Raw genomic sequence first — 268,485 nt, 5'->3', positions numbered from 1 at the left:
GCTAAACCAGAAATTGATCAGCTCTGCTAACGAACAGACATAATGGTATGGGATCTTATAAAGATGGCATTGATTCAGAGGAGCACAAATATGTCAAATGGAAAAACCCTCTTCAATGAATAATCCTCCTCCTTTCTGGATATAGACTTACCACTATTCCAGAAGAATGGCTTCTTTGCTTAACTCTCTTACAATTAAAATGTGTTTTCATGTATACATATTGTGAGAGTACTGTATGAGAATGAGATAGATTGTTTTAGATTTTGGGTACCAAATCTTTCCATCAACCAAATACAAACTTATGCAGGATTTGTCAGGTTGTATCCATTGCAAAACCTTTTGGTTGGGATATGTGTTGTGGTTTGCCGGCGGCCTGCGGAGCTGGCAGCAGAGTCGGACACTGAGGAGGTTGGGGAGGAACCTATCATTTTAAAACCAGAGTAGCAAAAAATGACTTACGTCTGCCTCCTATAGAAGCTCAGAAATGAATGAAGACACTATCACAAAAACAGGGCACCAACGATTGCTAGGGCATGCATCTACTGCAATTAGTGAGAAAAGGCTGATGGTCTCCTTGTTAATTTCCTGGCAATGATACAAGCCAGGCTCAAGGGAGACTTTACCTTACCTTACCTTAACTTGTGAAATAGGTGTTTCCTTCACAGAGCAGAAGGAGAGGCGATTTCTTAGCCATTTTTTTTCATAACCAAAGCAGAATTTTCACTTCTTCCTAAGAACCAGGAAAAAAACCCCACTTATTTCACTGTTGTCATCAATGCTTATTGGAGAAGTATATACTGTATATATCTTTTTAAATTAATTAAGCTTTGATGCCTTTCTTTCTAGTTCATTTCTATTGCTCCCTCACTAGATCAGAGATTGATCACTCGTGGACTACATGCACGATCCAAGATTCGTTTTTTTTGCGGGACCAAGGAGCCCCAGGATCATACCACTGAAAGTCAGAGATAAAATTTGAAAAAGGGTGATGAGAAAGAGCAAAAAAAAAACAAAAGGTGTGATAAGTGCCTGATATGTTTGACCCATCTGTAAAAATAAAAGTTCCTCTGCAGAAAAGAAACGGAAAACCCCAGCTTCTTCCTATCCAGCGAGCCTTGATACCTTGATTTGCCAATATCCATGAACAGAATAGAATTGTACAGTGCTTTCAGACTTGCAAGATTCTATCGATGTAGCTTTACAACCAAGTAGAATTAGCTCATCTGGTTGTGATTCTGACTTGGTTTATCCCAGTGGCTGACCCCACTGATATCTACATTGTCATAACCTTGCAAGGGTGAAAATATAATTCTGCTCCCCCATCTTCCTTGCTACCTGAGAAACTAGGGAGGGTCTCTTCCTAGCCTCACCCACTATCCAATTGCAGGTTATGCTGTCTTTTATCTGCCTGTTCCCTCGGAGTCTTGGCACAATCAAAGTCTTTCCCAGATAGTATCACAGTTATCTATGTAACATCACTGTCATCTGGTTTCTATTTCTTTTTCTAATTGCAGTACATTGTTGATTCATAATATGGAATAACTTTTATAATGGTTGAGATCAGTGGTGGGATTAATTTTTTTTTACTACCGATTCTGTGGGCGTGGCTTGGTGGGCATGGCATGGTTTGGTGGGCGTGGCATGGTGGGTTTCGCAGGGGAAGGATACTGTAAAATCACCATTCCCTCCCCACTCCAGGGGAAGGTTACTGCAAAATCCCCATTTCTTCCCAATCAGCTGAGACTCGGGAGGCAGAGAATAGATGGGGGCATGGCCACTCAGAGGTGGTATTTACCAATTCTCTGAACTATTCAAAATTTCTGCTACCAGTTCTCCAGAACTGGTCAGAACCTGCTGAATACCACCTCTGGTTGAGATGTATTTGGTAATGACTCCATAAATTGGAATGAAGACGCTATTAGAAATATGGTACTGTTAGAAATAAGTGCTGTTTTTGTGTGTGGAGTACTGATTGGGCAAAAAGGAATCAATAATCTAAGAAAGAATGTACAGACAATGGGCTGTTTCCATCAGCCACCTATATTTCTGTATTTCTGTAGAAACATCAAGTTTGTCATTCAAGGCAAAAAAATAAAAAAAATGTTAGGTTAGCCAAAGGTTGGGAGCCTAATGATTAAGGATCCAATTGGGGATTTTCTCATCAGTTTTCTGCTTTTTAGTCTTTAGACAATACAAAAAAATCCCACTACAAATATCTTAAAGAATCACTTGTGTCTCTCATGCTACAGTTTTATACCTCGTGGAAAATCGTTATGATACAGAACACCAAATTTAAATGTGTTAATCTTCTATAGTCTCTGATAACCTGTGAATGAACCTCGGGAATCATTGCCCTTGATTCTTTATTTTCCGTTTAAGCAAATGATTATTCTGTAGCGTTTCTTATGCTATACAAGGCAGCTTTGGAAAAAATGCGTCCACCACAAAAGGATGGTTTTGTAGGAACAAAATATTGACATGCATCATACAAAAACTCCAGCATTGGTACAGGTTTTTCGTCTTAGAAATAATCACAGAAACTTCATGTATGTCTACCCTCTTTTTTGTATCTTTAAGATCCACTAATAAATCATCAACAAGTAATGAAAGGATTAAGTACATTTGCTTTTACAGCAGGTGGGATATGAAGGCTCTCTGTTTGCCACGCTTCATTAACATAAGCTCTTAAGCAAAAGTGTTTTAAGCTTTGAGCATCTGCTTTAGCCGTGTACTTTAAGCATACACAGGGGAAATTTGCTGACAGTAGCAGATAGCCTCAAGGGGCAGTATTCTGTTTCTTGACCTCAGATATACCCAGAAATCTGACACTTGTGTTCTTGATCTCAGTGGAAGCTTGGCGAAAGACATTAGTGATTCAGCTCTAGCATAAAGTTTCTAACAGCATTCTGGGGGTGTGACACGATAGGGTTGTTATTTATTCCATGGAGTGTTTTGCTGTTAATTATGGCATTTTGGTCCACTGCAGATAATGTAATTGAATGCTTTACGGGGCTTCTGTAGTTTCTACGTCACAGCAATAAAGATCAATTGTTCTTTATACGTTCACCTTGTTTTTTCCTGCTACCAACACAGCAAGGGACAGTCCCTTTCTCTCCCGGTTTTCCAGCTTCTGTCTTGCCAGCATTCCAGGCTCACTAGACATGGTCAGTTGTAATTTTTAGATTTGCACCATCAAAATATATAACAAAATAAGTAGGAAAGCCTAATGCCATAATTGTTGTGATCTGCCAGCAACCAGCGGAGCTGGCAGCAGAGTCGGACAGTGAGAAGGTTGGGGAGGAAAATGGGACAGTCCTGGAGCCTGGGGAAGGCTCAGACAAGGGCTCTGCGTTGGAGGCAGAGACGGGGCCGAGGTCATCTGGCAGTGATCAGGTGCAGTGATGGGTTTCAAATTTTTTTAGAACCTATTCTATGGGTGTGGCCTATTTTGTGGGTGTGGCTTGGCAGTCATGTGACCGGGCGGGTATGGCCAACTTCACATCACTCATGCACACTCAGTCACATGACCACCACCCCCAAGCCATGTGTCAAAAATTTTTGGGACTCCTATGAAGCGGGGGGGGGGGGAAGAGAGGGGAAAACCTCCCAAAAATAGACAACTGCAGGATTAAGGGCCGAAATTGGGGAGATCTGAGAAGGCAGGACAGAGGGCAATCTAGTAGAAAGCTATCACACGTTGGGAAAGAACTTTGGGAGATTGGAGGAGGCAGGACAGAGGGGAATCCAGGACAAAGCTATCACACGCTGGGGAAAGAACTTTGGGAGATCTGAGAAGGCAGGACAGAGAGGAATCCAGGACAAAGCTATCACACGTTGGGAAAGAACTTTGGGAGATTGGAGGAGGCAGGACAGAGAGGAATCCAGGAGAAAACTCCTGAGCTTGCCGCTGCTGTCTGGTGGATGGTGCCGCTGGACCTCTCCATGCCTCTCCGTTCACCACCTCCACTCCCAGGTATGGGACTTGACACTAAATTGGGCTAGGATAGTGCGGACGGGCAGGGGTGAGTGAGCGAGCGACAGAGCTGGGTAGGCGTTCCGGAAGTTACTTCCAGGTCCACAGGTCGAACCTCCTTTCACCATCCGGTTCTTCCGAGCCAGTGCGAACCGGCAGAAACCCACCACTGATCAGGTGCCTACGGAGCTAGACAGCAATGAGGCAGAGGGACAGCTAGTGCCTGTTCCCACTGTGTGCATGCACAGAGCTGCCAGAAGAAAAGAACAACTCAGAAATCAGGGTAGACTTGGGAGTAAAGTCACAGGTGGAAGGTGATTAGTCCCTCCCATAGGGAATAAAAGAGGAGCAAAAGGGGAGTGGGCTTTTTCAGGAAACAATTCATTCGTTCAGTTGTTAGATTCATTTCAGGAGTGTGAAGATCTGTCCATGAATCTCAGAGACTCGGTGCCCAGTCTTTCCTTGCACAGCACCTCATTTGGAAAATATTTACATGGCAGCTTTTCAAGATAGATAAGGTCTGTAGTCATAAATATTCCTTTGAATAACTATTTGCCAGGCCTTGCTGAATGTGAATAAGAGGGATTCACATTTGTTTAATAAAAGGGGTTTTGTCAAGACCAGGACTCTGTCTCGTGATTTTGGAGACGCCTAAGTCAGAACAATCATCATCATCATAACATCAGCCTAATACCACATCTTGAACAATATAAAGCTATATTTTTTAAAAAATATATATCAAAATTTAAAACATAGATTTTATACCATGTAAATATCTGGAAAGGCCTTTCCAAAACCATAGCACTTATATTTAATGGTTATAAAAGGCATCCTGAGACCCCTTAATCTGATCTGGAGGTTGATCCAATCCATGTTAATCTAGAGTAGGGTCTCCAAACACTGACACTTTCCATCCATTTTGTCTTCAATTCCTGTAATTGTCTGGCCAGTGCGATCATTGCTGAGAATGCTGAAGTCCACACATCTATAAATTGCTAAAACTGGAAAACACAGATTTAAGGTAATCTAATCTGTCCCCTGGCTAGATACAGAGCGAGATTCGGGAAAATGGAATAATCACTCAGGGGATAGTACAAATAATTAACACAGGTTTAGTTTTCATCAGAATAGGATGAAATGTGTAGAATTTCCAGAATTGGAAGTAGGCTGTTTTATAGAAATGAAGTATAGGAGTTTAGAAAGTCATGCTTTGCCATTAGCATCAGAGCCTCTGTGCCACATATAAGATTTGGGTGCTGTATGAACTACACAGGGTCTTTTCTTTGGCAGCCCCCTATTTCTGGAGTATCTTCTACATATGTGACCCACTTATTGAATTTTTATTTCCTGGCAGTGTATTAACTTCGTTAAGTGACTGTTCTCTATCCCATAGGTGCTTTTTCAAAAGACAACTGGACTTTGTTTTATCTTGAAGATGTTTTGCTTGTCATCCAAGAAGCTTCTTTCAGAATTGAAGAAACTCTTGGATGAGAAGCAAAAAGTCTTCAAGGAAAACAAAGTCCAGTTGTCTTTTGAAAAAGCACCTTTGGGATAACCATGACATGGATGACTGAGAATCTCCATAGATATTGAATGTTCTATACCCATAATGGCAAACCTATGGCACACGTGCCACAGGTGGCACCTGGAGCCTTCTCTGCGGGCATGTGAGCTGTTGCCCAGCTCAGCACCACTGTGCATGCACGCAGGCCTCCTGCTGATTTCCAAGTCTCTGCCCCGCTTGTGGGAGGCGTATGTGCATGCACAGGGAGGGGGGATCACACGCACATTTGCAAGGAGGGGCGTGGGGTGGCGCGGCCCCCTCCCCGTGGCCCACTCTTGGTTCCAGGAGGCTTCAGGGAGGCCTTCTAGGGCCAAAATGGGGCATGGGGGGTCATGCATGAGGAGAGCGGGGGGTCGCAGGGGGCTCACATGTGCATGCACAGTGGGGTATCACACGGGGTGATGTCGTGTATGCATTGCATTATGGGTGTGGGAGCACAAGTGCGCGCTGTCGCATGCATCTGCACGCTGTTGGCACACGGGGACAAAACGGTTAGCCATCACTCTGCTATACTCACAATAAGGATTTCTCTGCTGCATATACTTTGTTTCATTTTTATGTTTAGCCTATTGAAAATAAGTTACATATATATCAAGCTTGATTAAATGTGTCCTAAATTGCATATGGAACTTCTGAAGAATCAGGGCAAAAATCTGTAATACACAGAAGGAATAATCCTGAATACAGGATGAAAAGCTGCAAGGAAGACGACAGTCAGATAAAAGAAATGTGAGTCCAGGCCAAATCTATAACACGAGAACTCATCTCTGGCAAAACCCTTCTTAGTTCTCACAAAAGATAAAGAGAAATGCATTCAGATTTGCAATGTCGTATTGCTACGATCTTACAATAAAAATTGAATTTTGGCCTCCTAGTCTGATCTACCTTGCAGGTAGGTAGGTAAATTACGTTTTTCTAAAAGAAAGTAGTGAAAACCCTACAAAAACCCAGGCACTGAGCCAAAATCATAGGATTTAATTCTAGCAGCTGTACAGTCTGGAAAAGCCTCAAGCTATTCTGCAGGGAACTGAAGCCCCATTGTATGCTTTTAATGGAAAGGAAACCTCTTAATTTGCTTTCACCTGATTATTGCAACAACTATCCCTGATCACTTACCCCCCCCCCCAGTTCTGAATGAGGATCTGGCTAATGTTGCAGGAAACCATTGACTGAATAGGCGTTTGCGTTGTTGATTTACTCACTGTCCTTCACCAGCACCCTTTCCCTTTTATTTCATGCCGAAATGGACTGATTGTTTTTTCTTCAAACTGACTCGGTTGCGGCTGATTGCATTGGTCTTTCCGTAAAGCACAGAAATTCCACTGGGATCCCAAGGGCAACACCCTGTCAATTACTATAATAATCAACCAAACAGCTTTAATGAGATCACTCTAACTTTTTAGAGTAAGTGTCAGTTTTGAGATAAACCCAACTTTCCCATTTATAAACATCTTGCTGTCTGCGAGATGAGGTGACAAAGCATGAGACCATAAAAGTCATGATACATTTTCAGTGTGCCAAAGCAAGTACAGTTTTTACTATCGTCTAACCCTAGGCAATGATTTTTCAGACTTAGGAACAAAATAATGCAACATTGGGTGATGCAAGCCAACACTGCAGATTACCATCAGCCACAAATCAATTATCAATAAATGATCAGCAGTGAAATGTGAATCTAATTCTAGTATATTTTCAATTCATTCTTGAAGGCCATTTATTTTCATTGTATTTACGTTAACAGTGCATGCTAATGAACTCTGCAGCTATTTTGCACTTCCTACTGTTTTTCCAATACAAACCTTAGTGCAGGTATTTGTCTCTTCTTCTTTCTTTCCTGGAGAAAATTGCTTCAGTGTGATTATTATTTGTATTGCCCTTTTCAGCATCTTCTAAAGTTTAGCTACCAGAGCTGTAGATTTTACTCCCACCATGGTAGCAGCCACCAATTTATGTGGTTAGAATGTTGCTATACTGTAGGATTACAAACATGGAAGGCACTAGCATTAGAGAGCCATGGTGGCGCAGTGGTTAGAATGCAGTATTGTGGGCTACTTCTGTTGACTGCCGGCTGACTGTAATTTGGCAGTCTGAATCTCACCAGGCTCAAGGTTGACTCAAGGTTGACTCAGCCTTCCATCCTTCTTAGTTGAACGGTTGCAGGAACTGGGTATGTCTAGTTTAAGAGAAAGAAGGACTAGGGGAGACATGATAGCAGTGTTCCAATATCTCAGGGGTTGCCACAAAGAAGAGGGAGTCAAGCTATTCTCCAAGGCACCTGAGGACAGAACAAGAAGCAATGGGTGGAAACTAATCAAGGAGAGAAGCAACTTAGAACTGAGGAGAAACTTTCTGGCAGTTAGAACAATTAATCAGTGGAACAGCTTGCCTCCAGAAGTTGTGAATGCCCCAACACTGGAAGTCTTTAAGAAGATGTTGGATAGCCATTTGTCTGGAACGGTATAGGGTTTCCTGCCTAGGCAGGGGGTTGGACTAGAAGACCTCCAAGGTCCCTTCCAACTCTACTATTGTATTATTGTATTATTGAGGTCGGTAAAATGAAGACCCAATAAGCTGACTCTATAAACTACTTAGAGAGGGCTGTAAAGCACCATGAAGCAATATATGTCTAAATGCTATTGCTAATGCTATCAGACTATTACCATTTTGATTATTCAGTCTTTCAAAAGCAGTTTGAAAATTAGAGAAGGGAACCACGGGATCAGCCATATTGGACTTAATTCTCACTAACAGAGAGGAAATGATAGAAGGTGTTGAAGCCATAGGAACCCTGGGGGCAAGTGACCATGCAATATTGGAATTCAACATTATGCAAACACAAGTAGTAGAACAAAGTCAAACTAGAGTCTTGGACTTTAAGAGAGCTAATTTCAATAAACTTAGAGAGAGCTTGGAAAGAATTCCATGGATGAGAATCCTCAAGGGAAAGACAACTCGAGAAGCTTGAGAAATTTTGAAAAGTGAGATTATAAAAGTCCAGTCTAGCACAATACCAATGAAGAAGAAAAATAACAGCTCCCAAAAGAAACCAACATGGCTGCATAGAGAAATCTCTGACAAATTGAAAGACAAAAAAGATAAGTATAAAAAGTAGAAAGAGGGAGACATAAGTAAGGCAGAATATCAGCAAATAGCCCAAGCCTGTAAAGATGAAGTAAGGAAAGCTAAGGCTCACAATGAAGAAAGGCTTGCCACAAAAGTAAAAAATAACAAAAAAGCTTCTTCCGACATATTAAAAACAAGAAAAAGGTTAAGGAAACAATTGGTCCATTGCTGGGAGAAAGTGGCAAGAAGGTGACAAGGAACAGGGAGTAAGCAGAACTATTTAACTCATTTTTTGCATCTGTCTTTACACAAAGGAGTAAAACAGTCCAACCTATCAAAATCAGCACCACAAAAATAAGATTAGGAACACAAATTGAAATAGGGATGAAAATGGTAAGTTAGCACCTGTCTACCCTAGACGAGTTCAAATCACCAGAACCGGATGGATTACATCCCAGGGTTCTGAAGGAACTGGCAGATGAGATCTCAGAACCTCTGAACTATATCTTTCAGAGGTCCTGGAGCATCGGGGAACTACCAGAGGACTGGAAAAGAGCTGATGTGGTTCCCATTTTCAAAAAAGAAAAAAAAATAGATCCAGGAAACTGTAGATTTATCAGCCTGACCTCAATACCAGGAAAGATTCTGGAAAAGATAATCAAGCAACAAATTAGTGAACACCTAGAAGTAAACAAAGTAATAGCCAAAAGCTAATATGGGTTTGTCAAAAACAGATCATGCCAGACTAATTCTATTGCATTCTTTGACAAAGTGACAAAATTAGTGGACCAGAGGAATGATGTCGATATAGTTTACTTGGAGTAAGGCATTTGATAAGGTAGACCATAACCTACTACTAGATAAAGTAGAAGAATGTGGGTTGGACAGCATCACCACCAGATGGATTCATAACTGGCTGACTCAACGTGTAGTCCTCAGTGGAACTGCATCTACATGGAGGGAAGTATGCAGTGGAGTACCCCAAGGCTCTGTTTTAGGCCCAGTACTCTTCAACATCTTCATCAATGATTTGGATGAGGGAATAAATGGGGAACTCATCAAATTTGCAGATGACACCAAGCTGGCAGGAATAGCTAACACTCCAGAAGACAGGCTTAAGATACAGAAGGATCTTGACAAACTTGAACATTGGGCATTATCTAATAAAATGAAATTCAATGGTGAAAAGAGTAAGGTTCTACATTTAGGCAAGAAAAATGAAATGCACAGGTACAGTATAGGTAGTACCTTGCTCAATAGTAGTAACTGTGAGAGGGATCTTAAAGTCCTAGTGGACAACCATTTAAATATGAGCCAGCAGTGTTCAGCAGCTGCCAAAAAAGCCAACACAGTTCTAGGCTACATAAACAGAGGGATAGAATCAAGATCACGTGAAATGTTATTACCACTTTATATGAAAAGGACTAGGGGAGACATGATAGCAGTGTTCCAATATCTCAGGGGTTGCCACAAAGAAGAGGGAGTCAAACTATTCTCCAAGGCACCTGAGGGTAGAACAAGAAGCAATGGGTGGAAACTAAAGGAGAGAAGCAACTTAGAACTGAGGAGAAATTTCTTGACAGCAGAACAATTAATCAGTGGAACAGCTTGCCTCCAGAAGTTGTGAATGCACCAACACTGGAAGTCGTTAAGAAGATATTGGATAGCCATTTGTCTGAAACGGTATAGGGTTTCCTGCCTAGGCAGGGGGTTGGACTAGAAGACCTCCAAGGTCCCTTCCAACTCTGCTATTTTATTGTATTTATCTACTGCTTTGAAAAGGCTTGAGAACAAGGAGTGAAAGACAATGGTTCACTCACAGCTTTACAGGACTGCAATAATGCAAAGAAATTTGTTGAGATAGCAAATATACTGCTGAGTCTGAAATAAATCAGCTGAACCCTCAAATCCAGACAACGTTATGAATGTAATAGGGCTGAGGAAGTTAAAATATAATTGTCCATATTAAAAGTAAGCAAGATGAATTCAAAACAGCATATCTGTAACAATAATACTTGCGGGATCCAAGAATCCGAGCTGGTCACGAGGACCAGAGGTTTAGTCTTTTGAGTTTTCAGAGTGGTGCTGGAGCCTATCCTTAGAGAACTTCTCTCACACACATTCTGGTGAGACAGACATTCCCTGAGGACAGGCTCCAGCATGAATCTGAAAGCTTGGAAAACTGAACCTCTGGTCCTGGTGACCGATCCAGGTTTGATCCTGAAACATTATCCTGGAAAAAAGTATAGTTGCTTTCATTTGTAATAACACTAGGATTCACCTGTCTGGAAGTTGAGCCCTGGCAACTGGCTTATTTATTTATTTATTTATTGGCTTGAAACATTTCACTGCTTATCTACCGTACGTAACTCCTTCTGTCTGAAGAAGCATGCACCTGGCTTATTAAAATCCTCATTGAATGCTCTTTTATTTCTCTTCCTCTCTGCCTCACCCAGGGAAATCTATCCCGGTAATATAGAAATACTAGTTAGATCATCCACAAAGAACTGGGCACCATTTAAGCAAGTGACTCTCTGAAGAACAAGGATGTCACCTCACTGGTTGGATTTAAATTATCTACTGTTATTAATTGCCTGCACATTATTTTAAGGACTGTGGGGATTAATATTACTGTAGAAATATTAACATAAGTGGTTAGATAATATGCTTCCACCAGAATGAATCTCAGAATTTTTATTGACTTTATATAGACCCTTCGGAACTTAAAATATCCCCTCAATGCCACACAGTTACTCTTTTTCTGTAATATATAATGAAATATTACTTTTCCATAATTGGAAGCCTGAAATTGTTTAGCAGGGTAATTTACCTTCCACATCTAAAACAACAATATAACAATGATTTTATAAATTTAAAAAAAAAATCAAATATCAATGGAAGAAAATAATCCAAGTTCATTTCACTCCTTGAACAGAAAGTGAAATTGAGGATATATTATATTAAGTACGTGTCTAGCTTAAGGTCTTGGGCTAGAAAGTAGGTCACTGTAAGTTCCAAGCCTGCAGCTTAGGTACGGATGACTATTAGATGACTATGAGTCAGGCACTCAGCCATAAGAAGACAATGGCAAAGCTCTTCTGAAAAGTTGTCAAGAAACAGGGACTAGTCCATGTAGTTGCCAGGATCAAGACTGACTTGAAGAAAGAAGAAAAACAGGAAGAACATGAAAAGAAACCTGCTAATATCTAATCTAATGGGAAAAATCAAAACTTCAATACTATTAGAGAACCATTTGGAAGCTTTGTTGTAGTAGTACAGTAGAATACCTTGTCCTTGCAATGTGGGATGTATGATTATACTGCCTAAATTAAAAGTCTGGTTGCATCCAGTAGATTGTTTTACATTTATGAATGCAGAGTTACTACGAAAATTGATAACTTGCCTGTCTCATTAGCAGGAAAACCAGAGGATGCTGCTTGGGAAAAATCAGCTCTCTCTCTCTCTCACACACACTCTCCCTCCCTCCCTTCTTTTTCCTCTCCCTCTCCCCCTTCCTCTCTGTATCGCTGTCTCTCTCTCCCTCTCTCCTTTTCCCTCTCCCTCTCCCCCTTCTCCTTCCTCTCTCCTTCTCTCGCTCTCTCTCTGTATTGTCTCTCTCTGTCCCACTCTCCCTCCTTTTTCCTCTCCCTCTCCCCCTCCCCTTCCTCTCTCTCCTTCTATCTGTCTCTCTCTTTCTGTATTGTCTCTCTCTCTGTCCCCCTCTCCCTCCCTTTTCCTCTCCCTCTCCCCCTCCCCTTCCTCTCTCTCCTTCTATCTGTCTCTCTCTTTCTGTATTGTCTCTCTCTCTGTCCCCCTCTCCCTCCTTTTTCCTCTCCCTCTCCCCCTCCCCTTCCTCTCTCTCCTTCTGTCTCTCTCTTTCTGTATTGTCTCTCTCTCTGTCCCCCTCTCCCTCCCTTTTCCTCTCCCTCTCCCCCTTCCCTTTCCTCTCTCCTTCTATCTGTCTCTCTCTTTCTCTCTGTATTGTCTCTCTCTCTCTGTCCCCCTCTCCCTCCTTTTTCCTCTCCCTCTCCCCCTTCCCCTTCCTCTCTGTCTCTCTCTCTCTCCCTCTCCCTCTTATGTGAATGCCAATGAAATCCTAGCAAGATGGAACTAGGAAAAGCTTTTCTCTCATACTCAAAGGACTGAGACACTACTGCAGTCAGAAGCTGTCTAGTTTGTTCAGGGCTGCTTGTGGCAAGAAAAATACAGAACTCGTTTTTCACAAGGGAAAAGTTAGTTGTTTGAGCTGTTACAGTTAATAGCTGTTGCTCCCCTGAGAAACAAGGCAGCAACACCAGCTCAGTGTTTGTTTCACCTTGAAATTGGACTACTCCGTTTTCTTCCCTTTGACAAATGATGTCTAATCTATCCCTATTATGGGAAAACTAAAATATGAAGCACATTGGCACAGACTTAGAAAGCCAGGGTTATATTTTATATTCCTGGCTGAAACAAATGGATTTAGTTTTGCCCAAGTTACAGAGGCAGCTTACTCTCTTGTTTTCTTAGAGCCACTGACTATGAGTTTGTTGTCATGGTTTCTACTTTATTTTACTTTGTTTTGTTTGTACTCTGTTTACCTGGTTAATTCAAGCAGGATTGCTGCAGCAGGATTACTGCTCCGAACACCTGTGTTGCACAAAACTATTAAACTGTTCTATGTTTCTTCTTCTAAAATATGGCCTTAGATTGTTTAATACTCATAGTACTCATATTTTCTTCTTCCATGTTGAACTCATTTGTATACTAAGAGAACTGTGCTTGACCCTCTCTCCCCATCTGGAAATTTCAAGCAACAGCAGTTAAACATAGTTGTATACATGAGGTTAATTTATGGTAGATCAGTGGAGAAAAGAATATTGGGTTCAGATATACACAAGGTCTACCACATGGAAAGCAGCCAAGATTAACGCATGTCTATGTGTGTTTGGCCTGTGTAATCAGAGGTTGGTAACGTTGGTATAGGGACCAGAGACCATGTCTGTGAATGGATGGTGGGCTGCTATCTCCCTTTCATTTGCACAAATACATTGGCATTTAAAAGGGCTCATCTGGGAAAACCATAGAGACATGGCCAGAGGGAAAAAATTAAGACAAGTTCTGCAGTCTTAGGGTGGCTCTTGTGTTGAGGAAAGAAATGCTTACAGAGGAAGGATGTCAGGAAGGTAATCAACATTACCTTTATTGTAAGGTTACAATACTAGAATCTTGCAAGTGTAAAAGCATTTCTCTCTTCCTTTACTTTCACTTTCCAGAAAACTAAGGAGGGTCCCTTTTGAAATGTTTCCCAGGTTCCTTTTCCTTTTGTGGGCTGAGATACCTTTTGCATGATGATTGTCTAGTCTGTGGCTCTTCCTTTTATCTTCCAATTTCATTCCCACATACCATTACAGAGGAGGAAAAGACATCAAGAGAGATGAGCTACCATGAGCCAGATGGATATGACATATGTTATCTTTCTGGGGTTACAGTCCAAATCATTTCAGGTGGTGGGTCAGATATAGGCCATTGCAGGCCATTGGTTGCTGATCCCTTGTGCATATGAGACATAGATTGGGCTTCTATTGAAAGTTACAAGTGAGCAAATAATCTGTTTGATGAAAATAAATCTAACCCTTCACTCATTTAAAACTTTTATTACATTGATCCAAGATTACAGAATGCTCCCTAAACTTTCAAGTGTACAAGAACTCTTTATCAGACAAGATTCTTTTAAATAAAATGGAATTTATTGAGATAGGAAAGGAAGAATTCTAGCATATCTGGGAAAGGTGATGCCCGAGTGAGCATGTCTTCAGTCTTAGATGGTAGGCATATGAAAGAGGATTGCAGATATGTAAATTAACCCAGTTACACTCAGGTTGCTAGGATGGAAAAATAAGATTTCCTTATTAAGATTGCAGCAGAACTGTGTAGGTAATACATTCATCACATCAGAGTATTAGCAATCAATAATACAATGAATTTAGAATTTCAGTGACTGATAGCTCAGATAAAATGGATGAATCTAAATAAGTTGGTAAAAGAACTGTGCCAAAGTTGTCATTTAGATTTAGGGTAGATACCTTGAACTGCCAACTCCTTGATACGTTTTAAGACTTCTTACAAGCAGATGATACTGAAGAAACTTAATATTCCACAGTCCAGATGAGACACTGTGGTTTTGTTCCCACAATATGCTTAACCTAGTCAGATTTCTTTTCTATTAGCTCTAGCAAGCAGATCATCAGACTAAGTGGGTCAAAGATCACCACTTTTGAAATATAGAGGAGCATACTGCCACAGCTTGGTGACATCACCAGTTTTCAATTAATTAGATTGGCAGCAGAAGATATAATTTAGCCACTGTAAGAAACACTGGGGACAGAAGGGGGACTGATTCCAGAAATTTATTTCCTTCCTTCCTTCCTTCCTTCCTTCCTTCCTTCCTTCCTTCCTTCCTTCCTTCCTTCCTTCCCCATCTAACTATGGTGTGAGATGATGCCAAAGTAATAAAACATAAGCCCTGATGTCACAGTGCAAGTTCCATTCTTTTGTATTTGTATTGTAATATTGCACATGTATACCTGAAGTAGAGTTTGTGTCATAACCAAGATTTCATCACTCCTTCCTTGCTTTCTCTCCTAGTGGGTGCTTGTTCTTGTTGAGCCCAAATTTGACATACGTGTAGGCATTTTACTTAACTCTCTTTTACACTCATTTATTCTTTTTTCTTTCTCTTTACACTGTAAGGGGTTTTTCAGGCTCACCACATTCTTAAGGGGGGGGGGGGCAGAAAGCAGTGAATAGGTAGTGGGGATTGTTTTGGCCAGGTGTCCTCCTTTCCCATGGGAACTGAGGCAGCTGCTGCTGAGAAGGTGGAGTTTGAAGACACCGGTCAATGTGGATTGAGTGTTTATTGGAGAATGTGGCTTTTAAGAGATGTTTCTAACTTACAATATTTTGTGGTGTAATTTCGGTTTGTGTCAGATCCGGAATTACAACAGACTTTGCCAATTTGATGTCTACCTAAATAAAAGAAATTTGAAAATGGACTTTGCACATTTCTTTTTTGAATGGGCTTCATCATTTGGAAACCTGACAGTTCTTGCCCAAAGTCTTCACGTAGGTATGTATTCCTAGGTTTATGTGACAACGACAGGCCAGCAGCTCAGAGGTGGGTTCCTACCGGTTCAGACCTATTTGGCTGAGTAGGTAGTGACTCGGCCGGTCATGCCCCTGAACCAGTTCTATTGGCAGCAGCGTAGGTGCTGCCATCTTGTTTTTGCTTCTGCACATGCACAGAAGCATTTTTTTACTACTGTGCATGCGCAATAAGAGCCCCCCCCCAAGCATGTGCCTGAGTGAACCAGCAGTAACAGAAGCTAGAACTCGCCCCTGCAGCAGCTATATGGTCCTAGGGAAAGATGTAATTTCTTCAGGTGATCCATGAGTGCTCCTGCACTCTCCAAAGCCTTTTACTTTACTCAACCCCAAGATGATGCCCAGCTCTGCAAAGCTCGAGATTAGAATGATATCAGAAGGGAAATCGCACCATTTCTTGATCAAAATTCAGGAAGGAAAAGAACATTGCATTGATGCCTTCTGTATCAACATGTTCTTTTTGTGAAGAAAGAAGAAATGGTTCTAGCTATGTGGACACAAAAGGGATTTCAATGTAAAGCCACCTTCAAATCTTGAAAGAAAATCAGGGGATAAATCAAACAATCCAAACAAAATATTATCCAGGTTCTATATCATGGGAAATACATCATTTTATTCTGAGAGCTAAATTGCAAATATGATTTCCACACCACTAGAGGGCAATCCTAGCTTTATTTTCTAATCCTAGTCTGACAGCACTCAAAATAAATTGCTATGGTACTAGAACAAGCACTGCTCTTAATGTTATGGGTCAATGGGATTGTGACTTGGTTACGCAGGATTGAGGATTGATGAAACAGCCTCTTTGCGATAACAAGGACAAGGTGGATTATCACATTGGATAGTGGGGTAATTGCCGCTGATGATTTCAAAATTTATTTTGGAATGGGAAGAAATGAAAACTCAAATAAAAATTAATACAGAAATCATGGCTTAGTGTGAGAATATTCCTGTTCCATGCAATATTGCTGTTAAAAAGTAATTTACCAGGAATAATTAGATTTTCCTGTTTCTTTTTGAAAATATAGGTAGTCCTCAACTTACAACCACAACTGAGCCCAAAATTTCTGTTCCTAAGTGAGACATTTGTTAAGTGAATTTTGCCCCATTTTATGACTTTTGTAAACACAGTTGTTAAGTGAATCCCTGCAGCTGGTAAGTTAAGAACACGGTTGTTAAGTGAATCTTGCTTCCATTAACTTTGCTTGTCAGAGGTCACAAAAAGGGATCACATGACCCTGGAACACTGCAATCATCATAGATATTAGTCAGTTGCCACATGGCTGAATTTTGATTACATGATCACATCACAGGGGATACTGCAATGGTCATAAGTATGAAAAATGGTCCTAAGTCACTTTTTTCAGTGCTGTTGTAACTTTGAACAGTCACTAAATGAACTGTTGTAAATCAGGGACTACCTACAATGCCATAATAAGGAAAATATTAGAACCCAAACCTAAATAATTAAAAGATGTTGCTTGGCTTTTGATTGGAGTGAGTGAGTGATCATTAGAGTTAGATTTATTGATATCAAACAAAGTGTATTTGCTGAAGAATCAGCAAAAACCTATTTAAAAAATGTTAAATTACTGGATTAATTTCATGGATTTTTATGGCTAAACGATGAAATTACTTTTGCTTTCTCCCATTTTTCATTTGAAAAATATGCAATCCTTGTCTTCGTGCATATGAAGACATCTGTTTAATCTTTGATAAGGTTTTGTTTTGTTTTAATTGCATTCACACATTTATCTACTTGTCCTGTCCTGGTGCATTGCCCTGATATTGTTCTTTCCAGCTGAGTAAACAATATCCACACCTGTTGTGAAATTTGTAAAAGTTTTGGAACATATTCTGTAAAACAAAAGTGAATGTTATTCTAGAATGGAATGCCGTAAAGCAGGGCTGTCCAAACTTGGGAACTTTAAGACTTGTGGACTTCATGCTGGCTGGGGAATTCTGGGAGTTGAAGTCCACAAGTCTTAAAGTTCCCAAGTTTGGACACCCCTGCCGTAAAGAATGCTTTACTTACTTTTTGGTCTTCAACATTAATTAACAATTTGGGTACAGTTGATTCTCTTACGGTAAGTAAACTGAACTGGCTATGGAAACCTAGTTGAGCTGTTGAAGAAAGCTGCTATTAATATTTAAAGAATATTGCATCAGTCTTCTAGTTCAAAGTCATTGGCAGCATCTTAATTCTACATTTGTCATAGGTTGGTTTGGGATTACCTTGAAAGGCAAAAGGTTATTGATTGAATGCACGCTGTACAGTTACCTGAATAAACAGGTACGTTCAGATAACATTTCCCTTTACAGTCACCTTTTATGAAGTCACAGAATTTGATTAAAATTAGTTGCTATTATGTTTACTTAATATTTCAGTCAGCATCTGTAATTTTGCCTTTTTACTAAGGTCTACATCAGAAGCCGTGCCAAGCACTGAGAGCAACAATTCATTTAAAATATCATTTATACTCTTAACCATTCCCACTATTATATTTTAATTTATTTTCAAGTTATTTCATTGCACTTTATTTTTATTTATAGGTTTTTGGTATATGCATTTCTTGGGGCGCGATGGCTCAGCGGTTAAAAATGCTGAGCTTGTCAGCTGGAAAGACCTGAGTGCCATGAAACAGGGTGAGCTCTGGTTACTTGCCCCAGATCCTGCCCAACTAACAGCAGTGCCAAAAGCATGCAAATGCAAGTAGATAAATAGGTACCATTTCAGTGGGAAGGTAACAGCATTCCATGCATCTCGGCATATATTCATGCTGGCCACATAATCACAGAAGTATCTTGGCTAAAGTATCTGGCTCCCTTGGCTAAAAAAAAATGGAGATATTTGCATATCAACCTTTTTAATAGCTATTTTGTTTAGGGGAGGGAGAAGAGTATAATAAAGATTTCCTAAGCCTCTTCTGCTTAAGGAAATTAGATTGTCTCATATTTGTGCAGCTTCTAAATTAGTTATGGTTCTACATTAAAGAATCCAACATTAATTCACCTATATATAAATACAGGAATTTCTCAAATGTTGCTGATTCACTCACTTATTATGAACATGGAAAGATTTCACTTAAGACACAAGATTTGTCCAGAATTACGGTATGTATTATATTCTATTACCTCCTGAAATGAGAAAAAGAAAGTTATTTATAATAAAACAGGGAAAGAGAAATGATGAAGCAAAATCTGGAAATGATCCAGAGTCATAAAATAATTCAGTTTCTTTATCTTTTCTTTTTAAAATGTTGACATTTTAATAACACTTTGGAGAGATTAAGCAATGGACCTAATGAAATATTATGTCAAGGAAACACGATAAAACTCAGAATGACCCAAATACTTAATCCAAGGGTATTTTCATAGTTTGGCTCGAGTTTTTTATACCTCAAGTTTTGACATTACCGTTCTCTAAATGTGATTGTATAGACTACAATAGTAGTTTATGCAATTTCCCATATTCATTCTTTCATTTTCTTATTTTTATAACAATTCATTCATCTATTCTTTGAAAAATTAATTTATATTTCATATATACAGTATATATAATATTTTGTGTCTTTTTCTGGATTCATGTATAAAACCTATTCTTTTAATATTACTATTCCAGCATATTTGGGGCAGAATTACTTTCTGTGTAAGCTGGATATAATAATCATGTTGTATCTTTTTTTAGATATATTATGTTTTCATGCTCCATTTTCATGTACAAACTTCCATACTTGAGGTTAAATATTGCTGTTTTAAAAGGTGGTGAACTGAAGTTCAGACGAGAACTGTGTCAGCTAGTTATGTCTTCTGGCTCTTTCCTTTTTCTGTAGCCAATATGCACAGAAAGTGCCAAAACAATTTGGTGAGCTCCTAATAACACAACCTTGCTTATTGATTTATTATGTGCCATCAACTCTGCATTGACTTTTAGTAACCACTAAGTAGATTTTTTTCAGCACAATCTTAACCTGCTTCTTAAATTTTCCCATGGATCATCCTCTGCTACTCTAACTGAGGCCATCCATCTTACTGCTGATCATCCTATTCTCTCTTCTTCCTCTTCCTCCGTCAACCCCAGAGTATTCTCCAGAAAACTAGATCATCACGTATTTTTCTGGAGGTATGACAGTTGAGAATGATCATTTGTGCCACAGGTGACAACTCTTGGCTGATCCATTTTTCCTTTTGTTTCATGTTCTTGGCTGTCCATAGTCTCCTCAAGAATCTTCTCCAATACCAAAGCTTCAATGCTCTTTCTATCCTGCACCTCCAAAATCCAAACATTTCCTTATTCTTTAATAATTGAACACAGGGAAATGCTGCTTAAATTTAAATGTTACCTAAAAAGCATCAGCTTACATCTTCTTCTGACATGGATTTTCTTAGTCAGACCTGAACTTAAGGCATATGTTCAAGAATGTATCCAGGGTTGACTCATAAAATTTATGAAATGGTAATTGAAAAATCTCTAAATCTGTTCATGTATTCCTACCACTACCGCACCAAGAAATCATATATACCAGTGATGGCTAACCTTTTACGGATCGAGTGCCCAAACCCCCAAAATGCAATGCACCCTAACCCCCATGCATGCGGCCTGCTGCACCATCCCCACATGCATGCATGGCCCTGCTGCATGCACCCCGTGCATGCATGTTCCCCCCACATGCCACATGCATGCATGTGTGACCTCCCTGCACGTGCCCCACCCCCGTGCATGCACGGCTTGTTTTTTTTTTTAAAAAAAAATTAAAACCAAAACCACTGATAACAGTTGAAAAGTACAAAAGCTGTTACCAGATGCAGCTATAGAAACCTTGCTACTCTGCTTCTTAGTTTAAGTCTGTAGACATATCTGATTACAGTTTTGTGACCAGGTTAAGGCTGTAGCAGGATAAAAGTGCCTGCTGGAAAAAAAGGAAATCAGTTGATACGACTTGAGACTCGAGTCTTACATGGTGTGTGCCGCTTGTACGGACAAAGAGCAAGGATGTTTGCAGTCCGGACTGGTGGGATAATGAAGAAAAAGAATCCAGAATTAAAGAAGCAACAGAACCTTGAAAAGCTCTCCTTAGAAAAGAAGAACAGATACAGTATTTATGGGCAGATGAAGCAAAAGTCCAGAATTCTGGCTCTTTTGCACCAACTGGAAATGAATTGGTACCTAAAAATCTGTGAATTATCCTATGAATATACGGTAGCTCATACCAGTGGCATGCCTCACAGGTAAGCTCTTGAAGGATGTGCCTTGAAAAGCAAATATTTGCAGTGATGATTTGGGAATCCACAAATGAATCATAGCTGTTATGCTCTGTGATTATGCTGTGATAGCTGTCTAAAGTATATTTTGTTTTGATTGAAGGTTAACATTAGCTAACTCTGTAATGAAGGCTGCACAACTTATCAGCTTTGCTGTTACAAATTGGCTTTGGGGTTGTGGGATTATGAATGACTGAGACTGTGATCCATCAAAAAATTTCTGAATTCAAGCCCCACTGAACTCAATGAAAGTTACTCTTGCCTAGGATTGCACTGCTAGTCAAAAATCATTCTAATTCAGCTGGAATAGTCAATCAATATGAACATTTTGGTTTACTCGTTTTCCCAGAAACAGACGTTTTCTTCTAACTGCTGTAATGATGAAAAGAGGGGCTTTTAACAAAGCATTTCCCCCCTTTCAAACAATTTCATGCAGTTCATCATTAACTAGTCAATGTTAATTTCACAACTTGAGACAAATGTTTTAATTGGAACAAATTCAATGAGGATTTTTCCCAGCAAAGCAAAATATAGAAATCAGATAACCTTAGCACTTTTGCTTTCTCCAAGACATCCTACTTGTCATGTGTTCATGCAATCACCAAAAGGAACTGTAGGAAGACTTTAACTTTTAAAAAAATGATAAAAGGACAAATTGATAAGAGACAGATCTCCTTCCTCAAAATGATCCACTTCCAAGCCTTCTCCATTTCAGTAACTCTTATCAACATTGTTCTTTAGCTTCTTGAATTGATAACTTGGGTCTGATTACATTATCAAAAATAAGTTATCGCCCTATTCAAAGGGCGCAGGACTTTTGCTCAGTCTCGGAATCATTCTCTTCTTAGAAATAGTAAGAAAAGTATAGTACATAGTACAGTCCATTCTGCTGATGCCCTTGAAATACCTACACAGGAAAATCAAGCAATTGAATCCATAGATTAAATTTTAAGGCGTCACAATATTGGAGTTGGATCTACTTTCCATTATCTGTTTAGTTCTGCATTGGCTTATTCATCAACAATGAATCATAATGCCCTGATTCTTTATTGAAATCAATAAAGACGGATTTCAATTAATCTTGATTTAACTCTATAAAAAGCTCGTGATTTGGCTCTATAAAAAGTATGCTGACTCAGCTTGCTTTCGAAATATAAAAACTGAGCCAGGAGCATCATAAATCATTGCTTCCTAGCAAATCCAGCATCGCTAAGAAATAAGTAGCACTCTCCCAAGCATGGAGATATTTCCTATAATAGAACTTATAGCTGGCCAGAAACTGAGGCTGCAGCCTTGTGCATACTTTTATGAGCATGAACCTCAATAATTCATAGAGTTTAACTCTGAATGGATATGCATTGGATTAAACTGAAAATAGTAGGGATACAATAGATCATTACGAACTGGAAGGCACTGACTAGATTTTGACCAATAGATTTATGGCAGTCAGATTTACTAATTATGTGCCCACAAGTCCTTTTTTTAACTCCTGTTGACCACAGATAGATCTTAGATAGATCTATTCCTTACATGTTCTTTCAAGTCTCTGGTGCATTATTGCCACCATAACTGTTCATCTCCTTTGTTAGTCATTTTCTTCTCTTCTTTCCTTTCACCTTTCCCGGAATTATTGTCTTTTACAGAGAACTGGATCTTTGCATAATGCAGTGGTTCTGAACTTGTGGGTCGGGACCCCTTTGGGGGTTGAACCACCCTTTCACAAGAATTGCCTAAGACCATCGGAAAACACATATTTTCGATGGTCTTAGGAACCAAGACAACAATTTTATGGTGGGGGGGGGGTCACCACAACACGAGGATCTGTATTAAAGGGTCGCGGCATTGGGAAGGTTGAGAACCACTGGCATAATGTATCAGAAGTAAGATATTTGGAGCCTGGTGATTTGTGTCTTGAGTGAGAAGTCTGGGTTGATTTGTTTGATGCTCGAGTGGTTTGTTTTGAATCCATGGCCTTCAAAGGAGTCTTCTCCAAAACCAAATTTTAAAGACATAAATACTCTTCCCTACCCTGCTTCTTCAAAATTCAACTTCTGATTCCATACAGGGTTATAGGGAATATCACGGCTTGTGTGATTCTGATCTTAGCAGTCAGATTAGGCAGACATTATGTTTTTTAGCAATAATAACCCAGACTTAACAATTGTCAATAAAGGCAAAAACAGTCTGGATAGTGGACGTGGCAGTAGCCGGAGAGAACAGAATAGAAGGGAAAAAAACAAAGAAGATAACAAAATGCAAAGGCCTGCAATTAGATTTAGAATGACTGTGGCAAAGCAAAGCAAGGGTAGTACCAATAGTAATAGGTGCCTTGGGTGCAATTCCAAAACAACTGGAGCACTACTTGAACACCATCAGTCCACTGCAAAAGGCAGCTTTACTCAGAGCAGCTTACATCATGCAACAAACACGGAACACCATCCAAAATCCACATCTGTCTATCCCAGGACCTTGGAAAAGACTCGATGGGTAGACATAAATGCCAAATCCAGCCTGAACATCTGTCTGACTATGTGATGCAGAACAACAGCAACAATCATTATATTTGTGATATATTTTAAATGTTCAGTTGACCGAGTTTCATGTTTAATGAATAAAAGATATAACAACAACAACCACAACAATATCAAACAATGTTTCCAAGTACAATCAGAGCTGGAGATGTCACTAAATTAGAATGAAATATTGTTGATTTGCTGCTGAAAGGAGTTTCAGATGGCTCAGAATGGAAATTGTAGACCTTCAAAACACAAAAAGGGGATACATTTGTGGTGGGCTGGAAGTGGATAGAAGACAATGTTCTCCTACCTTCTAGAAACTGAGAGCAAGACAACCATTGTCTCTAATATTGAAATTCCTTTAACTAGAAAAAAATCCACTTTAGGAGACTTGGGCACCTATATAATTTAACTTGATTAATAAATAAATAAAATTAAAAGTTAAATACTGTAATGAAAAGGAACTATATGCATATCAGAAAATTTGGTATGCAGAAAATCATCTTGACTATCCTGGCAGGTGGAAAGGCTAAGAAAAAGATTTGTTGTTACAAACATGAAAAACATTTATCTAGCTAAGGCACCTTTTGATCCTTTTAATTGCATTCTAATTTAATTGCATTTGGGATATTTGCTATGCACTTGGAATGTTGGATTTTTCCAGTAAATGTTTGCAAACAGATGCCGGCTTCTATTTTGGGCATACAGTAAAAATATGAAGCAGCTTTTCAAGTAGCCAGTAAAAAAAAATAGAGTAGGAGCCTAGAGCTAGGAATTGTTTGAATTTAAAATTAAGACTCTAAGGCAGTTATTGATATTCCAACAACTGATACTGATAACATCACAGAACTCTGCTCACAAATTCTGGCTGAGCAAAAGTAAACTAAGTAGAAGAAGGAAGCTCAAACGTCCAGTTGTGAAGAAACTGTAGGAGTCATCAACCCAGCCCAGCCTGTCATCACATCAAAGCCATTAATAACCAGTGCTAACAAGGAGTGGTAGCAAGAGATAAAAACCTATATTTTCCTCCCTGCTCACACTTTAATTTGGATTACTGTAATGCACTCTACATAGGAATCCTCTTGAGGACTACTATAGCTTGCACAGAATTTGGTATGCCGATTTTATTCCTGTAATTCACAAGCTGCACTAGCTGCCAATTGATTTTGGGTGCAATTTAAGTTTCTGGTTACCATCCACAAAACTCTACATTTTCTTCTGTCCATCCTATAAGGTGTGGCAGGGTGGGCATGTTTATTTTTAACAGAAGAACAGAGTTGGAAGGGACCTTGGAGGTCTTCTAGTCCAACCACCTGCTCAAGCAGGAGACCCTACACCAGGGGTGAAATTCAGCAGGTTCCGAATTTAGCAGAAATTTAGTGGAGATTTTTGAGTAGTTCGGAGAACCAGCGAATGCCACCTCTGGCTGGCCCCAGAGTAGGGTTGGATTGGGGATTTTGCAGTATCCTTCCCTGCCACGTCCACCAAGCCACGCCCACAGAACCGGTAGTAAAAAAAATTGAATTTCACCATTGCACCACCAATGGCTGTCCAGTTTCTTCTTAAAAGCTTCTAGTAATGGAGTATCCACAACTTCTGAAGGCAATCTGTTTCACTGGTTGATTGTTCTCACTGTTTCTCCATCCATTGTTTCTAGTCTTGCTTTCTGGTTCTTCAGAAAATAGGTAGTAGTGACATCTTGTGCAATATGACAGCCTTCACTATTGGTTCCCCTGACTTCTGAAATAACATTCCCTCTATATGGCTTATCTGGGCTTCACTATCCTTCAAAATCTTGGTGTTTTGAAGAAACCTTGGCCCAGAGGAGCCTGTGATACTGCATGGATTTTTTAAATCTAACCCCCAGCACCTTGTTATTATTGCATTTAGCTGTATTTGCTTCCTGTGATGTTTTTAACCAACTATACATTGGGTCATTGTTGATAAGGCTGTTCTATCAATTGGACAGACGGGAATGAGAAGCAGGAATAGTTAGGAAAAATTCTAAATAACAAGAATCATGTGACCAAGTCGTGACAACGAAGCTGTCTCAGCGCTCTAGTGCTGATAAACAAGAATTCTCAGCAAGAAAATATAAGGTTTAGGATAGGAAAGGTCATTATTAGGTTGTCAGCCTCCTCTTGTAAGAAAACGCAAGCTCAGTTCCCTGGGAAAGATTCCAAGGCTGATTCAACCGGTTAGAAACATAAACTAGTGCTGAGCTGGAACGATGCCCAGATGTGTAGGAAGAAGGCCAGAGAAATGCTGTTACAAAGAAAAGAAATAAAAGACAAGCATTTTTTTTCTGAACTACACTTGTTCATGGTGTTGTGCCAATGAAAGCAAGAGCTCTGTATCTTTGTTCAGGCTTGCAATATTCAAAGAAAAAGTACCCAGGAAGACATGATAGGTACTTAAATCAGACTTCAATTGTTTGCAGATCAACCTATTCCCCTCCTCCCCCAGACAACTAATGGAGTGAAGAATCAGGAATAGGGAAGGGGAATAGGGTGGGGAGGGAGGGAAAGGGTACTGGATAGAGATTGGTTTATTTTCTTTCTTATGAGTTGTCTGAAAAAATGCAGGTTGTCTGTTCTGGCAATGGTTGCAAGTGAACATAATCATGGACTATTGTAAAAAACGGAGCACTAAGGTTTTGAGAGAGTGTGATAATGACAACTTGGAAATGTCCTTAGTCATTCTGAGCACAGATTCAGCTTGAGGATTTGGAGAAGGAGGAAAAAGTACAGAAGAGCATCAGTGCTCCAATATGGTAGAATATTAATATTATGGAGATAGTAGCGCTGCTGAATTGTGTACTGCGTATTTATAGAAAAGCTATGTGAATGCCTTCTGGTGATATGGTAAGCACTCTATAAAACATTTTGGAATTTAATTAGGAAACAGTAAAAATGTTGCTGATTAAATGAGGTTAACCAATTACTGGTGATATTGTAAAAGCATTGATGCATATAAATCCATGATACAAATAGCTTCTGACAAATTCATAATTGTATTTCGTTATAGGTGACCTGGCTGAGAATCACTTTGGTGTAGCAGTTAAAGCATCAGGCTACACACTGGGAGACCATTTTAGGGGCAAAGCCAGCTGGGTGGCCTTGGCCAGTCACTCTCTCTTTTCCCAAGAAAATTTCAGGGACTTGTCTAGGCAGTTTGTGAAAATCAGACATAAACATCAAATAATACAATGTTCTGGCAAGGTTAAAAACTAATTTATACATGCATATAGTTCCTCTGCAATAGATAACTTATGTTATTTTGAAAAAAATAAGATTAGAATGGGGGTGGGGGAGGGGGAAGGAAGCAGTGTGAAGACCAAACTCTATGGGAGTATACAAATACTTGCCTTGGGCTAAGATCCACAGAAACATATTTGTCTTTACCCAAATAAGATCCCATGAGAAACATGCTTGACATTTTACTCTCATGACAATGTCCAGCCCCTTTTATGACTATGTGAACTTGGAAGTTGAATGAAAAACTTCACTATCCAACTTACATAGCTTTTAAAGTAAGCCACTGAGCAGAAAAAACTTATTGACAGCTGTATATAAAAAATACAGGAATATATGATCTGAATAATTGACCACTGAGAACAGAATTTATGGGAGGCCCTTTTTTCCCATCACTATTACATCAACTCTAAAAGCTGAAATGGGAATGATAAATTGACAGATGGTGGGAACTGATGTGCTAATACATTAATAAAATTAATCTCCCTGGATTTTATCTACCATAGTTGGTAATCAGTAATGTCTTGGTTTTATTATATTTATCTGGGTACAATTCTGACTTATTATTTTTAATTTGGAGCACCATGCTTTTCAGGCATATATTTATTTTAAGGTTCATTGGATTTCACTGAGGAAATCCTGTTTTGCAGTTAGATTAAACACTTTAGTAATCTGGTTTTTACTCCAATGTATTACAGTTCTATTGCTTGCATCTTCTTTCCACTTTCCTGAAATCAATGTCTACAATGTCTATTTTGTTTGTTTGTTATTTCTGCAGGAACTTTAACACCATTGTTGTTTTCCTTTCTAACCGCTCACAAACCAATCTGGAGTTCACTTGTAATCAACAGCAATAACCTGAACTAATAGAGTTCAGGCAGGGGATACTATTTCTTCAAACAATCTGAAGAACAGTGTTTTTCAATCTTGGCATCTTTAAGATGTGTGGACTTCAACTCTCAAAATTTTCCAGCCAACATGCAGAATATTCCAGCCTGCTTGATGTGCTGGCTAAGGAATTCTGGGAGTTGAAGTACACACATTTTAAATTCAGTTGAAAACCAAGGCATTAGAGAATTCCAAAAGCATAATTCAGCAGGCAATTAGTAGGATTGTAATTTGAAAACTACCTCCCGCATACATAACTATACATGATAAAAAGGGGAATAGAGTCATAAAATTTAATCATAATTTGGTGTATATAATAAACACCACAATTGTAGTTCCAGCACATATATGGAAGGTTAGTTATGGTAATACCACTACCTTTCCAATACCTTTTGTCCATCTTTAAAACTTTTTGCTTTGGGTGTGTGTGTGTGTGTGTAGTGTTTCAACCCGCCATTTCCTTTCCTTTCTGTCTTTCTTTTTGAAAAAAATCCCGATCTGACCATCAATATTATTTATGCTCTCAGGATTTCTTTGCCTTTTCCTGGTTTGATTTCTAGCAGTGGGTTAGATAAATTTTCTTACTGGTCTTTTATCTCTTCCATACCCTCCTGTTCATTTGCTTTGATTGGAAGTCAGCTTCTTGGGCAGCCATGTTGCCATCTGCTGCCCCAACTTCGATTCATAGGGCAAATCTCTGACCTGCGAGGGACCTGTTGCCTCCCTCTGTGTCTGATGAGACACTGCCCTCTTCGCCCCCCTCCAGGTGGAGTTCTGATCCAAAAAAGGACCCCCGGAGTTGGTTTTCAGACAGGGTTCATGTGAGACTCTTCAGAGCGCACATCTCCCATGTCTGTCTAGCTGAAGAACTTCCTGTCATCTCTGTTATTGAATGATTTATTCTTCCTGTGGACCAAGGACCATTCCCAACAATTTTCTCCAGAAACACAATTCAAAGCCATCAATTTTTCTTCACTCAGCTTTTCCGATGTTCTAACTTTTCAAAGCCAGTAAAGGATAGCCAAAGACTTCCTCACCTCCAGCTGTAGTTAGTTCTCAACTCACAACTATTCATGTAGTGATCATTTGAATTTACAATGGCATTAGTGGTGGGATTCAATTTTTTTTACTACCGGTTCTGTGGGCATGGCTTGGTGGGCATGTCATGGCTTGGTAGGCGTGGCTTGGTCAGCATTTCATGGCTTGGTGGGTGTGGCTTGGTGGGCATGGCAGGGGAAGGATACTGCAAAATCCCCAATCAGCTGGAACTCAGGAGGCAGAGAATAGATGGAGGCCAGTCAGAGGTGATATTTACCGGTTCTCCGAACTACTCAAAATTTCTGCTACTGGTTCTCCAGAACTGGTCAGACCTTGCTGAATACCACCTCTGAATGGCACTGAAAAAAATACAGATAGTCCTCAGCTTAGGACCACAATTGAGCCCAAGACTTATGTTGCTAAGTGAGAAATTTGTTAAGTGACTTTTGCCCCATTTTACTACGTTTCTCACCACATTTGTTAAGTGAATCACTGCAGTTGTTAAATTAGTAACACGGTTGTGAAGTGAATCTGGTTTTCCCATTGACTTTGCTTGTCAGAAGCTTGCAAACAGAGGAATCTCATGACCCCAAGACACTGCAACCATCATAAATGTGAGCCAGTTGGCAAGCATACAAATGTAAGTCACGTGACCATGGGGATGCTGCAATGGTCATGTCACTTTTTGTAACTTTGAATGGTCACTAAGCGAGCTGCTGTAAGTTGAGGACTACCTGTAATTGGTGCTCACACTTATGACCATTGCAGCATTCCCATGGTCACGTGATCAAAATTTGGGCAGTGGGAAAGTGGAGTGTATTCACGTTTGCAAGGTAATGTAATCGACACTTGTGACATTCCCAGGCTGCTTCTGATAAGCTTAAGAGTTTGCTTAATGATCACGTGATTCACTTAACAACTACAGTGATTTGCTTAACAACTATGGCATAACATTGGATGCAACTTACTTAGCAACAGAAAATCTGGTCCCAATTATGGCCTTAAATCGAGGACTACCTGTATTAAAGTGGTAGGCTCAGTATACCTAAAATGATTGATTTTAATTCCAATTTTGAGGTGCTCTGTTTTCTACTCATGAAAATGAACGATTCTCCTTTTTCTCCTGCAAAATGAATGCACAGTCTTCATAAATCCTGAAAATACTACAAATTTTCCATACAATTTTGTATCTAAATGCACCAAATTTTCAATTAATGGTGTCGGTGGAAAGCAAGGTAACATATATTTTCAAACTTTTGCAACTTTGCAATAACTTTTGCAATAAATTGGAGGAAGCAAACTTGGAAATCATTAGGAACTTGTAAGTTTCTGTCTTAGCTGCACTGCCATTCATCTTTCCTCAAAGCAAATTATCTCACTGCAAAGTTTCTGTCAATCCAGGCTTGGAAAAAATTGGGAGCTTTAGCAGCAGAAAGAATAAAAAACGAGAAGCGTTTAACAACATCCTGTTGCCGATAAAGTTCAGTTCTGAGAATTTCTGAAATAATAGATAAAGGTAAAGGTTCCCCTCGCACATATGTGCTAGTCATTCCCGACTCTAGGGGGCGGTGCTCATTTCCATTTCAAATCCGAAGAGCCAGCATTGTCCGAAGATGTCTCCATGGTCATGTGGTTACGGCTAAAAATGCTAAACATGCTAACATTTAGCATGACTAAACGCCGAAGGTGCATGGAACACTGTTACCTTCCCACTAAAGGTGGTTCCTATTTTTCTACTTGCATTTTTACGTGCTTTCGAACTGCTAGGTTGGCAGAAGCTGGGACAAGTAATGGGAGCTCACTCCATTACGCGGCACTAGGGATTCGAACTGCCGAACTGCCAACCGTTCTGATCGACAAGCTCAGCATCTTAGCCACTGAGCCATCATCTGAAAGAATACAAGAGGAAAAATATAGTAAATCTTGCCTAAAGAAACCAACCTGGGTATTTTACAAGGGTGTCTCATTAAAAATGCATTATTTTCCATACTAAATTATCCAGTATGAAATACAGTAGGGCTTCTCTTACATCCTATACTTAATAGTAATGAGCATTCAGTATTAATTCTCAGCAGCAGATATGATACAGTAACAATACATATCTTTAAAAAAAATTCTAAACTCAGCAAGCACTTTTGGTTGTATGGATCAATAAAAAATTCAGTGGTTTTGTATATTAAAAATTATACTGCTTTCTTTCAATTGTAAAAGACGTTTTTTTAAAAAAAAAATCCAGACTGTGACTGCAAATCAAAATTAAAATATAAAAATCCTAGTAAAGCAAACATTGAATTTACGGGCAGATAGAAAGAGAATCAGAAAGAGAGGGGAACACCCTCAAATATAGTGCTACAATGCACTATATTGTTTACAGCAATGTAAAAATGCCTACAACTTCAACAAGACAAATCTTTTTTTTTTTTTGAACAAAATTTTATTGGTTTTTTTAAGAATAAAAAGGAAAGGGGTGGTGGAATGGGTTACAAATTTTGGCAGTTACAATATGTAGAAGGTGTCCCCTCCCCCCGTACTCATAGTATTCATTTAAACATAGACTTTAATACTAAATAACAATATTTTGTCAGCATATAAATTCAGATAATAATTTCAATCAATTTTTATCAAGCAGATTTTCTTGTTCATTTTTGTGATCTGAGTTTTCTTGGTATTGCCCCTTCTCCCCCCGCCAGCAGAGCTCCGGCCCCTCCCGTGTCCTGTAGATCTGGTGTAACAAGACAAATCTTGACTATATTGAATTGTGTCATTCACTTTTTTCTTTTTTGGCAACTAAAGATTCAAAGTCTGGGAGGTGACAATTTTTTATGAGGCAACTTTTAATAACTGATCCACAATTTAGGTTGGAGGATCACATGATAAAATTTTGGGTCACTGCCCAAGCATATGACATCAAAGGTTCTTCATAGACATAGACAATTTCCAGATTTTTGGAATGTAATGAAATAGGACATTTTCTTGTTTTTGCAGAGCAATTTAGCACAGATATATATTCTCTAAGATCAGAGGTGGATTGCTCCCGGTTGGACCCAGATCGGGCAAACCGGTAGTAGCGGTGGTGGGAGGCTCCGCCCATCCGCTTCTGCCCATGTGCAGAAGCGTTGCATGCAAACGCACTAGCGAACCGGTAGGGAAAAATTAGAAACCCACCACTGTCTATGATCTGGGACACACTAAGTTTTTTAAAGTTTCAGGGCTTAGACCCATGCAAATAAATTCCATAAAATTTGCATATATTTAATGTATATGTATGGATCCTATTCAGTCTATATAGAACAGTTCTACTTTGGTCTTTTTCTTAGGGATATGAATACATTTGGGGGATATGAGTAGCAAGAAAATGAGTGACTCAAAATGCCATATCAAAATACACTGAAATTCTTTGGGCATTTATAAAGATAATTCTTCCTGAAACATAATATTATCACATGGAAGATAATTTTATCTTCTGGGAATAAAATATAGACAGTATTATGCACATCACATGCAACTGTGACTGCTATGTTTGTATGCTTTTTCCACATCCAGATTGTGGGTTGAAAATGACTCAGCATGCACCTTACTTTTTAATGTTAAGCCTTTGGTACATTATATGATTGGGACTGAATAATTAAAAGCTCCTAAACTCTATAGTTCTCTCCCACACAATCATATCTAAAGATTTCACATGCAAATAGCACTGTATGTTAATGTAATTATTGGTGGTGGGGATTGACTGTTTGATTATGCCTTATTCTATTAGCAGTACTGTGTGAAAAACAAACTCTGCAGCAGGGCTTAATTTGTTTATAATAAGGCTGATGTTCATAACATCCTTCTCTGTTCCAGTAATGTAAATTGAAATTGTCTTCTTCAACTTCAACTTAAATACCGTGGGTTTTTTTTTTTCAATAAACTGAACATTCTTTACAACTGCTTTGTTCTGGGAATATTGTTTTTAAAACTTTTTGGTTTAGCTACAGACTTTGAAATTCATGTTTGTATTCCATCCAAGTATAAAACAATTTCATCTGTTCAGCTTTTTGAGATCTTCTAATGTCAGCTAGTTGCTGCCACCTGCTGAGGCACATTAAGCAGTAATTAGCAACTATTTTTCTCTAAAAATATATCTGTGTAGCTCAGTGGGGCCCATTCTGGCCCAAGGATTTGAATTTAGCATTAAAAAAAAACAAATTTGGGATCTGTTGCTCTGTAGTTTGCAGTTATTATTTAATGACTGGATACAACACACATACATTTTGGAAGGCGGAACCTGTCAATATTTTGGGGGGAGGGGTGCAAGATTGTCCCACACTCTAAAAATAATTTTAAGAAAGTGTTACCTTCCCCACCTTGCCCTGTCACCAAAACCTAAAAGTGAACCTATGGAGAACTGCTCTTCAAACATATGGCTTGACTTAAAAAAGAACCTTTCTGCATGTAAAAAAAAAAAGAGGGGGTATCTTTTCTTTAGCTAATCATGGGAGCTCATAAGTGGAACAGGGCTAGTAGGTCAAAGAGACAGTATAGTTAGTCCATTTTCTATTATTCATGTACATAGGCGCATTAAAATTTGGATGTAGTGGAAGCAGCAGCTGAATGGGAAGAGGGAATTAAGGAGGATGCCAATATGGAATTACTCCAGGGGAGGAAATAACATAGACCAGTCTAGGAAAGTCTTATTGATCCCCAAAGGAATGCAGACAGTTTGGTGAAATTCTTGCAATGTGGGCGTCAATCATAATAAAGTAACCGCTTTGGCTTATTCACAGATTTGTCCTGGTTCCTTGTGCCTGACTTAGAGACGTCAGTCTGCTTCCTCCAGAAACTGGTTTTTCACCCCCTACCCCTGTGGTGGCAAACCTATGGCATGCATGCCAGAAGTGGCATGCAGAGCCCTCTCTCTGGGCACGACAGCCATCGTCCATTGGTCTTCCAAGTTCTGGTGCATACATGTGTGCCGGCCAGTGCTGGTTTTCACACACAAATGCCAGAAACCGGAAGACCAGGTGACCTGCCTGCACATGCACCCCCGAAACTGGAAGCTCAGCTTCCCAGCATGTACATGCGCGCTGGGAAGCTGCTGTTCCAGTTTTCAGTGCTCCCGTTTCGGCACTCAGTGCCGAAATGGTTCACCAACACTGCCCTACCCCATCTTCCTGCATTGAGAGAGTTGCTTGATGGTTATTTCTGCTACTGCCTATTTTCAAGGTGCCTTAATCTTGGGCAGGGAAAACATAATAAGACATCCCTCCAATCCACACACAACCTATGACTTTTTAGAAGGAACAAAGAAAGAAGATGACGAAGATAAATGAATTTACCAAATGAATGGTTGTAAGTCAAGGACTACCCATATCTCTGTAGGAGCTGTAGATACAAAAGACTGCTTGCATATTGGACAAGGCTACCATAGAGAATGAAATATGGGGAAAGTCCGCTTAGAAATTACTTATGAAGTGACATCATGCCAGTCCTATCATCTTACGGTTAAGGGGCTGCTGACTACCGTTTCTATGTAAGATATTTTTGCGTCTTACATAGAAAGATACAAAAGTAATACTTTTGAAGTATTTTCCTTTGGACCTTCATAGTATTACAAATTCCTATTTTCCAGACTTATTTACCTGTTTCTGGTTGCTTTAACACATGAGAACAAAAAAACAGTAATCTCATATTCTGGTCAGAAGAGGGCAATATATTTTAAGTCCTTAAGAACACCTATATTTGCAACCATCTTAACTGCAAGAGTGTTAGGCATCTGAAATAGGTAACATATTTATGTGCCTATGGAATTATGTTGGCTGCCTGTAAGTTTTCAATTTCACTTGACTTCAACAAACAAGAAATAAAAGCATATTTGGTTTGTTTGATCATTTATTTAAAAGAATGAACCAAAAGCTGATATAAGTTCCTACATGTAGTCTCTATTTATCAAAATATATTTAACCCCATAGAAAATGAAAAAAAATATCATTGCATTTTAACAGTACTATACTGTTTTTTTGTCCAAAATAAATTACTAAGGAAAGTTGTGACTTGATAGAAACAAATAAAGGATGAGGGCAATCAATCTTATCAATCTGCATTCTGGCAAGGATATTTTGCAATTGTGCATGTCCAGTACCTCAGCCATTTTATAAATAGGAACAGTTCAATTACAGCCATCATCTCAAAATTTCCAATGGGTTTGTGTTATAGATAATTAATAGAAGTGTGTTAGTTTGCAGCAAAAATGGAATTTCCCTTGGAAAAGGAAGGTAAATGGGTATGCATAACGAGTGGTTCAAAATAATAATGTGGCCTGAAAAGAAGCTATTTTTGGATTTTCTTCTCGGTACATTAAACCATATTTCTTCCCTCCCTGACGCCTGCTAATTCCTGACCTTGGACTTTTCATAACAGATGGTAGGATAATAATGGAAACCAATGGGGTCTACCCAACTGCCAAGAATAACATGCAGGATAAGAGCCAGTTCATAGTGTTCAGTCTACTTCACAACATAGTGATACTCAATTTGGCAAGGTATTTTCTAGATAAAGTAGTTCTTGCCATTTTCATTCTCCTTGTCAAAACACATGTGTCTTGTGTGTCAAAAGCACATAGAGAGCCTTTTACGGACTGAATGCCCAAAGAGTGTGTGCGCCGGAACCCCCAAAATGCAATGCACATGTGGCCCCTCCATACACCTCCCCTGCATGCATACGACCCCTGCATGCATCCTGCCCCCGCAGAGACCTGAAAACCAGCTGGCTGGCAGGAGGCACACATGCATGTGCACTTGCGCGGCATAGCTGAACTGGCACTGAGAGGGCACTGCGTGCCACCTCTAGCATGCATGCCATAGGTTCGCCATCATGGTAAAGGGTAGCACTTTTGAGTCACATGATTGATTACAATATATGTTTGAATCATATCCTCATTGCTGTTATAGGTAGTCGTTGACTAACAGCCATTCATTTAGTGACAGTTTGAAGTCACAATGGCTCTGAGAAAGTGACTTAGGACTGATCCTCACTCTTATGACCATCACGCCATTCCCATGTTCATGTGATCAAAGTGTGTGCACATGGCAATCAGCATGGCAACCGACAAAGGCTGGAGCAGCCCAGGATCCTGTGATCACCATTTTAACCTTCCCAGCCAGCTTCTGACAAGGGATGTCAATGGAGAAAACTAGGTTTGTTTAATGAATGTGTGACTGACTTAACAACTGAAGCCATTCACTTAACAACCATGTCAAAAAGGGGATAATATCAGGTGTGATACCCTTAGCAACCACCTTGCTTAGCAACAGAAATTTAAGTCCCAATTGTTTGTTGTGGATCTGTAGGTTGCAGGTTGTCATTCCATCACTTAACTGAAAGAGTACAATATAACTGTCTTTCACTGAATATGGTACCTAGGTGGGGGACACTAGATGGAATTGCTAAAGCATTACAATGCTCTGAGCTACTTTTAAAAAAAAACAGTTTTTAATAAATGACAACAAAGTATGTGATTACATGGGAAATGGAACCCACTGAATTTAATATTCAGTGTTAATAATGCACTTTCAGTGAGAAAATGTTTTGGGGTATTTTCATTTTGTTTTATTTATGACCTGAGCAAATGGCCTCCACCATTATTTATTTTGTGGCTTAATTTCTACTCTGCTGATATGAGATTCTGAGAAAAGCATATAAAATAATAGCGTTATTGCTGAAACATTTCGGAATCAATTATGTATATCTTTTTTTAATTCTACAACAAATGGGACTGATTTGTCTTATAGCATTTTCATAATTCATTGTTAATTTATAAAACTGTGTATAAAAGTATCTCCTATCTAACATTAAATTATTTTATTATTTTGCCTTGTGTCAAATATGGCTGGAATATATAGATGAGTCATTACAAAAGAAAAAAAGGCTTCAAAACGTTGAAGTAATATTTATGCGTTGCAACCAACTATATATTCTATTTATATAAAATATAATATATTTATATAAAGGACACAATAGATAGTGTCCTCACATACTTCATTACAGTATGGTAGGCTGGTTTAACTGTTACAGACAGGCAGGCATTACAGAAAGTGATCAATTCAGCATGAGAAACCATTGGTTGCCCTCTGACACCACTGGATGACATCGCCAGATCTCGTTGCTTTAGCAGAGTAAGGAAGATACTCAGAGATGATTCATACCCTGGTCAGTGTCTCTTCGCACTTCTACTATCGGGCAGAAGACATCAAAGCATAGCCAGCTGAACAAATAGGTTTAAAAATACTTTCTATCCTTGGGCTGTCAGCCTCTTAAACACAACCACAATCCCTCCACTCACACATGGAAACATATGACTAGTTTTTCTTTTTCTTTCTTTTTCTTTTTTTTCTAATTACTTGCATAGGGATTATTCTTTATACTATTAGTGTTGTTTGTATTTGTTGTCATGGATTTCACCAGTGAGGCTAAAACCAATTTCGTTTTATACATGATGTACAATGACAATAAAGGCTATACTATACTGTTCTGACCCCCCTTCCTCCGTTGCCCACACAGAACACACACTCCAGAACAAGGTTTATTGCACAAACAAACAAGAGGTTCCGTGGCAGCAAGCCACCAAGACAAAACTCACAGGAACAGAACACAAAAGCAGCTATCCAGCTTGCTAGAATTCCAGACTAGAACTTCTGGCATAAGTCTTCTGTTGACTGCTGCAAAGGGCGTATGCACAGTCAACCCTTTTTATAACCTGGAAAGGGAGCCTCCCAAACAGCAGCTGAGAGCTCTTTACCGCCTATAATTACGCCCACGCTCCTTGCGTCTATGGGCGCGGTGGTAACGGGCGTCCAGAAACTCCCTGCTGAGTTCTGACTCACTGTCTCGTGACTCTTCCCCGCTGCTCCAAGGCATGGCATCGGGAGCCCCCCTCCTTTGGCTTTCACCACTGCTCCATGCCTCAGGCGCCTCCTGGTGGCCGACCAGACTCTGGATCCCTGCTCAGCGTCCGAACCCTGTCCAGGGTCCCCCATCTCCTCTGGAGCTGACTCGTAGGGGCCCTCACTCTCGGAGTCTGGTGGCAGCGGCAACGGCACCTGCTGGGCCACAACACTATACTATATTGCAATTTATCAATTTGTTGAAGTTATGCTTTTAATTAGCTTTAAACATCTGGTGCTCTTTAAACTGTAATGTATCAGATGGGAAATAACAAAAAAAAAAAGCCTGGTAGTCCCCAGATATAACAAATTGGGTTTTAAATTTTGGGGTGGACTTTGTTATTCATATTATGTTCCATATGCAACTGCAATCTGAATTAAACTGCAGATAGCAAGAAATTGAGCATGTTGAAATTTGGAGATGAGGTAAAAGAGCTCTGAAAAAGTATCAAAAATTATCATTAAAACTACAAGGGTACAAGAAGAAATAAGAATAATTTCTAAAAACAGAATCGAAATAATTAAGCAGTTGGGCACTCATTCTTCTGCATCTTCAAAGCTGGGGAAATGGTTGGTGTCACTTTCTAACGATTTCTATACCCCAATGGTTATAGTTTCATTGCTAAAGAATGAGGGAATTGTCTTTTGTCTGATCTTATTTTGTAGCGCGTGCTAAGGATCTCTGCTTTGTTTTAACTTGATGCTGAACTTGTCATAGGTCGTTCAAACACTTTGTCCTCTAGGTAAAGGTAAAGGTTCCCCTCGCACATATGTGCTAGTTGTTCCTGACTCTAGGGGGAGGTGCTCATCTCCGTTTCAAAGCCAAACAGTCAGCGCTGTCCGAAGACGTCTCCATGGTCATGTGGCCAGCATGACTAAACGCCGAAGGTGCATGGAGCACTTTATCTTCCCACCAAAGGTGGTTCCTATTTTTCTACTTGCATTTTTACAAACTTTCAAACTGCTAGTTTGGCAGAAGCTGGGACACGTAACGGGCACTCATTCCCTTACACGGCACTAGGGATTAGAACCGCCAAACTGCCAACCTTTTCTGATCGACAAGCTCAGCGTCTTAGCCACTGAGCCACTTTGTTCTCTAGGTACTTCTTAACTGCAGGATCTCAGAAAGCTTTCACTTGAGTGTAACGTTTTGCACATTTGCCACTTCTTTCAACCAGAGATGATTGTTATGTTCTTGTTCAGCCATATAAATACTATGCATAGAATAGCCCAAAGCACACCTTCTGTTAGACAGAAGTTCCCTGAGTCTGAAAGCTCAGAAGACTAAACCTCTGGCCCCGGTGATCAACCCAGATTGTATGCTTAATATAACTCCTTGTTGGAAGAGGTATCTTGTGAATGGTTTATTTATTTATGGTTTTGCTTGCATACTGGTTTAAAAAATCTTGAAGTGGTTGGCAAGAAAAACTCATCAATGAATGAATATTCATTAAAACATGCAAATAAATAAAATAAGGAATTCTGCAATAAAGAGATAAAAGCAACACCCAATTTATAAAGTTTAGCCTATCCAATTAAATATTGTTGAAACCAAGCCAAGACTCTTTATTTTTCAGTTGTGAAAAATAAATTATATTTCAGTTCTAAGGTGCCTATTATTTTTCCAGTTGCCTTACGCACATTTTCCCTCCTGTTGGCTCCCTTACAGCTTATGATGGTGATCTATATTCTGCCTGCTGCAATTTTAATCAGTTCTTCAACCTGTCTGTCAGTTCAGACATAGAGCCCAGTACTGGGAGTGCCAATTATTTGTCCAAAACGTCTCTACTGCAAACGTTGTTGGTCTCGAGTACTGTTAAATACAAGGACATGGCATGTTGTTTCCCTGCAAACTACCAGAAAAGGGGGGATGAAAGAGAGATGTAAGTAGCTAACAGAGATACTACAAAAAATACTATGTTAACAGAACCATATTCTAGTCTGTCCTAATAACATTTTCATCAACAAGTATTGCGGGCCTAATTGGCAAAATAGAGCTATTGTATTTTATATATATATTTCTATTTATACCCATGTTATCAGCAGTAAAACTGGATTAGAGGGCATTTTATATTTTTCACCTGAATTTCCTGAAAATCTTTTCTTTTTAATGCAAATGGCAGATCCTTTTTTTTGCTGCTGGTACATAAATTTCCCTGATACAGGCTTTTAAGGTGCATACATTTAAAAATCATTAAAAAAAAACACAGGTAAAGGTTCCCCTCGCACATATGTGCTAGTCGTTCCCGACTCTAGGGGGTGGTGCTCATCTCCGTTTCAAAGCCTAAAAGCCAGCGCTGTCCAAAGATGCCTTTGTGGTCGTGTGGCTGGCATGACTAAATGCCGAATTTCGATGCACGGAACACTGTTACCTTCCAACCAAAGTGGTGGGTTCCTGCCAGTTCTCTCCTCTTCTATAGAAGAGGTTCCACAAATCTACAGTGCCGTTTACAACCGGTTCCAGCTCCCTCCCCCCACCCGTCAGCACGTCATCAAGATGAAGAGCGAGAGGAGGAATTCTGGGAGTTAAAGTCCACAAGTCTTAAAGCTGTCAAGTTTGAACACCCCTGGGTTTTTTTTCTAAAGGGTTAGGGGTGCCAGGGTCTTGTAACTTGACAGATTTAAGACTTGCATGCTTCAATGCCAGAATTCCTGAGTCAACATGACTAGAGGAAGAATTCTGGGAGTTGAAGTCCACAAGACTTAAAGCTGTCAAGTTGAACACCCCTGGGTTTTTTTTCTAAAGGGTTAGAGGTGCCAGGGTCTTGTAACTTGACAGCTTTAAGACCTGCGTGCTTTAAATGTCAGAGTTTCTGAGCCAGCATTTTGGTTGCTAAGCAAGAGCATTGTTAAGTGAGTTTCACCACATTTTACAAGTTGGCCATGCCCACCCAGTCACATAGCTGGCAAGCCACTCCCACCCAGTCACATGGCCAGCAAGCCACTCCCACAAAGAAGGCCACACCTACAGAAGAGGTCTTAAAAATGTTGAAATCCACCACTGCATACAGTGGGGCAAAAAAGTATTTAGTCAACCACCAATTGTGCAAGTTCTCCCACTTAAAAAGATGAGAGAGGCCTGTAATTGGCATCATAGGTAGACCTCAACTGTGAGAGACAAAATGTAAAAAAAAAGACCAAACAATCACATTGGCTGATTTGGAAATAATTTATTTGCAAATTATGCTGGAAAATAAGTATTTGGTCAGTATCAAAAGTTCATCTCAATATTTTGTTATATATCCTTTGTTGGCAATGACAGAGGTCAAACGTTTTCTGTAAGTCTTCACAAGGTTGGCACACACTGTTGCTGGTATGTTGGCCCATTCCTCCATGCAGATCTCCTCTAAAGCAGTGATGTTTTGGGGCTGTCGCTGGGCAACACGGACTTTCAACTCCCTCCAAAGGTTTTCTATGGGGTTGAGATCTGGAGACTGGCTAGGCCACTCCAGGACCTTCTTACGAAGCCACTCCTTCATTGCCCGGGCAGTATGTTTGGAATCATTGTCATGTTAAAAGACCCAGCCACGTTTCATCTTCAATGCCCTTGCTGATGGAAGGAGGTTTGCACTCAAAATCTCACAATACATGGCCCCATTCATTCTGTCCTGTACACGGATCAGTCGTCCTAGTCCCTTTGCAGAAAAACAGCCCCAAAGCATGATGTTGCCACCCCCGTGCTTCACAGTAGGTATGGTGTTCTTTGGATGCAACTCAGCATTCTCTCTCTTCCAAACACGACGAGTTGTGTTTCTACCAAACAGTTCTATTTTGGTTTCATCTGACCATATGACATTCTCCCAATCCTCTTCTGGATCATTCAAATGCTCTCTAGCAAACTTCAGATGGGCCCGGACATGGACTGACTTAAGCAGGGGGACACGTCTGGCACTGCAGGATCTGAGTCCCTGGCGGCGTAGTGTGTTACTGATGGTAGCCTTTGTTACGTTGGTCCCAGCTCTCTGCAGGTCATTCACTAGGTCCCCCCGTGTGATCCTGGGATTTTTGCTCACCGTTCTTGGGATCATTTTGAGCCCACGGGGTGAGATCTTGCGTGGAGCCCCAGATCGAGGGAGATTATCAGTGGTCTTGTATGTCTTCCATTTTCTAATTATTGCTCCCACAATTGATTTGTTCACACCAAGCTGCTTGCCTATTGCAGGTTCAGTCTTCCCAGCCTGGTGCAGGTCTACAATTTTGTTTCTGGTGTCCTTTGACAGCTCTTTGGTCTTCACCATAGTGGAGTTTGGAGTGTGACTGTTTGAGGTTGTGGACAGGTGTCTTTTATACTGATGACAAGTTCGAACGGGTGCCATTGATACAGGTAATGAGTGCAGGACAGAGGAGCCTCCTAAAGAAGAAGGTACAGGTCTGTGAGAGCCAGAAATCTTGCTTGTTTGTAGGTGACCAAATACTTATTTTCCACCATAATTTGCAAATAAATTATTTCCAAATCAGCCAATGTGATTGTTTGGTCTTTTTTTTTACATTTTGTCTCTCACAGTTGAGGTCTACCTATGATGCCAATTACAGGCCTCTCTCATCTTTTTAAGTGGGAGAACTTGCACAATTGGTGGTTGACTAAATACTTTTTTGCCCCACTGTATATGGCAAAAGACCTGTGTTAAATTTTGCTCGCTGCCATTGCCCTTATCTCTCCCGGGATCCCACTGAAGACAGTGGGGTTGGACTATTCTGGGAGTTGAAGTCAATACATCTTCCAGCTGTCAAGGTTGACAACCACTGGCTTAAAGTACCATGTCGGCTAACCATCGCTGGAGAATCAGGTTTTGCTTTTTTCCATCCCCAAGCATGGAGCCATGGAACAATACATATTTGTTTGGGCACTTAAATTTCATAGTTTCATACTCCCGCATCTTGTTTCTTTCTCTCACTTTCCTTTCCTTACATCACATCAGTTTCAGGTATCTCTTGCTCTTCTACATTTTCCCATGCCCTTGATTCTGATACTCTATGGATAAATATTATCGAAGAAGATCAGCATGAGAGAAATGCAACTCCCTTCTATACCAGCTTGGAAATGGATACCTGTTGTAGAGGGTGCATTCAACACAGCTGCACAGGGTAGAAGAGAACCAAGTAGAAATGTACTGATTTAAACTTGTCGGTGACTTCATTTAGCAAACACCCATCAACATCACCCACCCTGCCCCATTTCAACCTGATTTCATGTGATACATAAAGTTATACTTTTAAATATTACATACATTATTGTAAGCATTAAGTATTTCTTAATTTGAATAATGCCACTGAGTACAGTCAGTATGGTCTAATGGTCCAGGTGCTAGCCAAGAAAATAAGAGACTATATCTTCAACGTCTCCCTTAGGTATGAAAGTTAGTTTTATCCTCCAAAAGTTGAGGTGTATATCTTTTTTTTTTTTATTAAAAGAGTTTTGTACAAACAATTTTTCCCCCTTTTCACCCCCCCGCCATACAATATAAATCTCATACAAATGCTATACCCCCCCCAACCTCCCCACAAAAATTCACTTTCAAATATTATACCAAATACTTTGCCCCCTCCTCTCCCCCCATCTTAAAATAGATTACTCGTAACCCCTCTCCTCCCAACAAACACAATATAAATTTCTCTTAGATTAATAATAACACATTGATCCCATTTTCTAAGCTAATTTAACATCTATAACTCTTAATATAAATTTCTCCTAGCATAACAATATTTCATTAATCCCATCTTCTAATTTATTCATACATATATATTACCCCACCCTCCACCCTAACCCTCCCCCACCTCCCACACAAACCCACCCCCATGACTTCCGCTGTATACCACTCTAACAATTCCAAACATCCCATATACTATTTACTCTGATCATCTATCGGTCTAAACATTCTTACCTAAAGGCTACATAATAACTCCTAGTCTGGTATTTATTCTGTATATAATCAATCCATTTTGCCCATTCCTGTGTGTAATTGTCCTGTTTCTGAGCTTTTAAGAAAGCTGAAATTTTTGCCATTTCAGCGAACCCCGCCACCTTCTGAATCCATTAATCAATTGTCGGTAAAAAATCTTTTTTCCAATGTTGCGCAATCAACAACCTAGCTGCTGTGACCATATACAAGGCCAATTTTATTTCCCCTTTGGTAAAATCCTTAGCTATACCCAATAAAAACATTTGCGGAGTGAATTGTATTCTTTTCTTAAATACATTCTGCATAACCCACCATATTTTTATCCAAAAAGCTTTCACCTTGTTACAAGTCCACCATACATGAAAAAAGGTAGCATCTAGACACCCGCATCTCCAACATTTTGGTTGAACATTTGGGTACATGCATGATAATTTTTTAGGATCTAAATACCATCTCTAAAACATTTTATAAAAATTCTCCCTTAAATTCTGTGACTGTGTAAATTTAACATTCTGAACCCATATTTTTTCCCACGTTTCCAACATAACCACTTCACCAAAATTCTGAGCCCATTTAATCATACAATCCTTAACCAATTCACTTTCTGAGTCTCTTTCTAACAGTACATTATATATTCTTTTAACTTGTTTTGGACCAGTCTCTTTTATCTGCTTAATCAGTTCCACTTCTTTATCCATAAAACCGACCCTACGATCTTCTTCCCATCTCTTCTGTAGCTGTATGTAATGTAACCAATTTAAAATAATTCCTTCTTCCAACAGCTGTTCCAAAGTTTTTAACTTCCATTCACCCCCATCAGCAATAAGCACATCATAGGTGTATATCTTGACACATTTGTCAAGTGAAATGAACTTTTTCTTCTCCATAATAGTCTGGGAAATGTGTGCTTAATGTAGCAATCGTGTTAATTTTACTTAAATTATATGTAAAAGATTGTGCAGTGCAAATATATAATTTCATGAAAAATCTCAAAATTTGAGACGTTCTTATGGTACTTCTATACAAATGTGGTAAGTATTATTTAAAGACTTTGACCAAATTGAATGATCATTACATATTCTAATAGCGGGCTGATGTTGATTAAAAGGAATGGTTGTCAGCCTTCTCTAAATATTACGGATCTTGTATGCGGTACTTTGAATAAGCATTTGAAAGAAGGATTGGAAATTACTACCTTTGTTAGCCATACATCCTCCTTCCCCAAGTTAGTTCATGCAAACACTAATATATGCCTCATATATTAGACAGCAGTCCTGGAAATAATATGGAGAAACACTATTTGTTCTAGTTTGCAATCAAAGGGGAATGTGATCTTTTCAAATCATTTGAGAGAATTGAGAAACAGCATTATTCACAGTTGGATCTCAGTCTCTCTCCTGAGGCTGTGTGGGTATGCTTTTACACAGGTGAAACCAATGAATATTCAGTCCGTGCGGATGGGAAGAATTTCAAAAACTTAAATATCATAGAAAGGATAGATGAGATCATCTATTAAAAATGACATTTGAACAATTCTTAGCGATTCAGTATGGCTGTTATTACTACATTCACCCCATCTTTGTAGTTATTTGTAGTTATTCTCAGTGCCCATTGCTAAAGCAGCTGTTACCATGGTAAGAATTACCACTGTTCTAAAAGCAGCTGTTCTATATAAACATTAAGCAGCTTCTGTAGTTAAAAAGCCATTTTTAAAAAATGTATCTTTATTCAAGGTCCTTAGGTCTAGTTCTGTGATGGCGAACCTATGGCACTCATGCCAGAAGTGGCATGCAGAGCCATTGCCCGTTGCTCTCGCAGGTTTTGGCACGCCGGCCAGCTGGTCTTCATGCACATGGGAGTGCCAGAAACCAAAAGAGCAGCTGGCCAGTGTGCATGCACACGCTAGAAACCAGAAGATCATCTTCCCAGTGTGCACATGTGTACCGGCCAGCTAGTCTTTGTGCATTCATGTGCACCCAGGAAACCAGAGAATCATCTTCCCAGTGCATGCATGCGCACCGGGCAACTGCTCTTCTGGATCCTGTTTCGGCACTTAGTGCCGAAAAGGTTCACCAACTGTAGCCTAGTTCATACCTGCTAAAATGCAATGAAAGCCAGCATGGCATAATAGCAATAACACTTAGAATTATACACTTCACAGTGCTTTACAGCACTCTTTAAGCAGTTTACAGACCATATTGCCCCCTCATTTTACCCACCTCTGAAGGATGGAACACTGAGTCATCCTTGAGCCTGGTGCCTTCGAACTGCCAAATTGCAGGGAGCTGGCAGGCAGCAGTTGTAGGCTGCAGTGCTGCATTCTAACCACTGTGACATCACGGCTCTTAATAGTTATGGGAACCAAGATCATCTACCTTTGTTCACGTTTGAACGGTACCCCAGGGCCTACAAGCATCCAATACACTTATAAGCAGTTGTCACAAAATAGATTTCATTGCATTGATTGTTTTGTACCAGTCAGTAGGTGGGCAGCTGCATTCTGTAACTGCAGCTTTTTGCATCATCTTGAAGAGTAACCCCTGCCGAAATGTCATAAGTCTAACTGCAAGAAGACAAGGGCATAAATTACTGTTTTCGGTCCCTTCTGAGCCAGGAAAGGTAGCAATTGGTAGACTAGTTGAAACTGGCTGAAAGCTGCTTGAGCATTGTCTTGCCTTGCTGTTCTAGGAGAACCCTACATTATACGCTTGTTCCTTTACAGGTAATGACACTTTGTCAAGAGCAATTGTTCCAGAAGGCTCCTGGGTTTTAGCAGGCGTCATTGCACCAATCCACTTCCACACATTGTTTAGCTACTGGGTCAAGACTTCCAGTTTGGCTTGAGAGTACAGATACAAATTTGATTATCATTATTATATTGAAGTTTCCTGGAAAAGGACAAGAATTTGTTTGCAGCTGTAATTTAACTACAGCCTCAAGAACCTTATCTAAGAAAGGAAACTGGTAAATATTGTTTAAGAGTGCTGGGTTGAATTGTGGCTTCTTGAGGTACATGTAGTCCTTGATTGATGACCGGTCCCTTAGCAATCGTTCAAAATTACAACAGATCCCCCCCCCCCATTCATGATCCAATGTTGAAATGTTCTGCCAACATTCTTATGTGTGCAAGGCTACCACAGGTTGTGACCATGGAGATGCTGCAACAGTCATAAGTGTGAAAAATGGTCACAATCATTTTTTTCAATGCCACTGTAATTTTGAACGGACACTAAGTGAAGTGTTGTAAGTGGAGGACTACCTGTAAGGGACATTTGGAATCTTAAGAATTCTTCATCAAACTGGTTGTTAAGTCAAGGGTGAAGTCAAAATGAAATTCTTTTTTAAGTTGAACTCCACTTCCACTGACTTTGTGAGTGTATCTATAAGTTTCTTGGCAATAAAATGCAAACGATTCTATAACGCTATACTCTGCATTTCTAGAGATTTGCATCTCCCATCCAAATACCGTAGTAACAGGATCCAATTCTCCTTAGTTTCGTCATCCAGATAAAATCAGCTATGTGCTGCCATCTGCTGAGAATAAAATACAGGGGCAGATTTTTTAAAAATAGCTTTTGTATTGCACTTAACAGGCTGGCGGTGGCGTTTAGTCATGCCAGCCACATGATCACGGAGAGCGGACAGCGCTGGCTCTTTGGCTTTGAAAGGGAGATGAGCACTGCCCTCTAGAGTCGGGAGCAACTAGCACATATGTGTGAGGGGAACCTGAGAAGGAATGGAAAGTTTACCTTTACCTTACTGCACTTAGATATAAGCATATACCAAATCAAAATGCATGAAGTACTTATATACTGAACCAAGTAGAACAGGGATTACAGAATGTCAACTTGTGTACATATTTTATATTTGTGGCTCAGTCTTCATTGCCAGTGACAGCCTGAATAAGTGAATAAAATGGCAACATTTTCAGAAAGGTTTTAACATTATCTCTCCCAGACTTGAGAGGAAATGACTGGCCCAACATCACCTAGCTGGCTAAGGCAAAACTAGAACTCCTACTCTCCTAGTCTGAAACTTCAATCATTACAGCAAGGTGTGTCTCCAAAATTATCTCATATAGGCCACAATATTCTTTTGTCTGCCATCTAAAATTGTTTTAAATCTTAAGCAAAAGTTTGATCTTTTTTTTAAAAAAATGACTGAGCTGGTTCAGTTCGTTTATGTAATCTGATAATTTTAACTGGGCTGGGAGTTTTTCTTTTAAAGTTCTTCAGTTTGCTTTTGGATATTATTAACTATTGCATTTTCATTGTTTTAATTTTCTCTTATCCCACTTATCATTTAAAGAACTGTATTTTTTTGTCAAGCAACTAATAATCCTTCTAAGAAAACCAGAATTGTAGGCTAGATTAGGAAGTGGGAAAAGGAAAAGGGGAACCAAAGTATATGATGCAAATCACTTCCAGTTTGCTGCCAATGAAATTATATAAACACTTGCAGGAAATAACCAGGAATTAGGAGGACATGAAGGAGATTTTACTTAAATACATATTTTTACTAAAGTTGGAAACATTTATTAATTAGGAACCACTTTAAGTTCACAAATGGGGCAGAAAAAAAGAAAATATTTGCTGAAAAAAATATATTAAACAATTCTTAATATTTACCAAGGACTCACAAGTATTTACATCCAACTTCCTCCTCAAAACTTACTTTTACATTGGCAGCCCAAGACAGTTTTATTCCAGGTAAATTATTTGCCACTCAAGTTTATTGTCACCTTCCAGATGCCTCTCTTTTAATTGGAGATGCCTTGAAGTAAAGTTGGGATTGTCTGCAAATGAAAATATATTTCCCTGAAGCCATAGATCCTTCTAAACTTATTTTATTTATGCTGGCAGACTGGGTTCATTTAACCCAGAGATACTAACATACGACCTATAGGCCACAAACTTCCCCATCAATACCATGTGGGTTTGATGCAGTTTCCATAGTAGTAGCGTTGGGTAAGGTAAAGGTTCTCCTTGCACATGTGCTAGTCGTTCCTGACTGTAGGGGGCGGTCTCATCTCCATTTCAAAGCTGAAGAGCCAGAGCTGTCCAAAGATGTCTCCGTGGTCATGTGGCCGGCATGACTAAACGCCAAAGGTGCATGGAATGCTGCTACTTTCCCACCAAAGGTGGTTCTTATTTTTCTTCTTGCATTTTTACATGCTTTCGAACTGCTAGGTTGGTAGAAGCTGGGACAAGTAATGGGAGTTCACTCCATTACGCGGTGCTAGGGATTCGAACTGCTGAACTGCCGACCTTTCTGATCAACAAGCTCAGCGTCTTATGCCTATAGCAAAGGTATGGTTAGGACTTTTATTTATTTAGATCCCATTTTTATTACTTTTATAAATAACTCAAAAATGGCAAACATATACAAAACTTCTTCCTCCATCTATTTTCACCACAACTTTGCGTGGTGGGTTGGGCTGAGAAAGAGTGACTGGCTCAAAGTCATCCAGCCAGCTTTCATGCCTAAGGTTGACAAGAATTTACAGCCTCCCAGGTTCTAGACCAGTACTTTAATTACTACATCAAACTGTTAAATTCTTTAGGAACATTGTTCTTCCATCTTCATTCCCACAAACCAACCAGGTATTCCTTAACAATCTCCCTGGAGTAATCTGGTGCAGGATTTCTTCAGCAAAGCATCCTTTCAAATTTTTATTTTCCTCGTTCATTCCCTTTTTCTTTTCCTTCCCCTTTCCCTGCCTAGAACCCAAACTCCTCCAATAGTGAAACCTATCTACGTCAGGGCTTTAAATTATTCTTTTGCCACTTGAGCAAAATCAATGACGCTGGGTGCTCTTTTCAAGATTGTTTGGCTCTTGGCCCACACTGAGATCATCCATAGGAACAGCTCTTGGGATGCTCCAGCTGAATGAGATCCATAAACTGCTTGAAGTATTCCTGAAGACCTGCAGCTTCGCCTTTGTTCACACCTCCTAGTCATGTGTGAAAGTGGGCAAGGGGGTCTGTTTAGCCACACACAATGTGGGCAGGCATATTTTAGGCCTATGTATTGCACAAATCCAGCTGGTGCGGGTTAGCTATCTGGACCACCCAGAGGATTAGAATTAGTAGATTGTGATTTAAAGAAATGTAGCCAGCGCACTGCAGATACACAGCCAGTTCTCCAAGGAGATGCTCAAATCCCCCCCCCCCCGCAACCTCTCGGCCGTCGTTGGGATTAACCCACTAGATTTGGTGCTGAAAAGAAAGTGGGCGGCGCTACCTTCGTTTAGCTACCTGGAGACCCACGAGAGACGCTTCACACGCCCTCCCGTTCCTTCACGAGTGCTCGGGTTTAAGAGTTGTTTTGCTTTCCGAGTAATTGGCGAAGTATGCCACGAGCTGAACTCAGGCCGCCACGAGGTTTCGCGCGCTCTCAGACTACCGGTCGAGTGCGCGCCCGCTTGCTTTGGGCCAACTTTTGGGATTAGCCCGACTTCGCTCGGTCTGAGTCGCAACGGCGGGTTTGCGCTTCATAAACACGCGCAGGCTTTCTAGCACCTCAGCCTGCCCGGCGCGAGGGATTAACGAGTTAATTCGTCAGCGCGCATCCGGCTAGTTCTCTCCCCCACCCCCCAATACGCGCACCACACAGGCGCGCAACAGAGGTTAGCGCGCTTTCGCCTCCATTTATTCTGCCCCTGCATGTGTGTATGTGTGTGGGGTGGTGGTGGGGTGGGGCTCCGTTCCCGCGGTGTAGGCAGCCAGCTCCGCAAAGCGCCTCTCCCCACAGCGGCTGCCGCGCACAAAGGGAGGGGAAAAAACCCGCCGCCCTCGCGCGCTTTTTTGTAAGCTTCCTAAAAAAAGGAACAGCATCGGAGCCTCCGGTGGGCGCAGAGACCCGGCTTCGCTTCCAACCCAGGGTTTTTAAATCCCGCCGCTCGGGGGAACGAGGGGGATCCGGGGGAGGCGTGGCCTTCCGTAGATGCCGACGGAGGAGGCGGCCGGAGGGAGGTTTCGTGGTCTTTGGGGGGGGGGGGGAAATCGGGGCGGGATTAAGCTGTGTCAAGACTCCTCTCGAGTTCTGCATGGATACGCTTCCGCGGTCCGGCGAGGCTCCGCGACTCATCCTGCGGGTGTCCCTGCGCTGATTGGAGCCCTGCGTGAAGGCGAGGAGATTAGATGCCGCTGCTTTGCCTTCCCTGGAAAGAGGCAGGCGTGAGCTTTTTTTCCGAAGCGGTGGACCGAATGGAAGGTTTTTCTGTCTAAACGCTGAAGGGGACGACAAAGAAGAAGAAAAAGAAGAAGAAGAAAAGCTTCGCGAAGAAGGGGGAGGAAGAAGAAGAGGGAAAAGCGACTGTAAACGCATTCTCTGCCCTTTTCGTTTTTGTGCTTTTGGCAAGTTCCGCGCTCGGGTCTGCCTCGTAGGTTGTTGCAACAACCAGCCCCTAATTCACTTTTGTTGGAGGAGCGCGCCTCGAATCGGGAGGCCCCCGTTGAACTGCGCCGGGGAGTCTTCGGCTCCTGCAGTCCTAGCCTCTCAAGGAGGCGGAAGTTTTTTTTCTTCTTCTTCTTTCCCAATTTGAAAAGAAGAGCTTCGCGAGAGAACCATGCAAGTCTCCATAGCGTGCACGGAGCATAACCTCAAGAACCGGAATGGGGAAGACAGGATGATCAGCAAACAGAGCTCCTCCGCTCCAAATGCGGTCAATGCGGCCAGAGCAAAATTCCGGACAGTGGCGATTATCGCTCGCAGTTTGGGAACCTTTACCCCCCAGCATCACATTTCCTTAAAAGAATCCACTGCAAAACTGACAGGGATGAAATACAGGTATGGCAGATCTTTGGGGTCACAACTCGAGGTATTTCTTTCCCCCTTTCACCATCCCCTGCACCTCAAAGATTGTTACTGACATACAAAGTTATGGACATATAAAGTTCCTTTCCCCCCCCCAAAAAAAACAAGAAACAAACCCTAGAATCCTCTTTTATTTTGTTTTTTAGAAATGAAATCACCCCCAAAAGTTTAAATATTTAGAAATCTAGAGTTCCAAATTTGTGGTAATATTGGGTTTGGCGCTGGCTGCCTCCCATTAACTGGGATTTTGGTCTTTGCAGCCCCAGATAACTTTTGATGATTTTTGTAATTTCACTGAGTAAATATTTTAGTGAAGAGAGATTTGATGGCTTTCCATTTGTAATTAGGGAATTTGGGTTACTGCCTCACTCTTGAGGATCTACTCAAGAGAAAGTTTGCCTCTCAAGGCACCTGCTGGGCTGTTCAGAAAAGCAATATCTGTTAAACTCAGTGGGAAGCTCTTTTTGCATATTTATTTATTAACTTTATATGCCACTCATTTCCCTTTTGTATTCTAATTACCGCTGAGCGGCTCATAATGAGCTTCCCATTTGCAACAGAGAAAGATTTGTTTTGAATAAAATGTGGAGTAAATTGCATAATACAGTAAAGTAATGTGTTTAACTGAAGAAGTGTTATTTTTCCACAAAGGAAGCCAAAAAGAAGGCAGTGGAAGATGGTTGCTGACTTAATTCTGAGATTCACTGTATTTCATCCTGATTTTAAAGTAGGATTTTGTTTTAACTTGATAAAATGAATAGCTGTACTTAATGGTGTAGTCAGGATGACTCCTCCGAGAAGTCATTTATTTGGCATTTGAATGGTTAGTTCTTGAATACAAGAGGACACAAGCACTTATTCCCACACCTATCATAAGCAGAGTTGTTGCTTAGTCATCAGATCACCTGCTGAATTTACTGCAGTAACATTGTGAATGGTATTGAAGGTAAGCTCTAGACACGAGTTTTAATTCCACTGAGTAAAGAAAGTCGGTGTTCGTTATGCAGGCTAGTCCAGAAGTAGATTCTCTGTACATTCTCTGCCTTACAGACAGGAGAATATGCAGAGTATTGCACCTCTAGGCTTAGTTAATAAAACTGACCAAGATAGCGAAAGCTTTTTTTGTTCCTATAATTTAATGCATGCGTTTCCAATGAAAAGCACAATTTACAGTGGAAGAAGTTAAGGTGCTGGATTAGAGCAGGAAAGGCCCTGGTTCAAATCCACTGTGGAAATCCACTCCTTCAGCTGTGGAAACGTCCCTAGCAGACTTTCATGCAGTCACACTCTTTCATTCCATCCTACATGATCAGGCTGTTATGGGGAAAATTAGAGGGTGTGACATGGATCTCATCTTAGGGATTTCTCTTGGGGAAAAGCAGGAAGAATCTAAGTAAATCTAAGTTAAACCAAGTTAATAAGTTAACTTGTTAACTAAGTTAATAAGTTAAACCAAACCATCAAGACCATCAAACCACGTCATCATGAGTGATTATTTTTAGATTGGATGTAAGAGGTAGTGAATTTTGCTGACACTATATATAAAGGGTCTTTCATCTTTTCCAGATCATTTCAGTTAGGTTTGCCTATGTATTTTATGTAGTTAGTAGAGATAGAATGTTATGTAGGATAGAAGGCAGCAAAAAGATATCCCATCCGTCTCCAATTTGTTTGTTAGGCTATATCCCACCTGCATTATTTTTATAAGTAACACAAAGTGGTGAACATATTCAACCTACTTTTCTTCTCCTATTTTCCCCACAACTACAACCCTGTGGGGTGAGGTGGCATGAAAGAGAGTGACAGGTACAAGGTCATCCATCTGACTTTCATGGGACTAGAACTTAGGGTCTCTTAGTTTCTAAACTGGTGCCTTAACGGCTAGACCAAACTGAATCATCAATGGACCATCTGTGAGAAGAGAAATCTTTTCGTTTCTCTCTAACTCCAAATATTCTCAGTTGTAAAGCTCATGCAGTCCATCATGCAAAAGGTATGATATATTCCTTGCCATCTCCACGTAGAGCTTCAAAAATGTCAAGTTAAAATCCCGGAAAAGGATTGAAAGCCAGTTTTGATAGTGTTGAAATAAGTGAATCAGTGGTCTGATTCATCGGGCAAGTTCTTAAGAGTTCTACAATTCATCTGCTGATGGTCCTCCATTTACATCCTTGACCGGGACCCAACTCCTTGTTCTTTGTACCATTCATCTTGAAGTAGTACATTTTTGTTTAAGAGCGGGAATATCACTAACTCTAGACTTGTGAAAGTTAGGTTCTAACTTTCTTCTCCTTTAAGAGACAGTCCATCTTCCAGATACCTTGAAGCTATTTACAGAGTGTTCTGAAAACTATCATTTTCTTATAAATTGTACTACACTATGTATTTTTGGAAACATGGTAAAAAGTGTTAAAATAAATCTCAAGTGAGTTATTGCTGGTTATATGATATTACACAATAATATCTTCCTTTCACACTTTGAATTTCCTGGTATGTATTACGAAACATTTTCAGTTCTTATTAATTCTTAACCTTCACCATTTACATTGGTTTGCTTATATCCTAAATAACAAGAATGACCATGTTATAAATCTCATTGTTCAGGATTCTTTATGTAGGAAGGATGTCTATGTACCACTCGCAAGCTGCTCCTCCATTGAAGCTAAAAATAAAGGCATAAAATGAATGAATACCCTTTGGTGAAAGAAGTGTTATGAGATGTAGAAGGGCAAAATCACCTGAATTATGCAACATTTGCAAGAACACAAGAGTTTTGCTGGATCAAACTGAATCCTTATCTAGTTCAACATTTGGTATCACATAGTGACCAGTCAGGAATCTGTAAACTTCAATCATAATCTAAAGATAATCCTCTTCCACGTTGGTGTCCATTAGTGGTAGTTATTCAAGACACTATATACAATGCTCAAGATTAGTAGTGATAGATAGTCCAATTATCTAACCCCATTTTAAAATTATATAAATTGGTAGCCATGATATTCAATGGCAGTGAATTTCCAAGCTTATTATTGAATAAAGAAATAATTCCTCAGATTTCCCCACAGTTAGGTTCACTTGGTAATTCTAAGTTGTAACATCCATATTTAGGAAACGTCCATGTATATTTCATATGCATATCTGGAAAATATATTAGATAAATTTTACCCATGTTGGATCTTTTTACAGTTTAAATTTTATAGATCAACTTTCATTGGATTCCCCATCTTGGAATGTTAATGAACACATCTGGAGGAAACCAGATTGAACAAAGTTTCAAGTATTCATGAGATCATTATGGGCTGTAGATGACTGCTTGGAAAGTCAAGGCAAAAAGTATCTTGCTAAGATTGTCAAGCAGACTTCATTATATAGTCCATGTTTATTATCTTATCTGCCCTTGCTTTGTTTCTAGAATTAATTGAAATGAAAGTTTGTTATCCCTATGCGATCTTTGTCTACTTGCTTATTCTTGACGAGTTCAGCATATCAAAGAATGCATTTGAGAATAAAAGGATCTGACATCCTTCCGTTCTTTATGAAGAGTTTGGGATAGAAATTAATTTTGCATTTAGTAATTGCTCTAATTGGAATTTGGCATTTGGTATCCAAGAATCTTGATTTTATATTTAAAAAAATTCTCTAAACATTCTGATGAAGAATGGCTCAAAATATGTATAATTCTAAAAAGATGAAGATCTTGGTAGGGGTTGGAGAATACATGAGTTTCCAAGTAGAAAAGATTTAGTCATACATATTACAGAATCATGGTAAACATTACCTTTTTGATAAGTAAAATTATTAGATAACCAGCTTTGGGGCTAAAAGCTGTTTTATGATGCCAAATGTCCCTGCTTTTCTAAAGCCCTCCGTTGCATTATTGGCTTGAAAATTAAATTTCATTAGAATGTTATGATAAAAATATATTTTGGTTCCTGCTAAAGAAAAAGATCGTAAATATATAAAAGACTTTTTAGATAACACTTTTCAGCAGAATGGGATTTTTTGCCTCATTATTTCACTCGTTCATTTTTTTTTACGCTCTTTTGCCTCTTACATCTGGTAGGCATCTTTTGAACAGCTACACCTGAAAGGAACAGCTTCCTTCCTGAAAGGAACATCTCTGTCAGTGTTTTTATATAAAGGCCACACACGAGATAATTATTGTATAATACAGAGGTTGAGAAAATAAGAGATGCAGTGACAGGAACAAGAGGATCATTAATAGCAGAGTTTTGCACCACATCGTAGATAAGCAAGAGAAAAATATTACTTCTAGTTTTAATGCACTTTATACTCCAATGAATTCAAAGCACTACTAGATTTAGTAGAGAAGATTTTTTTCCTATTTAAGATTATCTGTCATAAACCTTTATTCCTCCTAAGCTGATTTAGTTTACTTTATTGTCATTGTCCCTTATACAACAAAATTAAATGTGATCTTCATTGTACAATGACAGTTCAGATCGTGGTTGTTAAGGAATCATGTGCAGTCATTAAACACGACATCAGGTGGTGGCTGGTTTCCTCATTGACTTGACTTATTGGAAGCTGGCAGTGAAGATTACAAGTAGTGAAGATGTGACGGTGGGAAGCTGTGACCATTGTAACTGTGTGCTGGTTGCTAAGTGCCCCAATCATGATCCTGTGACTGTGGGGACACTATGACAGTCGCAACTTCAAGGACCGGCCATAAGTCTTCTTGTTGAGCACTGTTGTAACTCTGAATGGTTGCTGAACAAGAAGTCACTAAGTGAGGATTACCTGTATAGTCAAAAGCCCTTCCCTGTCTTTCATGGTTGACAAAGCATAATGATACCCCTGATGACAACCGGACCAACCACTTGATGAGCTCCGTAGTACCCTGGGGTCTCTGGCCTGCTGGCCAAACCATGTCTTCATGCTTTTTGAAGGTGCATTTTATCTTTATATGACTTAGAAGTCTTGAGTTGGAAAACAATTTAATATAACTGAGACAGAAGGAAGCGATTAGGTTCATATATTGTTTTTTTTTAATATCAATATCTTACTGCATGCTGAGAGCCAGTTTGGTCTAGTTAGTAGTTAAGGCTCCAGGCTAGAAACCCAGAGACTGAATTCTAGTCCTGTCTTAGAATGAAAGCCAGCTGGGTGACATTGGGCCAGTCACCCTATCTCTGCCCACAACATCAGGCTTAAGTGACAACTGGTCAGTCAACTGGTCCTTATCTCAACCAATGAATCAACAGTCAGTTGATCTGAAAAAAAAACCTCAGATCCTGCACCAGTGGTAGAAATGCTTGGAAGTTTTTATATATGCATATACATTTAGTATATGTACTGTATATAATTACATGCATTAATGTACTTCCTCCATCTAATGAGCAATCCTTATAAAAGTGTTCCCAATTATCAGAGTCAACTGAATTGTATTGAAATGTATTCAACTCATTGTGATGTGGATATATTTAGGGACTTCTAAAGAAACTAATCAGCATGCAACTGCATTCCACAATAACATGGATTGTTGCAAAATTATTCAGATCATTTCTTTTTAGTATATGAATTTTCATGAGATTCGGGCCTCGCACCTGAGCAAGTCAAAGATGCTGCAGTCGCCTCTGGGTTGTACTGCAGATAACATACCAGAGGCCCCTGTAGTAGCAGGATGCCTCATAGCATTGATTAATATTGAGTGGGGAAGCAGTTCACAGGCATTGCGCCTTATCAGGTACATATATCTCTTGGCTTCACAGAGGAATCAAACTTCAGTTCTGCACTTTCTTTGCCTTGTCTAAAGTGGCATTTAGCCCACAGGAGTCTTGAATTTTATTCTGTGTGAGATGACAGCAGTCTGACAGGCTAGTGAAAATATTTGTTCCTTACTGTATTCAGGTTATGGTTCATTTAATTTGTGGCCCAGACATGGTCTGTATATCCAAATGCTATTTTACCAAGTGTTGCAAATTTTTGAAAAAAAAATATTTGTTTTGAAATGTGTGGCAGAGGTTGGGAAGTATAGTAGTTTTCCCAACTACTTTATTAAAAAGAAAACCAAATTAGTGCAATATATTTCCTCCTTCTTCAATTAATCTTCGCTTAATAAAATATCTCTTTAAAGTATTGTTCTATCGGCATATCCATTCATGACTCATTTTATAAACTCCTCCATGTTTAGTGAGGTCATTCTGTTCTGGATCCTTCTATGGGGGGAAAATCGTAATATTGTTACCTCAGTTTATTGGTACTGACAAATTCTGTTACACCAGAGATAACTAGGATATTAAGAATAGCCCTTTCTTTGAGTGGAGTGAACTGATAGATGCCAGGAGATCAGAGAAGTGATAAGGCATTTGGAGGATATAATTGCATTTGCCCCACGACTTGTCCTATAGGCCATACCTATGCTGCTTCAATCTTAAGAGAATACAACTACAGGAATAGCACTTAGGAATAGCACTGCTCCATAGGGCTTTACAGTACTCTTCAAGCAGTTTACAAATGTCAGCGTATTTCCCTCAACAGTCTGGGTCCACATTTTACTCAGCTTGGAAGGATGGAAGGCTGAGTCAATCTGGAGACAGTCAGGATCGAACATCTGGCTGTGGACAGAGTTTGCCTGCAATACTACATTCTAAACACTGCACTACCACCGGTATGTCATTAAAAGGCTTCACTGATATTATGAACATGGATTGTGGGCAAGGTAGGATAATATCTTTGATAATGGGTTCTCTTAGGCCAACGATGGGGAGGGGGAAAAATCTGTTGCTCCTGAAGCCAGATGAAAATCAGATATAAAGGATATAATGTCATCATTCAGGGAATATCTTGTTGCAACCTTATCATATTTTCCAACTTACCCTTGAAACAGTTGGAATGCACTCAGGTGTTGTATTGTACCTAAAGATACTAAAAAATGTTTGGCTTGAAGGAGAAAAGAAAGGAAAGGAAAAAAAGTACCCTGAATAAATGATTAGTAAATGTAGCAATATATAGAAAACCATAAAACCTACACAAAATGGGCTTCTGATTCTTAAACCACTACACAAATGGATAATATAAGCTTTTAAAAGAAAATGTAATTCACAAATTCAATTACACTATCATGAGAATTATAATGTGACTCTTCATCGTCCTTTTCTAGTGGCTATTGAAACCTTTTAAGCAAATGTTAATTATAATTGTACCATTTACTGCTTTAAAATAATAAAAACAATGAAGCAATACTGCAACCTTCCAATATTGAGAAGTGCTGAAAAGAGGAGTTTTGAATCACATTCCGTTTCCACCATTCACCTTTTTATTTCACAGAAGTATTCATTTGCCTAATGCAGTTTGCTTCAGAAATATCAGAGTTATCCCTTTGCATTTTCTCTCTGTTACATTTTAAAGAGCTGTGGAATAATAGCACTATGAGTGACTAGTGCCTTGTGGAAAAGTGGAAAAGCTGTGTTGATCCCAGGATGTGAAGCGATGTGAGTAGGAAACAGATCAACCCACATATTCTGTGGAACAAGAAATAAATTGCCTCATCAGGAGTCCCAGTGTAGGGCGATCATACAGGTGCAGTACTGATTCAGAAATGTTACAAAGATTCTTTTTAAGTGACCTAACAGGAATCCTGGTGGGTGATTTTTCAGTGACAATGACTAACGCAGTAACAATCATCACAGAAAAAGCTTCCTTCTGCTTGCTGTAACATTTACAAACATTATGTGTGAATCAAGGCACCCCATGTTTACCTTAATATAAGGGTAGTTTGGAATAACTTTGGAAAAAGGCACTTTATATAAATCACAGTTTTTCTAAAAAATACATGCATTTTTAGACATACTTTTTCATCTCACAGTTCTCAGTCATCACTGAATTCATTTTTTTTTAAATTCACAGTGCAGCTTCCGTATGTAAGACTAGTTTGAGTTAAGTAATATTTGCATTATGTACCATCAGACTGGTTAACTTTCACAAAATTTGATTTCATCAAAATTAGATACGGAGTAGTATTTTTTTTTAAAAAAAAGGTGCTTATTTTATACTTTCTTTTAGTTTAAATTAAAGCTTTCTGTTTTCTAGGCATATGAACAAAGTTTGCATGTTGCCTCATTCAAAAGTAAAAATGCTTCACATGCACAGTTGTGATTTTTACACACACACACACACACAAACCTGAGAGCGAGTGGTTTGTCTAAGATAGTTTGTTAGTTTATTGGGTAGGCAAAGATGTGAATTGGAGCTTTTTACTGGGACTGGGAAAATTTGCTCCGTTCCATCTTCTAATTTTGACGAGTCATTTGAGAGCTGTTAAGTAACAGTGGCTTTTTTTAAAAAAATTGCCATTCTGCACAGAGACCTACTCAGATTCCTTGAAATCAGCATCTTTGAATTTGAATATAGTATTGGTTGGACAAAAGGAAGCTGATTTGGAGCTCTAAAAATGTTACTTAGTTTGCGTAATGGAATGTCTGCAAGAAAATAATCTCAGAGTTCTGAATACTTGAGGACTATTTCTATTTGTGCCGTTCTGGTCCATAGTTTCAGTGCTCTCTACATATTTTTTTTTGTTCCTGAGACAAGCTCAGGATAAGCTATGTCTGTGTGTTTTTTTTCCCTGTTCTCCATGAGATGCTCAGGAACAAAAAAAATCAATTGATCAGTGTCAAAATATCTTTTAAAAATGTGACTGTGTGATTAAGTACATTTAAAATGGGATAGCTGAAGAATGCATACTGAAATATTGTGCCACATTTGTTTTCTTAAAATGCAGATTAGTACCGATATGATAGGAAAGATTTATGAGTCAACATATAGAAATACAAATAAGCTAGCTTCTTATTTGTTAAAATTGCCTATCTAATCATTCTATTGCCATTCAATGGGTTAAAAAGAGCAATAATTACTTGAGAGATGAAGCAGGAGAGCAAGTAGAAATTTTTCAGACTACACTTCTGATATGAATACATTATGATATATAAACACATGAAATGTGTAGGTCCAATATTCAATTAATCAAAATGTTCATAACTTGTTTCTTTTATTGCCTGCAGTATGTTTGTTAAAAGAGTCTATGTCTGAATGTACAACTCAACATTATTTTTCTTCCAAACATAAATACAGTTTAATATATCAATTTATGTCTATATCAACAGAAATGAAAAGAGAAAATAGGAAATAATCACTTAATATTGTCTTGTATGTGAGTCTGTTATTATTATTTTTTTTAAAATGAGGATCACTTTCTACAAGATCTAAGGTTATCTGATCTTGCTGAAGGCACTACTTATTCGTGTCTACTGAGTTTTTAAAAACCTAATACACTGAGATCCAGAACAGAGGTGGTATTCAGAAGGTTTTGACTAGTTCTGGAGAACCGGTAAATGCCACCTTTGATTGGCCCCGTCCCTAACTATTCTCTGCCTCCTGAGTCCCAGCTGATTGGGAGGAAATGGAGATTTTACAGTATCCTTGTCCTGCCACACCCACCAAACCATGCCCACCAAGCCATGCCATGCCCACCAAGTCACACCCACAGAACCAGTAGTTTTAAAAAAATTAAATCCAGAACGCCACAGGCAAAAACCCAGCAGACACTTAGAAATACAATTAGAAGTCTGAAAATCTGAATGAGAACTAACATTGTCCAATCAAAATCCAAATTTCTAAGATATAATATCACCTGTTTGCCCTCTTAGAATATTTAGAGGGAAAAAATATTCTAGGAAAGCATAGCATTCCATTAGTTTTGCTTTTTTAAAGCATATCAAAGCAAATATATTTCTTCATTAATAAGGGAAATAACTTGAAATCAAATAAAAAATTCACACCGGATAAAGTAAAACTAATTGATTCATTAATCTACACTAGCAATGAACTTTAAAAAAAATTCACCCATAATTCTGAAACTTGCAGAATACAAAATGCAGGAACATGAAACTTTTTCCTCCAAGGAGCATTATTGGTATGCCAAAACCCACCCTTGAAATGTAGTGAATGCAACCCATGTCATTTAATGAAAACTATATACTGATAGTAATATGCTTACAGTCCACTGTATATGATGATTTTCCCCATTTATCCAATTTTTAAAGAGCTTGGCAACACTAAGGTTTTTTGGAGTTGAGTGTTACCCTGGTAAATCAAATGTTGTCCTTCTGACTCAGTGTTACATTCACAGGAAAGACCATCAATCCAGGAGCATGGAATTACATGCAGATTTCTTGATAGTCATAGGGAAAATATTTGTCACTACATTTCTGAGGCTGGGGTGGCTCAGTGGCTAAGATGCTGAGCTTGTTGATCAGAAAGATTGGTAGTTCAGCGGTTCGAATCCCTAGCACTGTGTAACAGAGTGAGCTCCCGTTACTTGTCTCAGCTTCTGCCAACCTAGAGTTCAAAAGCAGGTAAAAATGCAAGTAGAAAAGTAGGAACCAACTTTGGTGGGAAGGTAGCAGCGTTCCATATGCCTTCGGCGTTTAGTCATGACCACAAAGATGTCTTCGGACAGTGCTGACTCTTTGGCTTTGAAACAGAGATGAGCACTTCCCCCCTAGAGTTGGTAATGACTAGCACATATGTGCAAGGGGAACCTTTACCTTTGTCTTGTCTACAGACCCTATTTTAATGGTTTCCTATTAAACTAAAGTTCCATTTTGCTTAGTCTCCCAGCCTGAAAGACTATTCATCTGTAGGTACCTGCTAACATTTCACCAATCATTTCACAAGCTACTCATATTTAATGGCAGAACTCAGCAGCACCATTCCATCTGGTTATGGGAAAAGCAAAACCTGATATATGATGTGGATGTTCCAAATTATTTCTGATCATGCTTTTTAATTGGAGGGACAGCTTTGAGAATGTGTGCAGTTGTATATAACTCTGGCATGGCTACATTGAAGATGTGACTGTCCATTTGAGATAAAACATGAAGGTCCCTTCAAATGAATAAGTCACATTTTATCTGGTGATGTTACACATCACTAATTTTCTTGGCAAATTGGAAAAAAGGCAGATATTGAGTTTTTAAATTATCATCATACCATAGAAGGAAGTGGTATTCTTCCACCAATATACAATTAATTTGTTTCAGCATCTAAGTTAGATCACAGTTAAGTTTCTTAAAACAGAAGCAACAACAAACTCCTACATCTTCAATCTATTTCACTGTTGGCCACTTAGTAATGGCATCAAGCGGTTCTTGATGCCAAGCCAAATCCTTCTTTGAATTGCTTCTTTTCTCCTCTTCAAGCCAAGTATACCTAACTCTTCAACTGTACCTAATAGCAATGATGTCCAGATGTTCTTTATACCGTGAACCACGGAAAGAAACGTACAGCAAATGGAGTTCTGGATCTTAATTTCTGATGTCTCCTTTTGACTTAAGTAGATACCACTCTAATGGGAGAAAGTGAAAAGGAACTAAAGAGCCTCCTGATGCGTGTGAAGAAGGTGAGTGCAAAAGTTGGCTTGAAACTCAACATTAAGAAAACTAAGATCATGGCATCCAGCCCTCTCAATTCCTGGCAAATAGATGGGGAAGAAATGGAGGTACTGACAGATTTTATTTTCCTGGGCTCCACGATCACTGCAGATGGGGACTGCAGCCAACAAATTAAAAGACACTTGTTCCCGGAGAGGAAAGCTATGGCAAATTTAGACAGCATACTAAAAAGCAGAGACATCACCCTGCCAACAAAAGTGTGTATAGTCGGGGCTATGGTTTTTCCAGTTGCAAAGTATGGCTGTGAAAGTTGGACCATAAGGAAGACTGAGCGCCAAAGAATTGAGACCTTTGAATTCTGGTGCTGGAGAAGACTCCTGCAAGTCCCTTGGACTGTAAGGCGATCCAACCGGTCAGTCCTAGAGGAAATCAACCCTGACTGCTCTTTAGAAGTCCAGATCCTGAAGATGAAACTCAAATACTTTGGCCACCTAATGAGAAGGAAGGACTCACTGAAGAAGAGCCTAATGCTGGCAAAGATTGAGGGCAAAAGAAGAAGGGGACACCAGAGAATGGGGTGGCTGGATGGAGTCACTGAAGCAGTAGGCGTGAGCTTAAATGGACTCCAGAGGGTGGCAAAGGACAGGAAGGCCTGGAGGAACGTTGTCCATGGGGTTGCGATGGGTCAGACGCAACTAACAACAACAACAAGATACCATTATGATGTTTCTTTCTGAAGTTTTAGAGCAGGTATTTTCCTGCTCAGGCTTCTTATTTTCATGGGTAGATACGTTGTGGATATTGGGGGATATCCCTTCCTTGTTTGTGCATCAGAGCATCTGGCAATAACTGAAATAGCTTGCTTTATTTAAAACCACTTGGCCAGAGTACATGAAGTACAGATGAGATGGGTGCAGCTTTAAAGATCCATGGTTCCTCCAAAGGTTAGAGCCCCACATCGTAAGAGTTTCAAACTAGAGTAACCACTTTGCCCAAACATATTTGAATGGCATTTGAATTGTCTTATCAAAAAGAGAATGAAAACGCCTTACTTAAAATGTACAGCAAATGGAGTTCTGGATCTTTAGATACAAATTATCTATGTAATAAAAAAGCACCGACTATGCAGAGGATAGTAAGAATTTGAAAATCCAAAAGCTTGCAAAAGCCCAAAACATTATTAAAGGGAAAAAATAAGGTTAGAACAACAGAATTGGAAGGGACCTTGGAGGTCTTCTAGTCTAACCCCCACTTAGGCAGGAAACCCCATACCATCTCAGATGAATGGTTATCCAATATCTTCTTAAAATCTTCCAGTGTTGGAGCATTTACAACTTCTGAAGGCAAGTTGTTCCACTGATTTATTGTTACAACTGTCAGGAAATTTCTTCTTAGTTCTAAGTTGCTTCTCTCCTTGATTATTTTCCATCCATCGCTTTTTGTCCTGCCCTCAGGTGCTTTGTAAAATAGCTTCTCTCTCTTCTTTGTGGCAACCCCTGAGATACTGGAGCACCACTATCATGTCAGCCCTAGTCCCTCTTTTCATTAAACTAGACATACCCAATACCAGCAAACATTCCCTATATGTTTTAGCATTCCTCTTTAGGAAGAGGAGAGACCTGATAGCATAGAGCAGAGGTGTCAAACTCGATTTCATTGAGGACTGCATCAGGGTTGTGTTTGACTTTGGGGGGCGGGGTGGGTGTAGCCAGGGAGCCTGGCCAGCTTAATGTCACTCGTGTTGGAAGCACCTGTGGTTGCCCCAGTGCTCTGTCAGCGAAAATGGGCTCAGGAGCTCCGTTTTCAGCTGCGACTGCCTCTTGCAACCCGCTGCCAGCAAAAACGGAGCTCGGGAGGGCCGTCTGTGGTGTTGGCAGAGGCACTGTGGGCCAGTCCTTCACTGTTTCCAGAGCAGGCCCATGGGCCAGATCTAAGTACCCCATGGGCTGGATCCAGCCTCCAGGCCTTGAGTTTGACACCCCTGGCATAGAGTGATTCAAATATTGGTTAGGGAGCACTCACCAGTTTAAAAAACAAATGTTTGCTGTAGATCAGTGTTTCTCAAACTTGGCGACTTTAAGTCCTGTGGACTTCAACTCCCAGAATCCCCCAGCCAGCATAGCTGGCTGGGGGATTCTGGGAGTTGAAGTCCACAGGACTTAAAGTCGCCAAGTTTGAGAAACACTGCTGTAGATGATCTTAGTATAGCAGTGAATTTGAGTTACATTTAAGGGTCCAATTATGACTGATGTTTTTTGTGAATCTGAACCTCCTTCATTAGAACCATAAAGCTAGTTGTCAGCTGTCAACTCTGTGAGTTTTGTTTGAACTGATTGCAAGCATCTGTCTGGAGTTCATTACTTATGCATATTAAAAGCTTGCCCCCGATAGTCCGGTTGAATATAGGAAACCTCATTTCACCACTTACTGAAATCACCTTCCATATGGCTCTTGCTGTTAAAAGGAGATTATTAGATAGACTTTAGTAAATGAATCAACACATCTTTTTGTTTGCATTCTATGAACTTTCAAATTATAATTCTGACACTGTCGCCCATCACTCTGCAGGTGCAATTTACATCTTGCTACTCAGTGCTTTGAATATCCTGAACTGAAAGATTTTCAGTGGATTATCTTCGTGCAATTCATCTCTCAAATAAGTTAATTATATAATCGCAAGCAGGGAACCAGTTCAAAGCAACATGCAGTTATATACTAAGCAATTTCTGATGAAATTGCAGGTATATTAGCAGTTTCTGGAGCATTTATTATGGTTGGTTGAACAGTCAGCCAGTTGCTTAGACTTGATTTGGCTTTTTAATCAAGTCCTTCCCAAGGACTGGGATAGACAGATGTTGTTGTTTGATAGTGTTAAAAGTGTAGTCACAAAATGTAAGCAGTTTTGCAACTGAGTGTTGATGATTTTGTCAGTGCCAATGGAGTTCAAGTAGTGCTTCAAATGTTTTGGGATTGTACCCAAGACACCTATTACTATTCTTTTCCCACAGTCATTCTGTTTCTTTGTATTTTGTTACCTACTTCAGTCCATTCCCTGCTCTTCTGTTGTCCTAGGTACTGCAGTGTCTACTATCCAGACTTTTTTTTCTTTCTTATCAGCAGTTAAATCTGAAGTATTATTTGGCAGGTGCTTTTCTGCCTGAGTTCTAAATTACCCAAGCTATTTAGGTTTTCATTTTCTGTTACTTTGTCTATTTTGTTATCCCACTGGTTCTTGCTTTAGGCAAATGGTATTTCTTGCAGATCTTTCAAAGTACCATTGTTGCTACTTTGCCATGCCATTGTAGTCAGTATGTACAATCTTCTTGCAGCAGCTAACTAGTTGGTCTACTGTTTCTTCAGTTTGCCAGTGGATTTGAACAGGGGTGGTGCATTAGTTAGAATGCAGTATTGCAGGCTAACTCTGCCGATTGTCAGTAGTTGGATTCTCACCGGCTCAAGGTTGATTCAGCCTTTCATCCTTCCAAGGTTGGTAAAATGAGGACCCAGATTGTTGGGGGTGATATGCTGACTCTGTAAACCACTTAAAGAAGACTGGAATATGACACAGTATATAAATATAAGTGTTATTGCTGTCTGTATTTTCATTTCATAATTTGAAAAATGACATCACTAACTAATAACAATTAAATGTTTTGACTACTGTTGTTTAAATTGTATTGACTGTTTCCAATAAATATACTTAGTGCTTTAACCCTGTAGAAATTCTTGTTTGCAAAAAAGAAAGGATTTAATAGATGCCTTTATATATTTTAACCTCTATTAAGCAGACCAACTCAATTGGAAAAAGAGTGGATGTAAATACTTTTTTTTTGGCCTTAACTTAATATTCTTGTTTTACTCTGAATCTTTGAACTGGAAACTAAGTTTTATTTAGGCTGAATTGTCTGGACATGGATGAAAATGAGGTATAATAAGTGAGCAAAAGCAATATGTCTAAATTAAGCATTAAGTGGATTTAACTTAACTTCTTTAAAATTTATATTCTGTCCCAAGGATAATAAGCCCAGCAAGATTCTGAAGAAAATTCATAAGAATCAGGTCGTCCTAGTTTAGGCAAAGTCCTCAGCATGTTTTTCATCCTGAGAATATGGCCTAAGAACTTTAGATCTAAGTATCCATCCATAAATCTGAACTTCAGAGTCAGCAGCAAGTAGCATTGAAGATATCAGGCCCTTCCAGTCTTGTTTTGATCCTGATTAAACACTGTAAAGACTGATTTAGGAACGGAAGCTTCTTCTATGGAATTTTTGTCTGCCTTGGACAATCTGTAGGGAACTCTCCAAGGTGCTAATACTCCAAGACACCAGTCCAGTTTGCATTTCATTTGCTCTGTTTGGCTTTTTGACTGTCTGCAGCTCAGACAAATAGTGAAAGATAAAAATATGGGCAAGAGCATACAAGCTGCTTCTTTGAACATTTAGGGGTATCTATTCTCTTTCCTGTAGCTTCAACATTGTTATGTTGAATGCAAATCTGTAAAACTGTTCATTCTCTCCACATTTGATTCTAATTCTAATTCTACTAATTAGATGTGGTGGCTCAGTGGCTAAGATGCTGAGCTTGTTGATCAGAAAGGTCGGCAGTTTGGTGGTTCAAATCCCTAGTGGCGCATAACGGAGTGAGCTCTCGTTCCTTGTCGTTCCGTTCAAACCTAGCAGTTCGAAAGCATGTAAAAAAATGCAAGTAGAAAAAATAGGAGCCACCTTTGGTGGGAAGGTAACAGCATCCCGTGTGCCTTTGGCATTTAGTCATGCTGGCCACATGACTATGGAGATGTTTTTGGATAGTGCTGGCTCTTTGGTTTTGAAACAGAGATGGGCATTGCCCCCTAGATTTGGGAATGACATATGTGCAAAGGGAACCTTTACCTTTATCTTTAACTTTAAAATTCTTTGTATGAGCTGGGATTCTCTTTTTCAATGTGTGCAGTACACCTCCAATTTAGACCACCTCATTCATCATAGAGAAGTAGGAGGCCAAATTATCAATACAGAGGGTTATTGAGTTCTAGGTTCAATGCTTACTTTTTGTTCTCATATCGTCAGGCAAACATTTGAGTGTCTTTCAGTAAAAGAAAAATACAATAAAAAGAGAATTATAATGCAGTGCAACAAACCCAGCAATGCAGAAGTTGAAGCACCTCATCCTGCAGGACGTGATGTCAGAGAAATTTGGTTCTGATCCATCTTGGCTGGCAGAAATAAACATGCTGCAGCAGCAATGTGCAAATGCAGCATTACAGCACCCTGTCTCCCCAAACTCATTTGTTTCATTAGTTTGCAAAGAGTTTTAGTAGGTCAAGATTGCTTCTTCAAATGTCTGAATGATCACAACATTGATAGAGCTTGCTTAATAGTCATTAAGCCACTTGCTTAATAGTCATGAGCCACAGTGACACAGTGGTTAGAGTGCAGTAATGCAGGCAACTTCTGCTAACTGCCGGCTGCCTTCAATTTGGCAATTCAAATCTCACTGGCTCAATGTTGACTCAGCCTTCCATCCTTCCAAGGTGGGTAAAATGAGGGCCCAAATGTTGGGGGCAATATGCTGACTTTGTAAACCGCTTACAGAGGGCTGTAAAGTACTGCAAAGTGGTATATAAGTCTAAGTGCTATTGCTATCAGTTTGAAAGACTGCAGAAAGGATCATAATCTTGTTTCTTGTTGAGGTGGGAAGGGCTGAAGAAATACAATATGGTGCAGAAAGTCTTTCATTACCATTCTCTTCCAGAAAGCATACTTGGCCTCTTGAGAAACAATTTTTCATTCAACCTAGATCAGTTTAGGCTGAGATGTGTAAACGAACTTCAGATATAAATCTGCAGGAGAGAATTCACATCAGGATAATTGTAGCTAAAAGATAATAGAAGAATTCGAAAGTGTGATCAGTAAGCAAGAAGATGAGGGAACTGACCCATGGATTCTGGTTTTGGAGCTGAAAGGGCGAGTGCTGGCCTTTGAGAACCATGGTTTCTCACTAAGGTCTTCATACCTTTTCTTCTTGGAACATACAAACATTTCTGGTTGAGATGAATGCTCATTCCTCTGCTTTGCAGATTGAAGTCTTGGAAGCTAAGAATGGTTGAGCCTCATTGCAGGTTGGATGGGAGATCGCCAAAAAACAGTAGGGGGTGTAGGCTAGAGTGAGAAGTTGAAACCATCTTTGAAGAAGGCAGTGACAGCATTCCCTGTTTGGAAAAGGGCTGTGTTTATCTGGTCACTATTGGTCATGTTTGCCTTGAGGGCCTCCTTACCTTTATTTTGACTCATTTTTCAATTGATAAAGCTGCTGCTCATTTATTTATGCATCTTTTAAGACCATTCATGTAAAATAAATAATTAATCCAAAAAGCTGATCTAGTGTGCTACAATAACACAGGATCATCAAGAGTACATTTTCTCCTGAAAGAAAACTTTTCAAATCTCAGTGCTGCATTAGGCATTTCCTTGAGCCTTTTATCCACCCCTTTCAAAAGTATTCCTTTCCTGACTGCCCTCTTAATATAAATATTCAGCTAAATCGGGCAGCTCATCTGCTTTATCAGTCTTCAATTTCTGGCAGTAACAATCTCTGGCTTTCCCCCCCTCCAAATCTCGATACCTGTGCTGAATCACATTATTGTTTTAAAATTCTATCTCTGTTTCATCCTCTCAAAATCTTGATATCCTGTATCACATTTGGTAGATCTGTTGCCTCCAAGACAATTTCGAAATCTAACACTCTACATCAGGGGTGTCAAACTCGATTTCGTTGAGGGCCGCATCAGGGTTGTATTAGATCTCAGGGTCCCGGGGTGTTTGTCCAGAGGGCGTGGCTAGGGTGGGCATGGCCAGCTCAACTTCAGTCATCGAGGCTCCGTTTTCAACCGCAATGGCCTCCTGCAGCCCTCTGCCAGCAAAAACAGAGCACCAGCTTCACTGGGGCTCCGTTTTTGCTGGCTGAGGGCTGCAGGAGGCTGTTGTGGCCAAAAATGGAGCCCAGAGGGGCCTTGTGCACCCTCCGTGAGCTCTGTTTTTGCTGGCAGAGGCACGGTGGGCCAGTCCTTTGCTGTTTCTAGGGTGGTCCTCTGGGCGAGATCTAAGTAACCTACAGATCAGATGCAGCCCCTGGGCCTTGAGTTTGACATCCCTGCTCTACATCCTTCATCATAGGTCATGGTAATAAAGGTCATTTGGAGATGTATTTATCTGGAGGATCATAGACACCCACATCTCCCCAGGAGCTTCTTCCATAGTCTTGGAAGTCTAGGAACTCTTTTGTTGAGACTTGCTTCAAAGGTTAAATATTGTTAGTTCAGAATCCTCATATAATAAATGACACTAAATTCTTATCGTGTTATTCTAAGAAATAATTCGTGTTTATTACAATAAAGTCTCTAAGCAAAAATGTTGGGAACTAAAGCATTAATATTGTAAGAATACAACATAATATTCTTTTCAGCTTCTTATGTCTCACACCCCAACTGATTACCACTTGATAAATGACCATCCTTATATGTATATTAGTAATTCATGGTTAAACTGAAAGCTGAAACAGGTGCATAATTATAAATAGCCAAAAATTACAATCCCAGGCTAATTAATCTCATGTTTAATTCTCTACTGTTCTTCTTTTATTTATTTATTTTGAAAACCTGATTCATGATTCCAGCAGTGTAACATAATTTTTAAAAGTGCTTACATAAGTAGAAATTGTATTAATTTAATTACAAAAGCAAGGATATTTTCTGCTGTATGCCCAATATATTTTTTGCTGAATTAGCACATTTGCTTGTGCTTCAACTTTGAGCAAATATATTGTTCCCTTAGCATCAGTGTTTGCAAAAATAAAATAAGATAGCAATCTTGGAACTCAATTTTTTTTTCTGGTTTAGAAAGTGGGATGGACCATTTGAAAGTTCCTTGGATTCTAGATATTTAGTAAAGATAACTTTTTTTCCCAGTTTATTTATAATGGTTAATGATGTATATCCTTGCTTGTTGGTGGTCTTTGTAAGTAGTTATACCGTGTCAAGAAAGTTTTTGCAGTAACAATGAATTTTCGGTATGGGTATTGCTCTATGGGAAAGGACCATAACTTGGCATATATTGATCATATATTTTTACACAAAATAAGACAAAATCATCTTCAGCATCTAGAAACAATATTCTTTCTTGAATATGCATATGCTCTTGCTATCCTAATTTAATAAGATTGCTTTACAATTTCCTTTTTCTAAAAAAGTAAAGCAGAATCAGAGCAATGATTCACATGCATGCATACATACATACATCCATGCATACATACATACATACACACACAGACACACACACATACATCTTCCCTGAGTGAGTAGAAATTGATAAAAATTCAGGTAACATTTGATTACAAGGACATTAAAAACACCCAGAAGTTTGGAAATGGGCACCATTGGATTCCGGAGTATTCATTTCTGATTGCATTGTTGTTGTTAGTTGTGAAGTTCTGTCCAACCCATCGCGACCCCCATGGACATGGTCTGTCCATGGGGTTTTCATGGCAAAGATACTGGAGTGGGTTGCCATTTCCTTCTCCAGTGGATCATGTTTTCTCAGAGCTCTCTGCTAGGACCTGTCGGTCTTGGGTGGCCCTGTACAGCATAGCTCATAGCTTCATTGAGTTACGCAAGCCCCTTCGCCACAACAAGGCAGTAATCCATGAAAGGGCCTGATTGCATAAGCTCCCATAAATCACGTTCACCTTTCACAACACCACTGTAGGAACCTGTCTTTAAACTGAAATACCAGAAATATCATAAAATATTATAAATTAGAAGCAAAGAAAAGGAAGGAAATATCTAGACTTGATTAATTTTTCTTTTATCTATTGATTTTTCTTCTGCTTTCTGCTCTCCAAAGGCAGCTAACAAAATGCAAAGAATTCCACACATACACACAACGTACACTATTAAATTTTTTTTAATACTGATAAGTTTTCTCTGCTCTTAATAGTGGAATTAAAACCTTAATTACCTTCAATTGCAGCTGACATTTATTTATTTGTTCATTTACATTTGTGTATCTTGCCGTTAAAGAAAATTCTGAGGAATGTGCTTCAGGATTGCCTTTATTTATTCTCATACCTTCATATCCAGCTTTTGTGGCATCTCCATGGCCTTGATCAGAATTTAGGTGCTTGGCAGCTTGCTTGCACTTATTTCTTTAGTTTAGTGGCTCTTTAAGTCCCCTCACCTGCCTATCTTCTCCTATCTATGCTCCTTTGGCTCCCTGCACTACAAGGCCCATTTGCCCCCTGTGCTCACCCACCCCAGCTGATCATGCTATCTTCTTTTTCCTGCTCCTGACCAAACATGGATTCAACTTGGACCTTCACAAAGCAGTTGCTAGCCACATTAGGGTTTTACTCCAGATTGTACATGCCAGTTTCCTTGCGAAACCTAGGAAAGATGTCAGTTATAAATCCCTCTGTGTTGTGCTGCTGGATTGTGCGTGGGCTGGATTTCATGCTATGAAAGGCATTGTACTGCGGCCCAAGGACTCTTGCAACCCCACTCTACAGTGCCACAAAAACCCTTTGCATTTCTGTGCAGATCTGGGGCTGGGCTTTGTGTTGCAAAGGCTTCGTGCTGTGTTGAGGTTCAGGAGGTGTTGCAGTCTAGAGCTACTTAATTTCTGGTGATGTAGCACTCTATTTTTTAATCTTGACATTTTTAGCAATGAAATTATTTTTGAAAGACATGAATTTTTAAAAAGGCAGAAAAATTGAAGTCCCTTTGTGCCACCCTGTTGTGAGAGACTGGGTTTAGGCTTCGCACTGAAGCTGAGGCTTCCTGCATCCCCAGAGCTATGACAGGCCAAGAAGCCCCTGAGCTGTATGCTTTTCCCTCTTTGTCTGACACATTTTTCTGGATCAGAGAACGCTCTAGTTCAGAAGCATTCGCACTCACTTGAAATAACATCCAGGAAATAAAACAAAGCTTTGGTAGTCCCAGAAATGCTTTTCAAAAGATAATTGGAATAATTTCTTGGTTTTTTCCCCCTTGAAGATGCTTCTCAGAATTGAAGAACTTTCTTGGATGAGAAGCGAAACATTTTGATGGTGGGGGGAAAAACAAGAAAAGTCCAGTTGCCTTTTGAAAAGCATCCTTGGGACAGCCAGGAGCAGGATGATTGAGAATCTCCATAGACAAAGCTTTGATAGTATAGCACTACACAGTTAAATTTCGGATTATTAGCCATCTCTACTCTTTATTACACCCATCAATCTATAACAGCCACTACTGCCTAGGTCCATTTTAGTTGCCAGATACTATATTTCTTCCATTCCATTTCTGCCTCCACTCCTTGTTCTTCTTCCTAGGTTTCCTGTTGTAATTTAAGATTCTACCTCTGATGACAGCTCAATCATTCCTTCTCCAGCAGAATATGTTCCTATGAGAAATTAACTATTGAATTGCTTTCAGCTTCTCCTTATTAGCAAACCAACACAAAGCCTGAACACCCTTTAGAACATCCTGCCTCCATGTAGGCTGTCACAATATCCCTTCAACTGAACAAATACAATGAACTTCTTTCAACAAATAATAGATATCTGTTGGCAAATCTCCAAAGTTCTAATTACAGTTTTTAAATTATTAACTCAGAAGAAGAAGGGCAATTTCCACGAAATGTCATTTTCTTGGCTATTTCTAGAAGATTAGCCGCTGTTTAAATTTTTATCTGTGTATGCCCAAGAGGCCTGTTTAGTTTTCTTATAACAATAATTAAGCTTTGCTTTCATATTTAATGGTACCACATTGAATACACCCAAAGATGCTTCTTCAAAAGGCAACTGGACTTTGCTTTTCCTTGAAGACGTTTTGCTTCTCATCCAAGAATCTTCTTCGGTTCTGAAGAAGATTCTTGGATGAGAAGCAAAACATCTTCAAGGAAAAACAAAGAAAATCCAGTAGTCTTTTGAAAAAGCCCCTTTGGGACAACCATTACCTGGATGATTGAGAATCTCCATATACTGTACATTGACTACAGAAGTGTCTTAAATGTTTCAAGGGTATCTGACTATGTTTAGAATAGTGTATATGTGCACATATTTATGCTTCTGGTGAAAGTATAGGTCTATGAATTTCACATATTTCTTCACCCAACTTATATATATATATATATATTAGTAGATTTTATTATTTTAAAAATAATTCAGAAAAATTGCTTTGGATAATGTGGGAGTAAGTATGGATATAGCAGCTCCATGCAATCATTTGAAGCAGGGGTGTCAAACTTGATTTCATTGAGGGCCGCATCAGGATTGTGTTTGACCTTGGGTGAAGGGGCATGGCCAGCTCAACATCTCTCTTGTTGGGGGCTACTGTGGCGGTCAGAGCACTCTGCTAGCAAAAACTGGCTCCTGAGCTCCATTTTCAGCTGCGACGGGTTCCTGCCACCCTCTGCCAGCGAAAACGGAGCTTGCGCCCAAGCTCCATTGGCAGAGGCACCATGGGCCAGTCCTTTGCTGTTTTCAGAGCAGCTCCATGGGGCAGATCTAAGCTCCTGGTGGGTCAGATCCGGCCCGTGGGCCATGAGTTTGCCACCCCTGATTTAAAGCAACTACACCTTTTTCCGGGATCGCACAGCTGCCCTCTGCAGCTGCTACATGATTCCTTGAAAATATACGTCTAGTTCAAAGAGTTGAAGTCAAGCACTACAACTACATACCCTCATGCCCAGAAGCATTTTTTTAGGAATGAAACCAAAGTATTGCATAACTATAAAAATTAGAATTAAAAAAAGTTCTGCAACTAGTTGACATATCATAACTTACCGGTGTTTACCAACCGTATTACCTTTCATATACTGTATAGTGTTCTGTCAAGAGGGAATTACATGGGGCACATTTTTGTGTTCAGTTTCATAAGTCACATTTTAAATTTGCAAACTTTGATGGTGCCTCTGTTTTAGAAGCCAGCAATGTAGGTCAATGAGGGTTTTTTCTGCTCTTTCCTGCGGCTTGCTAATATGCCTCCATTGATTTATTGGCTACAGTCACAATATTTGCAACACCCACAAAATCTTAATTTCCTTGAATTTATTTCAAGTCAGTGGTTAATGCTATATATAAATTACACAGTAATGTTGAAATTTCTCCCCAAATAAGGGTGCAAATATTTAACGGTTTCATTGTATCTGTATTAGTTGTATGTGTATGTATGTTTCATATTTTTGTGTTATGTATGCATTACACACAATCTTCTTCACTTTATGAATTTTAACAGGCAAGGGCATTAAAAAAATCCTATCAGAGTTAACCCAAAGACATTTTGGCCAATTTTTGTATTTCTGAACATGCAGAAAAGTCCATGTGGATCAATAGCTTGAAAAAGAACTGACTAGCAACTCGTAATAGTTATATGTTGTTGCTATCAGCTGTAGAACCAGTACAAAAATAGAAAATACAGTTGCCCTAGCAACTAAACTAATCAGGCATCACCACTAAAAATCTAATGATTTACACATTTTTATACGTAACTCTTTCCCTGTGCCGTACTATGCCTATTCAAAGTTTTTTCGGAAGCCCAGTATGGACCAAAGGTCATACTGAAAGTCAGAATCCTTGGAAGATATTATGACAAGTTGTGTATTTCAGAATTAGAATTTATATTGTAGACAAGATGGGATATTTAACAGTCCATGCAGCTTGAGTATCCAATCTATTTGACAATATTTGCCTCGTACTAAAAGCTTTAGGAAATCCTAATTGTTTAGTGAAGTGCACATAGACTCTATTGACAGACTCACCTTAAACTTAAAGCAGTGACATATTTGAGATAGTTGTGCCCTGTCGCTTGCTGCTGAAATATTCAAAGCAAAATGTCTAGTGAATGCAGGCAGTGGGGACAGAAGCATCGCTCAGGCGTCGTATCCAGGGAATTTTAAATGTGTGCTAAAATACTAATGCTATTTCTCACTTCTCTGACACTTCATTTTTCAAGCACCATTTCCTCTGCTACAGCATGCTATGTTGCATGGAAAAGTTCGTTTGCACCCTTTTACTACCAGTTTACTACTCATCAATCTATTTGATGAACAAAATTTATTTCAGTATGTTTTGCAGATGAAAATGGAACTAGGCAGATTAATGGAAATCTGTAATACTGGGTAGCGCCAATGAAGGAGAATTGCCGTATCGCCCTCATGTCTCACTTAGAATTTTTCCTGGTCATGTACAATTCTTTACAAAGTGTGGTTTTGGTACTTTGACTCTTTGTCTAGTGTTTTTTGTTGTTGTTGTGACAAGAGTTGAAAATTGAAGAATGGGTTGGTTGACTGTGATCAAAGATTTCCCAATAAAGTTTATTAGTCTTTATGTCTTATGGTATCTCCAAAATTAGAGCAACTTTAGCTCTGAATGTGAGAATGCGGGTGGAATTCTTATGACTCTTCATTTAGCTAATGTGAAAAAGTTCATAATGGCTTAGTTGACCTTGCGCCAATCTAGCTTGGCTCTCAATTCATTATGAATTTTGAAGTAGGTCCAAAGAAGAATAAAACTTTCATTGTATTCTTAGGTTGGGACAAAACTGATGGCATTGAACCACCCATATTTGCACTGAGGTGTCCATTTTGTCTCCAAAGGATGATTAATTTGTTGTGCGTATGACTCCCACTGGCATCTATGGGCATAAGAATTGTACTTTTATGATTGAAACATTTTCCAACAACTGCCATGCAGATGCTTTAAAGAAGTTCAGGAGTGAGTGACCCGACATTTATGGAGGAAACTTTTTTTTAAAAAGGAAAATATTTAAAATATTAACAGTGTAAATTAGAAGGACAACATGCTTCCTCATCAAAGCAGCTCTTCATGACAATGATAAAATTAGGTAGAATTTTCCCCATTTGAATTTTACTATACCATAAACATTCCTCAGGAATATCTTTCTTTTAGCACCGTGTTGTTGATACATTCCATACTTGGCTGAAGTATGAGAGGTTTAAGTTATGGTTTGCTATACCATCATAAAGCTGCCAGCAACCAGCAGAATGGACAATCTACCATGTCTTAAGGACAATCTACCATGAATCATTATAAACTGACAGTTAGAACAATTAATCAGTGGAACAGCTTGCCTCCAGAAGTTGTGAATGCCCCAACATTGGAAGTCTTTAAGAAGATGTTGGATAGCTATTTGTCTGAAATGGTATAGGGTTTCCTGCCTAGGCAGGGGGTTGGATTAGAAGACCTCCAAGGTCCCTTTCCAACTTTGCTATTGTATTGTATTAAATGTTGGTGGTGGCTGAGTCAACTGTCTTCAAGGTGGGAGATTAGTTTAAAACATACTGATCACTTCAGGCTCTTGTCAGCGCACCCTCATCTCTAGTCCTTGGGCATTCTCCTCCAAGGTCATCCATCTTTGGGAAATGAGAAAGTCCAGTTTTTTCCAAACTATTCCTGTACTTGTCACTTCATTCAGCTATTCGAGAGGCACAGGAAATGCCAAATTTGAAAGAGTTAGGCTGTCTTGATAAAACAGCTGAGGGAAACATCTGCAAAATGGGAGGGCTTACGCCACTCAAAGCCTAATAGCTGTGTGGGTGTAGTTCTCTTTGAAAATGGCCTGGTACCATCTGGCTGATCAGTTATTCAACTGCAGATTTCTATAGGCAAACTGGGAATGAATTTTGACAGATGTCTAAACCCACAAATCTAACCATTTGTCAAAACCATCTGTTACTCATACCATTGCTGTGATTGGCAGATCGTTTCCTCATAAGCTCATACATTTCAGAAAGGAGGGAAGCACCAAAATCCCTGGGTTTAACCAATTGGTTTATTTAATGTGCCTTACCTATCCAGAATTAGGGTGGACATCATTCATAGTAAGCCAGAAGTGAAGCCAGACAGTAGGATAGGAGTGAGTAAAGGGAAACATGAATTTTATGATGGCATAATTTTATTATTATAAAAATACAATTTTATGCCAATTCAGTAATGTGCAGGTAGCATGTTAGGGAAAGACTCTACATCACTGGGAAAGAATTATGAGTATCTCAAAGGGAGGAAATGGAATATGTCATTAATATATTATCCTTCCACATTCAATATATGCTTGACATCCTGGAGTTCCAGTTCTAATATCATGAAATCATAGGTGGTATTCAGCAGGTTCTGACCAGTTCTGGAGAACCGGTAGCGGAAATTTTAAGTAGTTCGGAGAACCGGTAAATACCACTCTGACTGCCCCTGCCTCCATCTATTCTCTGCCTCCCAAGTCTCAGCTGATCGGGAAGAAATGGGGATTTTGCAGTAACTTTCCCCTGGAGTCAACTGGGAATGGACATTTTATATTATCCTTGCCCTGCCATGCCCATAAAGCCATGCCCACAAAGCCACGCCACGCTCACAAAGCCATGCCCACAGAACTGGTAGTAAACAAATTTGAATCCCACTATTGCATTAAATGTCCGGTGGGTCTTACTGTGGCAGAAAATTGGTACCATTCCAGTCCTGCCATCACCAGAGTCAGATAAAGAATCCCTGTTACTATCATTACTGCCCCAACATTCAGAAATCAAAAAGAAGAAAAATACTTGAAAGCCCCTTAAGAGTCTATTTATTTACCACACATCTTGAGAGTCTGAATCAGGTTTTAATTGTCTTAACTGCTTTCTGCAAAAAGGCATTGGAAATCTATCAACTTCAGCTTTCCTTTTGTGACTGTATTAGTTTCTGCTTCTGTCAGCTTTTAATTTTTGGGAATCTGCCAAGCTCGGTTTTTCAAATTTGAACATTTTTGTAAAGTTACATAAAATGAATATGAACGTTGGGGACATTTTTAAACACACTAATTTTTGCTTGCAGTTTTAGCCAAAATACTGCAGCACAATTTTGCAATATCCCTTAGTATACTGCATTTCTATACATAACTCCCAACACTAAAAAGTATATGCAGAATATACACAAACGTATCCAGAAAACAGCTTCATTCACCGTAACTCAAAGCTTAGAAGAACATCCAGATTTGAATACCTTCTGGAACACCATCAATATGGACACCTGGATCTCATCAGGGCAGATGCCAGCACTGAGAAGGTACATTGCTTGAATCCTGATTGACCAAGGGGACTTGAAGTGTATTCCTTGTGTCAGCTCTCACCATTCAAGCAGAAAACATGGGAGGTAGGCAGTCCCTCAAATAACCCGGCTCTATAGTAGAGCTATTTAGATTGCAACCAGTACCTTGAATCTTACCCAGAAGCATACAGGCAAACAGTGCACTCACAAAACAGTGATATACAGGTAGTCCTTAACTAATGACCACAATTGAGCTCAAAATTTCTATTGTTAAGTGAGACATTTAAGTACATTTTGTCCCCTTTCTTGCCACCGTTGTTAAGTGAATCACTACAGTTGATAAGTTAGTAACATGGTTGTTAAGTGATCACATGACCTTGGGATACAGCAACTGTTCCCAGAAAGTCCTCAGTATGAGTTAATTGACAAGCATCTGAATTTTGATCACATGATCAAAATGTTGCAAGTGTGGAAAAGGATCATAATTCACTTTTTTCAGTGCCATTGTAACTTTGAAGAGTCACTAAATGAATTGTTGTAAGTCGAGGACTACCTGTAATGTTGGCATACAGTGGCATGCTTGCAATTGGTAATGCTACTTGGTAATGCTTGCCCATGTTGCTGTGTTCTGAATCAATTGCAGCTTCTAAGACTTTGTCTAGTCTAGAGTACCTCGTATAATGTTGGGCCCTAAGAATCAAGAATGATACATGGAGTTATTTTGAGTAGATTCCTTCGTTGGTCCTCACCTATAGACAGAACATTGCCAGAGTAAAGCAACTATTTGCATGTTATATAACTATATACTGGAAACTCCTTGGGAGGGAGCATTTTAGCCCTCTTTCTGCTGACTAAACTTTCTGAGCTCCACTGCCTCTTTGCCCTCTAGAATGCTGCCCTTCCCTCCTGGGAATCCAGGCTACATTCTACCACATATATAACTCATTGCAAAAATTGAGTCATACGGTGACAAGGACATTGGACTGTTCAAGAGGTCCCTTGATCAAATAAAAGACTCAACTGGTGCACCAGACGGAGCTGGTGCAAAAGCCTTCTTGGCCCTAGTTGTCACCTGTTGTTTGAGTGGAAGCCAGAATCCTCAGAGTGAAACACCTTCAAAGAGTAAATATGGACGATCCCCAGGTCTAGTTAGCCAGAACATCTACAACAATTTGATCTTGATACCCTGTTTTCCCGGCAATAAGACCTGCTCAGCTAATAAGCCCAATTGGGCTTTTGAGTGTATGCCCGAAAATAAGCTCTCCCCCAAAAATATTGCAACACAGCAGCAGCCAGGAGGTGACCACACTTGCTGCCTCCTGAACCTCAAAAATAATAAGACTTCCCTGAAAATAAGGCCAAGACCCTGTCTTATTTTTGAGGAAACAAGGTACCAGTGAGTTGATTTAGTTAGTTTCTTTCAGTTTAAGCCCACACAGCCTCCAGGAACTGGAATAAGAAAACCTCAATTTAATATAAACATTTCTGGACAGAATTTTCCCTAAATCTACCAACACTCAAGGATATTTTTACTTGTGTATGCACTGCATAAGGCATTTTTTTAGGATCCAGGACATTAATCTCATGCCAGCATAATATATTGTGGAGCAGTTCATCATTCCAGCTTCAGTTACTACTGATTCTGACTTACTCAAGTCATCTTCTCTACATGGTAGCCTTACTTCCCCTACAGGGGGAGATTATAATTATATTTGATGTGATATAGTAAATGCTATTTGTTCTATGTTCTTATGCAATATGGGAATTACTGAAATAACATCACTATTTGAATTCATATGTATTCTTAAATATAAAAATAATTTACAATATTAATTTCTAAACTTCCTGCATATTCAGGATCCATTTTCAAACTTATCTACATTAATTTGTTGATTTTGGGGGTCTCCAATTACTTTTGCTGCTGGATACTTGGTATGTTAAGAGCATGTTGTGGATATTCTAAAAGAAAAGAACCACAATGTTGCTTCTCATAAAAGTCTATCTGGGGTGAATGCTCTCTTTGCCTCCCAGGTTATTCCATATTAAACTACTTTATATTTGCATTCCCCAAATACCCTCAGAACCTTTCAAGTACCTTTGAGTCAAAAGTTGATATGCATACATGCACAGAAAGCTCAAGTACAGCAGGTACAGCATTCATTTTTTCTCAAAAAGCAAAGTAGTTTTAACCAGGAAATTTCAAACTTAAGACTAGGAGCCGTGGTGGTGTAGTGATTAGAATGCATACCTTAAATCACACTCAGAAGCATACCGGCAAACAGTGCACTCACGAAGTAGTGATATCCTTGACTTATGACCACAACTAATTCCAAAATTTCTGTTGTTAAGTGAGACATTTGTCAAGTAAATACATGCCCAGAAAGCTCAAGTAGGTACAGTATTCAGTTTATCTCAAAAAGCAAAGTAGATTTAACCAGGAAATTTCAGACTTTAGACTAGGAGCTGTGGTGGTGCAGTGAATGCAGTATTGCAGGATAACTCTGCCCACAGCCTGGAGGCCGATCCTGACCAACTCAGGGTTGACTCAGACTTCCATCCTTCCAAGGTTGGTAAAATGAGGAGCCAGATTGTTGGGGCAATGTGCTGACTCTGTAAACAGCTTAGAGAGGGCTTAAAGCACAATGAAGCGGCATATAAATCTAATTGCTATTGCTATTGCTAAAGGTTAGGCTGGGTATCAAAAAACTTCCAGAATAAGTCAATGACAAATCATCTTCACAGCATTACCAGGAAAACTCTGTGTCTGTTGAGTCATTATGAGTCAGACTTGATTTGAAGACTTAACTTTTATGCTCTTTATCTAATTATTCTTATAAAACGTAGCTTGAGAATATTTGCTTAATTTGCTTGGTATGTATAAATAATCAGCAATTTGTAAAAGCAATTTTGACATCCAGGTGGAGTTTTTTTGCTAGCTGTCAATATCTAATTGACAGTGGCATCTGATAAATTTTGGGTCAATATGACAATAGCAAGAGATCTACAATAAATTCTGTTTTCTACTACTTGACTTTGTGAGTTGATTTTAATTTATTACGCAGAAATATATATTATTTTTTATCTGTGTAAATCTTCCCTTCTTTTTTCATTTTGTGATTCATATCATGCAATGTTGAAGCTTCCAGTTCAAATTCTAAGATTCATTTAACATCCTCTTTTTTTAAAAAATCATGGTTTTTAGATTCAGAACAAGTAAGGATCTTAAACTGTATTCCAAACTCAGTTAAAGATTTTGGTTTGCTTCAGGTTTAATAACATATAGTGGTTCAAACATATGAAAAATGATAATTAATTGCAGTTCAATATTTTTTAAGAAACATCAAAAAAGAGAGGACAAAATACTTAGCATATGTTCTTCCTTATTTCCTCAATGTTTCTCACTTGACAATGCCATTAGTTAACTTGTTCCTTGGTTTAGTAATTTATTTAAATCCTGTAATTGTAAAAGCACAGATTGCCCCAGTGGTATTTGTTGATAATGTTAAATTCTATTATTTTGCTGACAAAAGTTACATTTTGACAGAGACTATGTGAAATAAATACAATTTAAATATTCATAATGCAGTAAATCTCAAAATAATAATAATTAAAACAAGCAGATAAAAACAAAAATGTGGTCATAACAGAAGTAACTGAGGGAAAAAAAACTAATAAATTATGGGAATAGAACTAAAAGATAGAATTAAATCAAACCAACAGGCTCAAGATCTGTCTGTCTGACTAACTGACTAACTAAAAACAGCATCTATGGCCAACCTAAGATAATTTCCTGTAAAGAGCAAGATGGCATCTTCACCATTGTTCCTTTGGTAACTCAGTGGACAATAAAGGTCCACAGAGGTGTTGGGTTGAAGTTCCATACCATTTTTGAGATGAACATTTATGTCTCTCTGCTGTCAAATGACCATCAAGGTCTTAATTAGACATTGATTCTCCATCATGTTATGTCAGCGGGTCTTACATTTTTTAATTTAGCTTTTATAGTGTGGTCATTGTCAAATCTACTGCACTGTCCTTATAGATGATGCTAGTGGGGAAAATAAAGTAGAAGAAAACCATTTTGCATTTAATATAATTTTAAACTTGTATGTTGTTTTTTCCCCTTTTCATGCAGACAGGGTAGCAACGTTTCTAAAGATAAACTAGCAGGAAGTGTTTGGTTTTATTGGTTCGCTGTATTTCAGTCTATATTGGGTACTCCTCAAGACAGTTCGGAAGTCACAAAATACAACTGTATGACAGACAGATAACATTAGTACAGAAGGCTAATATGCTGGTGTAAGCTTTTACAGCTAGTATCTGTTGAATACTGTTGGGCTTCAAGGTTTAGTAACTGTGGCATAGACAACAGATTGCCTGACATTCTGCTAGCAACTGTGGCTGGCATCTTCAGAGGCAAGATAGTCTGCTATGCAGACAATCAGTAGCCCAAAACCCTGGATTGGATCTGAGCCCATTCAAAAGTTCTCACTCAGGGGTGTCAAACTCAAGGCCTGCGAGCTAGATGCGGCCTGCAGGGTGCTTAAATTTGAGCTAGATCCTGCCTGCAGGGTGCTTAAATTTGGCCTGTGGGGTCGGCTGGAAATAGCAAAGGACTGGCCTGCGGTGTCTCTGGCAGCCAAAATGAAGTGAAGGGGGGCCGTGTGTGCCCCATTTTCGGCCTGAACAGCATCCTGCAACAGTCTGCTAGCCAAAACAAGGTGCAGGGGGCTCCCATGGCCCCCCTTGCCCCATTTTGGCCAGCAGGGTGCTGCAGGCGGCGTCCATCCTGTCTCCTTCCCTCTTCCCTCCTGGCTCATGAAGGAGAACTACAGTGCTGATTCCAGCCCTTGAAGAAATCCAGTTTGACACCCCTGTTCTCACTGATCTATGAAATTTTTAAGATGAAAGAAAGGCATGGATATTACAATACATTAGGTTCATTCACTTTAATTAATACAATATAGATCTAATTTAGGCTTTATCCTGTTATTTCTCTCGTTTGGCTTTGCCTGCATATAGGAGTGATCCTATATGTTACAGGCTTGTCCCCCTGTTACAAAGTTGTAAAAGCAGAGGAATGATGCTTATATTCACAACCAAATAGCCAATGGTCAGTTTCTTCGGTTTCAAGATAATGTCTAGAAAGAAAAAAAAACTAGTAATATTTTCAATTCTGCTTTCAACACACTTGTTTTTCTATCGTAACCCAGCCTTAGTTAATATGCATATGTTATTTTTGAACCTGGCAACGAGTATGCATTTGTTGCAGAACAAATAATGGGATCATAAGTTGTGAATTTTAACGATCCATTTATTACTTGAGGCGAGGGACTCATCTTAACCTTGATTAAGCCATTCAGATGCATAGTGCAGTGCTTTATTTTCACACTCCTTTTTCCCATCTCTCCTAAAACTTTTGTACAGCCATGTTCCATTTACTGAAATATGTTGAAGGGAATTATTTTGTGCTGGCAGTTGTTTTTTCAAAGCTGAGAAATAATGCATAGTTTAGACGAGCAGTCATTTCTGAAAAAAATGTTTTCTAAACATTCAGAGTTTAGATTTATCGAGATGGTTTTTATTATGTATCTTTTCACTTGACGTAGTAATGTTAGGGTTTATAACTGAAATACAGTTAATATTTATATAATTCATGCTTTTGTGAAATATATGTAGTAGAACAACACTGTAGTTTCTTTCTCCAAATACAATATGCTTTCTTCCTTTCTTTTCCCTCACCATCAAAGCCTTTATGAGGCACAGTGTCAACTTTTGAACAAGCTGAAAGATCGGAAAATAACAAAATGGATGAAAGCCATTAGTATAACAACAGTCAAGCCCACAAATCCCTTTTAAGACTTGGGTAAACCACGTTCTTTGCCAGTATTTTGTGACACAATAGTTGTTCACAGACTGTGTGTTCAAGCTACTATTAACCATTAAGTAGAGAAGTCAACATCTTTCTACTCCTGCTCTCAAGTAGTAGCTGATGTATAAAGGAAACTGTTGAGATGCAAGAAGCAAACAATATCCATAAAGATTAGCTGCTGTAGAAAATCTAATTCTTATAAATTTGTCCAATCCACCAAGTCAAAGGTTCACACAAGTAATGCCATCCCATCTAATGACATCAAATTCCACAGTTATCACATTTATTGAAGAGTCGCAGTGGCGCAGTGGTTAAAGTGCAGAACTGCAGACTACTTCTGCTGATCACCAGCTGCCAGCAGTTTGGCAGATCAAATCTCACCAGGCTCAAGGTTGACTCAGCCTTCCATCCTTCCGAGATGGGTAAAATGAGGGCCCAGATTGTTGAGGGAAATAGGGTGACTCTGTAAACCTCTTAGAGAGGGCTGGAAAACACTGTGAAGCGGTATATAAGTCTAAGTCCTATTGCTATTTATATCCAATATTTCTAAACCACCCATCTCCCTCAAAGGGGAGCTCTGAGCACTGTACAATGCAATATAATTGATAAATAAAACAATGTATAAAAATTAACATTAAAATTGTGTACTGATCTACATATTAGATTGGGGAATCACTGACTGGGTTAACTCACTTAACTTACAATTTTTCCTGAGTTGCTGCTCTGGAGAGTCCAAGCATGGGTTAAATACAGCCAATCTGCCCAGGACTGAATTGAAATTTTAAGACACGACTCTGGTGCCGACTAATCCTCAGATTTTTTCAATTCAACTAGCCCAGTGGACACGCTTCCAGTTTCTCTTCATTCCTAATGGATTGCTTGGACTCTCTATTTTTTTATTTACTACAAGAGATTCTATTCTTCCTGATTATTGGAGCAGGCTTGGTGAGTCTCCTTTTAATTTAATTCCCTGGTTCTCACCAATTTCAGCCTCTCCGGTGTCCTGGGTTCGCTTGGGCGCCGTGAGGCTGCAGGCAGCTGTGGGGAAGGAGCATTGGGCCGTAGTGCCAATGCCAGCTCGATCGCAGTGATCCCACTGCGATTGTAGCCCTGCTGAGCCCTCTGTTGCTGCTGATCGTGCTTCTGAGTGAGCCGGCTGTTGGCGGGGAACCTCAGAGCTCTCCGGTGTATGCTGGCGGCCATTTTAGGTGGGTCGCATGTGGCGGCTGCATTTTGAGAGCATCACACATGGTGGTGGCCATTTTGAGAGGGTTGCACATGGCGGTGACCATTTTTAGAGGGTCAAAGTTCCGGCCGCCATTTTGTTACCTACTTTTGCTGCGAAAAGCAGCTACAGCCGCCTGATTGCCTGTCTCTTGCAGGTCGCCACTGGAAGCCTTCCTGTCCAGAATTCTGGCAGGTTTGCCTACTCACAGCTCCACCATTACAGCAGAGGGCAGCAGCAGAGGTTGATGGCCTACGTGGTCGCGCCCCACATTAATTGCCCTGCGTGAGTGCTGGGACCTTGGAGCTCACACCATTCTCCTTCACCAATCAAAGGGCTGCTGAGCTTTGCTTGCCCTTGCCTTCAGTGCCTCTGCACCAGAGTGCTAAGGCTGTTTGTCTGAGGTGGTGAGTGGGAGAAAGTTTCCTTTCAGGCCTTACATCCCCACATTTAATCATGGCAGACGGGGCCCCTGAGGAGCAGCAGGTTGGTCCTTCCACCAGCAGGGCCTGTACCAGACAGGCTGGCAAGGCAGCCAGGGAGGCCATCAGAGCAAGCAAGCCTTACTCTAGGCAGGGGACTAAGCAGAGTTCGGGCCTAAACAGAGTTGCCATCAGACGCCAGAAGGCTTTAGAGAAGCATTTTTCTAGGGCTCAACTACAGGCCCAGACAGCCGCATCTGCTTCCCCTGGGGATCACTCGCCCGGGGTTCAACCTGGTCAGGATCCTCCAATGTTAGAGAGTGAGGATGAAGGCCAGGAATTCTCCTCTGCTGATTCCATTGCAATGGCAGGTTCCGCTGGGCCTTCTATGGCCAATCGAGCAGACCTATTTGCATGTCCTTCTGATCTGGAAGAGGGGACACAGTGGTCACAGTGGGGACCCTTGCACCCCAACAACCGGCCATTCAGCCCCCGCCCGGAGCTTGCCCACCAGAAAATAGGGGACCCGATCTTTCCGTAGAAATGCAGAATGTCATTGCCAGGGCTATTTTCCAAGGGATAGAGGCTGGCATGTTGCAACGGGCCAAGCGCCCACGCAAATCACGCCCACTCCCAACACGGGGACCTTCACAAGAAGTGGCTCAGGCGCAGCCCCTCTGTGATCGCATTCTTTCTTGGCCAGTGAGGATTCTGACTCGGAGGAGGACCTTGGTCCGGAGGTAGAACCAGAATTCTCAGGGGATGAGGCTGCTGTTCCCGACAAGCCGGCCTTTTCTGGCTTGTTCAAGTATACTAATTTCAAGACTATTTTGAACAAGGCCAAAGCCTCAACCCGCTTGGGTACTAGCACCCCAGCTCCGACTGCTCCTGCACCAGAAGACCTCAGCGAGGGACTCTTTGAGGAGCCAGAACCTATTCAGGAATGCAAGGCTACCTTCCGTCGCTCTGAATCACTTTTTGTTGCATTTCAACCGGCTTCCCAGGGCTGCAAAGTTTCTTCTCAGACCATCAGTCGCTGACTATGGACCTGTATCATCTCGGCCCACATTCTTCAATCTATTCCGGTACCATGCCATACCACCGCACATTCCATCAGAAGCACCACCACTACGGCGACATGGGCTACCCAGCCACTGATAGAGGAGATTTGCAAGGCTGCAATGTGGACTTCCTTGTCTCCCTTTGTTCGAAACTACAGACTGGACAAATTTGCTTCTGCGGAGGGGGCATTTGGGAGGTGAGTTCCCCAGGGCATTCATACCAGTGGAGAGACCCTACTTCCTGCCCTAGTGACATTTAGCTTGGGTATGTCCCATGCTTGGACTCTCCAGTACAGCACCCAGGAAAATGACCATTGGCTTACCTGAAGGGTCCTTTTCTGGGTGCTGCGAAGGAGAGTCCAACCCCACCCTGGGGTCTGCTCTGCCAGTTTGTCATATGGTTCTTTGGAATTTATGGATAATTGTTATGACTTTTGTTGATTTTGTTTCTGAACATCTCAGCGTGCATTGTCCATGCCTTCATTGAAGAAAATCGGAGGATTAGTAGACACCAGAGGCATGGCTTAAAGTTTCAATTCAGGCCTGGGCAGATTGGCTGTATTTAACCCGTGCTTGGACTCTCCTTTGCAGCACCCAGAAAAGATCCCTTCAGGTAAGCCAATGGTCATTCTCTGTTCCTATCAACCCAACAATGAAGGAGCATCACACTGGAGGTGGTTGATGAATTAAGAAACATTCCCTCCCCCCACCTCCACCCACGTTGCATCCTGCTCCGTCCCTCTCCATCTTTTAACTATAATCTTACTTTCGATTGTTTTCCATAAACATACTGAAGCATAACTTGAAATACTGAAGGTGGGACAAGTTAACAGAAAGTCATTCTCCATTCAGTTAAATCAAAATTGTAAGACCCAAGAGACCAGTAAAATATTATTTTCATAACACTGGAAGTTACTTTGGAGATCAACTAATCAACTCTGCATCCGACATAGAATTTTCAGAATGATTGCAGTAGCCTCTGCTGAAATAGTAACAGGGAGCTATGCCCTCTATCCCCAGACAACCTCTTTCAGTCCTCAGTAGTGTCACAGTTAGGATTAAGTGAGGTTGGCGTGAGAGTCTTTCTTCAACAGAGATATTTTCTGCCATGCCACCCAGAGGACAAGACCATTCCATCTTCTATATAACAGCTCTTTGTATATTGAAAGAAAGCTTTTATGTCTTTATGTCTTTTACATCTTCCATTCTGCTGGTTGAACATAATCAGATATTTTGACTTTTCCTGACATGAATTGGCTAATTGGGTGGCAGGGATCTTAAACGTGCCTTCAGACCGACTGTCAAATACAACTGCCTAGCTTGTAAGTACAATAGAAGTCCATTTGCTCTCCTTTAATTATCTTCAATGGAGACTTGTTTCACCCTGTGCATTAATCTTAATATTTCATTTGAAAATTAATCATCCTTTCAAAACTTAATTGAAGGGAGAGGAACTGTATGACAGAGGAGGGTCACGAAGAAATAGTGGAAGATTTTCATTTTATGTTTTGTTTTCTTTTTGCAAGCCTTGCGTTGGCAGATATCTTGTAAGATGTTTATGTGAAAATGCTGTCTTTCATTTAAATGTACATTACAGAAATTTAGTATCAATTAAAGTCTCACGATGAACTCTGGGGATTATAATTTAGTGACACATTTAGGAATTTGCTTTTAAAAGCCTCTCTCCCCATACAAAGAAATCCAGGTTGCAGAATTCTTTGAGAAAAGAATATTAGTCCTTTGCAGACCATACCAAGCTGGGGGAGAAATATACTTCATAAGATAGAGTCAATCTACAAAAAGATCTTGACAGACCTGAATGCTAGGCCTGTCCAACAAAATGTAATTCAGTTTTGATAAAAGTAAGGTTTTACACTTAGGCAAGAAAAACCAAAAGCACAAGGGTCTGACTCAACAATAGTGATTGTGAGGGGGATCGATTCTAGGGGTTCTAGTGGGCAACCACTTCAGTATGGGTCAGCACTGGCTGCAGCTGCCAGAAAAACCAATGAAGTCGTAGGTTGCATCAACAGAGGGATAGTAATAAGTTATGTTACTGCTTTATACTACGCTGGTAAGATCACATGTGGAGCATTGCATCCACTTCTGGTCACTAGGATACAAACAAGATGCTGAGATTCTTTCTAGAGTGCAGAGAAGAGCAACAAAGATGATAAGTTAAATCATATGATGAATGGTTGTGGGAATCAGCTGCGTCTAATCCAAAGAAGAGAAAAACTAAGGGCAACATGATAGCAGTCTTCCAATACTTGAGGGGCTGTCACAGAGAAGAGGGGATCAATTTATTTGGCCAACTAAGGGCAGGACAAGAAGTAATGGATGGACGATTATCAAAGAGAGATTGAACCTAGAATTAAAGAGAAATTTCATGACGAGAAGAATTAATCAGTGGGATGGCTTGCATCCAGAAGATGGCTTGCATTCCATCACCAGAGGGTTTCAAGAAGAGATTGCACAACCATTTTTCTGGAATAGTGTAAAGTCATTTGCTCAAGCAGTGGGTTGGACTAGAAGACCTCCAAAGTCCCTTCTAACCCTGCTAGTCTATGCTCTATTATATTGTTGCTCCATTTTATCAGTTCTGATTAGCTGCTGTGCAGAATTCCAGAATGTATTTTTCCTGAGTAATGACAAGGATGAAATTAGAACCATTTGCACACCAAGCATAGATGTCCCAACGAACAGATTTGAAAAGCCTTGATATCAAAAGAATAACAGGCAGCAATGAGTTAATTCCCCAAATTTACCCAGGTCATTTTAAAAAGCCAAATGGGTAATTTGAAGCCAGTCACTTTTTCTCAGCCCAACCCACCTTGCAACTCGTTACTGTGGGGGTGAAAGTAGGTGGAGGAAGAAGCATTAAATAGGTTTGCTGCCTTGAGTTATTTATAAAAAAATAAATAAAGGAGATTTAAAAAAAATCTTTAAAAGAGTCAGTTCCATTTGCATCAAATGCTGAGTTAGGATTAACATTACTGGTTTTGTCAATATGTTTGAGGACTGGAGTGTCATTGTATTGTGAAAATCCTACCTATTCCTTAATTTGTGGTCTAATGTATTGTGCTAGGTCTACAATATTAGGAACGCAGAATTCCTGAAACCTGGGAGATGATAGCAAAGGGATCTTTATCTGAACATTGGCAGCCTGGAAATAGTAACCATAATTATGCTAAATCAGGAAAGAGATTAATTCAATAAAGTGTTAGCTATTGTGATAACTAAATCCCACTTCAAGCTTTCTGAAAATATGGGATAAGTATATTTTATGAATTATTCAAGGTTTCTGAAAATATGGGATAAGTATATTTTGTGAATTATTGAGCAAAACTATTCCTATTTCAATTATTCACCCATAATAAAATATACAAACATGCTATTTTTTTAAAAAAAATGTTTCTTGCTACTGTAGTGTTTTCATTTATTTTTTGTCTTTGACAAAAGGAAGAGAACATTAAATGAACAGATGGTTAGAAATACTATGCTACTGAATTCCTTATGGCATTTTGTAACCAATGGCATATGTTGTTGTGGTGGGTTTGTTTTAAAAACGACCATTAAAATGTATTTATCTTTTCTTTCACAAGTTTTATCCTGTGCTTGGGAGGGCATTAGGTGAATTCTGTGACTGTCACTAAGGTCAGATTAACAAGAGAAAACTTAAGTCACCTTTTCTTTCTGCATCACGCTTACAGAATGCCCAGCCAATATAGCATGGCTGTAATGCTTCCCTTTTTCCAGAAAGCTGAAGTTTTTGGGGTCCATATTTTTGTCAACCGATCTAATGTATGTTTGTTAATCTAATACAGTGGTTCTCAACCGGTGATCTGCTGATGTCACAGGGGGGTCTACAAAGTCTTGAAGAAATGTTATGACTTAAATCTTGAGTTAAATCTTGGAAGTCCCTGTCCATGGTCCATGGCCACAAAAGGTATTTAAAAGGGAGCATGTGGTGAAGAAAAGGTTGCGAGCCACTGATCCTAACACATAAATCAGAACGCAGTGAAAATCTATATTGTCTTAGATCAGGGGTGTCAAACTGGCAGCCCGCAAGCCAGATCCGTTACGTGCAGGCCATGTCCACCCCAACTCCGTGAAGGGAAAAAGCCACCTGATACGTCATGTGATGGCAACGTGACACCGCAAGTTTGACACCCGAGTCTCAGATTAACAGTGCTTACCTCAAAAAATGTGCTGCCCTCTGGTGCTTTGGAGAATAATTTGACCCCCCTCTTCTTTGTGGCAGCCCCTCAAACACTAGAATACTGCTAACACGTCACTCCTAATTCTTCTTTCCTTTAGACTAGATGTACATCAAAACACATCTATTAAAGAAACTGTCCTGGATTTAAGCACACATTCCTCTCCTCTACTTTCAATATATCACAGACTAGTTCAGAAATGGGAAGGAATAAACACAACTAGCAAAGGGTTAGGCAATCCCATACCTTCAATTTTGGACTTCAGTTCTAGGCCGCATTTCTAACTAATGGCAGAAGATTGTGAGAAAATCTCAATCTTTGAACGTCTGAAAGGTTCCTGCTGCCTTCTGTCTGGAGTAATTCATTTTCTCAGCAAATTTTGCCAGGTGAAAAGAATAAACATTGGAATGATAAGCCACTTGCCCCCCTGCTCTCTGGTGATGTCATTGCATCACCATACTTTCTACTGCAGTTGTTGAAATAATAAAAACCTGCAGCCCCCTTGCCAAAATATTGCTCATCCCTACTATAGAGAATATGAAGAAATACCAGCAGCCATATAGATGTCTGAAGTGTGCCTCCCAATGAGACAAGCTTTTCTTCTTTGAGCCCTGATAGCAGAATTTTTCCACAGAAAGGCCCAGGTGTAGATCAAAGAAATCATGCCAAAAGGGCAACAGAGGGTACAATGAAAGTGTAATGAGTTAGAGAAAGCTGTAGGAGAATGGCTATACAGGTGTAATTTAAGTTTTATTTTTGATTCTTAATGAAAGGACGATATTTCTTCAAGTAATAGAAACTTTGCCCCGTTATATGAAACTACAAGGATACTTCCTAACGTCTGTGACTTATAGTTCTTGCCTCCTGTTGTGTTTATGTTGACCAGGTTGGTTAGATGTAGCAGAATTATGCATAAACAAGATTGACCATTCAAGTATCACTAATCCTCCTACTGATGCTCCTGTTTTTGTTTAACTCTTGCCTCATTTTGCCTGTCTCTGGAAATCAAATGTGTCAGAAACTGATTCTCAATTTGCTTATAGCTCCTACATAGCTTTCTCTGCTTTATAGTCCCTGCGTAGGCTTACTTCTCTCTTTGCTCTGAGGTATGAGCCTTTGTTACTCTGAGACGAACTGTGCTCCCAGGCAACCCTCTGTGGTATTTATACAGGCTAGAGTTTGTTGTGGTTCAGCACACACAGCAATCCTCACATGGGAACTCTTAGCTTTGGAACTCTGAGCTAGACTACATAGAGATACACTTGAGTATTTGCAGAAATGTGTTCTGTGTTATCAAAAGCAGATTTTGCATCCATTATCTGTAGCATTGGGAATCTTCTGTCAGGTATGCTATTAGGCATTATGATGCATGTGTAATGACTAATGCTAATTCTGAAAAAGATTTAGGAAGATTAAGTAAAATGTAAAGTATATCATGGTAAGCAGATGTTGTGAATAGCTCTGAAAATGTAATGTGTGCCTCATGATATTTCTGTTTGTATACATATTTCAACCAGATGCTATGATTATTCAGGTTACTTTCAAACAAACAAACAAAAATCACATTGTGACTAATTAGCTATAAGAAAATATTTATGAGAATACCACTTTTCCTTTATAGAATTAACAACTTTGACTTACCTAACAGCCCTGTGGAGTAAAACTGATAAAAAATAATTTTATTTACAATGTTTAAGGTGTTATACATATAGGTAGTCCTTATTTAGTGATCATAATTAGGACTTGGTCTTTAAGCAAAATGGTTGCTAAGTGAAAACATGTGACTACGACTGTACTTATGATTTTACTTCAATTTTCTCTTGCTTTGCTTCCGCAAGAAACTTAAGACTCACCTGTTCAACTTAGCTGGCCTGGCCTAACCGTAATTTTAACCTTTCTAGCCTGTATTTTAAATTTTTAGGGGCAAGCTTTTTAGGTTGTTTTTTAACTTTTATTACTGTACACCCTAACATTTAATCTGTTTTTAGGGGTATTTAAGATTATTTATTTTGTATATGGTTTTTATCTTGTTGTCTGTACACTGCCCCGAGTCCCTTCGGGGAGAGGGGGCGGTCTATAAATTCAATAAATTCAATTCAATTCAATTACAACATCAGAAGGACATGCACCCAAACAGCTAGATGACCCCAAGCGGTTGGGAAAACTTCCATAACTCAACTCACAAGGAAGCCTAATAGGACAAATCAACCCCTTTCCCCCTTCTCCCTCACCCTTTAGAATACTCACCCAGGCCCTGGATAATTAGCAAGAAGAGAAATCGAAATTTTCATTAGAGAGAAAGGATTACAAGAGAGTAGGCAGGGCAATACAATGTGCAAATACACACTGGAAGTAATGCAACAGCACCATCTGTTTGCCTAATGAACTGGCAGTTGCAAGTCACAAGTGGTTCAGAAGGCAAACAAAAGCTTTTAGTGTGAAACTGAAACCAGGGGTGTCAAATTGGCGGCCCATGGGCAGGATGTGTCATGCGCAGGTCACGCCCAACCCAGCTCCATGAAGGGAAAAAACATTACAAAATGTCACGTGTGAATTTGACATCCATGGATTAGTGTCTTGTCAATTTCAGGCAGCAGCTGTAAGACCCCTAATTAATTCAGAGCTGAGTTTGTTAAGTTGCCCTTAGCACTTTTTTAAGGGTAGATTCTGCTGTGGAGAAAAGCAGTAGATATAGCTAGTTTGCTCTGCATGTGGGAAGAGGTCAGGCACCATTATTCTAACTGATGGTAAAAGAGAATACATAACTAGAGAAGAAAGAGATGCTGTGAAGGTTGCAAATGTGGGCATTGGTAGCAAAGTTACTTTTTTTTTACACGGTTGTAACTGCAGAGAGTCATTAGATGAAGGTTACCTGTAGTTTCTTTCATATATATCTTATTTCATCTTCACAGAAATCCAGTGATTTTTTAAAAGTACTTTTCCAGTTTTAATTCAATTGACTCAAAAATATTCAGGAATATTCATTGCTGCGCAGGGATCTGAATTCTGGTTTGTTACATCCAAGCCTCGAATACTTTAATCTTCACAACATCTTAGCACCCTTTTAACTATTTTTAGCTGCCTCTGAAAAACCAGCAAAAAATGACTTGGGAACAAAACAGATATAACCAAATTCCCGCAATTTACATTACTCGTTTGTCTTTAGGAAATTCATACATTTCATTTTGAGAAACTTTTTGCTGATATTCTTGATAACCCAAATATTAATTGAATTTTTCAGCAAAAAGGTGAATTCTAACTCTACACATTTCCTAGATGTTGCCATAGAAACAGGGTTATTACCAACCTTTCTTCATGAGTTGCTTGAGTTAACTTCATTCCAGTTACCATGGTACTGCCTTACTATAAGGGGATTATTTATATATATATTTGTGCTAGAGTTTCCTTTTGTATTACATTACTCTTTCTTCCTTAGCATTGTCCAATCATTATAGTTCAGTCAGTATCTTCAGACAGATAGAAGTTGTATCTGCTTCTGGACAGCCTCTCAGGCATTTGGCCTTTTTGCTAGTCATTGTATATGTTGCTACTATAAATTAAAACTTTCTTTTGAGATCATACTCACAGTGTGTGTGTGGTTCTCTCCCATTCGATTCCTTCAGTCAAGAAAAGTTCAACGGAGAAAGTAACGATTGGCCAAAATTCAACAGCTGAGCATGGCGACTCAGATGTGACTGACATAAATCAAATAAAATCTTTTTAACGGTCATGGACCAGCACAGCAACTGCTAAAGGCTGTCACCTTTTATTGTTTACTCTTTTTAGGGTTGCAGGCCAGATACTGCTTGTCTATAATGAAATTACTATAAGAAGACTTCTCTCATCTCCATGTCTACTAACATCTACCGTAATTCACCAATGAAAAATGAGCACAGACGTTCCTGAGTCAGCAGAATACTGATACAGTTATTGTATTTAAGACAACAAATGATAGATACCCTCAGGTCCAATTTCATTCTGGGTGACTGGATCTATTCTGTTTTCTTGATAGTGTTACAGAAGTGGTTTGCCATTGTTCTGATATTTTTTATTTTATTTTTACAGTACTTCTGCATTCTAGCATAATTTTCAAGTCCTTGTACTAACCATAGCCAATTGTGCTTAGTTTCTGAACCCTGCTGAAGTATGCTACCCACTAAGGCAACATAATAAAACCCTTCCAAATGGTAGTAATGAAGAAGGAAAATAACTCATCTTGACTCCAAGTTAAAACCTTCCACTTTTGACTGACTTGTTTATTTGAAACATTTGCACCCATGCTTTAGCTATAAAAAACTTCCAGATATCAGAAATGATACTAGGCTTACGGTCAAATGACATGATGCATGATGGAAAAAGATAAGGAAAAACATGTTTTTAAAATTATAATTCTTAAAATGGAATGAAAATAGTTTTGGCGGGTGCAGGATAGAGAATGCTTAACTGTGACTTACAGATACAAACAGGTGAGCAGGAGTGTGAAACTCACGGCCCTTGGGCCAGATGCGTCCTATGCTGGCCACGCCCTCCCCCTGTTTAGCAAAAGGGGGGAAAGTTGCGATACATCATGTGACAACAATGAGACATCGTGAGTTTGACACCCATGAGGTAGAGCATTTGTCTTAATGGAAAATTATGGAGATTGACAGAAAACAATCAAAGTATATTTTCTATCAGTCAACCAGGGGCCTTTCCTTATACTAGATTCAGGCATAAATATCTCTTTTTGCTGTATCTCACTCCGTGAGGGGGGTGGGGAAAGTATGCTTTTCCTCATGTCTATCTGAAATGGTTGCATCTATGAAAGAGTAAGAAGACGGTATCACTTCTTATGCATTTCCTATCTTATTAATAAGGTGAACTTATAGTCGGTGTCAACAATTAGTACCTCTGGATCACAAGTCTGCTGTGCTACCTATCTTAATGTATGCAGACCTCATCATTTCCTTAAAATAACTATACTATGTAGACAACAGATTTCAGTCCATTGCTGTTACCTGGTTACAGTTCTAAATTTAAACTTCAGTAAATCACAAGTTGTTTTACTGATTCAAATATTTTAGAATTAATTAAAAATGAATAATTGCCACCACTTCTTAACCCTGTATTTCTGCCATACAATATACAATAGAGCTGTCTGAAGCATTCATAGAGGACTTATCAAAAAGTATTGATAACTGAAGCTCCTGAAGCTCCTGAACACATTAAAGTAGCTGCATCTTCTGAAGGGTTCACATTATTTTCCTTTCCTGGAAACAGGAAAGGACCAGCCCACAGTGCTTCTGCCAGCAAAAATGGGCTCCAGAGCTCCGTTTTCAGCTGCCATGGCCTCCTACAACCCGCTGCCAGTGAAAACAGAGCTCAGGAAAGCCACATGCGCCCCTAACATTAGTGACGTTGAGCTGGCCACGCCCACCCTACGCCCCCAAGGACAAACAGAACCCTGATGCAGCCCTCAATGAAATAGAGTTTGACACCCCTGGTTTAGAGGTTGATCTGAATAAACATACCTTTCTCAGTCATAGAAAAAAGAATAAAGAAGTCACCTTGATTGTTTCTAAAGTTTTAGGCAAAGTTCTACCCTATATATAAAGGTAAAGTTTCCCCTCAAACTGATGTGCTAGTCGTTCCTGACTCTAGGGAGCAGTGCTCATCTCCGTTTAAAAGTTAAAGAACCAGAATTGTTTGAAGATGTCTCCATGGTCATGTGACCGACATGACTAAATGCCAAAGGCGCATGGAATGCTGTTACCTTCCCACCAAAGGTGGTTCCTATTTTTCTACTTGCATTTTTACGTGCTTTCGAACTGCTAGGTTGGCAGAAGCTGGGACAAGTAACAGGAGCTCACACTGTTACACGGCCCTAGGGATTCAACCTGCTGATCTTTCTGATTGACAAGCTCAGCGTCTTAGCCACTGAGCCGCTGCGTCCCTATAATCTGCTGCTATAAGTAAAAACCTCTGCTAACCAAGGTTGATATTCCATGTGATTCTTGCCACCCTTTATCTAGACTATTAAGATCCTTAAAATGTGAAAGGTACTTCTCTAAATCAATATTATACCTGAATTGTGCCTGACTTCTCTTTTCTGTCCAAACTGCTATAGGTGGCATAATGCAAATAGAATTCCATTAACCTCATTTACCTGAATGTAATTGAGAATTGTGTCACATAATCTGCTTTAAGAAGAGAATCTCTCTCAGTATCCTGTGACATTTATTCAACCATTTCACCTTTGTCAGCACTTTGTCCAAAAATGTAATCCATAACTTAAATAAGGACAACTATCTTGAAAAGTGTTGTGACCGTTTGTCTTCTGCAGATAGCAAAGGCTGTCATTTCTGAGATCTTTAAGTAATTGCAGGTTGATAAATGAGTTAACGTGCTCGCCGGGTTGGGAAGGGATGCTTTATAATCAGTAGCATATTTTTCATTTCACAGTATTTCACAGTATCCCTCCCCCTTACATATAACACATTTTCTTAATAATACAAAATACATTAATCTTTATTGATGAATTGTTCATTAAATTCATCATTAGGCAGGAATCATTGTGAATGCATTAGGGATACAGGCATTTCAGGCAAAAAGCCTCATTATTGATCAGCTAGTAGCATTTATTGCTCAGATCAATATGCTTCCCAATAATCTCAAAAGTGGTGGAGACCTTGGTGCCTCTTCAACTACCTTCTGGTTAAGTTGACTGGTATCTATGAATTTCTGCATATATATAGGAACACAGACACACACACATATATACATACATACATACATACATACATACATACATACATACATACATACATACTGTATATGTATATGTATATATATGTATATATATGTGTGTATGTGTGTATATATATATGTATGTATGTATGTATGTATGTATGTATGTATGTATGTATACACACACACACACATATACACGGAGACATCTTTGGACAGTGCTGGTTCTTTGGCCTTGAAACGGAGATGAGCACTGCCCCCTAGAGTCAGAAACGACTAGCACATATGTGCGAGGGGAACCTTTACCTTTTATATATATGCTTGGCATTTGACTCATATTTATGACCGTTGCAGTATCCTGCGGTGATGTGATCCTTTTTGCAACCTTCTGACAAGCAAAGTCAGTGGGGAAGTCAGATTCACTTAACAGCCATGTTACTAATGTAACAACTGCAGTGATTCACTTAACAACTGTGGCAAGAAGGTAATATGGGGCAAAATTCACTTAGCAAATGTCTCACTTAACAACAGAAAATTTGGGCTCAGTTGTGGTCATAGGTCAAGGAGTACCTGTACTTAATTATATGGAGCTGTGGTATGCTATGAGTAATTCACAAGCATGGAAACTCTCTATATGGAATAATATTGTCTCTCATTTGGTGTTTTGTTTTGTGTAATTAACAAGAATTGTGGTTCACTGGTAGAACACTTGGCTTTACATGCAGTAAGTCCTTCATTCAGTTCCTAGCAACTTTAGGAAGCTCTGGAAAATGTTCTTACTGAAACCCAGAAAGCCATTAGCAACTCTCATTATCATATTGCTTCATCCAAAACAGAGTAGGATGGACCAGAATAACAGAGTTGGAAGGAATCATGGAGGTCTTCTAGTCCAACCCTGTGCTCAAGCAGGAGGCCCTATACCATTTCAGACAAATGGTTGTCCAATCTCTTCTTTAAAACCTCACAATGGAGTCAAGCCATTCAGCTGGTTAATTGTTCTCATTGTTAGGAAATCTCATTGTTAGGCTGTTGAGGTGTGTTAACTTTAACAACAGAATAATCAGAGAAGCTATTGAGATAGAAAAACGGCCACACAGTATGAATAAATGAGATGATACCTCCCGCCTACCAGCCATTTGGAAACCTGCCCTCACTGACAAACGAGTCCCTAACACAAAGAATGATACCAGACCCACACTCATGAAAACCACACAGGATGTCACTATCACACATCCACGCAAAAAGCAAGCCCAAACCCACACCAAGGATGACCACAAACCAGAAGCCTGACCACAAACCAGAATCCAGACCACAGCTGCATTATTAGCCACTTTAAACCCCTCCAATCCATACATGAAGCAAACTGATGCCCACCACGGAGATGTGGCACTACCACAAACGTGAAGCCAAACAACAGTAACGCAGCTCACCAGCTCAAATCCCTCTGCAACTCAGACTAACACAAGCACAACCAAGCCCCCACCCATACAGAACACGCCCCCATCCAATCAGAGCACAGCCAAACTCCCATCCAATCAGAGCACAGCCAAGCCCCCTACCAATCAGAATACACCTCCTCCCAATCAGAATGCAGCCAAGCTCCCACCCAATCAGTTCAAATCCCCACTGGCAGTTAAAAAGAGGAACCGGCCGAGATCTCACATTGCTCCTGGAAGCACCAAGCCGGAAGCACCAACCTGAAGATGATGAATGAGACTTCATCGAAACGTCATGAAGATACTTCCAATTCTACGCGGGGAAAAACCCGAACAACCAAAGACGTACATATATATATGTTGTATTTGTACTGATAAATAAATAAAGGGAAACTAGTATAGATCTATTTCGAGCTAATTAGCTCTCATCAGCTAGCCATACCCTTACTGGGATTTGAACCCGGGCTGTATATATCTTAGGCAGGAGTTTTAGCCACTAAGCCACGGGCTCATTTCCTTATCAGTTGAGCCAGGGAAATAGGTATGTATTTGTGTTACAACCCCTGGTATGCCTAAATATGGGAGGAAGGTCACTACTCCCTCTTTCTGTCCTTCGGGTTATCACAGAAGACCATGCAGGCAGAAAACCATATTTTTATTTTTATTATATATATATAATTTTTGAATAGACACAAACAAACAAGACACAACAAACACCATAAAAACATATTACAAATTATAAAAAGTGTGTCAATTGGTTACAAAGAACTTTCATGCATCCCTTCCACAGTCATCACCTATAATCCATATCAAATTATATATTTTACATCAAATATATTTATATATATTACTATCATCATATCTCATCCTTCATATGACTATAATTGTTTTAACATCCCTTTATAACAAATACTCCAAAATTCAAAGCAAAACCACATAATGGCATTCCATTGTCTATTTTCAATATCATCCAACAACATTCTATCTTTGTGAAACATTATAAATAAAAATTAATTATGTTTGATAACAAAGTTTCTAAAACTCCTTTCTTAATCACTGTTTACAATTTATATCCAATTTCAATATTATAGGCTTTCATACATAACTTAAATTTCAAAACATCCTTTCATGGTCACCATTTAAAATTTATACCAAATTTCCTCTTGTTGAACAAATATATATGTATACATTATATCATTATCAATTATTTATCTAACTATATCCATGATCAATCCAATTTCAATATTATAGGCTTTCATACATCACAAAATTTCTAAACTTCCTTTCATAGTCACCATTTAAAAATTTATACCAAATTTTCTCTTGTCAAACCAATACATATGTATACATTATATCATTATCAATTATCTATCTATCTATATCCATTATCACTTCATTTTTAACATAATGCTCTAATTTTAACTATTTAGCTAGTATTTTGTTAATAGTTTTCATATCCAACCTGTGTCTTTCCAGTAGTAGTACAGTCTTATTTCTTTTGCCTTATGTGGGATTAATCTTCTGGTTATTTCCTTAATCAACTTTGTGTGGACTTCTCTTCGCACCTTGTTGCTTGTTGCATGTCTTATAAATTCTCGAAACCCTCCATCAGCTTCTTTAATCAGCTTATCTTTGGTTATCAGTAGTGCTTTTGTCAAAGTTCCTCTCCTTAAATCCATCAATTCTTCTCTTTTTTCTCCTTCTATACCTTGAAATCTGGAGTAGAGCTCCTTTCCATCTCTCTTCCCTTTCCATGTTCCGTTCTTTCCATTTCCAACCACGCTCAGATCACTGTCAGTATCCACAGTTATCTTGCCTCTTTGTTCATTTTTCCCTTGGGTTTTTGAGACTCTAACCTCCACTTTTTCCATTAGCTGGCTATCTTTAATTTCATCAAATTTTGCTATGTTACCATCTATATTTTCCAATTTCTTCTCAATTCTCTCTGATGTTTCTAATAATTTTTGAATTTCAAACATAATCTGTTGTAATGTTATGGTTTCTTCTTGGTATTGTGACATTGTCCAATTTATAAACACTGCCACTCTAGTTGGAAAACAAAGCTTTCTTTTTCACTTCTCTCTTGCTGCCAAAGAGACATCCAAAGGGCACCTGCATAAACAACCCATCTTATCTCTTTGCAAGCTAAAACCTTTGAAGTGCAAGGTCAAAATTATCAAAGAAAAGAGAGAGAAAAATATTTCCAGAACTCAGCCTCCAACCTCCAAGTGGCAGTGTAACTTTTTTTCCTCTGATATTACTGCTCTCTTTATATTCCTTTGTATCCTCTTTATATTCCAAGCTTAAAAGAAACAAGGGTCTTAAATGGAACAAAATAAAAAGAAAAAAAACCCATCCAAGCCAGTATTGTGAAAAAAAAAAAGATTTCATCCATTGGTTTAAAAAAAGTAGAAGAAGAAAAGCCAATACTTTCACTTTAAAAAGTAGGAAGTGTTTGCAAAACTTCCATCCTTAGAAGACAATTCAAAAAAAGGATAACACACTGTCCAAAATAGCTTAAATTCGCTGCTTATTTTCTTTTCAAGTTTAATTTGGTTTTAATCTTTTTTGGGCAGTCTCTTTTGGAAAAATAAAATTTCCTCACCAGATGGACACACTTTCTCTTTCCGCTTTCCTCCGGTTGCGGAGCTGTCCCGACTTCAGCAGCTTGGGGCTGCGCTTCTATCGCCGGCTAGAAGAGATTCTCTTCCCTGTCACCGTCTCTTCGGGACAGTTTAGATCCAGATGGACCATCCAGCAGTAAAAGGAGCTCCGAGATCGCATGTCCACATTGTCGTGATGTCAGCTCCTTTCTCTCATTTCTCATTTCTTCTTAGTTCTAATTTGGTTCCTTTTTAATTCAATGTGATACATTATATGAATTCAAGTAGGGTATTCATTCAATGGAGTAGTAGCATAGAAGGAGCTGCTTTATCTCACAATAGCTCGAAGTTATATAGTATGCTGGAATCATGTGGGTGAGATAAATGACTTTTTTTCCTACTGAAGGAGCATATGGAGCACTCTTGCAAGATGCTATATAGTTGGGGAAGAAACAAGTGAATCAAACAAGGAAATATTGTTTAGAAGAAAACTGAATAAAGACTAAAGCGAAGTATGTTCATGCAGAATAAGTAAACTGGACCTGTCTGAGAAATTGGTTTACAATGGAATTTTTACATTGTGTGTATTTAAAAATGGAAAGCCAATATTGAAGGCTGGATTTTCCAGATGATCACAAAATTATAAACTATGTGTAGTGGCTTGAGAGTTCCATAGTGCAGAGAAAGTCTAATTGGAAAAGAAGTATATTGATTTTCTTTCTCTGAGTTATATTTAGTTTAAAACATTTAGTTTAATTAGCACAATAAAACAGCAACAAAAACCTACAACAAAAGAAATATTTGCTAGAAACCCACATATCTATTTCATTAATATAAATTTCAGACTTATTACAAATAGTACCAGATAAATTACAATGTGGAAAAGGAACATTTTGAAGATGTCCAATGTGTTTTCTAAAACTGGAAGCTAGCTAAGTACAACTTGGATCTCTGTTCTTCAAAGCCATTGCGTCATTGTCGGCATCAGTCATTCAGCCATGTATGACCCTTGGCCACTCTATTGATCAGCACTCTCCATCACCCTCTGTCTCATACCGCCTCCTTCAGATCCACCATGGTCATCCCAGTATCATCTTTTATAGTGTCCAGCCAGCAGGTACTAGGGTGGCCCTTTCTCCTTTTTCTACTGATCATTCCCAGCATGGTTGACTTTTAGAATGAGTCAGCTTTCATGACATGACAGCCTATGGCAATCTTTGCTTCAAGGCATTGCACTTCTCACTTTTAGCTAATAGAATATCTAGCCTTTCAATTGATTCAATTTCTAATTTTTGCAAATATGCCAGTTCCAGTCCTTCACGTATGTGTGTGTGTATGTGTATGTGTATGTATGTGTGTGTGTGTGTGTATTTATATATTTTGTGTGTGTGTGTTATGTGTGTGTGTGTATTTATTATTATATATATGTGTGTGTGTGTGTGTGTGTGTGTGTGTGTGTGTGTGTGTTGTATTTGTACTGATAAATAAATAAAGGGAGACTAGTATAGATCTATTTCGAGCTAATTAGCTCTCATCAGCTAGCCATACCCTTACTGGGATTCGAACCTGGGCTGTATATATCTTAGGCAGGAGTCTTAGCCACTAAGCCACAGGCTCGCCTCCTTATCAGTTGAGCCAGGGAAATAGGTATGTATTTGTGTACATATACATATATATACAAATATATATGTATTTGTGTACATATACATATATATATGTACGTCTTTGGTTGTTCGGGTTTTCTCCCGCATAGAATTGGAAGTATCTTCACAATGTTTCGATGAAGTCTCATTCATCATCTTCAGGCTGGTGCTTCCAGCTTGGTGCTTCCAGGAGCAATGTGAGATCTCAGCCGGTTCCTCTTTTTAACTGCCAGTGGGGGTTTGAGCTGATTGGGTGGGAGCTTGGCTGCATTCTGATTGGGTGGAGGTGTATTCTGATTGGTAGGGGGCTTGGCTGTGCTCTGATTGGATGGGAGTTTGGCTGTGCTCTGATTGGATGGGGGCGTGTTCTGTTTGGGTGGGGGCCTGGTTGTGCTTGTGTTAGTCTGAGTTGCAGAGGGATTTGAGCTGGTGAGCTGCATTACTATTGTTTGGCTTCGCGTTTGGCTTCGCATTTGTCCTGGATGTCTTAGTCTATAAGAAATCCAATGGATCCCTAGGACACACCATCTACCAGAAGAAAACATGCACAAACTGCTATTTGCACGCACTCTCACACCACCACCCAGCACAGATCAACTCTATAGCCAAGACACTCATCTCCAGAACAAAACGCTTAGCTGACGAACAACACCTCAAAACCGAACTACACACTCTCACCAACGTACTAACATCCAACGGATTCCAAAGAAACAATATCACTAACCTAATCCAAAAAGAAAACCCCACTAAAATCCAAGACAGTGAACAAGAAAACGGCAAAGCCCTCCCCCCATACATAAAAGGCACCACAGACAGAATCAGCAAGATCCTCCACAAACACAACATCAAGACAGCATTCTACATAAACTGAAAAATATCCACCATCTTAAGAAACCCCAAAGACAAAATACAGTTAGAAAATCAAGGAGTATATGAAATCCCATGCACCACCTGCCCGACCACATACATCGGACAAACCAACAGAAGAATAAAGGCACGCATTGAAGAAGACAAAAACTCAGTCAGAAAGGAGGAACCAACTTCTTCCCTGGTCCAACACCTCAAAACCACAGGACATGATATAGACTTTAAAAAGACCAGAACTATTGCCAAAATTGAACACTTTAACAACAGAATAATCAGAGAAGCTATTGAGATAGAAAAACGACCACACAGCATGAATAAACGAGATGATACCTCCCGCCTACCAGCCATTTGGAAACCCGCCCTCACTGACAAACGAGTCCCTAACACAAAGAATGATACCAAACCCACACTCACGAAAACCACACAGGATGTCACTATCACACATCCACGCAAAAAGCAAGCCCAAACCCACACCGATGATGACCACAAACCAGAAGCCTGACCACAAACCAGAAGCCGGACCACAGCTACATTATTAGCCACTTTAAACCCCTCCAATCCATACATGAAGCAAACTGATGCCCACCACGGAGATGTAGCACGACCACAAACGCGAAGCCAAACAATAGTAACGCAGCTCAGCAGCTCAAATCCCTCTGCAACTCAGGCTAACACAAGCACAACCAGGCCCCCACCCAAACAGAACACGCCCCCATCCAATCAGAGCACAGCCAAACTCCCATCCAATCAGAGCACAGCCAAGCCTCCTACCAATCAGAATACACCTCCACCCAATCAGAATGCAGCCAAGCTCCCACCCAATCAGCTCAAACCCCCACTGGCAGTTAAAAAGAGGAACCGGCTGAGATCTCACATTGCTCCTGGAAGCACCAAGCCTGAAGATGATGAATGAGACTTCATCGAAACGTCGTGAAGATACTTCCAATTCTACGTGGGAGAAAACCCGAACAACCAAAGACGTACATACAAACACCCGCGAAAACTTCAGAATATATTTATATTTATATCTATATCTATATCTATATCTATATCTATATCTATATCTATATTATTTATATTTATATTTATATTTATATTTATATTTATATTTATATTTATATTTATATTTATATTATTTATATTATTTATATTATTTATATTATTTATATTTATATTTATTAAAACAACAAAACCTGTTCTGTAATTCATATGTACTCTTGTTCCCATTTTCCCCAACATTCTCTCCATTTTGCTTAAAGCATAGGAAGCAAGGAATTTTTCACTAAAATATCTATTGGTGATTACTGAAAAATTGAAGATCTTTAGGAATAAATGTGGATTTTAGCTTGTGTATTGGCTAGATAAGTTTGCCTTACAACATGAAACAAAAATACATTCTTTCTTTCTTTCTTTCTTTCTTTCTTTCTTTCTTTCTTTCTATCTATATCTATCTATCTATCTATCTATCTATCTATCTATCTATCTATCTATCTATCTATCTATCTGCAATTTGAAGGAGGTGCAGTCTCATACAAAAACATTTTCTCAGTGCTGCTTTCTTTTAATACTCTGGATTTAACTTTGCATTGTAAATGCCCTCAATTATAACTAGGCAGCTAAAAGAAAGCACAGGGTAAGTGCTTTTTAACATCAGATGTATGATAAAACGTTTTAATTAACCTTTTCAGAACAATTGTATAGCATCGCACAAATACTTTTTCCTAAGGGAAAAAGACATGTATTACTTCACTATATTCATTGTGCTTTCTTATGTTTATAAGCAATAACAACAGGAAACCTAATTTAAATTCATTGTGGGATTGTTTTCATGTCTTTTCTCTGTTCCTTTTGTAAAAGCATGTATGCTTATGTGTGAAAAAAAGTGTTGTGTAATGTACTGACTCACACTTTCAGCAGCTGAAAAATTGGCCCATTAAAAATATTTTGAGGAGCTTTTTGCACACACAAACTAGAGAGAATAAAATGAAAAACATGGGTATGACTATATATTTTATTTATTTATTTATTTATTTATTTATTTATTTATTTATTTATTTATTTATTTATTTATTTATTTTATTAAATTTGTTAGCCGCTCCCTCTCCACAAAGGGACTCGGGGCAGCGTACAATAAATAAAACACATATTATAAAAATTACACATTGTACAGAGGAGGTATAAAACATAATACAATATTATAATAACATATAAATATTAAAATAAGTTAAATTAAAACCCCAATAGAGATTATAAGTTTAAAAAATTGCCAGGGGGAATAAAATGGAACTATGGTTGAGCCAGGCCTGCTAGTTGAAAAAGGTGGGTCTTGAGTTTTGAACGGAAGGAGCGGAGGTCGGTGGTAATCCTAATATCCGGGGGGAGGTCATTCCAGAGGGCTGGGCCCATCACAGAGAAGGCCCTACTCCTGGGCGCCGCCCTTTGGCACTGCTTAGTGGATGGCACCCGGAGAAGTCCCTCTCTGTGAGAGCGAATTGGTCGTAGGGATGTATGGGGCAGGATGCGATCCCGCATGTAGCTAGGTCCTGTGCCATGGAGCGCTTTGAAGATGGTAATCAATACCTTGAAACGCACCCGATAGACCACAGGAAGCCAGTGCAGCTCGCGCAGGAGAGGTGTTATATGGGAGTATCTCGTACTCCCCATAATCACCCGCGCGGCCGCGTTCTGGACCAGCTGCAGTCTTTGAGTGCATCTCAAGGGAAGCCCCATGTAGAGAGCATTACAGTAGTCTACTTTATATATATAAAGTATATGGAAAATTAATCTTCAACATTTGCAGTTAAGGAAAAGTTTCTGGACCTCCTGAAGGAAAATAAAACTATATTGAACAAATACATAACTGAACAATCTTTTGAAGTTCAAAGGCTGCACTTATTCTTTAAATGTCCCAAAGGTGATTTTTTTTCCAAAAGGCAACTGGACTTTCATTGTTTTTCCTTGAAGATGTTACGCTTCTCATCCAAGAAACTTCTTCAGTTCTGACTGAATGATGGAGAATGGAAGGATTTATATTCTTTGCAGTCATCTGGTTGTTAGCATTCTTTTTGAGAGTCGTTGAGGCAACTTGGAGGTTTGTCTGTGAATCCAGGGTCATCTGAACATGGCAAATCGGTGTGGAATTTTCTTGGAACTGCTGAAAAAACTGTGTTATAAGGACCCTGATTTTAGTCATCTATTGTCAAAGTGCACTATCTCCAAAGGCAGAGGTCAACATCTGCGTACATAGCCAAACATGTCATTCGAATTGTTTCTATGTTGGTATTTTCAACTTTTCAATGACCAGAAATACATTGCCGATTGTGAGAGCTCTAGCTCTCTTGCACACTTCTGTTAGGAGGTAGATATCAGGTGAAATATCCCCTAGAATGTAAGTGGTGAGAGCAGAAATTTCCAAGTTGCTATACAAAAATAGGAGAAGGTCTGAAGAACAGAGGGTTTCCCGCAGTGATGGGATTTTTCCAGTTTAACAACCGGTTCGGAGATCGCACGGATTGCCCGCTTGTGTACAGTTTCTCGAACTCGTCCCTTCCTCATGACTGCTGGTAAGAGTAACAACTGAGGCACAGCAATCCCCTCCGCCGGGCGATTCAGCTGCGACAATATAGGGCAGTACAGAGCAGGAGCGGATGGACCCAATTGCTCTTCGGAATGAACTTGTTCACTCCCAGCTGATTGTTGGAGCTACGGGTTCGCCTGAACCAGTCCGAACCGGTAGAATCCTACCCCTGGTTTCTGGGAACTAAGCTCTGAATTTCAAGCCTTTCACTCTACAGGTTTTCCATTCTCTACAGATATTGAGAAGTTGTATTTCTAAATGAAATCATCAAATACAAATTGAAGTACAATTCGCTTGCAACTGAAGACTGAAGATCAATGTTACAAGAGATAAATTATAGAAACAGAGTGAAAGAAAGTACTTCAATAGACCTGTGACTTAGCATCTGAAGTATATTGTATAATTCTACTAAACACCTTGGTTATCAATCCCTGCCTTCTTATATGACCCATTTGACAAACTGAATGTATCAAAGAAGAGATTATTTAATTTAACCCTGAAATATGAATGGGAATTTCTTGATAAGCTTCAGAGGTCATCATTTCATTAAACTACCACTCGTATTTAATATTGTGGGTAGAGTAGAAGCAAGTTGCCTTAGGATATATCTGTCTAGTGCTTTTAGAAGTACACTACATATTTGCTCTGCTGCATTGTGGCAGCAGAGCAAATGTGCTGATATTGTTCATACATCTTTGCTGTTATTATTCTCCAAATATGAGAATGCAAAATATAATTTTGTGGATGAGAGATAAAAATAAATGAATAAATTGAAGGGAGCAAGGTAGTTAAGGAAAGCAACAAGAAATCATACGGGAAGATATTTTGTAGTGGATGAATGGATGGATAGATAGACAGGTAGATAGGTAGATAGATGGAGTGATTTAGTAGGGCATTCAATTCATTTTAGTGATGAATATGTTCTGGATATAGTATAGTCCCAGATACAATAAATACCTTGTCTTTTCTTGCTTCTTCAGTAAACATCAGGAGCAAGAGACTTACAATCAATGACATGGCACTGATGAAAAAGCAGCATGACCAGGGAAATTGACATTGCACTTATCAATCCTTCTCCTAATAAAAAGACCCCACTAAAAAGGGCTCTGGGGCAACAAAGCAAGAAAGTGGTGATAGGAAAAGCAATAAAGAAAGCGGGGACCATGACAGATCAATTTACCATGCTTCTTCTTTGAAGTTCAGCAGTTCAGTCAGAGCTGTTGGTGGCTTTCACTGTAGATAGCTGACTACTACCCAGTAGTGTCCATAGGACATCCAAGAAGAAAATGTATTTTAACGTTACCCTAATAAAACAGTTCATCAGACCCATGAAAATTCTGGATATCCAACTAGGGGCATACAGTATATGCTGTAGTAGCTATTGCCAGATAGCCTACAATAAGTAACAATTATGTTCTGTCTTTCTGACAGAGATGTGTTAGTACACTAGGAGAAACCTGCTCTTATTTATTTATTTTTCATTTTCATTCAGTAGTTTGCTAACCCACTTGTGGTGGGTTCACATCTGTGGAGTAGTGTTTGTCATATCAATAGGCTTAATTATAAGATTTCCCTCTTTAACAATTAAAGATGCAATGATCCAGCTGCTCTCTTTTCCATCATGTCTAAATCAGAGTACTCTGTCGCCTGATGATGCTTGGCTAGATAGCACAATAGCCTGCAATTTTAATTTAATCTATATAAGCCTGTCCCAATGTTACACTGTTTTTGTAAGGAAACATAATTCAAGGATACTATAGTATATTGGGGTGGCTTCATTTGCATCGGTGGCATGACGGCTCAACTGTTAAAGATGCTGAACTTGTTAGTTGGATAGCTGACAGCCCAGGTTCGAGGCCTGAGCATTGCACAAGGGGGTGAGCCCCTGTTACTTGCCTCAGCTCCTTCCTGCCTACCAATTTAAAAGCATGCAAATACATAAATAGGTGCCACTTTGGTGGGAAAGTAACAGCATTCTGTGCACCTTAGTGTATAGTATTGCTGCCCACACGCCCACAGAAATGTCTTTGGATGATTCTGGCTCTCTCAGCTAAGAAACAGAGATGATCACTGCTTCCTAAAGTCAATCACAAGTGGACGTTTACCTTTACTTTTACCTTGATTATAATATTCATTGTACTTATATCTTAAAATGCTCAAAGCAGTGTAAGCAGACATGTCCCAGCAAAAACCAAATGAGATAGTGTAGGAGAAGAGCAGCCAGAGTTGGGCGTGGGGGGCGTGGGCAGAGTTAAGCACGTCATCAGCCTAGAGTCAAACCCCTCATGAATTCTATTGACCCTTATCTAGTGCCAATTCAGTATTGAACATTAGTTAACTAGATTCTTGGTATAGACTTGAGTAATAAATCCTTATTACTGCAACTCAATGTTTGGTCCTGATTTTTTTGTGTCTTATACAGTAAGTTGGTATCACGGTAAAGAATATGGCCAAGTTACCCAACAGGATCTGTCGTCAGGTGGAGACTTGAACTATTTTATTTATATCACCCCTTTATTATTGTTTCAAATATCCAACACACCTTTCTCCTTCTATTTTTATCGAGGAACAACAATCTTATGAGGTGGATGGGTGTGAGAGAGAGACTGGCAAGCCCAAGGTCACTCAGCTAAATTCAGGGCTAAGGTGGAACCAGAACTCATGGTCTCCTGGTTTCTAGCTTGATGTCTTAACCACTAGATCAAACTCTGTCTTTGTAATTATAGTCTTCTCAGTATAGTTTTGCTATCTTAAGTTATATACCAGATGTGCCCTCATGTTTTATCTACATTTGAAAACTGGATGGATGCTCTGTGCAAGGCATATTTTTTTTCATCTACTTTCACCTTTACAAAAATATGATTTGTTGTAAAGTTTCAGTGTTTGCCTACTGGTTCTAGGCTACTGATCATCAGTGACAATACCCCACACATACACAAACACAAAAACATTTTTTTTTACCTGCCCTCTTAAAAGTCATCCTCTATTTTTGCCGGGCTGCAGTTTCATTAATATGAGCTGTCAGTTTTCTAAGTTCATTCCCATCCCCAGGGCTGGCAGATGTTCACACATATGCATTTATTTATTAAATATATACCCCATCTTTAATTAAATAGTTCAAAGTGGCAAACGAAGTGTTTCTTTCTTCTCCTATTTTTTCCCCACAACAAGGTAGGTTGAGAGGGAATACCCAGTTCACCCAGTGAGTTTCTGTGAATGATGGTGGACTAGAACCCACTAACAACTATACCAGACTGACTCCATCTTTGAACTTCTTATGTAAGGGATAGCTATCAGCCTCTAGCGTTTATGTCAAATTGTCCATAATGCAATAGAATGGGGAGGCAACATTTTGTCTCCTGGTTTGTTTGTTTTTTGAGAAGGTGGAATAATGTATTTCAATATCCCTTTTTAAAAACCCCATCACCCTATTACTCTGACATTTTTTTCACATTGGAGAGTGATCTACATTCATTCCACTACATTCAAAATGGTCCAAAAGTATTGATTCTTCTCTTTCAGGAAACATGACATCACTTAAAAAAAAAAAAAGACCGGTGGACAGAGACCCTGGTATGCTCTAATTCATGCATGTATGTGTTTGTATGCATGAGCTTTAATTTAAATCTCAATGCCAGCAACATGAATGGCTTTGAGGAGCAACAAATTCATGGCTGATAGACCTATCAGAGGATGTCAACAGTTACTATAAAAGGGAATTATCCTAAACATGGAGTGTCCATTGACACCAATTGGAAGAGAAGATGCTATTGTGTTCAGTGGGGTGAGGTTTGTGGCTGGTGACGCTGGTGACGTCATCAGGAAGGTGGGGAATGGGACCACGTGTGCTGGAGGCTGAGGCTGCCTCATCCTCCAGCACACGTGATCCCATTCCCCGCCTTCCTGAGCATGCTCCGCCGGCTTGCGCTCTGCGATCCCCAACAGCAGCTGCTTTTCAGTGCTTTTCTGTGCGTCTGGCGTTTAGGACATCCGGCTATCTACCTAAACGCCAGACGCACAGAAAAGCACTGAAAAGCACTTTGCCTCCAAGCCACTTCGTCTTTTTTTTAAAAAAACAAAGTTTTATTGGTTTTTTTAAGAAATAAAAAAGGAAAGGGATAATGGAAAGGTTACAAATTTTGGCAGTTGCAGTGTGTGGCAGGTGTCCCTTCCCTCCATACTTATAGTATACATTTACAGAAAGTTCAATACTAAATAACAATATATAGTCAGCATATAAATTCAGTTAATAATTTCAATCAATTTATATCAAGCAGATTTTCTTACTCATTTTTGTGATCTGAGTTTTCTCGGTATTGCCCCTTCTCCCCCCGCCAGCAGAGCTCCGGCCCCTCCCATGTCCTGTGTGTCTGTTGTGAGATCATCTGGTTTATCTAGGAGTGCTTTATTTTTTTCCATAAAGGCCTGCGCCTCTATGGGTGTATTAATTCTAACTCTTGTGTCCTCCCAAAATATTAACATACCTTCAGGCATCAGCCATCTGAACCACACCCCCTTCTGTTATAATTTCTTCGCTAATTGCGAATAATTTTTCCTTTTCTCCCTCACTTTCTTGGGGATCTGTTTCAGAATGGTTATTTCCCTATCTTGGTATTTCAAAACTTGCCCCCTTTGTGCACTCAGAATTTCATCTCTTGTGGTTTTTCTGAGTAATTTAATTTGTACCTCCCTGGGTACATTGTGTGTTCTAGCATATGCTGAATTCACTCTATAAACCAAATCTAGTTCCCACCCCATCTGTTGTTTCTCTTTCTGAATGTATTCAGCCAAAATGCTTGTCATAATGTCCCTTATGTCTTCCTCATCTGTCTCTACCACATTTTGAAATCTAAGATAAAAGGACATTCTCTCAAATTCTGTTTTCATCTGTTGGGTCTCAAGTTCTTTGTTCCCCTTCTGCACCCCTTCCATCTCCCCCCTCATCTCAGCCGTCCCCCCCTCCAAAAGATCCAGTCTCTGTGAGTTTTTACTGATCTGGTCCTGGTTCTCTTTAATTTCTTCTTTCATCTCTTTTAATTGTCTTTTTATCTCCTCTTGTCCCGGTAGAATTTGTTGAAACATTTGTTGGAATTCAGTCTCAGTAGTTTTAGGCTGCATCAGAGATGTTATCGTTGATTGTGTACTGGGACTGGATGTTGTAGATGTCGCGGCAGAGGCAGCAAAGCCAGGCTTCCCAGGAGGTGGTTTTTTACGTGACATTATATATACAATAAAGAGTTCAGTCAATGCAGAGAGTGATCAGTCAGAGAGGTAGAACAGCCAAGAGAGTTCAGGAGACTAAAGGTCCAGGCAGAAGGAGATTTTTCTAGTCACACTGGCAGTAGAGTAAAGTTTTTCACTCCAGGGAGTCGAAAAAGTCACAATCAACAAGAGAATTATCTGAGTAGCACGGAGACAAAGACCGGAAGCCTGAAGTTTTATAGGTAGAGTCAGTTTTCACTGTTTATAGAGACAACGGAAGTGTGCCATCTTGCCCTGCCAGCTTCGGGTTTAGGAGGCATAACAAAAGTTTCAAAGTTTCCAAAGTTTCCAGATCATCATTCCATTGTAAGGTTAAATCCAAAATTCGCCTTTGCTATGAGCGTGGCATCATTAGTTGGCTCTCTCCCTGCCTCCTCCCCCTAGGGCTGAGAGCAAAAATAGTTAACAGCCGCCTGTCCGAGGGGGGGGAAATCCCCCTCCCTCCAGCCGCGCTTCTCAAAACCAGGTCGAAAGGAAGTTTTAAGTAGCTGGCAATTTCTTTCAAGCAAACAAAGGGAATGGAGAGAAGTTTCCACCTCACCGCACCGCAGCCGCTTCCTTCTGATCGCTCATTCTTCCAGCTGCCTCGCTGCGAAGATGCCGGAGCGCCTCCCCATCATGCTCCCCGATGCCTAGGGCGATGCGGGACCCCCCGGCCGCCGCCGACTCGGAGGATCCCCTGCGGTGCCGCCCCTTCGGCAGGAGCCTCTACGGGGTGTCCTGTGCTCCCCAAGGAGTGAGGGGCCCACCGGGAAAGCGCGGGGCGAGCAGAACCTGCCCGTCGCAGTCAGCCGCTGGAACCGGAAGTTCAAGCCACTTCGTCTTGATGACGTCGCCGACGTCGCTGCTGGACGTGGCCGGACGGAGGTAACCAGAGTGGCGTCGAGGGGTCCGGGCGGACGAAAGAGTGAGTGAGTGAGCGATGGAGGATCAGGCAGCCTGATCCTCGGTCGCTCGTCCGCCGGACTGCCTCTGCGCCACTCTGGCTACCTCCATCCATCCGTGCATGGCAGCTGCGGTGATGTCATCAAGCCCCTGCCACTTCTGGACATCTATTGCAGTCGCGAGGAGCGCGCAAAGTACAGCAGAGGCAGGAAGGTTATTGGCGCTTCCGAGAACCCTCCTGCCTCCGCCAGTTGCCCAGCTGGCACCGCCCCACGCACGCTCCTCCTCCTCCCTCCTCTTCCTCTTATATGTATGAAACTCCCTCGTGGATATTATTATTATATATTATTATTTCATGATGAGAGGTGAGGCTCTGCCTCCCCTGACCGCACGTCCCTGGTTCAGTAGCTACTTGTAGTCTTGTCTTATGGTTCTTCTTATATATTCATTGCACACATAGTAACTTCTGAGGCATATTTTAAACTGATTGCAAAAATAGATGGTTTTCTTTTCCAATTACAGCTTGAATTCACATCTCTCATTGGTCTTTAAATTAGTTACATGATAGAACTCAACCAACTTCTCCATTAATTAGACTTAAGTAATAACCTCAGGTAGTAGATTTCATCACCAATCAGGGATAACACGTTGTTAATTAGACAGTTTGTCGTTATTTTATTTTTACTGCCAGAGAGCAAGAACATGGTTTGTGAGATTTTGAGTCTCACACCCCCAAATGATTTGATTGTCCTCGGTTGCCCTCTGCTTTGACTTGGGTAACATCATGTAAAATTTTGTGACTTGGCCAGGTTCAAGAACAAAGAATGCATTATAGTATAGAATTGCCAGCAATACACTGGGTTGCTTTATGTACTTTAAAAGGATTATGAATGATCCATTTTATTCTCTTCTCATTTTATTTGTAAACTATTTCCAGAGGAACTACAGCTCTCCATTATGATTGCACCCATTATCCCTTACTCTTCCGGGTGCATACAGCTCATCTTCCTAAGGTTTAACTCATCTGCATGGGGGGCAGACTGAAGAAAGTTGTCTTAAATTGAATTAGAAATAATTAAGTAACTTGAATGGACCAACCTATTGTTGGACATGATGATTCTAACTATAAGAGGGATTAATTCAGATCAGCCACAAATAAACACCAGGCACTTTTTCTGATTTACAATGCATTTGTAGTGTAATTTGCTTGCTTTCCATGTGTGAGGGACATCTGCCAGCATACGTATCTACATCTAATTATCAAGGACATATTGTTTCCATAGTTTCCAGAGACTTTTGATACAGCTAGAAAGCTGACACTGTCATGCCCCCAAGTATTTAACACAAAATATTCCTCGATTTTCGGTTCACTTTTAATGAATTATTTTCTTTTATCAACAGCTTTAATAAAACATATTTCCTCTACAATATGCACTTTTATTGAGTGTTGATTTAGTTAAATAACTGCAGTGTAAGTTTATCACATAAAAAGGGCTAGATGACTTTAGACTCCATCACATTTCTACAAATTTGCCGAGGAATGTTAAATTACATTTGTCAAAAAAAAAAAAAAAGCAACCTATGACTCCAAAACCTTTAAGGAAGAACCTACAGAAGTGAAAATATTAGCAGTAAGAAGCAGAATCTTCTGATCAGAGGAAAAAAGGTTTTCCTGATCCTTTAGCTCAGGATGAGAAACACATTTGTACTTCCTTTTTGCTAAACAGGGGTGAGCACTGCTCATACTGTAGCATACCAGGCAGAATGACATCAATATAAATCACAATTATTAATGAGCTGGGCAGTTGTTCCTGAGTTCCTGAGATGCAGTTGTTGTTGTTTGGTGTGAATGTTAATTAGTCCATTTAACACCTTTATCAACAAAATGAATGACTCAAGCAGCAACGCACAGCCACAGTTGTCTGCCAAAGCATATGTCATGTGCTGAAATAAAAATAATTGGAGAATTCATCAAGATATATCTGAAATCACCCTGCATCTTATTATAGACCATAGAATCATAGAATGTATGGATTGGAAGATTGGAGGTCATCTACTGCAATCCGCTACTCATTGCAGGAAAATCTATAAAACCATTCCCCGTTGTTGAGATTCAGTCTCCATTTGTAAACTTCTGGGTAGGGGGCTTGCATTACCTGAGTAAATATTGCCTAATATTCATCCTGAATAAAAAAAATTGCCTTTAAATTTCTGTTGTTTGGTTCTTGTTTTCAAAAAAGAATAATTGTATGACAGTTTTTAAGATACTGTATTTGTAAATTGCTATCGTGTTGGAATTCTTTCGCAGTAAAAACACCAAACATGATGGAACATTTTAAACTTTGGTTATGGTTTCAAGAGTTTTATGTTTTATTTTTTAAAAAATCTATTTTAGAATTGTAAGCTGTCCAGAGTCACTTGGCTGAGTCTGTATAAATTGATTGATTGAATGATAGATTGATTAATCGACTGAATACTTTGTGTTACAGGCTTGAAATATGTATATAGCTGGAGGTGTACCTCTCTATATCTCTCTGCCATGTTTATCACAATATATTCACATTGCCCAGTTTGCCCAGTTTTTCACATGTTGGTATATATAATATTCATCTGAATGGTTGGAAACTGCCATTTCTTCTGCCGTATAGTCTTTGTGGATGAGCACCATCTGGTCCCTTAGGAATATTTCTATTTGGAACTGGAAAAAAATAAGCTCTTCTTATTTGAGCCGGTAGACACACAAAAATGATAATGAATGTTCTAAAAGAGGATCAAAGGTAAAGGTTTCCCTGTCCAGTTGTGCCCAACTCTAGGGCATAGTGCTCATCTCCGTTTCTTGGCCGAGGGAGCAAGTGTTGTCCAAAGAATTTTTCATGTGGCCAGCATTACTGTACGTTGAGGCTCATGGAATGTTGTTACCCTACCACCAAAGTGGTACCTATTAATCTAGTTGCATTTGCATGTTTTTGGACTATTAGGTGGGCAGGAGTTGGGGCAAGGAACTGGAGCTTACCCCATTGTGATTAGCATCATTAAAAACAACAACAACGAAGTGTATAGCTCTGTTCAAAATGGAAAACCCTGGCCAACGTATCCATGTAATGCAGCTCCTCCCGTCTTGAATCATGGTTGTATCTATGATACTGTGGCTCTCCACAAAGATAAGTGTCAACTCCTGACTTCAAAATATTCATCATCTTCATCCTTGATTTACTCTGTGATACAGGCTTACACAGAGAATTAACTACTTTCACAACTACTGTCATGGTCATAGTGATTGAGAACCACAGAAACAGTAATCCAATACATCTAAGAATCACAAATTTAGGAAGGCTGATATAGAGGGATCATCCTGAGTACTTTGTCAAGTTAGTTTTGACAAAAAGTACCCTCCAAAGTATTCAGTAAGTGCCTCTTAGACTGCTATCCTCTGATCACCCACTCTGAAGTAGATTCTGTTAGGTTAATTTGTTTGGGTGAAAATATTACAGAGATATCACATTATTGCTGTTTTTTCCACTGTCCTCAGGAACCCTTTAGTATTTGAAAAATGCATTTCACTTCCATGCACAGCTATTATTATGGTTGGTCGCACAGTTAGCCAGTTTAAACAACTGGATTTATTATTATGGTTCATCACAGTCAACCAGATGTTTAGGTTGGATTTGGCATTTTTATCCATCTATCAAGTCTTTCCCAAGGACCTGGGATAGGCAGATGTTCTTTGATGATATTAAAGGTACCATCGCAAGGGTGGAAACTAATCAAGGAGAGAAGCAACTTAGAACTGAGGAGAAATTTCCTGACAGTTAGAACAATTAATCAGTGGAACAGCTTGCCTCCAGAAGTTGTGAATGTCCCAACACTGGAAGTCTTTAAGAAGATGTTGGATAGCCATTTGTCTGAAACGGTATAGGGTTTCCTGCCTAGGCAGGGGTTTGGACTAGAAGACCTCCAAGGTCCCTTCCAACTCTACTATTGTATTGTATTAAGATGTAAACCATTCCAAGGAAAGCTGCCTTTTGCAATTGACTGATGGTGATTTTCTCAATGCTGATGTTGCTCAAATGTTTCTTCAGATGTATTGGAATTATACCGAAGGCACTTATCTCTATTGGTACTATCTTTGCTTTCTTTTGCCACAGTCATTCTACTTCTATTTACAGGCCTTTGTATTTTGTGATTTTCTCAATTTTTTCTCTCTTCTGTTTTGATGTCTCCACATACTGTATTGTCCCCTCTCCAGCCTTTTTTGTCTTTGTTATCAACAATCGCTAAATCTGGAGTATTACGTGGCAGGAACTTGTCTGTTTGAATTTTAAAATCCCAGAGTACTGTAGCTTCTTCGTTTCCTATTCTGCGGTCCTACCAGTTCTTGCTTGCAGGTAAATGGCATTTCTTGCAGATATTTAAGTGCACCTGCCTATTATTGTTTCCTTTATTATTCTTACATTTTACATGCAGCCTTATTCCCAGTGACTCATACATTTTTAAAAGCACAAAAATACATATTTTGGCCGCTTCATATTTATTTATAACTCCAGAACACAAGAAGGGTCTGACTTACTCTAATACACTGTAAGAACATAAATGGAGGAACAACATACGGAGATGAAAAGTGCTCTGTTTCTCTGATTGAAATAGTAAGTTTTAAGAAAAGTATCTCCAAAAATTCCCTTGAGATGTGCAAGACTTTGAAATAAAACTGAGAGGAATAAGGCCTTTCTGCCTATGAATAATTATCCCATTTTCACATCTTTCTAACAAATCATCACACTTGGCCCCAGAGGGAAGTTTCTTCCTTGAATGAATTTTATCACATTTGATTAATTTCTTGGAGAATTATGGCATGACAGTGGGTCATTCTCACTGCATTGTATTTTTGGTTTTTTTTAGTTAGCTCATCTTTCCCCTTACTAACCTCATTTAGATACATTGGAGGGATTTTGTACTCAGTCCTGTTCTTGGGCTGTTACCCTTGACCATTTCAAAAGTTTTGTTTAGCTGTGCCTTTTGGTAAGGCGGAGGCTAGTTTAACTTTTGAATCTTGTAAAATCAAACTGTATTTGCACCAGTGACATAAGGGACAAATAAGAGAAGGAAACTGGGTCTGTCTAGTTTAATGAAAAGAAGGACTAGGGGAGACATGATAGCAGTATTCCAATATCTCAGGGGTTGCCCCAAAGGAGATGGAGTCAAGCTATTCTCCAAAACACCTGAGCTTAGGACAAGAAGCAATGGATGGACATTAATCAAGGAGACAAGCAACTTAGAACTAAGGAAAAATTTCCTGACAGAACAATTAATCAGTGGAACAACTTGCCTCCAGAAGTTGTGAATGCTCCAACATTGGAAATTTTTAAGGGGATGTTGGATTACCATTTGTCTGAAGTGGTGTAGGGTTTCCTGCCTGAGCAGGGAGTTGGACTAGAAGACCTCCAAGGTCCCTTTCAACTCCTCTATTCTATTCTATTCTAAATACATATTTCAAGCAGCTGGTTTTGAATGCTATGAAGAAGCAGAAATTGATATTTAACTGACTATATTTATATTTTATTGCCAAGAAAGGTATTTATGTGTTTTTCAGCTACGGTTGCCATAACCATTTTATTGATCATTAATACAATGCACATAGACTTTTGGCTGGGTCTTAGGTTTTTTTTTGTTTTTTGTTTTTGCTCTGCCATAGCATCAAAGCGATTTTAACTAAATGTACTTCTGTAGATATACAACTCTACATCTGTGTATCTAGGTCTGAATCTGTATATCCGGGTCTACTTTGAACTGGTTCTTATTTAGAACATAGAATAAAAGTCCAAAACCCTGCTCAAGCAGGAGACCCTATACCATTTCAGATTGTCCAGTTTCTTCTTGAAAGCCTCCAATGATGGGGCATCCACAACCTCTGATGGCAAACTATTCCACTGGTTGATTGTTTTCACTATTAAGAAATTTTTCCTTAATTCTAAGTTGCTTCTATCCTTGATTTGTTTCCATCTGTTCTGACCTAGGCTTCCCAAAAGCATGAAACCGACTCCTCGTCCCGATAAACCCCTTTTATTTAATTTACAGTGAATTCCTCTTCAGCAAAGTCCCAGCCAACAGTCTTTCAAGAGATTTCACAACTATATACCTTTATCAGGCTTGGAGAGCTGCCAGGTCAATATCTTCCAAATGCCACTCTGTACCAGACTATACTTGGCAAGAAATCAGGAACAGATCTTCACTCTAATGAATTGAACTAATTGTCTCCTGCAAACTCCACTTCCCTTTTGCTCCTCTTTATTCCCTATGGGAGGGACCATTCACCATCCACCTGTGCCTTAGCTCCTGAGTCGACACTTGTTCCTTAGCTATTCTATTCTCCTGGCAGCTCTGCGCATAGGCACACTGGGAACAGGCTCCAGCTGTTCTGCCTCATTGATATCCGACTCCGAAGGCAGCTGATAACTGTCAAATGGCCCTCTCCCCATCTCTGCTTCTAATGCAGAGCGCTCGTCAGAGCCTTCCCCAGACTCCAGGACTGGCCCATGTTCCTCCCCAACCTCCTCACTGTCCAAATCTGCTGCCAGATCTGCTGGCCGCTGGTAGGCCACAACAGCATCTATTCTTTTTGTCTTGCCTTTTGTTGTTTTGTCATTCCTCTTAGCCCAATTTTTCTCCTAAACATATGGGATGAATTGAGAGGATATATCAATATGTTGTTTTCAATGGTCAGAGAAAAACCTGAGGTATAAACACAGTTAGTAGTAATAAATAATAAAGTGGCTTCACCCTTACTCTTCTTTCAATATTCTTAACAGGTATTAAAGCGTCACTTCATTGACTCTGCACATACCCTCTTCGTTCTTCTATGTTATAGTGGGCTCTATGTCTTGTGTTGCATTATTCCTTGATATCTACAGTTCTTCTCTCTTTTGTTTATTTGGAAAAAGGGCAACAGCCATAATAAGTTCTAGAATCAAACATTCTTGTGTTTAATAAGTACCTTGTAAGTATGATTTCCTTGAGGTTTTTCCAAAAAGAATCAAATCCTTTTCTGCAATAAATACACGGCCTGTTGCAGTGTATTGTACATATTGCATATTGGTACATTAGCTGATATATGCATGTTTTCATGGATGCAAAGATTCCAGTTGAAGCATACTTGTATGTTACTCCTAAACAGGATTTTTTTAAAAAAAAAAAAATTTCGTGTCCAGAAAAGCAATGTGGTTATTTCTGCTACTAGTCCCATCTATTTTACAGTCCTGGGATCAAGGAATGAATTCCTTCAGCACTATTTTATGCTGCAGATTGGTGATAAAATATCTTTATGAGCTTAGAGGAAAAATTACAGCTGCAATGTGTATTAGGTTATTCTTAGAGATGCAATAAATGGTTGAACACTTTGCCCAGAAAGGCTGATCCATATTCACAGTGATATATTTTAACAGCTTATATTATCAATGGCACTAAGTCTCATGACAGACCCACAATTTAGCTTAAACTATTGGTCTCCTGTGCTGCTCCTGCCTGTTTCTAAAGGTAGCGTTCAAAATTCAAGTTAGGATTGCAGTGGATTGGCGGTGGAGCCAGGCTGGCATTCAGTCCATATTGTGTCCACAGAAGATCCTGATTGGACATTCCCCTTCTTCTTACCCTTCCCATCTATTCTTTGGGGATTGACCCTTGTGTGGGTCAACCAAGCAATGTTTGCCTTTGCTTTCTAAGGATTGGTTCCATTTTACTGGCACCTGTTCTTTATCTTTAATTCCCAACTGTTTACATAACTATCTGCTTTTGCAGTCTATTCCCATACTCCCTTGCTTTACATTAATCTATATCCTGTCTTTGTTGTTGTTTTCTCCCTTATTTTACCATGTTACGATGATAAAAGGAAAGAAAACTGTTCCTTCATTCTACCGTACATCTACAGAAATGTCATTGGTTTTGTTTACATAATTACAAAATAGCATTTGTTGATTCCTATACCTTATAGCAGGGGTGTCCAAACTTGGCAACTTTAAGACTTGTGGACTTCAACTCCCAGAATTCCCCAGCCAGCAGAGTCTTAAAGTTGCCAAGTTTGGACACCCCTGCCTTCTGTCAATGTGCCTTTTTTGCAATGGAAAGTTTTCCCTGCCTTTTCCTTTTGTCTGAGAGAAAGAGAACCATGGAAATAAGGTTGGGAAAGGAAGAAGAGTTGTAAGGATGTATCTGGGCAGTGATTTGAGACCAGAAAATATGTCCTTCACTGAATATATTAGCTTTAGACAGTTGTGGTGGCGCAGTGGTTAGAGTACAGTACTCAGGCTACTTCTGCTGACTGCCGACTGCCTGCAATTTGGCAGATTGAATCTCACCATGTTCAAGGTTGACTCAGCCTTCCATCCTTCTGAAGTGGGTAAAATGAGGAGCCAGATTGCTGGTGGCAAAATGCTGACTCTGTCAACCGCTTAGAGAAGGCTGTAAAGCACTGTGAAGTGGTATATAAGTCTAAGTACTATTGCTATTTATATGACAAAATTGCTGGCTCAGGTTCCCAAATCTCTGTCGGTTATCAGAATTTATTCGCCACTTCTTTTCTGCCAGTAAAAGAAGAAATGCATCAATCTAAAGAAGGGGACATAAAATAGTATAAAATTGCTTCTGTTGATCGATATGTGTAGATGTAACTTTAGAAATACTTAATATGATTCTAATAAATATGTCATTTATTTATTTTTATGTCACTGTTATCTGTCATTTCCCACAATTTACTGTATATTGCAAAAAAACATAAAAGCACACTCAAAAGGAAAATAATTGTACCTATATATTCAACTTATAATATCTTTTATTTCTTTCCTTTTCTGTTTACAATGGAAGGGAGTTAGACTAGCTCAATGGCTGGTACAGGTGTCTTCTCCTTGTGGGCTTCCCAAAGTCAGCATTTTTCAATCTCAGATAGAGCAGTTGTTATGCTAATTTAGGAACAGATCATTGATGGAGAAATGGAAAATTCAAACAATACACTGATCTTGGAGCATTCCCTAAATGCACTCCCATTTGATACAACAATTGTTTACTTTCTCTCTATGAATGATCTGAAGGATGCTATTGGCAAGGACCAACCGCAAATAGTTAACCAAGTCATTGGTGCACTTTATCGCTGTATGGCAGGGGTGTCCAAACTTGGCAACTTTAAGACTTGTGGACTTCAACTCCCAGAATTCTGGGAGTTGAAGTCCACAAGTCTTAAAGTTGCCAAGTTTGGACACCCCTGCTGTATGGTAAGATATATATTTCGTTGCTTTTAAATCAACCAAACAGCTTTATTACAAAAAACAGTTTGCTGGCTTCTTTTCACATTTCGATTGTTTTACTATCATTTTGTGGTCTTTAAAATGTACTATGAATGCGGGAGGAGAAGGAGAAGGCCAAGTGTAATTGGATCTACTACTATATCACCTATTCTGCCCTGAATATAATCTACATAAGGAATACCTATTTAGCATTAATTATTGAGAAGAATTACAAACTTGTTTCTTCATCTCATTAGACTATGGGTAGTTTAGGATTCTGAGAAGGTTGGGTGTGGTCCCGGTGTTTTCTTTGCTAGGACTAATAAAATCTTCCCAAATGCTGATCACTAGTTTCCTTCTCCTGCATGAGTAACCCATTGGAAACAAGATTTCTCTTGTTAATTGTCTGCAGAGAGAGAGAGAGAAATACGGAAACTTTTATCCTACTACCCTAGGGAATTAATTACTTCTCTTCCCACCTTTTTATATTTATTGTCCGTTTAATCATTGTTGTACATGTCCATGGATTTTTAACAATGTGTGGTTTTAACTGCTTTTAATAAATAAATTATAGGGGGCCATTTCATTACTCTATTGTTCTTTCTCCAACTGTAACTTAATCGTCCTCACTATAGTCTTCTAAAAGTGATTAACCTCCCAGAAGTTAATTGGTATCATATTTTAAATATTAAATGCTTCACTTCCTTTACATGGCTTTCCTTAGATGGCTCAATGTTGATAATTACCAAATGTAATGAAATAAATGACAGAGTAGAGAAATTACCTGTATTTCATGATTATGTACCTATGCATGTGTTTATGAGAACGTGATCCTACATATGCTTTTTAGATAGTAGTTTATACAACTTTATAATTTCAAAGACCTGCTTATATTGTTTTGAATAAAAAAGAGCCACCCCAAATATTTAATATTTAATACTTGACAGTATAACAATTCTTTGGTAGCATGCATTAACTCAATATTAGGGAGCATGGTAGCTCACGTGGTTAGAATGCTGTACTGACAATCAGCAAGCCTGTGTTTGATACCTACTGTAAGTACTGCTGTGTGATGGATGAGCTCCCGCCATGCCATTCGCTCCAGCTCCTAGCAGTTCAAAAGTATGCAAACATGAGTAGATAAATGAGAACCACTTTGATGGGCAATTAATGGGGTCATGAAAGGAGCCCCCAACTGGACATCCCCTGGGCAATAATGATGTCATTGTTAATCCTTTCAACCTGGAAGTGTTGAAAGTTGCTTCCGATGCAAAAAAATGCAGCAGCCCAGTGCTTTTCAACCTTGGCAGCAGTGATGGGATTCAAAAAATGTTTACTACCAGTTTTGTGGGAATGGCTTGGTGGGTGTGACATGAATGGTGGGTGTGGCTTGGTGGGTGTGGCAGGGGAAGGATACTGCAAAATCCCCATTTCCTCCCAATCAGCTGGGATTTAGGAGACAGAGAATAGATGGGGCGGGGCCAGTCAGAGGTGGTATTTACCGGTTCTCCAAGCTACTCAAAATTTCCGCTACTGGTTTTCCAGAACTTGCTGGATACCACCTCTACTTGGCAGCTTAAAGATGTGCCAACTTCAACTCCCAGAATTCCCCAGCCAGTCTTGCTGGAAGTTGAAGTACGTACATCTTCAAGTTGCCATGTTTGAGAAACATTGCCTTAACTGAATCCCTATTTGCTCAGTGAATGTTTTAAGACGTGGAGTTGCAACAGGGCCAACTTATTTGGCCTTCTAGTTTAGAGTTTATTTCCAAAAGGGCATAAAAGACCACCCTGGGTAGCTATAAATTATTGATTAGTTACCCCTTGTCTTAACTAAGATTTTTTATTATGCTAATTTATAATGCACCATTATGGTGACTAGCAGCTCAAGGAGTTAGATTATTTGCTGATTGTTTTCATTACATTAAAAATGAGTGTGCTGTTAAATTGCTTAATTTTTAATGCATAGTAACATAATGTTTTGAAACGTAGTTTCTGCCATGTACTTTAAATGAGTGTAAATGAGTTTTTTCTAGCATTGCCAAGGTAAAGCTAAATGTTTTTCACCTACAAATGGTATTTTTTTTGCAGAATGTTTTGCAACATACTTGTTTTAGAGCTGACAATAAGATTTAATGTCTATTAACAACGCATAATCACCCAAATGTGCTGGTGTGCTGAGTGATTATCAAGATCAATGTTTTGTTTTTGTTTTACTTTCAGGATTTAAAAAGGTGAAACAAAATTCTTAAAGGAAATTTTCTGCAAGTATTACTGTGGTGTTGAGTAATAAGCAAGAATTTTCAGAGTTTGTTCTAAACTTTGCTTAGAAGGTTGATATAAAACTTCTCACCAAATTGTGAACATTTTCTTTGTTATTTTAGAATTACACTTCTCCATAATTGATTTGGAAATGGTTTCTGTAATTCACCTTTATCTTCCATTTCTTCAAAAGGCCCTGCCAAACACTTTTCTACTTATTTCTGCATTTGGGGGTTGATAATTATGCTTTAAAGATATCAGACAGATAAAACAGTTCTGTGAAAATGTGTGAGAATCTAAAAATCTAAATTCACATTTATTTATTTATTTGTTTGTTCGTTCATTCATTCATTCATTCATTCATTCATTCATTCATTCATTCATCCACCCATCTTATTTTTATACTGCTAATCTCACCTAAGTGACTCGGGGCAATTTGAATTAAAAACATGTCTCAACATATAAAGGCATAAATAAATACTACGAAAAAACACAGTTAAAAGATAGTGTTACAGTATTAAAGTTAAAAAGCTATAAAAGTGGAGAGAGCACCTTCATGGCACCAACCATCCCCAGGGTTGCCTAACACTCTTTGACCCCTATGCCAGTTGGCAGGGCCAGGTAAATATTATTATAAATACATATTATAAATATGTATTTATACCCATAGATATAAATACATATTAATCACTGTCCATCTTGAATACCGATGGGTATAAGGTGTTCCAAAGGGTATGGGCAAGAGCAGACAATGTTCTCTTCTTGACTTCCACCAGGTAAAAATTTTAACTGATTGCATCTGCAACATATCCTTCCTGCCTGATCAGGTGGGATGGGACAATATAATCGGACAAGATAGCAATAGCACTGAGACGTACGTACCACTACATAGTGCTTTACAGCCCTCTCTAAGCAGTTTACAGAGTCAACATATTGCACCCACCAATCTGGGTCCTCATTTTACCCACCTCGGAAGGATGGAAAGCTGAGTTAACCTTGAGCCTGGTGAGATTCGATCTGCCAAACTGCAGGCAGCCGGTGATCAGCAGAAGTAGCCTGCAGTACTGCACTCTAACCACTGCACCACTGTGACCCAAGATGTTTCCTTGGGTAACCTGGTCCTGTGCAATGAAGGGCTTTAAAGGTGATAACTAACACCTTGAACTAGACCCAGAAGCAAACTGGCACCCAATCAGTGGTGGGTTCTGGATCCCAGTGCAACCGGTATGGTGCAACAGTTCTAGGCATCCACCACATGCACACACTCAGGGCGCGCATGCGTACTTACCGCTCACGACACTATGCAATGCTCCAGCTGCTCGGCAGAGCGTCGTGCAGGCACCATACACGTAAGCCCCGATCGGCTCAAATACAGGTAAGGAGGGTGGGCGTGCGTGCCATCTGGAGCACCATACCAGAACGGTACCTGGTGCTCCCAGCAGGCACCGGTACACCCATACCGGGGCATATCAGTCATATCCCACCACTGCACCCAATGTAGCTTGCTTAACAGAGGTGCTCTATGTGAAACCTTAGGGACGTTCAAGACCCATGGCTCGTGCCACTACATTCTGCTCCAGTTACAGCTTCCAGATATTCTTATATGGAGGGTAGCTCCATATACATTTCTCTGCAATAGTCCCTTCAGGGGATGATCATGTTATGAGTGACTGAAAGCTTCTCAGTCCAAGAAAGGGCATAACTAGTTCACAAGATGAAGTTGAGCGAAGACACGCCTAGCCACTCTTTCCACCTGTTCCTTGAGCAGGAGTTGTGAAGCCAGAAGGACCCCCAAATCACAGTCAGTATTGTTTTACTTGGAATAATCATGATATCTGATGTACTAGCTTTGGCTCGTTAAGATCTCAGCAGGCTTTGAAGATGCTGGCTGCAAATTTTGAAAAATGAAATTTAATAGATTTGGATGGAAAGCTTAGGAAAAGCTACAGCATGAATATTTTTCACGACATAATACAGACTTCTCCTTCTGGTTGGCTCCAGTTAATACTTTTTTACTCATTTCAGCATGGAAAAGTTCAAGAAGGAACTGGAAAATTATACACTTTAAAGCTACTTTGAGTTATCATTTTCATGTCTCAACAACACATTCAGATTATTTGTAAGCAAACAGGTTAAGCAGTTACAATGTTAGACAGATTCCTACTAAGCCCCCCCAAAAAGTTGAACAATATTTATGCCAACTGGTAAGTATTCTCCAATTATTTTAGCTATACTTTACTTTACTTTACTTTACTTTATTTCGTATTTCTAGACCGCCCCCCTTAATTGGAATTTTCCAATTAAACATATTATGAATTAGAAGGAAGTCTGCATAAAACCACATTTTAGTAATCATAAATTTCTCCATCATAAATGATAAATGTTTCTATGTATATTTGTGTGTGTGTGTGTGTGTGTGTGTGTGTGTGTGTACATGTATATGTACTTTCCCTGTGTATGTGCATAAGTTGCTAGACAAAAATCATTTAAAAATGTACAGGTAGTAAATGATATATAAAAACACTTGTAAATTTTACATGAATTTTTTTTTTAAAAAAATAACTCAATAAAGACATAAGACTTTAAAAAGTGGAATCTGATAGGGGAAACTTTGTTATTTTTCAGTGGCTGTGCTTAAATTGCATCTACTTTGAGAACAGACTTGAAGATCCAAATCAAAGATTTGAAATGGCTCAGCTTTAGCTGACGATTAATATCCTTTGTGTAGCTGTCCAGAACGGTGGCTGTGATCCAAGCATCTTTTCAGCATGCCTCGTGTTTCCAGTAAGGATTAATCTTCCCTTCTCTCAGTACTGCAACATCTCTGCAACAGAACCATAATAGTTCTTAAACCTTGAAAGTAAATGACTGCAATAATCAAGGTCATGCAGTTCAAAGCAACGAGGACTCTAAAGAATTGCTTGATGTAGTTAAAATATCAGGTTAACCTAGAACCCCTTTGACATGAAATGCCACGGCTAATCTCTCAACACTGTACTCAATGAATATATTCAAGCTGAAGTGAAGGAACCTCTCCTGCAGCACCAAACTTAAGCAAGCTGTCCCTCATGAGACTAAGCAGAAAGGCAAAATTCAGGTGCTTCACACTCCCACCTATCCATCTGTTGGAAGCACAAAGCAGAAATGTGCAGAAGCACAAAGGCATGAATGGATGAAGCCAAAACATATTCAAACTCTAATTGGTCATTTTCAATATGGCTATAATTTACAGGGGGGAAGGAAGGAGGGAGGGAGAGAGAGAGAGAGAGAGAGATGCTGCAGTGACAAAGAGCTCTAAACAAGGATGTTTTATCAGCTTCTACAATGCTATGCCTGTTTTTTTCCATTTAAAAAGTGTGACAGTCACATAACAAACAAGTGTTAATGCATTTAGATTGTTGATGTAATTAACAGTCTGCTGGAAAAATCTCTGCTTTTAAAATACAGAAAAAGGATGCCATCTGCTAATGTGGAATCAGCTCCTGTTCTATTACGAACTCAGATGCATGCCAAAGTATGCCCAAAGATTCCCATCAGCTCCCTACTCATTATCTGAGTCTTTAACCGTCTGCATAATGGGCAGAAATGAACAAGTCAAGCTGTTAACTGCTACTGCCTCAAACACAGATTAAACAAGAAACCATTCCCAATTGATCTTGTCCTTTTTATGTCTACCACCAAATTATTTTTGTGGGAACCCAAGGCAGAACATTGTCCATGTCAATGCTCAGGTTATAGAATTTTGTTTCAAAGAAAATGAAATTTATCTGATCTTTGAAGGCAACAGTGAAAGTATTCCACTTGGCTCTTTTCCCCCCCACATTTGAGGTGTAAAATTTAATCTTTGTTACCTGATGGTATCTTGTCTGATTCTACTGTGCAACTGCTTAGAAGATATTTGTTACAATTTCAGAAGGTATTATTGCACAGTTGGTCGCATAGTCAGCCAGATGTTCAGACTAGGTTTGGTATTTTTGTCTACCTATTGATAGGCAGATGTTGTTATTTCATGATGTTAACGGTATCGCCGCAGGATGTAAGCCATTCCAAGTAAAGCTACATTTTACAGAGGATTGATGGTGATTTGTCAATATCAGTGGTGTTCAAGTGGTGCTCCAGATGTTTTGGGATTACATCCATGAACACCTATCACCTATGCCTATTTAAATCACTTAAGATTTGCAGATGATGTTGTTATCTTCTCACAAGACCCAGAAGAGCTACAAGACACATACAAGAGCTGCATAAAGCCGGAGAAACATCTGGATTAAAAATAAATCTGCAAAAGAGCTAGGTTATGTTTAATAAATTTACCAAAGAAATAAAAAACATATATCTGGAGAAAAACTATACACAGTAGACTACTACATATACATTGGCCAACGGATCTCAGTGATACAATAAAATAAATTGAATGCCGTGTTAAATGTGGTTGGCAGGCATTTGGCAAGCTAAGTATATTTTCAAGAACAATCTCCCCCTACACCTGAGGAAACATGTTTTCAATCAGTGTGTGCTGCTTGCTCTAACACACGCCGGTGAAACATGGAGACTAACCTCACAATCAGTACAAAAGCTAAGAGTGGCACAAAGAGCTATAGAAAGATGCATGCTTGGCATTACAAGACAAGATAGAAAGACCCACACATGGATAACAGAACAAATGAAAATATACCATATCAACCAGAGAGTAAAAGAATTGAAATGGAATTGGGCTGATTACATAGCAAGAAGAACTGATGGCAGATGGACCAAGGCAGTCATAGAAAGGATTTCACTTGATAAAAACCATTCACGAAAGAGACCTAAAACAAGTTGGATCAATGACATCAGCAAGTATTGCAGACCCAATTGGCAAAAGAAAGATTAGGACTGTATTGATTGGAAACATGCAGAAAAAGCATTCATCCTGCAGTGGATAGACAATGGCTAAGATGATGATGATGATGATTCAGTATGTTGGGAATTTAGCCTGTATGCAATTCTTTGCAGTTACCAAGAGCAGAAAGTAAATGGAGTTTTGGTACATCTTCCCCAGTGGTGGGATTCCAAAGTTTTTACTACCAGTTCTGTGGGTGTGGCTTTGTGGGCATGGCAAGGCATGGCATGGCATGGCTTGGTGGGAGTGGCAGAGGAAGGAAAATCCCCATTCCCTCTCCACTCCTGGGGGAAGGTTACTGCAAAATCCCCATTCCTTCCCCACACCACCAACCTGCTTTCCAGCTCCATTCTCCTATTCAGGGGAACAAAAGAAGATCAGCTGGGAGGCAGTGGGGGTGGGGCCAGCCTATTTGCCTGTTCCCCGAACTATTCAAAATTTCCGCTGCCAGTTTTCCAGAACCTGTCGGAATTAGCTGAATAACCCCTCTGATCTTCACCATTTTTATAGTTAGAGGGTTGCTAAATATTTTTTTTAAAGTCCTGGGGGAAGGTTATTGCAAAATCCCCATTCTTTCCCCCACTAACCTGCTTTCCAGCTCCTCCCTCCTATTCAGGGGAACAAAAGAAGATCATCTGGGAGGCAGTAGGGGCGGGGCCAGCCTATTTGTCGGTTCTCCAAACTACTCAAAATTTCCACTACCGGTTCTGTTGGAACTGGCTGAATATCACCTCTGATTTTTACCATTTCTATAGTTGGAAGGTTGCTAAACATTTATTTTTTTTAAAAAAAAGGTCCTGGGGGAAGGTTATTGCAAAATCCCCATTCTTTCCCCATCCCACTAACCTTCTTTCCAGCTCCGTTCTCCTATTCAGGGGAACAAAAGATCAGCTGGAAGGCAGTAGGGGTGGGGCCAGCCTATTTGCTCCAAACTACTCAAAATTTCCACTACCGGTTCTCCAGAACCTGTCGGAACTGGCTGAATACCAGCTCTGATCTTCACCATTTCTATAGTTGGAAGGTTGCTATAAATTTATTTTTTTAAAAAAGTCCATGAAAGACAATGTTTTAGGCCAAACCTAAAACAGCACTTTCTGAATATTGGCTAGTGATTTTCTGAGTTTCAGGACAAGTCTGGATTCCTTACGAAATTACTCCCTAATCATTGTGCTTTGTATAATTTTGAGTAATATTGATGGAATGCTTTTTGCATAATCACATTATCTGTTAATACCATGCCTCCCTCTTGTAATTTTAATATAATTTTCTTTTTGTTTTCTCCAACTATTTCCCTGGGTTGTTTGCAGACTCATTTCTTTCCTTTGCCTAATTCATTTGCTTCTATTTCTCTTATTGTTAACATACATAATTGTCACTGCAGAAGCTTAATTTGTTAAGAAACATTTATCTTCTCTGGAAATATCATTTCTTCTTCTTTTCTTTTATGTCAACCAAAATAGCTTGTACTTTCTCTTGTTTGTTCTCAACCTACTGTTATGTTATATCAAAACTGCTAATGAAAGCTTTACTGGCATCCCAAACCATTCTTACATCAGTACATTTATCTATATATATTTTTTAAAAGCCCTTCTAGAGTCCTCTTGTATTCTTGTCAACAAGCTCTAAATTGTCCACCCACTTAAAAAAATAACTTTTGGTAATTTACGCTGTGCAATTCTAATATTTTTCTCTGAAGTCTGTGGGGGAAATCACTACATTCCAATTTTCATAAGAATAGTTCAATGGTCTATTCGTATGTCATATATGCAAAACTATACTTGGTACTCATTTGGGACATAAATTCCCAATTTGATTGACTTCCACCCCAGCATCACTGTTATTAGTCAAGATAAGCTCTTAGGGGTTTATAACAAAACCCAAATGGATGTTTTTGCTGATGGGAATATTTTTTTGCGTATTAGTATTTAGGTTTATTATTTGGGAGGAGGGTATTGCTGTTTGGACTACCTTTGTGTACTCATTGACTACTACTTGTTGCCATTTCTGCCACTCCCTTGGGTTAGGGTGCGAAGGATGGAGGAGGTGGTGGAGGAGGAGGAGGGAGGAGGAGGATTGAGAGGTCAATGATATATGAGGGTTTTTTAATTTTTAAAAAATAGCAATAGCACTTAGACTTATATAGCGCTTCATAGTGCTTTACAGCCCTGTCTAAGCGATTTACAGAGTCATTCAATTGCCCCCACAATCTGGGTCCTCATTTTACCACCTCGGAAGGATGGAAGATTGAGTCAACCTGGAGCCTGGTGAGATTTGATCTGCCAAACTGCAGGCAGCCACAGATCGGCGGAAATATCCTGAAGCATTGCACTCTGACCACTGCACCACCAGGGCTTTTATGGTGGAACAGCAGTTTTCCAAGAGACTAACAAGCCTGTGTTCACTCAATTAATTTGAATAAGGGCTCAATCTTCAGACTCACACATGGACATGTTCTACTCCATCAAATGTTACAAAAATCACTTGTGGTTCTTTTTCCCAGAGTGATGGGAAAGGAACAGGAAATACTGTCCTCAAACTATTCCACATAAAATCAGTAAAGGTAGCACCAGTCTAGTGTGTCACTGCTGAGGCACACTAAAGATTAATGATGAGGACCAGTAATGGTTTTCTCTTACCTTCGCTACTGGTTGGGAACCGGGAGTGCACATGCACTTCTGCACATGCGCAGAGTGTCTGTGATGATGTCTGGGCGGTGGTGGTGGTGGAGGGGGTACATATTTTTCTGCCAATTCAGGAGAAAATATAGATAGTACTCTTAGGCTAACACTTCTTGAGGTTATCAAATCTAACTGAGGTTATTTGGAGTGGGGATTGCTCATGTGCATATTTACACATCAATAGTAAGAAGTAATCATTTAAAGCAGTGTTTCTCAACCTTAGGAACTTTAAGATATGTAAAGGTCAGTTCAGTATTGCTTGACTTCATACTCATTACAGGAATTAGTACATTCGAAAGGGATCTGTAGAATTTCATCAAAATAATGAATGTGCCATTGCAATACAAGCATATTCAAAAGGAGCTGTGCTTGTATTGTTGGCAGTGTTGATATATTTATTTACATACCCATTTTAGAGTCATATTGTAGACTAAAATGGATATTAAAAAATACAAAATCACTGTTTACTATGTCAAGCCACTGATCAACAAGCATATTGCCTATAAGGACTGGCGGCAGCTACAGACCAACAAGGTCAGGACCTTCCTTTTTAATTTCCTTTTGCACTGTTATTTTAATCTGACCACTCCAAGCAAGGAGGTAAACATTAAGCTTCCTACTTACAGTTTAACCTTGCGACATGCTTTTTGTTGTACCTCATCTCCCTGGAGGATGGAATGATGCTCCCACGCTGCTGATCTTGCAAAGGACTTGAAGACATGCTTCTTTGTTCAGGTCTTTGGGGAGGATGATTTGAAGGTGCCTTTAAGAAGTGCAAGATTGGTTTTGCTCTTTTCCGTTTTGCTGTCTTACATTGCTTGCTCTTGTTTGCCATTATATTGTTTTATTCCTCTTAATATTGTTTACCAATGCTCAGAGTCATTGGGAGCAACCTTTACATTAAGGGTAGTAGACTTTTAGTTAATAATCAGTATAAATAAAAGGATCCTGTTCTTAAGAATAAATGAATCTGCAGGATAATGGCACTCGATCCATCCCACAGCAGCTAATTACTTGAAGATCTTCTCTCCTGCAGTACTCAATAAAGGAAGAAAAAGACTGCAAAAAACAAGCTGAATGAAGGGACATTCATTATCTTTTGCATATATTGATCTTGGACCGGCCAACTTCTTGCCTTTCAGATAATTGGAGAATAGGGTTTTTTAAAAATGTATTTTACATTTTTAATCCCACCTTTATTGCTTTCATAAATAATTCAACCCAGTGAACTTACCTAATATCTATCACTAAGTGTTGTAGACACTATCACTAAGTGTTGTATCTTATGATTCTTGATTAATGGTATTTTTTTTCTTTTATGTATACTGAGAGCATATGCACCAAAGACAAATTCCTTGTGTGTCCAATCACACTTGGCCAGTAAAGAATTCTATGCTATTCTAATTCTAATCTTCCTCCTATTTTCCCCACAACAAAAACCCTGTGAGGTGGGTTGAGCTGCAAAAAAGTGACTGGCCCAACATCACTCAGTTGGCTTTCATGATTAAGATAGGACTAGAACTCAGAGTCTCCAGGTTTCTAACCTGGTGCCTTAACTGGCTATCATGACTATCTGGCAGCTTGCCATTTTTGCCCTTCCAAATTTTATAAAGCCATGTAGTAGACTCACCTGATGCTGTCGAATAGAAGACAGAAGATATTTGTTTTCCACAAACCTTTGGGTCTTTTCATCCAGCAAAGCTCCAGCTTTGGGGTAGTAGCTTGCTTCATCAGTGCCATCACCTGTTTTCCAGGAACCATTCTTCTCTAATTCCAGTGCTTGTGTCAGAGTTGTCTCTCCCTAGGTTGTCTTTCTGGTGATTAAAAAATGCACAGGGGGAAAAAAAGGAAGAAATATTATTGTATAGTGCAGCCTTCATTCTACTGGAGGATTCAGTGTTTCCTTGGCAGATTGAGGAACTCACAGGATATAACAAAAATTAAATGTTAAAAAATGTGATATATAACAATACTTTTAACTTAATTTTTTTTTAATGCAGACTTTCAATAGGAAAGGAGATCATTATAAAGCTGTTTGGATAATGGAAAAGAGCTCCTTGATTAAAAACAGAAACTATGCAAAAGACAGTGTAATGCTCCCAGTAGATCATAAGCTGTTGCTGGTCTTCTACCAATAGCTCATTACTGTCCCAAAGCCTCCATTAAACAAGGGATGGGGCAGAGAGTTCCAACTTAATGTCACCGTGCGCAAGAGGTTTGAAAGAAAAAGAATACTCCCGTGCATAGCCTGAGGTATGCTGCATAGACAACATAAAACACACTTTCCTATGTTCTACAAAGAAAGAGAGACAATTTTTCCACATGCAGGAAAAAGAAAAAACATCTAATATGAATTCCTGCTAGACTTTTTAATCTTTTTATCTCCCCAGAAATAATGCCGCCTGAAGCATCTGTTCCACATTTCATGGATTTCCTCTTTCTCAGACGCTCCACTAAATTAATGTTGAGGCTGCTGGGAAGGTGGAAGGACTCCTTTTTGTTTTCTCAGCATTGGCCCACAGCTTGTCAGTTTCTGCCCTCACATTTAAAAAGACCGAAGGTCTGTTGGAAATCTGAGAAGGTTATGGTAATTTGAGTGGGCGATCATGTGACAAACAACTTTCAACAATGCATTTTACAGATCTGACTGACTGTGAATAATTGAGTTTGATGGCAAGCAAAGAAACTACATGCAGCACCAACTACTTCTGTGATGGCGAACCTATGGCACATGTGCTGGAAGTGGCACACAGAGCCATCTCTCTGGGCGCGCGAGCTGTTGCCCATTTCTCTTCCGGGTTCCGGTGCACTGGCCAGTTGGTCTTCACGCATGTGGCAGCACCGGAAACCGGAGAAGCAGCCGCCCGGTGAGCTGGTCTTCACACACGCATGCCCGTCAGGTGGCCAATGTGCATGCACACGCCGGAAACCAGAAGAGCATCTTCCTGGTGCACACATATGCACCAGGCGGCTGCTCTTCCGTTTTCTGGCACACCCGTGCACATGCGTGCTCCATTTCAGCACTTGGTGCCGAAAAGATTCACCAACACTGAACTAGTTCATACCTTGTGAGTTCCAATTATATTGCCTTTGTCTCACTGGATGATTTAGAAATATCAGAGTTCCAAAAAAATACCCCCAATGAAATAAGGCCTGACACAAAGCACTTTCCAGATGTAGCTAACCTGGACCAAGGCTTCTTAGGGCCCCTTCTTTGGATGCTCAGTCAGTAGTGGTGCAGTGAAGGGCTATTGAAAAATTTTATAGGACTCTTGATGTAAAATAGTCTCAAATCAGGGAATGGACAATCCAAGAGTGCTTAAGAGACACACTCAGGGGAGAGACAAGTGTCATTAACCTATGTTTTTGGGAGAGAGTTTTGAAAATGATTTATATTCTATTTAATTTCTGAGATGCTAAATTGGAGGGTTTCCTTGTTTGTTAGAATTATGATCATATATTAATGTGTAATCACTCCAAGGACTATATGTTGCTCTGTTACAGTGTGGGAATTTAGTCTTCAGGCTAAGGCTTCCTTACTGTAGTATTTGAAGTAGGATCAAAAACTAGATATTCTTTTCCCCCTGAATTTCTTCCTTCAACAAAATATTAGAATAATAAGACCTGGAGCAATTGTAATTGATTTCATCTGATTTGTTTCAGTGAAAAGCTTTTTTTTTTAGCAAACTAAATCATGTCATCACACACACACAAAATCTCCCCCCCTCAAAAAAAAATACCTACTTTCCATTCAAATTGCTGGCAAATGCTGTGTCACATACTTCAGTTTTCCTCCACTGCTATATAGGCTGAGTAAGCTTGCCGTTAATACATAATTCATATAGATAGTAAACCATAAATCATGGTTTACAAACTACATTAACATGGTTCATACAATTTGTTAATGCAATTTAATAATAGCAACAGCATTTAGACTTATGTACCACTTTGTAGTTCTTTACAATCCTCTAGTAAGTGATTTACAGAGTCAGCACATTGCCCCCAACAATCTGGGTCCTCATTTTACTGGCCTTGGAAGGATGGAAAGCTGAGTCAACCTGAGCTGGTCAGGATTGAAGGAATCAAACTCATGGCAGTTAACGGTGAGTTAGCTTGCAATACTGCATTCTAACCACTGCACGACCATGGCTCCAATACAGCCAATAAATTAGCTTCACATAAAGTATTGATTGTATTTTCATTTGCTTATAAGTTGCTGAGAGAAGACTGTTAATAGGCAACAGATATATATTTTATAAGTAAATAATACATGAAAGATATTTCTTTGCCAGAATGTATGTGAACCACCTTTTCAGAGAATGAGATATGATAAGTCTATATATTACGTTGTTTCACCCCCCCTTCTCATCTGCTGTTGCTTGTACATCTGGATGTGTACATTGGGAACCTTTTCAGATTAGATACAGGCATGGGGCTCTATATTTGGATACACATGATTAGCACAGACTATCATTTGCATATAATTGAAATATGCTAGATAACAAGTTGAGATAACAGGTTTTTGCTGGATTGATTTGCTGCTTGATGCTAATTATACTCCTATTTTAATTCTAGAAACCTTGGGAAATCTGGATTAAGAGTTTCTTGTTTGGGACTGGGTGAGTATGTTATGTTTCAGAGCGTCTCTGTGTATATTTGTTGGAGATACTGGTTAATTTGCATAACTTTGTTGATGTTAATGCTAAATAAGTAATGGAATAAAATGCTGTGACAATTATTTGTGTTCAAAATCATAGTGGTGTTGCATTTCTCTCTTAGATAATCAAAATTGACTTGTGAGGGTATTATCCATAGACATGTTCACTGTTTGTGTTTCTTGGTGTTACAGTAGTAAGATCAGCTGTTAACTATTTATTGTACTTTTATCGTCCCCAATGAAAAGATGTCACCCATTTTCCTATGTTGGGAGCTAGGCAGCTTTTAGATGCAGCTTGCTGGCTTCTCCATAGGTTGGACTATAATTTTCCATCTACTGTATATTGATTTGGGAAAGATGGGCACTAATCATCACATACATGCTCTTTAAGGAAAAAGGCAAAATAAATTGAATGGATAAATGTGTTTCAAGGAGTGCCTGAATAGAAAAAGTCAGACACATATATGTTCGATATTTAATTTGATTTGTGTGCATGCAGAATACTCCATCTGACAAGAAGTCAGATTCATATTTCTACAAAACTCTTCTATAGACAGAAATTGTCTCCTAATGGGGGATGTTCCTAAGGGGTAGATATTCTTGTTTGCTTTTTTTAGAACTATCATCTTCATTTATTTCCAGATTCAATTGGTTCTTTTCTTCTTGCCATTGCAGTATTATAATGCATTGGATATATGATTTTCCCCACAATTATCATAATGTTAAGAAATTCTAAATAGATTTCTCACAAATGAAGATAATTTGAAAAGTAATCATATGATCTATAGATTCAAATCTTACTTCTGAGAAAAAAAGTCATAAAAGATTTGGAGAGGAAGAAAGGTTAAGAGAACATTCAAGGCCTATTCTGCGAAGATTATGTGGTCATAACCTTCAACATAGGTTGGGGCCACAATTTCCAGTCTGGCTTGACCGTACTTAACTAGGCATTCTAGAAGCTTTACTCCCAATAAATATTGGAAGTGCTAGGCTGTGGTTTATTCTTTGATCTTTGGGCACTCGGTGTCTAAAAGGTTCGCCATCACTGGTCTAAGGACTATACCAGTCATGATATAGGACAGAAAGGTAGAGGACTAGCAGAGTATATTTATGAAGACCAGCCAGCAGTCTGAAGACACAATGAAAACTCTTCAATCTCGTAACACATGGACAGAGTCAACCATATTTTAAACTGGGGAACCATGAGCATCCTAGGCCAAGAACACTAGGGGATTCTTGGAAACTAGGTATTCAGATAAATCAGCCACCAACAGGCAGACATAAACTACATTTACACATCATAAGGAAAAAAACAATAAAAAACTAAGCAGGAAACAAGATCAGAATACTTCCTTTTTAGCAGTCTACACCAAGATAAACAGGATTAATATCAGACAAATAATCAAGCAGAAAATCATACCCTCCCCAAACAAAGAGCTACCAAGAATAAAACCACACACCCCAAAACCACCCACCCGCCAAAACTGACAGGAGAAGCTATTGTATATAAACAGGGAGCAAGCCCCACACTCACTAGTAGTAATGAAGTAACTTACTTGGATAATGAAACATCTGCAAGAAAATAACCAACTCAGAGAGCATAAGTATGGCCAACCCAGTTACCTTGCGTGAGAGCATGGATGTAACATAGTAAAATTGATTGGAATCCTGGAGTCACAATTTTGAGAGGAGCAGCTATATAGATATGAAAATGAATGAATGAATGAATGAATGAATGAATGAATGAAGGAAGGAAGGAAGGAAGGAAGGAAGGAAGGAAGGCAGGCAGGCAGGCAGGCAGGCAGGCAGGCAGGCAGGCAGGCAGGCATTCTTCATAGTTAGGAATTGAGGATCCAGTATGAGAAACAACAATCAAGGAAATTCAGATGTTTTCTTTGTCCATCCCCCTCTTCTGTCAGCTAATATAATATTCTGAATTTATATTCAGTTGAAGATACTTTATTGTCATATTCTCATTTTTACTGTAATCTACCCTGGGATGACTTATATCATGGAAGTTGGAGTAAATTTTCTTTCAACTCAGGCTTGACTTGTGATGATTTCATAACTGTCTCCTAAAATTACTGAGAAAACTACATAAAAGTGTCGATGTTGTCACTAGTAGTTTGAGCTTCACTTGAGGGTATTTTTTAATCATTTTTCATCTTTTACATCTAGTAGCTTCCAAGATAAAGATCTATCCAAGTGTTAATCAGAACTGTATCTGTAATGTTTGCTTATGCATTTAAATTAAGGGCCACTTTGAAACTCTTACTTCTAAAATGTGGGGCTGTTTATACAAACCTTCTCTGGTGATGAGGAGTCTGGCATCTTACTGTGTTGCTATGAGACATAAGCACTTCAGTGCTGGGGAATCCATAGATGACAGCAAAATGTAATAATCAAATCTGACAGTTCCCAAAGCTTTATAGAGCCTGAAATCAGATTTATCTTGAGGAAATTTTATCACATAGTTTTGATCAGAGTGAGCCAATCCACTGAGTTATTATTGGAATTTGTTTGTTCATAAATTATTTGTAAACGACTTCCTAGCTATTAAATCAACTCAGAATAAGTGGTAGTCACTATTCTTACTGCAGACTTATATTCTCACTGCCAATTTATAAATTACAGAAGAAATTCTTAATTCCTAATACAGAAGCTTCAGGTAGTTACCACCTAAATCATGTTTGAGGACAAATTCCTGCATGTTAATGCGACTTCCTAGAGATGTCCCTTAGAGTACAGTTTATTTCCGAAAGCTCTAAAACTGAAATATTGAATAATATATACACATATAAGTCTCCTAATGCGCAGGGCAGACTGGTTTTAAAAGCAATATCCATCTTGATGTTAAGAATAATTCCTCTTGTTTAATTCTGAATACCCATGCAGAAAATAGTGTGTGCAACCAGTATAATGAAACGTTTCTCTTTATTACTTAGTTATTAAATGAAGGCAGAAGTTGTTCAAAGCAATATTGCACAAAACTGATTGAGTTCTATTAAGATAGGAACTTTGATTTAAACCTGGATTGGCATGTTCTAGAGAGAAGAGAAGATGGCCTTGACAGAGAATGGGAAGATCCGTTACTAAGTTAACAAATAGGGGAAAAAAACAAAGTTTAATAACCTACAGACAGAGATAGAAATTTGCAAAGATTAAGACTTATAAAACTCAAGACTGAATTTTAGGGCCCCCTTCATCTAGGGGCAGACGTAAAAACCTGCCCTAGCGATACAGATGGCCCTGATCTGATTGGCCTTCAGGAAGCAGCGGCTTTCCTTCCAGTCACTGAGGTCAGAATATTGATGGGGCTGTATTTATCTAAGGATGCAAGATTTCGTTGGTGCCTTAAATTTGGTTGTTTTTTTCCCCTCCTATTTTAATGGACTTTTATAATTGTACTATGTTTTTATTTTGTTTGCTGTCCAGAGTACTTTACATTTGTTAAATAAATGAAATTAAAATAGTAAGGTTAGATATATGCTCATGAAACCTATAATAAATTATTGTTGCTGTTGATGTCCCTTCCTGGCCCAGCCTAGCAATTTTTTGTTTCTGGCAACATTGTGAAGAGCTCCCTATCTTTGCTGCCAATGGCCACATCTCAGTAACAAGTGGTGCAAATGGTTAATAATCATTATTTGCCCTCTTTATTATAAGTGGACTTTTGATTGTACCAAATTAAATGAATTATTCTGTTTTGGTATTTGGGGATAAACTAACTAGCCAATGCTGCATGCACTTGATTTCACTGGACCAAATGCTATGAAAACTGTCTTTATATTCAATATTGCTTAGAATAACAGCTGTCTAACTGTAGAGTGCAGTGCTGCAGGCTACTTCTGTTGATTGTGGCTGCCTGCAGTTTGGCAGTTCAGATCTCACCAGGCCAGTGGTGGGATACAACCAGTGCGCCCTGGTACGGACGTACCAGTGCCTGCTGGGAGCACCAGGTACCATTCCGGTATGGTGCTCCAGAGGGTCTGCCCGCCTGCCCTCCTTACTGGTATTTGAGCCGATTGGGGCTTCCGCTCACACGCACTGAGTGTACGGTGTCTGTGCGATGCTGAGCTGAACAGCTGAAGCATCATGGGCGGTAAGTACGCATGGGCGTGCTGTGCGCGTCCAAGTGCTGGACTCCCGGCTCCATTGCACCGGGATCTGGAACCCACCACTGCATCAGGCTCAAGGTTGACTCAGCCTCCATCCTTCCTAGGTGGGTGAAATGAGGACCAAGATTGTTGGGAGCAATAGGATGACTCTGTAAACTGTTTAGTGCTATTGCTAACACAAAAAAGTCTTAGATGGTTTTCACTCTTCTGCATCAACACAAATACTTTTTTTCACAGGCATACTGACCTTTTCTGTGTTCTATTCACTGTTCCAGAGAAACCATTAAACATTAAAATGTCTCAAGGAAAACCATTGTCTGCATCATTTTGATGTTTGTAGGTATAGACACACCAGCGAATACCTTTTCTAAGGTTTTTATTACTCTACCGAGTGAGTTTGTAGTGCATTGCCTAACTGCTGGTTCCTTTACTGTTGAGAATTGATTTTAAAAAACTGAAAGCCATTCATCCCTTCAATATCTGCATTACCAATTCCTCTCTTCTGCCTTTGGCTAATTTTTACTCTAGGCACCCAGATTTCTAGCATCCAAATTATTTCGTTGTTTCACCTTTCTGAGTCTGCACCAGCTTCAATCATTTGAATCAAATTTACTGCAGCCCAAGGATTATATATAGAGTATATATTGGTTTCTTGACAGATGACCTTTCACGATGGAATGACTCTATTACCTGTGGACGTGATTGATATGATTTGTATATTTTTACTATTTTTAATTTTTATACGCTTTGTTACATTTCAAATTCCTTAAGCTTACAAGAATTCCTAATCAATATTACCAAGGATTGTGTTGCGTGGGAATTCTTAGAGTTGAAGTCCAATATGTGAGGAGAAATTTAGTTTGGGGAAGGCTGTTTTATAAGGATTTTGATGGTAAATCTTAAATTTTTGTCTTTGTTGGAAATATTTAAAATAAGACTGAAACTGATGTATCATGTCAGTTCTGAAAATCTAGAATTATTAGCTGAAGATTTTGAAGATGGTTTATTGGAAATCTTGGTTTTCTATGCATAATCGTTAAAGCTTCATAAATATTTTTTTTTACAGTTTGTTGTCTTTTTCAATATGTTTGAGCTATTGAGCCATTACCACGATATCAGCAATGGTTCATTATATGGGAAATAATTATTTGTACTTTTTTTCTGCCTTTACAAAAATTTCACCTGGATAAGTAATGCTATTCTATCTTTTAATGTTTTGTTTATATAAAATACATTTCATTCGCATAGCCCAAAATAGGCATTTCTTTTGTATAATCCTAACTTTGGAAATAAAATGAATGGCTGCTTGCTACACAGTTATTATAAATACTTGCATGAGTGGTCCCGAATGCTAAGAAACCCCTTGGAAATACCGCAGAAGTGGCTCACCAAGGAGAAATGCATATATGATCTTCCTCCGACAGCTCTTTGAATGAAAAATTTAATTGGCTTTTTCATTCCTTTCAGCTAGTAATCGATTGGAAGTGTTGAATGTTTATAGTGGTATCTAACTCCAAAATGTTTCAGTGACAACATATTTAACAGCAAGCTTCAAAACATTTGATATTTGGGAGCTGTTTGCTACATGTGTGCTGCTCTAAGGAAGCAGTGCTTAATCCTTAATGATTCCAAACTAGCTCAGTACATTGTTGGCCTCCTCCAGATTCTGAGTCATGTACTTTGGGAAGTTAGACTGTAAGAATATGCAGAACATGGGGAGGGAATGAAGTGCAGTCTTTTTTTTTAATAGTACTGCCATCATACGCAGCATTTTGAATCAGTGTGAATGTTTCTGCTGAAATCTATGGAGATTCTCAGTCAACCAGGTCATGGTTATCCCAAAAGTGCTTTTTTTTCAAGAGGCAACTAGACTTTCACTGTTTTTTCCTTGGAAGACGTTTTGCTTCTCGCCCAAGGTGCTTCTTCAGTTCTGATTGAATGGTGGAGAATGGAAGAATTCATATTCCTTGCACTCTTTTTTAAGAGTCGTTGAGGCCATTTGGGGGACCCTGATGGCACACAAGAGCCTCAGCGACTCTCAGGGAGAGTGCGAATGACCAAGTGACTGAAGGGAATATATGGATGAGAAGTTAAACATCTTCAGGGAAAAACAAAGTTAAGTCCAGTTGCCTCTTGAAGAAAGCACCTTTGGGACTCTGCTGAAATCATTCTGCAAAACACTTAAGTCACAAGGAGGAGAGGAATAGGTTGTGTCTACGTGGTTGAGCATAGAGTTTTGGTTACACTTTTTTTATTTCTCTCTTTTTTGAAATTGTCATTCAGCTTTTGGGAACATATATTGGATTTGCAATTAGATTTATAACAATAAGGATGTTTGAGAATTGAATATGTCAGAATAAACTAATCTGATCCATGAATCCTTGAATACATTTATACATTTACATTTATTCCTCATTTATTTGGATTTTGCAGTACTGCACCAATTTTTTAAAAAACATGATTTTTTTAAATTTTAGGCCTATAACATTAGTATTTCAGGAATAAATGCATTTTAAAATGTATATTTTGTTAGAAAATTATTAATGTGTAGGCATTGTGATCTAGATTAACAAATCTATAAGGAAGAAGATTTCTTCAAGACATATTACAATGTAGTCCTAGTGGGAAATAGCAATTCAGTGATGTATTCCCTATATCCCAAGCTCTACCATCAACCAACATTTCACTTATCCATCCATCCATTCATCTATCCATCCATCCATCTTAGTTGCTTCAAGATTCCTCTGGATCAGAGGTGTGGAACGGAACTGGAAGGGATCCGATTCAAACTTCCTCTTGTCTATTCCTTTCCAGTCTGCATTGTACCTTTTTTGGAGATCTGATGGGGCAGGATTTCTTAGTCTCATAAAATATCAGTAGAAGAGTCTAGAAGGGAGATATGTTTATTCTATTCAATTTCTATACCATCCATCTCAAGCAATGACCCTGGGCAGCTTACAGTTCCAAAACAATTGAATATTATGCCTTGTAAGGAGACCCGATCCTACAAGTTTGGAGATATTTTACTAGCAGTTGCAATTATTAAACGATGATAGATGATAGATAGATAGATAGATAGATAGATAGATAGATAGATAGATAGATAGATAGATAGATGATAGATAGATAGATAGATAGATAGATAGATGTGTGTGTAATGTGATATATTATATTTTATAATAAACATTTGTATCGTACATACATCTGTGCAGAGTGCAGATGCTTGTGTGAGGAGACAACATTTGGCATGGTTGGCATTAAAAACAATGCACATAATGACCCAAAACATAATTTTAATTACAAAGTCATTAAGCTATGTGCCCCAGAGCTTGCTGTCTCCCCAGGCTTTTATTATATTATACAGTATAACTTTAGTTTACTCATTCCCAGGCTATAAGTATTAAGTTTCATTTATGCCATTGCAAATTAAGGCCAGCCTATCATAAAGATAGACCCCCAAAAAACGACCAGAGTGATTTGGAGTCAGGTGATGCCTAAATCAAGTAAATTAAATTACGGTAAATCTTTCAGGGATCCATTTGTATGCAGTGATAATGACTCTATAATATTGCTTCAGAATCACCTGTTTTAAAAATATTATTGATTGATTTTGTCTTGAGAGACCCTTTTACAATAGCTAGTTGAAGCAATGCAACTAGTATGCTCCCTTTTTATACTCTGGGTTTTCATATTCTAACTTATGGACAAAAGCATTTGTGCTCTACCTCTGCCTCTATACTTAAATACTTTAAAGTCTTGTTCATAACCATTTTTCTTAAATTGCTTTTGAATTGGTTTAAGATTTATCTCTTTTCTTTGCTAACATGTTATTATAGAAATAAACATAATGAAAATTGTCTTTAAAGAAGAATTGTAAGAGCTTTCATAGAGAAGTAAAGAATTTGTGAAAGCATATTTTAGAGCTGGAAAAAGTATGTATTGTGCATATTTTAACTACCATTATTAGTATTACTTTATTCCTGTGTGGTAATTTTTTTACATTTGCTCTGTCAATCACTTTTACCACCTATCCAGTTTTTTTTTTCATTTTCTTCCATAGGATTTCTTTAATTCACCCTAATGTGCCATGCTATTTTGCTTGCTGAATTTGTATGTCTGTTAGAATATAATTAGCTTCAGGTTTTGTACTTTTTACATTCTACAATAAACTTTACCCATCAAAATATGCATAAGAATGTTTTGGAAAACTATTAGGGAAATGAATTTGCAAAAAAAAGTGTATATTAGCATAAATTGAATGCAATGTATACATAAATGACTTCGTGCACAATAATCCATAGAAATTTACATATCCATAAATGAATGTGAATATAGGTCAGAATTAATTATAGCTGAGAATATGCAATACTGGACAAACATTTCCATTTGTCCATCTCTGGTGATTTTTTTTCTTCATCCAACCTCAGGTAACCAGTATGACCATAGTCTGAAATTTCTCTCAAATACAGTCCCAATATATCTGGAGGTGCCACAGTCATTGGAAGAAATAAATGTTAAAATTAATATCTTCATTTCAAATGCAAAAACAAACCTTGTAGGAAATACAAGCTGAATCATAATTACTTTGTCCCCCTCGTAGTTAAGCTTTGAAAGAACACTTCAAATTAAAAGTTTTCAGAGATGATAGAAATCTGTCAGCATTTTAGTTGATACATAATATTATACTATTCCACAAAAACCAATCAATCAGAATAGAGCTGGAAGGGACCTTGGAGGTTTTCTAGTCCAGCCTCCTATTCAAGCAGGAGATGCTACCATTTCAGACAGGTGCCTGTCCAGTCTCTTCTTCTTAAAAACCATCAGTGATAAAGCACCCACAACTTCTGAAGGCAAGCTGTTCCTCTTGTTAATTGTCCTCACTGTTAGGGAGTTGCTCCTGAATTCCAGGTTGATTCTCTCCTTGATTAGTTTCCATCCATTGTTTCTTGTCCTGCCCTCTGGTGCTTTGGGAAATAAGTTGACCACAGAAACACAGAAGAAAGAGATGTTAATTTATTTACCACACTATTTTTATTCAATTCTATGGATTATATTGTTTTCTACATTAACTCCATTAATTATCTCCATAATCCTATCCTGATCATATATTCGTGTATTGATATATTTTATAAAAGTGGTATATAAACACATTTTGGACCAGTGGACTACAGGTAGTCCTTGACTTACAAATTATTTTAATGACTGTTTGAAGTTGCAATGGTACTGAAAAAAATGTGACTTAAGACCATTTTTCACACTTGTGACTATTGCAGCATCCCCAGGATCACATGAAATACAGCTGCTTGGCAATTGGTTCATATTTATGACAGTGTCCCAGAGTCACGTGATCACCTTGTCTGACTTTCTCACAAGCAAAGTCAACGAGGAAGCCTAATCCACTTAACAACCGTGTTACTCACTTAATAACAAGAAAGGTCGTACAAGGGAACAAAATTCACTTACCAACTGTGTCACTTATCAACAAAAATGTTGGGCTCAATTGTAGTTATCAGTTGAGAACTACCGGTAATGTGGAATTTTGAGAGTCTTCTGGGCCAGGAAAATGCTATTAGGTTACTCATTACAGTATTCTTGCGAAATGGTGCTTTATAAAATTTCCCTGTTGATTCCCCCAGTTCAAGACCTGAAACGCTTATATATTAGAGCATGCGTACACTGGATTTGGCATCTTTTGAGGTTGCCTTGTAACTGTGACTGAATCAAAGTGACATGGTAACTAGGTAACAATGTGCAAAGGGTGATGTTTTAATTCAATTTTTCACACTTCAGCACTCTGCTTTCCATATCACAATCTGTAAAGCTTGCCGGTGAGAACAGAAACAAAGGCTATTTCAGTTTTTACTGATCAGCAAGATCTAATAGTTTGTTATCACTCTATATTAAACAGCCAAAGGGATTTTTTCCCCTCAATGGCAGATTATTATATGTGTTTTCGTAGATTTTCACGGGTATATGTATGCTGGTCTTGTTGTATTCGGGTCTTTTCCCGTGTAAGATTGAGATTGTCTTGGCAACATTTTGGTGAGGTCTCACTCACCATATCAGCCTGAAGATGGCGAGTGAGACCTCGCTGAAACGTTGCCAAGACAATCTCAATCTTACACGGGAAAGACCCGAATACAACAAGACCAGCATACACACACACACACACACACACACACACACAGAAGACCATGCAGACAGAAAGAGGGAGTAGTGACTCCTGCCTAATATATAATACAGCCCAGGGGTTGTAACACAAATACATACCTATTTCCCTGGCTCAACTGATAAGGAGGAGAGCCTGTGGCTTAGTGGCTAAGACTCCTGCCTAAGATATAATACAGCCCAGGTTCAAATCCCAGTAAGGGTATGGCTAGCTGATGAGAGCTAATTAGCTCGAAATGGATCTATACTAGTCTCCCTTTATTTATTTATCAGTACAAATACAACACAAATATATATATAACTTGTCCCAGCTTCTGCCAACGCAGCAGTTCAAAAGCATGTAAAAATGCAAGTAGAAAAATAGGACCCAACTTTGGTGGGAAGGTAACAGTCTTCTGTGTGCCTTTGGTGTTTAGTCATGCCGGCCACATGACTACGGAGAAATAATTAAAGAATTGGTCAGTCCTTCTTGCAAGTATACTTGAGTAACACAATTCAGAAGTCTATGGAGATTCTCAGTCATCCAGGTCATGGTTGTCCCAAAGGTGCTTTTTCAAAAGGCAACTGGACTTTCTTGGATTTTCCTTGAAGACGTTTCGCTTCTCATCTAAGAAGCATCAGAACTGAAGAATGGATTAAGGTTAAACTTCTTCAAGGAAAAGCAAAGAAAGTCCAGTTGCCTTTTGAAATAGCACTTTTAAGACAGTTCAGAATAATTTACCTGTGGCAATGAGCAAGTAATGTGTGTATGTGTTGCCATTTTCCAGGTTATACAAATTTGAATTGTAGAAATCATAAACGTGTTCTTTAGAACCATGTTAAACAAAGCTATAATTATATGGTAAATGTATTAGATATTTTGCTGTATTCGTATTCTTGGTTTATAACTACAAATAATTCAACATAAAAATTGATCTGTACTTTAAGCACGGGGATATTTTTAGTTATTTCTGATGAAGTGGCCTGTTTTTCTTGTGCTAGCTTCTCACTTTGAGAAAGGTAGACATTTTATTTGTTTATTAATTTAAAGATGAACACTTTTGTGGAAATGGCTTGCTTTTGTAGAATACCATTATTCCATGGAATTTATTGCAAATAGATTGTACTCCTTATTTATCTATTGTAAAAAAGAAGAGAAACAAATTTGATGATGCAAATTTGAATCTAATGGCAAAGATACAAAGAATGTCACATATAATCAGATTCTACTTCCTGAATTATTACTGACTTTAGAAGAACAAAAATCCCCTTATTGTCTTGCCACACATAAGAAAGAAGCATGGGTTTTTTTTTAGCACAAACACAGCAGTACATGTTTTCAGTGTCTTTATTTCTGTTCACTTCTCTTGTGGCTTGTTTAGAAAACCGTTGGCTTAAGGGAAGTTCAGCTTACAAAAAATGTAAAACTGAAATATCCAAAGGCTTCATAGTCACTTTTTGGCTGTTGCATTACAAACTTCTTGCAAGTTGTGAAGATGCATTGATGGCATGTCAACATGTCCTGTGAGCAGGGATTGGTTTCAGGATGCCAAAGTAGATGGATTGGGAAAGGGAACAGATCCATTCCAATGTATATAAAGAAAAAGAAGTTGCATGAATGAATTGGTAAACTGGGAGAAAAGTAATAGTTCATTTGAGCTCATAAGCCAGAGTGTGACAAGAGTTCTCCCGAGTGGGGAAAAAACATTTACAATGGATGCCAAATTGGAGCACATTGGAGAAAAATGCCAAATTTGCTGCTGTTTCTGAGAAACCAAAGAAGAGTTAGAAATAAATTAGCTCAGCTCCCAAACACAGATGAGGCTTATCAAATCTGGCTTGGATCCCAGAGCTACCCATGCTACTGGTATGGAAACATTCACATTATCCCAGGGCATTTTCATTCGTCTTCTGTTTGAAAGGAAGGAATCCCTACTTAGTTGAAGCTGTTTAGGGTGCTGGAGCTGGTCAGCTAGTACAATGGTTAAAATTCAATATCATTGAAATACTTTCTTGTAAGAGAATGGATTCTCAACAAATCAAACATCAAGAGATCCTATTGAGAACAATTTCTTAATTATAATATATTAATGTCCTAAATGTTAATAAATGTCCATTTCTTTCTAGGGACTTGGGTCACCTTTGGAGGTCAAGTTTCAGATGAGGTGAGTGATGTGTCATTTAAAGGCAACCTAGAAAAACAGAACTTGAGTAATCTAGAAATAATTACATAACTTTAATGTTTTCATTAAAATTAAAAACCATGTCATGGAAGTCTGAATAAATTTAAACAGGATATGGCAAAGCATGATCATAACAACAACAACAAATCTCATTTCTATTAACTGAATATATACTATTTCATCTATGGTAATGTAGCAGCCTAGATCAGATTTGGCAAACTTGGTCTCCGAAGAAGGTAACATGGAACTCATAGCAAGAATAAGCTTTAAAGCTGAGCAGATTTGTTCTAGGTTTTGTCCCCCCAAAATTCTAGAGAGCTAGTTGACAAGATTAGTGAATCTCCCCTTGCTCCTTCTCTTCTTAATGGCCTACATGCAGCCTTTTCTGTTGTGGCCCAGCAGGAGCTGCAACCAAACTCCGACAGTGAGGGGTTTTCTGAGTCGGCTCTGGAAGATGTGGAGGACCCTGGGCAGGGTTCCGACTCCGAGCAGGGATCAGAGAGACTGGTTGGCCACCAGGAGGCGCCTGAGGCATGGAGCAGTGGTGAAAGCCAAAGGGAGTGTGCTCCTGACGTCATGCCTTGGAGCAGTGGGGAGGAGACAAGGGAGTTGGTCTTGGATGCTTGGTAACAGAGGTCTGATAGACATAGAGAACAACTACGCAGATACAGAAGATAATTAGACCCAGGTGGTTGTAATTAGGCTCCTCTCAAGATAGCATTTAAGCAGGGACTTTCCTGGAGGCTGGTTGCAGAGTTCAACTTATCTACCAATGCTGGACAAGCGTTCTCGTGCCTGTGTCTTATCTTGGAAGTCTGGATTGCTGCCAAGGTCTAGTCAGTGTGTTAATTTACTGTGAATAAATTGTCTAGCAGTATTCTTGTCTTGGAGTGCTTTGGTGTGCGAAGAGGGGGGTCAGAACACTTTTCCATTACCTCCTCTGAGCTACCACCCTTGAATTCAAGCACAGGCTATCTGACTCACTCCTTCCTGCTCTTCTCAGAATCTTTTTTTCCTTTATTTGCAACTGCCAGTGGCCTTCCCTGCTTTCCTGCTGCCCACCTCCTGAAATGCCATATCCAAGCTTAGACCAATATTGCTGGGTCATTTCCAGATAAAATATAATGTACATTTTTTCAGAGGTGGGCTGCTACATGTTTGCCCGGGTTCAGGAGAACCCAAAGCTAAAATTATGACCAGTTCAGTTTCCAGCCTCCAGAGCCCGGAGGAGGCAGTTTTTGCCTTCCCAGAAGCTCGTGGAAAGTCTGGGGAAGGCGAAAATGCTTCCCCCACTGTGGTGCAGGAGGTCGACTAGGCCACGGCCACCATCCCCACGCCCACCTAGCAACCGGGCAGAGAACCCATTGCTGAAATTTTTGAAGCCCACCCCTGCAATTTTTTGATCCAGACATGGGCCACCTAAAATTAGATATGTATTGTGTACATCTCTGAAGCCGTGATACCAAAGTTATTGAGAGAATGAAACGTGAACCATGGAATCATGACTCTCAGCCGTTACTGTTCTTAGACCCATGATCTATCACTATCACATAACGGAGCAGATTGGTTTCCTACTTCTGATGACCCCTATGATTTATATAAATAGTGCTTTAAGTTAGAATGTTATACCCATTTATGTAAGTGAAATCAAGTCACATTGAGTTTAATGATTTCCTTAATGCTAATGAACATATTGTAGCATACACTTTCATGATTGAAAAATCATCTATCATAAGAAAGCTGATTTGATAAACAGTTAATTGTTAACTATTAGTATTTATTGCAATGTACACTGTATATCACATAAAGTGCAAGTGCTAAAGATGATTAGAAGCAGTTTCAAGTTTTGAGTTAGGAAACTAGCGTACTTAACTACTTGAAATTGGTGTGAACAAAGATCCCAGGTCCAAAAATATGAGTATTGGTAAGAAATAGTGGCAATCTACTTTCCTGCATCCTAAATTTGGTCCATTGTCCATGATTTAAAAATTAAGCTAAATTTGGCATTAAGCTCTGAAACTATTTCATAATGAGTAATTCCTGCAAAATTTGGAAGATTGAAGACAGAGAGTTTTTATATTTCTTGGATTAATTTAATGTCTCCATTTCCCAAAGGTGGCTGAACATCTAATGACCATTGCATATGAAAGTGGCGTGAATCTCTTCGACACAGCAGAAGTATATGCAGCTGGAAAGTATGTATCTGTGCTTCTATTCTTCCATCAGAGCTAGATCTTATTTCGAAATTGAATATTATGGCTTTGCAAGTAGGCACCATATATATCAATGGCTCAACTTTAATTCACTTTAAAAAATATATATATCCCACATTTAATATAGGCTTCTCTACATAGGAGTGGGAAAACACCTGTTTGAAAACATGGGGATCTGCTGTTTGTTGGTATCAACCATATTAGGTTAGAACAGTGATGGCTCAACTTTTTCTAAAGATGTGCCAAAATTGCGTATGCGCGAGCTATCGCGTGCGCACATGTGCCCACCTGCGCATGTGTGCACAACCCGCCACTTATGCATGTGCACACGACCTCCCCTGCACATGCACATGCAACCCCTGTACATGCATGCATATGCCCCCACAAGGGGGGGGAGTTTTTGCCCTCCCCAGGCTTCGGAAGCTGTGGAGGGCAAAAATGGCCTCCCCCGGCTCTCCGGGAGGCCAAAAATCAGCTAGCCAGCGCATGCATGCATGCCAGAGCTGAAAGCTGCCATGCCGGAAAATATGGCTCCATGTGCCACCTCTGGCACGCGTGATTAGATGCAGTGGTTGGTTCTGGATCCCTTTGCAACCAGTACAGTGCAACGGGGCCCGGCATCCACCACATGAACGCATGTAGCATCCTACCCTCCAGTGATGTCTCCGCGATGCTCCAGCTGCTCAGCAGAGCATTGCACAGGCACTATACGTGCCATGCACATGTGCTGAAGCGCTGGAGTTCAAATACAGGTAAGAACGATGGGTGGGCGGGTGGGCCCTCTGGAACACCATACCGGAACGGTACCCAGTGCTCCGTGCAGTCACCAGTATACCCGTACCAGGGCTTACCTCTTGCAACCCACCACTGATTAGATGGATGGATGAATAGAATCACAGGTAGCCCTCAACCTATGACTACAGGTGGAACCATCATTTCCATTTCCATTGCTAAGCAAGGCAGTTGTTGAGAGAGTCATGCCTGACTTTATTCCCATTCTACCCCAGTTGTTAAGCAGATCACCACAATTGTTACACAAATCTGGCTTGTCCCATTGGCGTTGCTTATTGGGAAGTTGGGAAGATCACAAATGGTGAGATCACCTGATCTTGGGATGATGCAACCGATGTGAATATGTGATGGTGGGCCAGAATCCAAATATTGATCCCATGATTCTGGGGATAATGCGATAGTCATAAGTGGCTGTAAGTCATTTTCTCCATGTCATTATCACTTTGAACAGCTGCTAAATGCATGGTTATAAATTGAGGACTACCTGTGTTTAGTATAAGACAGCTTCCTATGTTCTTGGACTAAAAAGAGAGAAAATAATGTCAGCTAGAAGAAACGTGCTTGTTAAAATTAGCAAGGAGTTCCCTCTCTCCATTTCACATAACTGATACGGTGGCATTTGGCATCATAGCAAATATTGCAGGAGAAATCCTACTAGCTTCAGTAGCAGCTCAGTGTACTCCAGAATTTCACCCTCAACTTATCCCTCTTAACCTGCCAGTTCCATCTAAATAGGTAATTCCAGGCAATCTAAAAATGGGACATGGTCACCTCACTAGTCTTATAAAACTGCCATAATGTTACACTAGCTAAGGATTATGTGAGCTGAAGTCCAAACCATCTGAAAAGTACTAGGTTGATGGGGATCTGTCTTAAATCATGTTCTATGTGTTATTCCTTACACCAAATAAACCCCAAACTCTGTGCTGTGACTTTCATTGCACATTTTTGAACATGCTTCTATTTCACACACTGTTGTGCATCTGTATCAGGGGTGAAATTCAGCAGGTTCTGACAGGTTCTGGAAAACCAGTAACGGAAAATTTGAGTAGTTTGGAGAACTGGCAAATACCACCTCTGGCTGGCCCCTGAGTGGGGTGGGAATGGAGTTTTTACAATATCCTTCCCCCAGAAGTGGGGAGGGAAGGGGGATTTTGAGTTTCCTTCCCCTGGAGTGGGATGGGAATGGAGATTTTACAAGATCCTTCCCCTGCCATGCCCACCAAGCCATGCCCACAGAATGGGAAGTAAAAAAAAATGAATTTCACTACTGGTCTGTATATACATTGATATGTATTTACCGTGGTGGCTGTTCTTCTGACAGGAAAACTGGGGATTTGTTTCATTTATTACACGAGAGGGATAGGAGATTCACCTCGTCTAATTTAGTAGGATTATAGTAATTCCTTTCTGCTAATACATTAGTGGAAACTGCCTGAGCCAAATTGTTTCACAAAATATCTCAAAAAAAAAAAGACATTTCTTTGTAAATTCTCTCCAGGCCTGTAGACAGATGGCTGCCAAAGCTGGACTATGGTAGCACGCAGAACTGAGGGAACAGAAAGAGAGGATCACAACCAGGCCAAACTCATGCACAGCTTTTGTCTTAAATACAAATAAATACAATAGCAGAGTTGGAAGGTACCTTGGAGGTCTTCTAGTCCAACCCCCTGCCTAGGCAGGAAACCCTATATCATTTCAGACAAATGGCTATCCAACATCTTCTTAAAGACTTCCAGTGTTGGGGCATTCACAACTTCTGGAGGCAAGCTGTTCCACTGATTAATTGTTCTGACTGTCAGGAAATTTCTCCTCAGTTCTAAGTTGCTTCTCTCCTTGATTAATTTCCACCCATTGCTTCTTGTTCTACCCTCAGGTGCCTTGGAGAATAGTTTGACTCCCTCTTCTTGGTGGCAACCCCTGAGATATTGGAACACTGCTATCATGTCTCCCTAGTCCAGCAATGGCGAACCTTTTTTGGCTCGCGTGCCAAAAGTGGGGCGAGCGCAGGGGGGTCGTGTGCGGGCATGCCGCACCCATAATGCAATGCGCGACCCCCCAGTGCGCATGCGTGCACAACAGGCGCGACCCTCCCCCCATTTTTAAATGATTTTTTCACCCTCCCCAGGCTCCAGAAGCTTTATAGGAGGCTGGGGAGGGCGAAAAATGGCTTTTAAAAACGGTGAACCCTGACAAATGGCTCCGCGCGCCATCACTGCCCTAGTCCTTCTTTTCATTAAACTAGAAATACCCAGTTCCTGCAACCGTTCTTCATATGTTTTAGTCTCCAGTCCCCTAATCATCTTTGTTGCTCTTCTCTGCACTCTTTTTAGTCTTGGTTGACACCATCATAAAGCAAAGGAGTTTTTCTGCAATAGCTCAGTGGCCTTGGGGAATTCTGTCCATATGCCTACCCCGTTTCCATCCATGTTCCTTTACATACACACAGACAAAAACATTGATTCCCATGTGTCTGAATATCTATATTTATATTGCTTCTCTGCCATAAGTTGAGATGTGCATCAATCTTTTGTCCTTGCTTGCAGCCTCTTAATTCTTCTTTTTATACAAGTCAGTAACCAAAGAATTTTCTGTTCCCTTTATGTCTTCAAACTGAAGAACTTCAAACCATAGCATAATACCTTGGTGAATTTAATAGAACTAGGAAGTTATAATTGATGAAACACTTCTGTGCTTCTGCCCTGCTCCAAAACCAAAATTATTAATTAGATTTTTTTAAAAGAGAGGAAACGAATGATCTATTCAAACTTAAATGACAAATTATCAAATAAGAATTTATGTTTATTTACATTTATTAAACAAATTTATATAGCTGCCAAACTCACACACTGTGACTGTGGGCAATATATGGCAATAAAAAGCCAAAATTAAAAACCCATTCCTCCTACCCCCACCCTCGGCATAGCAGTGACAAATCCAATTAAACAAGCCACTTCATCAGCTCTATATCAACCCAGGGTCTCCAAAGCTGCTGACAGAACCATATCTAGAGACTCTTTAAGAAAAGCAATGTGGGGCAGGGGACCAGTTTTATCTCTGGAGGAATGATCTTCCACAAGGAGGGAGCCTATAGAGAATGCCCTTTTTCTTGGTCCCACCAAATGTATTTTTAAATACATGGGACCCACCTGCAGGGGTGGGATTCTAGCGATTAGGACCAGTTCGGGAGAACTGGTTCACTCTGACTTTCAGCTGCCCCCCCTGCCCCCCATTGCACCTGGAAATAAATTGGCAACCAATGCAGCTTCCCCCCCCCCCCAAACAAAAAAAAAAGAAGTGACACCTGTTCAAGTATTGTGAATAATGAAACACATGGATGTTACGATCTGGAAATGTTTTTATTTTTACAGGGCTGAAATTATTTTGGGAAACATTATCAAAAAGAAAGGCTGGAGGTAGGATGTTTTGTTGTTTATATGCTCTTTGTATTAACTGTAGAATGGAGAATAATTCAGATTCTAAGAATTCTTTACAGATCTGATCTCATATCCATGCCTGGCTAATTCTGAGCTTCCTAGAGGCCATAGAGACCAACTTCTACCAACTGCTCTATTTACGATTTGCTTAAGAAGCTGGAATACTTCCAATACCTTGCCCTTACGGACCTAGGCAAAGTTTTGAGGATATCTTTGAATAACTAAAAAAGATATGTTCCACTTAGCTTTTCCAAGTTTCTACTGAGGTTTATACAGGTCCCAATTTTATTGAGATTGTCCTATTTAATGCATGCATCTGGGCATTCTATCAGTTTATAGAAAAATAAAGGGCAATGTAGTCACATAATAATGCTTTATGACTCTTATCTATGGTAGTGTTACCATATTTTTTTTTGCTCTTTGCCTTCATAGGCAAAGGGAAAGGAGGGATGTTTAAGGGCTAAAGCCATTCTCTCACTTTTCCTGACGGACATTGATGTATGTATCTGTCAGAATTTGCTCCACTTTGTGCAAGCAGATTTTAAAAGAATGGTACCCTTCGGCTTTATCTTTTTAAAGCCTTCATTCTGGTTCAATTATTTGAAAACACACTTGCCAACATATATCCTCCACAGAGTGACTGTCTGAAAGTACTACAGGTAGGGAGGTGCAAGCCATCAAAATTCTACTGCCAATTTATGCAGAGTCGTTTTTCCAGACCAGTACGTTTTTACTGAATAAAAAAAAGAATAATCTGTAGAAACACTTGCCAGATTGAAACAAAGGTGGAAGTGGAATTCACTTAAATCTCTTTCACTTTTTAAAACTTTAGAAAGCTCAACATGCTGTGTGCTTTACAGAGAGATCACAGACTGAATTGTCAGTCACATTCAGGGAAATGAAGAATGGAAGAAATTTCTCACTCTCTTTTTGAAAGAAAAAAACCAAAGTACATAATATAGATCAAAAATGTTTTCAGGTGTCTGATACAAGCAAATGGCGGAACTGTTACATTTTCTGAGATTCAGGTAGTTTTACTTCCAAGATCTTGAGAGATCTCATGAGAGAATCATATGAAATTTTAGTTACAGCTGCTTCTGCTTCTTACTACTTCCTGCTATTAACTAATACTACTTTTAAATAACATTGAATATTGAAAAAAGAAAGAATGATGTGTATTGCATTGTACCACTATATTACTACAGTATTGTTTTATTCTGAGGTTCCATGGGCATTGTCAAATGTTGCACAAATTCATTGCCAGTGACAAATGGGAACATTCTAGCTGCTTCAGCATGTACTTTAGATATTTGTCATGATGATAAGGAAACAGATATCTCTGTTTTCTCAAACCTCTCATACTATGGATGTTTTCTTAAGGAAAGAATTGGACTGAGCATTCAATAACATCCCTAAACTTTAACATGTAGCTATTATAATGTTAGCAATTGCACTAAGTCTTTTGGATGACTTTCTGTTCAGAGACATAGCTTAAATTGGCAGTGTAGGAGGTGAAACTGCATTAGGGAAAAGGGACTACAATGGTATTTCTTAAGGAATTAACAAAACTGAAATTTAATTTGCTTTGTTTGTTTAGGAGATCAAGTCTGGTCATTACAACAAAGCTCTACTGGGGTGGAAAGTAAGTACTGTATACTGTGATTTCTTTTGTTATGGAAATAATGTATTTCTCTATCTTTATGTGTGTATTTACATAGTGCATGCTTATATCATAAGTATCAACATGACATGGTACTACTGTATTACATCTTGGTTGGTGAAGGCACTAATTTGGGTTCTCTCCCCCCCCCCCCCCCAAAAAAAAAATAGGCAAACGTTTTGATTTTAAAACTGGTTATTCTCTCAATAAATGTATTTGGAGAAGATGTCAGATGTTGGAAAAAGAAAATTTATTGGACGTGCTTAGTTAGAGGGATGCCATACTCTCTCCAGTTACTCATTCTCCCTTCAAAGACTCTTCTTTGGGTGGTGAAAAACCAGGACCCAGCATGATATGTAAATCACTTAAAGTCTAGATTTGTCCAGAGAACATTTGCTAAAGTTAAATTTTTGCACAAAGTACAGCTTTAAACTAAAACTTTGGGCTTTAAATTTCACAGTCTGATATGTCTATTTTCAAAAGGTAACACAAATGCAACCTATTTGGCAATGTAATATTTCATTTGAAGATTGAAATATGTGCATCAAACCTAGCACTGAATTGTATATTTAGCACACAGTGTACAGTTTTAAACTCAAAGTATAAACCTGACTCTTTTTCCGGAGTCCCAGAAATGTTGAAATACTGACAAAAAGAATACTTCTCTTAAACACAGAAATATCAGAATGAAACATGGAGTATTTCCCCATTTGTACCTAACCATAGCTAAACATGTCCTATTGTCCTAACATCCTCATATTGTTGCTTTTAACTCATCCTGTGCATATCTGAGGCAATTTAATATTATTCTTGGCTGTTCCCAGCTCAAAATAGTGTTCCCCCCCCCTTAAACAAGCAACAAGCCATGGAAGCTTCACTACAGTTGCAATATGACTTGCTTCATCTATCATTCAATCAAAGTTATTTTTGAAGCTTTAGGCTGGTATGCACCCTCCTTTGCCCCTACTCCCTGTATGTTGTCTTTCAGGCTCATTCTTTTGGGGGCTGTAGGAGAGTGTGAATGCTTCAAACTATATAGTTTCATGAACTCACCAAGTCTCCAATTTGATCTTTAGATTAGCAGTAACATAGACGTATGAAGCACGTTAGAGCCATTCCCTTTCTCTTACTGCAGGGGACCTCTGACTGAGGTCTTCAACTAGTTGTTAGTAGAAATCTCACTTGTCTGTCAGCTGTTGTATGATCTTTCAGAAGAACCCCAAACCAGTGGTTAAAATTAGGCTTCACATCTGACAGATACACTGGGGAATGGTTATAAAAGGAACTCCCACTGCAATAAGCACCTGTTCCACACCCTTGCCATATGTTCATTGGGTTACTTCCAAGCACAGTTGTCAGATTCTTCTGAAAAAAGCAGTAAATCTGTCTTCAGAAGGAATCTGAATAGGAGCTTAGCACACTCTCAAATGGACGCTAAACGCATGTTTCAAAGTATCCTGAAAAATCAGATGACTAATGCTGAAGGGTTGCGTGATGAAATATGATCTCTCCCATTTCACTCATTGACCTACCACCTGCACATACCACCTGCTTGTCAGGTGTGCCAATAGATGCTGCAGTCTAGCAGGACATCTCTCCCACCCTTCTTCTACTAGCTTCTTCAGGTCCTGGCAGCTTCAAAATGGGCTACTATGGCTGGGAGGGATGGCATTGGAAGGAAAAGGGATAGTACTGGTCATCTACATAGACTGGAATGGGTGTCATCACTCTCCATGTATTTCATGGTGGAGCAGAAGAATGAGTTTCAGATGAAGCAGTGGAAAGATTGTCTAACAGACCTTGGGAACACAGCAAAAATTACAGGGAGAAACCTGACATTACAGAACAGATTCTTGAGACCTGTGAAGGAGAAAAGCATGAGTAGTAGACTTAGAGTAACTCCACCTTAAATCGCACTAGGTAGAAGTTGCATGGGAGATTGACTTTGGTAGGCCTTTGAGATTCTATTACTCTACTAGCTATATATATATTTGTGTTACAACCCCTGGTATGTCCAAATATGGGAGGGAGCTCACTACTCCCCCTTTCTGTCCTTCGGCTCATTACAGAGTACCATCCAGGCAGAAAACCATATTTTTCTTTTTAATGTTGCCTTTTTATATTTGTGTTGTGTTTGTGCTGATAAATAAATAAAGGGAGACTAGTATAGATCTATTTCAAGCTATTTAGCTCTCATCAGCTAGCCATACCCTTACTGGGAATCGAACCAGGGCTGTATTGCATATTAGGCCGATGTAATTGCCACTAAGCCATAGGCTCTCTTCCTTATCAGCTAGGCCAGGGAAATAGGTATGTATTTGTGTTACAATCCCTGGTATGCCCAAATATGTATATTTAGCTGATAATGAGTAGAGCCTGTGGCTTAGTGGTTAATACATCTGCCTAATATGTAATACAGCCCAGGTTCGAATCCCAGTAAGGGTATGGCTAGTTGATGAGAGCTAAATAGCTTGAAATAGATCTATACTAGTCTCCCTTTAGTTATTTATCAGCACAAATACAACACACACACACACACACACACACACACACACACACACACACACACACACATATATATATATATATATATATATATATATATATATATATGCTGGTTTTGTTGTATTCGGGTCTTTTCCCATGTAAGGTTGAGATTGTCTTTGCAACGTTTCGGTAGGATCTCACCTGCCATCTTCAAGCGTGGGCTCAAAATGGAAAAGACCCGAAAATGGAAAATACACGGGAAAAGACCCGAATACAACAAAACCAGCATACCTACACCCGTGAAAATCTACGAAAACACACACACACACACACACACACACACACACACACACACACACACACACATATATACATACATACATACATACATACATACATACATACACACACATGTTAGATATTAACATATATCGGGATAAGTCTTCCCTCTGGTCCGCTCCTACAGCGGGAAACAGGTATCCCTCTGATTGGTCGAGGGGCGTGCCCAATCCCTATAAAAGGGGAACCCTCCGACTACCAAACAAGCTGGATCACTATTATTACTAATAAAGAGCTGTTAAGTCACTTCGTGTCCGCAGTCTGTCTCTCGTTGCCCAGATCTAACATTGGCGACGAGGATGGGATTGAGAGACAGATAGGACGAAGAACGCTACCCCAGAATCTCCGGATTTGATCCAGCCCAGGAATTCGGCAGTAATTCCGACAGCCATCTCAGATCACCGCAGCGCGGCAAATTCAAACTGAGAAGATGGCGATGCATGCTCCCCCCGCTCCTTTCGACCCAGAAAACGACGAATGGGAAGCTTTCATGATTCGTTTCGAGTGTTTCCTCGAAGCAAACGAATACACGGGGATCACCGATGCGAGGAAGAAAAACATCTTCCTCGGCTACTGCGGAAAGGAAGTCTTCAATACGGCCAGAGACCTCACTGCGCCTACTCCAATACAGGCAGTATCGTGGACGACGTTGCAACAAACTCTGCAAACTCATTACGCGCCAAAACCTTCCCGCCATGTCTGCCGCAAGGAATTCAACATGAGGACCCAGAAGGCGGGAGAATCCATCAATCAATATGTTGCAGCCCTACGAAAAGCAGCAGCTCACTGCGAATACAGGGATTTGGAAGAGCACATCTTAGAGCGGCTCATCTGTGGGATAAGAGACATTTCGTTGCAAAAGAAGCTGTTGGCAAACCCGAGTTTAACCCTACAGACAGCGTTAAACGAAGCAAGAGTGTCAGAATCAGCGGAGAAATCATCGGTGACCATACAACGAGGGGCCAGCGTAAACCAGCCAACACCGAGGCAAACCAGAGTTCACTACGAGGACACAAGCCCCGACTACGAGAATCCCGAGTTCGAGGACAGTCACCTAATGCAGAGCAGTCATGTGAGGCCTGGGGGGAGACCCGGATCCCGTTTGCCGCCCTGCGCAAGCTGCGGAGGGAATCACCCCAGGTCTACTTGCAGGTTCAGGAACGTTGTTTGTTCGCACTGCAACAAACTTGGGCACATCGCACGAGTGTGCCGGAGCGGAGTCCCTACCTCACGGCAGCCACCCATGTACCGCCAACAGAAGCCCAACCCAGGGGCTTGGCGAAATCAAAAAGGGCGCCCAGAGAGAAATCCACAAGTGTTTACCCAGAGAGAAAATTTCCAAAGAGCTGAACGAGCGTATTCCCAGAGAGATTACTCACAAGGAAGTGAGCGAGCGTATCCCCAGAGAGAATACACACAAAGAGCTGAACGAGCGTTCTATCAAGACGCTCAACGAGAGTATTTTCAGGATATAGACGATGAGATAGAGTTGACCCAGAGAGAGGAGTTGCGAACGTATCTCACCACAATACATCAAGTCCGCCCTAAGCGGCCCAAAAGGCTGAGAGTCACAGTCCTCTTGGAGGGCTCACCCTGCGAGCTAGAAGTCGACACAGGATCGACCCTGACGATCATTTCATGGGCATCCATGAAACAGGCTATCCCTAGCCTCAGAAAGAGCCAACTACATGCTCCAGACGTCCTGCTACGAGACTACCAGGGGAACCAAGTCCCCATCGTGGGCCAAGGCACATTCCACATCCGTTTCAAGGACATCGAAGCCCAGCTGCCCGTGACCATCGCCAGCGCGCCATTGCAGAACCTTCTGGAGCTTGATTGGTTTGAAGCCCTGGGGTTAGAAGTCACCGGGATCAACGCCGTAAGAAACAGCAGCGCTGAACAGATTTTAAGGAATTCGAGGATGTGTTCAGCCCCGGTCTTGGTAAGTATGTGGGTAAACCAATATCATTCAATTTAGACCCTAAAGTGGCGCCAATCCGACTTAAACCGAGACGAGTGCCTTTTGCACTCCGCCCTAAAATAGACAAAGAGATAGATAAGTTAGTGGAGCAAGGAATCCTTGAGCCGGTAGATCACGCGCGCTGGGAAACGCCCATCGTGACCCCAGTCAAGCCAGACGGATCCGTCCGCATCTGCGCGGACTATAAGTGCACAATTAATGTCGCGCTACAACAGAGCGCATATCCTGTGCCAGTAGTACAGCACTTATTGCACTCGTTGGGGCCAGGAAAGGTATTCGCAAAGTTAGACATGGCACAAGCTTACCAGCAACTGCCAGTGGATAGCGCCACAGCGGAGGCCCAAATGATAGTGACGCATAGAGGAGCATTCAAATGCAACCGGCTACAATTCGGCGTTAGCATTGCCCCAGGATTGTTCCAGAGCGTCATGGAACGACTGTTGCAAGGGATACCAGGAGTCGTCCCCTATTTTGACGACATCTTGGTGTCAGCTGCAAACGAGGAGCAATTAAACAAAAGAGTCAGATCTGTTTTGGCCAGAATCAGAGAAAAGGGTCTCCGCCTTAAAAAAGAAAAATGCCAAATTAACGTGCCTAGCGTAGAATTCCTGGGTTATAGAATCGATGGTCAGGGAATACACCCCACTTCAAAGAAAATTAAGGCGATCCAGGACGCCCCCACACCACGAAATCAGACCGAGTTGCAGGCCTTCCTCGGATTACTTAACTTCTACAGCGTTTTTCTGAGACAGAAGGCGACCGTTGCTGAGCCACTACACCGTCTACTCCAGAGGAACGCACCATGGAAATGGGGACGATCCGAAGCTGCAGCTTTCGCCGGAGTAAAGCGTCTACTCACCACTGACTCATTGCTTGTTCAATACAGCCAGACCCTACCGCTGGTATTGACCTGCGACGCATCACCTTTCGGAGTTGGAGCAGTCCTCAGCCACAGGATGCCCGACGGAAAAGAAGCACCCATCGCGTTCTACTCCAGAACTCTTTCATCGGCCGAAAGAAATTACAGCCAAATGGACAGGGAAGCGCTGGCTGCCGTCGCGGGAGTAAAGCGTTTCCACGAATACCTCTACGGCCGCGATTTTGAACTGATCACAGATCATAAACCGCTGTTGGGACTTTTGGCGGGAAACCGCCCCACTCCGGTCTCCCTTTCTCCTCGCATGACCAGGTGGACTGTTTTCCTGGCTGCATATTCATACAAATTGATACATCGACCGGGCTCCACTCTTGGACACGCAGACGCACTCAGCCGTTGCCCATTACCTGACATTCTGCCAGACCCCACTCCAGAAGTACCGGTATTGCTCATTGACTGTTTGGATTCGGGACCGGTTTCTTCCTACGATGTTGCAAGGTTCTCCTCTAAAGACAATTTAATAAAACAAGTTCAAACTTGGGTTTGGAGGGGGTGGCCAAAGGGAAATGTGGGCCCGGAATTCAAAATGTTTTGGTTGAAACGGGACGAGCTCTCAGTACTACAAGGATGTTTGTTGTGGGGGGATCGAGTTGTTATTCCGCATGCTTTACGTAAAAATGTATTAGATGCTTTACATATGGGTCATCCGGGGATTGTTAGAATGAAGGCGTTAGCAAGAAGTTACGTGTGGTGGCCAAACATGGACAAAGAAATAGAGGAGTGGGTGGCCACTTGTGACCCATGCCAGGAATCGAGACCAGCACCCCCGGAAGCGCCCGCCACAGAATGGGAGAAACCCAAAGCACCCTGGTCGCGAATACACATCGACTTCGCAGGGCCATTCCAAGGTCAGACTTTCCTTATAGTTGTGGATGCATACTCAAAGTGGCTAGATGTAGTCCTAATGACTTCAACCACGGCAGAGGCAGTCATAAAGGTTCTACGGCGACTCTTCGCCACTCATGGCCTGCCAGATCTCCTCGTATCCGATAACGGGCCCCAATTCACGGCCATGCACTTTGAAACATTTTTAGCAGAGTTGGGAATCCGGCATGCCCTCATCGCGCCATTCCACCCAGCATCAAACGGACAGGCGGAGAGAATGGTGCGATTCGCAAAAGAGGCCCTCGCCAGGATGGGTCCAGGTGATTGGCAAACACGCATTGACCATTACCTCCTCATTCAACACATTACCCCGAGCGCAACGACGGGTAGGAGCCCCGCTGATCTACTCATGGGCCGTCGCCTACGATCTCACCTAGACCGGCTCCATCCGAATTACTCTGCCACGGCTCCCCCAGACTCTACAAGTAAGGTCCGGTCTTTCAGAGTAGGGGATTCAGTATACGCTCACAACTACACGGGGGGAACATTATGGATGCCGGCAAAGGTCATAGGCATCACGGGCCCACGATCGTATTTGCTAGAGCTAGAAGATGGGCGGAATTGGAAAAGGCACATCGATCAACTGCGGGGTCGCCTAGCACACTCCAACCTTAGAAATGAAGACGAAAGTTTCCTGTCTACGGAAAGTCAGCCACAAGAAAACCCCAGCATAGGAAACAACGACGCCGGCGAGCCAAGCGTGGAACAAGACTTCACACACGTAACAGAGAGACCCCCAGACAGCGCAGCCGAACAAACTCCTGAACGCCCGAGCAACGAAGGCACAAGACCTCCAGAACGGGAAATGGAAAAAGCACCCGATCCTGCAACTACTTCAAACCAACCCGCACCCAGTCCTGCAACCACTTCAAGCCAACCCGAACTACGACGTTCCTCCCGAGCAAGACAAACACCCACCTATCTAAAAGATTATGTTACCTACCGCAACGTCCCATCTAGGAGGGGAGGGGTGTTAGATATTAACATATATCGGGATAAGTCTTCCCTCTGGTCCGCTCCTACAGCGGGAAACAGGTATCCCTCTGATTGGTCGAGGGGCGTGCCCAATCCCTATAAAAGGGGAACCCTCCGACTACCAAACAAGCTGGATCACTATTATTACTAATAAAGAGCTGTTAAGTCACTTCGTGTCCGCAGTCTGTCTCTCGTTGCCCAGATCTAACAACACACCAAGTGATTCTTGTTTCCCACCTTCTTCCCAGTATCCCAGGAGTGTTTGAAGTGACACCAATAAAATGTCAGCATTTTGCAAGTAGATTATCTTCTCTTTTATGTATTATCTTAGACGTTCTGAACATTAAATGATAACCACATGTCTTCCTCTGCTGTTTCTTAGTTGCATAATTCCAACTGTAAAACCTTTGGGGAACAGAATTCTCATCCATGTAATACTTATTATCAGTTGGGGAACAGGATAGATGTGAATAATAACTTTTGCAGAAATGAAAACGTTTTATTAAATGTAAGAGAGTTAAAAATATCTGGCTCACCCATGGGCATAAGCTCAAATCATTTCCTGCAGCAAGACCAAATCAAGACCATTTTCTTTCATTAGAATTGAGCCCAGTTGCTCTCATGTACACTCGTTTTCTCACTTGCCCTCTTTCTCCCCTTACATAGGGATAGATGAGAAAGGACAGATTTTTTTTCCTATCTCATAAAACTGATATCCAGTTTTTATTGGTTAAAATTATCTTCAAAGTGCCAAAACCAGCTTTAGAATGTAGAGAATAAATTATTCAAAGTTTAATGGCTTTTGCTTTTTTTAAAAAGAAACCATTCAGTCAAAAACAAGACAAGGTGCATCCTAAAAGAATGCCTATTGTTGAAAAGACACCATGATCTAGAGACAGCCGAGAGCTTCAGTACTTTTATCAAGTTTTGGTTTAATCAAATTATGTTTATTATTAATTCAATTTATATGACCATCCAGCTCCATATAGTAAACTCAATGTCTGGCCTGCGCCATATTCCTTTTGGACCTTTGGCCTGCCACACACTCTATTACTCTATTATGCTTTTTCTATTGTGGGAAAATGGGAGGAGGGATTGTACAGAGTTAGATGCTATGTAGCCAAAACAAAGTTCCAATTTATTAAGAGAGCCATGTTGGCACATCTGGGAAAACCTGAATCTGAAAGCTTCCGTGGTTGAAAGTTCAAGATCTTGCCCCACACCCACAATCCCATCACATGGTCCAATCTTCCCCTGCCATGCTGGCAGTTCCACCGATCCAGTTCGGGTCAGATAAAGAGGTGCCAAGACAAAGGATGACCTTGGCTTTCTAGAAGGAATGTTGATGTTTTGGCTACATCGCAACTAACTCCGTATAATCCCCCCTCCCATTTTCCCACAATAGAAAAGGCATAATAGAATAATAGAAAGTGGCAGGCCAAAGATCCAAAAGGAATATGGCTGCAGGCCTGACACTCAGGTGGTTAACATCACTTAAAGTCATAATGCAAATTAAATACCTGTTATGACAACTGAAGCAAGAAGACAATCTGTTGCAAAGAATCTAATGTGGTGCAGTGATCAAGCCAACCCCAATCTTCAAAGCTCCAGAAAGCCGGCAGGATCAGGGCCAGTCTAATCTTAGGTGGGTGGTTTGATGGAATCCAAAAGGCAGATACTGCAATAAAAAAGGCATGCTTTATAGAAATGTGAATGGTTGAGCTTGGATTGAATATGGAGTCTACTGGGGAGATCAGAGTAGAATTTCTGAGAGAAATTGATGAGTTAAAGAGTTAGTTTACTTATTAGAGATGCAATGCAGAAATATTGATTTTTTTTGCATCTTTTATCCTATTGAGCAGTAGAGACATTAGTAGTAGGGATAGCAAGCAAGGAATTCCATCTTAGTTCCTTCCTTCTTCCCTCCCTCCATCTCTTTCTTTCTCTTTCTTTCTTTCTTTTTTTCTTCTTTTCTCTGACTAGAAAATGCCTCCTAAGATGTTCCCTTTAACTTGTTTTCCACAGGAAAAATGTAGAGAACCTATTTTAGTCTTTCCTCCTGTATTACAGAAAGTTAAAAAACACAGGATTTCTGTCAAGTCACAGAATCTTCTGAATAATTTTACTTACTTTTTTGTACTTTAAGCATTTGACTATAGATATTTTTCATGACTTCATTTCTCCTGATATGCATTGCTCTGCTAAACTGGGACCCCAGTGAATAAATTGAAAGAGTCCCTCAAATTTTCCATAAAACTTTTATCACCAGGTGAAACTGAACACCATGAAACAGATTTACAGTACGTAGTTAAATATTTATAACTGGCATTATATTAATTCTGTTCCTCAGTTTCACTGTTTTTCTTCTCTATGTTCCATCTGAATTGCTTGTGATTTTGATTTCATGATGTCTCAATTCATTCAGCTTGGAGGTTTCAGAACCTTCCCTCATTGCTGAAGTGGAATTGCCAGCAATACTGTAAATTGGAGAGTTAAAAGGAAAGATTTAAAAGAGGATTGGCATGTCAGCTCTGCTCAAAGCTATATTGGCACTTGCTATAGCGACAGTTGCTTCATCAGAAGAAAATCTTCAGCCTAGTTAGCCACTATGAAACTATATATCAAAGAAATGACTTTCTTCTGCCCCTACCTAGGGTATGTGTGAAAAGACTTAAATTTTGAGGATGGTCTTAGGAATGAGATCAATCGTTGTCCTTTTTCCCCGCCAATGCCTCCTCAAATAGCTGCTCTCGAAGCTTATTTGAACACTTTCATAAAGACATATTTCAGACAAATCTCCCATTTGTCTTATTAGAATAAAATAGCAGAGTTGGAAGGGATCTTGGAGGTCTTCTAGTCCAACCCCCTGCCTAGACAGGAACCCTATACCATTTCAGACAAATGGTTATCCAACATCTTTTTGAAAACGTCCAGTGTTGGAGCATTCACAACTTCTGGAGGCAAGTTGTTCCACTGATTCATTGTTCTGACTGTCAGGAAATTTCTCCTCAGTTCTAAGTTGCTTCTCTCCTTGATTAGTTTCTACCCATTGCTTCTTATTCTACCCTCAGGTGCTTTGGAGAATAGTTTGACTGTCTCTTCTTTGTGGCAGCCCCTGAAATATTGGAACACTGCTATCATCTCTCCCCTGGTTCTTCTTTTCATTAAACTAGACATACCCAATTCCTGAAACTGTTCTTCATATGTTTTAGCCTCCAGTCCCCTAATCATCTTTGTTGCTCTTCTCTGCACTCTTTCTAGAGTCTCCACATCTTCTCCTTCTCTTCCTCAGTATGCATGCCTCCTTTGAAAGAGGAAGTATTTTATGGATTCCACCCTAAGCTCCAGGCAGAAGAATCATTTTTGTTTGGCCAGATGCCAGATTGCGTACAGAGGAGAGTGAAGGAAATGAAGATGCTGTTCTTTCTTTTCATTTTGTGCTGGAGCTGCTTCAAACTTTTCTTTTTCCCCAGATACATTGCTTTTCTTTGGATAGAAGGGAGTAGAGCAGGCAGAATATGCAGCTTTGCCTGCCCTTAACTTCTAGGAGGTCTCTGGAGCTGCAGAGAGTAGGAAGAAGTGAGAGGATTCCCCTCAGATCCCAAGGAAGCCCCAACTCCAATTTGTACTCTTATATGTGCAAACTTTCTAAACGGATCGTCTCTTTTGCATGTGTACATAGCAATAACACTGAGGCTTATATACCGCTTCACAGTGCTTTACAGCCCTCTCTAAGCAGTTTACAGAGTCATCCTATTGCCCCCAAACAATTTTGGTCCTCATTTTACCTACCTCAGAAGGATGGAAGGCTGAGTCAACCTTGAGCCTGGTGAGATTTCAACTGCCAAATTGCAATCAGTCAGCAGAAGTAGCCTGTAGTACTGCACCCTTAATACTGTGCCACCATAGCTCAATGCACACAAATACATATGCACTCAGACACAAGTATGCCTTTTATTAGGCCTGCAGGAATATTTATTATCCACAAGGCCCAGTTAACTTCCGGAATGACTAGGATCTTTCCTACCGCTACATCTGTTCCTTTTATTGTGGCCTTCATTTTTCCATTAAGATGTCAGACAATTTTTAAAAGATTTCACTTCTCAGTGTTTTAATGAGCAATGCAATAACACAACATGGCAATTTTAAAAAAAAGATGAAACCAAAGCAAAGAGCAGATGTCCCAATATCAGCTGACAATTATCAACCCTGGAAATATTTTTTTTAACCTTTATATTTGAATCCTGCCCTACATCCATCCATTTTTTATTGCATGATGTCAGAATTTGTAGTCAGGGATTTTAGACAAAGATGATATCCCTGTCACACTTCTTCAACACATGAAAAATAATTAAACTGTAATAAGGGCAATATTGTTCTTCTAAACTCTACTCAGGAGAAAGAAGGGTGAAATCCCAGAATGTGAAAGGGGTCATATGAGTCTTATCAATTCTGCAGTTTGCAATGACAACAGTCAAAGCAGCCACCACACTGTGATAGAAGCTCTGCCTCTTTTGTGTATGTCCTGTGTTTGTGTGTGCGTGAGTGTGCGCGTGCATGCGTAGGATCCCCTGTGATGCCTACCATCTTGACTTCAGATACCCCTGTAATCACAGCAAACAAGACAAACGGCTGTTCCATCTCTGTCTTAGTAATACTTTCTGTGGCTTTTATTGGGATTCCCCCCCCCCAAATCATTCCGTTAAAATCTCCTTCCTGGACCTTGAATCTGTAACTCCACATTCTGCACTCTGGAATAATTAAGCCAGTCTCTGATTTTCTCTGTGATATTCTTTGAGGTATTTGAAGAATGACATATTGTCTGTAGTTCTCCCTTCTGAAAATTAACATGTCCAGCTGTTTTAATTTCTTATCACAAAAACTTTCTAGCCCCCTGATTATTTCTGCTCCTATTTCAGTTTTTCTGAAAGACAGTAACTGGATCAACACAGAATAAAATGGAACTATTATTTTTCGTGCTTTGGATCTGTGGTATTAAATCAACAACCTAAAATAGCATTTACCCTTTTTTACAGCCGCACCACAAATCACCACACTGATTCATGTTCAGTGCAGTCAGTTACTGTTCCTAGACCTTTTTCACAAGTCCTTTGACCAGTCATACATTCTATACTATGCTTGTCAGTTGTTTGTTTGTTTTGCTTTTGATTAAGAGAATCTCTTTAGGGCAGGGGTGTCCAAACTTGGGAACTTTAAGACTTGTGGACTTCAACTCCCAGAATTCCCCAGCCAGTATGGCTGGGGAATTCTGGGAGTTGAAGTCCACAAGTCTTAAAGTTCCCAAGTTTGGACACCCCTGCTTTAGGGCAATCACTGCTTTGTTACATTCATGTATTCATGTATTTACATTCATTCGATGTAAAAAAGATGTGGAGACTCTAGAAAGAGTGCAGAGAAGAGCAACAAAGATGATTAGGGGACTGGAGACTAAAACATATGAAGAACGGTTGCAGGAACTGGGTATGTTTAGCTTAAGAGAAAGAAGGACTAGGGGAGACATGATAGCATTGTTCCAATATCTCAGAGGTTGCCACAAAGAAGAGGGAGTCAAACTATTCTCCAAAGCACCTGAGGGTAGAACAAGAAGCAATGGGTGGAAACTAATCAAGGAGAGAAGCAACTTAGAACTGAGGAGAAATTTCCTGACAGTGAGAACAATTAATCAGTGTAACAGCTTGCCTCCAGAAGTTGTGAATGCCCCAACACTGGAAGTCTTTAAGAAGATGTTGGATAGCTATTTGTCTGAAATGGTATAGGGTTTCCTGCCTAGGCAGGGGGTTGGACTAGAAGACCTCCAAAGTCCCTTCCAACTCTACTATTGTATTGTATTGTATTGTATTGTGAGGTAAATGGTGTGCCGATGAGCCATTTAGAGCTTGTAGCATCACACATGTCCTTGTTTTCCAAGCTAATTCAAGGAAATATGGAAAGGAGAGCTCACCTGTCAGGTACATACCTTGTGGTAGTGTTCCTATTGTCTGCTGTTATTAATAGAATATATTTCGAATATCAAAAGATTATCTGGACTGAATTTGGCAGATAGCGGGGGTGGGGTGTGTGTGTGTCTTCGTAACATCTATTTCCCATTTTTTTCCAAATCATTTCTATGCCTGAGCAGTTTAAACACTTCAATGTTGACCTTTGTTTTTGCTTAACATATTTGAGGACCTCCATGTTATGTAAATTAAAAATAATTATTAAATGACATATTTATTTCCTGTCCGAACTTAACCACGATGAAATACAGTAATTCTTTGTACTCATGGAAAAATAATATCATTTTGTTTATCATGTAAGGGGATAGTAAAAACACAAGATTCAAGAAGCTTTGCTTTAACCTATTAATATTTATTTTACTTTCATCTTATTCATTTTATATGAGGTACCTTGTGCAATTTTTGTCTTATTTGTAAAATTTAGTAATTATTTTATCTCTTCACATAATTATTAAAAATATGAGAGAGGATCTAGAACTAATCCTTGTAATCTTCCCTCCCACCTCCCATTTGTCTCTGCAGTTTAATGACAGTGATTGAATTTTGAATAAAGGTTTGCTTCAACTATCAATCCACTTAATTGGAATGCTATGTTGGTCATTTAGTTAGTTTGTTGGGCTATTTTATCAAATGCTTTGCTGAAATCAAGTTATACTACACCTAAAGCAACCCCTTAATCTATTAAAGAAGTTAACTAATAAAAAATGAGATGGTCTGTTTGGTTTGGTTGGTTCTTGTCAACTTCGTGCCAATGCCTAATCATTACCTTACATTGTTTGCAAGATGTTTACAGATTACTCTTTATGAACTGCTCGAGAACTTTGCCAAGTGTCAATGTACAATCTTCCCAGTGATGTTTTAAACTGGCAATCAATAGTATCCTATTTCCTCTTTCTGAACATTGAAACAGCATTTGCTCTCCCTCGTCAACTAGCACTACACTAGTTCTTCATGATTTGTCAAAACTCCTTTGGGAGATAGGAGGCAATTCACATGGTTTTAGAGATATAAAATATATTTCTTTTAATCTCAAGATTAAATCTGGCTCTTTCATCCTTCTAATCTGCTGTTGGGATGTATGCCCTCTTGAAGACGATTCAGAGTCAAAATAGGAATTGATTAACTTCAGTTTTCCTTTGTTGTCTGTTCTTATTGTACTTTCTTCAGAGCAGTTAATATACTATTTTCTTTTTGTTTTCTTTTGAATATATAAAGGCACCAATCTTGTCTTTAACTTTCTGACACCTTCTCTACAATTCTAGATTACCAACTTTTTAGGTTACATAGTATTATTTTCATTTATTTTGTTGAATCAATGCCAAAGTAGAAAATGATGATAAAATGATTGATATGGAAAATTTTGTTACAAAGTACGATGGGATTTAATTATTATTTGAAAGTCTTATAATTTACAAGTGTTATTGCTTCTTGAACCCAAAAGCATCCTAAATTAATGTCAAACTATATATTAATATAAATAAGCACCTGTTTGTTACTAGAATGCTAATAATTTGAGGGGCTTCTCATAGATGTCTTTGCTATTTATTCCAAATAAAATGGAAGTTTTAAATTTTCTGATTTTTAAAAAACCCTATAAAATCCCTAGTGATTTTAGTGAAGAATTTTGAATGAATAATTCATCTCGAAGATCTGTTTCTATGCCTACTGATTAATTTTAACAGGGCATCTGGCTAACTTTGATACCTGTTAGATTTCAGCTTATCTTACGTTTTTAAAATATATTGATAGATAAAAGTTTCCTTCAAATCCAGCTTGACTCCAGGAAACTCCATGAATATGTTCCAGTAATTTTCTTGAGAATAATATGGAAGCAGCTTGCCATTCTTTTTCTCCAGGGTGTGAGGTTTTTTCAACTCCCAATTTAGCCTAAATTTTGTAATCTATGGGGTCTTTCTTTTAAATATGAGCCTGGTCCAACCCTAGATAGCTTCTGAGCCAAGAAGTAGTCACCAGATAACATTAGCTGCTGACAAGTAATAGTTGAAGGTCAAAACCAAGTTGACTATTCTTTAAAACAAGAGGGATGTTTTGTTGCAAAGTGAAATTGTGACAAGTTTCTTTTGAACTGGAGGTGTATTTTGCTATGCATGGGTAGTAATTGACACAGAAAAACAGGACAGTGGAGGTTTACTATTTATAGTGAAACTACTTATAACAAGCATTTACAACAGGTATATACAACACAGTCCTTGTGTTCATCTGGTATCACATTTCCACCCAGAGACTATCCTCCCCTCTCTCCTTTCCCTCCTCCCCTACTAGCTTGCCTGCTTTCTCTTCTTTTCTCTCCATCTCTTTCCTCTGTTTTCTTGGTTGAGAAAGAATGAAAAGAATGGAACGGGCTGAACTTAACTATAATGTACTCAGCATTAAGAGTACATTATGAGCCGTGGTGGCGCAGTGGTTAGAATGCAGTACTGCAGGCTACTTCTGCTGATCACCAGCTGCCAGCAGTTTGGCAGGTCGAATCTCACCAGGCTCAAGGTTGACTCATCCTTCCATCCTTCCAAGGTGGGTAAAATGAGGACCCAGATTGTTCGGGGAAATAGGATGACTCTGTAAACCGCTTAGAGAAGGCTGTAAACACTGTGAAGTGGTATATAAGTCTTAAGTGCTATTGCTGTGTTGTGAACTTTCTCCTGGAGCTGCTCAGAATGCCTACTGCTTTTCTGTTTGGGGAAGAACCTCTGGTTCTCTTTTTTTTTTGGAAGAACTTCTCTCGTAGTCTTCTGTCCATTCCTTCCCCCAGGATCAGGGCTTTGCCAATGACTGAGAAACTCTTCCTTCCCATCTTGGGACTGACATGAAGATCTCTCTGGGTCTTCACTCCCCTTCTTCCAGGGAAATCACCTATGGACCTTTATTCTCCTTTTCTGGCCAAGAAATGACAACTGCTCTGCACACACATATAACTTTGCTTTCCAATTTTTCTCTTCAGCCATTCATTCATTCATTCATTCATTCATTCATTCATTCATTCATTCATTCATTCATTCATTCATTTCCTATCTTTGTTGCCCCCCAAATACTTTCAAAATGTTTTATTGAAAACATTTCACTTCTCATCCAAGACACTTCTTCAGTTCTCAGAACTGAAGAATTGAAGAAGCTTCTTGGGTGAGAAGTGAAATGTCTTCAAGCAAAATTTTTAAAAAAAGTTCTGTTGCCTTTTTGAAAACATCTTTGAGGCAGCCATGATCCAGATGACTAAGAATCTCATAGGCATTCCTGCATTTATTATTTTTTATAAATAAATCAAGGGGGCAAAACCTTACGTAATACTCCTTCATTTTCTCCTCTTCTTCTCTCCTCCCCTCTTTCTCTCCAATTTTGGTCAAACCAGTAGCATATCTCCTAGCAACTGTCGAGGTGGATGTCTCTTCAGGACTCTAGTCCCCAATGCCTATATATGCCAGGCTAGATCAATGCTTTTGCTATCTCTGTAACTCCTCTCAACAGCCTGGTCAGCTCATCAGCCTTCATGTCCGCACAGCTACCGTTCCAGGGCCAAAATTGAGCTTTTTCTCTCTCTTTTTCCAATTCCATGTAATGACTCACAGCAGCAGAACAACAGTCAAACCAGGCCACTAAAAACCATATGCCGCAGTTGCTTGTCAGGACGCATGGTAGTATACTTTATCCAAAGGCATTATTATTAGTACAATATATTGTTTTTAACAAATAGTTTTCCATACTAATCAAACATATGAAAATAACGTGTACATTTTTTGCAGAGCTGAAACAGAAAGAGGACTTTCAAGGAAACACATTATTGAAGGTATTTGCTTATTTATTTGTACAAATGTTTCTAGGCTGCCCACTTTAAGAAGTCTGGTTAGTTTGTGGGCAACTAAACAAAACAAGATCTCACCATTCCTATTCTGTATAGAATAATGCTTCATATTTTATACTCATTGAACTGCTGCAACCATCAGTTACATTATTTTGTACAGTAATCCAAATGAAGGACCAGGGCTGAGAAATATATTTAACTGAAAGCTTAAAGCAGTTTTGAAGATGCTCATTTCTACTGGAATTCAGAATATTTTTGAGTTGCCTCTGCCTCCACTTTTTCCAAATCTGCGCTGTAGCACTTTTCTTTTTCTACACAAAGTAGTAAACCATTCTATAAACCCTATGTAGTATAGTGATTACATTGTTGGACTCAGGTTTAAGTTCATTGTAACCTATGAAAACTCATCAGATAATTTTAAACCAGTATCTAATTCAGCCACACCTACTATAAAGAAAGAATATTTCCATGTAAGTCTCCTTGAGCTGAAAAGGCATTATATAGATTGAGCAAGTAAACCAGCCAACTAAATCTATGACACCCCTGTGAGATCATCAGGAACTGCCTTCTCTCACTTATGTTAAGATGAAACTTTCCATATATTAAGAGGAGTATTGAAGACACTTCTTTGTGTCTTACCATCATCATAAGAGAAGAAATATAATGGCAATCAAGGCTGCAGTTCCCATCATTCCCAGTTCTAGCCAATTTGGAGAAGGTGGTTTGAAGATCTCATCTTGATACCTATTTTCTTTTGACGCACCACATTGAAGTTATATGTTTATTATGAAATTATTGTAATTAATATGTAATTCTAATTTATTCTTCTATTTTGGATATTCAATTGTGGAAAGTCTTAAATAATTTCTAACTGTGTGGAAAATATACTTTGAGGACTGGGGATATGCAAATAAATAATCCTAAACCAAGACTCGTATCACTGTGGCATGAACTTGATTAGATACTCCTTTCTATAACTGCTGAGTACCAGCACCTGGATAGCTCCTAAAGTTAATGCACTGTATGTACCGTAGTCATTCAAAGTGCAAAGATCCATGAATTCAATTTCTAGTTGGGGGTTTGGATCAGTGGTGGGTTTCAAAATTTTTTAGAACCTCTTCTGTAGGTGTGGCCTGCTTTGTGGGAGTGGCTTGCCGGCCATGTGACTGGTGGGAGTGGCTTGCCATCCATGTGACCGAGTGGGAGTGGCTTGGCAGTCATGTGACTGGGTGAGCGTGGCCAACTTGTAAAATGTGGTGAAACAGCGCTCTTGTTTAGCTATCAAAATGTTGGCTCAGAAACTCTGGCATTTGAAGCACGCACGTCTTAAGGCGCCGGCTGGAGGGGTTGGGGATTGGAGGCACCGTGCTACGGTGGTTCCACTCCTACCTCTCTGGCCGGACGCAATGTGTGTTGACGGGGGAGCAGAGGTCGACCGCAAGGCCCCTCATTTGTGGGGTCCCACAGGGGTCGATTCTCTCGCCTCTCTTGTTCAACATATATATGAAGCCGCTGGGCGAGATCATCCGTAGTTTTGGGGTGAGTTACCATCTGTACGCTGATGATACTCAGTTGTACATTTCCACCCCAAACCACCCCAACGAGGCTGTCGAAGTGATGACCCGATGTCTGGAAGCCGTACGGGTCTGGATGGATGACAGCAGGCTCAGGCTCAACCCCTCCAAGACAGAGTGGCTGTGGTTCCCGGCTTCCCGATTCAATCAGCATATTCCATCGCTGACCATCGGGGATGAGCAATTAGCCCCGGTGGAAGGGGCGCGCAACTTGGGCATCCTCCTTGACGATCGGCTGACCTTAGAAGATCACGTGGCGACCGTGGCAAGGGGGGCGTTCCTCCAGGTTCGCCTCGTGCGCCAGTTGCGGCCCCTTTTGGACCGGGAGGCCTTGCGCACAGTCACTCACGCGCTGGTGACGTCCCGCCTGGACTACTGTAACGCTCTCTACATGGGGCTCCCCTTGAGGTGCGCCCGGAGACTGCAGTTGGTCCAGAATGCAGCCGCGCGGGTTATTATGGGGAGATCGAGATTCTCCCATATAACACCTATCCTGCGCGAGCTGCACTGGCTTCCTGTGGCCTACCGGGTGCGCTTCAAGGTACTGGTTACCATCTTCAAAGCGCTCCATGGCACAGGGCCTAGTTACCTGCGGGATCGCGTCCTGCCCCATACATCCCTGCGACCCACTCGCTCACACAGGGAGGGGCTACTCCGGGTGCCGTCCTCTAGAGAGTGCCTGGGGACGGTGCCCAGGAGTAGGGCCTTCTCTGTGGTGGGCCCTACCCTTTGGAATGACCTCCCCCCAGACATCCGGACAACAACCGATCTTCGCTCCTTCCGTATGAAGCTGAAGACCTACCTGTTTTGTCAAGCCGGCCTGGCATAACGTTACTATCTTGCCACCCCAGGTCATTTTACAATGGGAAATTTTGTTTTTAATATTTTTGGGGTTTTAAACTTTGTAAGTATGCTTATTTATGGACTTATTTTTACCTCCTCTGCACGATTTTATGGTGCTATCTTGATTATTGCTCTGTACGTCGCCCCGAGTCCCTGTGGGGAGAGGGGGCGACTAATAAGTTCAATAAAATAAATAAATAAATAAATAAATAAGTTACAAGACCCTTGCACCCCTAACCCTTTAGAAAGAAACCCAGGAATGTTCAAACTTGACAGCTTTAAGACTTTAAGGTTTAGATAGGGCTCTTAGAGGCAGGCAGGGCGATTGGTGAGCCAGTGAATCAGTGAGCGGCGGGCGGGGCAAGTGTGGTGTGGACGGGTGGGGGGAGCAAGCTGGAACCGGTTCTTAACAGCACGGTAGATTTGTGGAACCTCTTCTATAGAAGAGGTTAGAACTGGCAGGAACCCACCCCTGGTTTGGCCCTATAGAATAAAAACTGGCAAATTATTGAAGAATTCCAATATGTAAGAAAACAGTGCTTCTTCAAGATAAAACATTATTTAAACACAGAAAAGATAACACCAATTTCAAAAGACCAAAGGGAGGCGATAAACAGGCTAATAACGTTAGCCGATGTGGAATTAGTCCTGATAAACCAGAAAAATAATAAAACTCCAGGACCAGACAGAATAGCGGTGGAGCTATACAAATATAATAAAATAATATTGGAAGAACTAGAAGTGGAAATGTTTAACGAAGTTTTAGGAAAAGCCAAGATGCCTGAATCATGGACAGAAGCAATAATATCGCTAATCCCGAAAGAAGAAACCAATCTACAAGAAATCCAAAACTATAGACCAATTTCATTACTAAATTCCGATTATAAAATATTTGCAGCAATTATGGCAGGAAGAATTAAACAGGTTTTAAATGAACGAATACACTCGGACCAAAATGAATTTTTACCTCACAGACACATTAAAAATAATACGAGAGTCATCCTAGACAATAGAATATTACAAGGCGCATCCAAAAAAACAAATGGTACTAGTTTTCCTTGATACACAAAAAGCATTCAACAACATAATTTGGAAATTTATAATAACACTATTAGACAGGATGAAATTCGGAGGAAAATTTACAAAAATGATAGAAAAACTTTATAACAGTCAGACAGCCAAAGTTCTGATGAACGGAGAACTAAAGGAGAAGATCAATATAAAAAAGGGAGTCAGACAGGGATGCCCCTCTCTCCTTTGCTGTTTATATTAACCCTGGAAATTTTATTAAATGAAATTAAGACGGACCAGGGAATAAAAGGTTTGAGACTCAAAAACGAAGAATATAAGGCCCAAGCCTATGCCAATGACTTAGTATTTGTTCTAAAGGATCCATTAGAATCCAGTCTGAAATTAATTTAAAAATTAGAAGAATATGGCAAAGTGGCAGGATTAAAAATCAATAAAGGCAAAACAAAAATGATAACCAAGACTATGACAAAAAAGCAAGAAGAGGAACTGGAATTAGCAACTAGAATGCAAATAACTAAGAAAGTGAAATACTTGGGGATCTTGGTGTCAGCAAAATGTTCCACAATTAAGGATGTTAATTATAATAAACTAGTGACACAAGTAAAAATTTAGAAAGCTGGGAAAATATTCAGCTATCACTAACGGGATGTATAGCCACAGTCAAAATGAATATTTTACCAAGAATCTTATTCTTGTTGCAAGCCGCACTTATTAACCTGGGTAAAACTTTCTTTCAAGAATTAAACAAAACCCCTAGGTTCATTTGGCAAGGACGAAAAGCGAGGATTAAACTAAAGTCAATGCAAGATAGCAAGGAGAGGGGAGGTTTAGCATTATCAAATTGGGAATTATATACATTAGCAGTAACAATAACATGGGTGAAAGATTGGATAGAGCTAAAGAATAAAATAATTTTGACCTTATAAGGCCATGATTTGCATGCAGGTTGGCATACATTCCTATGGGATGATAAAAATAAAACACACAAATACTTTCAAAAACATTTAATTAGAAGAGCATTATTGCAAAACTGGCTCAAAATCAAAAAAATCCACTATGTGAAAATCCCAAATTGGCTATTACCAACAGAAAGGACGATCCATCCAAATTTTTATAGATATGAATAAAATGCTAAGATACAGAGACATAATTGACAGACAGGTACATTTAAAAACAATTGAAGAATTGGCAGAACAAAACAAGAAAGTTGACTGGCTAACCTACTTGCAAATCAAAACTAAACACAATAATGATACTAAAATATATGACATCGAAACAGAACCACACGAATTGGATAAAATAATTCACAGCTCAGATAGAAAGATGATAGGGAGAATATATAAATTTCTCCTGAAGCATAAAATGGAAGAGGAAATCGTGAAAGAACAAATGATAAAATGGGCACAGAAATTTGGCTATAATATTGAATTGGATAAATGGGAAAAATTTAGGGGGACAAACTTAAAAATGACACTATCAGTTGCATACAAGGAAAATCAGTACAAAATGTTTTACAGATGGCACCTGGCATCAACAAGGTTAGCTAAAATCTCAACAAATACCTCTCTAAAATGCTGGAAATGTGAATCAATACATGGAACATACTACCACTTATGGTGGACCTGTGAGGAGGCTAAATTTTTTTGGAAAAAGATCAAAAAGTGGCTACAGGTAATAACAGGTATTAAAATAGAATGGAAACCTTAAGTTTTTTATTAGGAATAATGACTGTGAAATATAAAAAAGAAATTCAGTATTTAATATTACATATAATTACAGCAGCAAGGATTGCCTTTGCCCAGAAATGGAAAAGCAAATTAATTCCAAGCGAAGATGAAATAATAAGAAAGGTTATGGACTGTGCTGAAATGGACAAATTAGCAAAAGAAATCCAGGGAAAAGAAGAAACAGAATACTACCAGATATGGGATAAATGATATGGGTGGATGGAGGAAAGAAACAAGGATCAATGAAGGAAGACAACAAAGCCCAAAAATAGTAATTAAGGAGAATTAACACACATATATGTATCCAAGTGGTTTAAATTTACTAGAGGTAATCAGCCAATATAGCAGACAGAGGAGTAAGATAAGAGGGTTAAGAATGGTGAAATGCAAATGAAATATAATAGAAGGGGAAACAATATAAGGTGAGCGATATCGATTGGCAATTGCTATTAGAAAGAACGGGAAACTCCTGTTCGTATTGTATTGCGTAAATGTGGTATACATCTTAAGTTTTGTGTGTGTGTATTTTACATGTTTGTAAATAAAAAAAACAAGAAAATAGTGCTTCCTGTTGTTTAGTGTAACTTAAAACAGGTTGTATTTCTAAACCTTGCCTTTTGAGGATGTACTTTTAGGGATTGACTGGCAAATGCTTGCGCTCTCCAATCCAGTTTTCATCATAATAAACAGACAGAATAAGGCCATGCAAAAAGAGAGAAAGATTCTTCTCTTGTTTTGGTTCTTTTTAATAGGCAATATAATTTTACCTATACCCCACTCTACCTTGAGGAAGACTTAGATGGATGATGCTTCTGAGCTATTAAATTTCTTGTCATGTGCTTGGCTCTAATGATCCTGTTTCATTTCTAGGATTAAAAGCCTCTCTCCAGAGACTGCAGCTTGAATATGTGGATGTGGTTTTTGCAAATCGACCAGATGGTAATACTCCAATGGAAGGTTAGCAATAAATTTAATAAAAACGTTTTGCTTGATTGATCTTGGCTCATAGGTCTATGCTGCTTATGGCAGGATAGAAAAATGGTTGTCCTCAAGGGTGCAGGGAAATTATAAAAAAACCCTCTTAAGTCTTGATTCTTTGGAGTCTCCAATATTTTTATTAGGAGACCTGTACTTACAGTAATGGATGTGTATCTATGTAGCCCACTTAATACTTAACTGTACTTAACTGTAAGTATTGCTGGAGCAGTTTTCAACATCTTTGTTTGTACTGCATAAATGCTTCTTTTTCTTAGTTATTTGTATTTTAATTGACTTAGGGTTTCAAGTTGATACAGTAATTTCTGTGCAGCTCCCGTCAGAAATGGCAAAATCATCCATCATTAAATCATACAAATTTACATAGTTGGCATGTTCCATTTTATTTACAGTATTTATTTAAGACATAGATGGCCACCCATCTTAACTAATATGCTTTGAATGGTGAACAAGAACATAAAAATACAGTGAACAGACAAAAACTAATTAAAAACCAATTAAGGCAGATGACTTGGAACATATTTTATACCATACATATAAAATGCATAACATTAGTTTTAGGAATCACTGCCAAAAATGCATACTGTTTTCACAGTAATGAAATTGACCAAAAATACCCAAAGAAATCCAGTAAGAAATGAACTTTACATGTGAAAAATTAAAAATTGAGTATGGTTTAAATCAGGCTTGTCAAACTCGCGGCCCACGGGCCAGATGCATCACGTGCTGGCCACACCCATGGCCGGTTTAGTGAAGAGGAAAAGAGCTCCGATACATCACATGCTACCACCGTGATGACGTGAATTTGACAAACCTAGTCTAAGTCAATGTTTTTCAAACTTGTTTCCTTTGAGATGTATGCACTTCAGCTTCCACAATTCCCCATCCATCACACGGGACTTGAATTCTGTATATCTTAAAGAGGCCAAGTTGTTTCCATATATACACAAAATCACCATACAACAGCTAAAAGAACTGTGGATTTCTTTAAACCCGAGGCCAGGGCACCATCAATGAAACGTAAATTGGGTTATTAGTTGTTGCTGGAGGCAAAAACAAGTCTAAATAAGGGAGGTTAGCCAACCTTCTTTATAGAGTTAATTTGATTGTGATTCATTGATCAGGTTATCAAGTTATTGTGCATGGCTTTAAAGTGAAATAGCAAATGGATGCAGTGCCATCCTTAAGTTAGAACAAAGAGTCAGAGGAAGCATATCAAAAGTAGCTTCATTCCTCTAGCTGATTTCTAAAAGCCTTGTGTTCTCAGTGCTAATTGTTAGTTCCTCCTTGTCCTAGTTAGCATTCTTGCAGTTAGCACTTTCACATCTCATTATCGCTTGCAACTTTCTTCACACCTGAGTGTTCCTAGTGCCTAATTGATTATGGCCGAGCCAGTGCTTAATTTTCCCAAGGAAGATATACGTGTTCTAAAGGGCTTTTTAGCTTTAGTCCAAGAATTGCTTCTCTGGATATTACAGAGCTTGTCATACCACTGATTCGTTCCTCCCCCACTAACTGCAAAGCTGCTAGTAAATATAAAATATATGATATACTATACATTTTCTGCATTTCTATTTCCAGATATGAAATTAATGACCTCCAATTAGAGACTAATTCTATGAGAGGTTCTATACAATGCAGCTATCCTCATGATAGCTATTTCTAAATGTGCCAAAGCAGGTATTATTCAGAACAGACTTTGAAATTTGGTACACAAAGCCAACCTTTCATGCCCCCCCCCCCACACACACACATTATACCCTCTGGGGTGACTTTATCACACAGCTGACCTTGCCACCTGAAGTCCTTGAATATTGGAAGAAAGATTTTAAAGAGGTTACTCCATGACATGGATTGACACTGGGCAATCACCTTTTTAAAAATCTGTCCTTGCTCTCAAATATATACCTGAAACCTAGTTCTTTCAGGCAGGAGCTAATAGCTAAGAAGTCAGTTAAACATTCAGTTCCATGTCTAAGGATAGTTTGCTGTTGTTAATCAATAATGACATGTGTATTTGCTGACTGCTATTGGAAGAGGGATGATGGTTTGGGTTTACCCAGCATCATTTTTCTTAGTCTTTGTACCATAATGAAAAACAACAGAGCAATAGGTGCAATAGGTAATGCTGTATTTTTTTTGCTACCTTTCCTTGGTGCACATAGAACTCAGGTGCTAATTGATTATGTTTATTTTCAGTAAATATTCCTTTGACTAAAATATACTTCATGATAAAGAATGCAATCAGCAGACCTTAGCAAAAGCAAATGCTAATTGCATTGCTTTTTGCCTTCATCTTTTGCAAAGCCTTCCTTATCCCGGCAATAGTGCTTTGCCAATAATGCTGTGATTTCATGTATGACTCCCAAAAGCAATGGGAATTGTTTATTTCCTTGGACTTCTTTGTGTATCATCGTTTGTTTCTTAGAGATGAATCTTTTTTTAAAAAAAAAATACTGCTTTGACTGCAGTAATCAATTAATGGCATTATTTTTTTCTAAACCAAATACACAAATTAGGCATGTTAGTTTCTTAACGTATAACTTTTTCTGTGGTGCATTATTATTTTTTAAATATAAAAATGTAAAGTAGGACTCATCCCTTTTGTACAAATTTAAACAGACACCGGTAGCATTTCTTAAATGTTTGGTTTGATGTGATGTTTCCTGACGTTGCCCTGTGGTGATAAGGTTGAGAGCCTTTACTGGAGATGGGAAGAGGACTGCAAATTTGTTAGCAGATAATGAGCTTAACAAGTTTTGTGACTTGGAGCAAAATATAACCCTTTTTGTTCAACCAGTTATAATGAAGGTGGGGAAAATACAACAGGGCTGCAATTCTGCACATAGGTCAGGCTGTTTGAAATCCCATACCAAAGCTAAGAGTAATTATATTCAGTGGCATTATTTGAACTACCTGTTCTTGCACAGAAATGTATTCATGACAATCATAACTGCATGTGCCCAGTTCATTCTAATGGTGTTTATATGAACCTCACTTACAGAAACACTTTTCAGAATTATTGCTCCTCTTTAGTTGCTTGCAGGTGAATAAGAATTATGGGGATGGCCTGGGGATCGTCAGACACAAGTCTTGCTCACCAGTGACAATACAAATAATTGCTGGAATGGCTGGCCTCCCGGCTGTTGTGTGTTTGGCTAAATTTCAGGCCCATCTGTTTGCAGCAGTGCTAATCTCTTCCAGTTGTTAAACTATATCTTCTCCCTGCTTATTCTTAGTATCCCTAGATTACTTTTGTGTGTTTATGAAGACTTGTATTTTGGGATTATCAGCCCTGTACTAATCTCCCTCTACACAGACAATCTCAAGTATTACTTAACTGGGAAGCAGTGGGAAAAGTAGAACAGGCCAGATTGAAAAATGCAAGACAATTCACGTCTGACATTCACTCCAAGCAGTGATTAACAGGGGTACAGAATTTTATCCATATCTATAGATGTATCGAAAGACATAAATAAGGATCCAACATTAGCCCCTTAGCTCAGCACCCAACAACATCCTCCCTTCACACAGCAATCTACAATTGCTACAGCTAGATATGGTATCTCCATATCAGCCTGGTAACCAAACCACATATGGATTTCAGCAGTCACAATAAAAACAAACATAATTCAAGGGTCTCCAAACTTGCCAATTTTAAGGCTTGTGGACTTCAACTCCCAGAATTCCCAGCAGGACATAGTTGGCTGAGGAACTCTGGGAGTTGAAGTCCACAAGTCTTAAAATTGGCAAGTTTGGCGATCCTTGATATAATCCATCAAAAATAGCCACCCTGCACCCAAGACAAAAGGGAGGAGGGAGGCTAGCTAACCAACAGTGCTCATTTCATCCCAACTCCAACACTGATGGTATTATCTAGCGGGGAAATAAAATGTCTGCCACCCGGATATCAGCTCGGAAAACTTCAAAATGAAATGTGTTTGGGTTTCTTCCTTTCTATTGCATCACGAATTCAAGGAAGTCTAACATGAAGTAATTGGGGATTACTTTTTATTATTATTCTTATACTTTTAGAGTAGGAGGGCAAAGGTGGATTTCCTAAGTTTTGTTTTGTTTTGTTTGGTATACAACAGTGTTCTCTTTATGTACATACAAGGTAGGATATCAAAAGAACATGTGGGGGAGTCAGGATAAAGCTTTGTGATGGAGAAGCTTCACTGAGAAGGAAAGAAAAGGGAAAGAACAAACTGTACAAATTGTATTGCTATCTCCAACCTTGGCACCTTTTCAATTTGTGAACTTCAACTCCCAGCTCTACTGGCTGAGGAATTCTGGGAATTGAAGTCAACAAGACATAAAGCCGCCAAGGTCATAAAAAAAACAAAAAACCAGACCCACAGGAAAGTAGCCCAGGTCACGAAAGGTGTCTGAAACGGATTTCATTTGGTCTTGTTGGAGACAAGTCCTGCTTTTAAGCCTCCCCAAAAAGCAGGACTCCCAACAATGGCTAGTTTTGGCTGTGTGATGTTTGATTAGTTTTCAAAACCATCCCTATTCTTTGGGAGCCGTTTGCACTTTTGCACATCACTGTCTTCTTTTTAACAAATGCAAGAGGATTTCCTCAATCCACAGATAAATTACTTGTGGGGAAATCTAATCTTCCTATCAGTAAATACAATTGGTGACTCTTTAGGCTTCTTCATACTGCCAATAGGAACCTTGAAAGCAAATGAAGCATGAGTAATTGAAAAAGATTTCTTTAATCAAATGCTGGTTCTGGAAATGTTCTGAAGACCCCAAACAACATAATTTATGCATAAAGAAATATGCAGTGTTCTACAAGAAGAACATGTCTAAGTACTTAGTCATCAGGATAGGATCTATACCAGTGATGGCTAACCTTTTCTGGACCAAGTGTCCAAAGTGTGTGCATGCGTGAATGCGCGCGAGCCTGAACCCCCAAAATGCAACGAGAAGCCCCCAAACATGCCCCACCCCATGCATGCACACATGACCCCATGCATGTGTGACCCCCCTGCACATGCCATGCGCCACGTGCAAGCACGACAGAGAGCCGACAACCAGCTGGCCAGAAGGAGGCGCACATGCATGCATGGTGGAGCTGAACTGGGCCGATAGCTGGCGTGCCACAGGTTCGCCATCACAGATCTATACCATCTCCATGCACGCTGCATCTATTTACAGCGTGCTGTTACTGTTTGATCAATTGCACAGCCTTGTTTTATGCTAATGCTCAAACCCACCATACTGTTAATCCTCCGAAGGAAAGAGAAATACACATCCTAGAGCAGGTGATGGGATGGGAATGTTTGTCAGCATAGCTTACACATTTTTGCAGCTCTTGCCTTTGGTTATAGTGACAAGTATGTATGTGTCTAAGCATTGAAGGCTAAGTACTTCCATTTGAGTCACTGAACACACATTGAAATATTATCTGTCTCTGACAGCCTTCCGAATTACGCATTAAGTGAAAATAATTCAAAGAGAGACTCTCTGTGTAGTGCCATACTTGTTCACTCCAAAGTAAGAACTCCTTTAATTAGACTTTTTTTTTTTTTTGCTGGGGGGAAAGGACTGTCCTTAGTCTTAATTCCTGGAGATAGCTTGGATTAGTCCCTGCAGTTTTCTTGACACCACTTTTTGGAAGTGGTTTGCCATTTTCTTCTTCCTAGGACTGGCCCAGAGTCAGCCAGCTGCTTTTCGTGTTTACGCGAGGGACTAGAACTAACAGCTTCCTGGTTTCTAGCTTGGTACCTTTAACCACTACACCAAACTGGCTCTTTTAATGAAACATACTTCCCGATATATGTCCCTCCACATATTGCTCTCCTGATGTGTTTCAGAATAAAAGTTCCAAAATTTCAAGCTACTCTGACTAATACAGCTTCCCCTTATCTGAATATCTATGGAGATTTTCAGTCATCCAGGTCACGGTTGTCCAAAGGTGCTTTTTCAAAAGGCAACTGGACTTTTTTGCTTGAAGACATTTCTCTTCTTATCCAAGACGCTTCTTCAATTCTGACTGAATGGTTGAGGATGGAAGGATTTATATTCCTTGACGGGACCTTGAGGGCACAGATAACTGTCCTCAACAACTGTCGGAAAAAATGGTAACGACCACATGACTGAAAGGAATATAAATCTTTCCATCCTCCACCAGTCAGTCAGAACTGAAGAAGCTTCTTGGATGAGAAGCGAGATGTCTTCAATCAAAACAAAGTACAGTTGCCTTTTGGGAAAAAAGCACAGCATCCACAGTTGCTGGAAACATATAGTTCTAAGGACATTATAGGTATTCCTCAACTTACAGCAATAATGGAGCCTAGAATTTATATCGTAAGTCATGGCAGTCATTAGTCAAGGCACCCACACAACCAATCTGATTCTACAATTTTTATTGAGGCAGCGTAAAGTGAATCTGGTAGTCATAAAGCAAGCATGGCAGTCATAAAATGAGTCAATTCATTCCTATGAGTGATTTTTGTCAGACACTGGCAAAGACATCATAAATTGCAGTCTTATGACTGTAGAGCACTATAATCGGCTATAAAAATGAGCTGGTTGCCAAGCACCTTTCATGTGGCCATGGAGACTGAATGACACCATCAGAACTCTGGAACTAGGTCATGAGTAACTTTGGGAGCAGTCCATTGTAACTTTGAATGGTCACCAAACAACTGGTTGTTAAGCAAGGACAACCTGTAGGTTGATTAAGGTAATTTGGAGCAATTCCTTCTACTGGGTTTTCTTTACAGTTCACTGAATGAACTCTTCCCCCCTGTTAAATTGAAATATGCCATGGCAATAGTAAAGGATGCATATCATTTACCATTTGTGGTCACCAACCTCAGCTTTTCTTCCGCTGCTTGTTCATTCCTCAATAATGTCATTGTCTATTCCACAAGGAAACCATGAATGTTTTTAGACGAAGTATGAAACAGTTCTCTGAAAAAAAATAGCAGATCCCACAGAGAGGTATTTTATGGAGTATTATACTTTCATGCTACCCCCACTAGGAATTCTTCCACTGCCTTCCTATTACCTGAAAAGCTGACTTAGAAAATGTGTTGGTCTCAGTTGCTGAATCCTCTCAAGTTACACATGAGGCTATGCTACTCCTTTTCTATTAAGAAAATTGGTGCAGGACAAAAAATATCTTCTTCTCAACGGCGCTCATTATTTCAATTGTCACCCAAACCTAGAAGCCCTTCAATGGGCATGTGGCCACAAGTATCAAATAAAAAAAAGATAAAATAAATCCCTTTAAAAAATAATAATAGCCAAAACCCTTTCAGCTTTTACCAACATAAAAATTATACATAGTTTGTCTAAGATGCATTCAAAAGAACTGAGTAATTGCGAGCTATAAACATCTAAACCAAACAAGTATTAGAGAAGAAAGACATCAGCCTCCAAATAAGCAAACAATAAATATCCTATTAATAATTATCTAGTGCTATTTGTTTTCCTCATTGTAGGAAGAGAGTAGGAACCGCATGGTGGTCTAGCAGTGCATGGTGGCCTAGCAGTTGCCTCCCACTCGGAAGGTTGAGAGTTTAATTCTGGGTACATCATATGTTTCTCTCTCAGGGAGCAAAGAGAAAATATCTGCTGCAAACTCCAAGTAGGTGTCAGGAAGGACATCTGGCCTGTAAATGCTCAACTCCAACCAGTCGCCCCAACTTTAACCCGAATGAAGGGATTACAGGGTCATAAAAAGGGAATTATTGTAGGAAGAGAATAATTTTAATTTAGGATGTCAAGAAACCAGGAGTCTAATAGAACCTTTTTGACCAACAAATTTTAAAGGCATACACTTTGATGAACCTCATGATTTGATATCCTCATATTTCACTAATATAGGCTAACAAGATATGTCAGTCTACTCTGTTGTGAAGTCACAGTCTAATTTCAACAACAATAAATTCCATGGACCACTTCATTCCTTCATTTTGTGTTTTGTATTTTACATTCAATCTTTTCTGACAGTTCATTAATTCAAATTTTGATCATTAGTCGAAATGTCATGCTACAAGAACTTCGAAGAATATATTCTTCAACTGGTTAAAAGGAAGGCCAGTTACTATTCTCCTGAACAGCAATAATGTTAATTTTTCAGGGTATCACATTGTTGGTGTTGGAAGAAATGAACATCTGGGTTCAGTTACAAGTTGGGAAAAAGACACTGGATAGAATGGTGGCTGTTTGGAAAGATGGTTTTAATGGTGGACAGGACCACATGGCTTGAAGTCTCACATGGGTGAGAGAAAGAGAGAGATTTATACCCTCTGTTGGGCCCCACCTTACAGCTTCCTGTTCCTGTGTAAGAAATGTATCCCATTGGCTGTCAAACTCCCAGGGGGTGGGGTCTTAGCTAACTTTGTACGCTATCTGTATCCCAGGCTTGTTTGAGCCTTGCTGGATGATGTAATTTTCCCAGGTGCCATGTGGTGAGATGGATAGAGGGCTAATCTTACCATGTCCTGAGTGCCATGTCTTAATCCCATCACCCTGGAGCTGAAGGGGGGAGAGGGAGCTGCTTTGTCTTTAAAACATGTTTCTCCTTTTTTCATCCAGGGAATCATAATATTCTGCCTATTTAATATTTCCTAGAATATTTCATTTTTCTAGGAGAGAGGTGGGTGCTAACTTCCTACATTGTTTTTTTTTGTTGTTGTTAAATCCCACTCCTATTAAAAGGGCAATTTTTCTTATTTCATTTCATTTTTTATTTATTTATTAGATGTCAATCTCATCTTTTACAATACAATACAATAGTAGAGTTGGAAGGGACCTTGGAGGTCTTCTAGTCCAACCCCATGCCTAGGCAGGAAACCCTATACCTTTTCAGACAAATGGCTATCCAACATATTCTTAAAGACTTCCAGTGTTGGGGCATTCACAACTTCTGGAGGCAAGCTGTTCCACTGATTAATTGTTCTAACTGTCAGGAAATTTCTCCTCAGTTCTAAGTTGCTTCTCTCCTTGATTAGTTTCTACCCATTGCTTCTTGTTCTACCCTTTTCCCCTTAGCTCAAGGCAGCTAACTAGAGAATCTTTTTTTCTCTCTTTTTTATTACCATAACACTCTCAGGGATTATTGGTCTAAGAGAGCATACCTTCCCATGCTGAAGTTGGGTCTCCTCAGTCCTAGTCCAGCTGCTTAGCCAATAGAGGTGGTCCTCATTTAACAATTGCCTTGGGGAGCAACCATTCAGTTATGATGGTGATGGAAAAGTAATTTTGCAACCAGTGGCCTTAGGACCTTTGCAGCATCTCTGTCTCTTGGTCTGGAATGGGACAACCCACCGCAACCAACTCGCCACAGTCAGCTCGCCAATTCAGCATGGCCAACTCGCTCTGGGAAAACTCATTGCAGGACAATTCAACAATTCAATTTAATTATTTAAAATAATTTTAAAATATTTTTAACGTTTGTCATTCTCATTTCATTTTACCCCCCCCCCCCTTTGCTATCCATTCCACTATTTCTTCAGTATTAGTGTAATTCTTGTCCCGCAGCGAGTTGTTCCATTGCAAGTTGGCCACAGCAAGTTGGATGCAGTGAGTTGGACGCAGCAAGTTGTCATAGACCCCCTTCAATCACATGTTCACCATTACAGTCAGTTAGTACACTTTGTCCTGTGTTCGACCCATTTTTTTTTTGACCCCCTTGCAAGGTAGAATTCTTGCCTAAACAAGCGGTCCCTTCCTGAATTGTTTTTCTCCTTAGCACAACTCTTCCCTAAATTGTGCTAACTGCAAGTTAACAAGCTCAGTTCTGTGACCTTAATTAGCCTTCACAGCTGTTGCCTGAAATTGACAAGACCTAATCAGTTTCACATTAAAGACTTTTGTTTGCCTCCTAAGGCAAACAATGCTAGCACATTCCTTCAATGTGTATTCCCTATTGTGTGACTGCTTTGTCTTGTAATCCCTTTCTCTCCAAAGGATGTAAATCAATTCTCTTCTTGCTAATTATTCCAGGGGTGAACTGAGCATTTCAAAGGGTGGTGAGGGTGGGGGGAAAGGGCTACAAGATTTATCCCTTTACCTGACCTCTTGTGAGTCGAGTTCCAGAAAAATGTTCTGCCATTTGGACTTACCCAGCAGTTTGCATCATATCTTGTTTGGGCTCTAGAAAACAAAGGAAAGCTGAAATAAAATCATAAGCTCAGTTGCAGTCATGTGATTTCCCCCCACTTAGTGACCCCTTCACTTAACAACCGAGTTGCCATTCCCAATTGCAATCACTAAACCAAGACTACTTGTGTATCACGCAGGCTGTGTAGCTTCCAAAGAATTAAAGAATTACATATTCAAGTCAGTCTTTCCAAATATACATTGTTTTGTAACAAGCCAAAATATTACAAATGTGAGCAAATCTTAATGATTAAAAAAACAGATAAAAGTGGGATTGGGAGATATTGTCAGCGTTCCAAATATCATGCAGAATTAAATCAGAATCAAAGACAAAACTTTCCTTAAAGGTCCAATTTAATAAGACAGACATGTTGGCATTGTGCTATGAAATCCCAAATCTGATTTGCTTCCTGGGATTCCACCTAGTTTAAAGTTCATGATCTTATCCCCACACCCACAATCCATCACATGGTCCAATCTTCATCTTCCACGCTGGCATCTACACCCCTCTGCTTCCGGTCAGGTGTCGAGGTGCGGAGACAAAAGATGACCTTGGCTTCTATAAAAGAATGTCAACAATACATTCCACAATCCTACTCCTTTCTATTCCCCCCTCCCAACTACTACACTAATGAAACAGCATAGGAAATTAATAAAAAGTGTGGCAGGTCAAAGATCCTAAAAAAAAAATAACTACAGGCCTGAAAGATATATCTTAGATACTGTCAGCCTCTACTGTGCTTGCTTGCTATTGGCTGCCATGAAAACGGGGAGGGTGGGGGTTTGAGATATTTGGGAGGGGGAATTACTGCTGCTGGAGGAGTTATCAGGAAAGGAGTTTTGTTCTCACCATCTTCTGCCCATTCTGATGGCTTGTGTTTGGTCTTGGTCAAGGTTAACCGTCTTTGCATACCAACTGAATGAGGGCTTTTGAATATGCACTCCACATGACACCTTAGGGAGTTGGAGATTGGACATTGGGTTGGGGTAATTGAGGGGAGGATGCCGGGAAACATTTGATATATACATGTTCGTGCCTTTTTGGCTCAGATCTTGCTTTTATTTCGCTGCTATCAATTCATATCTAGTAAAAGTACTTTATCTCTATTCAAATGAGTTGAGATTTTTCTTTTTTATGGATATTGAAGGAGGCATGTCTGACATTATCAGTTGCTTTGTGGGTGGTTTTGGGCCAATCAATGTCTCTCAATTCAGTGCATCTTACCATACTGTTGGCTAGAAGAAAAATGGATGAGGAAATCTAGAAAAAATATTGAAAACTCAAGATAATATTCTCATGACGTTTTGGGAATGTAACTCTAATCCTTGATGGAGAATTTAAGAACTTCTCAAAACACTTGACGTATCAGGCTAGAAGGTGTCCTTTTGAAATTTGCAAGCATAATTATATTATAATTATGCCTGTTATATTTGAAAGTACAGGTTTGGTTCCTAATCGTACTGAAAATCGTTTATTGAATAAATCACAATTGTTTTACAAACTGTAAAACAATTTGTGTGGGGTTCACACAAAGCCTAAACTAAAACAAATCAATTTGCTGGCCAATTTCCCCCTATACACATACACAATTCACTTTTATATTCACTTCCATAATTTTATTGTGTTTATTTTACGATTTACTTCTATAATGTTAAGAGGATGCAGGTTGGTCAGGAACTTGCATTCTTTTAACATTAACTACTGGTCAGCAGTATGTGTGACTTTGATCATTCTCACATTTCCTCCTTCCCCTTTCTTTAAAGTTGTATTGTTTTCAAGCACCAACTCTTGATTTCCTCCTTCTTAATGAAGCATTCATGGACCAAAAGGAACTAGCTCAGGGATATTGTGATAACTGTGTATCAGTGGAGAGAGGCTGTAAGACAATCTTGGACCCAGGAAGAAGAACTAATGGAGGACAAAGCCATTGTTCACATCCTAAATTGACAGGAGAATAACTAGTTGTAGGAAGCTAACCTCACATAGACTCATATTAGGAAAATCAAGAAGAAAATGCAAAGAACTCCACATGGTGTTTGTGATAATTACACCTCTCGCATCATTGTCTTTTGGAAATGTTCCTACTCCATGACTGCTGATGTGAGCAATGTTGCTATGATTCCCTTGCAGTGGAGGGGAGCATCTGTGTAAGGTCTTATTTTCTATTGTGTGAGGGAAGCATTAATGGCATCATAATTGGTACTGTTCTTAGAGGTACATGTAGGGTTTTTAATGAAGCTCGGGAGAATAGTTTTTGTCTATGTTCAGATTGCTCTTATTTTTCAGACATAATAGCTCTTACCCCCATTATCCTGCTCTTGACGAGACAGCTTTACAGCTTTATATTCCTGTAAAGAATGCTGGGTTAATTGTTTAGCCCGATTCAATATTTCAGGTGGCTCAGTGGCTAAGATGCTGAGCTTGTCGATCAGAAAGGTCTAACAGAGTGAGCTCCCGTTACTTGTCCCAGCTTCTGCCAACCTAGCAGTTCAAAAGCATGGAAAAATGTAAGTAGAAAAATAGGAATCACCTTTGGTTGGAAGATAACAGCGGTTGTCCCCAATTCAGGTCTGAGCCTGGTGCCGAAGCCAATGATGGATGCCAGACACGAGGTGCAGGTTTTCTGATTGCTTTTTATTGGCATACTCCAAGGAAAAGGGTTCCTGGTCAAAAGGCCAAGAACCAAGAACAAAGGATTAAGAAAGCTTTATACATTTTCACTAAAGGAAAAGGCGGGACAAGGTGAATAAGAAATATCCTCTAATAAACATTTTAGCAATAATTCTACAATTTGTTCTATTGGTCTATAGCTGTCCCATTCCTAAGCCTTGGCTAATGAATGCTCCAGGAGTTATCTAATAGACATTTCATTTGCTGCCGGCCATCCCTATTCCTAACTTTTAGCTGAGGTCCGCAAGTTGTCTAATCCTTGTTACTTTTATCAACTTTCTAACTACCCATAATTGCTACAAGCTTTACACATGCATATTTCCTGTTGATAAGCATTCTTTGTTCTTGCCAGACAGACACACACACACCCCAATTACAGTCTTCCTGATTTACTTTCAAGTGTGCGCTTGCTTTAGCAGCCAGCCCATTACAGAGTTCCGTGCACCTTCAGCGTTTAGTCATGCCTGTCAAATGACCTCAGAGACATCTTCGGACAGCGCTGGCTCTTTGGCTTTGAAACAGCGATGAGCACCGTCCCCTAGAGTCAGAAACAACTAGCACATATGTGCGAGGGGAACCTTTACCTTTAATATTTCAGGGTTCAGAAATCTAGTTGTTCTCAGATGATGGGGAGAGCTGGAAACATGGTGTTTCATATTAAGATATATACATGGAACATTAAGGTGCAGGCATTTCAGGTGATCCTCATTGAACAACCACTTATTCAGGGATGGTTTGAAGTTACAGCAGCGCTGAACAAGGAGGACTACAACAGATCCTTGCGACTATCACAATAATTGTGCAGTCACACAATAGTGATTCAATGCTTGGCAACTGGCTTGCAGTTGGGATGTTGCAACATCCTGCAGTCACAGGATTGCTATTTGCAATCTTCACTACCAGCTTCTGACAAGCAAGGTCAATGGGGAAGCTGGCAGGAGGTCTCAAATGTTAATCACATGTCTGCAGAATGCTGCAACTACATTGGATTTACCTAGCGATGACAACTGGGACTGCCACAACTGCATGTCCCTGCCACCTTCTGCGATGCTTTCTTGACTTTTCAGCCTATGTCTTGGTATATTTCCTATCAAAACATATTCAGCTTAACTTTTTGATATCAGTCATGCTCTCTTAAACAATGTTTAGTGTTCGCCAATGTACTTAGCATTATCATATCTGGCCTTATCCAAGGAACCACTTGATGGGAGTAGAGTGTTAAGGGTGTTCTTTACCTTTTTGCTGCCCTCTATTGGCTGTCTAGAGCTTTGCAGCCCAGATATGGTGGCTATACAGTATTTGGGACATTCCTTTCATACTGGATCTAGAATGTATTATGTTATACTGGTTTATGTTCTAGCTCAGAGGTCAGCAACCCATGGCTCTGGAGCCACATGTGGCTCTTTCATCTTTCTGCTGCGGCTCCCTGTCGCTCAAAATATGCGTCACAACCATCAATCTGTGATACCTGCCAGCATGCAATTTATTGAGCTTTTCGACCCCCCCAGTAGGCCAACCATGGATAAATCCAAGAAAAGAAAAGTTTCAGAAGAAAACAGAACATTTAATTCAACTACATATGCTAGTTCTGTGGCCGCTCAGGAAATAGTCAGGCACAGGAAGGTTTTTGTGGCTCCTGGTGTTTTCTTTTCTCTGGGTAATGGGCCCAAATGGCTCTTTGAGTGTCAGGGGAAATTTCACCCTGAGCTAACGAGGTCTAGAATCGACGGCTTTCCAAACAGCATATCTTCAGAAAAAGCGAAAAATAAAAAACCCGAGAACATGTTCTAATTAAAAACAAAACTTTTAATATGAAAGTAAGAAAAATAAACAAATCTATCTAATTGTTACATTTTGGCAAGAGCAATTATCGTCCACCTTCTTGGCAGACGAACAGAAGATCAAAAGTAAAGAAGTCTCTGGAATGTGTGATGTATATGAAACGTGTTAAGAAGCATGTGTAGTAAATCATTGCTGATAAGGGCCTATGACCTGCGCAGTAACTGTTCAGTTCAGCTAGCAAACAATTAACGCAGTGACATTGAGTTCTTAAGGTTGCCAACCCCTGTTCTAGCTGGAGTTTCGAAGACTATTTTCAATCAGTCAGTCAGTCAATCAGCTTGTAAGCTTTTCTATGTGACTTCCAAATTTCCTTTCTGTTATGACCAAGATCCACTGCTACACCTTGCTGCCAAAGTTATGAGCGATCATGTTCTACCCATGAATGGAGGCAAGTTGAGTGGGACAAATGATGTCTTAGGCAATCCCCCAACTCTTACACATAATGTTTAAGCATACATACATGTATGGATATGGGTACATGTGTGCGCACGCATGCAGACGTGTACTTAAACAAATTCTTATGTTAACATGCTGATTGCAGTTTAAAATATTGCTGCCTTCTTCCTAATAAAAATGTAAATATTTTGGTCGCAATCATTAATGCTCTTTGTTTGGAGCAATTCCTGCTTTTCTCCAGAAGAATATGCATAGGATCAGAATATTAGCAAAAAAAAAACCAAAACAAAACCCAGAGCTAATTCATTGCCATCCTACCATATGTAGAGTTTCCATGGCAACTTTATCCTTAATGTCATTCTGAAATGCATGATAAACAAAGTTCCAAAGTTATAGTCCTATGGATAAATTGTTTTTTAATGAGGATAGGTTGGGGAGCGGGGTGGCCATTTCTTTATTTTGCTGATTTACACCAAACCTTTATAATTAAGAGCCATGCTGCCTAAGTTCATCAACAGACAATCTGTAACGACGTTGATGTTGAGTTTTCTACTAAGATAATTTAATGAAATTCCTTAAATCTCATTCATACCTCTAGGACAGAGGTGACAGGAGGCAAGAAACACTACAGCCAGGATAGTATTTCTCCTGGTGATGCAAAATTTGTACTGTAATTATCCTCTGTGCTGCCAACCAAGATGAGTAAGACAGTTAGAAAACTGGGAAAGTTAACTTGTTTTAGTTCTTTTCCTTTTTTAATGGGAAGTTCTTGGTATGAATTGGTTAGCTTTTTTAAAATCATATTTCAATATCAGTCACACTGGTATTTATAGAACAGTGGAGGGGGGGGGTGAAGTTTACAGTAATGCAATGCAATGTATGCCTTCCAAGTCAGTTCTCAAACTCTGCTGTTTAGTCATAGATCACATGATTTGCCTCCAGCTTCTGGCATCTCCAGTTACAAGGATGACAACGTGATATTAGGCGACATGAGTTTCTGGTCAGCAAATGAAATCTTGGAAACCTACAACCTATCCGAGAAAGTAGACCAGGGGTGTCAAACTCAAGGCCCATGAGCCGAATCCAGCCAGTGGGGTACTTACCGTATTTTTCAGAGTATAAGATGCACCTTTTTCCCTCCTAAAAGAGGGTGAAAATTTGGGTGCATCTTATACACTGAATGTAGCCCCACCCACCCACCAGCCCCAACCCTTTGGCCTCTGCCTCCCAGCAATTTACCTCTTTGCAGCAAACGGGGGCTAGCAGAGGCTTTAATAAGCTATAGCAAATCCCCGCAGCCTGTAACAGCTGATGATCGGAGAAATTGAAAGTGAAATTTGCTGTTTGTTCCACCTGGCAAATTGCTGTGAGGCAGATTTTTTTTTTCTTGTGCTAATCAGACTGTTTGCTGCAAGGAGGTAGGTCAACAGCTATAAATGCCTATACAATGTTCAAATTATTAGACTTACTTTTTAAAGACTGCTTTATTATTATTCTAGACAGCTTAACAAAATGAAGAAGCTTTTTAAAATAAATGCTTGATCTGAAGAGGCCCCGTGCTATTTTTTTAAAAAGTGCTATTCTCTTAAATAGCAGAGAATAACTATACTTCCAGAAAGCACATCAATTTTAACAGCATTTGTACAAGTATAGTCTGAAATATAACACTACAAACAGTGTATCTTGTCTATGCTGTTTGTTGCAAGGAGGCAAATTGCTAGGAGGCAGAGGCATTTTCCCCTTGTTTTCCTCCCCAAAATCTAGGTGTGTGTCTTATACTTCGGAGCGTCTTATATTCTGAAAAATACAGTAGATCTTGCCCACGGTACCGCCCTGGAAATGATGAAGGACCGGCCCAAAGTGCCTCTGCTAGCCAAAACAGGCTCCCGAGCTCCGTTTTCAGCTGTGATGGCCTCCTGGAACCCTCTGCCAAAAACAGAGCTTAAGCTCTGAGGGACTGCCTGTCTTCTGTGATGATATTCTCTCCAAAGAGAGAATATTATCACAGAAAAGCCAAGTCTTTCTTCATCTACCAACTTCATTAGATGTGAATTGGGATCTCTACCATTCATATCTGTACCAAGCGAATCAGTCAATACTCAAGTGGGCTAGATCAATCATTTTTACCTAGAGAAGCCAATCCTGCAAGCACATAGGAACCAAGCCATCTATGGTTTTTACAGGTCAAAAACAGTACTTCAAATTGTACCCCACAGCCTTCCAGCAACTAGTGCAAAAACTAAGCATAACTCAGGCATAGTGACTTTCATCCATCAGCATGTAGGATATCACAATGAAGGAATAGGTCAGGTTTAGCTTTCAAAAGAGAGGATAGAATCCATGAAACATGGATTTAAGGAAGGGGGGGGGAAGACTCCTCAACAGTGAGAGCAGTTTTATGGTCAATCTAATAATGCAAAGATATAGTAGGTCCCTTTCATGGCATAATGAACAGACAGAGGTTACATAAGCATCTGTTACTGATGCTTACTTGGGATTCCCATGCAAAGCAATAAGTTGTATTTGATGGCTTAAATAGCTCTTCCAAACTGTATAATTTTATCAAATGACCCAACTGAAATTCATTCGTTGTTATTGTTTTTTTGCATATCTAAGGATTTGTACAAACCCACCACTGTGGTGTTTGTATAACTTGTATTTTACTCAGTTCAGTTAGTTGCCTTGTACTTGAGAAATTAAAATCTATGCGCCAAAAATCCCTTTTAACTCTTTCTACAATGCTGCCCTCTTGTGTTATGAAACTTTAATAGTTTTGCCACGTGAGTAATGTTGCCACACTTTTGTTTTTTACTTAACAGGAATTGTTTGTTAACAAAATTTTATATTAATCGTGTTCAAGTAAATTAACCTAAATCTCTCTTTCTTTCTCTCCAACAAAATAAGTAAAAGTAATAATCATTACAATCACTGTTGACCATCATCCATCCTTATAAGTTGCATCTTATACAACATATACAATAGCAGAGTTGGAAGGGACCTTGGAGGTCTTCTAGTCCACCCCCCTGCCTAGGCAGGAAACCCTATACCATTTCAGACAAATGGCTATCCAATATCTTCTTAAAGACTTCCAGTGTTGGTGCATTCACAACTTCTGGAGGCAAGCTGTTCCACTGATTAATTTTTCTAACTGTCAGGAAGTTTCTCCTCAGTTCTAAATTGCTTCTCTCCTTGATTAGTTTCCACCCATTGCTTCTTGTTCTGCCCTCAGGTGCCTTGGAAAATAGTTGGACTCCCTCTTCTTTGTGGCAACCCTTGAGATATTGGAATACTGATATCATGTCTCCCCTAGTCTTTCTTTCTATTAAAGTAGACATACCCAGTTCCTGCAACCGTTCTTCATATGTTTTAGTCTCCAGTCCCCTAATCATCTTTGTTGCTCTTCTCTGCACTCTTTCTAGAGTCTCCACATCTTTCCTACACCGTGGTGACCAAAACTGAATGCAGTATTCCAAGTGGGGCCTTACCAAGGCATTATAAAGTGGTATTAATACTTCACGTGATCTTGATTCTATCCCTCTGTTGATGCAGCCTAGAAATATGTTGGCATTTTTGGCAGCTGCTGCACACTGCTGTCTCATATTTAAATGGTTGTCCACTAGGACTCCAAGATCCCTTTCACAGTTACTACTGTTGAGCAAGGTACCACCTATACTGTACCTGTGCATTTCATTTTTGTTGCCTAAATGTAGAACCTTACTCTTTTCACCATTGAATTTCATTTTATTAGATAGTGCCCAATGTTCAAGTTTGTCAAGATCCTTCTGTATCTTATGCCTATCTTCTGGAGTGTTGGCTATTCCTGCCAGCTTGGTGTCATCTGCAAATTTGATGAGTTCCCCATTTATTCCCTCATCCAAATCATTGATGAAGATGTTGAAGAGTACTGGGCCCAAAACAGAGCCTTAGGGTACTCCACTGCATACCTCCCTCCATGTAGATGCAGTTCCATTGAAGACTACACATTGAGTGAGGTTGGTCAGCCAGTTACGAATCCATCTGGTGGTGATGCTGTCCAACCCACATTCTTCTACTTTATCTAGTAGTAGGTTATGGTCTACCTTATCAAATGCCTTACTAAAGTCCAAGTAAACTATATCAACGCCATTCCTCTGGTCCACTAATTTTGTCACTTTGTCAAAGAATGCAATAAGATTAGTCTGGCATGATCTGTTTTTGACAAACCTATGTTGGCTTTTGGCTATTACTTTGTTTGCTTCTAGGTGTTCACTAATTCGTTGCTTGATTATCTTTTCCAGAATCTTTCCTGGTATTGAGGTCAGGCTGATAGGTCTGTAGTTTCCTGGATCTGCTTTTTTCCCTTTTTTGAAGATGGGAACCACATCCGCTCTTTTCCAGTCCTCTGGTAGTTCCCCGGTGCTCCAGGATCTCTGAAAGATATAGTTCAGTGGTTCTTAGATCTCGTCTGCCAGTTCCTTCAGAACCCTGGGGTGTAATCCATCCGGTCCTGGTGATTTGAACTCGTCTAGGGTAGACAGGTGCTCACTTACCATTTTCTTCCCTATTTCAACTTGTGTTCCTGATCTGATTTTTGTGGTGCTGTTTTTGATAGGTTGGACTGTTTTATCCCTGTTGCTTGTCACCTTTTTGCCACTTTCTCCCAGCAATGGACCAATTGTTTCCTTAACTCTTTTCTTGTTTTTAACATGTTGGAAGAAGCTTTTTTGTTATTTTTTACTTTTGTGGCAAGCCTTTCTTTATTGTGAGCCTTAGCTTTCCTCACTTCATCTTTACATGCTCGGGCTATTTGCTGATATTCTGCCTTAGTTATGTCCCCCTCTTTCCACTTTTTGTACTTATCTTTTTTGTCTTTCAATTTGTCAGAGAGTTCTTTATGCAGCCATGCTGGTTTCTTTTGGGAGCTGTTATTTTTTTTCTTCATTGGTATTGTGCTAGACTGGGCTTTTGTAATCTCATTTTTCAAAATTTCCCAAGCTTCTTGAGTTGTTTTCCCCTTGAGGATTCTCATCCATGGAATTTTTCCCAAGCTCTCTCTAAGTTTATTGAAATTAGCTCTCTTATATAGCAAGATGGCAGATGGAACACCACAATGCAAGTCCTGCCCTTTTTGATTGTATATCAGTGTCACACACACATTCAAAATGATGGGGTTTGCAGTTGTGAGACCAACCCTATTGTCTAAACAGTTTTGATGCCTTTCTTGTTCCTGCTGAAACAACTGTGAGAGGCAGTCTTTTTGTGATTTCTGGCATTGATTTCCAAGCTTTGAGGAGCAATATGGAGTAAAAAGTTGTCTACCATCTGTCTTTGCAAGCCAAAGCATCATCTTTCATTTTTAGTTTCATTTTTATAAAAGTAAGCATCTAGAAAAGATAACAGAAAGGTATGTGTATTGTCTGCTTCAGGGATCAATTATCTTTTGAAGTGACTTGATTCTTTGGCATGGGATGTGTGGCAGTGAATCTTTGTTAGGCTTTCACCATTTGCTTGTTGTGTCCTGCAATAATAAGTGAGAGTTTATTTCAGTTTTTCTAATGGTGTCTCTTTCCTGATATGGCTTACCACAAAGGGCTGACAAATATCATCTAAGGCTGTTGGATGACCGTGTTGATGATGGGTCATTGGTTGTCTGATGGTGACTCTCTCTAGTTTTAGTGGCATCTTGAAAATAATCTCTGGATTAAATTTCAGATTGAAGGTCCAGATGCAGTTTGCTTCCGGTTTGCTCGGAGGGTGGTTTTAAGTGCTCCAAAGGCTCTAGGGACCATCCGGAGGCTTCCCTGACGCCTTCGGAGCGCTTAAAACGAACCTCCGAGCAACCTGGAAGTCACTTCCGGTTTACTCGGAGGATCTTTTTGAGCGCTCCGAAGGCTTCAGGGAAGCCTCCGGACGGTCCCTGAAGTCTCCGGAGGGCCTCTGGGGGGGCGGGGGAGGCTCTTTTCACCCTCCCAAGGCTCCTATAAAGCCTCTGGAGCCTGGGGAGGGCGAAAAAAGCATGTAAAAATGGGGGGGTCGTGCGTTGTGTGCGCATGCACACTGGGGGGTTGCGCATTGCATTATGGGTGCGGCACGCCGGCACGCAACCCCCCTGCACTCCCCCCACTTGTGGCACGCGAGCCAAAAATGGTTCACCATCGCTGTTATATGGGCATACGAGGCATGCCCTTCACTGCCCATGTTGCTATATTGAGAACCAGCTGAAGATTCTGGGTGATCTTGAAAGGGCAAACCAGGGAGACTATGTTGCAGTAGTCAGTGTATGTGGTGATCAGGGCATGAATGATTGTCTGAATCTAGAAAAGAATGTACCAGGCACATCAGTTGGTATGTAGGAACTGCGAGTCTAGCAATACGCCCAGGTTGGGTTAATGCAAGGGTGTCAAACTCGATTTCATTGAGAGCCACGTCACGGTTGTGTTTGATCTTGGAAGGCAAAGGGTGGGCGTGGGCAGGCTGGGTGTGGCCAGCTCGGCATCACTCATGTCAGGGGTTCCTGTGGCGGCCTGAGCACTCTGCCAGCGAGACGGCCCTCTGGAGCTCCATTTTCTCCGGCAGAGGGTTGTAGGGAGCCATTGCAGCCAATAACGGAGCTCATGAGCCTATTTTTGCTGGCAGAGACATTGCAGGTCAGTCATTTGTTGTTTCCAGGGTGGTCCTGCGGGGCAGATCTAAGCACATCATAGGCCAGATCTGGCCCCCGGGCCTTGATTTTGACACCCCTGGGTTAGTGATGTTTAAAGTAGCTTGAAAACAGTTTTATTCTAGAGTTTACATTTGAGCTATGCCAATGAAGAAAGAAGCATATCTCGGTATGCATTCTTTAAAGATACCAAGCAAGTGTGATATGACTTGATTAAGGCCTTTAGGGCATGTATGCATGTTTGGTGAAGCAAAGTGGTACAGTCTCTTGCATAGCCATCGGCATGCCCAGAAGATTTTAGAAAGGCAGCCAAACAGAGACAGTCCAAATGTTATTCCCCCCTCTCCATCTGTCAGATTTTTTTTTACTCTTGAAGTGATGATGGACACATCACTATCTCGCTACTTTTTATAATGCAAAATTCTCGAGAAACAGCACAAAAATTGAGGAAAGACTAAGCTTCATGGTAACAGCTTTTTCTTTCTTCTGAGTAAGGGTGGATTTTATCCAGGATGGCTACTGGCCAAGTTGAATGTAGATGTATTGAAAGGGAAAGTGTGAAAAATCTTTTTAAAGTGTTCTTATATAATATCTGGTGTGTGTGTGTGTGTGTGTGTGTGTGTGTGTATTTATATATATATATATGTATGTATTTGTGTTACAAACCCTGGTATGCCCAAATATGGGAAGGAGCTCACTACTCCCCCTTTCTGTCCTTCGGCTCATTACAGAAGACCATCCAGGTGTGTGTGTGTGTGTGTGTGTGTGTGTGTGTGTGTGTGTGTGTGTGTTGTATTTGTGCTGATAAATAAATAAAGGGAGACTAGTATAGATCCATTTCAAGCTATTTAGCTCTCATCAGCTAGCCATACCCTTACTGGGATTCGAACCTGGGCTGTATTACATATTAGGCAGGAGTCTTAGCCACTAAGCCACAGGCTCTCCTCCTTTTATCAGCTGAGCCAGGGAAATAGGTATGTATTTGTGTTACAACCCCTGGTATGCCCAAATATGGGAGGAAGCTCACTACTCCCTCTTTCTGCCTGGATGGTTTTCTGTGATGAGCCGAAGGACAGAAAGAGGGAGTAGTGAGCTTCCTCCCATATTTGGGCATACCAGGGGTTGAAACACACATACATACATACATACATACATACATACATACATACATACATACATGATACCTGTTAGTGATATTCATTTATGAGAGAAGTGAACTACATACAGGGACATGAATCCATATGTGTATAGAAGGCAATACAATGCAAACCACCTTGGCATAAAGTTTTCTTGGGTTGCCTGTAAATAAGTCGTAAAATGTCATTAATGCAAAACAGCATTTCCTGCCTCTAAATGCAGAGATGATCTGAGAATGTTTGGGAAGGTGTGCCCGTTACCATGCTTTGAGAAGGGGGTGCTTCCTTCTGACCAGGGGTCGGCAACTTTAAACACTCAAAGAGCCACAGAGGTCCTAACTGGAAGCCCCTTGTTCAATTCTGGAGCCAACTGGAAGTTCAGTTCCCCCACCATAGAGTCTCCTCCTAGCACGGCATCCTTTTTCCTCTACCTGCCTAACCAAAAGCCCTATCAATTGGGGACCTAACCGGGGACAAGGAGCCGCAGCAGAGGGATGAAAGAGCCACATGCAGCTCCAGAGCCGTGGGTTGCTGACCCCTGCTTCAGACCAATGTATGTTGAATGTTTTGTACCACGGCAATATGAATAACATTTATTGCTCCTTAGGTAAGACAGATCCAGAAAGAGGAATATTTATGACCACAATTGAGCCCAAAATGTCTGGTGTTAAGTGAGACATTTGTTAAGTGAGTTTTGCCCCATTTTATGACCTTTCATGCCACAGTTGTTAACTGAATCACTGCAATTGATAAATTAGCAACACAGTTGTTAAGTGGCTTCCCTATTGATTTCGCTTGTCAAAAGATTTCAAAAGATGATCTTGGGACACAGCAACGGTCATAAATATGAGCCAGTTGCCAAGCATCTGGATGTTGAACCCGTGATCTTGGGGATGCTACAAAGATCATAAATGTGAAAAATGGTCATAAGTCACTTTTTCCAGTGCCGTTGTAATTTTAAACAGTCACTAAATGAAATGTTGTAAATCGAGGGCTACCTGTTAATAGGGAAAGTGTCCTAATCCCACTCATAGTTCTATCCCTATTATGTCCATGGGCAAGGTCTGAAGAAAATCTAGTAGGCCTTGTGGTCAACCTGTTTGCGTAACCTAATTCATCTAAATGTATTCAGTATTTCTCTACAGATTTTCTCCATCAAAGTGAAAGATGCTAGTAATGGAAGAAGGCTGGGCCACTATCATATGAACTCCATTTCTCTTGCATAAATTGAAAATATTGGCTTCTGAAGTAGGCTGTAAATCTATTAGCATCTCTTGTGTAATTCTGCCTTTTTTTGTGATTTAGAGATTGTCCGAGCAATGACACATGTGATTGACCGGGGGATGACAATGTATTGGGGGACTTCGCGCTGGAGTGCCATGGAGATTATGGTAATCTAGCTTTTTAGGAATGAACAATAATCAATTAATTCACATTTAATTAAACATCAAGAATAGTCTGGCATGAAACAGCTGTGCTTCTATAGTCTGACTTTTTTGGGCCATGTACACGATGTTGCCATCAAATATTTTCCTCTTGTATCTTCATTGTGGGAAAACATCAAAATATTGAAAGATGATTACCTACATCTCCTATGTTATCACTTTGGGATCAATTGTCGAAACATTGGAATTGGACCAAATGTGGACTCGTGCTACAATTCTTCCTTTGTTCCCCAAGGGCAGAAAAATGACCAGCAGGGCATCTGTTTATAGGGATTAACAATGCATCAGTGAGATGCACCATCAACTTGACAGATCTAAATCTTCATTGTGCATTCTTCCTCCTTCATTTGTATGTTCCTATCATCATTTTGTAATTCAAGAGCTGTTTCATACACGGCTAGCTGGCAACTGAAGCTACACTTGCTTTTTAAAATGTAGCTTTTTAATTTGTCATTTCGATTTGTACATTGCCATAGTGCATACGTGGCAGCTACTGTATATAATTGTCCACCTAATGTGCTTTTGTCCTTAAGGCGCACAATTTTTTGCAAATGATTTGGCCCCCGCTGAGAGAATGCAGTTTTTTTGTACATTTTTTTTTTAAAAAAAAAAACCTATCTTCAGAGCGGTGCTTTTTCCATTGCTCAAAATATTTTTAATGTATTCACCAAGTAAATCGAGTGTCAGATCCTTAATAAATATGCCTGAATGAGGAATGAAAAACAATGGCTTTGATTGATGTATGATTTTATGCCTGAGAAATTTTCCCCGCTAATGTATTTTTCTTTTGCTGCTGATTCTCAACAGGAAGCATATTCGGTAGCAAGGCAGTTTAATATGATACCACCAGTGTGTGAACAAGCAGAATATCATCTTTTCCAAAGAGACAAAGTTGAGGTTCAGTTGCCGGAATTATACCACAAGATAGGTAATGTACCAGGGCAGCATCTTTCATAAAGGAATGATAAATTAATCCTTTTTATGTCCAAAGCATATACTCAGCGACAGTGCCTGTCCCCTACTGTTTAATCATTATCCCAGCTATATAAATCTTTGCTTAGAAGAATTATCCCTGTTCACGGAAGGAACTGACAGCGAGGCTTCTTCGCGATCGCAGCAGCTTTTTTCTATCATATATCAAAACTACAGATGTTCATTTTCTCACTCCTTAAAGGTCTGAGATTAGATTTTATTTTGATCCCACCTTTATTGTTTTTATGATGGACGCAGTGCCTAAGAAACTGAGCTTGTCGATCAGAAAGGTCGGCGGTTCAGCGGTTCAAATCCCTAGCGTCAGGTAACGGAGTGAGCTCCCATTACTTGTCCCAGCTTCTGCCAACCTCGCAGTTCGAAAGCACGTAAAAATGCAAGTAGAAAAATAGGGACCACCTTGGTGGGAAGGTAACAGCGTTCTGTGCTCCTTTGGCATTTAATCATGCTGGCCACATGACCACAGAGACGTCTTTGGACAGAGCTAGCTCTTCGGCTTTGAAATGGACATGAGCACCACCCCCTAGAGTCCGGAACGACTAGTACATATGTGCGAGGGGAACCTTTACTGTTTTTATAAATAACTCATACCTAATATTCCTTCCTCCTCCTATTTTCCCCACAGTAACAACAATATGAAGCGAATTGAGAAAGAGTGATTGAGGGTGAAGGTTCATTCTCTGCTAATATCTGTAGCTTTGGCATAGGAGGAGGATGAAGATTTCTTCTCCGAGCTTGTGGGTTAGTTTCCGAATGTTTTGTTACCAGGTAACATTTTCAGTGGAGTTTAGATGATGTCATTGTCCATGTTCTTCTGTTTACAAGGGCTTCAGGTACGGGTGTGTCAAGTGAGGGTCTTGTGATGGGTCAGCTGTGAGTCCTGTGTCAATAGAAGAATACTGACATCCCCTAAACTCCACTGAAGATATACCTAGCCTGATTAAAAAAACGTTTGGAAACCAACCCACAAACTTGGAGAACAAATCTTCACTCTCATCCTACGCCCACGCTACAGATATTAGCCGCTATTGCAAAGAGTGATTGGTCCATAATCACTCAGACCACGTTCATGCCTAAAACAGGAATAGAACTCACATCTCCTGGTCCTTGACTGGTGCCTTAACCATTAGATCAAACTGGGTGCAATCCTAAATCTGCTTTCTAAGAAGGAAACCTCTGTGAGGGCTGGCATTTCTCTTCAGTAAAACAGGCAATGAATTGCACAGCTGCTTTATTCTGATCTTTGAGGTTCCTCACAGGGGACTGTATAAAGTGGGATAAAAACATATTCATTTCTATATATTTTTGCATTATTTTGAAAAATGCCTAATCTCTTTCATGGCTGGACATTTTCTAAGCCTCAGAATGATGTAACTGTTCTAAGGTAAATGTTTTTTTGGCTTTTGTTTTTTGAACTGCTGGTGTTCGTTTTAATGTTTCTGCACCCTTTGATTGTTTCGTAGGAGTTGGAGCAATGACATGGTCTCCTCTTGCTTGTGGGATTATCTCAGGAAAATATGCCAATGGTGTTCCTGAAGGATCAAGGGCATCCTTGAAGGTATTTCTCCCATAGCTACCTGGGCAATCTGCCACACAAGAGCTTCACCTGGGTCCCGAACTACTTCTGTCCCCAGAACCATGAGAATTTTCCTACAATGTTTTCTACTTACTATACATAAATACAAAGGACAATATGTATCCTTGTCTCTAGAAGAAACCTCAGCTTTCCCATTGTCTCTGTATTTCATCCCTTGGTTTCTTTTCCCATCAAATTTCACATAAACATACTGAATCTGTTCCTTACATTGTTCTTATATTCTGACAAGATGCCTTCTCTTTGAACTTCTAAGCTTAGTCCTTATATTTTGATCTAGTAATCATGATATCTCCATAATCTGAATCAGCAAATGTCCTGGTTAACTGGATTTCACTTCTCCGCCTTCTATTTATTTTATATAGCTAGCTTTATTCCATTACAGTTCATTTGATGACATCCATTTGTAGAGTTTATATCTATGTTGCTTGAAGCAAGATTCAGCAATAAACAGATTTGCAAAACTCTGCCCATCTCACTTGTATGCATTTAATCAGTAAATTAATCAGTCAGTCTATAATGTTTATTCAGTCAATGACCAGCAAAATTTATTCAAGAAAAATCTGACTGTAGTTCCAGGATCTTCCATTTCACAAGTTTTTGCATTCTAAACATCCATTCATGGCACCATGATGTTTCTAGATGTTGCAGTTTACTATTTTGCCTTTTGCAATAGAATTTCTCAGTCTCTTCAATCATTGCACCTGCATTAAATGCATGTATCAGTTTAAGATTAATGTCTACTGGTAGCCACTAATTTTACTAAATAACCTCTTATAATTTATTGGATTGTAGCTGAGCTCATACGTAGCAATATTTTTAAAAATACTATTGCCACTCAATTTCTTCATATTGTCTCCTGTCTGAATCATCTAATAAGTGTGTGTGTGTGTGTGTGTGTGTGTGTGTGTAATGCCTTGAGCAATTTCAACCAAACTTGGTACACAGATAACTTACCCTCTGGAGAAAAATTCTGTGGGGGTAAGACACCCCTAACATCCCTCTGTGTGTGTGTTCTGTTAAAATACAGCCTGTTGTGCCATATTGACGTACTGGCTTCTACTGTTCATCACAGTGAAGTTGCCATGGTAACGGCTTCACAGTACTTCACAAGGGGGCTCCCTCTGGTAAGAGGGAAAATCCAATATTAGAAATTATGTTTGCTCCAGACATTTTCCCCCTATAAATAAATACCCAGGCAATGCTGGGTTATCAGCTGATATAAAGTGGCTTATTTCAGGCCATTCATTCACTCACAGAACATTCCAACTCAATATACTTCATTCCTGTTTTCATTTTCGCTTTTTTTTTAATTCTCTTATCCAACTATGTGTACTTTTACAAGTACTTATGTGTATTTGTAAAAGAAAGAACTTCTGTTTTAGAACTGGCACCGTCAGTGACCAGACTCTTCTGCCTCTAGTCTGACCATATCATCACTTTGAGTTTTGAAAGTTCAACATTTTCCCCAAGTAATTCAAGACATGCCTTCTAACCTGGAAATCTTGTCAGTTGACATACAGACTTGTCTAAATATTTCACCCATGTCTAGACAATTTTCTTGGCAACAATGTAAAAGTTTTTTGCCATTTTGATGGATGACCCAATGCATGACAATTATTGTAGTGTATTCAGAAGCAGCCTTTACAGCTTCACAGCTTGGTCTTTAAGGCAGATAGGCTGCTCCACACAAGAGATTAATAGACATTTTGTTGTGTTTAGCACAGATTAAGTATGTGAATTAAATATATTGGGTTAAATACAACATAGAGGTAAATTTATCATATTTTTCGGAGTATGAGACGTATCTTTTTCCCTCAAAAAAGAGAGTGAAAATCTGGGTGCATCTTATACACTGAATACAGCATTTTTGGCCTACCAAAATCCCACCCTCTTTGCAAAAATGGCCATGCAGAGGGTTTGGGAGGCTTGCAAAGTGCTCCTGAGGGCTCGGGAGGGCAAAAAAAGAGCAAAAAACGGAGCATTTTTGTCCCGTCCCCCATTCCTCAGGAGCACTTTACAAGCCTCCCAAAACCTCTGCATGCCCCCTTTTTTTTTTTTGCAAAAAAACAGCCCATTTTTGCGAAAAACAGGCTGTGTTTTGCTCCTTTTTGGGGAGGGCAGCCCCCAGGAGCACTCTACAAACCTCCCAAAGCTCTGCATGCCCCCCCTTTTTTTGCAAAAAAACCCCAAGGCTTGCAGAATGCAACAACTTTTTTAAAAAATTTACCTCTTCAAAATCATGGTGTCTTATATTCTGGTGTGTCTTATAGTCTGAAAAATACGGTACCTCCCATCTTCCAACCATTCTTGTTACAGCAATTTTATTCATGATTGCTGGTCATTGTATGGTTAGTATAACTACCTTTACTATATCAGTGAAAAGTCACACTATGATTAAAACCCATTTTCTTATAAAGCTCGTATACATATAATACATGTATTTTTTGATAGAATTTTGAAATAACAGTGATGAGCAAAGGCAGTGAGAATTAAGGACTGATATAAACCAGGCTTCTCCAATGTGATGCCCCTTATTTGGCTTCAAGGATTGCATTGAAAGAACCCAGGCTGCTTTCCTTAGAAAACTTCTGGGTCTTCCCCCTTGTGTTGGTTTTGCCCCAATATACCTGGAACTAGGCATTCGATCGGTGGAATGTATGGCCTGCATAAACACCTTTAAATGGTGGTTTCGGGTGCTCTTTCTGGCAGTTCCTGGCAGCTACCTCTCCCTGGTGTTCACGGACTCCCATATTTCTCGCTGGGAGAAAGAGCTGCTGAAGAAACTTCATCTGCTAGGTTTCACGGAGGATGCCTTGGGAAACTACGACCTCAAGGATGCCCAATTTAGGATAGCCCAACGGCTCGTGAACATTGATTTACAATATCTACGAGCCAGAGCCAATAAAACTTGCTCCCCCCTGACTCTCAACCAAGTTAATAACTATGGATTGAGGATGGCTTCCTATTTTTATACCCTAACCATTCCCAAGTATAGAAGAGCTTTTTCCCTAGCTCGCTTCAGTGTCTTGCCTTCAGCACTTCTGGATGGTCATTACAAGAGGCTCCCGATTAATAAGCGGCTGTGCCCTTGTGACAGAGCCAAGGTTGAGACAGCGGAGCATGTCCTTCTATTTTGCCCTATGTATAGCGCGGACAGATCTAGGTTACTGTCTCTTCCTGAAATTGTCCCTTCTGGTCCTGATGGCTGTGATTTCTTTGTGCATTGCCTTGGGGATGTCTCCTCGTACATCACCTCTCAGATTTCCAGGTTTTTCTTGAGAGCTGTGACCATTAGAGGAGAGAGCTGAATCCTCCCTTAGTTGGGCTTTTGGTGACTGGCTGCTGTGTCTCTTTTGTAGTGGTCGTGTTTTGGTCTGTGACTGTAAATAAAGTATTATTATTATTATTATTATTATTATTATTATTATTATTATTATTATTATTATTATTATTATTATTCCCCTTATTTGTGCTGAATGTCAATATATAATTCTCAGCTAGTGTGGCAACTAGGTAGAAATTCTGGGAGTTGAAATTCAGACATGTGGACTTAAATTGTCTTCTGTTGTGTTTTGATTTGCTAGTGCTATCAATGGCTAAAGGAGAAAATTGTGAACGAGGAAGGAAAAAAGCAACAATCAAAACTAAAGGAACTTTCCCCAATTGCTGAACGCCTTGGATGTACACTACCTCAGCTAGCAGTCGGTAAGTGATTTGCCCGCCCCCTTCAGTTCCTTTTTTTTTAATCTCTGTGCTCAGTGATGCTTAACGGTGTTGACATTATGAGCTTGTTTTCATGCGGAGGGACAAGCTGTCACAGATACTGTACCTTGCAGAATTTTTTAAACTGATGTCATTATTTTATTTGTGTAGGCATTTATTTGCTTATGTAAAAGTGTTAATGGTGTCCAGGTCCCAGGATAAGATGCAGTGAGGAAAAAAAAAAGACAGCTTGGGCTTTGTATCTCCAATTAAATATATGTTATTGTGCACATTTAATTTAACAATTCATGTGTATATTATATGTACTGTATGTATGATATAGCAAATATTTCTGACGCAGGAAGGATACTTTGGCTGGGTATAGCTGTAGCTATAAGTCATAATCCATCATCATCATTGAAGAGACCCCATCTATTCAAGAGAAAATGGAAAATGGATCATCAAACACAGTGCTAACAACTTGCCATCTCTTTATTAAAAGCCAGATTTAACTGTGCTAAGTATTGCTCATCAAAATCAGGAAAATTTAAATTACTCATAATTTCAATCCTATTAAATGAGATGGTCCCCTTTAAGCCTGAATCCAATTAATTTAAATATACTTTAGGTGTTGAAATAATTTAATAGCCACTTTTTAAATCCAAGCATGAATTTCAGCCAGGGTTAAAATGAACTGAAATAAGTATATTCTAATGGTTACAGAACTGGGAAGACCTATGTTCAAGTCCACTCCAGCCAAAGGTATTAAAGCATAATTGCAAATAAAACCCTAGTCACAAAATTTAAAAAGAAAACAGCAGCAGAAGGAAACTAAAGAAGCAAAAAAATGCATCACTTGATAAATGAAAGCAGAATCCAACTAAATATTCCAGGTTATAGAACCTTGCTAATTCGATGCGAGCACAGAATAATAATGGTGAGGGGGAAAGGATTCATAATTCCGAGAATTAAGTCTGCCAATTCAATGTTACCTTTGCTGACTCCAAAATGCTATACATAATATATGCTCATGTGTATTTCTCATGTTCCCAGCATGGTGTCTTCGTAATGAAGGTGTGAGTTCTGTTCTCCTTGGATCATCCAATGCCGAACAATTAATAGAAAATCTTGGTGCCATCCAGGCAAGTACAAAGGTTTTCTTTGGGATTAGTTGTTGTTGTTCAGTCGCTAAGTCATGTCCGACTCTTTCTGACCCCATGGATGATAGCACGCCCCCTTGTTCTCCACTGCCTCCCAGTGTTTGCCCAAATTCATGTTGATTGAATCAATGACATTATCAAGGTTCCAACAGATGCCCTAATTAAATCATGAGTCTCAAGCCAAGTTTCAAGAGAACACCAATTATTTTTTAGGAGCAGCATGTCGGCATCTACTCGAAGTCAACTCTGCTGCATGTAGTTTATGGCTCAACTTTGACCATGACCCCCCTCCTCTCAATCTGTGTCGTAAATCACATTCTCCAACGAGGTACTCCCACGGGCTGTAGAAATCCATGCCTCACAAGTCGGCTTTGGTCATCTGAGATCCAGCCCTGGAAGAAGATATGTGTGGAATGTGCTCCCCACTTGCAGCCCATGGCAACTCGAGAGCAGACTAGAAATGCTTTGCGAGTTGACACACCACATTATCTAACTATCTCATCTCCTACCACCCCCTTCTCCTTTTGCCTTCAATATTTCTCAACATCAGGGCCATTTCCAATGAGTCCTCTCTACCCATTTGGTAGCCAAAGTATTTGAGCTTCAACATCTGTTGGATTGAACAAAGCAAAAAATAATGACATCGTATGGAAATTAAAGGCATTACAGAATTCAATTTTTTCTAGGGTTCCTTTGCAATTAATCTGTGTTTCAAAATCACAGAGCAACACTAGTTAAAGTACATGTGTGTTTCTTTGCCTGCAGGTTCTTCCAAAGATGACAACTCACATTGTGAATGAAATTGATAATATTTTGGGGAACAAACCTTTCTGCAAAAAGGACTACAGATCCTAATGTACTGCATGATTAGTCTGGACTGCATGGTTAAACAACAACTCTGTACATAGTAGTGTACTGAGTTGATACTATCCAGTTACAATTAAAAGAATATTCTGCAATTGTAATTAACTAGATCCTCCAAGGTGGTTATGCTCCACCAAAATTCAGAAACACAGCTGATCTGTCTAAACTAAATTGTCTTTCCTGTTTTTAGAATATATCAAATCTTAAGAGTTTGAATTTAATCTTGACTCAGATCAATTTGACTCTAATGAAAGAATGAAAAATACAAAAAAAAAGCAGAAACAGTCAGTTCACTGGGGTTTGTGTAGGATTTTCTTAACAGAGCCTAACCCCACCGAATCTTATTTTTCCTCTCTTCCTATTTATGCAGTGAAAATACAAAGAATCAAAGATTTCTAAGCCTTAGGTACTTGAAAATAAAAAGGATGTATAGATATATTTTTTCAATAAATGAAAAGCCAGATACAGTTGAAAGCTTAGACAATTTCAGGGATTTAGATTCGTCAAGCTCTCTTAACAATAGGTAAGTTCAAAGTTTTGCCATTTGCATTTTTAAATAGAATTGATTTCTAAGTAAACTGTTCAGTTTGGGTTTGGGCTGAAAGAAAGGTTTACTGTTAAAGACAGAAACAAAATTGAGGAATTGGAGATTGGTATCTATGTCTATCATCCATTTTTTTTAAAAAAATGTATCTGTTCCAGCCAAGCACTTATAAGCAAGATTCAGACTGTAAACCTGCAGGCAGGACTAACTTGTTTTTATTGATCATATATAAGCCATTCTGGCATTCTGAGAACTTTGCTTGAAGCACAATGCAAAAATGCTTTAAGAAAGAATGCTTGGAATTGCTGTACAATCCCATTGAAATAACGCGATTTTAATGTGATTTTGGCTGGATTGTAATGTATTGTTTTTAAAAAGCCAAGTTGCTTTCTGAAGTGTAAGTACTGAAGTAAACAGATACCATGGCGATTACTGTAAGATGAAGAACACTTAGCCAGTGAAATTAAGAGAAAAATGATTGTTCCTACGAAATGGAATTTGAAATGCTGTAGTTAACTGCTCTTTTACTAAAATCTTTTTGGCAACGTCTAGGCAACTGTATAATAAATGTACATAGTGTGTAGAGCTGTATACTTTTCTGATAGCCCTGTAGATGAAAGTACTTTATCACAGTTCAATGAAATCCTCAGATGTTTGTTTGCTCGGTTCCTTTCCTTCTTCCCCATTCCATTTGTAAATTGCATCTGTGATTGTTATTATTGCAGCATTAGACTAACAGAAGTAAAATGACTTTTTTTTGGACTTTTTTTCAGTCATCCTGTCCATCTGAATATTAAAAATGGCCAAGTATTAAACCAGACTAATGAATGCCAGGGCTGCATTCTAGAATTTGGGGTGCAGATTCTGTGCGTGCCTTTGTTGTGGCATATTAAAGGCTGCTATTTTATTTACACACAATTATTCTGTTGCAGCCGGGTGGCTAAAAGCCAGCAAAAGCAAACTGAAAAATGAGGGCACCATATGCTAAGAATCTGTACAAAAAAGAAAAAAGAAAAGGCCTGGGCATCCATGGGCATCAAAGGAGTCTCTCTGTTCTGCCACATTTCCCAGGTTTTATTTACAGGTTTCCATGAAAGATACTTCAAATGGACAAAAAACATGCAATTTTCTTGGCAGATGTAAGGAAACAAATGGTATGAAATCTCTGGCCACCGCCTAGCTTCCCATGCAGTCCTTCATTCAAGGACCCTTACCAATTTGATTAAGCTTTTAAGTCCAAAATTATCCTGGTACTTGAGGAGACACAACTAATGTTCGGACTTCAATACTGTAGAAATTCAAGCTCTTAACCATGCTTGTATCTCTTTCTCTTCTGTATTTTGCTTTTGTTGGCTACAGATACTTGAATTCGTCCTTTAACACAATGCAGAATGAACTCTACCAGGTGTTTTCATTTAGGGGACATTACATCCCAGAAAAAAGCCATTTTCCCATTGATTGTGATACTCTACTTTGATAGCAAAGAACCCTTATTATAACAGAATAAATGGCATTTAAGAGGTTTCTTAGAGTTTGCCTTTGACTAGAAAGTAACATTTTTTTTAGTCTGTGTGAAAACCATCCTGCAGTGTCAGACTGTTACCGGTTCTGATGGTGCAATCCTGTGCATTTTTAAAATAAGTTTAAAAAATCCAAAATCATCTCTTGCTAAATATTTATAGGGCTGCAATTTATGACCACGATCCAAACTACTCCAGTACTTTAAAATGCTGGGTATCAACTATGCATTACATATTCCCTATTTTTTGCTATTGAACATTTATTAGTAATCTTAAATTTCCTGCCATACAAATCAGCATATTCCCTTTTACAGTTGGAATCTTAATCTAGACAAGTTATCTGTATACTCCAAACCATGTTCATGGAGATCAAAGGCTTCCCCTTTGTACAAGCGTTATGTGGTTTTGCCCATTTAGCCAACACCACTTGTGTGGTCCAGGTTGCAGAAATTTATTATATCTCTTTCCAACCTAAAACAACATTGTCTGTTCACTTCAGTGGACACAGTAGGATCCAATGATGCTCGTTAACCAAGATATGTTGAGCTCCTGAAATGAAAAGACAATACTTCCATGATGTTTTTCTGGATTGGGGTAAGGAACACCTGCATAAATTGTTCTGAGGTTTCTAAGACACAATCGCTACATCCAGCATGTTCATTTGAAATTTCATATGGAAATCCTGTGATCAAAGCAAGCGCCTAGGATTTTAAAAAATAGATCTACCCTTTTTAATATTTCTATTTCTTTCAGTATTCTATGTAAATGAATTCAATTGCTGTATACCAGGAATTGCTTTCTACTTTAGCTTGGACATAATAAAGGCATTTTGTGCCCCAAATATATGACTGGATCTATTGATTTTTGAGCAGGAAAAGAAACTAAATATAAGGATTGAGTGCTATTTCAATGCCGTTTTGTTCTATTTTTTTCCCATATAGCAATAGCAATAGCATTTAGACTTATATACTGCCCCATAATGCTTTCCATTCTCTGGGCAGTTTGCAATGTCAGCATATTGCCCCCAACAATCTGGATCCTCATATTACCGACCTTGGAAGGATTGAAGCCTGAGTCAATCTTGAACCCATCAGGATTGAACTCCAGGCTGTGGGCAGAATTAGCCTGCAATACTGCATTCTAACCACACCACCACCACCAGGGTTAAGAGAAAGGGTGTTACAAATTGAAGTGAAACTATTTTTCCAAGAGCTACAGGATGCTGGTTTAAAATTATGTGCTTCTTCATAATAAAAAATTACTGTATTTTTTGGAGTATAAGATGCACTGGAGTATAAGAGGCACCAAGATTTTGAAGAAGCAAATAAAAAAAAAACTTTTTGCACTCTGCGGCCCTCCCAAAAACACCCATTTTTCATGAAAACGGGCCCATTTATTTTTTTTAAAAGGGCATGAATAGCCTTTAGGAGACTTGTATAGTGCTCCTGGTGGTGGTGCCTCCCAAAAACAAGAAAAAAAGCCTTTTTCGTGAAAACAGGCCCGTTTTGTCAAAAAAAGGGCATGCATAGCCTGAGGCTAGAGTGCTCCTGGGGGCTGGGGGGGGGCAAAATTGAGCAAAAAATAGCCCGTTTTTCGCTCATTTCCAGCACCCAGGAACACTCTGAAAGTCTCCTCAAGGCCATGCATGGCCATTTTGGTGAAGGGGGTGGGGTTTCGGGAGGCAAAAAATACTGTATTCAGTGTATAAGATGCACTCAGATTTTCAGCCTCTTTTTTGAGGGAAAAAGGTGCATCTTATACTCCGAAAAATACGGTAATTTACTGGCACCTCTCGCTCTGCTTTGCACCCAGTATGGGCAACTTCCACCATGCGTTACCACCTCCTGAACTCTTCCTTAAGTGTAGCTACTGTAGCTGGGTAGCTACTATACAAACCCAGAAAAGTAATTAGCTTCTTTGAGGAAGAGCCAATAGAGAGCGCCCCCTTTGGATTTGAATATTGCATACCTGTCATGCTCAGATACACGGCAAACAGCTTTAGCAAAGTAATATTTTTAGCAGATTTCTACAAATCTGAAGATTAAATATATTTCCATGCTACTTCGGTTGATAGAATTGGTGTCCTTCAAAAGCTAAAGTATAGAATATCAATAATAAATATCAATAAAATGTTTAATAAGTATTAATAGTAATCACTGACACTTCATATCCCAATACAATCTCCCTTTCACTCTTCAACACATACAACCCAAAGTATTTCAAAACAACCAGATCTTAACAAGGTTTCAAAATGAGAGTAGAAATCTTATTTCTGGCATAACTTATTCCCCTCCTCATAGTTGGGCAGCTATGATAAGAGAATGCACAGCTCAAAGCCACCTCTTTGAGAAATGGTGGGTCATTCTGGTGTCCCTTGAGTAGGTAGATTTAGCTTGGAGGGGTTGTGGTCCTCTAATGGCCTGTGGACCTGGCAGCAGAGTTGTACAGTGGGGAGAAACATGGGCCAGTCCTGCAGTCTGGAGAAGCTCGGACGAGGGCTCTGTATCGGAGGCAGAGAGGGGGCCAGGGCCATCTGGTAGTTATGTGCTGCCTCCAGACCCTCCGGAAGCTGACATCAGCGAGGCAGAAGAACAGTGTGAGCCTGTTCCCACTGTGAGCATGTGCAGAGCTTCCAAAAGACAAGAACAATTAAGACAAAAAGGGCGACTTGGGAGTAAGGCTTGGAGATGATCACCCCCTCCTATAAGATATGAAAGAGGAGCATACGGATGTGAGCCTTTGTTCATTCTGGTCGGTTCAAACGCTGAGAAGCTCCATTTGAGTCCCTGTTCTGTTTGGCCTCATAAAACTTATTGGAAATTAGGTCTTCGGCAGCGTTTCAAGGGAGATAAAGGTGGGTGCTTATAAGCATTACCCTAAAAGACTGTGGCAGATATCTGTCGGACTCTTCACAGACTGTTTTTGAATCATTTAAATAAAAGAGGGTTTGGGGGACTAAGGATGTGAGTTATGCTTTATCAGGACTTCAGAACAGGAGCAAAATCTGGCAAGTAATCAGGTCCCAATCCATATAAGCAGAGTTGGAGACTGGGCCACAGCTGTCTAGTAAAGCAGGCCCAAGCCTGGACCCCTGAGTAGAAAGTACCCAGGTTAACAAATTGGGCATAACTAATTTAATAACCGCCTTGCTTAGCAATGGAAATTCTGGTATCAGAATTTAAGTCTACAATTATCCTTATCACAAATTTACACATACAACCACTCTTTTCAGCAAAGGTTTTTTTTTAATAATGTAACAAAAAAACCAAAAACTTCTAATCAAGAATTCCAGATCTAGTTAATTTTCTCAGATGATACAGCTAGATCTCCATCTTCTCCGGAATGGTCAGAAGTTTTCTGAATAAGCACATTGCAAGCCTAAATTAGAATGGTATTATTTTATAACAAAACTGCTTCCTATTCTCATCCCATCTTGTATATATATAAAAAAAAGACAATGTACAAATGGCAAATCTACCTTCTTCTGATTGGGCAAGACAGAGATGAATTCATGTATCCAAACAATTCTATCTACTTTGAGCCTGTAGATAATAAAGCAATCAGTCCAGATGAAACACTGATGGAGAGAATGTAATTTCTGAAAAAGCAGTCAAGGAAAATGTTAGCAAGAGAGCAATAGCACTTAAGACTTATACACCACTTCACAGTACTTTTCCAGTTGAGCATCTCATCAAAGTTCTATGTGGCTTCCTTTCATTTAAAGATTAAAATTCTATTTTTCCCTCATTGCATTTGCTAAAGGCACCCAGTTCCTTCACTCTCTCTTTACAGGGCTTTAGTTTCTAGTTCCCTGATCATTTTCAATTATATATTATGAATCCTTAAATTCTGGAGTTTAGAACTCATCATAATACTCAAGGTGCAGTATAACCAGAGAAAATAAAGGAATAGTTAGTTCTTGTGACTGAGAAATTATATTCCTACTAAAGTAGCCCAACATTACATTACATTTATTTGTTTGACTTATATGTTGTCTATCTCATCTAGAAGTGACTTTTTTGAAGCCAAATCATTCATTTAGCCACATTAACCTGTAATCCATTATAATTCCAGATTAAGGTTTTCACAAATACTACCACCAAATCAGGAACCCCTTCCTATACCTAGCCTTTTATTTTAGTCTCCTTACTTTAGTACTTGACATTGTTCAATTCCATTATTTTATTTTTAGCCAATTGCTTTAACCTATTAGGATAATTTTGAATATTGATTAGAGTAATAACTATCAGACCCAATTCTGCTCATTTCAATAACCATTCCTTTCTTCTAATTCCTCTTGATACTGGCTATAAAAAGACAAAAAAAAGCTGCAAAAATTGTAAGGTTGGTAACAATGTATGACTAATGGGGACAATTAGAAGTGATGCTTCTAATTCTAATAAAGTAATAGTTCAATGCTCTCTACATGTGCTTTTCTTATTTACAATTTAAAGAACTGCACAGTTGAAAAAAATTGTTTTGGCCAGTGAGACTGACTTCTGACTCACTGTAGGAGTCCACTGTTGAACTACAGACATTTTTCTTTTGCCTTTTTGATACAGTGAATCTTAGCATGGTAATTACCACTTACCCACTCCTTCCCATATCTGAATTATATACTGGTTCAAAACCCTTTATTTGTACAAATGACTCAAAAAGCTATTTGACCTATGTTTTGTTAAAAGAGGATACACGGTGGGGTTGAAGTTCTTCAACACAAAAAAGGAAGCAACAATTATTAGGACGAGGAAGAGGGTGTTATTGTAAAAGATAGAGAAGGTTGTTGCTTCATAGTCTGCCACTTCATTCTTCTTCCACAAAATTCTGCAAAGACAAAATAAAAACCCCAATACATTAATCTTTATGTACGTAGTAGCACTTTGGCACTGTCAAAACCATTTTTCTCCAAATTGCAATTTTTCTTTTTTAAAAAAACGTATTTTTTCACTAAGTGAAAAAACTAATTTTACAATATTGATTTTTCTGTGGCTTCTAAAATTGGTTACTACAAAATTATTTCTCCAAATCTGATACCTACACTCAATGAAATGCTATTTCTTCTACTACATTGTGTTTACCACCAGCAGACTGATTAAAGTTGACAAGTATCAGAGACCATTTTTCAAATCAGGTCTTAAGAGGATTTGGTTTCTTGCCAACTAAGTCCCTGGCCATCTTTCAAACAAGCTTGTATTACCTTAGTTTTTCAAACTAAAATAATCTGCAGTTTATTTGTGAAAGACAGTGATTATTCAAGTGCCAATGAATACCAAAAAACCCTGAAGAAAACTAAGCCTTAAGGAAAAGTTTTAAAAACCATTTCTAATGCACATTACATAAAATGGTGAATGACAAATACCAGATTAAAAACTGCCCAAAAACACCCTTAAGACAATAACAGATTTAGACCCCCAAAAGAGACCATTAGATTGTGAATAAGTCCAGACATACTCATTGCTTCATAAAAAAAAAAAAATATCAGCAAAGTAGGTTTTCTCACATGTGTTTGCAGTTCCAAAATGCCCATTCATTGATTAATAGTTTTAACAGGCATCTCTTCCCTTCCACTGTTTCATTAAGGAGCCCCAAATTAGCAAGTATAAAGTTTGCAACTCCAAATCAAGTAAGCTATAAAATGATGAGAATCACCAGGTTGATCCACAACGAAACCTCCAGCTTTAGAACTCTATTTGAGAATAAGGGATTTCAATTACTGAGCAAGTAACATTGTACGATTGGATAATGGCAGAACATCACCTCTCATCCTTCTCCTTTCGTGACATCTTCCTATTATCTGCTTCGGAAAGCTTGCGGGTCACTTCTTTGGAAACAGCATCTTCCCGCTTCTGGGCTACCCTAAAAAAGGAAAGCATTGACATCCCACCTTTGTATTAAAGCAGTCAAATAATATAAACGTTTACTATCAATTTCATACTGCAGGGTTTGAAAGGTTACAGTGCCCAGCCCAAGCAACTCCCCTCCCCCCTCCAATAGCTAAAGAAAGTCTGTTTTAACCATTTGACTGGACATTTCCCTATGGACCTTGAAGACCAAACCCCTTTTGAAAAATACTTACTGTAGCTCCCATCCACCAAATATTACTCCTCTATACAACAACAAAATTATCTCAATGGGTGAACTTGATGATGAACATGAGAGTCAGTTTAAGGTACCAGGCTAGAAACTGAGAGGTTGTGAGTTGTAGTCCTGCCTTAGGCAACAAAGTTGACTGGGTGACTTTGCCAATCACCAGAAGATTGTGAGTTCTAGTCCTGCTTTAGACATACATGAATGTCAGCCACGTGACTTTGGGTTAGTCAACCTCTCTCAACCCAATTGACCTCACAAGGTGGTTGTTGTAGGAAAAATAGGAGGCTGAAGGAATGTAAGGCATGTTTGCTGCCTTGAGTTATTTATAAAAATAATAGAGGCAGGATAAAAATAAAACAAAACCATATTAAAGTGAAAGTAATGTCATTAAAGAACAACCAATTGATCAGTTCGGTTTCATACAGATCCAGACAGCGTTCCTGGGATCATAAAAAAATAAGAAAAGCATGTAAACTAGTAGCAGACAATTACTGGAAAAATTCAGTTTTAGTGGATTCCATCAAACAAATTTAGATCAAAGTGAAGGACAATATTCCAGTTGGCAGGGCAGAAAATGTTCATTCTACATTAAAAAAAACATTCGAATCAATGGTATATCCATTTCCATTTCTCGGGGACAATCACATGTAAGATTTCAGTTAAAGTTTCAATTTTTGCAACTGCGTCAAACACTACAATTGCTATTGAAATGCATTAATAATCAATATACAAAACATATTTCTCTATGGAAAATTAAATACTGTAAAGCTTCGCATTTTAGTCACTGAGAGTTGTCAGTGCAGAATCTGTGACTGGCAGCTGAAAGAATATTTTACAGTTTAGTACCTTTTTAGAGAAACAGTTTTACTACCTACTTGTGCTTAAGAACAAACTTCACATTCTTGTAAGCAAAAGCAACCAGATAGGTGCTGACAAGGGTCATTACAGAGTAGAGGACTGCAGACTGAAAGAGGTCCATGTGCCAGATCCGCCAATAAAGCCCTATGGTGAAAAAATTTTAATATAGTTATGACTTTATTATTAGCATGCACAATATATCTTGCTGGCTTGCTATAATAAAACAGTTACAAGTAGTCCTTGTTTGGCAACCGTAATTAGAATTGACAACTTGTCATTAAGCAAAGCAGTCGCTAAGTAAAACCACCAATCTGCTAATGATCTTACTTCAGCTTTTCTTTGCTTTACAGACCTGAAAAGGTTGTAAATGCAAGGACTAATCATGAAGATTTGTTTGTTCTATAAATATCATCTCTCACAGAACTTCAGTTACTATATGTAGTCCTTCACTCCATTCATTTAGCAATGGTTCAAAGTTACAACAGCACTGAAAAAAAGCAATGGGCAATTGGTCCTCGCACTTATGTCCATCACAGCATACCCATGATCATGTGATCAAAATCCATGAACTTGGCAACCAGCATGTAGTTACGATGGCTAAAGTAAAGGTTGCCTTCGCATATATGTGCTAGTCGTTCCGACTCTAGGGGGCAGTGCTCATCTCCATTTCAAAGCCGAAGAGCCAGCGCTGTCCGAAGATGTCTCCGTGGTCATGTAGCTGGCATGATGAAATGCTGAAGGTGCGCAAACACTGTTACTTTCCCACCAAAGGTGGTCCCTATTTTTCTACTTGCGTTTTGCATGCTTTTGATCTGCTAGGTTGGCAGAAGCTGGGACAAGTAACGGGAGCTCACTCCGTTACGCGGCGCTAGGGATTCGAACCGCCGAACTTTCTGATTGACAAGCTCAGCCACTGAGCCACCTCGTCCCATATAGGGTAATAATAGTACATCCTACAAAGTGCTTCCATTAGACTACCTTTAATTCTAAAGCAAGCCTCCAGCCCATGCAGACTTTCCATGACTATTATTATTAATATCTGAACCTGCAAGAGACTTTAAAAGCCAGAAGCCCCCAAAACAGGAAAAGCTCAATTTTCCCTTAGCTGTTTTATTTATTTATTCATTCATTATTTATTAATTGGGGGGGCAACTTTTCTCCCAGTTCATTCTGCCTAGAAATGTTGAGTTGGAGCTCCCCCCCCCTCAGAGGCCAGCTGTGCTACGGAATATTTCTCCCACGCGAGGCTCTTCTGGTTTTCCCAGATGTGGGACGGACAGAAAAGGCACCAAGAGGTGTGAAGTCTCCTATTGAATGTCTGCCCGCAAGAGAGAAGGAAGGGGGGGGGGGTTGAACAATCAGCGCCTTTCTCCTCCCCCCCCCCCACTCACATATCGGGATAGCTGAGACGATGAAGGCGTTGCCGAAGAACAGCGCCGAGGACTTGGCCGACAGGTTGCGGCTGAAATCTTGCAGGAGCAGTTCCTCTTCCGACTGCTGACGAGCCCCGCCACTACTGCCCTTGGGAGCCATCGATGCCGCCGCGGATCTCCTACACGAAGCGAAACCCAAGAGAAAGAACGGCACTGACTCCCCCCCGCGCGGCCACCGTACTCGCCAACAAGTGGACACGCCGCACAGAGAGAAGAGGCGGGGCTTATTCCGGCTGACAGCCGCCCGCTGGAGAGTACTTCCGGTGTCACGCCTCGTTGGCGGGCAGTTCAATAGCTTACCCCCCTTCAAAAGTTCCGCTTCGGTTATGGAAAAAGCCAGAAATATAGAGGTGGTGGTGGTGGAGGACACTTTCTCGGTAGAATATTTATGGAGATATAGCGAAAAAGCTAAATTAATAAAACTTCCGGGTCGTCAAGTCTTTGCTGACGTGTCTTAGGATTCCGTTCTGAGTGGGGGAGGGGCTTGTGAAGGGAACTCTGGGGAGGCGGAGCCGCCGGAGTGCCGCGCGGATGTGGCAAGATAACGGTTCGAATCCCACCCTGAGCCGCCGCCGCCGCTACTGCTACCGCCACGTGGGAATAACCGCGAGTTTTCAGTGGTCGGCGTGGGAGCTGCTTGGAACGAGCTGGCCTTGCGTTACCTTTCAAGTTGTGTAGCATGGAGGAGTCTGTCGGCCGTAAGGGCTAAAACCCGCCTAATGCCCCTCTTGCTGTAGAAAATGCCGCTGGGCTGACGGCGCCGAGATACGGGAAGGAAGGGGATGATTCAGAAAAGTGTCTTTCTGAAGAGGAGGTACGCCCAGGGTTTGAAAACGGTTGCTCGTATTCGAAACCGGACGGAAGGGGACTGGCAATAAAAGGCTTCCCTCGCCCAGAACAAGCACATTTCCAAGAAATTATTTATTTATTGAAATTATATCATCTCCCACCCCTCCTTTCAGAAGCTCAGAATGGCACACATATCCTGTTTCTCCCCATAAGCACAATACAAAGTTGTGTGAGGCAAGTTAGTGTTAGTTTGCTTATCTGAATAAATACATTTTTAAAAGTATGTCAATGGTGATGTATATATACCATTGACACACACACACACACACAATATTTTAAAATATATATTTATATTAGAGCCCAAAGGCAACACTGTCGATAGATAGATAGATAGATAGATAGATAGATAGATAGATAGATATAAATGAATAGATAGATGATAGATAGATATATATGGACAGATAGATAGATAGCAGTTAGATAGATAGATGATAGATAGATAGATAGATGATAGATAGATAGATATAAATGGATAGATAGATAGAATAGATAGATGATAGATAGATAGATAGATAGATAGATAGATAGATGATAGATAGATAGATATAAATGGACAGATAGATAGTTGATAGATGGATGGATGGATGGATGGATGGATGGATAGACGAATAGACAGACAGACAGACAGTGAGTGTTGTCTTTGGGCTCTAATGCAAGAGTATGATCAGGAAGTTCTTCCTTTCTATGAAAATGGCTTTCCATTTGATGTTTTGTTAAAACTGAGTTATTAAAAGTGACATATTTCTTGCCAAACCATTGGAGTTACTACTGGGTAGGGTGTGTGTGTGTGAGAGAGAGAGAGAGTGAATGAATGAATGAATCTCGATTTAGTGTGAAGATTGGGTATTACTACTGTGTCAAAAATATTAACCCTAGGATACCTAATTTCAATTAAAAATCCAGCTTTTGGGAGGGAGGACTGAGGGAAAAGGGATTTTTGAGATGTGGGTGGAAGGAAGAGGCAGAGGGAAGCTTGGAGTCCTAGCCCTAGGAAAAATCACGCAAGAAAGAGATAAATTTTCTTCCATTGGATAATTGAATGTCCAGTTGAAGCTGCAGTGGAATAGCTGAATCCATCAGCTGGAGATGTCAGACCTCCTGTCCCAGAAATCCTCTGTGTTTTCCTACCTGACTGCCTCCTGGTTTGGAATAGCAGCTTGGTAGTTCTCACTGCTACCATCTATATCTTCCAGGGGCATTTCAGGTGGCATCCTTTATGTAACCTAGGTTGTGAGAGAAGTCTCATAACTGGTGCTGGTTATTACCTTTAAAGCCCTGCATGACTTGAGACCAGGTTATTTGAAGGACTATCTTTTCTGAATAGTTTCTACCCATCCGATTTCATTTTGTAGATTGAGGATTCTGCAGGTCCCCGTCAGCCAAGAAATGTCTGTTGGCATTCCAGGTTTCTTGGAGGGAAGACATGTCCTTGGGGTCAGGAGACATGCATTGTAAGCAGTAACCCTTGAGCTCTGGAATATTCTTCCATCAGAGATCAGGATGACCCACACCTTGTTGGCCTTTTGTAAGGCTCTAAATCAGGGATCCTCAAACTACGACCCCTGGGCTGGATACGTCCCGCCCAAGCAATTTATTTAGCCAGCACCTCATTCAGAGCCGGGACACATGCTAAACTGTGTGCCGGAGTGTCAGGCTGTCTGTCAGATGTGCGACATGTACAGCACATGCACCAGTCATCTGTGGGCCCATCGCCGTCTAATATCCACCTGCTGGCTTGTATGTATAATGAGTCCAGCGAGGTCTCCTGGAGAGCACATGTGTCGGATGGGTCCTTTATAGTGCCCTAGCTGGTTTAGCCTTTGCCAGCTTCCAGAGACAGAGATGGTTTTCCTGGTCAGTTAGAGGGGAAGAAGAACCAGGCAGCAGGATGAAGAGCCATCTAAAGGTCTGTATAACAAAATATTAATTAGGACATGATTCTCTCTTTTTTATTTATGCTGGCTGATTCATTTAGCACGGTATTTAGGTTGCTACTGGAGATATATGTATAAGGACACAGGATTGCTAAGGTGAACATTTTGCTAAGGCGTACTTTTATTATTAATCAAGATATGTGCCTTTATTATGTGCAAATTATAAATAAATATAATTAATACAATATTACACTATATATGATCACCTTAGCAATCTTCACATGTCTCCATACACATTATATACACTGCATCTCCATTAGCAACCTAGTTGCAGTGATAATACAGTAAATCTGATCTGGAATCTGGCAAGAATTACCTGATTCTTGCAGCTAAAATGACAAGTGTAAGTGATCAGCAGCAGCCACTCATACACTCATGTACAAAGTATTGACAGAATGAGAGAAATTGGCGCTGAATGCAAAGAGTGATATACCCAAGGATTACCACTAGCTATATTCAGGGGTGATCCTCCAATCCCAACCAAAGATAACCCCTGGGTATGCGGATCTTTGTGTTCACTTACAGCTTCTCTCAGCCTGTCATTACTTCCTTGCTATAGTGATCCCTATTTTTTGTAGCGCTATATTTATTGGCATCATTAATAGAAATTTTGAATCCCTAGGAAACAATTATGTCCAGGAAAAGAAGAATTGACTCTGAGTGCAGGATATTCAAAGAACAGTAGACTTACGATTACTTTTTCATGCAGTACAAGGAAAGAGCTGTTTGTCTGATATGCCAGGATTTAGTGGCTGTGTTCCAGGAGTACAATTTGTGTCTATGAAACTCGACAAGGACAAATATGATTGTTTGGTTGGACAAGTGAAAAAAGAAAATATTAAAACTGAAAAATGGATTGACAACTCAGCAGCTAAATATTTCATCACTGCAAGCAAGTTTTCATGTTGCCAAGGTAATAGTGGACACTGGCAGACCATTTGTAGAGGGAGAATTTATTAAAGAATGCCTTCTTACTGTTGCCAGAGGTGTGTCCAGAGAAGGCTGATTTATTTAGTACACTGAGTCTTTCAGGACCTACAATCACACGGAAGGATTTGCATCAGCATTTGCAAAACTCAAAAAACTTTGCTATTTTTTGTTGGCACTCAACGAAAGCAATTGATGTTCATGATTCTGCATAACTTCTAATTTTCATAAATGGATAAATGATTGTTTTGCAGTCACAGAGGAGCTTGCTGTACTGAAAAGCATCGAAGGAACAACAACAGGAGAGGATATCTATGAAAAGGTTCACCAAACTGAATGATTTGGAGCTGGACTGGGCTAAACTAGCCAGTGTGACAACTGATGGTGCTCCTAGCATGGTGGGGTGTATGAAATGAGTGGTTGCACGCATTAACAAAGAGATGGACAAACACAACCACTCGTGTCCAATAGCCATACACTGCCTCATCCACCCACAAGTGCTGTGTTGTAAATCACTGAAGTGAGACTCTTGTCATGAAAGTTGTGGTGTCTTGTGTTAACTTCATTAGGGCACATGCACTAAACAACAGACAGTTTAAGGAATTTCTATCTGAGCTAAAATGTTTTCTATGAAGATATTTTGTATCACACAAAAGTCAGCTGGCTAAGTCGAGGGACAGTTTTGAAATGTTTTTATGACTTACTGTCACAGGTTTCTGTTTTCAAAAAAAACACAGGTACCAGAGCTCAAAGATGAAGAAAGGAAATGGCACCTTGCCTTTCTGACAGATGTAACAGAGCTACTCAACAGTTTCAATGTGCAACTTCAAAGAAAGGGGAAGCTCATCTGTGATTATGCATTCACATGTGAAGGCATCTGAGGTAAAATTGCACCACCTCATTAAACAAGTGGAGGAAAACCTCTGCCATTTCTCTACTACTCAAAAGCTGTTGGCTGAAAAACCAACAGTTGCATTCCCAAACAAACAAAAAAGTGTGGAAATGTTGCAAAGGGAGTTTCAAATGAGATTTAAAGAGATTCATGTACACGAACAGGACATACAGCTTTTCCGGAAACCATTTTCTGTTGACATTGAAATGGAACTGGCCAAACTACAGAATTGTGACACTGAAAAACCCATTCAAGTCAAGCAGCCTTACCAATTTCTATGCATCTCTCCCCTCTGAGACATATCTTAATCTCAGGAACCATGCACTCAAAATGGTAAACATCTTTGGCAGCACCTATGTCTGTGAACAGACTAATTTTCCTGAATGAAACATCTCACATCTCCAACCAGTTCCAGACTAACTGATCAACATTTGCATCACTTGTTACGACTGGCAGTGACAAATATGGAACTGGACATTGACTATTTCATCAGCCAAAACTAGGCCCACACTTCCCACTGAAATACTAGTAAGCTTATGTTGGTTAAAATTGTTCTTCATTTTAAATATTGTATTATTATTTCATGTTTTTTGCATTACAAATAAGATATGTGCAGTGTGCATAGGAATTTGTTCATGTTTTTTTTAAACTATAGTCCGCCCCCCCCTAACAATCTGAGGGACCGCAAATTGCCCCCCTTTAAAAAGTTTGAGGACCCCTGCTCTAAAGCCTGCGTCCTGAGCCTGTTAGGACCTGTTACCTGGTTGCACCATTAATTTTTATGTAATTATGTTAATCATCAGTTGCCTATATGTATAATTTGTAATGGTTTTAATTGTTACGATATTGTTCACTGCCCAGCATCAGTTGGATTGAGATGGGCAGCTATATTTGAGTGTTGAATAAATAAAGACAAACACAAACCTGAGCTGTCTTGGTGTTGATAAAAATGAAAAGCAAAATTCTATAGCACCACCTTCTGGTCATATAGCATTTAGGCATATGACTGTTTCACTTTTGTTTGATTGAGTCTATGTTTCATTAGACCAGTGGGTCTCAACCTCCTCATGCCGCCACCCTTTAATACAGTTCCTCATGCTGTGGTGACCCACAACCATAAAATTTTCCCTCTTGCTGGCTGCTCTGTTTCCCCCTCTCCTCCGTGCTAACACAGAGGATCCTGCCTGGTCGCTGCAATCCAAGGGAAATGAGGAAGAGAGCTATCTGCACGAGGGAAAGACAAGCAGCAAGGAAAGAAGAAAAAGCAGCTTTTTTCCATCAAGGTGGCTGCTCTGTTGCCCTTTTCTCCATTTCAGCACCACTACATGGAGCCTGCCCCACACACCATCGCCCAGGTCCTCACTTCCCCCAAGAATTCTTTGCCTACTGGATTTCCCCTCTGTAGCATTTTTCCATCGTGTTTCTTGCCATTTTGGACAGGAAAACAAAGTTTGTGGGACTAAAAAAAAAAACCTTCAATCAATCAATTCGAACTTTGCGAGATCTCCCCCCCCCCCCAAGTTGTCATTGATTGATTGAAGTTTTTTTTAGTCCCACAAACTTTGTTTCTCTGCACACAATGACAAGAAACGCGATGGAGCTGGAAATCAGGTAGGCAAAGAAATGCTTGGGGGAAGCGAGGACCTGGGCAATAGTGGGTGGGGCAACCTCGATGGCGTGGCACTGAAATGGAGAAAAGGGCAACAGAGCAGCCACCTTGAGTGAAAGAAGCCTCTTTTTTCCTTTCCTTGCTGCTTGTCTTTCCCCCATCCCGGCAGCTCTCTCCTCATTTCCCTTTGGATTCCAGCAGTCAGGCAGGATCCTCTGTGTTAGCACGGGGGGAGGGGGGGTGACAGAGCATCCAGCAGGAGCGAAAGAAGCCTCTTTTCTTCTCTCCTTGCTGCTTGTCTTTCCCCAGTGCAGATAGCTCTCTCCTCATTTCCTGTTTGTGTTGGGCTGTTTTTCACCCTTTGGAGGCTTCAGGGAATCCAGAGAGTGAAAAACCACCGAAAATCAGCTGGCCAGCGTGTGCATGAGCACTGGAGCTGACAGGGCAACACCTTGCGTGCCCTCAGAAATGGCTCTGTGTGCCACCTGTGGCACGCGTGCCATAAGTTCACCATCATGACCCTGTACCATTTCAGACAAGTGACTGTCCAGTCTCTTCTTAAAAACCTCCAACGATGAAGCACCCACTTCTGTGGGCAAGTTGTTCCACTGATTAATTGTCCTCACTGTTAGGAAGTATCCCCTTGGTTCCAGATTGCTTCTCTCCTTGATTGGTTTCCATCTATTGTTTCTTGTCCTGCCTACTGGTGCTCTGGAAAATAAGTCCCCCCCCCCTCTTTGTGGCAGCCTCTCAAATACTGGAGTACTGCTATCATATCACCCCTAGTCCTTCTTTTCTCTAGTCAAATCCAAATCCATAACCATCCTTCATATGTTTTAGTCTTCAGGCATTTAATCATCTTAGTTGCTCTTCTTTGCACTTTTTCCAAAGTCTCAAAATCATTTTATAATGTGACCAAAACTGGATGCAATAGTCCAAGTGTGGCCTTACTAAGTCTTTATAAAATGGTATCAGTACTTCATGTCATTTTGATTCTCTGCCTCTGAATATACAACCAATGATTGTATTAGCTTTTTTTGGCTCCTGCCATATGCTACTGGCTCATATTTAAGTGATTGTCCAGTAGGACACTAAGGTGTCTCTCATACTGTTTTTGAGCCAGGTTTCACCTAATCTATACTTATACCTTTGGTTTTCTTCTGCCTAAGTATAAAACCTTGCTTTTCTTGACTTTTTGTTGGATAGGCCCCATTATTCAAGTGCGTCAAGATTTTTTTGGATCCCAAATTTGTCTTTTCGGGTGTTGGCTATTTCTGCAGCTTAGTGTCATCTGCAAATTTGATGAGTTCCCGTTCTCAGTCATTTATGAATATATTAAAGAGTACTGAACCTAAGAACCTTGTGGTTCCCCACTGCTTGCTTCCTTCTAAGTATATGTAATACCATTAAGGACTTCCTGTTGAGTATGGTTTGTTAGCCAGTTACAAATTCATCTGGTGGTGATGCTGTCTATCCCACATTTTTCTAGCTTACCAAGAAATAGGTTGTGGTCTACTTTGTTGAATGCCTTGCTGAAGTATACTATATCCACAGCATTTTTCTGCTTTACGAATTTAGTCACTTTGTCAGAGAATGAAATAAGATTGGTTTGGCATGATCTGTTTTTAACAAACCTGTGTTGGCTTTTAGTTATAATTTATTTGCTTCTAGATGTTTCCAGATCTGTTTTTTTTTCCAGTATTGATGTTAGGCTGATTGATCTGTAGTTTCCTGGTTCTGTCCCCCCCCCCCCTTTTTTTAAAAAAAAAGATGGGGACCACATCAGCTTTTTTCCAGTCCTCAGGTATAGGTAATTCCTTGGTGTTCCATGATTTTTGAAATATATGGTACAATGGTTCTGAGGTAACATCTGCATTTTCTTGCTTATTTTAATTTTTATTTCTAGTCTGTCTTTTATGGTTACATTTTTGATAGGTTGGGCCCCTTTACAGGGCAGGGCAGAGGAATTTGGGAAATATCTACAGGATAAAATCGCTCAAATCCGGAGGGAATGGGTCCCACTCAGTGGGCTAGGAGGGATGCCCCAGGCGAGTCTTGAGAGACCATTCTGGGAGGAGTTTGACTCGGTTGCCATCGAGGATTTGGACAGGTTACGCGGGCGACTACGAGCCACCACATGTTCATTGGACCCGTGTCCCTCCTGGCTTGTACTGGCATCCTGGGAGGTTACACGAGACTGGCTCTTGGTGCTAGTGAACGCTTCATTGGGCGAGGGGTTCTTACCGGCCGCCTTGAAAGAGGCGGTTGTGAGACCCTTACTCAAGAAGCCTTCCCTGGACCCAACGGAGCTAGCCAATTACCGTCCTGTCTCCAACCTTCCTTTTTTAGCGAAGGTTGTAGAGAGTGTGGTGGCCCAACAGTTCCCACGTCACCTGGAGGAGAATGATTATCTAGACCTGCGCCAGTCCGGCTTCCGACCCGGGCACAGCACAGAGACGGCCTTGGTCGCGTTGGTAGATGATCTCTGGGGGGGCCAGGGATAGGGGTTGTTCCTCTATCCTGGTCCTATTAGATCTCTCAGCGGCCTTTGATACCATTGACCATGGTATCCTCCTGCACTGGCTGGAGGGGCTGGGGGTAAGGGGCACCGTTCTACGGTGGTTCTGCTCCTACCTCTCCGACCGGACGCAGCGTGTGTTGGCAGGGGAGCAGAGGTCGTCCCTGAGGCCTCTCACTTGTGGGGTGCCGCAGGGGTCAGTCCTCTCGCCTCTCCTGTTCAACACATATATGAAACCGCTGGGTGAGATCATCCGTGGTTTTGGGGTGGGATATCATCTGTATGCTGATGATACACAGCTGTACATCTCCACCCCGAACCACCCCAACGAGGCCGTTGAAATGATGTCCCGGTGTTTGGAAGCCGTACGGGTCTGGATTGGTGACAACCGACTCAAACTCAAACCCTCCAAGACGGAGTGGCTGTGGCTTCCGGCCCCCCGGTTCAACCAGCTAATTCCAACACTGGCCATTGGGGGCGAGCAACTGGCCCCCATGGAACGGGCGCGCAATTTGGGCGTCCTCCTGGATGCCCGGCTGTCCATGGATGACCATGTGGCAGCCGTGGCGAGGGGGGCGTTCCACCAGGTTTGCCTGGTGCGCCAATTGCGCCCCCTATTGGACTGGGATGCCCTTCGCACAGTCACTCACGCGCTGGTGACGTCCCGCCTAGACTACTGTAATGCTCTCTACATGGGGCTTCCCTTGAGATGCACTCGAAGACTGCAGCTGGTCCAGAACGCGGCCGCGCGGGTGATTATGGGGAGTACGAGATACTCCCATATAACACCTGTCCTGCGCGAGCTACACTGGCTTCCTGTGGTCTATCGGGTGCGTTTCAAGGTATTGATTACCATCTTCAAAGCGCTCCATGGCACAGGACCTAGCTACATGCGGGATCGCATCCTGCCCCATACATCCCTACGACCAATTCGCTCTCACAGAGAGGGACTTCTCCGGGTGCCGTCCACTAAGCAGTGCCAGAGGGCGGCGCCCAGGAGTAGGGCCTTCTCTGTGATGGGCCCAGCCCTCTGGAATGACCTCCCCCCCGGATATTAGGATTACCACCGACTTCCGCTCCTTCCGTTCAAAACTCAAGACCCACCTTTTTCAACTAGCAGGCCTGGCTCAACCATAGCTTCATTTTATTCCTCCTGGCAATTTTTAAACTTGTAATTCCCATTTGGGTTTTAATTTAACTTTTTTAATATTTCTATGTTACTATAATATTGTATTGTGTTTTATACCTCCTCCGTACAATGTGTAATTTTATAATATGTGTTTTTATTTATTGTACGCCGCCCCGAGTCCCTTTGTGGAGAGGGAGCGGCTAACAAATTTAATAAAATAAATAAATAAATAAATAAAATAAATTTGTTTAAGGTTTTTTGCATGAGGAATGATGCAAAGAGTAAGTTAAGCAGTTCTGCTTCCTCTCTGCTGCCTGTTACTTCCTTGCCATCTTCTCTCTTTAGGGAACCTACTGTTTCCTTGACTTTTTTTGTTATTTATATTTTGAAAGAAACATTATCATTATTTTTGACTTTTGTTATAAATCTTTGTTCATTCTGAGCCTCTTTTCTGACTTCATATTTGCAGATTTGGGCTATCTGCTGTTATTCTGCCTTAGCTATGGGTCCCTCTTTACATTTTTTATTTTTGTTCTTTTTGTCTTTGAGTTCATCAGATATATATTTGTGCAACCATGCTGGTTTCTTCTTGGATTTCTTGCTTTTCTTTTTCAGTGGTATTGTGCTAGACTAGGCTCTTATAACCATATTTTTCAGAGTTTCCCAACCCTTCTTGAGTTGTATGGAATCTTTCTTAGGCTCTCTCTGAATTCGTTAAAATAATCTCTTTTAAAGTTTAAGACACCGGTTGGATTATGTTCTATTGCTTGTGTTTGCATCATATTGAATTCCAATATAATGTGGTCATTCTTGCCCAAAGTTCTGGAAACTTCCCACTCCCTCTATCACTTCTTATTATCGCTAAGTGATAGTATCCCATAATATCATTAAGTGATAGTATCTCTTCATGATTGTAGAATTCACAACTATCATCTTTTTGAGAGTTAAACCAATTTCATACAGGAAAAAACAAACTTAAAATATAAACTAAATATTAAACTGCAAGTAATCAGTGTTGGAAAAGATAAATTACAGAGCTGTCCCAGTGCAGAGATACAATTGCAAGTAGATGAAATAAAATAGATCAAGCAGAACTTAAAAGAAAAATCATAAGAATAGACCCCGAGATGACGTCGCCCGCTACAAATAAAAGGAAGGTAGCCAGAAAGAGATTAGAATAAGATTCAAAACAGTCCAGATTTTCTGAAGATTCTTAATAAATAAAGCACACTGTGAAGTTGAGTTCATCCACTTCCCTGAAATTATTCAGAGCTTTAAGTGACTGCATCACATAGAACAGTGGTGTCCAAACTTGGGAACTTTAAGACTTGTGGATTTCAACTCCCAGAATTCCCCAGTACACCCCTGACATAGAACATATGTATAGTGCTGTTTCTAACTAAAACATTTACCCATTTCTACAAAATGTAGAGAACTTCAAAATTTCCTTTTCATTCAATTATCCTTTTTTTTTTCTCCCTGGATATTTCAATCCTTAACTAGGCTTGCCATAGCCAGAGGGTGTTCAAAGGAAAGGACAAAGTGTATTACATATTTTAAAAAAATAAATCAGTAGAATTATAGTGCCTCTTATTTGGGTTCAGCTCAGCATTTCTAGGAACTGTCAGCGGTCCACCACTTTCTATGTAGTCTTATATGCCACAAGTGCCTAGGGACTTCATTTTCACATATTCCCAAAGACCTGTCAGCATACTAGAATGATGACTCTTGTGGTAGGAGTTAAAACAAAACAGTGCTTTTGGAATGGAAAAGGTCAGGCACTTCCTCAAATCTTGTTACTAATCCTCCCTCAGAAAGCCCAGAGAGTGAAATATCCATGTGAAAACACCATTGACAGGTTTTCTCTGTTTTCCACAATCCCAGAAGAGGCTCTCTGACAGTTTTAAAAAGAAGCCCTTTGTGGAAATCAACATGTGACAGGACGCACTGTACACTCTTCAAATTCCTGTCATTCCCTCCAGTGCCTTGATAGAGGACCAATTATGCATCCTTTGGAATCTACCTTTTTTCCTTATTTTGTTATAGGAACAAAGCTTTTCTTTTCCTATCTAGGAGGGAAGTACTAGGAGAATCTGCCTACGCGGGCAGGTAGAGCATTTCCCCTCCATGAAGATGCTGTTTGAAATGGAGATGTGTATTCCCAAACTCGAAGCAAGCTGACATTTCTGGAAGTCTAGCTGGCATTCACATCATAAGCCATATAGTTTCTTAATAATAATAGATATTCAAGGAAACAAAGTGGTAGGGAAATATGTGAAGCTCTGTCTGTGCATGCATAATTTTTTCATATATTAAAAGCACTGATGAACATTGTTTTTAGAGTGCTTTTATATTTTTCCTCATTTTTAAAATTAGGAATGAGCTCAAAACATTTCTAAATAAGAATAAATGATGTGCTGTAGAATTCAGTTTATAAGCTAAGATGTTGAGTTGGATCATGGATTCAGATTTGCATTCTTTATCTTCAACTACCTATTAGGATTGTGATGGGGATAAAAAAAAAACCTGCATGAGATCCTATCTTGAGTCATCAGATAAAATGTGGGATACAAATAAAAATTACCATGTGATTAGTAGAATTTGCAAAGGATCGGTAGTTTTATCATTTGTAGTCCAAACAGATTCGGATAGAACATGGATGGAAAATGGTAGAATCGTTTGAATCACGGATTTGTCTGATTCAGTAACAAATCAGCTTCATTGTGCCTTCTTGTGTGAACTACATGTCCTCCAATAAGTGCAACAATCGTCATATTCTTTAAGAGAATCAATGACTAAATTTCTTCCAGTTGCAAATCAAAGTTTTTTAAAAAGTATCACTACTGCTTGATATCTGATGATGAACCAATGGGAAACCAGGAATTTAGGATTTCTAACAACTTAATTGTGGAAGTATAGGTTCCTTTTATAAATCCGTTTTTAACAAAACCCACTGGCTCATTTCAGGGGAAGGGTCATGAAAGCTAGTGTCACAATGTGTGCAATGGTAAAAATAGTGTCCCTGTGGGTTTTACTCCTCTAGTCGTGATTGACTTTGGAGGGTGGGGGCAGTGCTCATCTCCTTTTCTTAAGCCAAAGACCCAGTGCTGTCTGGAGATGTTTCCATGGCCATGTGGCCAGATGACATCACACAGCAGCACAGAGCGTACGGCGAAGCATGGAACACTGTTACCTTCCTGCATACTTATATGTGGTACCTATTCATCTACTTGAATTTACAGTTGCATGCTTTTGAACTGCTAGATTGGCAGGATCTGTGATAAGTGAAGGCAGCCCACTCCATCTTGTGACACTCGAATCTCAAACTGCCAAACTATAGACCTATAAAAGTCTAACATTCGGCATCTTAACCATTGAGCCACCACATCCCATCTCTGCAATGAGGTGTTAAATAATTGAGGAAGTTATGAGAGAACTATTAAGGAGAGACCTGGACAAAAGATTTCAAAGTCCAGTTGCATCATAAAATTGCTTCCACCATTTTGGCAAAAGCCTCTAGGCCTGCAGATGACTCTACATGGAATTTTTCAGACACAGGGACTGGCTGAAAGAAATACAACCCAAACTGATCTGCAGCAACGGCTATCATTGCATGTTGCCTGCCAACATTAGAATGAGTTAATTTTAAACGAAGACTAAGGAAGAAAACTTCAGCAATGGAGCTCAAATTTGAGGAAGTCATTCCGCTTACAGCATATCTTTTCTTAGGTCCTTTTCTCTCTCTCATAATTCAGATGCCGAAGTATAGAGTTAATACTGTTGAATCTATGAGTGTTTTTCATAAAATAATGATAAGAGGATTTTGAAGAATCAGTGGCACGGTGAAAATTCCTATCTTAAAGGTGAGAGAGAGAAATGTCACTGAACTTGCCAAGTTTTAAGTGATTGAGATGCTTACATTCCCTGAAGGGTCCCTGTGACCTACTATCTCTTTTAGTTGCCCTGTACTGTTTCAGCTCACAATAGCTGAATTACAACTTTCTTTTATCTGGGTCTTCCTGATCTAAATGACAACTAGAGATTGAAGAGAGGGGTCAGAAATATAACTTTAGAGTTAGCTTGTGAAAGATTTAACTTTACAAGAAAAAGCTGCAACTGATAATGCTTCAAAGAGAACAGGAAACCCCTAAGTAAATCTTGGGGCAAGTTGGAGTGCCCCTGTCCTTCACCTTTCAAACAAAAACTCAGGATTATTTGCAGTATTTTCAGATAAAGTAATTTCCAGGTGAATAGTTTTGAAGGTAGCCAAGAAGGATGTATAAACTATCTAGTGTGTATCACAAAGGGGTTTTCTTTTTAAGCTACAATCTCACAATCTTGTACAATGGCCTAACCCTTACCCTTAATTGGCTCAACATAAAAGATTTCAGGAATCCCACAAAATATCTCACATTGATTAATTTATTAAAACACTTGGGCTGCATGGATGCTTTGTTAGAAACATAATGCAATTCAGATATCGACAATCACCTGAGTGTTACTCATTGTCTCAATTGCAGCAAATGGTTGGGGAAATAAGCCAGTGTAACTTTTGTATTTCTGTGATTGGCTGTGTCAGGAGTCTATTGATGACTGCCCCAGCTAATCTATAAAGTGTGACAGGAAGCCAAAGCCTTCTTGAAGGTGCCATGCTGTTACAGTTCTCGGGAAATTGCTAAAATGATAGAACTACAGTTATAAAACTGTAATTGGTTTGAAACAAAAAAGGAAACAAACCAGATGCACAAATGTCCAGATTGATACAAGGTTTTAAAAGAACTTTATTTATCTGTGACAACTCAGCATCTCTGATAAACCATTCAGTGGCAACTTAGCATCTATAAGTGCCATACACCAATGTTACTTGAAGTCATTTTGAAACTTCTATTATGTGATTAAGGTGCATGTTGTCTAATAAGGGCAAAGAAAAATATGAAGTTTGATTTTATAGGATTATATTTCTAATACCTTAATTCTCAGTGTCAGCCTTATCAGGCAGATCAAACAGGAAACACAACTCGTTGAACTAATTTAGCTTTACAATAAAGTAGAAATATTGTAAATAAGGTATTATTGTGACTTTCTCCCAAATGAACTTTCAGATAATTTCAAATACTTGGCGGCATTGAGATATAGCAGCCAAGAAAATAAAGATTGGCAAAACAAAAAAATGGCACGGCCAATCGAGCATTTCCTCCTGTGGTCCATCATCTGTCCCATAGATTATTCAGAAGGTAATGGGATTCTCAACAAAACAAATGCCTAAATTAAAGGATAATGAGAATTAATCCAGCATACTTTGAGGGCTATAAATTGGAGAGGTGTCTGCAGAAAGAAAGCTGTCTCTATTTTTCTCTGAGACTTTACTCCTAAAGACAACGAATACCTAACTACAGAACCTGATATATAAAAGTGAACGCTAATAGATGTGATTTTTTTTAAGCAATAGGAAAATTAGATGCATTCCAAGCTGGGTTGGAAGAATGCCGACAGCTGGTTGAAATAAAATTTATTAGGTGGCCATCCCTAAACCTTTTCCAAGTTCTCTTTATGTAGGAATTCCAGCTCACCCTCTATTCTAAGAAGAGTTCTAAGAAAATAAATTTTACAGTAGCCAATTACTCACATGGTTCAGGTACTCTGCAGGCCTGCAGTATAGTTAAATTTGATAGTAAGGTGATTTTTAAGAGGAAAAGCCTTTTTTTTAGTCCAAGAGATCTCTAGGTCAAAGGGATCTTGGTTTGGGATTTTAGATAAACAGGAATGTTGCACCATATTACATTAGATGATTCTTGTTGCACTTTGATAGTTGTCTAGACCCTATTCTAATTGGTAATTCTGAATTACAGAAGGAAGAATGTGTGAAGGGGGAGGACTTGATTTCCTTCCCACAGGCAGTATAAATTGAAGGCTTTTTCTTATAAATAATTACACTTGGTGTGAAGAACTGGGGCACGTTTCTGTCCAAAACAAGTTCATTTCTATATCACCAGGTGGGGCCAGAGCTAAAGTTACTGCCTAGGTGTACTTTCAAGTCCAATTGCATTTATGTTTTTTTTTTCCTGACATGGATCTCTACTTAATATTCACCAATCCCATCAAGCATAAGGACCACTGTTTTTGCATAAAGACATAGAACATACAACTGGCCTTTTCCCATGTATTTCCATGAAATTACAGCCGGCAGATAGTCAGTTTAGATCAGGGGTGTTCAAACTTGGGAACTTTAAGACTTGTGGACTTCAACTCCCAGAATTCCCCAGCCAGCCATGCTGGCTGGGGAATTCTGGGAGTTGAAGTCCACAAGTCTTAAAGTTCTCAAGTTTGGACACCCCTGGTTTACATGATGCTGGCATTTTCCCAAAAAATCTTACCTGCACATTCTTTATCGTCTTAATGCAAGTAAGGTTCTTTTTTCATTTTCCCAAGCAATTTTGGAATTGCGTTTAGTACATTTAGATAAAGAGTAGAAGCTTTCTGTGGTTTGAAACCGTACTTTTAAATTTTATTACCATCAAGAATGTGGCAAAAACAATCATGACATAAGAAGAGACAGCTGGAATGTTTGGCTTATATTCCCTATTCTGTAAATTTATGAGGAGATTTTTAATAAGCTATAAGCCTAAGTTTAGCATACCTGTCTTACTTGATTTTCACTCTTACCAAAAATTAATGGAAAATTACCACACCATTATTGAGTGACTTGTCACTGAATTTTGGCACTACATTCTTGGAAGTTGTGGATCCATGAGCCATATTCCTTTAGATCAGGAGTGTCAAACTTGCATCGTCATGGGTCATCATGTGACGTATCAGGACTTTTTTTTCCCTTCGCTAAACGAGGCGGGGCTGGGGCCAGCAGGTAACGCATCTGGGCCGTGAGTTTGACACCCCTGCTTTAGATCTTTGCCCTGCTTTATTCCAGGATGGAGGAAAGGACTTCAAAAAAATTCTAAAAATCATTTTCAATAAAACTCATGTTTTTTAATCTGTTTATTATTTGTGTTATCATAGTTTAGAAACTGCTTCAATGGGGTTTTTTTTATTAAACATTTAAAAATGCAATATAAATTATGGTAAACCTCTTTATATTTAAAAAAAAAAAAACCAGCAGGGAAAGTTAATAAATCTACCAGAATAGCAATACAACTTTCCCAGTCTTGTTGCTTTAACAAATGTTGACACTCCATACTTAGCAATTTGCACATTCACCTACAACATATCCATACTTTGGGACATTCATAGGCAGAAGACGATGGATATTTTTTTGTTCTTTGACCATTCGTAGTAATATATGAACCACTTACTTTAGGTTATGAATTCTTTGTAATAAAAAGAAAATTTCAATATTATAGTTATTTAAATTTTAAAGCTGCTGCGTAGCTGAGAAACAAAATGCTTGGTGTACAAATAGAAAATGCAAAAAAGTATTCTTTTTCAGATTTTGATGCTTTGCCAGGATTGGATATTTTGGAATCCAAATACCTCAATACCTGGGTAAGGGGAAATAAAGTTTACCAGAATTGAAGAATGTGTCAGTCCTCGACTTACAACTGGATGCTTAGTGACTATTCGAAGTTACAACAAAGGGAAGTTACGACCTATATTCAAAGGTCCAATGCCCCCACACCCACCCTCCTCGTGAAGTTGATCATATTTTGAGCACTTGGCAACTGGTCTGCCTTTACCTCCATTTGCAATTTCCTGTGGCCACGTGATTGTGATATATGAAAGCTTCCAGCAAAATAAAATGCCTGTAGCGAACAAGGGATTCTCTTAATAACCATGGCATTCCCTTAATGTTGCAGCATTCACTTAAAAAAAGTGGACTCCTGCAAAAAAGCTAATAAAATCAGGCATGATTGTTTGATCCATTTTACAGCTGTTGCGACATGCAACCAAAATTGTGAGCTCTGTTATGATCGTCAGTCAAGAACAAGCTGTAAGACTTCAGTATTTGGAATGGATCAGAAAAATGAAGCCAGTAGGCCCCAGAAAAATGGTGATGTGAAACAAGTATGAGGGGGAAGAGATAAATCACCCTCCATCTCCAAATGTCCTACGACTGAGGTATTAAATTCTTTTTAAATTAAATATAAATTCTGTCATAAATTACACTATAAGTATGATGTTCTGTGTTATGATACCATTCCTTCAATAACATATTCTGATATAGCCAACATTTCTTTGATGTCTGTATCATTGACATTCCTTTCCCTTTGGGGGGCTCATGTCAGAACTGGCTCGATGTTATCACATTAGCTGCCAGTGTTGAAAAACGAAGCCGAAGAAAAAAGAAGGTGAAAAGGAAGAGGAGAAAGGCAATTTCTTCTTCACTACCTGTATATTTATTTAGTTATAGTAGCAACAGTCTTTTAGAAAGGCGCTTTTAGGGCTTTTAAAATATCATCTCAAATTGGCAGTTTTCACTTGGACATTGTCATCTGTGTACCAGTTAGCAGCTAATTGCTGAGCCTCCAGACAAGGGGAATGCCTAAATATGGATACGTTTCCAACTTGAAATTCTAAAAACCTTCCATGAAAGTATGGAACAGGTAGTCCTAAATTTATATCCCATTTGCTTAGTAATTGTTCGAAGTTACAAGGATGCTGAAAAAACTGACTTATGACTGTTTTTTCACACTTATGACCACTGCAGCATCCCATGGTCTTATGTTCAAAATTCAGATGCTTGGCAACTGGTTCATAGTTATGGCGGTTGCAGTGTTCCAGGGTCATGTGGTCACCTTTTGTGACCTGACGAGCACATTCAGCGGGGAGAACCAGATTCACTTTACATCCATGTTACTAACCTAACAACTGCAGCGATCCACTTAACAACACTGGTGAGAAAGGTCATAAAATGGGGCAAAACTCACCAAATGCCTCACTTAGTGAGATAAATGTTGAGCTTGGTTAAGTCGAGGACTACTTCCATTTTTTTTTTCAACTGTCAGCGAAAGTTTGCCTATCAACCCAATTGCCTGCCCTTTGCCTCTTGGTTAGGAAGTGAAATTAGGTTGCTGGATTATCAAAGGAAGAAGAAAGTGAGTTATCAGTGATTTCCTAACTATTCAGAACAGAGTGTCCATAGTTGGTGCCAATTCTGGAGGCAACTCCTTGGGGCCATTATCAATCTCTCCAGGGCTGCAAAAATCCAGACAGCCACCAGATGACAGCAAAGAGATACAGTAGATCCTTATCTGCCTCCTAGGCATCATCTAGCTTTTGCAACCCAGAGCCAGAAACCTATTCTCTTGCTTAAAACGAAACCAAACAAGGAGCCAAGCCAGCTTTCAAGTGGCCTTTGGTTCCGATCACTAATCTCTCAAAATAACTTCAGAATGAGGTTTGACTCCCAGGGCGGGAACTCAGTGTCTTTTCTGTAGCCACTGGTTTGCATACAGTAGTGATTTAGCAGTGAGTTTATCTGCTGGAGGACCTGGCTTTGGGTACTATTCACACAGCAGCCTGAGTCATTTAGAATCTGCCCTTTTAGTCATGTCAAAGTTCAGCTAGCTGTGTTTGAGAAAATGAAAATGCAAACACAGTTGAGTTTCAGGCAGCTGAGAAAAGGAACTAGCGCAACTGGAAACAGCCCTGAATGTCACTGGAATGACAATGCGATTCCTAAGTAACAACTTAGAGAGGACCTCTTCCGTCACCTCTTAAGCCTTCCCTCCCCACCACTACTTGGGGGGTCCAGACAAGAACTCCTATTCTCTAGCCTGCTGCCTTAACCACTACACTGAATTTGCTCTCACACCAACTTTAATGCTGTTCATTTCTTTGCTGAAATTGCTTGCGTCTGTTTTTTCTCTAGTCACATTCCAGAAAGGAAAGCTGTTAAAATAAAATTTAAAAAAAACAGAGGACAATAGATAAAAATGATAACGTAACATGGATTTCTATTCTACTTTTTTAAAAAAAAATTAAAAAAACTTGTTCTCAGTGCAGGCTATTTCTACCCCTTATCTGGCCAGATTGAAATGACTCAACTGAAATAAGAGATTTGGGCAACTCTTGCTCTGCTTTTCTTATTACAAATTCTGCGCAGTGTTTGTTGTGCTCTACAGCGAGGGTTTCCCCTTCATTCCGGTTGTTTTGCAACATGTTCTATGACACTGGGATAACCAGAGTTTCCCCCTTCTGGTTATAGAACCATCCTTACACAACTGAATGTACCAAATTGCCACTCAGTACAGTACATCCTTCTACAGTGCAAGGAAACATGGCAAAGGCCAGGAAATGATATTACGTTAAACTCTGCCAGATTTTTTTTTTCCTTTTGAAATATATTTCCCCTCCCATTGGTTGCAATAGGAGCTAAAGCTTATATTACATATGTCAGTGAATGATTATGGAATTAGCTAATCAGGGTGTATAGAAACCCCCCAGTATCTCTCACAGATGGATACCATAAGTTTTGGCTCCAGTTCTAGAGCAACAATACTGTGTTGAGGGGCACCAAAGGTGGGGGTGGGGTTGGATTGAACCTCCCCTTCTGACCTTGGACCTTTTTTCATACTCTGAGAAGCCTAGCTGAGTACTACAGATGTTCAGCTTATTGTTCAGCTACTTTTCAGAAAATGGAGGGAGCGAGGGGACCGTTTCAACACCCTCCACGATTTTGATTGTTAACCACAGTGGAGCTTATCAAGAGCCAAGCCCTTTCCCCAGCTTCTTTGACCAGCATGCCCTGATTATTTCTGTTGAGCTCTGCTGTTTAAACAAAGACAACAAAAGCCACCCAGACAGCATATTTCCTTCCAGGCAGGAAGTGTTAGGTGTAAAAGAAGAAGAAAAAATAAACCAAGAGGCTCTGTCTTCAAGCAGCAGGAATCTTATCAATAAGACAAAACAAAGAGCTGCAGGTACTTAATGATAGTCAGAATGGACTATCAGAAGAGTTTAATGTTCTGAGTGGTCCCTCTTCCTTGGGACTATATTATTTTGCATGCAACTCTATATGACCCTAAAATTTATAGTATTTAAACCGCATGGTCATTTACTGAAGGAAGCAGTCTTCCTTCAAATTAACTGGGCCATACTTGAAATATTGTCAAGCCCTGGAAAGGACACACAAACTTAGAAAACAACAACTACTTGGATCTTTTTGGGGGGGGAGTTTACTCCTGGTAGGCTAATGAAACTGAATCTTGAAAGTCTGTCAAAGCAATTCTCCAGATCAATTGATATCTGGCATAATTTGGGTGGAGTTACTCGGAGTCTTTTTTCCCCTTTTCTTTTTAACTTTAACTTTAACTTTTATTTAATTTATAAACTGCGCCCTCTCCCAGAAGGGACTCGGGGCGGTGTACAGTCATATTAAAACACAATATAAATACATAAATATAAATAAATATAGATGGAGGAGGTAACATATAAACTGTACAATAATAGTTAAAATTAAAATTGGAGATACATTAAAAACTACCCCTAAAAAAGCTACCCCAGAATAAAATGTTTGCCAGGAGGTTAAAAATGGGACTATAAATGGGCCAGGCCAGCTAATTGGAACAGGTGGGTCTTGAGTTTCTGTCAGAAGGAGCGGAGGTCGGTAGTGGTTCTAATATCGGCGGGGGGGAGGTCATTCCAGAGGGTTGGGCCCATCACAGAGAAGGCTCTACTCCTGGGCGCCGCCCGTTGGCATTGCTTAGTGGATGGCACCCGGAGGAGTCCCTCCCTGTGGGAGCGAATTGGTCGCAGGGATGTATGGGGTAAGATGCGATCCCGCAGGTAACTAGGTCCAGTGGTCTAAAACAAAGGGTCTCCAAACGTGGTACTTTAAGACTTGTGGACTTCCAACTCCCAAAATTCCCCAGCGGGCAAGTTTAGAGATGTCTATCCCCAAACTAATGAAACATTCCTGCAGGTATTTTTGGTAAAAATGGGAAGCATTTTATCTGACACCGAAATGCCAAACAACAAACCATAAAAGACCTTAGAGACGTGGAAAAGAACATATTTGGAAGATTTGCAGAAGGAACCTAACTTCCAGCTTTCTTTGTGGCTTGCTTGGCTGTGAAAATGACTACTGCCTGGTGGATAGACATCTCTAAACTTGCCCGCTGGGGAATTTTGGGAGTTGGAAGTCCACAAGTCTTAAAGTACCACGTTTGGAGACCCTTTGTTTTAGACCACTGGATTTACTATGTCCTGCTAACAGCCACAATGTATAAAAAGAAACTGTAAAGCTACATAAAGCCCACTCCAACAGCGTCCCCTCATTATGCAATCCAAAAAGACTCTGCGGTGGACAATGAACCCCTGACCTCTAAGCCTGCCCCTGTTACAGCATTAGGAGAACAAGCTGCAGCAAGATTTAGCATGTGTCCTCCACTCTGCCCCACGGTCTCTTCTGGGGAAGTCAGCTACCGCTTGCTCTAATACACATTCCCAGCCCAATAAAGATTCAGGGGACTATTATGTAAATAAGCAAATGCAAGTTTTTCTCTTATCAGTGAAACACACCATCTACCACTTCAGATCACCAAATAACTGTTGGGAAGAAAGTCAGACGGTCTTTAGCTTTATGTGGTGAAGGGGATATATTGGTTCTAAATAGTAGAAGTTCTATTGCTGGAATTCTTGTAATCTCATCCTTTTATTTCAGTCAATGTTGCTAAAGAGAATTCTGTAAGAATATTTCTGGGAAGCATATTACTTTTAGGTATAGTAGATGGCCAGAATACTGACACTTGCAATATTATAATTATCTGCCTGGTGTGTGTGTGTGGGTGTGTGGGTGGGTGGGTGGGTGTGTTTGTGTGTGTGAGGGGGGGAGAAAGATATTTTTGTGTTGCAACAAACAGCAAAATTACAAGCAAGAATTCTGAAAATGACTTCAAACATGTCAGGCATATTAGCTGAACAGAAAACCAAACTTAAGAGCGTCTCGTGGTTATACCAAATGAGTTATGTGTGGGAAAGCTCCAGTCTGAGATCACTAACCAATATTCACTAATAGCATTCAGGTCTATGCATTAGCAGTACTTCTAAAGTCAGCAAATGCATATAAGCAAAGGACTTCAGATGTCAAAAGATTGCTTTGTTTGACTATCATTAAGCAATGTGTGAATTTATTCCTCCTAATAAGTACAAAAGCCTGAAGGAGAAAAATCTTGTGCAAGCAAACCCCGTGTGGCAGCTTGCTTCAGTTTGGTGCTCTCCAGATGTGAGGGACTAAATCTATCATGCTCAGCCGGCGTTGGATGGTTTCGCAAAGCTTGCAATACGGAATGGGGAAAAAATATATATAGACAGACTTCTTTTTTCTTGGATGCCCAAGCTGTAAACAAACCCATATGCTTGACTGCAGTTTGCTCTTGGAAAAGAATGTATTCAAGCTGCTGCTCTCTTGCTGAGGGCACAAAGACATGTACTGAGAGCATGCCTTCATGGTGGCCACAGCTGCTATCTGTATGTGTGGCATAGCCTCAGAAATTGCTTTGTAATCCTTTGACTTGTGTCATGACGGATCATCTTAAATTACAAGGTTGCCGAAGGAAAACACAAGCACTCACATTCTGATTCTACACAGCCACACATAGCCACGGGGAATTTTGTGGCAGTAAAAATGATTTGGGGCAATTACTGCTCTCCTCAAAAGTGATGTTTCTCCACGAGGCTTGTTTTCTGCTCAGGCTGAAAAGCTGGTTTAGGTTTACAGATGTGTATTCAGAGAGGTGTGAAGGGACGAAAGGTTGCCCCTGAGTAGGTTGAGAACAGTACTTGGAGTTTGGAAGGTGAAATACCTCAGAGAAAAACTGACTAAGTCAAAGATTCACGCTGCCCAAGATTTTTTTAAAAAAAGACTTTTTTCTTTTTAAAAATGTTGGAGTGAGGGACAGAAGACAATAACTATAGCATTTTAGTCCCCCTCCTGCCCTTGCTTATTGTGCTTCCTCCGAATCCTCTGTACTCCACAGGAATGGATAAGAGTTGGATAAGGATTTTTCAAGAATAGAAAATGTACACGCATCCAGACGTACATAACAGAACTCCAGCTACGGTAGCATAGTTAATGGGTGAGAGGTAATTTGGTGCCATATACAGGCTTCAGAAATTCATATGTCCACTGGATGGCGACAAAGAGACGCTAATTCCTTACTGCCATCTAATGATGGCCTGGAGTTTTGCAGTTCAATGTGTAAACACTAGGGATAATACAAGTTATTTAACAACACCTAGAGCAGGGCTGTCAAACTCGTGGACTGCGGGCCGGATACATCACGCGCTGGCCACGCCATCCCAGTTTAGCAAAGGGGAACAAAGTTCCGATGCATCAAGTGACATTGCCGTGACAATGCGTGTTTGACACCCCTGATCTAAGGGATCACAGGTTCACCATCCTCAAGTCCAGGCTTGATGCTCTTACAGCTAAAACAGTGGAAGAACAGCAAACGTAGAGCTTTCTTCTGTCTGAATAAGGCCATTCATAGCTGGAGTAATATGTAGGAATTTTTGGGACCTACCAGGGGTCATCTTCATACAGCGTATAAAACATATAAAATGCAAGACCAATAGGCATTGTTTCCAGCACTGGCTCATCTGTTATTAAACTTGCAATATTCTGAAATTTCTTTTATTTTTTGAGGTCCTCAAGCCTTCAACAGGAAAGTTGAAACCAAACCAAACAAGAATGGTTTAACGCACAGGAGTATAACATAGCAAAAAGGGGGGGGGGGGCAAAAGAAAATCAAGAAATATTGATCTAAGAATCTGGGAAAATAAACCAGGCTTCAGCATAAAGATGAAAGGACGAGGTCTACTCACCAGAACAGATCTGAACCAAATTGATTATTTATCAAATAAATTTAGCACAAAGTGAATTTCCAGAGAGGGTTGAAGTACAACTACAGAAATGGTCCAATTAACTCATTTTCAGGGGTGGAAGAAGCAAAAGAAAGGAATCTGGGAACAGGCAGAATTTATGCTGAAGGCTGCAAAGTGAAAGCAGAGATACCTGGTCAGCTCAAGTGGATATAAAAGCAAAATTAATATAGCAGAAACTAAGTTATGACTCAGACCATTTTAACTTCCAATCCTGACACCCATACACAAACACACACACACCTGGGCCTTGTGTTTGTTTTGCTTTTGTTTGTTTTGGGGAAAGCAGTGTCTACCCTTACCACTATCGCATCCCATCCATATGACCCTAGGAAGAAAAGAATCCATTCCATTATTTTCAAGATCACAGTTTGTATATTGTCAAAATTGCAACATAAGATATTCCAGTCTAAATTATCCAATTCCACTTTGATATTCCCTTCACAGAACAACTACCAAGAATCCTTTGAAATGGGGGTGCCAAACTCGATTTCATTGAGGGCCATATCAGGGCTGTGTTTGACCTCGGAGGGCTGGGGTGGGCCTGGTCATTGTAGATGTGGGCGTGGCCGGGGTGGCCGTTTGACACAGGCTCAAGATGCATTTTCCCCCTTTGCATTCAAAACAGCTATTCCAGACAAAGGGAGATTTACTTTCTGACACAAATAGTCTCAATTCTATAATGTAGAGATTAAAGACATGTAGATTCCCCAGCTGCTAAGGGGCTTGACTCTTTTGTATAGGAGCAGAGCATAAATGAACTGACAATTTCTCCAGATGTCTCTAAAAACTGTCTGTCCAACAGTCTATCAATCTTTGTTACTATCTCTGACACAGAAGAGGACTTAATATTAGTAATAATTTACAAAATTGATATACCACCCAATTCTCAGTGGCACTGGGTGGCTCACAACAATCAAAATATTTACAATTAAATCAATCACAGGCAAAAGATTAAGATAAAAGATGACAAACTCAGCGATACAAGGAGGCTCACTCCCTTTCATCAAAGACCTGGGGGAAGAGACAGATGTTTTTGGCTTTTCTGAACAACAGCCATCCAGATCTTGGGGGGTACCTAGTTGTAGTTGGCAGATGCTGCTAAAGAGAAGGTGAAGAAGGTGCTGCCTCCTGCAGCACTCTGTCAGCCGAAAACGGGCCACATCTAACCAAGATTTGATATGTCCAGGCTGGCCTCGCGGGCAAGATCTAAGCAACCTGTGGGCCACATCTGGCCTGCGGGCCTTGACACCCCTGCTTTAAAACATGGAGATGAGTGGACACTGCAGCAGCACTGATCCAAATTACAGATGGTCCTCAACTTGCAACCAGGATAGGGACAAATATTTCCATTGGTAAGTTAAGTGGCTGTTAAATGAGTCGTGCTTGATTTTGTGACCTCGTTAAATATATCACTGAATCCATTAGGTCAGGGGTGTCCAAACTTGGGAACTTTAAGACTTGTGGACTTCAACTCCCAGAATTCCCCAGCCAGCCTGGGGAATTCTGGGAGTTGAAGTCCACAAGTCTTAAAGTTCCCAAGTTTGGACACCCCTGCATTAGGTGAATTACAAAGCCCTCAAACAAATCTAGCTTTGTCCATTGACTATGCTTATCAGTAGCTGGGCTGAAAAGGTTGCAAATGGTGATCACGAATCCCAGATGCTGCAATCATTGTAAGCTCATGCCAGTTGCCAAGCGCCCAAATTTTAATCACGTGACTGCGGAGACGCTGCAGTGGTTGTATGTGAGGTCTGGCCGTAAGTCATTTTTCCCCAGTGCCATTGTAACTTCAAGCAATCATTACATTAAGGTGACCAACCGTCCTCCTTTAGGGAGGACAGTCCTTCTTTTGTAAGTTCTGTCCTCCCTCGAAAAGTGTCCTCCTACATGTCCTCCTTTTTGATATTTGAATGTGACGTATTTTATTAAACGGTTTTTAATGGTGTTTTTTTTACTTCATCGCAAGTATATTGAACAGATATTGAATCTTGTGTTGAATTTTTATCTAAAGAAATGCTAGACATTAAAATAGACGATAATTGTCTCTTTGAAGAAATTAGAAGACTGAGTGTATATTTAAATTCTGAAAAATTAATACAATCGGAAAATCAACATGTTGAAATTGATAAAAGATGGGTGGATATTTTCAGCCATTTCAAAAATGAACATATTCCATGTGAACATTTATTTATACTTGTTCAATTTACGTTGTGCTGCCCTGGAACGAATGCAGCAGTTGAAAGAGTTTTTTTCAATTGCCAATGATTTTTCGACAAGTGAGAAATCGAGATTGAATGTTGATACTCTAGCTGCAGCACTTGCCGTAAAATTCAATATGAAGGATATTTCTTGTTCAGATATTTCCAATATATTGTTAGAAGATGATACATTGAGAAAAAATATTAATTCAATGGAAAAGTACTCATTTAAATAATAATTAACAGGCATGTAAGCATAATTACAATATAAAATGTTGCAAATGTTTTTATTATGCATATATCATGTTTTAGTGTATTATTGTTGCAATGAATAAAATATTTCTTTTATTTACGATATATTTTTTCCAATTTATTTGTCCTCCTTTTCATTGTAAAAAAGTTGGTCACCTTAATTACATGAATGGCTGCAAGTCGAGCCCTAACCTGTATCACAGCAGCTTCTCCTCCTATCAGGCATCCATCTTGTTTATGCCAAAGGATTCCTGGTTCATTGTTGTTTTTTTTAAGGTGGCGGGTAACAGAAGGAGCTGCAAATGTCCCTGTTTTTTGGGAGTACAAAGTCCTAATTTAACTGTGCAAGCTCATTCCCTGAGCTGTGGGGTATATCTTATCTTATCTGAATATCTTATCTGAATATCTTATTCAGCAGCTCACTTTCCAGAAGGCATCTGCTTTAACTCAGCTTCTGATGGGCACATGTGAATCTGAGAAGGGCAAAACCCTTCAGCCCGTATTTCCAGTGACCTTAACTATCCACAGCAACCCATAGCAGATAAGGTCAGCCCTACTTGAAGCAGGAAGCTGAGAAAAGGCAAGATCCCCCTTGGCTCTGCTCTGCAGACATAGCTGTTGCCTTCCTCTCATTATAACAATTGCCCCCATCATTATAACTATGTTGGAATTTGCCTCAAGAAGCCCTTGATCCTTGGCACTTCTAAAATTAACACTTTTTCTCTTGCCCTCCTCTTTTCCCCAGCCCAATTCTACTCATTCTCTAAAACAGGAGGTGGGGAACCATGGCCCCTTTATGACTTGTGGACTTCAACTCCCAGAATTCCTGAGCCAGCCACGGTGGCTGGCTCAGGAATTCTGGGAGTTGAAGTCCATAAGCCATAAAGGGGCCATTGTTCCCCCACCTCTCCTCTAAAACAACCTTTCTTCATCTTTTGAGCTCAGTGGACTCCTTGAAATATTTTTCACACCTCAGGGAACCCCTGAACATTCAGGCTCGAATGTAGGCAGAAATTACAAAATTATTATCAACTTACAACCACAACGGCCAGAATTGCTGTTGCTAAGTGAGAAATTTGTTAGGTGAGCTTTGCCTCATTTTACGACTTTCCTTGCCACGTTTGTTAAGCGGATCACTGCCGTTGCTAAATTACTAACATGGTTGTTAAGTGAATCTGGCTCTCCCATTCATTTTGCTTGTCAGAAGGTCACAAAGTATGATCACATGACCCCAGGACACTGCAACGGTCATAACTACAAACCAGTTGCTAAAGTGTCTGAATGTAAATCATGAAACCATGGGGATGCTGCAATGGTCATAAGTGTGGGAAATGGTCATAAGCCCCATTTTTCAGTGCCATTGTAACTTTGAATGGTCACTAAATGAACTGTTGTAAGTTGAGGACTACCTTATTTATTTCATATGTAGGCATGTATATATTCATTAGCAGTGTCCTTAAATTAAAAATAAAGAAACGTTTTCACCTTTCCCTTCCGCTCCCACCTTTGTGGGTGGCTCCTGCTATTACTGGTGCCCGGGCCAGCCCAGCCCTGGATCTCCTGCACTTGCCTTGAGTCGGAGTCTCCCCAGGCAGCTGCACCTGCAGACAGGTAGGCTGGCAAGGAGAGCACTGGCATGGAGGTCCTGGTGGCATCTTTCTTTCACACTCACTCTCTCGCCTCCGTTTCTCCTGCTCTCCTTCTCATTCCTTGCTCAATCCTTAGTTCAGTTTGGTTCACTCCTCAGTTCGGGCTTTGCCTTAGTTCCCCTTCCACTTGCACACTTCTGCACAATCCCTGCCACTGTCTGGGTCCACAAAGGCTCTGGTGAGCCAACCCAGGATGTGGAGGTTGGAGGTTTCTGTTCAGTCTCTGCTTTTGTAAAATAAACCATGATCTCTCAGGAAACCTTAGTGACCTCTCACAGAACCCCAGGATTCCATAAAACCCTGGTTTAGAAACCCAGCTCTAATATGGTACATATAAATAGAGTGAATGTATTTTGCAGATTTGAAGTGTCTTTTCTGCTGTGGCTCCCTCCCTGTGGAACATCATCTGCCTGGAGATCAGACTGGCCCCAACCCTACTGGCTACAACCCTATGGTGGTTTTGGCAATGGATGTCGGGATCCAGTAATGTGGTAGAGTCTGTGAAGTGGTTACATGGATTGTTATTGATGGATGCTGACTACCTTGGCTATGAATGCTGTTGTCTAGTTTTTATATGGGTTTTATTTATTTTATAAATTGTTGCATTGTTTTCGTAGTTAATTGTTTGTTAGCCACCCAGAGTCATATATTTGAGATGGGCAGCTGTATAAATTGGGTGAAGGAATAAGTAAGTAAAAAAATATGAAATACACAAAACCGCTTGATTAGTACTCAGCCATTATTTTTAAAGATTAGGCACATTTTAATAGTACTGTGAAGTTTCCAGAGAAAAAGAAAGAGAAAAAGAAGGCAATTGGCAGAAGGTGGATGGACTCAACCACAGTGGCAACGAATGCGCTGCTGGAAAACCCGAAGGACCAGATTAGGGACAGTTCATCCTGCAGAAAATCTATCTACGTCAGGGGTGTCAAACTCAAGGCCCATGATGTGGTTCGATCCGACCCCCAGGGTTGTCCTGGAAAATGTAAGGGGCCGGCCCGCGTCACTTTGGCCAGGTCTACCCAATACGAGGAGGAAAGATTGGGCCACTATGGCTTCAGCCCGGTCTACCCAATGTGAAGAGGAAACATGGCAGCAGTTTGGGGAGTGGTGTCAAGCTGCTCATGCCCACCCATTTGGCTACGCCCACTCAGTCAGCCATGTCCAGTGAGTGGTGTCAAGCTGGCCACACCCATCCAGTCGGCCACGCTCGCCTGAGGTCAACCTCAGCCCTGATGTGGCCCACAATGAAATTGAGTTTGACACCCCTGATCTAAGTGACCAATAAGAACTGGGACTGACACATAAACAATCCATCAATCAATGTTTTCAGCAGCTACAACAGCCTGCGTTTTAAAATATGTTCTTTGGCATCACAAATTATTATCACGTATCACAAATTATGAATGATCATGAGCAAATAATTATAGCTATTTATAATTATTTATATATATAGCTATAAAAACCCAGCTGGTGCATGACCCAAAATCATGTAATCAAGCATTGCCAGAGACAAAGGGGGGGGGGGAGATTTTTTTCCCCCTGATCCAACAATCCATCAGTTCTTAGAGAATTAATTCAAAATTTATAGTAATGGTTACAAGTATATGTATCCCTGTATAAATTATGCTGAGCAAAACAACTATAGCTTTATAAACATAATTTCTATTTTGTACTAGAACATAGAGCTATTTCACACACATATATAGGGCAACACATAATTTCCATGCTTTGCGCAACCTGTTGTCAGAGCGCCAGGGAAATCAGAAAATCCAGGCAGTTCAAATGAGTAAAGATTTATTGCGAGCATAAGCTCTCTACCAGAATATGAACTACTAATGGTCAAAGCAATTGGCGGTAGGTAAGAGACAATGAAATTCAAGGTGGAATTGAACTTAGATCTCTTATGAGTGCAAAAAGACTCATGACTGATGACACGTTTGACATCTCCTACACCATAGTACTGGCTTTCATCGGTATAATACAGGGGTGGCGAACAAGTTCGACAAAAAGAGCCAAAATTTTAAACTGTGAGAGTCAGAGAGCCACACGACGCACTCCCTTTTGGCGCTAAACCCGGAAGTACGGTCTTGCCCCGCCCCTGGCGACGCGACGACGCTTGCCTGCGCTCCACCAGCTCGGCTGGGAACGGAGACGTTTCCTCAGCGGAGCGGAGCGCCTGAAAGGGACGCAGGCTCAGCCTGCCAGGCTGCCACCACTCCACTGAAGACATTGCTGAGCAGAGAAACGTCTCCGTTCCCAGCCGAGCTGGTGGAGCGCAGGCAAGCGTCGTCGCGTCGCCAGGGGTGGGGCAAGACCGTACTTCTGGGTTTAGCGCCATAAGGGACAAAATCCAAACTTGGCAAAGAGCCACAGTATACAAAATAATGATAAGAGGCAAAGAGCCGCATTCATTTTGGCCGGGAGCCGCATGCGGCTCGAGAGCCGCGTGTTCGCCACCCCTGGTATAATACATTACTTAACTCTAAAATAATGAAAAATAGACTTGCATGTATTACAAACCAACTATGCTGCCTATATGGAGTTGCAGGGTTTGTCCTACAAGATCTTGCTCTCATTCTCATTATTTGCATGTTGCAAAATACCTTAAGATTTAGTCTTATCTAGCTGATGCATATGTTCTCACTATCATACAAAAATGAAATATGGCAATTCACAGAATTATACCCTGGCACATGTCTTTGCAAATGTATAGACAGAAAAGGTAGGGCATAGATTCCCACCCATCTAATTAAAAAATGCAAACATAAAACATCTTTAGGCTTTAAGCACTGAATCATCTATAAGAAGTACTACGTATATGCGTGAAACTTTCCAGACTTCAGACTTAAGGCTCCAGTTGATAATTAAGGAAGGCTTTGCTGTGTTCTAAGTTTGCATGATTGATTTCTCCTTTTATTTTTGTTTGGTTGTTTTGTACTTGTAGAGAGAAGTTTCAGTTCTTAGGATTCCCAACAGAATGTCTGTAGTGTCTGTAAATCCTAATTATTAAGGAATTGCACTTATATTTAATTTTTTCTTTGGGGATTTGAGACGTTACGCCTAGTAGAAAGGACATTTCCCCTAACTTTACCTCTCCAATAACCTGTGAGGTAGGTAAGCTAAAAGTGATTGGTCCACAGACACCTAGTCAGTTCCATGATTGAGTGGGAACTGGAAATTGTGTCTCCCAGGCCCATATCCAAAAATCTAAGCTACTACAGTAGGTACTCCTCAACTTATGATCAGTCACTTAGCAACTATTTGGTTACAAAGGAACACACACACACCCAAAAAAATCTGGTTCCAAAGTTCAAACAGTCAGTCAGCATGGCTACTTTTACAGCTGTTTGCAAGGTCCCACTGACACATTTCTGCAATTTGCACTGTTACTTCTGGTTTCCAGAAAAAACTGGCCCATAGTGAACAACGGGTTTGCTTAATAACCATAGCAATTGTTTAATGTTCACTTAACAATCAATGCAAAAAAGGTCATAAGGCTGATTTACGGTTGTCAGTTAAGCACTACCTTTACTATACTGTACTGGCTCTCTAATACATCTGGAGGCACCAAATTGGAAAAGTCAGTTTTAGCACTTAGTAGTAATAAACACAGGCAAGCAATTCCTTAGCCCAGTGATGGCGAACCTTTTTTGGCTCATGTGCCATAAGTGGGGGGAGCACAGGGGGGCGTGTGTGGGCGTGCCACGAACCCCCCCCCAGTGCGCATGTGCGCACTACAGGTGCGACCCCCCCCCCATTTTTACATGCTTTTTTCGCCCTCCCCAGGCTGCAGAGGCTTTATAGGAGCCTGGGGAGGGCGAAAACAGCCTCCCCTGCCCCCCCCCCGGATGCCCCCAGAAGCATCACGAAAGCCTCCAGATGGTCCCTAAAGCCTTCGGAGCACTCAAAACGACCCTCCGAGCAAACCGGAAGTCACTTCCGGTTTGCTCAGAGGATCATTTTGAGCGCTCCAAAGGCTTCAGGGACCGTCCGGAGGCTTCCCTTACGCCTTTGGAGCACTCAAAACGACCCTCCGAGCAAACCGGAAGTGACTTCCAGTTTGCTCGGAGGATCGTTTTAAGCATTCCGAAGGCTTCAGGGACCGTTCGGAGGCTTGCCTGATGCCTTCAGAGCGCTCAAAACGACCCTCCGAGCAAACCAGAAGTCACTTCCAGTTTGCTCAGAGGGTCGTTTTGAGCGATCCGAAGGTGTCAGGGAAGCTCATGAAGCCTCTGGAGAGCCTCTGGGGGGGGGCTCTTTTTGCCCTCCCCAGGCTCCTATAAAGCCTCTGGAGCCTGGGGAGGGCGAAAAATGGCTTTTAAAAAGGGTAAACTCAGCTGGCCAGCACGTGCATGCGCGCTGGCCAGCTGACAGGGCAGCGCTGCATGTGCCCTGACAAATGGCTCTGCGTGCCACCTGTGGCACTCGTGCCATAGGTTCGCCTTCACTGCCTTAGCCTCATCCAAGAGGCAAATAGAAAGGAATGAGTCATATATGTTTCCCTTAGTAGAAGAGAAACTTTGCACCAGCAAGCCTTAAAAGTGTCATGTTAAAGAAAGAAGTTCTATGGTAGGGTGATACCTGCTTCATGATGTTGCATATATGTACTGTTGGGAGAAATGTCCTTCTGGGTTTGGCTCCAAGTGGGGAAAAGACATGGAGGCTGCTTGGAAAGATGGTTTAATGGTGGACAGGACCACATGGCTTGAGTCCTGAACAGAAAAGGGGAATCATATGCTTCAATGTTAGGTGAAGAAGAAGAGAAGAGACAGAAGGGCTGGAAGTTCCTGGCTTTATACTCTCTCTTCGGCCCCACCTCTCTGTTTCCTGTTCCTATATAAGAAATGTATTCTGATTGGTTGTCAGACTCCCACGGGGCCAAGTCTGAGTTTCCAGATGCCATGTGGTGAGTTTCTCTGGAAGGCTAATCCTTTATTATGTAAAGTACACTAGCTCAGTCTTTAATGGCTCCTTGACAAAGGGAGGGGAGCAGAGAGGTGCAGGGAGCTACTTTGCCTTTAAAAACATGTTTCTCCCTTTTCACATCCAGGGAAATATAATATTCTGCCTTCAATATTTCCTAGGATATTTCATTTTTCTAGGAAAGGGGGGTTGCCAACTTCCTACAATACAAAGGGGCCAGAGCTTGAGCAGTGACACTGCAATGCTTGTTTGGTTATATTGACAAGAACAACAATTCCTGCAGATGCCACTAGCTAGAAGTGTTTATTTAGCAGAGCCAGTTTAGTCTAATAGTTAAGGCAGAATTCTAGAAAGCTGGAAACTGTGAGTTCTAGTCCCACCGTAGCCATGAAAGCCAGCTGGGTGATCTTCGCCCAGTCACTCTCTCTCGGCCCAGGCTTATTGTTGTGGGGAAAAGAGGAGGAAGAAGATACGTTGGATATGTCTATGGAGAGTCTCAATCATCCCAGTCATGATTGTTCTGTAGGAAGTTATCACCCAGGCCTCTCCCAGAGAAATGAAATATCCTAGGAAATATTGAAAAGGCAGAATATTTCTCTGGATGTGAAAAGGAAGAAACATGTTTTATAAAGAGAGAATAGCTCCCTTCAGCTTCCTGCCCCCCACCCACTTTGTCAATGGACCATTAAGAAGGCCAAGCCAGGCCCTTTACATAATAAAGAGTTCTCCCCTTCAGCTCCAGGGGATGGGATTAAGGCATGATAATATTGGCCCTTTACCCAACTCACCACATGCATCTGAGAACTCAATCAAAACTGGATTCAAAACGCAGCCTAGAGAGTTGCCCCTGCATGGCCCCATGGGAGTCTGACAACCAATCAGAATACAAGCTCAAGATCAAAGGCCAGAGAGGGCATAAAACCAGGGACTCAGCTTCTCTTCTCTTCCTTCTCTTCTTCTCCACCAACATTGAAGCATGTGATCACCTTTTCTGTTCAGGACTCAAGCCATGTGGTCCTGTCCACCATTAAACCATCTTTCCAAGCAGCCTCGATGTCTCCAGTGTCTTTTTCCCCACTTGGAGCCGAACCCAGAAGGACATTTCTTTCAACAATTGGCACCCCCCAGATGGGACTCCAAGCTAGCCTAACCAGTGGATATGGCCTAGGTAAGCCTCCCATGCCGGCACAGACCCCATTGAGTCTGTGGGTGGACTTTATCTGGTCCTTAACCATTTGGAGGTAGGTTTTAAAGGAGTTTTGAGTTTGAGCTCAAAGGCTGCCTGGAAAAAAGGTGAGTACCTCTAAATTTTAATTCTCTAAAATTTAATTTTAAAGCATGGGAAATATGTGTATGCCTGCACGTGTGTGACTAGTGTGTGTGAAAATGGATGGAAAAGTGAATGAATTTTTGTTGTTGTTGCTGTTTTTGTCCTGCGAAAGAAAAGTAGAGCTCAAGAGCCCCACCTAGATGCAAACGATGTGTAAATGAAAGTCTCCATACAACTTGATCTTTAAAAAATATGCCAGCAATTTCTGGGAGATCAAGATAGAAGAGTTTGGATCTTTAAAAATTAGCCAGCATCTGCTGGCAGATCCAAATTAGAAACGGAACACCCTAGGACAGAGATAGGTATTAACAATCTAGTGCTTAAGGAGATAGAACAACGGGCATAGAGAGCAAAAGTAAGAAATTTAGCAGGTAATAAGGTAATTGGAATGGGAAGACATAGGTAATTGGACTTGATTAATTTGATGTAATGTCTGTTGAAATTCTTAGGTGTGCATCTATACTAACAACATGTAGAATTGAATGGCATTGAATTGATTCTGATATTTTTGACCAGCTGGCAAAATAAGTAAGCTTCTCAGCTTGGGCTTGAAGCTGTGGGGAAGGGGAGTATAGTTAGGATTTAAACTGCTCTCTGAATTTTCCCATGCTTGGAGAATGAGCCACGTTTCCCAAGGAACGAAAATTGAAGATTTAAAGGGACAGGACCTCCCCCAGGCCTGAAAGTACTGTTCCATGGTATTTGTGCATGTATGTGTGTGTGTGTGATCATTTCCAGACCTCGAGGGAAGTTGAGATCCTTTAATAATAGAAAATGGAGCTCATTGGCTTATGTACAGCTCCCTGAAATAATTGTAATAATTGCTCTGCATGAAGAAAGAATGAAATGGGATTTTTGTATGTGAAATTAATTTACACAAGCAGTCTGATTGCAGTGTAAATGTGAGTATGTTGATGGTAAAAGTTGGTGTGAATGGACTTTGATTCCCTTTCATATCAAGAAACAGTAAGTTGCAAGGTTCTATTTAATGGTATGTGTGTGTGTGTATGTGTGTTACCATTTCCAAACCTGAAGGGAGGGTGAGATCCTCTAATTATAATACATGGAGCTCATTGGCTTGTGAAAAAGCTTCCTGAAATACGTATGATTGATTGGCATGAGCAAGCATGAAGGTCTGATTGCAGTATGAATGTGAGTGTGTCCCCGATGCCCCCAGGGAGTGATAAGTGAAGGGATCCAGAGACCTGTGATTGCCTGCGTGTATTTCCCCTCTCTTCCTTCTGGACCATTTTTTGGAGGGAAGCAGGAAAGGCGGGGAGAGTGAGTGTCTGCTCATTTTTACCATGAGTGTGTATGAAATGCCCCCAGTGATACCTGTGAATGCCTCTGTGCATCTCCCCCCCTTCTTTCCCTCCTTCCTTCTGGGTCATTAAAGGCGGCTGCAGATTTTTCTGCTCACTTTAACCACTTTTTTTCCTCTCTCTTCTGAGAAATTTGGAGTAAATGGGTGACCTGCTCCTGCACCTTTACCTTTCACTGTTGTGATCTTTTTCATCTACATATAAAAGCTATGCAGTTACATTTCCTTTTCTGCTCTAAATACAATTTTGTTTTTTTTTCTGGAAATTTTTGAGGTTTAAAATGCTTAATTAAACCTATAAAAAGAAATAATTTTGAGATATTTTGCTCACATTTGTAAATGTTTTAACATACCGTGTTTCCCCGAAAATAAGACATGCCCTGCTAATAAGCCCAATCGGGCTTTTCAGAGCATGTGCCATAATAAGCCCTCCCCTGAAAATAAGACTGCCCCCAACTATTTAAGCGCATGCGCAACCAGTCCCCACCATTACCACTGTACCACCTCCCAGGACAAAAAGAGGGCTCGACGCAAAAACAGCGGCAGGCGAAGCAAAGTGCTTCCACCCCTTCCCTCCCTCTCAAAAAGAACCCGCTGCAAAAACAGCGGCAAGCCAACAATGCGATCACCCTCTCCTGCCTGTTCCTTCTTGCGCAAAAAAACACCGCCCACCCCAATGGTAAAGGCAGCCTGCCTGGTTCCCTTCCCCGCCATCCCTTTAGCGAGGGGTGGCAGGTGTGAGGAGGGGAGAGGCGAGATGCATATCCTAGCGCTATCACAGACTGACAGCTCTGCTCCGTTCCTCGCTCTTTCGCCCATTGAATCCCCTTGTTAAAAAAACCTCGCAAGTTGAACTCATGAGGTTTTTTTAACAAGGGGATTCAATGAGTGAAAGGGCGAGGAATGCAACGGACCTGGGAAGAGGCACACCTTGCTTCTCCCCTCCCCACTGCCACCCCTCGCTAAAGGGATGGTGGGGAAGGGAACCAGGCAGGCTGCCTTTACCATTGGGGCGAGGTGGGCGGTATTAGGCTGCGAGGCGTGCTTCTTACCTTTCCAGCTCCATCGCGTTCCTTGCCCTTTCGCCCATTGAATCCCCTTGTAAAAAAAACCTCACGAGTTGAATTCATGAGGTTTTTTTTACAAAGGGATTCAATTGGCGAAATGGCGAGGAACGTGACAGAGCTGGAAAGGTAAGAGGCGTGCCTTGCTTCTCCCTACCCCCCACCTGCCACCCCTCGTTAAAGGGATGGTGGGGAAGGGAACCCGGCAGGCTGCCTTTACCATTGGAGCGAGGTGGGCGGTGTTGGGCTGCGTCGCACGCCTCTTACCTTTCCAGCTCCATCGCGTTCCTTGCTATTGTGTTTAGGGAAGCCCCTGGTAAAAAAAAACCCTTCTCGCTATTTCAAGATGTTTGATTGAATTCGTGAGAAGGGTTTTTTTTTACCAGCTGCTTCCCTGAGCACAATGGCGAGGAACGTGACGGAGCTGGAAAGGTAAAAGGCATGCCTCACTTCTCACCTGCCCCAGAAAATAATAAGCCCTCCCCTATAATAAGCCCAAGGCCATATTTCATGCAGCAAAAGAAAATAAGACTCTGTCTTATTTTCCGGGAAACACGGTACTTAATGAGAATTTGCTTCCATCCTAATGGAATCTGATATTTTGGAGTGTTGACTCAAAGTACATTTTTTTAATTGCATTTTTTTTAAAAAAGCTGTTCTTCTTCTCTCCCTCTTTTACACCTGAGTGCATTTTTAAATGCTTATGAGTCAAGGTGCTCTACCCTATGATATTTTGTTTGTTTGTTTGTTTGCAACACAAGTTGTTATCCCTTTTGGAAATTTACTCATTTTATTGCAAAAGTGTTTCAATCATAGAGGTAGTGGGGATGTTTGGATTTCCACACTTGGACAGAATGAGGGAGATGCCACAACATGAGACTAAAGATATGTCTGCAAAGGACTGTATACTTCTGTATACTCTCATCTTCTTCACCTCAGAAACAAAGGACTGCTAGCTCAAACCATAACTCTCAAATTGGCTGCTGGTGATTGCATCCTGATAAAACCTGACATGAGGAAAAAACTTAGCCAAGCCTGGGACAGACTCTACCAAGCCTGACTGACCACTCTTACCAGCAAGCTAAGCCTAATGCCATCCAGCAGATATGAAAGAACGGACCCTGAGATGGAGAAGTACAGATGGAGATGGAGATGGAGAAGTAAAGACCAAAAGACTCTCTTCTATTCCCAGAAGACAGCTGTAAAGACTATGGGGGAGGGTGGAAATTGATTGTAAAGTTTTCTTTCTTTGCTTCCTTCACAGAAATTCATCGTAAGGTTTTCTTTCTTGTCTCATTTATATTGTAATCAGTTTAATGTATTCACGTAAGAATTGTATTTGAGAATGGCTAGCACAGCAAGTTCTGAACACCTTAGGTTTCTGTCTATGGGAGGGAAAGTTTGTCCAAAATGTCTGTATTTTCTGTATTGTAGAAGCAGCTGCACACACACACACACACACACACACACGCACACACACACACACACACACACAGAGGGAGGGAGGGAGGGAGGGAGAGAGAGAGACCCCATTCAGAATTAGATTGAAACTATCTCCTCCACACAAAGCTTCTACTAGGTTGATTTTTGCCCTGGCACAAAAAAGCCTAAACAGTGATATCTCCCTTTTAATCTGAGACGGCTTTGGTCGCGTTGGTGGATGATCTCTGGAGGGTGAAAAATGGGGGTTGCTCCTCCATCCTAGTCCTATTAGATCTCTCAGCGGCTTTCGATACCATCGACCATGGTATCTTATTGCGTCGGCTGGAGTGGATGGGGGTGGGGGGCACCGTGTTGCGGTGGTTCTCCTCCTTCCTCTCCGGTCGGACGCAATGTGTGTTGACGGGGGAGCAGAGGTCGACCCTGAGACCGCTCATGTGTGGGGTGCCGCAGGGGTCGGTCCTCTCACCTCTCCTGTTCAACACATACATGAAACCGCTGGGTGAGATCATTCGAGGATTCGGGGTTGAGTGCCATCTGTATGCAGATGACACTCAGTTATACATCTCTACCCCGAACCACCCCAACGAAGCCGTCGAGGTGATGTCCCGGTGTCTGGAAGCCGTCCGGGTCTGGATGGGGGACAACAGACTCAAGCTCAACCCTTCCAAGACAGAGTGGCTGTGGTTACCGGCGCCCCGCTTTAGCCAGTTTGTTCCATCTCTGGCCATCGGGGGGGAACAACTACCCCCGGTGGATAGGGCATGCAATTTGGGCGTCCTCCTAGACTCCTGGCTGTCGCTGGATGATCTTGTGACGGCCGTGGCTGGGAGGGCGTTCCACCAGGTGCGCCTGGTGCGCCAATTGCGCCCCCTACTAGAGCGGGACGCCCTTCGCACAGTCACTCAGGCCCTGGTGACTTCCCGTCTTGATTACTGCAATGCTCTCTACATGGGGCTCCCCTTGAGATGCACCCGAAGGCTCCAGTTGGTTCAGAATGCAGCCGCACGGACAATTATGGGGAGTACTAGGTACTCCCATATAACACCACTTCTGCGCGAGCTGCACTGGCTGCCTGTGGCTTTTCGAGTGCGTTTCAAGGTGTTGATTGTCATCTTTAAAGCGCTCCATGGCTCGGGACCTAGTTATTTGCGAGATCGCATTCTACCCCATACATCCCTACGACCAATCCACTCACACAGGGAGGGTCTCCTCCGGGTACCTTCCGCTAGACAATGCGGGCGGGCGGTGCCCAGGAGTAGGGCCTTCTCTGTGATGGGCCCAACCCTCTGGAACGAACTCCCCCCTGATATTAGAACTACTGTTGATCTCCGCTCCTTCCGTAAGAAACTCAAGACCCACCTGTTCCGACTAGCCGGCCTGGCCTAATTGTAATCACAAGTTCAATCTATTACTGATCTTCCTGGATGGCTTTTTAATATTGTAAATTTTGGGGTTTTAATTTGGTTTTAGACCGTTTTTAACTAGAAACGAGTTCGGGCATTTTACAGACCGTATGTTTCTGTTGGTTGTCCAATGTTTTGTGTCCTGCTTTGTTGTCTTTATATGTACTGTTTGTACACCGCCCCGAGTCCCTGCGGGGAGAGGGGGCGGTATATAAATTTAATAAAACTCAAACTCAAACTCAAATCCCATGGGGGAGGGTCAATTCCCCTCAGGCAATTCCCCCACTTGAAGGATCTTCAAAACCTGAGCCCTGACTGACTCAAAAACGATGCTGCCCCATTGCCCAATAAAGCAGGATATGTTGCACTGGTGGTCTCATGAGTAGGAGTCTCATTGTGTGTAATTTAGTATTTAAAATTTAGTAAATACTCATTTAGTATTTTAAAATACTAAATAGCCTGGATTGCACACTAGCTAAACTCAATTTGTCCTCACTAAAATAAGAGCTACGGCAAGTTCAAGAACCATCCCTTCGAAATGGGCAGCCTGTAACGTAAAGGAAATTCATGGCTGTGAAGAATTTTGGGACTTCTGCTTGCTTGAAACCTGTCTGGAAGTTCACAGTAAGTGATATCTGATATTAATTGGCATGGAAAATTGGATACTGTAAATTTCTTTCCAGAAATTGTGCCCTGGCTGCTAGACCTTCACGGTTGAAAGCTCTCTGGGAGCCACTGAAGAGATCCTTCTGCTGTCTCTCTCAATGCCTTTCCATCAGAAAAATTAAGTCTCCCTGATCTGATCAATTTTAATATTTTGTCAAGAACATGTGCGTTCCACTCACACATTTTGAAAAAAAAGGGATTGTAGGAAGTTATCACCCAGCCCTCTCCCAGAGAAATGAAATATCTTAGGAAATATTGAAAAGGCAGAATATTTATCTAGATGTGAAAAGAAGAAACATGTTTTATAAAGAGAGAATAGCTCCCTTCAGCTTCCTGCCCCCCACCCACTTTGGCAATGGACCATTAAGAAGGCCAAGCCAGGCCCTTTACATAATAAAGAGTTCTCCCCTTCAGCTCCAGGGGGATGGGATTAAGGCATGATAATATTGGCCCTTTACCCAACTCACCACATGCATCTGAGAACTCAATCAAAACTGGATTCAAAATGCAGCCTAGAGAGTTGCCCCTGCATGGCCCCATGGGAGTTTGACAACCAATCAGAATACAAGCTCAAGATCAAAGGCCAGAGAGGGCATAAAACCAGGGACTCAGCTTCTCTTCTCTTCCTTCTCTTCTTCTCCACCAACATTGAAGCATGTGATCACCTTTTCTGTTCAGGACTCAAGCCATGTGGTCCTGTCCACCATTAAAACCATCTTTCCAAGCAGCCTCCATGTCTCCAGTGTCTTTTTCCCCACTTGGAGCCGAACCCAGAAGGACATTTCTTTCAACAGTGCTTTTCCAAAAGACAAATGGACTTTGTTTTTTTTTCCTTGAAAATGTTTTGCTTTTCATCCAGAACTGAGGAAGCTTCTTGCATGAGAAGCTAAATGTTTTCAAGGAAAAAAAACCCAGTATGTCCAGTTGCCTTTTGGAAAAGTACCTTTGGAACAATCATGACTGGGATGATTGAGAATCTCCATAGACATATTCAACACACCTTCTTCCTTCTATTTTCCCCAGAACAATAACACTGGGCCAAGAGAGAGTGACTGGCCCAAGATCACCCAGCTGGCTTTCATGGCAACGGTAGGACTAGAATTCAAGAGTTTCCTTTTAGAAAAGCACTTTTGAGTGTGTTGGATATGTTTGCAGCCAAACCAACAAATAAATAAATACTATATGTAAGTATGAAAGGTGTGCATTTCTTATCATGTTCATGGTACTATTTCTAAGAATGTACTGTTCCTTCAAGGTAATTGTGTTTGAACTGTGTATAAATCTAATATTGCCCTGTTTAATTCTGAAAGTATTGCAATATCTTCTAATTTACTTTGTAATTCTAAATTCAAACCAGCCAAGCAACATGTTTGTTTCAATCCAATTGATGGATTTAGTTCTGCTTTCCTAAACCTTTTCCAATTCTGAAACATTAATGTTAAGATCTCAACACTTAGGCCCATTCACACTTGTAATTAATCATGGCACAATAATTTCTGACAATGCAATATTCGTTCCAGCCACTGAATGAGACAGGTACAAATCATTGCTCTTTTCATCAGTATTTTTTCTACTTCTTATAGCACTATGTAAGACATTACATAACGTTTGTCACACTTTGTCATTCGTTAGCTTGGGGGCAAAGCCAGATAATCAATAATGGGTGTGATTGAAGATTTCTTTGGGGAGTTTCAGAAAACATGCCCACAGCTTCCCTTGTGGTCATAAGTCAGCCTCCGCCTTAGACAATTATCTTCAAGTATTTGTCCTTTCTGATAAGATTTTGTTTCCTCATTGCCATTCCTACCCATCATCTCCATCCCTTTTTATAATTCCTCTCCAAGCTTCTGACAAGGTGGACAAGATCAGACATTTACTATTTCAAGTGAAGAGATCCCTACTGATGAGAAGATGATTAGGAAAATATTAGAATGTGCAGAAGTGAACAGATTAACACTGGCAATTAAGGGGAAAGAACAGGCTGACTATTATATGACATGGGAATTAT

At 40.0% G+C, this 268,485-nt stretch overlaps 2 protein-coding genes across 3 annotated transcripts; one reads left to right on the top strand and one right to left on the bottom strand.

Moving 5' to 3' along the window:
* Positions 1–51,088: 51,088 nt before the first annotated feature.
* On the top strand, positions 51,089–218,629 carry KCNAB1 (potassium voltage-gated channel subfamily A regulatory beta subunit 1). Of its 2 annotated transcripts, XM_081956346.1 has the most exons (14): positions 51,089–51,313; positions 138,278–138,321; positions 150,752–150,789; positions 152,923–153,002; positions 157,184–157,228; positions 158,847–158,891; positions 176,286–176,329; positions 182,391–182,477; positions 206,632–206,717; positions 207,579–207,699; positions 209,225–209,319; positions 212,943–213,063; positions 214,114–214,202; positions 214,986–218,629. In XM_081956346.1, the coding sequence occupies exons 1-14, from the start codon at positions 51,093–51,095 to the stop codon at positions 215,073–215,075; spliced, it is 1,206 nt and encodes a 401-aa protein (XP_081812472.1). In that variant the 5' UTR covers positions 51,089–51,092; the 3' UTR covers positions 215,076–218,629. The 2 variants fall into 2 exon arrangements, with proteins under 2 accessions (XP_081812472.1, XP_081812473.1); XM_081956347.1 differs by lacking the exon at positions 182,391–182,477.
* Positions 218,630–220,373: 1,744 nt separating this feature from the next.
* Positions 220,374–225,892, bottom strand: SSR3 (signal sequence receptor subunit 3). Its single transcript, XM_081956349.1, has 5 exons — positions 225,488–225,892; positions 224,114–224,240; positions 222,906–223,004; positions 221,841–221,972; positions 220,374–220,746 (listed from the first exon to the last, which is right to left on the bottom strand). The coding sequence occupies exons 1-5, from the start codon at positions 225,627–225,629 to the stop codon at positions 220,680–220,682; spliced, it is 567 nt and encodes a 188-aa protein (XP_081812475.1). The 5' UTR covers positions 225,630–225,892; the 3' UTR covers positions 220,374–220,679.
* Positions 225,893–268,485: the final 42,593 nt, after the last annotated feature.

Source organism: Natrix helvetica (assembly GCF_964273705.1).
Source record: "Natrix helvetica genome assembly, chromosome: 5".
Taxonomy (NCBI): Eukaryota; Metazoa; Chordata; class Lepidosauria; order Squamata; family Natricidae; genus Natrix; species Natrix helvetica.
The sequence above is the reverse complement of the archived record's forward strand: the minus strand, read 5'-3'. Positions and strand labels throughout refer to the sequence as shown.

What these genes read in the sequence shown, in the direction of transcription:
- SSR3 (XM_081956349.1), bottom strand. Translation starts at nt 225,629, where the DNA reads ATGGCTCCCAAGGGCAGTAGTGGCGGGGCTCGTCAGCAGTCGGAAGAG. An exon ending in CGTCTCAGCTATCCCGATAT is followed by an intron (nt 224,241 to 225,487) that starts GTGAGTGGGGGG and finishes TTTTCACCATAG; the next exon opens with GGCTTTATTGGCGGATCTGG. An exon ending in AAGTTTGTTCTTAAGCACAA is followed by an intron (nt 223,005 to 224,113) that starts GTAGGTAGTAAA and finishes TTCCTTTTTTAG; the next exon opens with GGTAGCCCAGAAGCGGGAAG.
- KCNAB1 (XM_081956346.1), top strand. Translation starts at nt 51,093, where the DNA reads ATGCAAGTCTCCATAGCGTGCACGGAGCATAACCTCAAGAACCGGAAT. An exon ending in GAGGTCAAGTTTCAGATGAG is followed by an intron (nt 150,790 to 152,922) that starts GTGAGTGATGTG and finishes CATTTCCCAAAG; the next exon opens with GTGGCTGAACATCTAATGAC. An exon ending in ACTACCTCAGCTAGCAGTCG is followed by an intron (nt 213,064 to 214,113) that starts GTAAGTGATTTG and finishes TCATGTTCCCAG; the next exon opens with CATGGTGTCTTCGTAATGAA.